This window comes from Phascolarctos cinereus, unplaced genomic scaffold, assembly GCF_003287225.1.
Source record: "Phascolarctos cinereus isolate Bilbo 61053 unplaced genomic scaffold, phaCin_HiC Scaffold_2;HRSCAF=192, whole genome shotgun sequence".
NCBI classification, from domain to species: Eukaryota; Metazoa; Chordata; class Mammalia; order Diprotodontia; family Phascolarctidae; genus Phascolarctos; species Phascolarctos cinereus.
Window position 1 is genome coordinate 378803227 of NW_027555625.1, and position 288358 is coordinate 379091584.

Below are 288358 nucleotides of genomic sequence, written 5' to 3' on the forward strand. Positions count from 1 at the left end.
GTAATGTAATTTACCCTTGTCTGCCTCCTCCTTTCTCAGTACATTTTCTAAGATCAGATTGATCCACTTATTTGGATCCATTTAACCCACTTGATTAGATTTTTTTTATCATTACATCAAAGTCAACTAATATCCACCCTCTTTATGTATACTCCTTTAACAGGTGTAATAACAATACAGTTCTCAAGGGTTGCAAGTCATATTCCCTTGTAGGGGTTAAAACACCCCCCCCTTATTAACAACATATTGTATCTTTCTGTCCCATTTACCTTTTTAAGTCCTTCTTGAGTCCTGTACTTGAAGATCAAATTTTTTGTTGAGCTCTGGTCTTTTTATCAGGAAAGTTTGGAAGTCTCCTATTTCATTGAATATCCACCTCTCTCCCTTGAAAAATGATGCTCATTTTTGCTGGGTAATTGATCCTTGGCTGCATTCCAAGCTCCTTTGCCTTACAGGAATATCATGTTCCATGCCCTGCGGTCTTTTAATGTAGAAGCTGCAAGGTCCTGTGTAATCCTGACTGTGGTTCCATGATATTTAAATTGTTTCTTTCTGGCTGCTTGCAGCACCTTCTCTTTCATCTGGTAATTTTGGAATTTTGCTATTATATTCCTTGGCGTTGTCAATTTGGGATCTCTTTCAGGTGGTGATCGGTGGATTCTTTCTATGGTTATTTTCCCTTCTGGTTCTAGGACTTCTGGGCAGTTTTCCTTTATGATTTCCTGAAAGATACTGTCCAGGCTCTTTTTTTCATCATGATTTTCAGGTAGTCCAATAATTTTTAAATTGTCTCTCCTGAGTCAGTTTTCCAGGTTGGTTGTTTTACTGATGAGGTATTTGCATTTTTATGTATTTTTTCATTTTTTTGTTTCTGTTTGACTGATTCTTGCTCTCTCATAGAGACATTAGTTTCCATTTGTCCAATTCTAGTTTTTAACAGATTGTTTTCTTCTGTTAGTTTTTGTCTTTCCTTCTTCAATTGGCCAATTGTGTTTTTTGGGGACTTGTTTTCTTCAATGTATTTTTTTTCCAATTGGCCAATTGTATTTTTGAAGGACTCTTCTACCTCTCTCATTTGACTATTAAAATCCTTCTTGAGCTCTTCTAAGAAGGCTTTTTGGGCTTCAGACCAGTTCATATTCCCTTTTGTTGTTGCAGATGTGGGTTTGTTGACAATGTTGTCCTCTTCAGAATTTCTGTCTTGATCTTCACTCTTCTCATAATATGAATCTATGGTACGTTTCTTTTTACTCATGGTGTTTCTTTATTCCCTGGCCTTTAAAGAGATTGAGCTCTCCTGCTGGGGAGAGGCTGACCCAAGCTTCTTGTGTTGGGAGCCTAGGTCTTGGTCACTGGCTTTGTGTGCTGGGGCCTCTTATGCTGGGAATTGGAGGCTGTAGGTTTCTGGCAGCTTACCTGTGTTGGGCTGGAATCAGCAAGGCTGGAACTTTCAGGCAATTCTAGGTTGCCTGCTTTTCCTTTCCTTTAGCTTTCTTCAGCTCCTTTTAGATGGGTGCTGCAGGGTGTTTATCTGCCTGGGGCCCCTGCAGTGTTGTCTCCCTCGTTTCTGCTAATGCACTGGGAGATTCCTTTGCAGTGAGTGCCGAGGCACCTGGTGGTTTTCTGAGCTGGTTTCCACTGGTTCCCCCCCCTCACTGAGGCACTCGAGGTCCAGGTGTTGGTGTTTGCCTGCTCTACCACCTGGGCTTCAGGATTTCTTCACAATTGGAGGCTTCAAGGCTCCTACAGCTCACCTGGTGTTAGGTTGGAATCAGCAAGGCCAGGGCTTTTGGGGGCCTTTAGGTTGTTTTCTTCACCTCCTTTCAGATGAATGCTGCAGGGTACTTGTCCACCTGGGGCCCATTGCAGTTCTGACTCCCTTATTTTTGGTGAGGCACTGGGAGACCCATTTGCTGGGCTGCTGCACTGCTGCTCCTCCTCTTTCTTCTAGTTCAGGTGTTCCAGGGTTTTTTTTCTGGGGTGATATTTTCTGGGTTTTCAGAGGTTGATAGGGGAGAGTGAGAACGACTACCTTTCCACTCTGCCATCTTGGCTCCGGGAAGAGGAAGTCCCCGACTTAGCTATTCTAATACAATGATTTAAAACAATTTGAAAGGATTTATGATAAAAAATGCTATCCAACTCCAGAGAAAGAACTGAAAGACTCTGAATGCAGATCAAAGCATACTTAAAAAAAAAAACCTTAATTTTTCTTGAATTTTTTGGTCTATGTTTTCTTTCACAACATGACTAATATTGAAAGATATTTTGCCTGACTGCATATGTCATCATATATATCAAATTGCTTGCTTTCTCAATAAAAGGAAAGGGATAGGAGAATGGAAATTGGAACTCAAAGTTAAAAAAAATCTTAAAATTGTTTTTACACGCCATTTGAAAAACCTTTTTTAAATCTTTAATGTGAATAAATATATTGCCCAATTAAAAAAAAGAATAGGCTAATAAATTTTTAAAAATAGGGTGTTTGTCATACAGAAAGACCACATACATGTAATGTGTGTGTATATATACATATATACATATTTGTGCGTGTGTGTATGTGTATACACATGCAAAGTGAAAAATAGCAGATAGAAGAAAACCTATTTTTTCTAAAGGTCACTAAAAATGAGCTACAATAATTATTTTTTTAAGGCAACAATAAAAATTGATGAGTTTTAGGGAAAACAAATAGGAAAACTACATTATGCTTAAAAGTTTCCATTGATAATGCAATTAGTTGTATTAAATTCGTATGCACAAAATATAATGGCATCTAACTTCTGAAAAGAAAATTTAGGTAAATTTCTCAAATCATTTATAGTAACAAAATACTAGCAGGAAATTTTACTAGTACAAAGGCATTTATAGTAACAAAATACTAGTAAAAAAAACTTCTTTCTAATGGGGTGAAGATGGAAGTCTGATGGTGTAGGCAACAGTAAATAGGTGGGACTGGGGCATTATGGACAGAACTTGGTGACACCATAACTACAGGTGGATCAATGTGTTGTTGTTGTTGTTGTTTTTACTACTTTAAAACATGTGATGGTTCATGAAATGGAAGAAGAAAGCAGGGAGATAGAAATGTGTAATGTGCCAGGTGAAATCAAGGGCTAGCAATGACAGGAAGATGAGTTCTATAGTCTTAAAAAAAAAAGATGGCCTAGGTGGGAGTGGGAGAGGGGGAAAGAATTGAAAAGGGGGGAGAATGAAAGGAGGTCATGCTTTTGTGGTAGGAAAGTAATCCCTGATTAATGCAGTAATGGGTGAAGAGAGATGCTTTATGAGAAGAGATGCAAACCTTGAGCAGGATATGGACTGGGGGATTTGGTGCTCAAAAATTATACTCATCTTAAGTTGGACAGGAGTGGAAGAGTTGTAAATCCTGGGTACAACTGGAAATTGGGAGAGTGGAAGAGTACATACATAGGTATAAAATTTTGAAGCAAATGAGGAAAAATATAAAGAGGAAAGGATGCAGAGGTGTGGTGTTATATATAATTAGGGACATGATGAGGAAGCAGTCCTACCTTAGGACAGTGTCCTCTCTGACATCTAGAATACATGATATTGTTCTAAGGTATAAAGGAAGTGGGTATTTCATAGGACAAACTATGTAAGGGAGTGGCAGAAATCACCAGAGGAGTGGGGCAATGCCTAGAGTGGAAATCTTGGAGGCTTTGATTGCATAAGGAATGCAAAGAAATAGAGCAAATAAACAAAAGGATCATGGATCACAGAATGAGGCTGTAGAATAGACAAAAAATAGAGGATGGATAATGAAGAAAATATGAAAAATCATTTTTGGAGAAAAAAGTACAAAAAGGAAATTTAAGAAACTAATGAACAACCTAGTGTAAGGGGAGGTGAGGATCGGTGAATCTTCTTGAAAAATTGAAAGGAGAGAAAAGGAGGGGAAGAACAATATAAGCAGATAAAAGCAAGGGAGAATAAAGGAATTAATAAAGAAAACCAAAAGGGAAAGAGTTAATAAATGAGAGGAGGCAATTGGGGACAAGAGAAGAGAGCTAGTAGGAACATGGTCATCTTAAAAAAAAAAAAAGATTAGGGTAAAGTAACTGGAGGAACACAGTACTGTGTTTACAGTAAAATAGGGAACAAAATAACAGCTTAAATAAAAGCAAGTTTTGACATGTGGAGGATACCTTAAAACTAACACTTATGATTTTAAATGTGAATGGATTAAATAATCCAATAAAACTAAAAAGTGACAGATTGGATAAGAAAACACATCCCAACAATCTGTTGTTATAAGAAACACACAAACATACACACACACACACACACACACACACACACACACACACACACACCCCAAACAATATATGTATATTCCCAATGTCTTACCATCCAAATTTATAAAATTCACTTAAAAAATACAAATTCAAAATTCATAAACATCTGAGCTACAAGAAGACAGTAACATGATAATAACAGGAGATTTCAATATCTGTTTCTCAGTTTTTGGATAAGACCAACAGAAAGATAAACATAAGGAAAAATGTGGAACTGAAAAATTCCTGGAGAAACTAGAATTAAGAGACTTATGGCATTTTCTAAGTAGTATAGCAAAAGAATATGTGTATTTTTCTCAGTGCCACATGAAACTCTTTCAGTTGAACATGTACTAGGATACAGAGATATTCCAAACAAAATTAGGAAGACAGAAATGGTTAACATATCCTTTACAAACCATAATGAAATTGAAATATGAATTAGTTCAGGTACCACAAACAAAAGATACAGACCCAAATGGAGACAACAATGAAATTTTAAATAATAGTGAATCAAACAACAAATCACATTATAACAAGCAACTACATAAAAGAAAATGATAATGATAAAAGAAGATACCAAAATTTTTGGAATTCAACTAAAGCTGTATTTTTCCCACAGGGTAAAATTGTACCCTTCGGATACATTATACATTAGACAATACACAATGTACATTAACAAAACAGAAAGAGAGAGGACTGATTTAAATATGCATTTAATTGGAAAGCCAGAAATAACAAATCTAAACTAAGCACAAGAGAAAATATTTTAAAAAATTAGAGAAGTAGATAAATTGGAAACAAAAAAATCATAGAAATCATAGAAATGATAAATAAAACTAAAAGCTGGTTCTTTGAAAAGACTAATAAAATTGATAAACTCTCATTTAATCTGATTTTAAAAGAGCAAAAAATCAAATCAATAAAATAGGATATAAGCAAGATGAAATTACAGTAAAACCAAAAGAAATAAAAGAATAATCAGAACTTATTATATCATAACAAAATTGAGAACACTATATAGGGGAATATCTTTAGAAACATAACATACTGAAACTATCAGAAGACTGGACAGAGATATTAAATAATTCAATTTAAAAAAAAGGAAATAGATCTGGCTGTAAAAGGAACTACCAAAGAAAAGAAAAGAAAAGAAAAGAAAAGAAAAGAAAAGAAAAGAAAAGAAAAGAAAAGAAAAAGAAAGAAACTTAGTTCCTGATAAATCCACAATTCTATCAAACTTTTAAAGAACTATCAATATCCGTATTCCACAAATGATACCAAATGCTGAGAAATAATACACACTTAGCAGAAACTGTTTCACTAAAGTCATTTAGTCCTAATACCTAAATTAGGGAAAGATAAAACACAGAAAGAAATCTGTAAGTCAAAGCATTAAAGAACATTGACTCAAAAGTTATAAAGAAAATCCTATCACAATGACTACAGTGACATATACAAGAAATTATTTATTATGACCAACACAGGGATGAAAAGATAGTTCAACACTAAGACAAGAATGAACATAATTAACTATATTAAAAACCAAAATAATCAAGTCCACTTGTTCATCTCAGGAGATACAGAAAAAGCCTTTGAAAAATATAACACTCTTTTAGGCTAAAATCCTAAAGATATAGGCATAGAAGAACTTTTTAAAAAATATTTATTATTAGTTTTCAGCATTCACTTCCATAAACTTCTGAGTTTTTTTATTTTCTCCCCATCCCTTCATGCCTCCCTCCCCAAGATGGTGTGCAATCTGATGTAGGCTCTACATATACATTCCTATTAAACATATTTTCACATTAGTCATGTTTTAAAGAATTAGAATTCAATAAGAGGAACCATAAGAAAGTAGAAACAAAACAAAACAAGACAAAAAAAGAGCAAATCATATGCTTCAATTTGCATTCAGGCTCCATAGTTCTTTCTCTGGATGTGGATAGTATTTTCCATCATGAGACTTTTGGAGATGTCTTGGATCCTTGCATTGCTGAGAAGATCCAAGTCTATCAAAGTTAGTCATCATGCAACATGGCTGTTACTGTGCACAACATTCTGGTTCTGCTCACTTTAGCACTAGTCCGTACAAATCTTTCCAGGCTTTTCTGAAGTCCTCTTGCTAATCATTTCTTATAGCACAGTAATATTCCATTACATTCATATACCACAACTTGTTCAGCCATTCCCCAATTGATGGGAATCACTTCAACTTCCAGAACCTTTTAATAATATAATAAAAATCTGATATGCAATGTAATACACTAGAACCCTTTCCAATAAATTCAGGAGTTAAGCAAAGATGTCCACTCTCCACCTTATCACTTCATGTAGTTCTTGAGATGTCAATAACATCAGTAACAAGACAGAAAGAAATTAAGGCTATAAAGATAGGTAAAAATAAGATAGGAATATCTCTATTTGTTGATGATATAATGCTTTACTTGGAAAATCCTGGGGTATCAGCAAAGATACTAATTAAGAGGATTAAAAAGCTTCATCAAAATTTCAGGCTAGAAAATAAATCTTCAAAATTTAAAAGTATTTCTCTATAAAATAAACACAAGAAGCAATAATAGAAAGGGAAATCCCATTCTTAATAACTACAAAATGCATAAAATGTCTGGGGATCAACCTACCAAAGCACACAAAATATTTGTACAGATTAAATTACAAAGTGCTCCTTAAAGAAAGCAAAACCATCTGTTATTGGTTTTTAAAAAAAATATACAGAGATTGATGGAAAAGACTACGTAAGGGAGAATCAGAAATAGTACTCAATGAACCCAATGTTTGATTAAGTATAAAACATAAATTACCCAGGAAAAAAAAAACACTGAGAAAACTGGAAAGCAGTATGGCAGAAATTAGGTATATACCAACACCTTAAAATTAAATCATAATTCACAATTCATTATAAATAGATAAATGATCTTAGTATTAAAAATTATAATATGAAAAAATTAACCATGAAAACTGAAACCAGGAAATTGATCAGGTCACCAAGAGAGAGGAGAAGAAAACTCCAAGACAAAAACTCTGAATGTACTCATAGTTTGCAAGTGGGTGGGGAAGGATAATGAAGGACATGGATATTAATCCGGTAATGGAATCAGGGTGATTAGATAAGTAGGAGTACCTAAAGATCTCAGAATCATAAAAATTCAAAGGAAGACAGTATCCAGGAGGAAATAGTGAGAAACAGTCAGACACTTTAAAGAGATCAAAAAGGATGCAAGAGATATGAGGGAGGGAGAGGCACCAAGATGGTGGATTAAAAGGAGTGATTTGCTTGAGCTCTCCCCCCAAATCTTCCAAATACCTGTAAAAATGACTCTAAACACATTCTAGAGCAGCAGAACTCACAAAAAGAGAGAGTGAAACAAATTTCCAGCCCAAGACAACCTATAAGGTGGACAGGAAAGGTCTGTTGTTCTGGGCTGGGAGAAGAGTGCAGTTCGGTGTGGGCCCTGCAGGCAAAGAAGGAGTCCCAGCCTAAAGGGACTGAATCAAGGCCAGCTATGGAGGTTTTGAGATTTCTCAACCCACAAATGTCAAAAACAGTTTAGAAGGTCAGTGGGAAAGGTTTGTCAGACTTGAGTGAGAGAGGAACACGGTCCAGTCCCAGCCCTGGTACAGCCCTAGGGTGGCGATGATGATGGCTGCTTCTAGAGATTTTGGCCCACAGATAGTGGGAGTATCAACCATCTGATCAGAGGTGGATTGCAGGGATCTCTTTGCTCATGATGAGGAAAGATTATCTTGCTTTGATTATGCTTGGATCTGGGTCAGAATCCTGCATGGTGGTCCTAAGGTGAGTAGGAATGCTGGCATGGTGAAGCTTATGGCAGCAGTGAAGAAGAAATCTTTTTCACAGTTCCAGGGAAGAAAAGAGTGCTTGGGGTCACTCAGAGACCAGAGCACAGGCCAGGAAAGGAGTAAACACCTTGCCTTTGATCATACCACCTTGAAAGAACTGAAAATTTACAGGTCCCTAGAAGTACCTTTAAAAACAGCTGCATAAAACCGCCAAAGCTTGGGACAGTACATTCTCCACACTGGAAGCAGACCTTTACCTTAACAAATAGTTTAAAAGTCAAGTAATTGGCCTGGAACATGAGTAAACAGATGCAAAAAACTCACACTATAGCATCTTACTTTGGTGACAAAGAAGATCAAAACATACAACCAGAAGAAGACAACAAAGTCAAAGTTCTTATCTCCAAAGCCTCGAAGAAAAAATCTGAATATGTCTCAGGCCATGGAAGAGCTCAAACAGATTTTTGAAAAGCAGTCAAAAGAAGAGGAAAAATTGGGAAGAGAAATGAGAATGATGCAAAAAAATCATGAAAAACAAGTCAACAACTTGCTAAAGGAGACCCAAAAATACATTGAAGAAAATAACACCTTAAAAAATAGCTTAACCCAAACGGCAAAAGAGGTCCAAAAAGCCAAAGTGAAGAAGAATGCCTTAAAAAGCAGAATTGGCCAAGTGGAAAAAGTGGTCCAAAGCTCACTGAAGAAAATAATTCTTTAAAAATTAGAATGGAACAAATGGAAGCTAATGACTCTTTGAGAAATCAAGAAATTTTAAAACAAAATGAAAAGAATCAAAAAATAGAAAACAATGTGAAATATCTACTGGAAAACAAACCAACCTGGAAAATAGATCCAGGAGAGATAATTTAAAAATTATTGAACTATCTGGAAGCCATGATCAAAAAAAAAAAAAGAAGAACATTGTCTTTTAAGAAATTATCAAGGAAAACTGCCCTGGTATTCTAGAACCAGAGGGTTAAATACAAATTGAAAGAATCCACTGATCACCTCCTGAAAGATATGCCCAAAGGAAAACTCCTGGGAATATTATAGACAAATTCCAGAGTCCCCACATAAAGGAGAAAATATTGCAAGCAGCTAGAAAGAAACAATTCAAGTATTGTGGAAACACAATCAGGATAACACAAGATTTAGCAGCTTCTGCATTGTTTCAGAAGGCTTGGAATATGATATTCTGGAGGTCAAAGGAACTAGAATTAAAACAAAGAATCACCTACCCAGCAAAGCTGAATACAGTCTTTCAGGGTAAAACAAAAATGGTCATTCAGTGAAATAGAGAATTTTCAAGCATTCTTGATGAAAAGATCAGAGCTGAATTGAAAATTTGACTTTCAATTACAAGCCTCAAAAGAAGCATGAAAAGCTAAACAGGAAATAGAAATCATAAGGAACTTCTTTAAGTTGAACTATTTATATTCCTACATGAAAAGGTCATATTTGTAACTCATGAGACATTTCTCAGTATTAGGGTAATTAGAGGGTGTGTACACACACACACACACACACACACACACACACACACACACACACACAGAGGGACAGAGGGCACAGGGTGAGTTGAATATGAAGGGATGATATGAAAAAAATAAAATTAAGAGGTAGAGAGAATTGTACTGGGAGGAGGAGAAAGGTAGAATGAGGTAAATTATCTCACATAAAGGAGGCAAGAAAAAGCTTTTACAGTGGAGGGAAGGAGGGGGGAGGGTAGAGGGAATGAATGCATCTTACTCTCATCAGATTTGACTTAAGTAGAGAATAACATGCACACTCAATTGGGTATGGAAATCAATCTTACTCTACAGAGAAATAGGGGGAAAGAGGATAAGAAGGTGGAATGATAGAAGGGAGGGCAGATTGGGGGAGACGGTAATCAGAAGCAAACACTTTTGAGGAGGGACAGGGTCAAAGAAGAGAACAGAATAAACAGGAAAGCAGGATAGGATGGAGGGAATTAGAGATAGTCTTTCAGAACATGACTATTATAGAAGTGTTTTGCATGACTACACATGTATAATCTATAACAATTTGACATAGGCAATTTGATTCCCTTCTCAATGGGGGGGCCTAGGGAGGGAGAAATGGAGAGGATTTGAACCCAAAGTTTTAAAAACAAATGTTAAAAATTGTTTTTACATGCAACTGGAAAATAAGATATACAGGCAATGGGTTATAGAAATCTATCCATCCTACAAGAAGATAGAAGGGGAAGAAGATAAGAGGAGAGGATGATCAAAGGGTGGGCAGATTCGGGGAATGGTATTCAGAATCCACACTATCTTGGAGTGGGGGGAGGGGAGAGATGGGGAAAAATTTTGGAACTAAAAGTCTTGTGGAAGTGAATGTTGAAAACTAAGAATAAATAAATAAATATTTTTAAGAGATTTGAGGGAAGGCAACCTTCCCCAAAGAAGTCAACAAGGTTGATTATTAAAGAAATCATGCAAGAAAATTTAATAAGCTGTTCATTTCTTTTGATTCAGTAGTCTCATTATTGAGCATATGTTCCAAGGAGGTCAGAGACTTAAATAAAACTCAAGATTACTTTCTATCAGTAGAAACATGCACATATGTTAATTCATACAGGCCAACATATTCCAAGCTGAATAGTACTTTTTAATTTGTCACACAACTGGGACAAATGGCTACTTGTTCATCAGAGAAGAGCTGAATAAACTATTATTAGGGGATATAATGAAATATAATTGGAAATAACAAATATGTGGAATTCAAGAAATGTGGGAAGATTTGTGTGGCTTGATGCCAAACCAAAAGAAAACCAAAAGAAAAATATACACAATCATGTAAATGAAATGATCACTGAAAGGAAATTCCAGACTCTGAGTATCTGGAAAACAAATAATACTCCTGGTGAACAGATGAAGAAAAATATCTCCTTCATTTTATATAGGCCAAGTCAGAAAGTTTCTAGTTTGGAGTGTCATTGTCAGGCAAGGTTGAAGCACTAGGAGTTTTTGCACAATTACTCTCTGTTCCAAGAAAACATTCAATTTTTCAAAAAATAAATATATAAATATATATATATATATATATATATATAATTATTTTTAAAAGATGTCAATAAAGAGATTAAGGAAAATGTCTATAATATGTCTATTTCATGAAGGAATTTATTCAGGAACCTAAAAGTTTCAAAGAATCTAAATATAAACCATCAACAATCATTTACTGAGTGACTGTAATGTGCAAGTAATTTTACTAGGCAGGGCAAGGTTGTTTTTGTTTTTTTATTAAGGATTATGCTTATTTCTCTTGATGGCAAAAAAATAACAATAGAAGAAATAGTCCTTTCCCTTAAAATATTATAATCTAGCTGATGAGAAGTCAAAAAGTCATAAAAATTATTATTAAACTTACTGTATGTTATATAATTAATTTATATGTTAAATTTAATACAAAATTAAATATGACTACAATTTCATTTAGATGAATTAATTTGATACATGGTACTATACTGATCTCAGGTATCTTAAATAATAAATGTGCTACCATGGCGAATGCTCATCAAACAATGAACATATAAGTAAACTTACTTCTTTAAAGTCGTAGATCTCTGAGTTTAAGTATATCACATTCCATGCATCTCCCTGAAATCAGACCCCCAGAAAAAAACTAAAAAATACTAAAAAAAACCATATAAAACTTATGACTTTTATAGAACTCAATATTCCAATGAATCCATAACCTCATTAGTCTGAATGCCTATTCCTCTGGTACAGAGTTTAAGTTATTCATACATTTCTATCCAATATAAGCATGTCATTCTATGTATTTTAGTGTATATACACACACACATACACACAAACTGAGGCCTTCTCTGATTTTTTTTTCTTACAGTTAATGTTATAACACTCAGGCCATCTGTTGACTATCTGTTACTTCTGACACGATTGGACCACTTCCTTTTCTGGTCAGGTTCTTGCTGATGTCACATCAAATCTTTGGTCCTCAGCATCTTCATCTATAAAAGAAAAAGGTTAGACTAAGTGACCTCAAAGGGCATTTCCAGCTCTAAATCCTATGATTTTGTTTATAATGTATAAATTATTCATTGGTAATATGGGTTAATTTAACATCTCTTTGAAGTTATCTCTCTGAAGCTATGCAGATGACTCTCCAAATTATATATGCCCCACTATTCTCCCCCCTAAGCTCCAGCTCTAAATTGGTGGATGTATACACACACAAATATATATGTAAATACATGTATTAACATGCTTGTACACTTAGCCAGCAAAACTGAGTATAATCCTTCAGGGGGAAAAAATGGGCATTCAGTGAAATAGAGGACTTTCAAGAATTCTTGATGAAAAGACCAGAGGTGAATAGAAAATATCACTTTAAAATATAAGATTCAAGAGAAGATGAAGAGGTAAATAGGAAAGAGAAATCATAAGGGATTTATTAAGGTTGAAATGTTTACATTCCTGCATAGAAAGATGATATTTGCAGTTCATGAGACTTTTGTCAGTATTACAGTAGTTAGAGGGAAAAAAATTATATGTATGTATGTATAGACAGATAGGTAGACAGATAGGTAGATAGATAGATAGATAGATAGATAGATAGATAGATAGATAGATAGATAGATAGATGGATGACAAAGGGAGAGTTGAAGATGAAGGGGTGATACCTGGAAAGTAAAACTAAGGGGTGAGAGAGGATTATATTGGGAGAAGAAGAATGGGAGAGGTAGAATCGAGTAAAGTATCTCACACAAAACAGACAAGAAAAGGCTTTTACAGGGAGGGGAAGTGGGAGAAAGTGAGAGAGAATGAGTGAATCTTATTCTCATTGGATTTGGCATAAGGAGGGAATAACATATGCACTTAATTGGGTATGGAAATCTATCTTGTCTTACAGGAAAATGGGGGGAGGGGACAAGAAAAGGAGGGGGTAATAAAGGGAAGGGTAGATTGGGGGAGGGGGTAATAAGAAGCAAACATTTCTAAGGAGGGACAGGGACAGGGTCAAAAGAGAGAATAGAGTAAAAGGGGGGCAGGATAGGATAAAGGGAAATACAGTTAGTTTTCCACAACATGACTACTATGGAAGTGTTTTGCATGACTACACATGCATAACCTGTATCAAGTTGCTTGCCTTCTCAATGAGGTTGGGTGAGGAGGGAGGAAGGGGGAAAATTTGGAACCCAACATTTTAAAAACAAATGTTAAAAATTGTTTTCACATGCAACTGGGAAATGAGATATACAGGCAATGTGGTATAGAAATCTATCCTGCCCTATAGTAAAATAGAAGGGGAAGGGGATAAGAAAAGGGAGAGATAGAAGGGAGAGCAGCTTAGGTAAAGGGGTATTCAGAATGCATACCATCTTGGGGTGGGGGGAGGGATGACATGGGGAGAAAATTTGGAACTCAAAATCTTGTGGAAGTGAATGTTGAAAACTAAAAACAGATTATAGAATAAAATTTGAAAAAATATGCATGTATACATATTGCTATCTAAATGTATATCTATCTATTATATGTATCCTTGTCATATAACTTGCACATAATCATATGGCTGGTACATGTCAGAAACAACAGTTGCACCCAGGTCTTCCTTACCCTAAGGCCAGTCCTCTGTGATGCCATTCTGCTTCTCTGGTCTTATATTACCAATGGCATAATTTTAATTGAAAAATAAAAATTCTTAAGAAATTATTAAATTAACACTAATGAGACTATATTTCCAAAGATATGTTAAATTCTGACATGGTTACTATTGCTCTCTCCATCTCTCTCTAATATATTATATAGTATATTATATACATGTGTTATATTATATATAACACTAGTGTATTATAAAATAAATGTGCACATCATCTTTTCAGCCTCATATTTGTTAAATATTTGAACTTCATTGTTGAAGTGAATGTATGAAATTTGTATTGGGCATTTAAAATCACTAGCTAAATAAATACCGTGCTGTTAGTCAAACAAATTCATCTTAAAAATGGAAAAAACATGACCCATGTTAATTTTTCATAACTATTACAGGTGCTCTCCAATAAATAATCATCTAATATATGTAATCAGCTAAAGCAAATGTAACAAATTTCGCCACCAAATAAATCTAAATCCTGTAAAGATAAATTCTTGTAATTATGTTTACCGAGTTACTTGTACATATATTTGCCTCTGACAGAAATCAATACATCATTAAAATCAGGAATATATACAGAACAAACTTCTATATATGACTGCTTTAAAAATGGTCTTTCAGCTGGAGTTTGCTTCCTTCTTAATTTAGAGCACGGCTATATTAATGAGGGATAGAGGAAAGCTATCTAGAGGGAGATTGATGTTTAAGGACCTTTTGTTAGACATGACTAGAGAATTCTAGAAACTAGGAATAAGGCCATTAGACTACAAGCCTACATTGCTTTCTACTAAACAAGTCCCACTCTGCTTTTTACAGTATAACATCATAGCATATCAGAGTTTGAAGAGAGCTCAGAGTCCATCTAGTTTAATCCTCCACTTGAAGATGTCCAGTAAAGGTGAACTCAATACCTCCCAATACAATGCATTCACTTTTGGACAGTTCTTTTTAAGTTTTCCCCCAATATCTAGCTAAAAATCTGTGTCTCATAACTTCCAAACATTGATTAGATCTTTTTATTGTTCTTTCTGTCATCCAAAATTTTTACTATCATTCCTATCTTTGTGTCATATGAAAATGATCTAAACAGTGTATATCAATATGCCTTCATCCAAGTTATTAATTAAAAAAAAAAACAGTTGACCAACAAAAGATCAAAGAGATATCCCTGAGGTATTCCACTAGAGACCTCCCTCCAAATTCCCATCAACACATTAATGAATACTTTTGGGGTTTGATCATTCAGCCAGTTTGAAATGCGCATACGTTGAAAGGCCAAATAAACTATAACTGCTACAAAATATTTCATAGTGTGCAATTTGCTTTTCTAGAATCTCTTCTTATTCTGTGGGTAAGGATGTATTTGCTTCTTATAGTTTGGTAACTATAAATGCTATCCTTCCTCTAAAGAATATGAATGAATTGATTTTACTTGCTGTTGAGCATGTTCATGAATAGTATATACAGTTATGTATTGCTATATTAATGATTGATGTATTTTTCCACATGTTAAAGTTTTTCTGTATTGGAAAGTTATTCTCCCTCCCTTATGGAATCTGAATTAGTATTCACATGGGATTAGTAATTCATTCGAATTCTTCCCAAGGTGAAAAGCCATAAGAACCTCCATAAAGTAATTGATCCCCTCTCTCAGAACTTTCTAAAGTCATCTTCATAGCACTTGCCACGTAATTTAAGAACTATAGCTCCCTTGGAAGATTCATGTACATATCAATTGGCTACTATCCAGTTAAATGCTCATTATTTCCCTTTCTTTTTGCTTTTACCCATTAAATTATCTGAGAAGGTCTTCCCCTCTTTCACTAATTGTAACTTCATAGATAAGTGTCTATCTGATTCCAAATGAGTCCATAGTACCTTGAATCATAGATAAGATCCTCCACATCTCCCTAATTAGCTGACCTTAAGTAAATCAGAAAATATTCTAATCTCATACTCTCATTCCCCTCAACCAATTACTATACTCAAAGATAATACCTTACTCTCTACCAATAACTATCAAGGAATCCCTGAAAAGTAGGAACATAGGTTAGACATGAGACTTTTTTCTGTATAAAAAGGGAAACCTGGACAGCCATCTTTGTAACTGCTGTACAGCCACTCCAATCTGAGAAACTGCTACCACATCACCCTAATCTGAACACAAATTTAGAAACCCACAGCATACAACTCCTGCCTCTAGATAACCACGAAAAATATATTTTACTAAATCTCTTTTGGAATGTAACTTATATGTGTTAAATATACTCCTTTCCCTTTCCCCTAGTACAGAATGGATCATCACATAATCACTCATTTGGAAAGACACATGCCACAAAATGAAGGAATTAAAATGGGTAGGAAAAAAAATGACGATGATGGCGATGATGGTGATGATGATAGCTAACATTTAAGGATTACAAAATGTTTGACACATATTAACTCACTTTATTTTCACAACTACCTTGGGGGTAAGTGTTCTTATTATTTTACAGATGGGGAAACTGAGAACAATAAGAGCTGAGTGACTTGATCAGAATGACACAGCTTTTAAATACCTGAAATTAGTTTTAAATTTAAGTCTTCCTGACCCCAGTCCCAGTGTTCCATCTACTGTACCACCTAGCTGTGATTAGTCACCCTCCTCCTCATCTTTAAACTCATTAAACTTAGGTAGCCCTCATTCCAGTGGCTCCAATTTAACATCACTGTACAAACATCTAGTACACATCACTTCAGCTTGTTCACAAGGAAAACAAAGATTTTTGGCTAATGCTTTGCTGAAATGTAAGTATATCTATAGCATGCACCGAGGCTGCCATTCATATGAGGAAGAGACGGGGAAGAAAAGGGAATAAGCACTGTGCTAAGCTCTTTCTTAGTAGTTTCTTATTTGATCCTCACAAGAACCCTGGGAGGCAGGTGTTATTATCCCCATTTTACAGTCGAGGAAACTGAGGCGAACAGAGGTTAAGTGACTTGCTCCAGGTCACACAGCTAGTAAGTGTCTGAAGATAGATTTGACCTTAGGCCTTCCTGACTCCAGGTCCACCATATCACTGTGCCCCCATACAGCCAGTATATGGAAGAGTTCATAGCCAGATCTATCATCCTCTCTCTCTCTCTCTCTCTCTCTCTCTCTCTCTCTCTCTCTCTCTCTATCTATCTATCTATCTCTTTCTCTCTCCCTCCCTCTCTCTCTCTCACTCTCTTTCAAAAGGAGAACATTTGCCTGTTTCCATTTGTGGTATCTCTTCTGTTCTCCATAGTTTTCACAGTTTTTCAAAGATCACTCACAGTAACAACAGAATCTTTCTGCAGATTGTGTCACAGTGGAAAAGATCACTGGTTTTTGGAGTAAGAGGTCTGGATTTAAGTTCAGCTTCCATCACTGACTTCCCATGTCACCTTGGGCAAGTCACAAAACCTCTAGGCCTCAGTTTCCTCATCGTTAATTTTCAGGGGTTAAAATAGATGACCTCTAAGGTTATCTTACCAATTAATTACCCAGTTCATACAAGTCTAGGGGATATTAAGTCATCTAAATACAATCTTATTTTTGTATTAAATTTTCTTCATACATACACACACACACACACACACACACACACACCCCTCTGCAAGTTCCTTGAAGGCAGGTGTTATGCTTTATTCATATTTATGTTCCCCTCCCCACTCTCCACCTCCAGCATTATTTCAGGAGTCATTTCATAGAAGCCTTATGGCATTTTTGAATGAAGTCAGCTGAATGACCCAGAGGCAAAAGAAGCATTGGAGAAGGGAATTAGAACAGAATCTAATTACCTAGGAAATTGCTGAATCCTGCAGACACATTCAATAATATGGGCTCAATCTTAGTGATGTTTCCATTTAGCCCATAAAGCAGTCATCAACCTACTCTATCAAGGCCATACACTAATTCATGCTTTTTGAGTAGCAAAATTTATCAAATCAACGCTCTGTTCTTTCAATGGGCTGGCCATTTTGCAGGATGTAGGTTGCTAACAAGTAAGGGGGCCATTATTAACCTGTAAGGCTCACCTAGTGTTTTTAAATAGCTTTGGGAATGCTGACCATGGGAAATATAATTCCTAGATGCTCTTATATCCCTGTGAGGAGCTGACAATTTCACCACATATTTGCTGAAACTGTCTTTTCTCACTTTATTCATTGTCCAGGTAGTATTCATAGAGTTAAAGGCTGAAAAAGAGGAAGATTCTTATGTAAAAGAAAAGTACTTCCCCGATGACTTGTTGCACCAGTTTCTACATGGGCAAATTAAATAGCAATCTATTAACAAGAAAAATGTTATTCGAACCATGTTACATCAGAATTTATGCTCAGGTCATAGTATTCAGGTTACAGTAAACTTTGTATCATCTATGAAAGAAAGGATTTGCTAAGCAAATTAATTATAATTAATGAGATGCAAGAGACAATGAGAGAACACGAAAAGATAACTATACATACACATGTCATGTACATATGTGTATGTATATATACACACATATTTTAAGAGTTGTGTGGAAGTGTCATGTAATGGGGAGGGGAAGGAATTGGCCTGGGAAGTAGAAGAACTACATTTTCACTCTTAGCTGTGACACTGATTAGCTAAATGACCTCATGAGAATCACTTCACCTCTCTGAGCCTTTTTTTATCAGAAAAATAAAAGAATAGGAGTAGATGGTCTATAAGGGAGGAATGAAATAAAAAAGGCAGCAATTGGAATAAAGGAACTGGGTCCAAATCTTGGATTTTCTCCTTACCACCTATATGATCTTATTGCTTATTATTGATATGACCTTTCATTTACATTACCTGGGCATCAGTTTCCTCATCCATAAAACAAGAAAATTAATAAATGACCTACAAAGACTCTTCTAGCTCTAAAGCATCCTATGATCTGATAATCATATGGGTTCTTGCCCATACTACAATTTTAAATCAAAGAATACAAAGTTTATACTACAAATTACAAGTATATTCTATCAAAATCTTTCAAAAGAGCTCTGAATGTTCTTTTCATGATTGTTTATTCCACTTTGTATTTATTTTCTAAAATTGCACATCTTAAAAATATTAAGAAGACATTTTAGATTTTTCACTAATTTAGTATATCTTCCTCCTCTTACATCTAAATTAGAGGCTTGGTGTTTTGTTTTGTTCTTTTTCTTTCTCTACCACTTACTGTATAGGCAATACCAGGAGGTTCCAATCATGAGTTAGTTTGAAAACAAAAACAAAATCACAAAAACGGTTACAGTCACTTTGTATTCATTAAGAATCCACTCTCTCTGGTGCCAAGATGGTGAAGTGAGTAACAAATTCTCTGTAGCCCTTAGAAATTCCCCTCCAAACAACCTTGAAACCTACTTCAGAACCAATTTAGTAGTACGGAAGCAGCTGACCAGGAAAAGAGGAAAGGTCTGTCTCACTGGTGTGGGAAGAGAGCCTGGTAAACAAGCAGCAGTGACAGGCCATATCCCAGGGGTCTATAGCAAGGCTCTGAGACCTGAGACAAGATACTAGTAAGGCTCTGCCCCCAGTACCAGCAGTCATGGAGACCCTCCAGCACACTTTAGCAGCTAGGCCCTGAGGCCCCTTAAAAGCCAGCAGCAATGACCTAGGCCCAGGTATAAGAAGCTTGGGAAAGTTCAGGAACAGAGTTCAACTTTCACATAAAAATACAAAGTGACAAAATAGGCAGAAAAAATGAGCCAAAAAATAAAAATTAAAAAAAAAAACTTGACTATAGAAAGTTACTATGGTGACAGGGAGGCTCAAGGGTCAAACTTAGAAGACAGCAGTGTCAAAATGGCTACATGACATACCTCAAAGAAAAATGTAAACTGGTCTCCGGCCCAAAAAGAACTCCCTGATGAGCTAAAATAATTTTTTTTATTAATTTATTTTGATTAATCAACAATCACTTCCATAAGCTTTTGAGTTGAAAATTTTTCTCCCCCTTCCTCACCCCAACCCTGCCCAAGATGGCACAAACTCTGATATAACCTTTGCATTTACATATCCATTAAACATATTTTCACATTAGTAAAGTTGTAAGTAAAAATTAAAACCAATAGGAGGAACCATCAGAAAGATGAAACAAAACTTAACAGAAGGTAAAAATAAGTGATAGTGATTCGACTTCTATAGTTCTTTCTTTGCATGTGGACAGTATTTTCCATCCCAAGGCCTCTGGAGATGTCTTAGATCCTTGTAATGCTGAGAAGGGTTCAGTTTAACAATATTAGTCATTGTATAACGTGGCTGCTATTGTATACAAAGTCCTCTTGGTTCTGCTCACTTCACTCAGCATCAGACCATATAAGTCTTTCCAGGTTTTTCTGAAGTCAGCCTCTTCATCATTTCTTACAGCACAATAGTATTCCATTACATTCATATACCACAACTAGCTCAGCCATTCCCCAATTGATGGGCATCCTCTCAATATCCAATTCTTTGCCACCACAAAAAGAGCTGCTATGAATATTTTTGTACATGTGGGTCTTTTTCCTATTTGTTCAATCTCTTTGGGGTATAACCCTAGAAGTGCTATTGCTGGATCAAAGGGTATGCACATTTTTGTAGCCCTTTGTTCTCCAAAATGGTTAGATCACTTCACAACTCCACCAACAATGTATTAGTGTTCCAACTTTCCCACATCTTCTCCAACATTTATTATTTTCCTGTTTTCTCATGTTGGCCAATCTGATAGGTGTGATGTGGTACCTCAGAGTTGTTTTCATTTGCATTTCTGTAATCAATAATGATTTAGAGCATTTTTTCACATGACTATAGATGGCTTTAATTTCTTTATCTGAGAACTGTCTGATTATATCCTTTGACCATTTATCAATTGGGGAATGGCTTGTGTTCTTATAAATTTGTCTTAATTCTCTATATATTTTAGAAAGGAGGCCTTTATCAGAGAGACTGGTTGTAAAAATTCTTTCCCAATTTTCTACCTTCCTCCTAATCTTAGTTGCATTGTCTTTGTTTGTGCAAAAACTTCTCAATTTCATGTAATCAAAATGATCCATTTTGCTTTTCATAATATTCTCTATCTCCTGTTTGGTCATGAATTCTTCTGTTCTCCATAGATCTGATAGGTAAACTATTCCTTGTTCTCCCAGTTTACTTATGGTATCAGCCTTTATATCTAAGTCCTGAACCCATTTTGACTTTATTTTGGTATATGGTGTGAGATTTGGGTCTATGCCTAGTTTCTGCCATACTCTTTTCCAGTTTTCCCAGCAGTTTTTTTCAAAGAGCGGGTTCTTATCCCAGAAGCTGGGGTCTTTGGGTTTATCAAATAATAGATTACTATAGCCATTGACTACTGTGTCTTGCATATTTAACCTATTCCACTGATCCACCTCCCTATTTCTTAGCCAGTAACAAGCAGTTTTGATGATTGCTGCTTTATAATACAATTTAAGATCTGGAATTGCTAGGCCACCTTCCCCTGCATTTCTTTTCATTAGTTCCTTTGATATTCTGGACCTTTTGTTTTTCCAAATGAATCTTGTTATTATTTTTTCTAACTCTATAAAATAATTTTTGGTAGTTTGATTGGTATGGCACTGAATAAGTAAATTAGCTTAGGTAGGATTGTCATTTTTATTATATTAGCTCGGCCTACCCATGAGCAACTGATGTTTTTCCAATTATTTAGATCTGATTTTATTTGTGTGAAAAGTGTTTTGTAATTGTGTTCATAGAGTTCCTGGGTTTGTTTCGGAGGTAGACTCCTAAATATTTTATAATGTCTACAGTAAGTTTAAATGGGATTTCTCTTTCTATCTCTTGCTGTTGGGCTTTGTTGGTAATATATAGAAATGCTGATGATTTATGTGGGTTTATTTTATAGCCTGCAACTTTGCTAAAGTTGTTTATTATTTCAAGTAGTTTTTTACTTGATTCTCTAGGATTCTCTAAGTATATCATCATGTCATCTGCAAAGAGTGATAGCTTTGTTTCTTCTTTGCCTATTCTAATGCCTTCAATTTCTTTTTCTTCTCTTATTGCTAAAGCTAAGTTTCCAGTACAATATTGAATAACAGTGGTGATAATGGACATCCTTGTTTCACCCCCATCTTATTGGAAATGCTTCTAGCCTGTCCCCATTACATATAATGCTTGCTGAAGGTTTTAGATAATGCTATTTATTATTTTAAGGAAGACTCCATTTATACCTATGCTTTCTAGTGTTTTTAATAGGAATGGGTGTTGTATTTTATCAAAAGCTTTTTCTGCATCTATTGAGATGATCATGTGGTTTCTGTTGGTTTTGTTGTTGATATGCTCAATGATGCTGATAGTTTTCCTAATATTGAACCAACCCTGCATTCCTGGTATAAATCCTACCTGGTCATAGTGTATTATTCTTGTGATAAGTTGCTGCAATCTACTTGCTAGTATTTTGTTTAAAATTTTTGCATCTATATTCATTAGAGAAATTGGTCTATAATTTTCTTTCTCTATTTTGACTCTTCCTGGTTTAGGTATCAACACCATATTTGTATCATAAAAAGAATTTGGTAAGACTCCTTCTTCACCTATTTTCCCAAATAGTCTATATAGTATTGGAATTAATTGTTCTTTAAATGTTTGATAGAATTCGCATGTAAATCCATCTGGCCCTGGAGATTTTTTCCTAGGGAGTTCATCAATGGCTTGTTCAATTTCTTTTTCTGAGATGGGGTTATTTAAGTATTTTACTTCCTCTTCGTTAATCTGGGCAATTTATATTTTTGTAAATATGTATCCATTTCACTAAGATTGTCAAATTTGTTGGCATATAGTTGGGCAAAATAATTCCTAATTATTGTTTTAATTTCCTCTTCCTTGGTGGTAGCTTCCCTTTTCATTCTTGATACTAGTAATTTGGTTTTCTTCTTCTTTTTTTTAATTAAATTAACCAAAGGCTTATCTATTTTATTGGTTTTTTCATAAAACCAGCTCTTAGTTTTATTTATTAGTTCAATAGTTTTCTTAATTTCAATTTTATTAATTTTTCCTTTGGTTTTCAATATTTCTAATTTGGTGTTTAGTTGAGGATTTTTAATTTGTTCTTTTTCTAGTTTTTTTAGTTGTATGCCCAATTCATTAATCTCCTCTTTTTCTATTTTATTTATGTAAGCATTTAGAGATATAAAACTTCCCCTAAGAACTGCTTTCTGCATCCCATAGGTTTTGGTATGTTGTCTCATTATTGTCATTCTCTTGAATGAAATTATTGATTGTTTCTATGATTTGTTGTTTGACCCAATCATTTTTTAGGATTAGATTATTTAGTTTCCAATTATTTTTTAGTCTATCTTTCCATGGCCCTTTATTACATATAATTTTTATTGCATCATGATCTGAAAAGGATGCATTTAATATTTCTGCCTTTCTGCATTGGATTGTGAGGTTTTTATGCCCTAGTACATGGTCAATTTTTGTGTATGTGCCATGTACTGCAGAAAAAAGTATATTCCTTTCTATCCCCATTCAGTTTTCTCCAGAGGTCTATCATACCTAACTTTTCTAATGTTCTATTCACCTCCTTAACTTCTTTCTTGTTTATTTTGTGGTTAGACTTATCTAGTGCAGAGGGGGAGGTTCAGGTCCCCCTAGTATAGTTTTGCTGTCTATTTCTTCCTGTAACTCCCTGAACTTCTCCTGTAAGAATTTGGATGCTATACCATTTGGTGCATATATACTTCATTGTCTATGGTGCCTTTTAGCAGGATGTAGTTTCCTTCCTTATCTCTTTTGATTAGATCTATTTTTGCTTTTGCTTTGTCTGAGATCAGGATTGCTACCCCTGCTTTTTTTACTTCAGCTGAGCATAATATATTCTGCTCCAGCCTTTTACCTTTACCCTGTATGTGTCACTCTTTTTCAAATGTGTTTCCTGTAAACAACATATTGTAGGATTATGGTTTTTAATCCATTCTGCAATCCATTTCCGTTTTATGGGAGAGTTCATCCCATTCACATTCACAGTTATGATTACTATCTGTGTCTTTTTCTCCATCCTTTTCCCCCATTTATGCTTTTCTTTCTCCTTTTTCCTTTCCCCCTTCACTAGTGTTTTGCTTTTGACCACCTCCTTCAGTCCCTTCCCTTTTATTATCCCTTTCTTCCCCTTTAGTCTTACTGCTTCTCCCTCCCTTCTTTCCCCCTCCCTTTTCTTTCCCCTTTTCCCTCCTACTGCCTATAGGGCAAGTTAGATTTCTATACCTAACTGATTATATTATGCCCTACTTGAGCCAAATCTGATGAGAGTAAGGTTCAAACAATGCTCCCCCCTCCCTTCTTTCCCTCTGCTGTAATAGGATTTTGTGTCTTTTCCTGTAATGTAATTTACCCTTGTCTGCCTCCTCCTTTCACAGTACATTTTCTAAGATCAGATTGATCCACCTATTTGGATCCATTTAACCCACTTGATTAGATTTTTTTTTATCATTACATCAAAGTCAACTAATATCCACCCTCTTTATGTATACTCTTTTAACAAGGTATAGTAACAATACAGTTCTCAAGGGTTGCAAGTCTCATATTCCCTTGTAGGGGTTTAAACAGCCCCCCCTTATTAACAACATATTGTATCTTCTGTCCCATTTACCTTTTTAAGTCCTTCTTGAGTCCTGTACTTGAAGATCAAATTTTTTGTTGAGCTCTGGTCTTTTTATCAGGAAAGTTTGGAAGTCTCCTATTTCATTGAATATCCACTCCTCCCTTGAAAAATGATGCTCATTTTTGCTGGGTAATTGATCCTTGGCTGCATTCCAAGCTCCTTTGCCTTAGGAATATCATGTTCCATGCCCTGTGGTCTTTTAATGTAGAAGCTGCAAGGTCCTGTGTAATCCTGACTGTGGTTCCATGATATTTAAATTGTTTCTTTCTGGCTGCTTGCAGCACCTTCTCTTTCATTTGGTAATTTTGGAATTTTGCTATTATATTCTTGGCATTGTCAATTTGGGATCTCTTTCAGGTGGTGATCTGATGGTTCTTCTGGTTCTAGGACTTCTGGGCAGTTTTCCTTTACGATTTCCTGAAATATACTGTCCAGGCTCTTTTTTTCTTCATGATTTTCAGGTAGTCCAATAATTTTTAAATTGTCTCTCCTGAGTCGATTTTCCAGGTCGGTTGTTTTACTGAAGAGGTATTTTACATTTTCATCTATTTTTTCAGTTTTTTGTTTCTGTTTGACTGATTCTTGCTCTCTCATAGAGACATTAGTTTCCATTTGTCCAATTCTAGCTTTTAACAGATTGTTTTCTTCTGTTAGTTTTTGTCCTTCCTTTTTCAATTGGCCAATTATGCTTTTTAGGGACTTGTTTTCTTCAGTGTATTTTTTTTCCAATTGGCCAATTGTATTTTTGGATTCTTTTTTTTTTTTTTTTTGGCTAGGCAATGGTGTTAAGTCGCTTGCCCAGGGTCACACAGCTAGTAAATGTTATGTGTCTGAGGCTGGATTTGAACTTAGGTCCTCCTAACTCCAGGACCAGTGCTCTATCCACTGCACCACCTAGCTGCCCCACAATTGTATTTTTGAAGGACTGTTCTACCTCTCTCATTTGACTATTAACATCCTTCTTGAGCTCTTCTAAGAAGGCTTTTTGGGCTTCAGAACAGTTCAAATTCCCTTTTGTTGTTGCAGATGTGGGTTTGTTGACAATGTTGTCGTCTTCAGAATTTCTGTCCTGATCTTCACTCTTCTCATAATATGAATCTATGGTACGTTTCTTTTTACTCATGGTGTTTCTTTATTCTCTGGCCTTTAAAGAGATTGAGCTCTCCTGCTGGGGAACAGAGGGTACTGACCCAAGCTTCTTGTGTTGGGAGCCTAGGTCTTGGTCACTGGCTTTGTGTGCTGGGGTCTCTTATGCTGGGAATTGGAGGCTGTAGGTTTCTGGCAGCTTACCTCATGTTGGGCTGGAATCAGCAAGGCCAGGGCTTTAGGAAGCCTTTAGGTTGTTTTCTTCACCTCCTTTCAGATGAATGCTGCAGGGTACTTATCTGCCTGGGGCCCCTTGTTGTTCTGCCTCCCGTATTTTTGCTGAGGCACTGGGAGACCTGTTTGCTGGGCTGCTGCACTGCTGCTCCTTGTCTTCTAGTTCAGGTGTTCCAGGATTTTTTTTCTGGGGTGATATTTTCTGAGTTTTCAGAGGTTGATAGGGAAGAGTGAGAGGAACTGCCTTTCCACTCTGCCATCTTGGCTTCCGGAAGGAGAAGTCTAAAATAAATGTTAAAAGCAAATTAGAAAAGCAGAAGAAAAATTGGGAAAAGAGAGTAATACAGGAGAATCACAAAGAAAAGTTAACAGTTGGTAAAAGAAATATAAAAAAGATCAGAAAAGTTTGACAACAATTCACCAAAGAAAATAATTCCTGAAAAAATAGAATTGGCCAAATGGAAAAGGAGGTACAAAAGCTCACTGGAGAAAATAATTCCTTAAAAATTAGAATTGGGCAAATCAAAACTAATAACTCCTTGAGACAGCAAGATACAATAAAACAAAGCAAAAGAATTTTTAAAAATGGGGGGAAATGTGAAATTATTCATTGGAAAAATAACTGACCTGGAAAACAGATGCAGAAGAGATGATTTAAAAATTATTGGACTACCTGAAAGCTGTGCTAAAAACAAAAAAGATCCTAGAAATTACCAAGGTATCAAGCTGTACAAACATAATATAGAACCTATTGTTCTATAAGAAATGCTGAGAAGGCAGATTTCAGAAAAACCTGGAAAGAATTACATGAACTGATGATGAGTGAAGTGAGCAGAACCAGGAGAACATTTAGCACAGTAGCAGCAATATTGTGCGATGACCAACTTTGATAAACGTAGCTCTTCTCAGAAATAGAATGACCTAAGATAATTCCAAAAGACTCAAAATGGAAAATGTTATCCGTACTCAGAGGAAAAAACTGTGGATTCTGAATACAGATCAAAGCATACTTTCTCTTTTTTGTTTGTTTGTTTTTTTCTCATGGTATTTCCCTTTTGTTCTGATTCTTCTTGCACAACATGACTAATGCTGAAATATGTTTAATGTGATTGTAGATGGATAACCTATATCATATTACATGCCATCTTGGGCAGGGGAGGGGGAAGAGAGGAAAGGAAAAACATTTGGAACTCAATCTTTCATGAAAGTGAATGTTGAAAACTAAAAATAAATAAATAAACTTTTAAAAAGCCAGGAACCATGGTTTAGCTAAACTCTGTCACACTGTGCTCTGAGAATAGTAGCTACGCAATAAATGTTTGTAGAATCAAATGGGTGAAAAATATTGCATACATTGGTGGTTTTGTCATTTAAAAAGCCACTATGTTTGTTTAAGAAGAAACAAGGCAATGCTTTTATGTTAGGCATACAAGATTTTAATCCAGCTTCTCACTCCTTTAATGTGCTCAAATGTCAAATGTCTCATCATCTCACAGCTAAGATTAATCAATATATTGGCATCTCAGTAGAAATGAAGCAAGCTCCAAGCTAAGCTATTCACAGAAGGAAAGTCTACAGCACACATGTCCTTTTCATTTTTTAAAATTTATTAATTTAAACATTTGTTTTTATTTTGAGTTTCAGATTTGCTTTCTCCATCCCCTCCCACACTCACTGAGAATGCAAGAAATATGATACATGTGGTCATGCAAAACATATTTCCATATTTGCCATGTTGCAAAAAAAGAAGGCAAAGAAAAAAAAGCAAAAATATTATGCTTCAATTTGTACCCAGAATTCATCTGTTCTTTCTGTGGAACTGAATAGCATTTTTCATCATGACTCTTTCAGAATTGTCTTGGATCATTGTATTGATACATATAGCTATCTTTCACAGTTAGTTGATCATCACAACAATTTTGCCGTTAAAATGTATAATGTTCTCTTGGTTCTGCTCAGTTCACTTTGCATCAATTCATATAAGCCTTCCCAGGTTTTTCTGAAACCATTCTGTTTGCTATTTCTTATAACATAATAATATTCTATCACAATTGTATACTACAAGTTGTTTAGTCATTCCCTAATTGGCTTCCCCTCATTTTCCAAATCTAACTGCTATAAATAGTTTTGCATAAGTAGGTCCTTCCTTTTCCTTTGATCTCTTTGGGCTACAGATCTAGTATTGATATTACTGAGTTAAAGATCATGCATAGCTTTTTCACCCTTTGGGAATATTTCCAAATTGTTCTCCAGAATGATTGGACCAGTTCGCAACTCCACCAACAGTGCATTAGTGTCCCTATTCTTCCACATCCTAACTTTTGTCTTTTTCCTTTTCTGTCATTTTAGTCAAACTGGTGGATTGAGGTGGTACCTCAAAGTTATTTTAATCTGGATTTCTCTAATCAATAATGATTTAGAGCATTTTTATATAATTATTGATAGTTTTGATTTCTTCTTCTGGAAACTGCCTGTTCATAGCCTTTAATCTTTTATCAAATGAGGAATGGTCTTTATTTTTATAAATCTGGCCCATTCCCTTATGTATTTGAAAAATAAGGTTTTTATTAAAGAAACTTGCTGTAACTTTTTCCTCAGTTTCCTATTTCCTTCTAATTTTGGCTGCATGGGTTTTATTTGTGTAAGCTTTTTTAAAAAATTTTATCAGAGTTTTCATTTTGGGATCTCTTTCAGGAGGTAATTGGTTGATTCTTTCAGTTTTTATTTAATCCTCTGATTCTAAGGTATCAAGGCAGTTTTCCTTGAAATTACATGTGTAGGTCCTTTTTTTTTATCACATCTTTCAGGTAGTGTAGGAATTATTCAATATCTTCAATCTCTTTTCCATATCAGTTGTTCTTCTAATGAGATATTTCACATTTTCTTCTATTCTTTCATTCTTTTTACTTTGTTTTACTGTGGTTTTTTTTTTAATATATCATGAAGTCATTAGTTTTCATTGTCCAGTTTTAATTTTTAAGAAATTATTTTCTTTGGTGAGCTTTCATACCTCTTTTTTTTTTTCTTTCTGGTCAATTCTGATTCTTAAGGAGTTATTTTCATCACTGACATTTTGTGCCTCTTTTATCATTTAGCCAACTCTGTTTTCTTTTCAGTAGTTATTGTCCCTCTTTTATTAAGCTTTTAAATTTTGCTTCTTAATTTTGTTACATCTCCCCCTTTTCTTTGCTCAATTTTTCTTCTACCACTCTTATTTAATTTTTTAAATCATAGTTTTTCTTCTTTATTTAGTTCTTCCAGAAATTCTTTTTGGGCTTGTTTCCATTTAGCATTTTTCTTGGAGGCTTTGCTTGTAGCTGTTTTCATGTCATTGTCCTCTTCTGAATTTGTGTCTTAATTTTCCTGGTAATTATAGTACATTTTGTATGGTCAAGTTATTTTTGTTGTTGTTGTTGTTGTTTTCTCATTTTCCAGCCTATTTCTTGACTTTAAGCTTTATGTTAAAGTTGGCTGTACTCACTTTTGGGGTGAGGGGATAGAGGGTGGTCAAGAACTGTCCCAAACTTCAGCATTTTATTGCCCTGTTATTTTCACAGCTAGTTCTAGGGGATTTGAAGGTTTTGGTGCTTACAAGTTGGTGTGACCCAGGGAAAGGGATAGTCATTGCTCTTTTTGTTTTTGCTCTGGTCTTTACCTAGAAGAGGCCCCTGTTCCCTTTTAGTCACAAATGCTAGCTCTCCTCCCTAACCTAAAACTTCAAGTATCCTGCTCCCTTGTGAATGCAAGCACTCCTCTGTGCCTTAGAACCACCCCCCCAGAACTACAGCTTGTCAAACAATGGCTGGTCCCATGCACAGTGCCAGCACAAGGGTCCCTTGTAATTTCTTTCTGACTAGTTGCCCAATCTTCTTACCATTTCTGAGCTTAGCACCTCTAACCTAATGCTGCTGCTGTCCTTTTCCATTAAAGGAGTCAGCCCCCTAAAGCTCAAGTCCTCTATAGAACCACCATAGTAGAGTAATAGGGCAAGAGTTACCATATAGATTGAACTCTGGGTGCTACACTGAATTTTGGGTAGGAGGATATCTCAGGCAAAGAGATGCAAAGCTTCACTTTCTTAATAGACAGAATAAATTAGGTTCTTTCAATGATCTCCTGGATGGCCTTTTGCCAGGAAACTGGTTTCTGAGGGCAGGGCGCACATTTTCTCTCTATGGTAGCTGCCATTTCTGCACCTAGAAGTCCCTTGGTGTATGACACAATTACCTCCAAGGGCAAAACTCTTAGGGTTTTGTTACAATAGAATATGTCTTTTCAAAAAAAAAAGACAAACCAACCAATTAACAATAAAAAAAAAAGGGCAATTTTCCTCTGGTCTATTCTATAGTGAAAAGGAAAATGTTTCCTGATAATGCATAGATAATTGACAGATGAATTATTCCTCTATACCTAATTAGGATTTTGCTCAGCATGATCTTTAATATCATTTTTCAAAGGAAACATTAAAATGGAAAATGAGGATGGAGTATTTGTCATTGGGTTAAATGCAACAGTGTGGTCGGGAAGATTTGGAGGCAGTGAGATGTTGGTGGAAAGAGAGCTAGCTAGATTTGGCATTAGAGGACCTGAACTTAATTGTGGAAATAAGAACCATGTACTAAGTGCTTACAGTGTACTAATATTGTGCTGAGTAATGGAGGCATAAAGACAAAAATAAAATAGGCCCTATCCTTGAGGAGCCAACATGATAATAAAAAGGTATGTGAAAATAACATATGGATGAGATAGAAAGGCATCTTAAATGGGAAAGTTTCTATCAAGTTGGTGGATCAGAAAAGGTCTCCTGTTAAAGGCAGCATTTGAGCTGAGCCATGAAAAAAAGCCACAGATGATATCAGGAAGAGATGAGGAAAGAGAGTATTCCAGAATGGGAACAGCCATTGAAAAGGCATAGAGATGTTGCCTAGGTTGCTTTGTTCAAGGCATATCAAGCAAGCCAATACACTGGCTTGTAAAGAGTGTGAAGAGGATTAAAATGTAAGAAGACTAGAAAGGAACCAAGTGATAAAGTCTTAAATACCAAAGAACTTTATATTTAGTACGCATTTATATAATGCTTTATATCTGATCCTTGATGTAATAGGTAGCCACTGGTAATTATTGAGTGGGGGTGGGGAATGACATAGTGAGATCTACAATTTTGTAAAATCACTTTAGCAACAATATGGAAAATACATTTGAATGGGGAGAGATGAGTCAGGGAGGACAGTTAGACAGTTCTTTAATAGTCCAGGTTGGGGATAATGAGGGCCTGCACTATGAAAAAGAGAGGGTGGGGGGGTGAGTCTGTGGAAAAAGAAATGTCAAGATTTAACAACTGACTGCATATGTGTGGTGAGTAAGAGTAGATAATCTAATATGACACCAAAATTACAAACCTGGGTGACTGAGAAATTAGTGGCTTTGCTACTTAATGGTTATGTGACATTGAGCAAATCAACTACTCTGGGTCTCAGATTTCTTATTTTATCTGTAAAATGAGGGGATTGACAAAATGGCCTCCAAGTTCCCTTGTACCTCTGATTTTGTACACCTTTTGTCAACTTTCTGCATGACTGCACTGCCACGAATTTGAAACCTGGGAACAGATATCCAAAAGCTCTTTTCATGAGGAAGAAAGCAAATAGCCAGTGCTATGAACTTCTGGTCCTCAAGTTCAGCCTCCTAAACATTGATGACCTCATTCCTGGGTAGAGGAAGCCACAGGTTCATCAGAGTTGACTAGGACACATTAGCACTGATGGCTAAATAGAAAAACCATGCAGATTCTAATTCCTTGGTCCCATGTGCAATGCACAGCAAACTTTTCTGTATGAATGGAGGGTATTTAACATATCCTGCCACCGTTCAATCACTAAGAAAGCAAGGGAATTCTATAAAACCAAGGCCAAAATGTCAGTTTTTTACAAGCTAAGCATTATGTATAATTAATCATCTATTTTTTTTTATCAGATTGATGCAGCCAAGGCATTTAAAATTCATGTCTATATCTATATATAATGTGCATTTATAGTGCTATGTATACTACTAAATATATATTATATAGTTCTACAAATGTGTGTGTGTGTGTGTGTGTGTGTGTGTGTGTGTGTGTGTGTGTATGGTGGGTGCATGCACATGCACTTCAGTCAGGCTGAAGATTATATAAAACTTAATTAACCATGCTGCTATTAAGGTTTCAGGGAATTTTTTTTTCACTTTTAAAGAAAAACACCTGTAAGGATAATGGCGTGTTTACACCCCTATAATACTTATTAGTGTTTGAAATGATAGCCCTCCTGTATATAAGTCAATGGCTTCCAAAATAACTTCTTGCTCTACATTTATGTTCCAAAGGTCATATAGTAGAGTTTTGGGCCCGGAGTCAGGGAGTTTAAATCTGGACTTAAATACTTCCTAGACCCTGGGCAGTCACTTAACCTCTCTCTACCTCAGTTTCCTTATTTGTAAAATGAGTTGTTGCTTTTTATTGGGATTTGTAAAATGGGGATAAGGGTAACTCAGTTATATGGTGGATAGAATGTTAGGCCTAGAGTTAGGAAGACCTGACTTCAAATCTGGCCTCAGACACTTACTAGCTGTGTGACCCTGGGCAAGATACTTAACCCTGTTTGCCTCATTTTCCTCATCTGTAAAATGAGCTGGAGAATGAAATGTTAAATCACTTTGGTATCTTTGCTAAGAAAACCCCAAATGGAGTCATGAAGAGACACACATGACTGAAAAATGAAAAAAAAAATACAGGGGTGACAGAAGTACTTACCTTCTAGAGTTGTTATTAAGGATCAACTGAGATAATAAGATTGCTTTGAAATCTTTAAAATGCTGCTGTAAATGCAATCTAATATTATAAAAATGTTATGTGGTAACACATAGGGGAAAGGTAGATATGGCTAATGAGTTGGCTCATTTTAAGAGAATTTTTAGGGGATTTTTAGGGGAAAAGATTCCTTAAAGAGAAAGGAACATTCCAACACCTGAGATACCTAGATCTAAGATTGCATGGCCTGAATTTCAAGGAAAAATCTGAATAAGATTCCCCATTTATGTTGCTTCCTTTTGACTACCATCAAAGGAGGAAAGAAGGGTATTTTCCATCTCTCTGCTCTAATTAAAACCTATCTTTTCAGTCATAACTCCTCTTCCATCACAGCCTGCTTGAATGTCCCCTGTAAAAACAGTTAGAAGAGATAGAAATTTCCAGAGCCTTAAGAAAAAAATTCTAACTAGAACTCCAAGTCAGCTTCATTCTACTACATACAATTTCAAAATACAAACCTTTCTCCCACCTTTGGTTTTTTAGGTATAATCATCCCAAACCAAATCACTCTTTCTTATCCTGGGGCCCATTCTACTCATCCCTCTCCCTTTCTTTTATTCTTGTCTGCCTTTTCATTCTTTTGATGAACAAACTCCTTGTGGAAATTTTCCAAAATCTTTCTTTTCCTCTCTCTCCTGAATCTAATTTAAAATTTTCTTTCCTCTGATCATCCCCTCTAAGTCCTTCACTAAGATAAATCCAAAATCTCCCCTCAATCCCCTTTAACTAACAATGAATCAATCCACATTTATTAAGCATTAGTACTAACGAGAACTGTGCTAAGTGGTGCGGATACAAAAAAGAGGCAAAAGACAGGAGATTACAACCTGCCCTCAAGGAGATTACAACCTAATGAGGGATATAATATGCAAAGAAATATATACAAAGCAAGCTATGTGCAGGATAAATAGGAAATAATTAGCAGAGGGAAGGCACTAAAGTTAAAAAGAGTTTGGGAAGGCTTCTTTTAGAAGATGGGATTTTAGATGGAACTGAAAAGAAACTAAGGAGTCCAATAGACAAAGTCAAGGAGGGAGAGCATTCCAGGCATGAGAGACAGCCAGGGAAAATATTGGGACTAAGAGATAAGAGTATCTTGTTTTTGGCAGAGCTAGGAAGCCAGAGTCACTGGGTTGAAGAATGCGTGTGCATGTGTGTGTTGGGCGGTGGGAGGGGGCAAAGTATAAGAAGCCTGAAAAGGTGGGAGTTGTCTAGACTATGAAGAACTTTGAATGTCAAAAGGAACATTTTGTACTTGATCCTGGAGGTAATAGGAAGCCAACTGGAGTTTATGGAGTGGGGGTGGAGGGTGGGGGGTGTGACATGATTAGACTTGGGCTATAGGAAAGTCACATTAGTGGCTGAAGGAAGAATGGATTGGAGTAGAGACTTCAGGTAGGTAGACTTACTAGCAAACTACTGAAATAATTGAAGTGTGAGGTAACTAGGGTCTGCACTAGAGTGGTGGCAGCAACAAAGGAAATAAGATGGCATAATCAAGAGATCCTACAAAGGTGAAATTGATAAGCCTTGGCAACAGATTGGATGGGGATGATGAGAGCTGCTGAGGAGTCCAGGATGACTGCTAGGTTGCCAATCAGAAGGACTGGGAAAATGGTATTGGCTTCTACAGTTCTTGGGGGGGGGGAAGGGGGAGGGAGAGGTTTAGAGAAAAAGACAATGAGCTCATTTTGGACATATTGAATTTAAGATGTCTACTAGACAGCCGGTTTGAGATGTCTGAAAGGTAATTGGAGATGCTAAGGTGGAAGTCAACAGAGAGTTGGGATAGGATCCATAGATTTGAGAATCATCAGCATAGAGATGGTAATTAAATCCGTGGGAGTTGATAAGATCATTAAATGAAATAGTATGGAGGGAGAAGAGAAATGGCCACAGGACAAAACCTTGAAGGACATTTACCTAGGGTTAGAGGGTATGGTCTGGAAAAGTATCCAGAAAAGGAAAAAGAGAGGTAGAATACTCCTTGCCCTTGCCCATCCCTCACAAACAAACACACTGAGGCTTTTAGGCCATTGCTTTGCCCCTCTCTTTCTTTTCCTTTTTGAAATGCATACCATACTCTTATCCGTTCCTGCTACTCTTCCCAAGAAGTAGCATTTTGAATTCAACCATCAAATAAAATAGCACATTAAGAAAGACAGGCAACTTTGTAAAACTGAGCCATGGGTATCGTCAACAAAATCCAAGCCAGACAGGATTTCTGTCTTTCGAAGTTATAATCCAAGAAGGCACAACCATTTGAACTAAGTCAAAATAAGGACCTGACATATAGCTGTATGACAAAGGGTACAGTCATGTAGTAAAGGTGCCTCAGTACTGAGCTCAAGCCATATTAGTCTAGCATATCACCTTCACACATAATCACTATTAAATTATAAGAATGCCATCTAAAGGTCACTATAAGAAGCAAAATATACTGAATCTCTCAATTTAACATAAATGTACTTATAAGAACAGGAGATTGTGGAAAAATGAAAGCCACAAGAAACCTAAGAACCTAATTTTTAGATTGTTTTAAGCTCTCAGATCAAATTTTGTTCCCAAGGAAGTTTGGGTTGGGTTGGGTTTGGTTTGGTTTTGTTTTGTTTTGGCAACAACATCTGATCTTGCCTTCAGCCAAACCACTCTTCTTAAGAATGTTATTTCCCACTCCCTCCGCCATCTCCAGTGTAATGGAAATAATATGGAAGGTGGATCAGGGAGGATGGGCTTTGAGTTTAGTTTGACACTCAATATCTGTGGGATCTTGACCCAGCTGCTTATACTGTCTGATCATGAACTTCCTAATCTACAAAATGGAAGGGTTTTTCTAACAGACTCACTGTATTACTTTGAAGAAAGTATTTCGTAAGATAGTATGTTTCTGTATAAGTCAGCTGCAAAAGCCTTACTTTCACCCTTTCACATCTCTGTCCCTCCCTAATAGTTCTTTACTCAGACCTTCTCTTTTCCCAGAATTTTCCTGGAAAACTTTAGTTAATTCCACTCTCATACTCTGCATCCCCAATATATCAATGAATTCCAGGTGTATTACAGGTATATCTCACTTTATGCAACAGATATGGAAAATCAACTGATTTTCTTGTAATTGAATAATATTTAAAAGAAATCAAAAGTAGCTCAGTGCATTGAAAAGAGCAATAGTTCTAGAGTTAGCAGTCCTGGATTCATTTTCTTATTCTCCCATTTGGTACCTCTTTGATCTTGGACAAGTCACTTACCTTCTCTGAGCCTCAGTTTCCTCATCTGTGAAATGAGAAGATAAAACTAGAAGACCTCTAAGCTCCCTTCTACCTCTAAATATATAAACCTCAAATGCTCAGTATTTAAAAATCTTCTTCTAGTGAACCCTTCTGGAACACAAAGAACTATTTAGCATTGTGAATGATTACCTCTTCATTTATCTGCTTTATGTTTTAGATTTTTCATTTATTGAGTTTTAGTGACTGAAATAACGACTGTTTTACCATTTCAAATACTGTTCAAAAATGTCCTTGCATATTTTCTATATGTATATGTGGATTTTCCTCCTCATTTCAATGAGAAAAGACACTCCTTGAGGACAAGAATGCTTTTTATAATTTCTTTGGTATCTTATAGTATCTAATATAGTGTTTTTCATATAAGGCTTATTTTGACCCACTTCATTCCTTTAAAAATCCAGTATTTGGGGAACATTTATTAGGTTTTTTTTTCCCAATTACATGTAAAGATAATTTTTAATATTCTTTTTTATAAAATCTTGAGTTCCAAATTTTTCCCTCCCTCTTTTCCCTCCCCTCTCCCTAAGATGGTAAGCAATTTGATATAGGTTATGTATGTGCAATCATGTACAACATATTTCCATATTAGTTATGCTGTGGAAGAAGAAACAGTCTGCAAAAAAAAATACCATTTGCAAAAGGGAAAAATATCACAAAAAATAAGGAAAATAGAATTCATACATGATCAGTTCTTTCTCTGGATGTAGATAGCATTTCTCAACATTAGTCTGTTACAATTGTCTTGGATCATTGTATTGTTAAGAAGAGCTAAGCCAGTCACAGTTGATCATCACACCATGTGATGTAACTCTGTACAATATTCTACTGGTTCTGCTTACTTCACTTTGCATCAGTTCATGTAAGTCTTTCCTTTTCTGAAATTCATCTGCTCATCATTTCTTAAAGCACAATATCACACCATTACATTAACATACCACAACGTGTTCAGACATTCCCCAATTGATGGGCATTGGGAGGAGCATTTATTAAGCACCTCCTGAATGCAGAGCATTGTTAGAGAATAGGCAAGATACAATATTTATATGACAGATAACTCCCGTTCTTTTTAGTTTACAATCTAATAGGGAGATAACATTAGAAATACAAGTGACTTTAATATACAACTTTCATGAGAAGTACAATAGAGAATTGCAAAGCTTATATACTATTGGTAGATCTGTGAATTGTTTCAACCTTCCTATAAAACTACTTAGAACTGTATAAGAACTGTTTGTTTGTTTTAGATATTCATCACTTATATGAATGGCTAAACAAGATATGGCACATCCATGCAATGGAATATTATTCTGCCAAAAGAAATATGTACTATGAATAATTCAAAGGAATTTGTATGAAATGAAGCAATGAAATAAGTGGAACCAAGAGAACAATAAAAACAATGACTACCACAGTGTCAAAGAAAACAATAAAACAAAAATTCAATGCTGCTTAATCATAATGACTGAGCTTAGCCTGGGAGGAAAAAAAATGAGGAAATGTACCTTGTCCTTAAGAAACTATTGACATGGAATGCCCAGATAACATCAGGTACAACTAATGTGTCATTTTATTTTACTTAACTTTTTGTTTTCTTGTCACAACAAAGTATCATTGAGTAGAGCATCAGAAGAATTACATTTGGAAATAACCATGATGTAAAAAAATGCATTTGATAAAAACTTATTTTAATACAAAACATAAAAGAGAAAACTTTTTTTAATACAAAATACATTAAAGTCAAATTCCAGAAATACTAACTTCTCTAAGAGGCAACAAGGAATTTCATCAGAGAGTTATAGAATCTTGCAATTTCGTGATTGCAAAATTACAATGTTTCCTTCTAGTGCTAAAACCATGATCCTGGTTCTAGTATTTTTTTTCCCCAGTGAAAATCTCTAATTTAAGAAAAAAGTTTCTTTTGAAACTTTTGGGAAAGATCCAACAAAAACCTACCCATACTGTATGAAAATTAATACCCCTAGGAGCAAAGAGACTTTAATCCCCCCACCACAGTTATACTAAGGAGTTACTGGGATTCAAGGGGAATTAGATTATTAATCCCTAGAGTTATAAAATACTTTCACAGTTTTGTGTTTGGATTCAGAAAATGTTTTATACTTCTAGATTCACTTCCTTGTTGTTTTCATAACTGAATTAAATCAAGCAATCAATAACAGTGCTAAGCACCTACTATGAGTCAAACACTGGGGGTAGAAAAGGGAGAAGGAGAGGGGAAGAGAGAGAGAGAGAGAGAGAGAGAGAGAGAGAGAGAGAGAGAGAGAGAGAGAGAGAGAGGAGGAGGAGAGGAGGAGGAGAGAGAGAAGAAGAGAAGAAGAAGAAGAAGAAGAAGAAGAAGAAGAAGAAGAAGAAGAAGAAGAAGGAAGAGGAGGAGGAGGAGAAGAAGAAGAAGAAGAAGAGGGAGGAGGAGAAGGAGGAGAAAGAGGAAGGAAAGAAGGAAGGAAGGAACAAAGGAAGAGAAAGAAGGAAGGAAGGAAGGGAGGAAGAAAGAAAGAAAGAAAGAAAGAAAGAAAGAAAGAAAGAAAGAAAGAAAGAAAGAAAGAAAGAAAGAAAGAAAGAAAGAAGGAAGGAAGGAAGGAAGGAAGGAAGGAAGAAGGAAGGAAAGAAAGAAAGAAAGAAAGAAAGAAAGAAAGAAAGAAAGAAAGAAAGAAGAAAGAAAGAAAGAAAGAAAGAAAGAAGAGCTTAAATTCTATCAGGAGAAACAATATTTACTCATGTAAGTACATATAAAACATATACAAAAAAAAACAAGCAAAAGGACCAGTGATCCAAACAAAAGGTGGCAAATTTGTCCTTATAACCTGTGATTCTGGAAATGTGAAGTAATTCCAGAAGGAGATGGTAGAACCCTAACTTTGATTAACTCTAAAATGTCTAAGCAATAGGTGCATAAGGTGGGCTTCACTGTGGCTTGATAATCACTCTCCTCCCTTCTGACACCATGCCCCTAGCATCCATTTTGAACCTCTTATTATATAAGGTGAGGACATTTTAAGATACTAATTATAAAACAATAAATCCCTTATCCAGTAAAAGTAGCAGGAGAGTGGTGATATGGCTAATCATAAACCCATCTAAATTTGACTTTGTAATACAATATGCAATTTGGAAGGGAGTAAATTTAACTTTTTAGCTATATTTGACTTAGGTGAATATTAAAATATGTTTGCATTTTTTGGTCACATGTGGCCACTGCTTTGGAGGAAAAGGGAAGTGTGCTCAAAGAATGCTAAGACTCAGGAAGATACAGGCCTGAATTTTAAATTGCTGCAGATAACCCACAAACTATATCATCCACATAAGGATAAAGGAAATTTACCTAAGCTAAGAAGAAGTACTAGATGTACCTTGTTACTTTCTCAAAGTCTTGCTGGGTTTAGAAGTTAGAGTTAATAAAACCCAATGCATTTATTCAACTTTAAAACACAGGTTCCTTGTGATCCATTTTTGCTCTTACCACTGAGTATTGTTTTCCTACATTTACTAAAACACTTAGGTCATAAATACCAAAGCACTAGCTGAGAATATCCAGAGGGCAACGTTCTTCAAGATGAAGAGAAATATTCAAAAGAAAGGCTACATCAAAAACAGAGAGAGCTCCTGTATTGGTTCTGAAATGCATAAAGCAAAGTCATACCTAACAGGAATATATTTCCAACTTTTCCTCTTGAGGACCATACATATGAAAGAAAAATGCTTAATTTTGGGTATTGTTCATTCAGCAAAAGTATTACTTGTTTCCAAAGAAAGGGCAAGAGAAAAGGACAAAGAGAATAGATAGCCAATTGAGCCATGTTTTGTGAGAATTGAGGCTGGATTGAAAGCTTTATGCAAACCTAGACCACGAGGAATTGAAAAAATCCTTTTAGCCACTCATTTGGCAGAAACTTATTGTAAGAAAGAAAATTCAGTGTTGGTGGGGTTGTGGAGAACCAGGTACTGTATATTTACTAAGTGTTAGTAGGATTTTCTACCAGTTGAAAATTTTTGTAAAGCAATCTGTCCGTAAAAAATAGAATTTACAGAAATAGACATAACTATTGACCTAGTAACTCTGTTTAGAATATACATTGTTATTGAAAATAAACAAAAAAAACCCCTCATCTGTTCAAAGACATTCACTGCAACACTACTTGTAATTGAAAAAAAAATTGGAAACAACCTAAAGATTCAGCAATAGGGGAATTGTTAAATAAATTGTAATACTGTAATGTAATGTGAGGTATGTTTTTAAGATTAGACCTATGATTTCATTAGTATAAGGACCTGCCAGTTTAGTAACTACCTCTATCAATGCAACTCATAAATGTTTTTGCAGGCCTTCCAGAGTTACTCAATCTAGTGCCATAATGCAATTAAAATCTATAAGCAGAAGGACCATAAAATATTGAATGGGTTCCTTCTGACTAGGTCCTTTCTGACTCTGCCACCACTCTAGTACAGGTCCTCATCACTTCATGCTTAGATTATTACAGTAGTCTGCTGGCAGGTCTGCCTGCCTGAAGTCTCTCTTCCCTTCAATTTATCCTCCATTCGCCACTAAAGTGATTTTCCTATAGTCCAAGTCTGGTCATGTCACACATACACACCCCTACTCCATAACCTCCGGTGGCTCCCTATTGCTTCCGGGATCAAATACTCTTTTTGTCATTTAAAGCCCTTCATAACCTAGACCTCTCTTACCTTTCCAATCTTCTTGTACCTTACTTCCTGACAGGTACTCTTTGATCCAGTGACATTAGCTTCATGGATTTTCCACAGACAAGACGCTCCATTTATCAGTTCCAGACATTTTCTCTGCTATTCCCCATGCCTGGTCTTCTTCATTTATTTTACCTATTGACCATGGTTTACTTTAAGTTCTAACTAAAATCCCATCTTTAACTGGTGCTGTCCCCAGCTCCTTAACTCTAATACCTCCCCCATGTTGATTATTTCATATTTATCCAATTTATAGTTTGCTTTACATTTATTTGTTTGAATGTTGTCTCCCTTATTAGATTGTAATCTCCTTGTGAGCAGGGACTGTCTTTTGCCTCTTCTCATACCCCCAGTACTTATTACAGTACCTGGAACATATTGGATGCTTAATGAATGTTTATCAATTGATAAATTAATTGAAATTGGGTTCCAGAAAATCCAAGTTTGAGACCCACCTCTTCTACAACTCATGTGACCATGAGCAAGTTTGATCCTCAGTTTCCTCATCCGTAAAATGGGAATAAAACTTGAAGTTGTACCTTAAAGGACTGTTAAGAGAATGAAGTGGGATAATGGAGATGAAGGTCTTTGCAAACCTTAACATTCTAAGGAAAAGGGACCAACCATTCCTTCTTCCTGCCACACACAAAGCAGGCAAGTCAGCCTAGCTGAAGCAACAAGATACTCTTAGGGAGAGATCGAAACTGCCATGTACTAGGAAAATCATACCCATCTACCTCCACCATATCCCCTTAAACCCAGGTAAAGACCGCTTGAGACACGGAACCCAAGAATTTAAGGGAGAGGTGGACTCACAGATTCTCATAGTTTTGGAAGCCATCATCTAGGGAATGAACACATGTGCAGACATGGCCTGGCAACTGTTTCTGCAGGTACTGTAGCTCTCACCATGTCAGCAACCAAAGCTGCTGATTACCAGAAAAGAAATTTCTAACTCAAGTCATTGGCACGGTGAAATGTGTCAACACTCTAAATGGCTATGGTTTTATTAGATGAAATAGCATCTAAAAGATATTACTATATGCTTTGCCACTGCATCCTGAGGACCATGGAGTCTTTCTATCTGTCTTGCTGCTGAAACCTTCTTGCTATATTGCCTCTTCCTATTAGAGTGTGATTTGAAGTTTTTGAGAGCAGTGAATTTCTTCCTTTTCCATTCACATCTCCAGCATTTGGCAAAGTACTTTGCAAATCATAAGTGCTTAATCATTTCTTTTTCATTCATTCATATTCTCTTGTTCTTATTATGAAAAATTGCAAAATGAAAAAGTAGATACAGAAGAACAGAATTCACCTTAATTATAATTATGGAAGAGAAAAGTAAATGTGACTGAATGGTCCAGCTAAGATTCCAGATGAAAATTTAAAGGCAATAACTAAAAAGTTGGTAGGTATGGAAATTAATTTATTTATATGCAAATAGTTCCAAACAAAGTTGTATTTGGTTTATTGCTATTCAGTATTGTTTAGAATAAATCAATTTTTAAAAATTAATAATGGGCAAAGTTCTTACCATGTGGCTTCTTCTCATAAGCCAAGGATTTTCTATTAAAGGAGTAACGAAAATAATTCCAGAAATTTTAACTTTTAAGAGACCGTAAGAAACTCAATAAGATTTATTCTTTGAAAAATGGTTCCAATAAATTTTGTTACAATGAAAGCTTCTTTTAAAAACATTTCCCAAGTTCCTCTTAATAACACATTTTTAAAAAACATACATATTTGTTAAAAAATATTAACATATAACAAAAATATGTGGACAGTTCTGTGAAGCTTATGATATAATGTTTTGATATATACTTTGAAAAATCAATAGATAAAACAAATTTATTTTATTGACACTGTTTTGTGATTGTCTCTCTTAAACAAGAAACTTAATTATCTAGAAAATTAATCAACCAGAAAATGTTTTTCCCAAATTACAAGTTATTTCCCTGATAAGGTAATTCCAAATTGCTCATGTGACTTTTTTGTTTGGCACAATAATATACAGGTATAAGAGAAGAATCATATTTACAGTTGAACTGAACAAAACACGCAAGCCTGAGATGTCTCTCAATTTCTATGAGCCTTTTGGCCCCAGTATTCTACAGAGGAAAACATCTGCTGGCTTGATCACACTTGGTTTCTTAGCCCTTCTAACTTCTAACAATAACCAGATTATCTAGGATGAAATGCAGAAGGACTATTTAAAAACTAGCAGAGGTGGGGATTCCAAATGTCCACGTAGGGTAGATACATTGATAAGAATCCACATGAAACATAGAACAGCATAATTCATACAATAGTAAGCAACATCACCTAGAGAGGTGTAAAGGGAGGGAAGCATTTACTGAAGCATGCCACCAAGAAGATCTCAGTGTTACCTGAAGGGTGTCTTTATTCAAAATTGTTCTCTATAGAGAATTCTAGTGTTAACAAGTTGCTATATAGTGGAATAGAGCGTGAGTGGGATTTAGATTTATAAATCGAATATGTTACTCAAATACGTGATATCTGGATTTCTATTGTTGCTTTTCATTGTTACTATTACCGACCTAGAATATACTCATGTTAGTTTTCATTACGATATAAATCAGATCCACTTTTCCTGTATAATATATATTCTTTGCAAGTGTGTATTCGAGGTAGTTCATTACAGAAAAGAGAAGGGAAAACTCTATAAGGCAACTGTTTTCCTCCTTTCAATGTTAGGCTCACATGAATTAGAGGGAGAATGGACCATTAGTAATCATTTAACCCACAAATGAGAAAACTGAGGCACAGAGAGGAATTACTCCTTGAAGGTCATATAAGTACTAATGAACCCAACTGGGATTTGAACTTATGACCTCCAACTCAAGTGTCAGTGCTCTTTCCATTAAAACTCTCCCTGGAGTCCCTCCCCCCACAAAGACCAGAAATATCATGTCTTATTCCCAGCTATTTCTATTTTCTGTCACAATTTTATTTGAAAGTGATAGTAACCATACTCTACTGATGCCTGACATAGAGGAAAGGTTAAGTGGAAATGATCCTCTAAATCAAATATCCCTTTACCTCACTGGGATCTTCTAAAACTACACACTAATACATCCTGTAATTACAGAATAGTGACTTTCTGAAATGATTTCATTACTTAGATTTGGTGACAGTGTTAGAAACCTAAGGTTTAAATTGGCACAGTGTTCCAGTGGTTTAAAAAAAAAAAGCTAATAAATTGCGATTGAGTTTAATAAATTGTATTGTAGGGATAAAAAAAATTGAATGAACATATTCTTGTACAGGATTCCTTGAAAAGGTAAAAAAACAGAATTAAGCACATGGTAACAATGTGAGAAAATTACACTTACATTATTATTGTCAGGACTGGGAATCTGATATGCAAAATATTACTTTCAGAATGATATCTATCTGCCTGCTGGAGAGCACACATGGAGCTTATCTTATTCAAAGGTTGACTTGGATTAGATGTTTCTAAGTGCTTAATAAACTTCCAACAATGACAACTAATTTAAGTAAGACTAGCCATCCTGGAGTAATAAGGAAGTCGACATATCATTACAGAGAAACTAGAGCCCCTGAGAAATGGACCCTGTGGATTTTAGAAAGTTTAGAGAGACATTTTAAAGAGATACATTGGCCTTGGCCACACCATAGAAAGTGCCTGGGTTAGAGCAAGGCTGTCATCCTGTTATCCTCCCTGCTGAAAACCCTAGACAGGATTCCATTACCTACCAGATAAAATCTAAATTCCTTAGCTTGGCAGTGAAGCACCTCCACAGTCTAATCCAAACCTTTCCCATTCTGTTTCCTGATACTTCTACATACAGATCACATATTTCAAATGAAATTCTCCATGATCACTTGAACCTATTTGTAACTACCTCTCCCTCTTTGGTCACATCATTCCCTATGCCTAGAATGCCCTCTAAGGCTGGCTACAGGCAATAAATAAATTAATATGTGGGGCCTTTGAGGGGAGACACAAAAAATATTGATATAGATCAGCCTTCCCAGAAATTACCCTCTCACATCTATATCTATCTATATCTATCTATCGATCTATCTATCTATTTCTACATATACATATACATATACATACATATTTTCTAAGGCTGGCTACAGCAATAAATAAATTAATATGTGGGGCCTTTGAAGGGAGATACAAAAAAATATTGATATAGATCACCCTTCTCAGAAATTACCTTCAGTTCAATTTAATTTGACCAGGTATTAGAATTTCTACTTATGCCTGTGAATACTCAAAAACTAAATCTAGCTGAAGTGCTGGAAGCCTTACTTTCTCTTGACACTGAAAGTAGCAGAGCAACATTTTGGATGTCCCTGTGTCGTTACTCATTCTTGTCATGTGACCATATTATCTTATTTTCCAATCATACAATTCCTTGGTGATAGCTTTTACTGCTATTCTCTCTAGTTCTTCCTTGATTATATGCTACATCTAACTTACACCCATTATATATCTCCCCTTTCTTCTCTCTTTGATCTCAAGCTGCTTTCAATTAAATTAGATAAGGAATGAGTAAACATGGAAAGCTAGATAAACATACTGCAAAGATCTATGATTTCATCAGTGTGAATTGACACATTTTACAGTTACTTGAAACATTAGTAGATAACTTTTTCAACAGTGGTCAGTCAAAAATAGAGACCTAGTGGCCAGTCTCCATATGATGAGGTTCTTTGAGTTTAGGATTTTTCTACAACAGAAGTTAAATATAGCCCCATGCTCACAGCCTTTTTGCTTTGTAGGAGTTAGCAGGGCCTTTTTACACTTGCACAACTTTGAGTATCAAGGATTATCCACAAAGAATATCTGCAGTGGAGGAAATAGCCTAGTAGTAGCAGTTGTAGGAATGAAAGAATATGGCCAGGGTCATACATTTCCAATATGCATTAGTGAATCCACACACCTGGTTTTAGGAAGGAGAAAGCACTTCATTTAACTTTGCATTGCCTTCAGTGAGAATGGGCCTTGATTAGACTGGCCTATGTTTTGTGATATCCACAATGTGGGAAATGAGGAAGTGTTTTTGCTTGTAACCTGAATTCCTACATTTCCAAACAAAGAATTTAGTTAGAGGACAGAACCACAAAGTAAAAGAGAAAAGTATAGTAACAGAATCACTGTCATATTCACAAATGAATATAATCCTTCATAGACACATGCTTGTAAAGACAGGCTTAAGGCCTTTTCTGCTCCTCCCCTGCCACCCAGAAAAGCCATGCCAAAGGCAAAGAACGATTTAGGCTTTAGAAGTGTCAATAACTAGCAATTATGACACATGGGACAAATACCACATAGCATTCTCTAGAGTAATGAGCACAAGATACTTTCAAATAAAATTTTTAAAAGTAAATTCTGTTGGTATGCAAAAGGCAATAAGGTCCAAGGGGATGGACCTTGGACCTTAGGGTACAAAGTCCTATGGAGGAAGAAATGATACAACATAGACCATTGAGGTAGGGGTATAGATGAGATGCCATAAGGCTTCCAACATGAAAGCCAGGAGAAGAGGAGGGGCAGGAGCGGTTCACATAGGATAGGATTGATGGTGATAGAAGTATGCTGTCTGGTAGGTCCCTATTTTAACTAATTATTCTTTGTAACACTCCATCATTAGATCTGTACTTAAAGCCTTTCCATTTTGGTGAACATGTTAGAGCTCAGATTCTACTGCAATATTCTTTACACTGTAAGCTCCTTGAGAACTGGGATTTCTTTTACTTTTCTTTGTATATATTGTACTTAGCACAGTGTCTGACACATAGTAGAGACATAATAAATGTTTATTGACTGACTGACACAAACTTAAGGTCAACCCTACCTCAGGATGAGGTATTAAAGAAGGGATTTCATGGTGGGGATAATATTGAAAGCAGAGCAGAAACTAGTGTGACCTGACTTCCGAGGCTGACTTCTTGGTGGCTTTGATTCCTCTCTCCAGGGGAAAGTTTTCATTCATATCCCCCATCCCCTCCCAGGGTCATCTATTCAATCAGTCTACTCCTTTGCTGGCCCAGGCTGCCACCATTCATCCTTCAGGGACTCATAGTCATTATGCCCTTCTTTCAGAATGTCCTTCCACCATATCTTTCACTCAGGGTCAGGGTAAAAAATATAGAACTCCCATCAAGTCCTCTATAAAACTACCTGGCCTTGGGACTGAATAAGATGTGGCACCATGGATCATTACAGGATCACCTTGGGAAGCAGAATGCAAAATAGCCATGCCTCCACAGTAAACTGAGTACTTGCCCTCCCCAAGTCCCTTTCTATCCCCTTATCCATCCACTCTTTCTATTATGCCCTCTCATAACTTTCCTTTACTATGATGTATTGGAAAGAAGGAATGAAACAAGGAAACAAGCGTTTATTAAGCATCTAAGACATGTCAGGCACTATAATAAGTGCTGGACAAATAATACTGTATTCAACACTTACAACATTGAGAGGCAGGTATTACGATTATCCTCATTTTAGAGTTAGGAGAACTGAGACAGAGGTTAAGTGATTTGCATTGAGTGACACAGTTAGTAAGTGCCTGAGTCTGAATTTGAACTCAGTTTTTCCTGAATCCAGGCCCATTACTCTATCCACTGCACTGTCATCCACTCCTTTAAAAGAGAAGAGATGGTTTTTAATAACTTAGGTCACTCCTCATCCCTTAGCCCAACTGAATTTGCTCCAGGTGGTGGAATTACTAATTATAATTCTGACTACTCAAATACTCAAATGGCAAGAATTAAGGAATTTCCCCTAGCTATCCTTCTAGCTGCTGGATAGAGCAAATAGAGATAGATTGCTGGATTTAGAAATAGAGGATCTAAATTCAAATGTATCTTTGTTCTGACATTTACTACTTAGATTCCTCATGTAAGGCACTTCACCTTCTGCATCTCATCTGCCTCATCTATAAAATGAATGTGTTCAGCTAAATGACCTGCAAAACCTTCTTCAGATTTGAATCTATCTATACCTCTATCACATTTCTCCCATCTTCTGGTACTCACTGAAATCTAGCTTTGCTCTTGGCAACCTCTCAAAGGCTAGATGTTCTGTCTTTCATATCCCTGACATAGAGGGTGAGGAAGAGGAGTTGGCGTACTCCTTGTGCCCCCACTGCCACTCTGAAACCCTCCCTCTGCCGTCGTTATTCAGCAAGCACCTCTACTTTCTTTCTTTTTTCTTAAAATTCAATCTTGTTTTATTTTCAGGTTTGAATTCTCTCTCTCTCACCTCTCTCTACAACCACCCCCTGTGAGAAAAAAAAGAAAAAAAGAAAAAACATAAGATCAAGCAAAACAAATCCCTGCATTGGCCACGTCCAAAAAAAGAAAAGCAAACACATGTAAAAATCAAATTGTACTCTTGAGTCCATCCCTTTTCTATCTGGAGGTGGATAATATGTTTCATCATGAGTCTTCTGGAATCGTGGTTAGTTATTGTGTTGATCAGAGTTCCCAAGTCTGATTATGTTTACAATATTGTTATTGCATAAATTGTTCTCCTGGTTCCACTCCCTTCACTTCATCAGCTCGTATCAGTCTTCTCAGGTTTCTCTGACAACTCTTTCATCAATTATTATAGCACAACAGTATCCTATTACATTTATTGACTATAACTTGTTCAAACATTCCCTAATTGATTGGTTCCCCCTTTAGTTCTTAGCCACCACAAAAAAGAGCTACTATAAATGGGTCCTTTTCCTCTTTCTTTAATCTCTTTGGGTATATATCCACTGGGTCAAAGAGTATGCACAGTTTAAAAGGACTTTAGGCATAATTCCAAACTGTTTCCCAGAATGGTTGGACCAGTTCATAGTTCTATCTATTCATATCCTTGGAACATTTATCAATTGGGGAATGGTGCTTATTCTTAGATATTCAAGATCCGATTAATTTTACTCTTTATCTTAGAAATTAGATCCTTAATCAGAGAATTGCAGAGATTTACCTGCTCCATTCTCTGTTTCTCTAATTTTAGTTGAATTAATTTTACTTGTGGACAAACTTTAATTTTATGTAATCAAAATTGTCCATTTTCCTTCCCACAAACCTCTTTATCATTTGTTTGCTCAAGAACTCTACCCACTATCTACCAGAGCAGATTCAAGTTCTTTTAAGTGCTTCTGTACAAGCCACTTTTTTTCCTTCCAGATTCTCTCAAGATCCTTATTTTTCTCTTGAAATCACATTGGAACATCCCTCTGTATTTCCAAGTTCTCTTGGAAATACACAGGATCCTGAGTGAGCATTGGTTCAATTTCCTTTGTCTTCCAATTTAAGGTTGTTTGTACTTGTTTAGATATCACTGTGACCATCTTGCCTTCTATTTTAAATATCTTTCTTTTTAATTTCTTTGCTTGTGTTTTGAGTTCTTAGCTTAATTTTCTTCCCTTTAAGATTTTGGCAATTTTAGATTTTTCTTTTGTTTGTATTTGTTTATTGCTCATTTTCCAACTCCCATTTTATAGCAGATGCAATAGGGTTTAAACCTCAAAGGTGTTTTGTACCCCTCCTACATTGTGGAATTCACTTAACGGCAGCTTTAGTCCTTGCCCCAGGTAACTTTACAGGACTGTTCTAGCCTAGCTGGATGCCAATTCCTTTTAATTCTGGGTTGATGTAATCCCTTCCATATGCCATCACCCTATCCCTTTATTCTTTAGCTCTCTGGCTAAGTATTGCTACGTTGTAGTACTCTGCTTTGTTATACCTTTCCCCCCTCTGGAAATGGGCGGGCACAGTTGAGTTCTGCCCCTTGTTGCCACAGAATGCTGGGATGAGGATAGGGGAAGGATGCTGTGAAAGGGACAGTGGCAGGAACAAGGATATTGTTTGAGTAGATCTCAAAGCACAAACTAATATGATCAGGTTGTGTGCCATGCCATAATGTGGGAGCAAAGTGTGCCACTCGGACTCTTCTCTTCTCCCTGATGTTGTGGTGCAGGACCCACATTTAAGATAGACATTAGCACCAGCATTAGGAACATCTAGGCAGCCACTGTTCTGTGCTCAGCCACCATGAGGACAGCATTATACAGGCAGGATTCTACCTGTAAAATAGGCAGTGTAAGTAAACGAACTGGAATTTCCAGGTGCCCCGATGCAAGGCTGCGGCTATGGCTGCGTCTGCCTGGCAGCCTCTTGTCTGTTATTGCGCCACCTCTTCTTCTTAACGTTTACTCCATCCTACAGTTCCTTTGCCCCTTCTCCACCAATCTCAGTAAGAGGCTCATAGCCTTCTCTATGAAAACCTCTTCTCCCACCTATCCCCTGCTTTGAATACCCCAGCATCCCAGGTCCTCAATCCTTATGTTCAGTTTACCTCAACCACACACAGTCATGATCATAACTTAGATCACTCCCCTCACACACATCTCATCCCTTAGATTAGCAAATTTAGTTGAAATGACTCATTATACATCTGACTATTCAAATATTCAAATGGATTTATGGTGGCACTAATTCAGGAGCTCTGCAATAATACAAATGATAAGCCCTCCTTGCTTGACATTCCCATGCAACTCTTATGTATGATATACCAGCAGTTTGCCATAGGGAATCCACCTAATGTGCTACAATTCTCCCTCACTTTCTCCTGACGTGAGAATTTTGGTTAATCGTTCTAGTTGTTTATCTGTCAAGTGGCCAGTCCATCTTCTATTAGTATTATATTACTCCTGTTCTTACTCCTGTATTTCTTGCTCCTGTTCTTCAGAGTTTTTCTTTGATTGTATTTCACATCCTAGTCACACCAATCATGGTACTTCATTGCCTCCAGTAGTGTACTTCTTATTCTTCGTAAATAGCTATTTTCCATGTCTCTGAACCATATAACAACAACTGGTAGACTATTAACATTTTAAAAATGGGCCTTTGTTTTCTTGGAAATCTTAAAGTGAGTAAAGAAGCTCTGTAATTTCTCAAATCAATTCAACCCATTCTCCCTTCTCCTAAAAAAACTCTAGGCCTTAGCCATTATCCACTGCACTGTGTATCTCAGCTATACATACTGATGAACAAGCTCTTTAGGTATCCATCCAAATGTATGTTGAATTCTGGGCAATGGATATGCTTTGTCCACTTTGTCTTTTGTATATGGAAGACAGGCCAGACTCCTTTCGGCAATTCCAGTACTATGGGGCTTGAAGAAATCAACTAAATATTATCTACTAAGTAAAGCATCTATACGACCTTACTCATGGCTCTGAATGGAAAAATTAATGACAATAGTTCACAAGACAATTCAAGAAATCATAAATTTAGAGCAGGAGGGGATGGTAAAGGTCATCTAATTGAGGTCTTTTATTTTCCACATAAGGATACTTGGACCCAGGATGCTTAATTAAATTACCTGAGATTAACCAGGTATTAAGTAACAGGGAAATGATTTGAAACTATGACTTTTGACTCCAGACCCATTGATCTTTCTGTTGCACCACATCTGATATCCAAAAATAAAGATCATTTGAAGAATAAATGGTTTAGCTAGTAAGTACAATGTTTTTAAAGAAGGAAAACATCACGGTGGGCTGAAATTATCAGGTAAGGCTTCATAAAGTAGGAAGGACATTAGCTGAAGGTGGATCGAAGTAAAGAATCACAGGATTTGAGAGCTGGAAGGGACCGTGATGGCTATCTGGCCCAACCCATATCCCAAAAGAAGTCCTAATCCAACATTAATGGTTATCCAGTCTCTGCTGCAAAACTTCCAATTAGTGAAAGAAGGAGAATATTTTCTGTGCAAGAGACAAGTTTCCCAACTTACGTATCTCAGTCCTCTGAGTTACTGAGGACCTCTCTAATCACCAGTGATGTATAATGCCATGCCCCCTTCTAGATAATAATCTTTCTAAGACCCAAATATCTCTCTAATCTTTCTGCAGAATTCTAAGTTGAAGAAGGAAATTTGCCTCACAAAATGATACGAAACTTTCTTAGTGACAACATATTATTATAAGCTATCATGCTTTGTTACATTAGCCCAATAAACATTATTCTGATGCCTATTCTGTTCAGGATCCTTTTATTTGAGGCTGTCAGCGCATTTCATGCATATTAATTAAGCATCACAACAGTTCACATTGAATGTAGAATTAGCTTCATTTTTAAATGGATAAAATGAGCTCTGCAAAGGTTAATAACTGACTTTTCTAGTCATAGTGTGAATTGGTAATTTGACTAGAAATAGAGGAGTTGAACATTCTCTTGCCATTGCTCAAAGCCCTAAAATAGATACAACTGATGGTTAAGATTACTGTGCCTCCCTGAGCCACAAGCCCACATTTGTCAGAAAACAACATTTTAGCATTTCTCCACCTCTTCATGGATTTCTCAGACTTTCAACACATTAATAAGTATTAGCTAATGGTGGTCTCCATGAGCAGCAGTATCTGTGCTGTCTCAACCTAATGCTCCACTTTAAATATGATGAATATGTGAATTCTATTCTATATTTACCTCCCAAAACTCTCAGGGATATGGACAATGGACTCTTACATTTCCAAAATCTATTTTTTTTCTAGCTGAGAAGGTCAAAATCCTCTTTCCTTTTTCTCACATAGTTTTGTGCATTTCAGATAGAGGGATTATATTTATTTCTTCTCTACACACAATTCAAGGAACATTTCCACTGTTGCCAGGAGAAATAAATTACAATGTTAAGCTGTAAGTCTGTAAGTTTAAGGTTCACCTTCTTCAACATTATTTAAAAAGAAAAATATATGTATTCCAGCTAAGCAAAGATGCCAGGTCCTGGATCTGCTCCCTGCTATTAAATTCAGCAACCTGTTTGGGGAATGCATAGAGGAGAGTTGATGCTTTTCCTCAGGGAGAGAACAAGATTTTGAATCTGAGGGCATGCTAGTGAGTAGTCTGAAGCTAGGGATTTCCATTTTCTTTTCTCAAAAGTGTTTCTAATTATTTCATGAGATGACCATTTTATTTTGTGTGGGGGCAATTGGGGTACATAGAATTTGGTCTTAGAATTTTATTTGGAAGCTTAAGGTTTTAATTTTGTTCATTAAATTATAAAGTTCAGTTGCTTCTCAGGAATAAAGAGCAGTCTTTTTTTTTCTTCACCAAATTATAAAGAAATGACTTACTAATATGTATTGTTCACAATGTGTACAAATTGTAGGTCAAATAACCTTTATTTGACACATTTGATTTTAAAAATGCTATTTGGCATATAAGAAATTAAACAGATTTGGAAACTATTTTTCCATAGTTATGACCCAAGGTTTACAACAGGATTCAAAATGTAAAAGAGATAAAGAGATAGAGAATACACAAGTGTTGAGAGAGAGAGAGAGAGAGAGAGAGAGAGAGAGAGAGAGGGAGGGAGGGAGGGAGGGAGAGAGAGCCCTCCCATCAGTGAATCAAGCCATCAGCTTGAGAATAAATCAGAGTTAAGTCAAGGATGTAACTATAAATAGTCAATTAACCTGTCAACAAGCATTAATTAAGCACCATACTCCATCAAAGAGAATGTGCTGAATTGTAAGGAAACAAAATCAAGCATAATACATATGCCCTCAAGGAGCTTATGTTCTCTCAAGGAAGATAACAAAGGTAACAGCCCTTGTAAAGACCATGGAAGTTCTACTTCTTCCCAACTTGAGAAGATAGGAAGCTAATAAAAGAACAAAATTGGAGGATGAGATTTCTTCTAGAACAGAGGGAGTTTTGAGGATCTCTTGAAAGAAAGAGGAGGGAAAGAGCAAAAAGTAGAGAAGAGAGAGGTGGTAGCCCAAAACGTGGGGCAGTTGTTCCTACAGAGATGAGTGGTAGCATTATCTGTGGTTTAATTTTTCAAACTCTAAGCATCTACCAGAGACCATGAGAGGTGATTTCTAAACAGACATGTGAAATGCAAAGGAACATGAAAGATTTCTTTTTTTTTTTTAATTGTGGGCACATGCTTTAGTACCTAGAGCCTTGAGGGAAAAAAATTAAATATGATGAACTGGCAGTCCTTATCCCCTCCCCTTGCAACTGGTAACTGCTTCTAATTGGGTCCTTTTTAAAATAAATTCTGTTAAAAGACTGAATTTGATGGATCTAATCATAATTCTCATAAACACCTGTGGTTGACCCTGTCTCTTCATTCCCATTATGAGTATATGGGAAAGCTCTGGGAGTCACATAGGAGAGAGTGTTTCTAGTATAGGATTGGGGTCTCAACATTCTCCTTCACTCACACACACACACACACACACACACCAATTTATTATTAGAAAGTTTTTGCTCTCTTACAGGGGAATAATAGCAAAACTTTTCATACTTGCACTACGAAGGACAAAACTCAGAATTACTATGAACTTGCACTGTTTCTTTTTTAAAAATCTGCCTCATTGTATATGAACCTAATGGTGACTTAGGCTTATATAAATACATAAAATATAAACAAAAGAAATACAAGGTAAATTGAGGAAGAGTGTCTATGGGGGCAAATCAGAAAAGGCTTCATTTGAAGGTGTCACTGGAGTTAACATAGAAAGAAACGGTTACTTCATAGATGTAAAAGTGAGGTTGAAACACTTTCTAGGCACGAGGGATAATCAGTGAAGGCAAAGGCACAGGGGGACAGAAAATGGTCTTTAAGGATCAGTGAGAAAGTCATTTTTTACAGAAAGGAAGGAAGGAAATAAGCATTTATTAAGCCCTGCTATGTGCCAGGCATTGTGTCAAATACTTCAGAAATGTTATCTCATAAATCCATTTTCCATCAGCAGCTCTGCTTGCCCTGGACTCCATGGAACATCATACCACATAGTGGCCCAAACTCCTCCCTTTGTCAGTTTCCTAAGGTGTGTTGCCTTCCCCCATTCAATTAGAAGCTCCTTTGTCTCTCTTCTTCATATTTGTATCTCTAGAGCTTGGTACAGTACCTGGCACATAACAGATATTTAATAAAGTTTATGGAATTGAATTGATTTTCACAGCAAATCTAGGAAGTAGGTGATATTATTTCCTTCATTTGACAGTTGAGGAAAATGAGGCAAAGAAAAGTTAAATGACTTGCTACACAGCTCATAAGTATCTGAGGCCAGATTTGAACTCAGGTCTTCCTGATTCCTTGACAAACACTTTATCCCCCTTACCAAAGGTGTCATTCACTCCCCAGGTTGCACACATTCCTGAGTACAACCAAATAAGATTAAATTGTGATTGGGAAATATTTCACAAAATAAATGCAAATGAAATATAAATAACATTACTCAGTCAATATGTAGCCTGTGGGGATTCTAATGTATGGATTAATGGTTCCCAATTCTATCTGAGTTTTAAATCACTGCACTATAACAACCACCTGCCTCCCTTAGACATAGACTTGTAGCAGGGAAACTTATTAGGAAGTGCTTGTAAGAGTCCATATTAGAGGAAAGGGCCTGAACCATAGAACTATTAAAATCTATTTCATGGTAGATAGGCCTACCCTTCTCCTTTTCTTGGAGATTCAATGTCCTTGGTTTCCATGGCACTTCTTACTCCTCATTCTCCTATTTGCCTGCTTCTTTTCAGGATCTTCTTCTATGTTATCAGTCCTTTTTTTTTTCAGTCATCTCCATCTCTTCATAAGCCCATTTGAGGTTTTCATGGCAAAGATACTGAAGTGATTTGCCATTTCCTTCTCTCATCAGTCTATTAACTATTCTCTAGAGATAGGTGCTACCCAATAGTGAGCTCTAGACCTTCTTCTTTATATACTCCATTAATAATTTCATCTGGTTCAATGAGTTTCACTATCATCTCTAAATGGATGGTTCCAAAATTCTGCCTTTCCATGAACTTTTAATATCTCCTCCACCTGCAGGTCCCTTAGGGAATCTCAAATTCAGCATGTGTGAAACAGAATTGAGAAATTTCCTCCTAAATCCCATTCTACTGATAAACTCCCCTATTTCTGTTGGGAGTCAAAATCCTCCAAGTCACCCATGTTCTCCTCTGAGTTATCTTTGATTCTTCCTCGTCCTTCACACCACCTAGTTATTTATCAAATACGGTAAATTCTAGCTAACCAACATCATTCACTTCTATCCCCTTCTCATTTAGGAACATCACTACAACTTATCCCAAAGCCTCAATACATCTGAATAATATAATTCAAGCTTCTCAGTCCAGTATAGTTTCTTAATAATCTATTTTCCAAATTTAATTTAATTCCCTTCCAGGCAAACTTGGCTACTAGCTACTCCCAGAACAATATGCTCTCCTGTGTTGCCATTTGTTTTCATAGAACAAACAACACACCTGGAATTCACTAGCTCTTAATTTTTGCTTTTTAGCATACTTAACTTCAATCATCTATTAAGGCTTAGGTCAAAGGTTCTGCCTTTGGCCTGACTTTCCATACACCCCCTGTGGTTTTTGTCTCTTTAAATATCACTTGTACCTTGTTTATCTCTCTCTTTTGCCCCTATACCCTCTAACTCATACTTATCACTGTAGTCCTCCAGTCATTCAACAAGAATTCATTAAGTACTAACTCGGAGTTTACCTTTGTGCCAAGCGCTAGGGATAGAAACAAAAAGGCAAAAAACAGTCTCTGCCCTCAAAGAGTTTACATTCTAATCGATGTATAACATATAAATAACAAGGTACATGCAAGATATATACATAGTAAATGGGAGGTATTCTGAAGTGGAAAGATATTAGTATCTGGGAGGGGGGTAGGAAAACCATCTTGAAGAAGGTAAGATTTGACATGAGTTTTGAAGGAGGTCAGAAGAAATGGAGGTAAGGTGGCAAGGCTTTCAAGGCCTGAAGGGCAACCAATGCAAAGGCATGGAGATGGGAAATGGGGTGTTGGTTTTTAGAGGAACTACAAGTAGATCAGCATTGTTGAATTGCAGAAGACATGAAAGGTAGTAAAAGTGTAAGATTCATGATCAGAAAGGTATGCAGGGGGCAGAGTATACAGAGCTGTAAAGGCTAAACAGAGGAACTTATATTTGATATTGGAGATAGGAGCACATTAAGCAGTGGAGTGACACAGCTCGACCTACACTTTAGAAAAATCACCTTGGTAGCTGATTGAAGAAAGGAGAAACTTGAATCAGGGAATCCAAGTAAAAGGGTATTGCAGAGTCCAGGTAAGACCGTGATATAAACTCTTTTTAGTCAAAGCAGGCAGGATAAAGAGCAAGTGGATGGCAACAATTGACAGGCATATTTGAGCTTTAACAGGTATAGCCATTCAAAAGTGGACGCTAAACATTTGCTGTGTACAAAGCACTGGGGATGCAAAGATAAAGACAGAGACATCAAGTCAACTTGACAATGTAGAACTGAGCTCACAACAGTGGTTGGCTCACAGTCTATCACTCCTATCCAGTTTTTGCCCCCCCTGGGGTTCTAGGTTCCCCACACACACCTTAGAGTTCTTCAGGAAAAGCCTGTATGCCCACTTGTCAGATAACATGGTAGGGAAGTGACATATTGTTACTTGTTGGAAAGTACCATGCCACCATCATTAGTACATATACTGTCACCATGACAAATCCTGATGAGGTCAAAGAAAAATTTTATGAAGACCTGGAGATCCTTATCATCAATGTGCCAAAAGAGAACAAGTCTGTAATTCTGGATGTCTTTAACACCAGAGTAGGCACAAACTATCAGACATGACAGAGTCTTTGGGAGGAATGGAGGGGGAAACAGCAATAGCAAAGCTCACTCACTGTTGAAGACTTCTAGGTCTTATCACCTTCTATTCACCAACACTGCCTTCCATTTACCTAAAAAGCAACAAAACTTCATACATGTACCTTCACAGCAAACTTTGGCATTTAATAGACTATGTCATTGTAAGGAGAAGAAACAGACAGGGATGTGAGAATGACTAAGGCAGTATATAGTGCAGAGTGCCAGAGAAAAGCCAGGAGCAGAACGGAGGTCTGTATTCAACATTTGTCAATCTAGCCAAGGCCTTTATTACTATCAGTTGTAAGGTCCTGTGGAAGATCATGATAAAATTAGGTTACCCAGAGAAGTTCATCAGTAGTTTATACCAGTTTTATGATGGCATGTTTGCATGGGTTCTGGAAAATGAATAATGCTCTCATGCTTTCCCAAGTCACCAATGAAGTGGAGCAGGAATGTGTGCTTGCTCCTATGTTTTTTAGCATGGTGCTTTCAGTGATATTTTTGAATGCCTTCAATCAGGATAAATATGTCTTCAAGATGAACTACAGCACTGACAATAAATTATGTAACTTGAAAAGGCTAAAAGCCAGATTAAAGTGGAGGGAGAGTTGATGTGCAGCTTTTTGTTCTCAGATCACGTAGCTTAGATGCAACAAAATATGGATCAATTCTCTGCCACTTGTGTTAATTTTGGCCCAACAACACCACCAAAACAGAGGTTCTCTGCCAGCCAGCATGGCACCATCCATATGTGGAGCCATTGCTACAGAAAATGGAGGAATTTTGAAGGCTGTGGATAACTTCGCTTACTTTGGCACCATACTTTCCAGGGATGTACACAGAGATGGTGAGGTTTATGCACATATCGTCGGAACAATCTCAGCATAAAGGAGGCTCCAAAACAACATGTGGGAGAGAAGAGGTATCAGGCTGCCTGCCAAACTGAAGGTCAGCTGCTGTGCTGACCTCATTGCTGTATGCCTGTGAAACCTGGACAGTCTATCAGAGTCACGCCAGGAAACTGAACTGCTTCCATTTGAATTGTCTTAGGAAGATTCTGAAGATCACCTGGCAAGATAAGGTACCAGACACTGAGGTCCTTTCTCAAGCTGAATTGCCAAGCATTCAAACTCTCTATTGCAGAGTGTAACTCTGAGGGGCTGGCCACGTTGTTTAAATACTAAACATACATTTGCCTAAAAGACTATTTGATGGAGAACTTACACAAGGCAGGCACTCACATGGAGATCAGAAGAAGCCACACAATGAAACTCTCAAGGTCTCTCTGAAGACCTTTGGTATGGATTGTGAGACATGGTAGACACCAGTACATAAAGGTTCTGTGCTCTTTGAGCAAAGCAGAACTGTGGTAGCTCAAAGGAAATATGACACATGTAAATTTAGAGACATCTCCCTTCCAAATGGTCATGTGGACTATTTGTACCTAACCTGTGTAGAGCCTTCCCAGCTTGTATTGGTATGATCAGCCACAGCCAGACATTGTACATTGACCTTGATGTCATGATGTCATTTTGGTCCTCTTCAAGCACAAAAGACAAACAACAGTGTAATAGCCTGCTCATGGGTCTACCTTCCTCAACTCTCTCCCCTCTCCAATTCATTCTCCATTCAGCCACTAAAATGATTTTACCAAAGCACAAGTCTGAATGCATCATCCTTCCTCCTCCCCACCCTCTGACTCCACAAACTCCATTGGCTTCCTCTTGCCTCCAGGAACAAATACAAAATGCTGTTTGACATTCAAAGCCCTTCATAACCTAGATTCTTCCTACCTTTTCTATTTTCTTAACCTTCCATGCACTTTTTGATCCAGTAACACTTGCCTCTGACTGTTCTTCCAAAATATATTCCATCTCTCAATTCCAGGCATTTTTTTTTCTGATTGTCTCCTATGCCTAGAATGTTCTCCCTCCTCCATTCTGCCTAATTACTTCCCTGGCTTACATTAAATCCCAATTAAATACTCATCTTGTACAAGAAGACTTCCCTGATGCTTTTTTATCCTAGTATCTTCCTTCTGATAGTTATTTCCTATTTATCCTGTATATAGCTTGCTGTGCGTGTGTGCGTGTGTGTGTGTATTAATTCTTTCCCATATTAGACTGTAAGATCCTTGAGGGCAAGGATCATCCTTTGGCTCTTTTTGTATCCCCAGAGCTTAGCACAGTGCCTGGCACCTAGCATGCACCTAGTAAATGTTTATTGCTTTGGTTGATTTGAAAGATTATTATTAGGAAGAATAAGTAGACTTGTTCTGCTTGGCTCTATCAGCTACTAGAACTAGAAGTAGCAGATGGAAATTGCAACAAGACAGACTTTGGTTTTATGTAAGAAAAAAAATGGTTGCTAAGAATTAAACTGTCTGAAGAGGAATGTCTCTCTTGAGAAATAATGTATTCCTCCTCATGAGAGGTCTTCAGGTAGAGCCTTGGATGACCACTTGTCAAGGTTATTGTAATAAGGATTCCTATTCAGGTGTGGGATGAACTATATATATAGCCTCTGATGTCCCTTCCAGCTTTGGAATTCTGTTATTTTGTGATCCTCTTCCAGTGGCAAAAATCTATCAAATTATCCATGGAGCCAACGTTATTCGGCCATCATGATACCCTCAAAACTATAGAACATTAGCGCTAGAAGGAACCTCAGAGACCAATGAATTCAGCACTTTCATCTTATAGAGTGTCTTATAAAATAAGAAAGTGGAGACCCAAAGAAATGACTTACCCAAAGTCACAGAGGTGGAAGAGGTTGGATTAAAACATAGGATTCCAGTCTCCCAGGCTACATCACTTTCCACTATGAAACCACTGTGGAAAATTACATAATTTTTTGTGCCTCTTAGGCAATTAATTTATTTGGCTAATTTTTTTTTGCTTTGTTTTGGGTTTCCTTTTTGTGCCCAGGCTAGAGGTGTAGTGGACACTCACAAGGTCAAATCTCACAGCCGATTAGTGCACAAGTTTTGACCCGCTCTTCTTCCTACCTGGGCTGGTTTATTCACTGCCTAGTCCTTCTAGGGCACCTAGCTCTCAATGGCTTACCATATAGGAGCAAGACTTAGTGCAGACACCCATTCAGTTTTAGCCCTACTGTACTTCAGAATTTCTAAACACATGTGATTCACCTGTCTCAACTTCATCCACTGCAAAGATTACAGGTGTGGACCACTAGCCTGAAGTATTTTTTTTAGGCAGGTTTAAAATTGATTGTATATTTCTAGAGTACACATTTCCATTGTAACTAGCCTTAGATATTTTTTCAAACATGTTCTTTTTGTCCCCCTCACCAGCCTCTCTTCCACCTTACCAATATCCTCCTACACCATTATTTTTTTTTCTGCTTTTATCCACTCACTTAAAGAGGGATATAGTAGGGCTAGGCAGCAAAAGTCCACATTTTCATTTTTTTTTGATGAATCTAATTATTTCAATCTGATAAAACTGATTCAAATTAACACCAAGACCCAGGCAGCCTTTCTGCCCAGCAGCAGATATTTCTGAAGAGCTATGTCTCTAGTCCACATCGATTTGTGTGCAAAGAATATATGCAAGAATAACTCAGCGTACAGACAAAAAAAAAAACAAACTTTTTTTTGTATTCCACTCTCTCCATTCCCCCTTTCTTACCCACTCCCCCAAGCTGCTTTTTGTCTAGGAGTTCTCTGTTTCTTTGTCTACATTGACCTGTGCTCCTATCAAACTCTTACTGCCACTCTGTGCAATGCAGAATGACAGAATGATTGTCACTCTGACCCCAGTACTCCCCTGCTGCCTCTCACAGTGTGTTCTCTCTGACCTCCCTAGGGTGGCACTGTATGATGTTTTGAGCTCTCACCTCTGGCTCCTTAGGTCAGGGTCTCCCATCTCTCTGGTCTGGTGGTTCAGAGAAGTTGCTTCTCAGAATTCTGACCCTGGCATCTTGTCCCATCAGTGTGCCTGAATCTGCCAGTATATTAGCTATCCAGGAAAAAAGACACATGTGTAACTGTCAGATGTCAGGCACTACTGGATAGCATCATCTAGGAATAACCTATAGGCTCTTTATAAACAAGGCTTTTCCCCTCCATAAGGAAATCATACATAGTTTACTGTTATTTCCTAGACTCTCTATTAACCTCCCTTCTGAATACGTAATTGCTTATGATCTTCTATATTGCTTTGGAAATACAGTCAACTCTCAATTTTCTGTGACTGCATCATCTATCATAACTTAAGACTGTTGCTTCTTTTTTGTGCAGTAAGCTCCCAAATCTCCCAAAATATAACTATTCTGGGAAAAGACTAAAGTAGAGTGTAGGGGTCACTCTTTATATGTATGCATGAGATGAAATATTCCACAGTATCTCTGCCTGTGAAGGAGAAGCAGAAACTTCATGGAGTTTTCTGTACTTACCCACTGCCTAGAAGAAACAGCATGGCATCGTAGATAAAGCACTGGACTTGGCGTTTGGAACACCTGGATTTGAATGCCGCTTTGGACATTTACTAGCTGTCTGACTCTGGACAATTCTTTTAAACTCATCAACTTCTGGTTACTCATCCGCAAAATGTGACTAATAAAAGCACCTACCCTCACAAGGTTGTTATGAGGATCAAATGAGAAAATGTAAGTAAAGCATTTTGCAAAATATTGAAGCACTTTATAAATATCAGCTATGATTCATTCACACTCTTAACTATGTCTAGTATGGTTTCCCACTCACTCATGGTTTTCCACTGTGTCCCTTACCTATCCTTTAAAACTAATTCAAATGCTCTCTCCTCCATGAAGTCCTCCTTAGTCCCTATCCCACCAAACCCAAACAGTAGTGAGCTTGATGGATAATGAACTGGTCCCAGATTTTAGTAGAACAGACTTAATCCTATTTGGGAAATGAAGTAGCAAAACAATGTCAAATACAGAGCCTTTGGGTCCACAGTGTGACCCACTATGTTCACAAATCAGACTAAAATGTGATTGGGAAATATTTACCAAAATTAATACAAATACAATAAAACATAGATAATATATTTTAAAACTAAATCAATACACAGCCTGCAAGGATCTTGTGTTAAATTAGTGGCCCTCATTTATACATGGGTCTGACATCATTGGTGTAGTACTAGCAATGACTGTAAGGTATTTCCTGCTACAGGCCCATTTTTTTTCCCACAGTATTAGCTCATCCTAGAGACACTTAAAGTAAGTATGCCACTTACAGGCTTCAGAAGAAGATCAATTTGCAGCATGCCCTTTCTGTGATTTCCTTGCCTGACAGCAATAAGCTCCATTTTAAACTATTTCTTGAATTTGAAGCATGAGTTTTGGAATTACTCCCAAGTCCCCCATTCAAACTGGAAGATTCAGTTACCAGAGAGTGACTGACTACTCTTTCTCTTTAGGTTCTGGAGACACCACCTAAAGATTCAGTGTGTCATTCTAATTCTGTATCTCATACATCCCAATTGGGAAGAGGATCCCAGTGATTGTCAATACACACACACACACACACACACACACACACACACACATGTATACATGTATATATATGTATGTATGTATATGTGTGTGTGTATAAATTAATCTGCTACTGCTAATTAGCTTTTACAAAAGGATATTTCCTAAAGGGCTAAAATAACTGTTGGTAGAAATAGTCCTCACCCACCAAAGAGTCTGGGATATGCTTTACCACAGACACATATAGAGTACGAGGGGAAGCGAGCTCAGGTTTAGAATGTGTATATGTGGTAAAAGTGTAACTTACAGATCATAATTGCTAGAAGTACTGTTCTCTATTTCTGGAATCCCTTGAAGCATGGAGTAGATTTCTGTTCTGTGTCTTAAAGAGGTTAGAAGCTGCCTGTCCTGTGTCTAGTTTATGTTTTCACATTGATACAGGTATAACTGCTAGCCATTGTTATTCCAGGGATACTATAAAAGTCTAAAATTTCCAGAACTTTTCAAAGTTTGCAGAGTCTTCTGCTGATTAAGGGTTGGAAAGGAGATAGGACCTTTTCTCCTTTCCTGCAACCCTCAACCAATAGGTTTGGTTGCACCTGCTCCCTCTTCTATGCTGCCCAGACACCATAATGCTCAGGTTCCAAACTGGCTTACTACTTTATATAAGACCCACACGTTGTGGCCAAGTCTTTTAAGCCAATCCCGATACACTTCCTGTGTTGCATCACACCATTTCATCTAATGGCTTCACTCCTTCCAAACTGATCAAAGACTTCTAGCACCACTGATTAATTGACTCACTAAATAGAGGTGTTCTAACTTGATTAAGATAGTTGCTTGAAGTGGAGTGGGATAATTGAATGATTGACACAAATGACTTCTCCTACTTTTGCATATATCTTCTCTTTCCTGTTTATTATATACATCCCAGAGTTCTTCAGAGGGGTGAGGGCTAGAGCTCATGTTTTCTGGCTTCTAATTCCAATCTTTTCACGATACTACAACTACTACGTTTAAAATAATGAAGTGATATATGCCCAGATCTCAATTGTCTGCCTCGTTCCAAATCTACTGATGGTAGACCAGGGAGCATTTTCCAATGTAAAGGGGCCTGGGTGATTATAGGAATGGAAAAGGAAGACTAGTTACAACCTCAACTCTGACTTTCTCTGCCATCTTTCTTATCTCTGTTCTCAATGCTATAAAAGGAGGAATCCAGATATTGTGAGAAGAGATCTTTTCCCCTGAGTTATAACTGATATGATTGACTTCCATTTCCCCATTCCCTTGAGGTATGTTCCCATAGATACTGGCAACTAGGTGGCACAGTGAATGGAGAGCTGGGCCTGGAGTCAGGAAGACTTGAGTTCAAATTTGGCCTCAGATGCTTACTAGCTATGTGACCCTGGACAAGTCACTTAACCCTGTTTGCCTTGGTTTCCTCATCTGTCAACTGAGCTACAGAAGGAAATGGCAAACCACTCTAGTATCTTTGCCAAGAAAACCCCAAATGGGATCACAAAGAATTAAACACAACTGAACAATAACTGAACAACAACAAAAAACATAATAAAACCTAGGTTCAGATCCTACTTCAAAAACTTACCAGCTGTACAATCCTTTGCAAGTCACTTCTGTCAGGGCCTCAGTATCTCATCTGTAAAATAAAGGGGTTAGCCTCAATGTCCCCTTCAGCTCCACATATATGTGATTTAATGGCTTCAGGACTTCTGGAGTCCCTTCCAATTACAAATCTAGGCTCTAGATGATTCATGTTGCCCTTTTTATTGATTGTAGGGTTATTTCCCAAACCACATGCTTGAGTTTCCTGGCATTCATAAAATTACTTAGTCTACTCAGTTTAAGCATAGCTTGTGTTTTGTTTGCACAAATAGAAAAGACTATACATTGCTAAGTAGATGAATGGGGGTAAAATCTCATTTTGTGCTCGATTTAGAAATTGAGATTTTTTTATCTGCATTGCTAAAGACTTGTTCTTTTTACTTGGAGAGTACAGGCAGCACAGCAGAAATACAAGAGTCATTGCTACTGATTAAATGATAATTTTCTGGAGGGATATTTTGCATCAGAAAAGAAAATAATGAGTTCACTTGAATTTGTGGACCCAGCAGCATCCGGGAAAAGTTCTCTCATGCTCTTTAACAGCTCCTATGCTGGGCACATCTTATACAACACTCAATGATCCTCACAACAGGCGCCGAAAAAGAGGTTAAAAAGTGGGCAACCTTAGATTGCAAGCAAACACAGTTTGTAACAAGACTACTGGAAATGATAAATATGGCAGTTCATGCCAGTAAAAACTAATTTGCATATGCTACCTATATCATCAGTTTCTTTGGCAAATAGTGAATGAAGATATACAACAATGGAGAGTATACAGTATTTATTAGTAAAGAAAAATGTCAGTATTTAATACAAAGGGTCTCAAATAATAAGCCCTTACTCAGGGCTAAGATAATACCAAGTTTCTAGGGATAGCTACCATTGGTTTCATGCACAATTATATTTTTTTCTATTCTACCATGTTATGAAAATACTCATTTTACTTAAGTTCAGAATAAAATAAATAAATAAATAAGATAATTCCAGGTGTCTAAACAAGTAACACAGGCATCATAAATGGCAAAACAAATATTTTCTTTCATATAAGATGAAAACACTTTTCAGCAAACAAAAGCATTGCGATTAAGAATAAAAAGAGAAACTTCTGAGTTGGAAAAATAGTTTAGTATCATAAATCACTAAAATAAAAGGTACGATGTTCAAGGTATTTATGGAGTGGGCACAAAAATATAAGACCGTTGTGGGCCATAAGAACCATCTCCTAATAGATAAATGATCAATGAATATGAAAAAAAACTTTCATAGAGAACTACAAATTATAAATGACCAAAGGAAAACATGCTCCCAAATGCTCTATAATACTTGTATAATAATAGGAAAAATAGAAATTACCAAACTCTGGAGTTCACCTCATACTCTGAAAATTAGCAAATAGAGAAAAATATAGAAATAAATAACAGAGTATGAACAGAGTTATAGGAAGACAAGCACACTGATCCATTGTTAGTAGATTTGTATACTTGCCCAACACATCCAGATTTCAGTATAATAGAATTATGTGAGAAAAAAATGACTACTTTATACATGTCCTTTTCCCAAGCAATACCACTGTTGGATATATACCCCAAAGTAGTTTAAAAAATTAAACTAGAAAGAAAGGTCCAATATATACCAAAATATTTCTAGAAGCATTTTTTTTATACTAGGAAAAAAATGGAAACACAGTGGCTGCCCATAAAGGAATAACTCAACAACAGTGATGACAATAGGGGCAGGTAGGTGGTGCAGTGGACAGAGCACTGGTGCTGAAGTCAGGAAGACCTGAGTTCAAATCTGGCCTCAGACCAAACACTTGACACTTACTAACTGTGTGACCCTGGGCAAGTCACTAAAACCCAATTGCCTTTAAAACAAAAAATGATGACAATGACAACAACAGAAATGGCATCCAAATGTAATAGAATATCATTGTTATACAACAATGACAAATATGAGGAATTGAGGAAAAAACATAGAATGATTTTCATTAACTGACGTATAGTGAAATTAACAGAACTAGGACAAATATGAAGACAATTACTCCAGCAAAATATCAATGAAAACATCACTAAAAGGAAGCCAAGAAAGCCTAGAAAGATGCATGCCACCCAGCTCCCATACACCTAATTCAGCAAAACTCAGGATCTTCTCCAGTTTCTTGCCATTTCTATTATCCCCAATATTGCACTAATCTTGAATGCCTCCTTATTGATTGGTTACTTCCCTGCTGCCTTCACTCCTTCCTACATCCCCCCATCCTTAAAAAATCCATTCCTACTAGGTCCCATCCTATATCTCCACTTCCCTCATGCCTAAAGTCCTTGAAAACAATCTCCCTAAATTGATGCCTCTACTACCTCTTTTCTTGTTCTTCTAAACCTTTTACCTTCTGACTTCAAATTTTATCAATTAACTAAAACTATTCTCTCCAAAATTATCAATGATCCCTTAATTACTTATTATATAACTGCCACTTTAGTAGAATCTATAAGAACTGGTCAAAAGTAGAACACATATTTTAATTCCCTGCCTTTGAGGAACCTGCAATGTAGTTGGCAATATGAAATGTGAATTGTTAATTAATTTATGGAATCACAAAATGGGGCAGGCAGTCCCAATTCCTTGGATATTTGCTGGGAAAGACCATAATGGCAGCAGAGAGTAAGGTTTCAATCACACTTTAATAAGGCACAGAGGGAGTAGGGGCAAACAGCAAAGAAAATATAGAGACAAGCAGTGAAAGAAGGAGTATAGAGGCAAATGGCTTGAGGTGAGGGATGAAGAAGACAGGCACTGGGGGGGAAGAGAATGAAGAGGGGAAAGTCACAGAGTCACTCACATAACAATGGATCAACTGGTAACATGGATGCAGAAGGAGATTTATCCTTATTTTAATGCATTTTGTGGTCCACTAGTATCTCATTTCATTTTACCCCTAAGCCTGAATCTCTAATCTGATCTGAGTTAAGCCTTGCCCAGAAAATAAGGACAGAGGGTGAGGAAGTAAAATTAACATAATGTATGAATGCGTCTTTATTATTTCTCACTATGGCAACTGAAGTCAGTTCAAGCTTTGAACAGTTTGATGAGAGGAGGGTTTCAACTGGTATCTACTGTTTAAGTCAGAAAGTAAGTATCCCATCACTACATTATAAGATTATATGAGCCTCTGACTATATCACTGAGGTATATAAAAAAAAATTGGAGAAAGAAAAACAAATGGCGGTTTACCATAATGATAAGTATTGCTGGGTCCTTGATAAATATCTCCTCCTTTCCATCCCTGCCTGTGGATATGGTCCAATGAGTTCCATCTATTTTCAGCTGTTTGAAAAATCTCCTTTCTCTTTAGTCTCTTTTGTGCATGTCCCACATTTCCAAAGAGACTATATTTAATGTAAGAAACCTTTAAAATGGAAAATGTAAAACTTACTGAAGGGAAGGATGAAGCTCAGAGGAGAATCATTTACATTTCTGTCACTTATTTAAAGATATCAAGATCTACAAAATGGCATATGTAAGATTCTGCTTACCAAAGATAAGCATGTATTTCTACCACTGCTTCTGTCTTAGGTAATTAGAAAGAAGTCTTAAAAATCATATCTTTCAAATAAAAATAGCTTGACTCTTCATTCTCACTCATTTCCAAAGGATTATTTACCTCCTGCCCTTCCACCACTGCCTTCCTCCCCAATCCCCTTCTGGGTTAGTCAACCAGACCAGTTCCATCTTGCCAGCTTGACAAGAAATAAGAATTGTAGTTCTACCATGAAATTAGACCTTTTGAAATAGTGGATTTAATGTACCTGACAGGTGCCACTGTGATAGCAGTGAATATATCTACAGAACTGCTGATGTCAGTGACTCTTTCGAGGATTCCGACGTTTGGGAATGTGACATTCTGGGCCTGGAAAGACTCGATGTAATACTGGGTAAACTAGGGCTTTTCAATACTTAATGTTTAAAATTGTGCTCATAGAAGGGATTTTGTTGCTAAAGGAGACTTCTGGAAATGAAAATCCATCTATCAATGTAGATCAACAGCTCTGCTGCAATTGATATCCTTAGAAAGTTTCCTTGAGCACTGAAGGGCTAAGTGACTTGTCCAGAGTCCCATAGCAAATCTATATGCAAAGAGATAATACTTGAACTCAGGTCTTACTAAGTCTAAGAGCAACTTGCTTTGCACTATCCCACTGTCTATATTCTCAATATGAGTGTGTGTGTGTGTGTGTGCGTGTGTGTACGTTGGTCCACCTGAATATAGGGAGGAAAGGGCTGTTGTTTGGTCATTTCAGTTACATCTGACTCTTTGTCACCCAGTTGGGGTTTTCTTGGCAAAGATATGGAGTGGTTTGCTATTTCCTTCCTTTGGACAGTAAAAATGACTTTCGACTGATTTTTTCAATGTTTAACTGTTCCTTTGGGTATTCTTCACATTTTGAATGCCTTCTTCCACCTCCACATGTTAAATTACCACAGACTATCAATTCTTGTTTTGGAAAATGCACTCCCTTCTTATTTTTCATCTTCAGAATCCTGCTCTTCCTTCAAGGATCAAGTTGGCTGTCACCACTTCATTGAATCCTTTCCTAAACCCCACCATTTACTTGCAATTGTCCTCTCCTAAATTTTTCCTAAAACATTTTTTCCGAATCTCTCTTTTAAGTTTTGTCATACTCTACCTTGTACTATCTGTATATACTGTGTACTGCCCTTCTCAGCAGCATACAAGCTTCTTGAGGACAAAAACTGTTACTTTTATTTTTGCATCTCCAGTGCCATTCACAATGTAGGTGCCATACACATAGTAGCTGCCTCTTGCACATAGTGGGTGCTAAATATGTTTGTTGGATTGAATTCAATTGAATCATTAAATAAAATTATAGCTTCCAAGCACTAGCTCAACATGATCAGGACAAGTGGAAATGCATTTTCTACCTCAAAAATAAATGCTGTTCATATGCCAGAGGCCCTCTAAACATTACCCACAAAGTTATTTCATGTTTCCCACCATCTACGAAACTTTCCACTCTCTGATTAGATGAGTGTGTCTATCCTGATCTCAGACCTCAACCAAGCCAAACCTAAAACTCCAGACAATGCTTCATCCCAGACAGCCACCCATCAGGACAATATAGTTTTAATAACACAGACATATAAGTGTACTTACTCCTCTTCCTCATTACTTTTCACCTCTTGCTTATAAGCCCTTTAACTACTAGTTCAGTTCATAGGCCTCATCCTTGCACATATACTAATAAATAGATTTCAGGGGAAAAATACATCTTTATTTTCACCAACCTGTCACCAAAATTTAGCATTTCTTTCAATTATTTAAAAATGTTATTTTGTTAAGGGGCCCATAGGTTTGATCAGACTGTCAAAGTTTAAATATAAAAGTTAATCCCCAGCTTAGAACAAATCCCCCCTTGCTAGTCACCAGCCTCTTATATGCATTGCATCTCCCTACAACAAGGATTCTTAGCTGGAATCTGCGAAGTTATTTTTTCAATGTATTTTGGTAAGTGAATTTCAATATAATTGGTTCTCTTTGTAATCCCATTCATTTTATTATACACATCTAAAAACATTATTCAGAGAAGGGTTCCATAGGCTTCATCAAATTACCAAAGGGGTCCATGACACAAAACAAAAAAAGGTGCTAGAAAAATGTTTCTCAACTGACTGAATTAATTATTTAAAAAGCATTTATTAAGTGCTTACAATGTGTCACATACCATGCTAGGTGCTAGGGAAACATTTAAAAGTAAGACCATCCCTGCCTTTAAGGAGTTTACATTCATTCTAAAATATCTATTGACATTGCTTATTTTCATATCTCCTACATTTTCCCCTGTATCTTCAGATGACCATTATAAGGAAGAATTATCCCTTATAACAAAGATTCCTTTTAAAACAGGAAGAAAACAAACAGTTACATTGATTAATATATCAAACACATTTGACATGATATGCAATGTTCCATAACAGTGCAGCTCAACTTCTGCAAAAGAGCATAGGGAGTTGTGCTCTCATACTTTCTTTAGAGACACATTTGTTATTTATAATTTTGCAACATTCACCTTTGATTTTTTTTGTGGATTTTGTATATTCCATTTACATTGTAATAATTGTGCCTATTTCCTGGCTCTGCTTCACTGATACTGGTTCATGTCTTTCTATGTTTCTCTGTATTCAACATGCTCATCTTTAATTACAGCACAATGATATTCCACTACATTCATGTGCCAAAATAACCATTTCTCAACTGATGGGCATCTACTTTATTTCCAGGTCTTTACTACCCCAATCTGGGCAGCTGTAAATATTTTAATGTATATGGAACTTTTCTTATTATCAATTACCTATGTCTAGTAATGAAATCTCTGAGTCAAAGGATATAGACATTTTTTACTCACTTTATGTGCATAATCTGAAATTGCTTTCCAGAATTGTTGGACCAACTCACAGCTCTAACAAAAAATACATTATTAGAGTGCCTAACTCTCAAAAACCCCTCCGATGTTAAATATTTCTGCCTTTTCTCATCTCTACCAATTTGTTGAGTGTGAGGTAAAAACTAGGTTCTATTTGAGTTCTAACTTTATTATTAATAAATTTGAGCTTCTTTTCATATGGTTTTTAATCATTTCCAATTCTTTGATGAACTGTTTATGCATATCCTTTTACCACTTTTCTATTGGGGAATGGCTTTTATTCTTAAATATTTGTTAGTTGTCTATATATCTTAACTATCAAACCCATGTCAAAGATATTTGATACAAAATTTCTTGAGTTGACTTTCTTATTCTAGATATGTTAATTTTGTTTATGCAAAATCCTTTCAATTTTATCCAATCAAAAATATTTATTTAATTTTTTTGTAATTTTGTCTGTCCTTGATTTGGTTAGGAATGTATCCATTACTGTTATAAGACTGGGCCTGGTCATATTGAAACCAATATGACAATTACCTTAATGGAGGTTGTAGCTTATGGAAACTATGCATGGAAATTGTGTAATAAGATTAGGCCTGATGATTTTGAGAACATAATGACAGTCTCTATTTAAGGGAGACTATAAGATTACAGAATACACTCAGAGAAAAATATTGACAATAGCTTTCAAAGGTGATATATCTGAGTCCCCCAAATAATATTTTGTACACCACCAAACTTGTGATTCTCCCTGACATGCAACTCCCCCCAAAAATAATATTTTGTCTACCAGCAGGTTTTTTTTCCTCTCCCTGATAACAAACCCAAAACTAACATGTTTGCTCTTTCCCCTGATATGCAATTTGGCTAGCTGCAGGAAGGCCATCCAAAACCATAGTATATGAACACCACTCTCAGAAGAATATTTTGGAGCATGTTCTCCCCTCCAGCAGGAAAACCTTTTCCTGCTGGAGAATACCCTCACCTGCAACAGAAACATGCTTTCCTGCTGAAACACCTCCTTCCTGATGAGTAGACTTATTTCTCTGTGCTCCCCAATGCATTGCTACCCCTACATAAGTTGCCTAAGTTGTATGTGAGGTCCCTTTTTCCTCACTTTTCTTCCCTTTTTCCCCCATTGCTTGATATAAAGCTTTGCAGTGAGCTAACTTCCGTTGTTTTACATGTTACTCTCAGCACTTAAATTCGTTAAGAAGTTTTTTTTCCCTGACATTTCTGGCTGATCCTAGAACCTTTCCTTAGACACAAACTGGGTACCTAGAGAAGGATTTAATCTATTGACAGCCACATCTACCCTAGAGGAGTAGGGTATTGTGAGCCTGGTTTTAGAAAATAAGGATAAATAGGGGGACCCTACCTCCTCCCAGGAGGGATTCCTGAAGAATCCAACAAAACACCCATAACTGTGAAAAGTATATGACTAACTTTTACTTATTTTATGACACGATATTTAAAAAATAGATCACAATTCCGTATTGAATTTATGTTGCAATATGGTGTAAGATGTTGCTCTGAATGTAACTTCTGCAGACTGCTTTCCAGTCTTCCAGAAGTTCTTATCAAATAAGAAATTCTTCACTAAATTATGTTTTCATGTTTATTCAACACTGGGTTATTGAGTTCAATTTATTTGATTCTCCCATGTATAGTTGGTTCCATTGATTTTTTTCCTATTTTTTAACCAATACTGAATGATTTTGTTGATTGCCGCCTCATAACATAATGTCTGAAGTGCCATCTGCCCCCTTTTTCCTCCTTTTTTTCATTCCATTATTTCTCTTATTTTAACCCTTTTTTAAGGAGCCCAAATTTGAATGGAGGAGTTGGAGCAAACACATTTGGGACAGAAGAGGAAGAAATTTTGGGGGGTTTTAGAGGGTGTTTTTGGTTAGGCAATGGGGTTAAGTGACTTGCCCAGGGTCTCACAGTTAGTAAGTGTTATGTGTCTGAGGCTGGATTTGAACTCAGGTCCTCCTGAATCCAGGGCCAGTGCTCTATCCACTGCCCCACCTCGCTGCCCCCAGGAAGAAATTTTTTGTTTAAGGAATCACCAATATGATGAGTGATACCATATAGCAGTCTACTGTAATGTTTTGATTTGATTGCTTTGCAAGGAATGGATGAAATACGCATCATTAGGCAGGCAAATGGCATGTTGCAAAAAGTAGGTGAGCTGTATAATTTGTTTCAATTCCATGCCTTTCCTTTACACTTTCACTGTCCCTTAAAAGTGGCACTCTAGGTAAATACCTGGACTACCTTACAGATGCTATTGATCCCCAGTCTATTAATGTTTCTCAGCAATGTGTTGATATTACATTCCACTGCATTTTGAACAGAGTACTTAGGTTGATAAGCAGCTCTTTCTCCATGGAATTCAATCTGGTTTCTTTTCCTAATTCTCTAAACATAATTTTTAATATTGCCAAGAAATATATTCAGAGAATCTTGTATTTCCCTGGGCATCCCCAGCATTATCTCCCTCACATAGGGCTTCAGGTAGATTAAATAAACCTAGTTAAGGCCCAAGGAGTTTATGAAAGCAAAGAGCCTATAATCTGCCTCTTCCCTTTCAGTTCCTTACTAAAATCATAAGCAAATTAGAGATCTGGGTGTCTGTAAGTAATAATGGGTTTACATACTCAAGGAAAAATATTGCCAATAACGTTTTTTGAATGTTGGTATGGCTAAGGGTATTTTGGAGCACACCCTTCCTCCAAGAGGAGTACCCCATCCTGCCGGAGCATAACCTCACCTCTAGCAGGTTCACACCTTCTTATAAAGGAGATTGTTTGGGTTTCAGAAAGGTACTTTTGCTACACACCTGAAATTTGGGTTTTTAAACCTGGAAATTGCTGGGTATAAATTAAGGAAATAAAATTTCTTTACTAGCTTCTCCCCTGCAGTTTCTTCCATAGCTCCCTTGTTTCTATTTCCCTTAAATCATGCTTCTCCTGCTAAGTTCTCATCCTTACGTTTACCCCTCAGTATTATTTAGTTTCATGCCCTAGGGACATCCTTTAACTTATACTCACATGTTGGGTCCCTATGTTCAAGGTACTCTGTGGTTTCACAGCCATAAAGCAACAGCTTATGTGTTCCCACAAATTTGTTTACCTTTACTAGTCAGTCAGGAGACACAATAAGCTCAAAACAAAGACATTTATTGAAACGGCATTGCTAGAAAACAAAACATGAGCCATACTCTTCTATAAATACATTCAGCATCAATAAGAAGAGTGTATCCACATAGAGTTCACACACAGAGAGTCACATGTGGACAACATACATACCTATGAGGATGGACAATTTACACTTATGATGTTGTAAAGCCTCTCAATTCCTACTGTAATGTCCTAAATTCTCCTCACTGGGCACTGCTGGGTTCACTGGGTCTGCTTTCTGCTGAAAGAATTTCTCCACTAGATTAACAGGCCTTGCTCTCTGCAAGACACACTCAAATAGTTGATTATAGTCTTCTCTACCTCCAGCTTTTGGCTCAGCTGAAATCATTGATGAGATCACTGCTAGGGTCTTTCAAGAAGAATGATAAGCACTACTCCTTGCCTGTAGGAAGCCTCAATAGTTCTTTTCCCTCAAACTTCAGGTGCTAAGGTTTACCATTTCCTGAACAATAGGATCCTGACCCTAGGCATCAAGCTCTTTTTCCTTTCACTGACTTCCATCAATCAAGAAGGTGGGAGATCTGGAGGCAATGTCATTAAAATCTCCTTTCAAGTTATGTGCAAGGACGTGTTTCCCATGGAGCCATATCCTTTTACTGAAAGATACCTTTGCTGATGAGGGGAAGGAAGAGATTGAAGTGTTCTCCCCACACCTTGCTGCTCTGTAAATGGTGGAAGTCTTCAAGAGCTAAGAGTGTACACAGTAGCTGAGTTTTGCCTGTCTAGTTAAATCACAACTCGAAACTTATTTTCTTCTCAACCAGTTCTCCAATCAGTTTTCTCATTTTAAAAGTCTTAACCTCTCTCATTGGGTCATTTGCCGGAATGGGCAGAAAGGAACCAAAATAAGCCATGCCCTATGCCAAATCCATTGTTTCTGTCAATTCTTAACAGAATTTCTTTACTCTTTCCATTGAAAATTGCCCTCTCTAAAGCTAATACTCTTACAAATTGTGAATAGAATACTCAAAATCAGGTATAATTAATGTTATCAAGTCAATTGGGGGAATTCATTTGATCAGGGGTCCTCTGATAAATTCTCTTCCCTACCACATTAATATTCCCAGATATGCTGTTCCTGTGGTGACATGTGTCCTTACCTGCCTGGGACAGTCAAAGTGAAGTAGAAGATATTGGATGGGAAAATAGAGAAAAACCAGTTCAGTAACTTCTGAGATTGATTAGTCCAAGATTTCCTCTAGAGCAGCAGAATCACAGAATATTAGGACTAGAGAGGATCTTGGTAGTGATCTCTAGGGAATTACTTCTTTTCTGGTTTCCTTCATGGGAGGTACTACAAGATTAGATGTTATTTCTGACCCATGCAAAGAGCCTGGGCTAGAGGGTCAGTCATTGGAAACACTGAACAAGAAATCCCTCTATGATATACCTCACACATTATCTTTCAGTGTTTACCTAAAGATCTTTAGCAAGGAGATCCCTTCTCTATTCTTTTATTTGAAAAGTTAATCATGTCAGGAAATTAAAAAGAAAAAAATACTAGGGCTTAAGATACCTAGGTCCTAGTTCCAGTTCTGCTACTAATTGTGTGACTATGATCTGATTAAAGAACTTGTCTAGACCTCAGTTTCCTCTCGTACAGTGAAGGTAGGTGGTGAATGAGCTAGCACCTAATGTCCCATTCATATTTAAAATTTTGATAACTTTTCCTATTTTTAAAAGTCTCCAAAAAAGAGGAAATATTATATGTTCCCTTGGTATTACCTGCCAATTGACTAACAACATTCATGACAAAGCCTGTCTTTCATCCATTTGACACAAATAGGTACCAAGAACACAGACTCCAATGTATTATATACTGGTGACCCAAAAGGTCAGAGCCACCACATCCCATTAGGCAAAGGACAGGGTATTACAGCGAGCCTAATTAACCTCTTACAGTTCAGTCACTGAGAAACTGATTGCCTCACCCCACAGACAATACGATTTGTTCATTAAGACACCTAAAAGTAAGACTGTTGTCTGGCAGGTTATTTTGGCTGACTTAGTAACAACCAAGTCCAATCGAAACAGGGTGTCAAACTGATTGATGTTCAATAATTGACTGTTGTAAATAGTGTGGGATGGAGGTGGGGAGCAGGAAACATATCTGGAAGGTTCATAAAACTGATGCTCTACGAAAATCCAAAGTAGGATCTGTGATGAGTGAATCAATGGATGCCACCTTCTGTTGAGGAAGGGTCATGAATGAGGTTACCATGTGAAGATCCTTTCGTCACTATTTTGTGAATGTCCTGGAAATCGGTAACTACCACACTGGCCCTGAAATAAGCCTGCAGTGTTTTTGAAAGAGCAAGACAAGAAACTTAATGAATATTAATGATTTGGGTGACTAGTATTAACTCATGGTCAATGCTATAGGGTGATTTAGGTATTCATGCCATTCTGAGAGATGCTTTCAGGAGTCACTGTTTCTTTGATAGTGTGTATTACTCTCTCCCTTGATTTAGGAGTATAGTACAATGGGAAAAGATACCGGATATGGAGTTTGGAGGATCAGGATTCAAATTCTGGCTTTGTATTACCCATGTTAAGAAAACTCAGCGTGAAGAGGACTCATTTTACGTATGAATATTCAAAACAAAGTCTCCCCAGCTTTCAGTTCAGATGATGATTACAATAACTGAATAATAATCAGAAAATGATTTTTGAAGGACCACTTCTATCCCTAACCTCATTTAAAAAGATGAGAACAAGATTGATGAATATTTGGAGGAAAAGGAAGAAGACAACCCTAAGGAGAAGGAGGGGGAAGAAGAGGAGAACAGTTCAATAGCCCTTCACTGAGATCAGCACTTCCTCCACCCCTTCGCATATTGACCAAATTGTGTCTATCCCTTTCTACAAATCCTTTATAGATGACCTACCCAACACTCTGGAAAATAAGTACATGCTTTAAATACAGGAATACTTTTCCAGTCTTTCTGGTAAATTACACTTGATTGGGACAGAAGATAAGTATCACAATTGAGAATTTTTTTTTTTTTACAAAAGCAGCTGGAGATAATTCCTTTGCACACAGTTGTTAGAAAGAAATGCACTCCCACACTGTAAACTTAAACGTTAGGATAACAGAGGGCACATATGAATTGAGCTGTCTCCTAGGTATATGTGCTAGTTTATTTACCACTTCCACCAGGAGTATCCTCAGTAATAATAAAAAAAAAAATCCAAATGATTTTTAAATCCAAGAAATAATGCTTTTTTTCATCGACAATCAGCATTCAGGAAATTTATTGAAGAAGATACTCAGGTGCTCCTGCTTTAAGGACTATGCCCCCCATCCATCCAATTACCAATAGCAAGATAATTTTTGAATAGAGAGACATAGATACATTTAAGCCCACATTTCTGCTAATATTATTCAATTTCTGTCTGTGTTAAAAGTCCTTTTGTACTCTATTCACCTAAAACACATGCTCAAAAGCAGTATTTAGTCAATTAGTGCATCTTAATGATTTTGGTGATTAGTATTAACTCATGATCAGTACTATAGGATGACTTAGGTATGTATGCCTTTTTGGAAGTCCAATAATTTTCCAGTAACTAACCTTCAAATCCATAAACAAGAGAGGCTCTCTGCATGTGTCAGAACTGGCAGCTTATCTTGTAGTAACTCCTTTGAAGGAAAAGACAAAAGAAGCCATTCTCCAGGTGCACTTTGTTGGGTAGTGTCTGTACTGTTATTGGATAATTCCCAAACACTCTGAAAAAAAATCTGTTTAGAGATGCCCTGGGCCTGCCTTTTTCCACTTTCCATTATTAGGAACCTCCTCTTGGTGTCCTCTTCCTGGACCAAACTGGTATGTCATAGCCACTACTTGGTCATCTAGAACAGATCAGAAAACAAAGCAACCTTACAATCTGGAAATCAAAAGTAACCAGTGAAGGTAGTCTCACTCTAAGAAAGCCTGCTCTCAGTATCATTTCCTTTTTTAATACCATACATGACAAAATATGTTTTAGATAACTTTTTAAGATAGAAAAAAAATTATGATTATATTAAAAAGTCTTCTACTGCCATGTCCACAGGTTGAGTATGCCATATGATACAATAGAAAGGGTGCTAGATTTTCGAGTCAGAGGACAAGTGTTCAAATCCTTGTTCTACCATATATTACCCATATGACCATAGTCAAATCACTTAACATTCTTAGAACTTAGTTTCCTCTTCTATAAATGAAGGGGTTGGATTAAATGATGTCTTAGATTCTTTTCAGATTTAATCCACAATTCTGTTTGGGAAGATTTAGATATGTTTTCTTAATAACATACTCATTATCCTCTCCTCCAAAATATCTCCTCCTCCTGATTTCTTTTTTCTGTTAACAATATCACCATTCTCCTAGCCTTCTATCCTTCAAACCTGGGTTCGATTATAACCTCAATTGAGTTAACTCCTAAATATACACAGTCAATCCTTGTATCCAATCGCAAACTGCCTACTACTTGTTTAATTCATTTTACCTGGATGCCTCATCAGCATCGTAAACTCAACATGTCATAAATGAAACTCATCTTTTTCTTTAAAACTGTACCTTCTAGGAGCAGCTACCTGGTGCAGCGGATAGAGCTCTGGCTTTGGAGTCATGAGGACCTGAGTTCAAATGTAGACTCAGATATTGACACTGTGTGACCCTGGGCAAGTCATTTAACCCCAATTGCCTCACCAAAAAGCAAAAACACATAAAAAAAAAGCCTGTGCCTTCTCCTAATTTGATTATTAAAGCACTACCATGTTTCCAGTCACTCAGTTTCATAACTACAAAATTTCCAAACTGCACATATTCAATTAATTGCCAATTCTATTTTCATAACATTATTTATATGAATCGTTTTCTCTTTACTTATACCATACTGTAGCCTACCTGTCTCCTTAAATGGTCTCCCGTATTCCATTCTTTCTCCTCTCCAATTTATTCTCCACAATCTGCCTAAATAATCATTGTAAAATATAGCTCTGACCTGCTGAAAACCCGTGGTAGCTATCTATTACTTCTAGAATATGGCACAAACTCTCCTATTTGATACTTAAAACTTTCATACACTACCTCTGCTGTACTTTCTAAAACTGATGGTACATGACTCTTATTCTACTTTCCAGTTCAGTTAGTCTACTCATTGTCATCTGAACTCAACAATCCTTCTTCCATCTCCAGGCCTTTCACCAAAGTTGTCACCCTTCTTCCCACACTTAAGAGTTTCCCTCCTCACATCTACATCTTGAAATCTCTAGTTTTGTTTTATTTTCAAGGCTCAGTGCTGGTACTACATGAGAACTATTGTGATCTCTCCAGTTGTTAATACTCTCCCCATCCTGAAAATTGTTAATTAACAATCATTCATTAATTATTCCCTATATGGCAGGTACTGTGCTAGACACTGGAGAAACAAAGACAAAAGTGAAACACAACCTCTGAGATCTCAAATTTACATGCTATATAAAAAGAAAAAAGTTGAATGGTGGTATCCTAATAAGGAAATTAGAAGCTATGGGTTTATGGGAAAAGATAATGAGTTCCAGTTGGGAGATGTTGCATTGAAGATGCTAATGGGGCCATGCGGGTAAAACTGTTCTTATTACTTTGTATATACTTCATGTTTGCTTATTGTGTTTGTGTTTTATCCCTCAGTTGAAGAGATGAACAATTTTCTTTTATTCCTTCTAGCCCTAGAAATTATCATTATGACTTGCATATAAATGTTCACTGAATTTATATGAAATGAAATTATCCTTGATTTAGATTCAACTCTGCATGTCTCTGTCTCCATCTCTCTGTCTTTGTCTCTTTGTCCCTGTCTGTCCCTATCTGTCTCTGTCTGTCTCTGTCTTTCTACATCTCTGTTTCTGTGTGTGTGTGTGTCTCTCTTTCTCTCTCTCTGTCTCTCTCTCTCTCTCTTCCTTGGTGTTGTCACATAGAATGGGTTTACCCTTCAATGGAAACAAATGCTATATGAAAATTTGCTGAGAATGTTGAAGAGATTCCTGGTTAGGCATATTTTGGACAGGATGTTCTCTGAGGTCCTTTCTATTTCTGATATTCTCTGTGTGTACAAGAGAAAACTATTCATGTAAACCTGTGCATCATGAGGAAGTGCCCATCTTTGTATAGTTGTAATTTTTGGCAAAGTTCTTTTATCAAGCTGAAATCTGTTTCTCTACTTATACTCATTGATCTCTTTGCCCTCTGAGGTCAAGGACAACAAACTGAATCCCCCTTCTATGTGACAACAGCAAAGAAACTAAGCTCAAAGATATCTCTTCATCTAAATTTTGCCTTTTCCAAGCCATGAAACTTATGCTTCTTAATTAGATCCTTATATAATGTGTTCTATAGTCTTATCATCCTTTTCACTCTCCTATGGATATGCGCCAGCTTGCCAATGTTATTACTAAAATGCGATGTCTAGAGCTCGATACATCACCCTAGATATAATCTGACCAAAGCAGAATGTAGCAGAAATCTCTCCCTTGTTCTAGACGCTATGTTTCTTTGAATGCTACCTAGGATTACATCAATTTTTATGATTACCATGTTAACTCATTTATGATTACCATGTTAACTCATGTTGACTTATTTTTAACTTGTTGACTACTAATCCTTTAGATTTTTCACAAGAACCATTGGCTCCCCAAACTGCCCCCATCCTTTGATTATTTTTTTTGTCTCAAGTGTAAAACTCTATATTTATGAAGCTTTATCATAAATAATTAATTCATTTCATTCTTCTGACTTTAAAAATATTTTGGGTCTCTGTCACCCACTGTATTAATTATTTTCTCCAGCCTATATCCACATAATTTATTTTAAAAACTATGAATGGCATAAGAACAAGAAGAAATGCCTGGAGATTCTATGTCTATCACATGTCTTAAATCGGTCTCCTTGTTTACATTCCCACTGCCATCCCCTAACTCAGGACCTTATTATTTCAATCATTATTGTTGTGGTGGTTACCATCATTTTACTTGATTCATGGTTAATATTTTAAATGTTGGAAATAAAAACACATGTGGGGGTGGGGAAGTAGGTGCTATAAGTAAATAAAGACGCGATCAAGGACATGTATTAAAAGAAAAGGATTGGCCATTCAATAGAATTAGGAACAACAAATGACCATGTTGCACTGGAACCCAGAGAATATAAAAAAAAAATAGAATGACGGCCTCTAGTCAGTCAATAAGCGTTTATTAAGTTCCTACTATGAGCCAGGCACTGTTCTAAGCATTAGGGATATAAAAAGAGGCAAAAGACAGTCTTTGCCCTCAAGGAAGTAACAAACTAATGGGACGAGATAACAAACAAAATGTGCAATTTATATAAATAGGAAAGAATTAACAGGGAGTAGGCACTAAAATTAAGAGGTGTTGAGAAAGACTTCCTATAGAATATCCAATTTTAGTTGGCACTCAAAGGAAACCAGGGAAAACAGTCAGTAAAGATAAGGAAAGAGGACATTAAAGGCATGGGTATCAGCCAGAGAAAATACTCAGAATGGAGAGGTGGAGAGTTTTGTTTGTGTAACAGCAAGAGGCTACGTTTTCTGGATCAAAATTACATCACAGGGGCAGCTAGGTGGCACAGTGAATAGAGCTCTGGCCTTGGAGTCAGGAGGACCTGAGTTCAAATTCAGCCTCAGACAATTAACACTTACTAGCTGTGTGACCCTGAGCAAGTCACTTAACCTTGATTGCATCACCAAAAAAAGAAAAAGTATATCACAGGCCATAAGGGATAAGACTGGAAAGGTAGGAAGGGGAATAGGTTTTATGAAGGACTTTGAATGTCAAAAAGAGCATTTTGTAGTTGATCCTAAAGACAATAAGGGGTTACTGGAGTTTATTGAATAGGGAAGTGGGGGCTGACATGATGGAACCTGAGCTTTAGAAAAATCACTTTGGTGGTTGAATTGAGGATGGATTGGAATAAGAAGAGACTTAAGGCAGGCAGATCCACCAGCAAGCTATTTCAATAGTCCAAGAATGACATGAGAGAAGAGAGTATATTTGAGAGATGTTGCAAGGGTAAAAGCTACAAGCATTGCAAAAGATTGAATGGGGCAGGGGAGGAGTGAGAGATAATGACAAGTTGAGGATGCCACCTAGATTGTAAGCCTGAGGGACAGAAAAGATGGTTTTGTCCTTTACAGTATAGTTCCTTTTTTTCTTTTTTTTTTTTAGGCAATTGGGGTTAAGTGACTTGCCCAGGGTCACACAGCTAGTAAGTGTCAAGTGTTTGATCTGAGGCTGGATTTGAACTCTGCTCCTCCTGACTTCAGGGCTGGTACTCTATCCACTGCGCCACCTAGCTGCCCCATTGCCCTTGACAGTATAACAACAGCATATTGGGTAGATATCTTCTGAGGAATTTATGGAAAGATAGAAAAAAATTACACAAGAAGAGAAGCCACGAATAAGATAGAATCTGAATAAGTAGTAGAGTCATTGAAGTGCATGATATTATTCTTTTATTACTTTTGTTGTTATCTCAACGGAAAGTTGATTGATTTTGAGGGGGGTTCTTATTATGACAAATTAGCCCTCTTCATCATTTTCACCAACCCATTTACCATGGAGAAGGGAACAAGTATTTATTAAGCACCTAATACGTGTGCTAAGTCATCTATATATATTATCTCATTAGATTATCACAACAACCCTGGAAGGGAGATGCTATTATGATCCAAATTTTATAACTGAGGAAACTGAGACAGACAGAGGTTAACTGACTTGCCCAGGATCACATGGCTAGTAAGTTTCTGAAGGTCATGTTTGAACTCAGGTCTTCCTGACTCCAGGCCCAGTGTTCTACCCACTCTTCCACCTAGCTGCCACTATTACCGTAAGTGTAATAGTATCTACTGGAAGCATCTCTGCAAATGTAATGAATGCCTAAATCATCCATGTCATTAACAAATTTAACTGCATTTTTCTGCCTTTTAAACACTGTTGTTTTACTTCTTTTTCTTTTTATTTATTTAGTTATTTTTAGTTTTCAACATTCACTTTTACAAGATTTTGAGTTCCAAATTTTCTCCCCATCTCGTTGCTCCCGCACCCCAAGACAGCATGCATTCTGAATACCCCTTACCCTAATCTGCCCTCCATTCTATATCCCCTCCCCACATCTCATCCCCTTCACCTTCTACTTTCCTGTAGGGCAGGATAGATTTCTATACCCCATCTTATTTCCCAGTTGCCTGTGAAAACAATTAACATTTGTTTTTAAAATTGTGGGTTCCAAATTTTCTCCCTTCCTCCCTCCCCACCCACCCTTATTGAGAAGGCAAGCAACTTGATACAAGTTATACCTGTGTAGTCACGCAAAACACTTCCCTAGTTGTCATGTTGTGGAAAACTAACTATATGTCCCTTTATCCTACCCCACCCCTATTAATTCTATTCTCTCTTTTGACTCTGTCCCTGTCCCTCCTTAGAAGTGTTTGCTTCTGATTACCCCCTCTCCCAATCTGTCCTCCCCTTTATAATCCCCTCATTTTCTTGTCCACTCCCCCCCATTTTCCTGTATAGTAAGATAGATTTCCATACTCACTTGAGTGTGTATGGCATTCCCTCCTTAAGCCAAATCCAATAAGAATAAGATTCACTCATTCCCTCTTACCTTCCCCCACTTCCTCTCCACTGTAAAAGCCTTTTCTTATCTGTTTTATGGGAGATACTTTACTAGATTCTACCTCTCCCTTTCTCTTTCTCCCAATATAATCCTCTCTCATACCTTAATTTTATTTTCCAGGTATCACCCCCTTCATCTTCAACTCACCCTGTGTCATCTATCTATCTATCTATCTATCTATCTATCTATCTATCTATCTATCAATATGCACATTTTTTTCCTTCCAACTACCCTAATACTGACAAAGGTCTCATGAGTCACTAAAATCATTTTTCCATGTAAGAATGTAAACAGTTCAACCTTAATAAATCCTTTATGATTTCTCTTTCCTGTTTACCTCTTCATGCTTCTCTTGAGTCTTATATTTGAAAGTCAAATTTTCTATTCACTTCTGGTCTTTTCATCAAGAATGCTTGAAAGTCCTCTATTTCACTGAATGTCCATTTTTTACCCTGAAGGATTATACTCAGTTTTGCAGGGTAGGTGATTCTTGGCTATAATACTGTCTCCTTTGACCTCCAGAATACTATATTCCAAGCCCTCTGGTCCCTTAATGTAGAAGCTGCTAAATCTTGTGTTATCATGACTTTGTTTCCACAATACTTGAATTGTTTTTTTTTTTTCTGGCTGCTTGCAATATTTTCTCCTTGATCTGGGAACTCTGGAATTTGGCTACAATATTCCTATGAGTTTTCCATTGGGGATCTCTTTCAGGAGGTGATTGGTGGATTCTTTCCATTTCTATTTTACCCTCTGGTTCTAGAATATCAGGGCAGTTTTCCTTGATAATTTCTTGAAATATGATGTCTAGGCTCTTTTTTTGAAGAGCTTTCAGATAGTCCAATAATTTTTAATTTCTCTCTCCTGGATGTATTTTCCAGGTCAATTGTTTTTCCAATGAGATATTTCACATTGTCTTCTATTTTTTCATTCTTTTGGTTTTGTTTTGCAATGTCTTGATTTCTCATAAAGTCACTAGCTTTCATTTGCTCCATTCTAATTTTTAAGAAAGTATTATCTTCAGTGAGCTTTTGGACTTCCTTTTCCATTTGCTAATTCTGCTTTTTAAGGCATTCTTCTCCTCATTGGCTTTTTGGGCCTCTTTTGCCATTTGGCTTAGGTTATTTTTTAAGGTGTTATTTTCTTCAGCATTTTGTTGGATCTCCTTTATCAAGCTGTTGACTTGTTTTTCATGATTTTATTGCATAACTCTCATTTCTCTTCCCAATTTTTCCTCTACTTCTCTTACTTCCTTCTCAAAATCCTTTTTAAGCTCTTCCATGACCTGGGACCAATTTATATCTTTCTTGGAGGTTTTGGATGTAAGTTTGACTTTATTATCTTTCTCTGGTTGTATGCTTTGATCTTCTTTGTCCCCAAAGAAAGATTCTGTGGTCTGACTTTTTTTTTGTGCAGTTTGCTCATGTTCCCAGCCAATCTCTTGAGTTTTAAACTATTTGTTAAGGTAGGGGTCTGCTTCCAGTGTGGAGAATGTACTTTCTCAGGGGCAGCTAGGTGGCACAGCGGATAGAGTACCAGCCCTGGATTCAGGAGAACCTGAGTTCAAATATGGCCTGAGACACATAGCACTTACTAGCTGTGTGAGCCTGGGAAAGTCACTTAACCTCATTGCCTAACCAAAAAAAAAAAAATTACTGTCCCAAGCTTTGGGGATTTTGTGCAGCTGTTTTCAGAGAAACTTCTAGGGACCCGTAAATTTTCAGTTCTCCCAAGGTGGTATGATCAAGGGTGAGGTGTTTACTCTTTTCCTGGCCTGTACTCTGGTCTGTCAGTTACCACAAGCACTCTTTTCTGCCTTGGAAATGTGAGGAGGATTCCATCTTCACTACCACTACAAGCTCAACCATGCCAGCACTCCTCTTCTCCCCAGGGCCACCACCCAGTACTGTGGCCCAGATCCAAGCATGTTCAAAGCAAAAGAATACTGCTTCAGCACCAGCAAGGAAATTCCTGCAATCCCCCTCTGATCAGCCACTTGGTTCCCCCTCAGTCTGTGGACCAAGGGGTTCGGAATCAGCCACTGTCCCAGGGCTGCACTGGGATTGGGGCTGGTACCAAGCTTCTTTCTCACAGTCATCACAGACCTTTTCTACTGACCTTCTAAGTTGTCTTTGGCATTTATGGGTTGAGAAGTCTGGAAACTGCCACAACTGCCCATGATTCAGTCCCCTGAGGCCTGCTCCAGGTTCACTGAGGCTTGGTCTTTGCCTGCACTGCCCACGCTAACTGCATTCCTCTCCCAACCCAGCACAATAGACCTTTCCCATCAACCATCCAGGTTGCCTTGGGCTGAAAATTTGTTTCACTCTTTTTGTGGATTCTGTTGCTCTAGAATTTGTTTAGAGACATTTTTTTACAGATATTTGGAGGAGTTTGGGGAAAAGTCACTGCTTTCCCTCCACCATCTTGGCTCTGACCCCTGTTTTACTTCTCATGACTGGTTGCTGATTTCTAGTAAATTTAGTGATGCTTGGGCCCAAGAGGAACTTCAAGAGGTTACTTAGTTCATTCCTCTGTGTTTACACAGGATTGGACCCATGGTTTTTCCTGACCAATTTTCCCGAGATTCAACTTTGGATTTTTATGGACTGTCAGACCTGTGAACCTCTTAACACCATAAGTGAAATTGCAAGGCCAAAACTCTGTTCAGTCCTTTAAAGATCAAGAAAATGCAATGTAATGCACCAGGGTATCTCTACACTTGTGCTGCCTTATTAATGGTCTCATTCTAAAACATAAATGCCTCACAACTATTACCTGGAAATGCATGCAATTTGAGTGACAAATACAAAATTACACAACTGTGGGAAAAGATTGTCAAGCTAGAACATAGGAAGCAATGATTCATTTTAGAAAATAAAATCTGCAAAGGAACATCAGGGAACTTGTTTTCAGCTACAGTTAGCTTAATGAAATGGTTCTCTAAGTGGATGTTTATTGGAAATCTGTGTTTGGAAGGCTGAAAATAAATTTCATTTTTAAGTTATGCTTTTTCTCTCTCCCTCTGCACTTAGAGGACCATTTTATTCAAAGTGGCACACCAAATATAAATAAGGATTTCTGAACTGCTTTTAAACTGCTGGCATCTGTTAAGTCAGGGAGAAGTCTCACTTAGAAAAAGCCGAGACTAGGATAGAACAAATGCCAACAAAAGGGAATATTTTATTTATGTTGTACAACAAAGTTATGTAACCAGGCAGGTTCTTCATCTTCATTCTTTATGATGAGTCTACCAGGTAATACTGCTCGACACTTGGCCAGTCTACAGCCCATTAGATGGCACTGCATTATTTATATGTTAAACTGATTTGAGAAGAAGACAATTATGTATGTTCAATTAAAAACTATCACAGCATCCAGTAAGCTGTCATTAAGTAAGCCCTCCCCCCCTTTTTTTTCCTTTGGCCCTTTCTCACTAGGTGCCAGGATTCAATTCAATAATACAATCTGCAATGGACAAAAGATATATTTTTATTCCACCCTCACAGCTTCCATCAGGAAAGTATTAGATGAATAATTTTAGATACTTAGGCTTGTGATTTATCTGAAAAAGAGCTACTTGAGAGCACTGTGATACAATGAGAAGAGAGCCTGAATGAAAACCAGAAGAACTATGTTTAGATGTGGAGCTCTGCCACCTACTACCTTGGTGTCTTTGGGCAAGTCACTCTATTTCTCCATAAAGTGAGAGGATTGTGCTATATGACCTCTAAGGTCCTTTCTATCTATAAAGCTATGAGCAATGAACTTTTCAAATACTAGTATCAATGGATCCATGATCTTGTTGGTACAGGCACTTCCTCCACTACTACCTATGGTCACTTATCTATGCCCCTTTATCCTCATCTTGTCTTTCCAACCAACCCATAAGAGACTTTCCTTTAGTTCTCATATTCTATGGGTACTAAGAGGCAGCTTGGAATAAAGGATAGAGGTCTGGCTTTGGAGTCTGGAAGACTAGAGATTAAGTCGAACCTCAAACATACATAAACTTATGTGACCATAGACAAGTCATATGACCTCTCAGTTCCCCCAACCCCAACCCCCAGCAGCTATCTAAGACTTTAAGTTACAAATGAGTTACCGAGTCACTTCATTAAAAGGAGTTTCCACAAAAGAGTTGTCTACAATGATTAAATAATGTCTGGATAAAGAAAATAAAATAAATGAGCAAACCAGAAAATATGTAGCACTCAGGTTGGTCATCTACTATTTCTCACTCATGTGACCAGACCGCCATCTTTTCCAGTCACACATATCCTTGACAGTTTCTTTAAAAAAAAAATCATTTCTCACACCACAGGCTATCACTAGTAATGTGTGATAACTTACTTATATATTCATTTCTTTCTTTCTTTGATTGCCATTTGGGCCACCAAATTGTGACTATTGTGATTATTTTTTGAGAGCAAAAGAAGTGGTCTATGATTCATGGCCATCTATTATCATCAATGGAACATGTGCTTGAAAAAATGAAATTTTATGACAGAAACATTGAGAAGACATCTAATATAATCTGAAAACTGATTTTGTCTACAATTATGCATTAAAACTTAAAGAACAAATATTAGATAATGTTCACCTTGAGGAAAAAAATCAGCGGCAAATAAATTAATTGTATTTCTATATAACCGTCTCCTTTCAAAGTTTAATATTTTCTAGGTTAAGTATAAGTGTCTGCTTTGATTATAACAATCAGTAAGAGAAGTATATTTTGGATTGCATAAATCTTTCGCAACAAGAAGCAACATACAGTTTTCAATGCTAAGGGTATGTGATTCCAAAATGTTCAGGAATTACAGTTGCAAATTTGTATAAAATTAACTACTGGTAACCTCTTCCCAAAGAAGCTCCAAGTGCATGAAACATACTTGCCCCATTTCTTGTCTTGCTTTCTGCCTCAAGGAGTCATTTTAAACAAGGTAGGTTGTATTTCAAATCCCAATAGAGTTCCATAAAGCAGGACTAGAAACAGATCAAAATCTAGTGCTCATCTTGGAGGGCGGATTAGCCAGGTGAAGGCTATAAGACGAGGTACTGAAATTTGGGACAGGGGGCAAGGCAATTAGTGAGTCAATAAACATTTATTAAGCACTTACTATGTGCTAAGCACTGGAGATACAGAGAAAGGCCAAAGATAGTCCCGTTCTCAAGGAGCCTCTAGTCTAATGGGGGAGACAGTCTGGAAGAAAAAAAAAAACTATGCACAAACAACGTAAGTATAACATAATATTCACCCTGGACAATACACTTAACCTCTGTCTGCCTCAACTTCTTGAATTGTAAAATGGGGATAATAGCATTTAGTTCCCAGGGTTGTTATGAGGATCAAATGAGATAATTAATAAAGGCCAGGACAATTAATATAGCCAGCAAACTAATGGATCTGAGAATGGACAGTCGAAGAAGCAGTATCAATTTTTTTTTCTTGAAAACATTCTAGTTGCCCAAACCAAATGCTAATTTTTGAGCCATCTTGGCCAAAACTGGGCCTATGTCAACTTCGGTGTGGTTTGTAACTTGGATTCTTTCTACTTGTCCATATAGTTTGTTTGTTTGTTTTAACAAGTTTAACCTTTAAAACCTCACCCTTTTAAAAATGTTTTTTCTAAGAAAGGTGTAATATATTTTAGATCTGGAAAAAGAATTCTGAAATCCACTTTCTTCAAAAAGTGATAGCAGTTTGTCTTTAAAGAAATGGCATTAAAGAATTCTCCTCCCAGACAAAATGATCATAGCTAGGAGAGGGCACCACTTCTAGCACTCAAGTCCATATATCAGTTTCCAAGGTTACTTGGAATTCCCCATTAGAGGAGAATCTTCTATGTTATCACTCAAACGATAGAGGTCATGTTCCACTGGTGGGGCCACGATCAAGATGGCATATTATGATAATAAATGCGTCCCTGAGAAAAATCTGGAAATTAATCCATTCTCCAGGTCTCCAGATGAGTGACAAGTCATCACTGAACCCAAATTGAATTTCATGTTACTACTTTGAATTCCATCCAGAAAAATCTAGTTATTTGTTAACTTTACAGTCCTCTAGGTACGTAGTATTAGTGTGACTTATCTCAGTTCAGTATTCCTGTACTTTGAATGACTGGACATTTCTTTCCACTTAAATGTATGAGGTGAATGGGGTTACATTTCTAGAGTTGTGCATTTCCATTAAGGATGCACATTGTTCATTCCTGTAAGCTCAATCTTTGAACACTCAGTTACTATCCATATATTATATAATCCATTAAATCCTTTCATAATTTTTTTATGGTTGCAACAGCAGATTTTATTACTTTTCCCTCCCCCTAGATCATTCATCAAAAACTTCGATTTCTGTATGCATTCCAAGAAAAAAAATGGTGATATAAATTTCTAACATCAACTGAAAATGATTCATAATCATTTTCTTATTTGTACCTCCAGGCATGGAAGAAGATAAAATATCCTTCAGATTCACAGATTTTAAAATACACACGCACATATATATATATATATATATATATATATATATATACATATATATATATATATATATGTGTGTGTGTGTGTGTGTGTGTGTGTGTGTGTGTGTGTGTGTGTATGTATGTATATGTATATACTTTCTAGCTAAAATGGTGTTATCTTTTTTCTTCACAAGAAAATCCCAGACTTAAGAATATATAACTCCAGGCAACACAGTGAAGAATGAATTATGAAGTTACGGATCATGTGTTAATTATCTTTGTATCTCCTGAGTGCCTAGCATAGTGTTTCCTATATTGTAGATGCTTAATAAACAATTATTGAGTGAAAACAAATGAATGGTTCACAGTGTACAACTATGTAGAATGGGCCAGGACAGCGTTCTACTACCTTTCCCCCTCCCTCTATTCCTACCCCCCAAAAAAGTGTTTTGCGAGTAGAGATTTTTTTTTCATTTTTATCTTTATAGTTCTAACACCTGAATTTCATATAATAGGTACTGGATAAATTTTTGACAAATTAAATGAAATAATCAAGGGACAATGGAAGAAAAATAAATATATATATAGCATTTATGTGCCAGGCACTATACTGATTGCTTTGCAACTATTATTCATTTGATCCTCACAACAACCCCAGGAACTGAGTGCAATTATTACCCCTATTTTACAGTTCAAGAAATTGAGGTAGATAGAGGTTAAGTGAACTGTCCAGGATAAATGGCTAATAAATGTCCAAGGCCTGATGTGAACTCAAGTTTTCCTGACTCCAGGCCTAGCACTATTCAGTGTGCCACCAATTTCCTATAGTAATGACTCAAGTCATTACTATCACTACCTCAAATGCCTACATTGTGGGGGGAGGGGGAAGGAAGAAGAAATTATCAGGGAAAAAAAACCATTCCATTCTATATGATTTCTTAGGCTCTAATCACATTATTAACACAAGCAATTGAAAAATAATTCATCCAGTAAATTATTTAGCCTATACCATGTCCAACTAATGATAATTTTTCATTGAATTAGTTATTCTATACCATGTAAAAACTACTTGTGTAATTTATCCCTTTAACACCCAGTTTAAACAGACTACAACAGAAGACACAAATCAATGTTCTGTTACATTTATCAAGGCTGATAGCGCTTCTAGCTATTGTTTATGACTCACTTAATTTTCATAAGGGTCAAATTTATTGTATATTAGATGCTTTGTTTTTATGAATACATATTCAACATTTATTAAGCATCCAAAGATGCAATGGAATAGCGTATGGTGGTAATAAGAACAGATTACAAATGAAGACTTGTGTATGGTACAAAGCACTGATGTCAAAATCGTAGAGAAAGCATCCCTGCTGTTGCATTTTGACTTAGATAACCACAAATTGACATTATCTACCTCGTATTGTACTTTTAATTATTTTGTTGAACAATTCACATTACCATCTGATCTGGTTCAGGCTACATGCTTATGGCCACTTAGTGAATTCCTCTGGACTGTAAAGAATTTCGTCAGAGGAATGTAGAGCTGTTTTCCAAAAGAAGCAATTCTGGTGAAGTAATAAGAGGGTCAGAGGATATGCAGCCCACTCTCTGGACAGCTTTCCACATGGCAAGCCTTGCTTATAGGCAATGTGAGGAGGCTCTTCATGGGATAGATGCACCAACTTGGGGTATAAGAGCCCAGAGGGACATACTCAGAGCCTGAGAGCCCAGATTTGAAACCAATCCACATGACTTCCTATGTGACATTTGGAAAATCATGATTTGAGGAGTTGGAGTAAAAGACTCTAAGACCCTTTTTAGCTGTAGTCCAATTATATACTGTGCTGGGGGCCTGAGAGAGATACAAAGATGAATTAGACATTGTTCCTACTCACAAGGGGCTTACAATTGTGGTGCATGTATGTGTGGGTATCAATTTGGACTAGATATAGGATTTTGTGAGCACAGGAAGCTGCTACTAAGGAAAACTACCTCTGCCCACATGGATCAACACCTTCTCTGCAACTTACAGTCCTAGGGAGCTTCTTGAGGCACAGAGAGGTTGAATGACTTGCCCTGGATCACGCACCCAAAGGATGTTAGTGGTAGGACTTGAACCCAGTCCTTCCTGAATCCAAAGCTAACTCATTATCCACTAGGCTACACCATTTTTTTGAGGGTGTATAAACACATGGTGTAGTATGTATATGAAATATGTATATATTTATGTATAAAATGTATGGTTTATCTATGAAAACAATTGCCATATTCTTCACTTTGCTTCTAAAATGCATTTCTCTTTGATTGATGCATAATATAAATACTTAATTGTGTATCTCTAGAGATATACCATATCTATATCTACCTGAATATCATACTGGTTTAATGTTTGAATTCTGTCATTCATGGTGACTTCATGTTTATTCTTGTTGGGATCACTTGTCTTAAATAGGAAATCACTCAAGGGTAGACATATCTCTATCTACACACACCAATTATTTCCACAAGTAGCCATTCTTTTTAAAGAAAGCTATCTGAGGCAGCTAGGTGGTAAAGTGTACCAGCCCTGGATTCAGGAAGACCTGAGTTCAAATCTAGCCTCAGATACTTGACACTTACTAGCTGTGTGACCCTGGGCAAGTCACTTTACCCCATTGACTTTGCCTCCCCCAAAAAAAATCTATCCTTGGTCCATTTAACACAATTTTACTAAGGCTTGTTATGTGTAAGACATTCTAGGGATAGAAGAAGATAACAAGGGGTCTACAGCACAATCTTTGACTTTAAAGAGCTTAGCAAATGCTAAGGGATATAAAATAGTTATCCAAGTGAGTATTCTACAGAGTACAAAATCATAAGTGCTACAAGAAAGATACAAAGTTTCATGAGCATTCAGAGGAAGGACAGATTACTTCTAGCTAGGAGGACTCAGGAAGGCTTTATAAATGGGTTCTGAAGATGATGAAGACAATGATAACAACATCCACTGACTCCATTTGCCAGGCTACTGAAGATGAACTCAAAAGAGCACTAGACGTTAGGGTGCAGTTTCTCCTTATAGTGAGAGAATTTTCTGTGTGCCCAAAGTATCACTCCACCCATTGAACAGTAGCATTTGTTTAAAAGCAAAAAGTTAATAATTCACATTGTGCACCTGCCTTCAGAGCTTCTATGCATTAGCTTTCTGTCTCTGGGAGAAGACAGTCAAAATATAACCTGTATCTGGGTGGTGACTGATCATTTGAATTGGTCTGCACAGATATCCTCAACCAGAAGCCATGGAGCCACTATAGTAATAAAGATGCTATGGAAAAAAATTCCCACTATATGAATTCCTGCTCAGAATCCATTCTGACCAAGGTAGGGATATTGAAAGCTACCTATATAAAGAAATGTTGTGTAGGAAATATTAGCAGGAATCAAGTTGACTCAAGCCATTCCTTACCACCCTTAGGGAGACCCACAGCCTGAATGTTTCAATTGTCTTCCTAGAGAATATATTAGCGGTTTTGAGACCTTCTCAGCAGTTACTATGTGAGGTTTTGAATAAATACATATGACAGCAGGAATGATATTGTAAGCTTTAGTTTATACTTATTGATGTTTCAGTGAAAATTGTATTTGCTCATTGGCTGAACTTTGGAATTTCAGAAGATGTACACTCATAACTAGTGTGGATCTCAGTTGATAAATAGGCTGAAGGAGGTTTAGTGACTAGTTGTCTCCACCCAGAAAAAGGTGTGATAGGCACAAGTAGCAATGTGACACATGAATCTATTGTCAAGATCATTATCCAAGGTATAAAGTTCTGCCAACATATCTTGGACTTCAGGAAATGCACTAGATAGCATACTCAATGAAGAATACCCTCTACCAACTTGAAAAGTTACCATACAAGGGGCAGCTAAGTGACACAGTGGATAGAGCACTAGCCCTGGAGTCAGGAGAACCTGAGTTCAAATCCAGTCTCAGACACTGGACACTTACTAGTTGTGCGACCGTGGGCAAGTCACTTAATCCCATTGCCAAGCCAAAAAAAAGAAAAGTTACTAGACAACTTGCATACGTATAAAATATCTAAAAAGTAATGTGAGGGACGTACAAAAGCAATGAATGAATGAATGAATGAATGAATGAGCAAATGAGTTGAAGCTCTAAAACCACCTATTGCTATTGGGAAATTGGTCAGACTTCCTGAAGAGTAAGCAGACTTTGAGAAAAGTTCACCTACCTGTTACAGAGAGACTACTAGAATTAGATAACAGCTCAAAATATGATGATATTGGAATTGGGTATTGGTACCTTCCAGGGCTTGAGTAAGCTCAACATTCCAACCCTACAAAGACCTCTGGACAGACAAAGGGGAAAGGCTGAATGAACTCAAAGGCAGTTCATGCTCAACCTAACACTCTTTTTTTGTAGAAGCTCCTGGAAAAGAGGGTGTACATAGGAATGTGTACCAGCCAGCTTGAGCGGTCTCCAAGCTCAAGATTGTGATGGTAACTCAGCTAACGTGGAAATTAGGGAATAAAGGGAATAAGTCATTTCACTCTGTCTATACAACTATGATCAGAGGTGGGATTTGAATCCAGGCCTCTCTAATTCGAAGTTGAGCATTCTTTCTCTTAAACTCTGCTTCCTCTGAAATGATATTGAAAACCCTAAAAACTTTATTCTACAACCTATGCAGATTTTGCATATAGTGGCAAGGATGCAATTCTATATCTAGCTCTATATAAATGAGATTCCATCTCTTATGCAATATCAGGACTTTAGGGGCCCCATGTATTGTGTCCAAATTCTTAACATCCTCCTTCTCTTTTATCAGGCAGCTTCTGTGGTTTTGGTATTGTTTGCAAATACTGCTCAATGTTTGAACATCATTCTCTAATTAGCAATGTATTTGTCACTTGGGTAAATAACTTGTTTACTTAGGATAAATTCAAACAAGATTAATTGGAGTTTAAATGGTACAACTTTGAATCCCCTCAGCAAGGATTTCCTTTTTCTAAATTCACCACCAAAACTATATGAACTTTCCTCACTTAGAAGTGAATGTCCTGCCAACAATGAAGCATCCCACTCATGTGATGAAAAAGGGGCAATGGGTAGAGGTGTAAAATGAGACATTCGTTTTGGATGTAGTTAAATTGAGGATTTGTTTTTGCTTAATTGTGTATATTTGGGGGGGGACAGATAGGTGATTCTAGGTCTAGAGTCAAGAAGACTCTCCTCTGTGAGTTCACATCTAGCCTCAGATGTTTACTAGCTATGTGACCCTGGGCAAGTCACTTAACCCTGTTTGCCTCAGTTCCTCATCTGTAAGAGGAGCTGGAGAAGGAAATGGAATTTTCTTTGCCAAGAAAACCTCAAATGGTATTATGAAGAGTCAGACATGACTGAAGAAAAAAAATACAACGTATATTTGTTGCTAGGACTTGACTTTTATTTTATTTTTGCAATGGGGAGAGGGTCTAAGAAAGTAAACAGAAACGCTTTTAATTAAAAAGAGAAAAAGAAAAAAGCAATTGAATGGCCTACTCAGAAAATAAAAGGAGGGTGGATAACATCAAGTAAAATATCCACAGAGATGATCAATCACAGGTGAAGCTTTTGCCAACAGGTCTTCTAGGGAAGCTCTTTCCATCCACATTTCTTCCATGGATTCTGATTGGAAGTCTAAGGACTTGGATGTGAATTCTTTCCTTGCTACTTAATGTCTATGGGATCTTGAGCAAGGTGTGTAAGCTCTCAGGACCTTGTTTCCTCATCTGTGAAATGAAGTGGTTACATTAAATAGCAGGAAAATATGGGAAGAACTGTGTAATGCTTTAAGATATTTAACACACTTTTCTTTCAACAACATTGTATCACAATCTTAATTTCTGCATGTGGGAAAACTGAGGTACAAGGAGGTAAAGTGATTTACCTATAGTGAGCACAGGCATCTAGAGTCAAACGTAGGTCCCCTGATTCCAAATCTAGTGTTATTTCTACTGTATCAGAGTCCTTATTACACAATGGAAAAAACACTGGTTCAGAAGTCAAAGGGCTTGTATTAAAATCCTATTTCTGACATTTACTACCTGTTTAACCTCAGGCAAGTCAATTAACCTCCATAGGCCTCAGTTTCCTCATATGAAAAAATGAAGGGTTGGATTACTTGACCTTTAGTTCCCTTCTGGCTATCAATTTATGATCCTGCTACTTTTCTCAGAATAGCTTAAATAGACACCAACATATATGTGTAACATTCAACACACATATGTGTATAACATATATTCCTTCACAAAACATTTTACACGTATCATCTCTTCTCCCTTGCAACAATTTCATGAGGCAGGTAGTAGAGACATTCTTAACCCCATTTTACAGATGAGTTATAAGTCTCTTCTTAGAGCCTTTAGGATCAAGTACTGTGACCCTATGACATTTCAACATGAAATCACAGAAGTTTGTTTAGCTTCAATCTCCAACAAACCACAAAAGTTGACTTTTGGGGGAAATCAGACCAGTTCCTAAATGGTCCTTTCCCAGCCCTTCTCTTCTTTTGCCTCTCTTCCCTTCCCTTTCCTTCTCTTGCAGGGTATACCTATTTCTCCAACAACATCCATAACAAAATTGCTACCATTAGGCTACAGTCGACAGACCATGATGGAGAGTACTCTGTGAACGTACACATTTTTATAATGGAAACCTTAATTAAGAGAATACTCTCTGGGTTTACCAACATTAAATTAATCAAATTGATTAAATTCCTTCTGCTTTGCAGATGATAGCACCTAACTGAAGTAAGACCTATACTGTTCCAAAATTATGCCCCATTTCTAGTCACATTTCCACTAATATCTTAGTTTTATTCCAGGTCATGTGAATCAATTCAAATTAGCCAACTCACATGCAATCCATTTTTCTTCTTTCTTTGTGTCTCATGGTCCAGACTTTGGAATAGAGTTAGAACACTGGAAGCAGCGTGGTATATGGGAAAAACCATCTGATCTGAAACCAAATGGTTTACATCCAAATCTTTTCTTTACTGATTGTTCCATATTGGTAAGATCACTTAACTTCTCTAAGCCCCAATTTCTTTGGAAAATAATAACTTTTGCACCATCTATCTTACAGACTTATTTGGAGGAAAATACTTTGCCAAATTATAAAATGCTAAAGAAATGGGGGCTATTTGTATAGATCTTTGGGATTTAGTGCCATGACCCTTCAGAATCAATATACTACCCTAGCTTTACTTTAAGATGAAAACAAGAAAATAATAAAAACTATTCCTGCCAATGTTAAATAAGAAGGGGCAAGGATAGAGAAATATGATATTCTTAATGGAATGTAAGCTCCTTGAAGGTAAAGGCTCTTTTGCTTTTTTTGCACAGTGTCTCCAGCACTTAGTTTATGTTTGACATACAGTTGGTACTTAATAGATTATCATTGATCGTTTGGCTGAAATTAGAATGATTTTATAGCAAAATACTATAATCCCCCAGCATAATGATGCCCTGCAGGGGATTGGGAGGGAGAAGAGTGGTACAGGAGAGAGCAAATAATTAAGTGTAACCACCAGGGAGAGAAGATCATAGATTTAGAGATCTGCTATGCCATCTGTATTTATAGACAAATCCATTGAGTGTCTGAGAAAGGCAGTGAGTTGCTTTATATCACAAAACATCCAAATCCAGTTTTCCTACCACCAGCCCCTGCTGATTTGGCTGCCAACATAAATGTATTGGAAGTTAGTGGAGTGGAGTAGATAGTAAGTCAGCCCCAGAATCAGGAAGACTTTGATCCACATTTGCTTCTGACATATGTAAGCTATATGATCCAGGGCAAATCTTCAGTGACCCTGCAATTTTCTCAGTCTATAAACTGCAGAACAGTTGATAATCTGCATTGGTAAGGAAAGTTTCCTCAGCAAGAGCTGTCTACAGGTCACCTAACCTCTCTCTTCCTCAGTTTTCTTATCTATTAAATGGGAATAATAACAGCACCTACCTCCCAAGGTTCTTGTAAGGATAAAATGATATAATATTTGTAAAGTGCTTTGAAAACTTTAAAGTGCTATACGAATGCTAGCTATCATATGTCATCATCATCATCATCATCATCATCATCATCATCATCATCATCATTATTCCTATTGGAAGAAGTAGCAATCTATAGTACAGTAATTTCTAAAGCTACATATGCATGTCACTTGGAATGTGCAAGGTTATCTTTGGGGAAAGGCAAGCAAATATTAGAATTTCTATTTACTTTTACCTAAAAAATAAGAAAGAAATTAAGTATTACTAATATTTAATAAACAGATTTACAATAGGACCCTCACTCAGTTCATATGTCATACAGTCATCTCTCATGTAGTCTACTCAAGGTATCTTTCGAGAAGATTGGGATTTCTAGAATAAAAATTATTTCTGAGCTCTCTCACACATACAATTGACATATATACAGTTAAGTGCCTTTATGGGTTATATTAGAAAGTGGCAAGATTGGGGCAGCTAGGTGGCACAGTGGATAGAGCACCGGATCTGAATTCAGGAGGACCTGAGTTCAAATCTAGCCTCAGACACTGGACACTTACCATGACCCTAGACAAGTCACTTAACCCCATTGCCTAATTTAAAAAAAAAGAAAGTGGAAAGATTTCCACTTCTATTGCTAGTATGAACTTTCCATCAGCAACACTACAAGTTGAAAACAGATATGAGAAGTTGGACCTTCCCAAAAATAAAAGCTGCCAAAAATACTTTTTGAAATATGAACTCCTTCATTGTGTTTAGTCATTCAGTCATGTCCAGCTTTTCATAACTCCATGATCCATACTGTCCACAGGGTTTTCTTGGCAAAGATGCCCTTTCCTTCTCCAGTACCTTAAAGCAAACAGAGGTTAAGTGACACTCAGGATCACATAGCTGTTAAGTGTCTGAGGTTAGATTTGAACTCACGTCTTCCTGACTCTAGTCCCTGTACTCTATCCACTGAGCACCTAGCTGCCTCTTATGAATGTCCTTACATTTTTTATAATGATGCACCATAGTATGCTATGTCTTGAGATGTTATCAAAATGCTTAGAAACAAAGTATTTGTTGTGGGAAAACAAAATGTGGCATCAATAAACTCTCTTATCTTATAGTTTTAAAAGTTGGAAATGGAATTTTCTAACCCCCGTTTAAAAATCTCCCCAAAAGTGTTTTTAACCCTCTTAATGCACATAGCACAACACCTTTTGGGGATCTTGCCAGAATAACTGATTGACATAGAGAAGATATAAATTTGCTGGCTTAATGTCAACATAATTGGTGGATGGGATTGAAAAAAGAACGTCATTACTTAGCAAGCTGAACTATTTAGATCTACTTATCTATGCATCTTTTCCATCTATAACAGCCATTAAAATAAAGTATTAAAATAAATCCAACTTAGAACTAGACAAAGTATTCTTCAAAAACAGGCCAAGATGTTTGAAAAGCACGTAGCATATTCAATCACATCCCTTTTTATTACTTATAATAATAATCTGTTTAGAGTAAGAAAGCTCTTTGTGCCATTAATTGCATTTAATTTAAAATCACTTACAACATTGGGATGGTTGCTTTTATTTCCTTCATATGTGTGTGTTTTATTACATAAACAATATATTAATACCATATCTCATGTATATCATTGATAAATAAATATACAGGGGCAGCTAAGTGGCAAGTCCCTGTGCAAGTCACTTAATCCTGATTGCCAAGACAGAAAAGAAAGAAGGAAAGAAAGAGAAAGAAAGGAAAGAAAGGAAAGAAAAAAGAAAATGAAAAATATATGCATACGGTGGGTTGCATGACCAAAAGTTTTTATTTTCAGGGCTTTTATTTTGTTTGTTTGTTTGTTTTTACTGCTAAGGATGCTTGATGAAAAATAAATTTAGAAAACGCTGCTATAGGTAGAATCAGTAAAAGTCTCAGCTTAAATCCTGACTCAAGCACTTAATAACTGTGACTGAGCAATGCATTTAACCTCTCTCAGCCTCAGTTTCCATGTTTATAAAATAAAGATAATAACCAAACCTATCTCACAGGACTATTGTAGGGATTAAGAGAGATAATATATGTAAAGCATTTTGCAAACCTTAAAGTGTTCTATAAATGAAAGCTATTATCATTAAATACATGAAACTGTTCCAAATCTATATTAATAATAACTGAGTGAGTCATTGCTATAGTGAAGCATTTTATAATAGGATTTGTAATGCATACAGAAACTGAAAATATTGTTCTTTTCTATCCTCAAAATTTTAAATGTTATACTTCTTAGAATGAGTCTTTAACCAAATCATATTCCCCTTTTCACAGATCCACATCCTATCACCTCTACTTAAGAAAGCATGCAGTCTTCCCATCCCTTTCTTCTATCCTGAATTCCCTTCCCCATTTCTGCTGATTATATAAATGTGAGACCGCAAACAGAAAGTTGCTCCAGCTGACTTACTTGTGATGCTGTTAGAGACATTCTAATCCATTTCCTGAGGATGAATTGGGTTGTCACCATCAAGGGAGGGTGGCAGAACTGGGAGCACAGAGGAGGAAGAGGAGGAAGCTGATTAGAAAAGAAACACTTGGGAGATCCATGAGTCAAGCAGAGAATGATCTTGATGAGATCAGACAGTTGGGAAGTATTTCAAATCATCTTTGGAGAAAAAAGCACAAATACAGGTGCTAGCTCAAGTTGAAGAGGAAGGAGCACAGGAAAAGGGGAAGCAGCATTAAAGGTTTGGGCAGGGCCCAAGAAATAGGGATATTTTGGGTAAAAGGGTTACAATTCTGAGTCAATAACTATTGACCCATTAGTCACCAAGGACCTTTTTATAGTACAAGAAATATATCTCAAAAAGGTATGCAGACAATTATTCCTATAAGGGATATTTTAAATCAATAAATCAGTAAACATTGATTAAGCATCTTTTACATGAGAGGTACCGTGCTAAGCACCAGGGACACAGACAATGGTGAAAGAGTCTCTGCCCTTAGAGAGATAATATTCTAATGCAGGAAACAACAGACACAAATATAGGTATATTAAATATGGCATTCCTGAAGTCTTAAGCTATTAAAGCAGATAGAAACATACCAAAGGTCATTTCATGGAAAATGCACAGCTGACCTTTCATACTTCTGCCTTATCATGTTTTCCTCAGAATTTGGACTACCTGAAGATGATGCACTCCATGACTGCCGATTCATGTAAGTAGGGAAAGGGAAGACTCCTGGAGAACCAGCAGGTAGCTGATATCCAAAGTCCCCGTGAATGTGAAAGGGGCTTGTGGTAATTTTATGCTGCTTTCATTCTGACAAAGTGGCTCAATTCCTTTGTCAGGGGGTTCTGAGCTTCTCCTGGGCTTCCTCCTTTAATATGACTAGGACGCCATTTTGATCCTTGCACAAGGAAATATTCAAAACTAGTAGCTTGTAAAGAGCATGCTTCAATGGCTTTTAGAGATATTGCAGCAACTGTTGATATGGGTAAATCAAATGTGTCAGGGATCATTCAAGTACACAATGATACAAGATCAATTACACCAAAGTCAAAGCAAGTGGGATCAAAAAAAAAAAAAGTCCAAGAAATGACAAACTATTGCTACTACAAAGCATAATTAACTCTCAGAAAACAAGCAAAAATATTCAGAGGGACACTGAGGCTGTAGAGGTTGTTACTGATTCCTCTACAGTGTGGTGAAGGCTTCAAAATAGGAAGGACAGCAAGAAGTTAAAGAATAAATACTAACCACTATGGGAGGGTAAAAAGTTTGCTATGGTCAAAACAATACAAAAACTGGCATATAGAAGGTTGGAAAAAGATTGTTTTTACTAGCAAAACTCACTTTTTTCAATTCAAGGCTATGCCCACACTGTTGTTTAGAAGTTCAGGCAAGCCTTTAAGATGTGGGTTTCTTTACCAGGCTATGAAACACCCAACTCCAGAAAAAATAATTTGGGGATTTTTTTTAAAATTTCAAGTAGATGTCTTAAACCCATTAAGGGAATGATGATGTCTTCTACATATAATTATATACAAAGAAAGATAATTTTTCTGGAATCTCAGAGATTTCCAAATGGAAACAATATTGAAAAATGTCTTTACACTATGCCACAAGTCACAAAAGGTTAACAAGTTTATTGAAGAGATGCAGACAAACATGTTTCAATGGCCTGGGAACTCACTTGATTTAAATCCCATGTAAAACGTATAAATTATAGTCAAAGCTAAACATTGAAAGAGGCCTTCGTAACAAGGGAACACTTAATAAGTAATGTGACAAAAGTATAGCTCATAATTAATGTGTCAAACTCTTATGAAACTAATGCCAAATCATGAAAAACCAATTTTTCAGCAAAATAGGCCATGTTGTTTACTAAAAGTATTTTTAAAAGATATAAAAAGTTGTTTGTAGTAGTAGTATAATAGCAGCAGCAGCCATAACAGTAGTAGTAATATTAGTAGTGTAGAGGTAGTAGTAGTAGCAGTAGTAGCAGTGGTGGTGGTGGTAGTGTGGTAGTGGTAGTAGTGGTAGTAGTAGTAGTAGTAGAAGTAATCTAAATGGCCACTGGCAATGTGGCTTTCTTCAGCTATTTCAAAAGACCATAGGTTTCCTGGAGATGATGTCACTTGCTACAAGGAAGATCAATTTCAAAATCTCTCTCATACTTCTTTGCTGTATGACCATGGACAAATCACTCAACCTTCCTGAGCCTCAGTTAACTCATCTGTAAAACTGAGATAATAATAACACCTTCCTCACACGGTTATTTTAAGGATGAAAGGAGATTAAAGTATAAAAGACATTTTGTGAACCATATAGAACTATATTTAATATATATGACATTGTTGTTATTTTATTATTATTAACACTCAAAGCTAAACAATAAATAAGGGACATGATCAATTCAGAATCAGAATCAATGTTACAAAGAACCTCACCAAGCCATAACTGAAAATTATAGCATACCCAACTAGTGACCATTCAGCCTCTTCTTAAAGACCTTCAAAAAGTGAAAAAAAAAAATTTCTAGAGACAGTCCATTCTACTTTTAGATCATCATTAAGACTAATTTTTTTTTCTTAACAATAACACTAGGGGGCAGAGCCAAGATGGCAGAGTGAAAGCAGTGACTTGCTTGAGCTCTCCTCCAAACCCCTCCAAATACTCATAAAAAATGGCTCTAAACAAATTCTGAAGCAGCAGAACCCACAAAAAGACAGAGTGAAACAAATTTCCAGCCCAAGACAACCTAGATGATCAATCAGTAAGGTGTATCGCGCTGGGCTGGGAGCACAGCACAGCACGGCGTGGGCGCGCAGGCCACAGTGAATGTAGAACAGGCCTCAGAGGACTGAATCTCGGGCAGCTGTGGAGGTTTCCAGACTCCTCAATCCACGAATGCCAAAGACAACTTAGAAGGTCAGTGGGAAAAGTCTGTTTCTGTCAGTGCTGAGACAGGAAGATGGGGTTTCAGCTCCATTCCCCAAGAGCATGGCCCTGGGGGCAGCAGCTGCTTCCCCAGCTTCTGGCCCACAGACTGAGGGGGAATCCAGTGGCTGATCAGAGAGGGACTGCAGGGATCTCTTTGCCAGTGCCGAGGCAGGAATCTTTTGCTTTGCCCCTATTTGGATCTGGGTCACAGTTCTGGGCAGTGGTGCTGGGGTGAGGACGAATGCTGGCGTGGTAGAGCTTGGAGTGGCTGTGGAGAGGAACCCCTCCTCACAGTTACAGGACAGAAAGGAATACTTGTGGTCACAGGCCAGGAAAGGAGTAAACACCTCATCCCTTATCATACCACCTTGCAAGAACTGAAAATTTACAAGTCCCTACAAGTATCTCTGAAAACAGCTACACAAACCCCTGAAGCTTGGGACAGTACATTCTCCACACTGGAAGCAGACTCTTACCTTAACAAAGAGTTTAAAACTCAAGTAATTGGCTGGGATCATGAGCAAGCAGCGCAAAAAGAGTCAGACCATAGAATCTTACTTTACTGAAAAAGATCAAAATACACAACCAGAAGAAGACAACAAAGTCAAAGCTCCTACATCCAAAGCCTCCAAGAAAAATATGAATCAGTCCCAGGCCTTGGAAGAGCTCAAAAGGGATTTGGAGAAGCAAGTAAGAGAAGTAGAGGAAAAACTGGGAAGAGAAATGAAAGTGATGCAAGAAAATCATGAAAAACAAGTCAACAGCTTGCTAAAGGAGACCCAAAAAAATACTGAAGAAAATAACACCTTAAAAAATAGCCTAACCCAAATGGCAAAAGAGGTTCAAAAAGCAAATGAGAAGAAGAATGCCCTAAAAAGAAAAATTGGCCAAATGGAAAAGGAAGTCCAAAAGCTTACTGAAGAAAATACTTCCTTAAAAACTAGAATAGAGCAATTGGACTAGTGACTTTATGAGAAATCAAGACATGTAACAAATCCAAAAGAATGAAAAATTAGAAAACAATGTGAAATATCTCATTGGAAAAACAACTGACCTGGAAAATAGATCCAGGAGAGTTTAAAAATTATTGGACTATCTGAAAGCCATGATCAAAAAAAAGCCTAGACATCATCTTTCAAGAAATTATCAAGGAAAACTGCCCTGATATATAGAACCAGAGGGCAAAATAGAAATTGAAAGAATCCACAGATCTCCTCCTGAAAGAGATCCCCAAAGGAAAACTCCTAGGAATATTAGCCAAATTCCAGAGTTCCCAGGTCAAGGAGAAAATATTACAAGCTGCCAGAAGGAAACAGTTCAAGTACTGTGGAAACACAATCAGGATAACACAAGATTTAGCAGCTTCTACATTAAAGGACCACAGGGCATGGAATATAATATTCCAGAGGGCAAAGGAGATAGGATTACAACCAAGAATCACCTACCCAGCAAAACTGAGTATAATCCTTCAGGGGAAAAAATGGTCATTCAGTGAAATAGAGGACTTTCAAGTATTCTTGATGAGAAGACCAGAGCTGAATAGAAAATCTGACTTTCAAATACAGGACTCAAGTGGAACATGAAGAGGTAAACAGGAAAGAGAAATCATAAGAGACTTATTAAGATTGAACTGTTTACATTCCTGCATGGAAAGATGATATTTATAACTCATGAGATCTTTGTCAGTATTAGGGTAGTTGGAGGAAAAAAATTATATGTATGTATAGATAGATAGATAGATAGAGGGCACAGGGTGAGTTGAAGATTAAGGGGTCATATCTGGAGAATAAAATTAAGGGATGAGAGAGGATTATACTCGAAGAAGAAGAAAGGGAGAGGTAGAATGGGGTAAATTATCTCACAAAGAAAAAACAGAAAAGAAAAGTCTCTTACAGTGGAGGGAAATGGGGGAAGCTGAGAGAGAATGAGTGAATCTTATTCTCATAGGATTTGGCTTAAGGAGGGAATAACATACACATTCAATTGGGTATGGAAATCTGTCTTACCCTACAGGAAAATAGGGGGAGAAGGGGAAGAGAGCAGGGGGATGATAGAGAGGAGGGCAGACTGGGAAAGGGGTAATCAGAAGTAAATACTTCTGAGGAGGGACAGGGTCAAAAGAAAGAATAGAATAAATGGGAGGGCAGGATAGGATTAAGGGAAATAGAGTTAGTTTTTCACAACATGTCTACTATGGACGTGTTTTGCATAACTGCACATGTACAACCTATATTGAGTTGCTTGCCTTTTCGATGAGGGTGGGGGGGAGGGAGGAAGAGAGAAAATTTGAAACCTAAAGTTTTAAAAACATATGTTTAAAAAAAAATGTTTTCACATGCTACTGGGAAATAAGAAATACAGGAAATGGGGTACAGAAGTCTATCCTGCCCTACAGGAAAATAGAAGGGGAAGGGGATAAGAGAAGGGGAGAGAGATAGAAGAGAGGACAGACTAGGGGAAGGGATATTCAGAATGCATGCCATCTTGGGGTGGGAGGAGGGGGGAGTTGGGGTATAAATTTGGAATTCAAAAACTTGTGGGAGTGAATGTTGAAAGCTAAAAATAAACAAATTTATATTAAAAAATAAAAAAAAATTAAAAATAAAAAAAACAATAACACTAAATTTGGACCTTTACATCTTCCACTCATTTTTACTGGTTCTGCACCGTAAGGTTAAACATAGTGAGTTGAATCTCCCTATTTTCAATTCCTAAACTCCCCTCCACTGGCCCAGTCTTCTCTTCTGCAGATGAACCATCCTCAGCCCTTCACTCTTTTGGCTGTCTTTCTCTGGATGCTCTACATCTTATCCATGGCCTTTTTAAACTCTGGAGCTCAGAAATAAAGACAATATTCCTAATTTAATGACCACAGCAGAACACAGAGGGACTACCAACCACCTCCTTATTCCTAGATGCTGTCTGTGCCTTTCTTGGTGCAGTCCGTGGATTGCATTACCTCCTTGGCTAACTCAGTCCCTAGTTAGCTAGTTACCATTTATCTCAGTTCCATTAAGTGCCTCCTGTGTGTCAAGTAGCGTGCTAGGCTTTATGAGAAATATGGGAGAAGTTCATTATGTAGTTCTTAATCTCAAATAGCTCCCACTTTAAACGAGGAGAGAGAATTGAAACATGTGACATAGCTAGTGAGCAATAAGAGCAGAACTTCTGCTAAATGTTATTACATTAAAGAGAAGAATCACTCTTGGCTTAAATAAATTCCTTCTCTGAACATTTACTCTACATTAAATATACATAAATACATTTCAAGGAAAGGATCTGTTCCTATGAATATTTGCATTATTCAACCCGGAAAGAGGGAAGAGGACGGGAGGGCAGGATACCACTCAGCCCCTGGTTTACTCCTGATTTCCTTTAATCATGGACAGTGCCAATGAATTGTGATGAATATTCTACTTCCAAATGAGTAACTTGGCCAAATCCTCACTAGCTTCTGTGCTATCAGGAATAAACCCTTTGTCTTCTGCATAGTCAGATGCCACTGCTGATTGCAGGGCAGCATGAGTGATCATTGGCAGAAACTGGGTAAAAAGGTGGGAAAGTTTGGAATGTTATTTTTTATAGCTATTTGCATAGGCTACAGAGAAGGCAGGATGCCTAAAGGATGGGAATGTACATCTTGGCCTTCTCCTTGACTTCCTGAATAACAGCAGGAGACAAATCACTCAGGCTTGTTTTCTCAACTAAGGACAAATACATCCATTGACCTTTGTTCAATCATTTCAACACCAGCATAGAGACACAATTTGAATAAACTTTCATAGACTTTATGTGAGCTTATATAGAATAATATATGATGATGATGATGATGATGATGATGATGATGATGATGATGATGATGATGGTGATGATGATGATGATGACGGTGATGATTAGGAAAGTGTACTGTTTGCATTAGATTAGACTTTGATACTGAGCAAGGGAGAGATTACAGAATTCAACTATTTGCTTCTATTTTCTCTACCAAAATGAATCATATCTACATTGGAAAGAAAATAAAACTGGTTTATTAGAAACAGAGACTCAAGTTAAATAATGAGACAATAATAATGTGCCCAGCTGCCCTTGATGAGTTCTTGCCATCAGGCCCAGATAAAAGGGTAGAGAAAGGCTGGTAGATATCCATGATAAGACTATGACAACGAACTTTGAAAGATACTGGGAAACAGGAGAGGCACCGTGGGACTGTATGGGGTAAATGTTCTTCCAAATTTTAGAATAGGGAAAAGAATTGATTCTGCAAAATATAGCCAAATGAACTTGACTGCCATCCCTCAAAAAACTCTAGCATGCATCTATAAAGGTATAGTAAACAAACATCTAGAAAAGGAAGTAAAGAAACAACAATGAATGTCTTCATCAACAAAAGATTATGCTGACCTTGCCTCATTTCCATTTGCAACAGTCACCAAAGTAGTAAATCAGGGAAATACTGTTACAAGTGCCGTACCTAGGTTTTAGCAAAGCATTTGACAATCATCTCTCACACTAATGCAGTGGGGCCATTGCACCCCATGAAACATGTTCAAAGTTCCAGTTTCTGATTCTCATAAACACTTGGGTTCTTTAGAGCCTTTTTCTAGTCACACAGCAGCCTTAGTGATGAAAGAACTTTGTATTTTAGTGTGCTATGGCAAACATTAGTATGATTTGGTCCTTTGTTCCCCTCCCAACTCCATGATAATGGCAGCGTGCTGTGTGCTTGGCCTTTTGGGTTGTTTTTGGGCTGCCATACCTTTGTGTTTTTTGGTCATGTCTGCCTTTTCATGACCCCATTTGGAGCTTGGCAAACCACTCTAGTACCCTTGCCAAGAAAACCCCAAATGGGGTCACAAAGAGTTAGACATAACTGAAATGATGCAACAACAACAACTCTTGTGTGGCACATAGTTTTCACTTTGCTTTGATTCTTCCTAAAGAGGGTGCAGAATGAGCAGAGCTCTTCTGACCTCAACTCACCTCAACCCCCGTGGATTCAGTTAGGTGATCTTGAGCCTGGACTACAGGTAGCCAGAAGCAGTTCACGAGACACCTTCACGGTCACCAGGACCAGGAACGGCAGCTCAGAACATGCTGGGAGGGGAGGGGAGAATGATTCTCTCTATGCTCATAATGTAGAAGAGATGGATAAACATGATCTAAATGACTGCACAGGTAGCAAGATTCAGAACTGGCTAAATGACTGGACCATTGTTATATAGTTATTAATGGGTCAATGTCAACATAGAAGAAGGCCTCTAGTGGAGTGTCCCAGAAATCCATACTTTGCACTGTGCTTTTTATTATTTTTATGCATGATTGGATCAAGGTATAGATGGTGTATTTCTCTAATTAACAAACAACAAGTCACTAAGAGGGATTCTGGATGGAGATCACTTTCCAAAAACAGGTCAACAGACTAGAATGGTGGGACAAAAATAAAATGAGGAAATTTAATAGAGAGAAATACAAAGTCTTAGACATAGGTTCAAAAGATCAATTTCACAAAAATAAGATCAGAAAAATGTGTTATATAGTAATTGTCTGTTAGGTTTGATGTACTACAAGCTCAATGTGAGTCAACTATGTGATGTGACAGTAAAAAAAATAATAACACACGAATATGATCTTTAGCTACATTAAAGGACTAAGAAGGTGTTAGTTCTGTTGTACTCAACTGTTATGTTTAGTCTAGGGCACCATGGTTTTAGAATACCAGTAATCTGGAAAGTATTTAGACAAGAACAACCAGGATATTAAAGGGTCTTGAGGCCACTATTACTTTTGAGAAACTGGGGATGTTTATCCTGAATAAGTTGTGGTGGCAAGAACATTATCACTCCCTTATTCTCTGCCTCTCAAGCAGAAAGCGCAAGGAAGTGTATTCTTTACAACTATGGTTGAGACAAACTCAAATAGAAATGGGCACCACCATTCCTTACCTATGGACCTTTGTGGGCCATCTATTGACTTAGTTTTTAAGATGTAATATGTAAATATGTTTTATTGTATTTTTTTTATTGCCTTAAGTATTTTCCAATTACATTTTTAATTTGGTCCAGGTCACACTCAGAAAGCTTTGAGTAGCATGCTGCTACCGGCTAAGTATTTGGCCCCTCTGTTCTACAGTTCTTTGTCAGAACATTTGAAAGGGGATGTAGAAGGAGATCCGTCTTGTCCTTCTTGGCCCCATAGGGCAGAACTAAGAGTAATGGCTCAAGATGATAAAGAGACAAATTCAGGCTATTATAAGGGAAATTTTTCCTAACAAATAAAATGACTTAAAAAAACAGAATGGGATAATATGGAAGGTAATGATCTCCCTCTCACTGGAGGTCACACAAAGCCTGGACCAATTGGTGGGCACATTAAAGAGAGGGTCCTTGTTCAAGTGGGTGCTGGACTTAATTGCCTCTGAGGTTCCTTCAAACTCTGTAATTCTACAATTCTGTGAACAGATCTAGAAAGGACCTAGAGAAACCATGTATCTTTAGGCTGCTGGATGCATTGTAAGAACAATAGTGACCTTATTAAACACTTTTGGAAAACCCACACGAATACTTTGCTGGGTTCCCTCCCCAAACTTGCACCTACTTTAGCAGGTTGAGTCCCCTGAGGTCTGACTACTACCAAAGTTCTAGGGGGTAAGTCTGTGTCTAGCTACTCCACCATTAACAAAATGAGCAGTCAACTCTTAACTGAGACATTTACCAAAACAAAGCAAACAAACAAACAAAAATCAGTGAAAACAATAATTACAAAGCATTTTACACATAAACCTGGGGGCCACTGTCCCCAAATACACATAGCTTATATAAGGAGAGTGCACACAGATTTCAAAGACCATAGCAATAAGGGACACATGAAGGGAATACCATACGGTCAAGGAAGGAAAAAGGAGGGAATAAGCATTTATCATGTACCTATTATATGCCAAGTACTGTGCTAAATACTTTACAAATATTATCTAATTTGATCTTCCTCCTTACATATGTCCCTAGATCCTTTATGGAAGACTTCAATCTTGGTATGCTCTAACTCACCCACATGTAACCTGTCAATATGGCACCTGAGGTTACCCCAATTTTCCTTTTATCTCCTCGGGCTTGTTCACTTACCCAAACTTTTTTCACATCATCAAGTCTAGAGATTTTTCTCAGAGAACACTTGGCCACGACCACAGTCTATTGTCAACTAATGCTCTCTTTCAGTTTCTCAAGAGCAACCCTGATACGGGGTGGGCGATTCACTATTACTACTTCTCACTTTAGTTGCCGAGCCCCTATAAGTATGCTTCCGATTTGTACAAAATCAGATAGATAGATACCAAATCAGTCATACAGACAAATAACAAGTGGAGCAAGAATTATTTAAGCACTAACAACATGCCAAACGGTGCTAAAAACACTGGGTGATATAAACACAAGAAAACAAGATACTCTACTTTCAAGAAGCTAACAAACTAATAGAAGAAGACAAAATGGAAAGGGGAGCTGGAGAGTGGTTGACGTGGGAAGCAAGAAGGGAAAGAGCCAAGTGTGAAGGTGGAACAGGCCAGAGGGTGAGGTGGAGGTAAAAAATGACAGCAGTGAGACTGGGCCTTCTCACAATGTGGAGGTTCCAAGCAGGGACTTACCAATCATTGAATCATAGCCAGGGATAACACAAAATATTAACTAATGATAAGGTAAAAGCAACAATAATCATAAAATTTATTCATCAGAAGGGTAAAAAACAGAATTAATGTAACATTTACTTAGTAGAAGGCAAGAGCAGAAATAATCAATCCATAAACCTAGTTCACACTTTCCTAGTAATACACAGAGTGGCTGTAGGAGAGAGTAGGCACAGACTTTCAGAAACCTAACATGGAGGTATGTTAGTAAGAAACCCATGTGCCTGGGGCAACTTACAACTCTAAACATGATGTCCTGGATCTCTTTGGAAAACAGTTGGCACCACTTGGCACAAGCATCTGGGCAAAGCGGCTTTTCTGCTATGTGCATCCCTTCTGCTTCTCACGGCTCATTGCCTGGGCAAAGCCAGGTACTTCTGCTACTCTCAGGCTAGTGAAGCAGTGATGAACTTTTACCATATAACCATCCTTGGCAGTGTGCTGAGAAAGTAGTGTGGTCTTCCAGCAACCAGCAGCTACCTTAACTTTAAGAAATGCCAAGCTCCTCAGATCTATTATGGGGTTCAAAAGAGTTCCTCCTTCTCAAGCTATAGATAGCAATTAGGTCATGCAAACTTTCCCCAGCTGGCTCTTTAAAGTCAGGAGTTTTTTTTTTTCCTAAGCAGCTTGCATCATAGCCAAGCTTCTTTTCACAGAAAAGTATCTATAAAGCTTTCGTTAGCCTTCTCACTCCCTCTCAGAGCAGAGGGCAGTAGAAGGCAACATGGGCACCCATGAGAGGTGTCCCCTATCTCAAGCTGAAGATGGAGCAATAGGCCTGCCAGCTGTCTACACAGCAGAGACAATTAGACTTTGGTGAGTTCTAGCAGATGACTCATTCCCTGTCAGTTTGCTCAGTTCTGCCTTCTATAAGCAGCTCCTTTTCTTGTTTCCTGTGCCTTCTGTCCCCAACTCCTCCTACACTCTGCTTTCTCTCCTGCTTCTATCTTCATCTAGTCATCTCGTTCCTCTCCTCCTCCTTCTCTTCTAATATCTCAAATTAATGACTTCACAGTGACACTTGTCTAACATGTGAAACTAAACAATTCTAACTGTTGGATATATCTGTTAGATACAATAAATCTTATATAATTTTCCACAGTCCTCAAAGCATTATTTGATTTGTAATTTCAGTCATATCCTTCAAAACCCTAAAAAGAGTCACAGGAAAATGAGCTTAAGGGCCCCAATGTCATGCAACCGTCATTACCTAAGTCATTGTTTTGCCTTCACAAAGGTCCTGTCAGTACACTCTCAGGATAGTGTGGGTCTCTCATCATTTTTATCAGAGACGCTTTTTTCTTTCTCAAGATAATTTTATCAGTTTTTCTTACACAAATGTTCTTTTTCTTTTTCCTCCTTTAGGCAACCAAAATGTTCACATTGGAATGAGATAACGCCTGACATAACCAAGATGCCCTTAGAGCTAGCTCTTCTCTTTGGTTCTTTTTAATGTGCTCGTCCTTTATCTGTTGTAACATATTCTTGCTACATGGCCTGCCCAATGCCTTTTCTTGTCATAGTTATATGTGAGAAATTGATAGTCTTTTATTTCAGTTCTTATGTGTAAGTCATTGTTAGTTATATACACCACAATCACTTTCTGAGTCGCTTACAATCTTGATTCTTTTGAGATAATGATGTTTCATGGTCCACAGCCATATAGCAACACTGGGAGATTATTGATAACACTAAGCTATTTTTTAAAATATCTTAATTGCTTTAGTCAGCCACAATCTTCCTTATTACCCTCCTACCACCCACCCACAATTGAGAACACAAGAAAAACAAAACCCGTTAGAAATACTTATATTCAATCAAAGCAACTTTCTGCATTGGCCATTTAAAAAAGTGTCTCATTCCACTTTCTAAGTCCTTTACCTCTCTATGAGGAGGTGAATACCATGTTCCATCATTAATACTCTGGAATCCATCTGGTCATTATACTGATAATAGTCATATTTATATGCTATAACTTGTTCATCCATTCCCCAATTTATGGGCACCCACCCAGATTCTCATTCTTTGTCACCTCTAAAAGACCTATAAATAGTTTTGTACATCCTTAGAATTTATTTTTCTTAGGATTAATACCTCCCTTAATCTACCCTGCTGCTAATTTCCCCTCCCCCTTTATCCTCTTTCCCTCTTATTTCCCTGTAAAGTGAAATGTATTTCTGTACTCAAATGCCTTTGTGTGTCTTCCTTCTTTCGACCAGTTCAGATGAGAGTGAAGTTCATCAGCTGCTCCTTTCCACTCCTCCTCCTCGTTTATACTTGTGCACCCCTGATTATGTGATATAATTTTCTCCAACCTTCCCTTCCTTCTCCCAGCCCCAGTTTATTCCTATTCCCCTACTTTTCCATTCTTTTGTTAAGATCATCAAGACATACCAAAATAACTCCCAGTATTTTTCCAATGGGACTTCTTCTATAGACTCCTGTGATGGTAGAATTCAGAAGGAACAAAAATATTATGTCCCCATATTTAAATGTGAGCAATTTATCCTTAGGGGAGCTAGGTAGCACAGTGCATACAGCACTAGGCTTGGAGTCAGGAAGACTTGAGTTGAAATCCAGCCTTAGACACTTACTAGCTGTTTAACCTGAGGCAAGTCACTTAACCTCTATGTCTCAGTTTCATCATCTGTAAAATGAGCTGCAGAAAGAAATGGCAAATGACTCCAGTATCTTTGCCAAGAAAAGCCCACATTGGGTCATGAAGAGTCAAACATGAGGGAACAACAATACTTTACCTTCACTTAGTCTATTATTATTGTTTTCCATTTTATGATTTTCTTCATTTCTGTGTTTGAACTTCAAAGTTTCTCTGAAGCCATGGTCTTGTCATCAGGAATGCTGGGAAGTCCTCTGTTTCATTAAAGGACCATTTTCTACCTTGTAGCATAGCATAGATTTGCTGGGTAAATTATTCTTGTCTGTGAGCCAATATCCTTTGCCTTATGGAATATTGTATTCCAAGTTTTCCACTCATATATACCGGTGGCTGCTAAACTGTGTGTGATCTTGACTACGGCTCCTCAATACGTGAATTCCTTCTTTCTTACTTATTGCAATATTTTTACTTTAAACTGGGAGTCCTGTATTTTAACTATGACCTACCTCAGCATTTTGATTTGGGATTTTCTTTTAGGATGTAACCAATGGATTATTTTTATTTATTCTTTTCCCTCTAGTTCTAAGAGATCTGGGCAGTTTTCTTTTAAGATTATTTGAAGTAGCATGGCTAAACTGATTTTTCACCATGGAGTTCAGATAGTCCAAAGATTCTTAATTGTTTTTCTCTCCTCAATTATTTTTCCAGGTCAGTTGTTGTTGCTATAGGATACTTTACTTTTCCTTCCATTGTTCAGTCACTTGATCTTGTTTAATATTTCTTATTGCCCAATAGAGTCACTGGCTTCCAATTGGTCTACTCTAATGTTCAGGAAATTTGCAGCTCTGGGAAGGCTTTTCATATCTTGTGCCAAGCTGTTAATTCTCTTTCCAATTCTTTCTTCCATAGCTATTATTTCTTTTCTATTTTTTCCTCAATGCTCTCATTCTGTTTTTAAAAATATTTTAACTCTTCTTAAAAATTCTTATGTCATCATTTCCAAGAATTCTAGTTGATTTAGTGCCCGAGCTAAGTTTTTCTCTGAAACATTGCTTGTAGACTTTTGGAGTCATTGTCTCTTCCTGGTTTTGTGGCTTGATCATCCTTGTCACTGTAATAGTCCATTACGTTGGGGTTATTTTTTGTTTGCCCATTCTTCCAACCTACTTACTGTCTTTGGAGTTGACATTAGAGTTAAGAACTGCAACATTTCTGGAGAGAAGGTCTGGATTCACCCTGTTGCTTCTTTCTTGGTGTATTGAATGTTCTATTATTCTGGGATCTCAGGGACACTCTGGTGACCTATAACCTTTCTCCACTCCCAAAGTGGTCTAACTCAGAACAAATTTTGTTTGTTCCTCCTCTGGTCTGAGCTCTGCAAGTTTCTGACCTGGATTTATATCCCTGAAAGAGCAGACTCCTTCCTGACTTGCCCCCTAGCAGCCAACTGGAGAGCTCTGTTGGTTCAGAGCAGCAGAACTGTAACCTCCCCTTTGTTCTGAGATTTCTGACTTAGTCATTCCTCTACAGTCTGGGCTACATGATGGAAGTGAGACCCTGCTCTGAACTTAGGGTTTGAGGTACGCCACTATTGCTACTGTCTTCTGAACTTTCTCCTTTCTCAGTACACAGCCCAGGAGCTCTCTACCATGGAACACCACCCCTTTCTCCATTCTCTGGGTCTGAGACCAGTAAGTGGGTAATGGCTGTCAAAGTTACCAGTTTTCACCTGCCCCCATTACAGTGCTCTATTATGGGTCTAGAGGGGCCTTAGTAGGATTCTGAGACCTTCCCTTGCCCTGCTGCATAGTCTTTCCTGGGCACTGGAGTTGTCTGCTCACAGTATGCTCCTGACTTGACCCTATCCCTTCTTTCTACAGACCTCCCTATTGTCTTCCTATGCCAAGGTGGGCTGGACATAAGACTCGCTGTGACTTTTTCTGCATTTCCCCCATCAAGATTCAGTTTGGTGCATTTTCCGAGTCTGTTTGGAGTAGTTTGTAGATAGGAGGTCACCATACTGCTTCCTAACCCTCTGCCATCTTGGCTCTGCCCCTTCTGAGTTACTATCAAATACTATCCAAGATGATTTTTATGTTCCTCAAACTTAGCTTTCTTTATGGTCCAGAACAATCCATTATTTTTATATCTACATTGAAGAAGCAAGCTTTTTATAAGCAATATTAAACAATGGATGATTTTTTTTTAAGAGCTTACTTTGTTAAGTGATTTATAGAGATTATCTCATTGATTCTTACAACAACACTTAGAGGTAGGCACTATTATCTCCATTTTATAGATGAATAAAATGAGACAAACAGAAGTTAAATGACTTGCCCAGGGTCACACAGCAAAAGTATCTGAAGTCATATTTGAACTCAAGTGTTCCTGACTCCAGACCTGGGACTCTACCCACTGAGCCACTGAGCTATCCCATATGGCACATGTTTTCCTTCTCATAATTCAGTGAAGGATATAGAGAATGTAAGATTTAATTTTTCTAATTGTTCATTGATTATGAAAAGGCATTCGATTTGGTAGAACAAAATACCATCTTACAAACTCTCTTCTAGCATAGTGCCCTTTAGTCATATATCAAGCCCAATCAGAATTACTTGGAAGATGTCATAAAAGAAAAAATACTCCACAACCCTCTGAAAATAAATACCAGCAGAGGCCTCAAACAGAAAGACATATCTTCACCAAAGGTATCTGTCACCATGGTGAAGGAAGTCCATCTCATATTCTAGGCCAAGAAGGCATCTCCTATGGATAGTGAGGTCCTCTAAATACTCCTTGTTGAGGATAACATGATGCCTGTTTTTCAGGCCAATGCAGAGCTTTCTGGAAGAGATCTATCATGAATCAATGGCATTTGGCCTGCTCAGCTATACAGGAAAGACCAAGTAGATGAAGAATGTCAATAACTCATAATTATTTTGCATGTAGATAGATACTATATAAAGTTTTATTGTGAGTCTGTCAGCAACAGACAGTACAGATGGACAATGAGCTGGGTCCAAAGTTGAAAAAGAAAAGAACAGACTATACAGCTTTGGAAAATCTTGAAGTTCTATTACTGATCCCCAGGCTTCCCATAAAAGTAAAGGCCCATCTTTTAAATATTGCCGATGATGTCATATAACGTTACATGACACTGAGATAAGGAACACACTCCCCTGTCTCCACAGATCTACAGATAAGTACCACACATAAGAAAATATAGAGATATGTGGAGGTAAGCTGGCTATAACACAAAACCAAGGACGAACACCAAGTGAGAATAGGAGTTAAGAACATCAGGGAATTTTATGACAGAGCATAGGCTGATCAAGCAGAAAGAGTGAAAGGTGATGCGTAAGCTCCATTGGTACCCTCAACATGTCAGGGAAAATATAGAAAGTCCTCCAGGATGCTGAGAAGACTCCCTCAGGCAAGCTTTTGGGAAAATGTAGACCAGAGTAGCACAGAATAGTATGTCATGGATGAGTTGCAAAAAGCATGTCTAGGGGAACCTCCCAAATTGAATGGATCACTGATCCATTTTATTCAACTCTTCCCCAATCACTGGATGTGTAAACTGATTCTATTTTTTGCAATTACAATGTTACTTAACAATCAGAAAACAATAAAAAAAATGTTTCAAAATTGTAAACTTAGGTCTAAAAAACTAATAGAAGACACATTCCTCCCACTTCCTTGTAAAGGTGGAGGGGTCCACAGGTGTAGAAAATTACAAATAATGTCAGATTTTTCAAAGTATTAATTAGTCTTGCTGAATTTTTCTTTTTTTCCTTTTTTAAAAATTTCTTGTTATAGGGGATAGCTTTTGGAGTGGGGAGAGACAAGATGAAATCTAGGTGTTATAAAAATAAAATATTTCATTTAGAATATATTGTAAAAGAAAAACAATACAAGCTTAAAATAGTACAAACTCTGTATTACAATAGAGACATTTTAATCTCTTCCTTGCCAATGTTTATTCCTTCAGTTACTTTTTGTCCTTTATTGTTATGACTAGTATGTCTAAAATTACATTAAGTAGTAATGATTAAAGTGGACTTGTTCTTGTTTTAATGATGCTCGCTATTTCTTTATTACATATTAAACTAGATCTTCTTTCAGACAGATACTTTTTTATAATGCCAAGGAAAACTCCATCTATTCTTATAATTGGTAATGTTTTCAGCATGCATTAGTGTTGTGCTTATTAAAAATTTTTGAACACATCTATTACGTACTTGACTGCTGACATAATTTTGTGATTTTATTATTTGATTGTGATGATTTTTCAGATGTTAAATCACCTTATCATTCCTAGTAAAAATTATCTTGATAATAATACGTAATTTTGTTAAGTTAATGTTGTCTATTTGCCAGAATTGCTTTAAATTTTTTGCAATGGTAATTATGAATCATATTAACCCTTTTTTTTGTCTCATCCTCAAGTTTTAATCTTATCGGTCCTCAGTAAAATGAAGGGGAGGGGGCATCTACATAAACTCTATAGTTCCTCCACTTCTAAATCTATGATACTATGATCTTAAATTTGGGAGGATCAAGACTACATTTAATTCATAAACAGAATTTGGTAGAGGGCCATCTTTATTCTTAAAAACAACTTGAACAATTTAGGGATTATTTGTTCTTTAAATGTTTGATAGAATTCATTTTTAAATCCATATGGTCCTGATATCAAAGACATGGACCTTGAAGGAATTTTTCAAATACTACAGAGCCAAAACAAACATAAAATGCCTATTCAAAAGTCTCAGTAAATGCACCATGACTTTTGGCAAGCCAGGCTAAGGCATGGGCTCATCTACCTCTCAGTGGTTATCTCCTCTAAGAAGCATTACAGTAGATGCAAAGAGCACCAACCACAGCGCATACTAATCTAGTGTGGGAATCCCTGATTGGTCATGTAGCTTAGGGAAAGAGACACAAAGTAGAAGAGATGACCAAGGGCCTGCCCAGGCTTAGGCTGGACTAGGCAACACAGTCTCTAATTTCCATGTGTAAGAAGCTACTCAAAATGCTGATTTTCTGGTGAAGGGGAATATGAGCTCATCTATCCCTTGTACCCCACTTCCACCAGGAATTCAGAGGAAGAGAGACAGAGTAAGAAAAGAAAGAGACACAGAGACAGAGAGAGGAAGAGAAAGACAGAGAGAAATCTACATTACACATTCTGGACACAAAGGATGAAGAGAGGAAGAGTAGAATCTTTTTGCTTTTAAAGGATATTGAGCGAATGATTCTTCCTTGCTCAGATGCCAATTCTTTTTTAAGAAATCCTCTTCTCCTGGCTACTGTCACAGGGACTAGAGAATTGCTGTGGCATTACTAAGTGTCAATTCCTTCAGCACATTTGGTATTGAAGGTGGTCAGGAACTCAACACACACTGCATTTTATAGCCCCACCTGCCCACCATGCTGAACATGCTCCATAAGATGTACTCTAATCCAACTCCTACTACATGTGAAAATGTAAATGTTTTATAAACCTTAAAGTACTAATTCAACATCAGCTATCACAATTGTTGACCATTTGTAAATCTTCTTTTGAATGGTATCTGTTCATAGCCATCTTATACATGTCAAAATTGGTGGAACTGAGCAGCTCATCACCATAGCAAGGGAAGTCCAGGCTTATAAGCTATTGAGTAGCTTACTACCAGAGGAAGGTAAGTCCAAGTTTCTAGTTTCTTGATGAAATGGAGGAGAGTAATAAATTTGGAGAAAAAGAAGACACAGAATCCATTCTTGAATAACTACATTAGATTTTCTTTAACAGATGAGAACAGTGTGTATTCAAGCTCTAAACCAGTCTCAAAGGTTCGTCAGAGATACAAACATAAAGCTATACAGCATAAATGGAATGTGCAGTATAGAAAATACTGTTTGAGAATAAAGGAAGGAGAATACCAATCTTAATTAGACCTTATTCATATTTAGTCCTATCCTATTTCATTTCATCCATAGCATAAGAAAATTAGATAATAACATTCACTTTATAACCATCTGTATGTGTTGATAAGAGATTTGCTAAAAGAAGTGAAGCAGAAATTAATGTCTTGCAGACATTCTGTCTAAGACAGAAAAAAAAGAAATCTTTTCCCTACTCAGTATGGCAGTGCTGACTGCAGTTAAAAAAAAAAAACAGACGATGTAATGGGGAAATAGAATATTCTAGGCCAGCTAGATAGTTTGAATATAGGTCTAGTTGCTTTGGTCACCATGAAATGAAGATGAAACATTTCTCTAGTCTTCATTTCACCTATTTTACCTAATAATCCTTGATGGTTTCTGTTTTGGTTCCTCTGATTAATTAAATTGTGTATATGTATGTATAGTTTTCATGAATATATTAAAAGGGAAAAGAACAAAACTCATAGCAAAAGAGAGGTTGTACTTTCTAGCAGTTTGTCCTGGACATTATCACCTATCCCTTTTGCTGGGATTTATTTTGTTTAGAGATAGGTCAAAGCAAATGTTCTTATAGAGGTCTACTTAATCAACAAGGGAAAAAATGTGGCTGCATCCAACCCAAGGACAGGAAAAAGAGACTGGAAGTCAAACTCTAATCTTTTTTTCCTAATACTAAATAATTAATTCTACTTTCCTGTTAATGAGCATAGTTCTTCATACACTTAAGTGGATAACAATGACAATGATAGTCAATAGACAATTCTAAATAGCCCTAGTGATGAATAGGAATTCCCTCAAATCTTCCTGGAGTACCTTGTCTGTAACTGCCCTGTGACCTTGATTACAATATATCTTGTACTCCAATTGTAAACATACCATATTGAATAAAGGAATGAGTAAGGCTTTTCAGAAGCGCTAACTCTGCAAATCATTGTACTGATAAGTTGAGACACAAAAAGAAAAAGCAAAACAGGCCTTGATTTTATGGAGCTCATATTCTAACACAGGGAGTCAATATAAATAGGGAGGTCTCAGTGTCAAGGAAGAAGGAAAGAGCCATTGCTCCTTAGGGCACAAGTGGTAATACAGGTAGTAATGCATCTTTTGTCATTTCCTTTGACATAATATTATCTATTTCTGATAATAAACCACTTGACAGCACCATGGACTTTGGTGGCAAGACTTTTTAGGGGAGAATCTGTAGCAGCTGTTGATACTGAGGAGGCAGAGAATACAGCACTTATAGTTTACATTTCCTCAGTGGTTAATTCCCCAAATGGGGGCTTTGGACCAGGCTAGAAACAGAACCAATGATCTATTTCTTGGACTCTCAGGCTTATCTGCTCCCCAGATTAGGATTTTCTGAAAAGCAATAATAAGAATGTGTGTATGCATACATACATACATATATACATATATATGCACATGTATTTATACACAGACACACACATAACATGCATATGGCTATATATAAGTGAAAGCAAAGTGCCTTCAAAAGAGTAAGCATTATTAACTATTTGTTGAAATTAATTAAATAGGAAAGATATTGAATTGAATAAGAAAGATATGATGTTATTAGCATGAGAAATAGGATTTGGCACAGACAATTTCATCAAGAAAACTAGTGGTAAAATTAACATGCTAATAAGTATGCAAGCAGAGTGACCAATCCATAGAATATACAAATAAGACCACCGACAAAATTTTTCACTGGCTTGAGTAATTCCTGTTATTTTACTTCATGAAGAACTACCTGTTATTAAATACAAATATCTGATTGAGACCACAATTAATGGTTCATTTTATATTCAGTAGTGTCATGTATGAGCCCTATGTGAGGAAAGTGTTTGACATGCCCTGCATTGTTGCCTGGAATATTATTATCAGAAACTATGACATCAGAAAATAACTGCTAACCTATCTAGAACTATTAATTAATTAATAAGAAAAACAGAAGAGAAAAACCCAATGGCCACTAGGTAAAATATGTGAAATTAGGCATAGAGAAATATTTCATCTTCATTTCATGGTCCCTAGAGCAACTAGAGCTAAATTCAGACTACTGAGCTGGCTTAGACAATTCTATTTCCCTTACATCTTCCACATTTTGTTTTTCACTCTCTGCAGCCATCCCTGACATACTAGGTATGAAAATTATCTCTTTCCTTTATATCTGCAAGACATTCATTTCTGCTTTTTCTCTTTTTAGGTTTAGCAAACCTGTATCCATATATTACCAAAGGTCTCAAAAAGAACCCACGGGTCTGATTCTCTGCACACCATTGATAGACTGAGGTCCTAACAGGGATAAGACCTGATTAAGATTGGTGTTCTCCTTGGCTTTACTCTTAAATGGGATTTTTAAACCTCACATTCTATTTATTTTGTATAGCTAAGCTCCTTTATCTTTGATGAATTTGTCAGATTAACTTGAAACTTGGATATATACTATGTTCATTCATTAAAGAAAATTTAATTTAGTTATTCTAAAATGGATTCCACTTACTTTCTCCAAATTTATTATCTTTTTCCATTTCATCAAGAAAATGGAAACCTGCACTTCTTTTGCATCACTGGGCCCCAGTGAGACCTTTTCAACTTGATGAGACCTGCCAGAACATGAACTCCCCTGGCCTAGACTGTTATAACTCCAAAATGCCTCCACGCATAATGAAGCATTAAAGACTGATTTATTAAGAGCCTAAAAACTAAATGGGAAAAGGGGTGAGGTGGGATGGAGAGGAAGATGATAGTTTCTACAAAAAGACACTAAAATCCAGAGACTTGAAATAATTTGATGTATTTTGTTTTTATGTCTCCTTCATTTTCGAATATGCCTTCCTCCCTCACCTACCAAAAGAGATATAACCTTTAACAAAAAATGAAAAACAGAGGGGGGAAAAGAATTTCAGCCAACCAAACAATGCAATGAATGAGTCAGATAGGGTTTGCAATGTTCTGTACCTACATCATCCCCCACTTCTGCAAATGAGGAGAAAAATGCATTTTCTCATCTCTTCTTTAGGACCAAGCTTGGTGACTATAATTACACGGCATTTAGTTTTTATTTTTATTGTTGTGGTTGTTGATCTTTCCAAAAAGATCCAAATTTAAGAGTTAGGCTTTGATCTATCTGCAAATAAGGGTACTTACATATTTTTTTTACTAAGGATTACTGGCTGGGGAAATAGCATCTTCACCAGACTGATTGGGTTGATTCCATTTGTACTAAGGTTTCTACAGTCATTTCTTATTAAAGGGGGCCTCATGTCAAGCTGACAAACTCATTTAGTTTACATCCTCACTGTGAATTCTCATGAATGTAAATGGTGTTTCATTTAGTCCTTTTCCCCTCATTTACCACAAATCCCTTCTAACTTTTTAGAATTTAGTGACAGAATGTGTACTGATCTCACTTTTAAGGATCATTTTACCCAACAGAGACCAAATTAGACCTGTCTTAATTCTCCCACTTTTCCCTAGCCTTTGGGGATCCATAAAATAGCAGAGAGCAATGGAACTGAATATCTTCTTTGACACAAATGAATCAATGGGAAAGCATTCATTAAGTGCCTTATGTGTACTGGAAACTTTAATACATGCTGGAGTTAAACATGCAAGAGTGATGTAGACCATACCTTCAAGGTACTTACATTCTAATGTGGTGATCCAACATTTATAGGGGAATAGTTGCCACGGAAGTTTTAGTTTATTAAACCGAATTCAAACTTCACAGAACAAATCCTTTTATTAAGAGGATTTGTTCTGTGAAGTTTGGATTCAGTAAAAGGACCACACTTGAGGACCTAGAGGGCAATATGTGGCCTTCAGGCTGCAGGTTCCTTCCTCCTGGTTTAGATCCTGGAGAGAAACTGAACTGTCCACAAGGCAATCAGTTGTCAAGTGTTTTCTAATAACAATGGTAGTAATGACCTGATTATTATTTGTTCAAAATGAACATCCTATGGAAATGGAAGAAGGATATACTTGTCAGTAGAGCAGATGGCAAAATACCTACACTGGGTAGGCCCTGGTTTCCTGATAGGTGACTGGATGGGATCATCAAAAAATCAGACTAATGAGAGCCTTCTTCAGCTGCAGAGCTGTGGGTGTGACTCTCCAGTACTATAAAGTCAATCCTGGGTCATCTATAGTAAATGAACTTTGAAATCACAGGAATTAAAGTTCATAAGGAACAATTTATTACCAAAAAAAACCTGACACATTCAATCATCAATACAGTTCAATTAAAAGATACACACCACTCTCCAATTTTTACCTGTTGAAATACTATTCATCCATCAAAGTGTAGCTCAAGCCTTCCCCTGCCCCAAGCTGGCAGTGATTATTTCCTTCTTCTGAATTTCTTTCCCTTTTTATTGATGTCTATTATGGTGATTACTGTATTCTATCTTATAGTATAATTATGTATGCACGTGCCTTACCTACCCTGCTAACTTGTACAATTTCTTTTTTTTTTTATGTCAGGGACTATTGTTTACTCATTTTTAAAATTCTAGCCAGGTCTTTTGCAAATTATTTTGTAGATTTGGAGATTTCCATGTAAGAAGCAAAATAACCAATGATATTAAAAACAATAGGTCTTTATTGGGGACACATTTTAACTTAGCCAAGGGATGGTGCTTAATTTGGAAAAGGTCATGGGAATTGAAAGGATAAGTCAGACAATTAACAAACATTTATTAAGCTCTTGTATGTATGTATGTAAGCACTTGTATGTATCAGAACTGAAGAACTCAAAAAAAGGCAAAAATATGTCCCCTGCCCTGAAGGAGTTCACCTTCTAACAAAGGAGACAATATAAAAATAACTCTGTAGTTTTAGATACATATAGTGTAAATAGGAGTTAATCTCAAAGGGAAGGTACTAGAAGTGGGAGTGAAAGAGACTAGGATTGGACTCTTGAAAAAATGGGTATTTGAAATGAATCTTCTTTTCAATTTTTTTTTTTATTATTTTTAGGCAGTTGGGATTAAGTGACTTGCTAAGTCACTTAAGTCACACAGCTAGTAAGTGTCAAGTGTTTGGTCTGAGGTCAGATTTGAACTCAGGTCCTCCTGACTCCAGGGCCAGTGCCCTATCCACTATGCCACCTAGCTACCCCCTGAAACGAGTCTTAAAAGAAGCCAGGGAATCCAGCGAGCAGACGGGAGAAGAGAGAGCATTCTAGTCATGAGAAACCAATGGAAACTGGAGTTAAGAGATACAGTATCAATTCTGAAGAACAATAGCAAGGGTAATTTTACTGGATAATAGAGTGTAAAGATAGGAGTAAAATACAAGAATACTGGGAAAGTAAGAAGGGTATAGTTTTAGAGGGTTTTAAAAACTAAAGAATTTTAGATTTGATCCTGAAGATAACAGAAAGTCACTGGAGTTTATTGAGTACAGGATGTGACATCATCAAGACCATCAAGTGAAGAGTCAAGTCACTGAGGTTGTGAGCTTAAGTAATAGGGAGAATTGTGGTGCCTTTGAAAGTAAAAAGAGTATTCAGGAGAGAGAAAGGTTTGAAAGGAAAGACAATGATTTCTGCTTTGGACATACTGAATTCAAAATGTATACAGAACAATCAGTTCATGAAGCCCAAGAGACAATTGGTGATATAAGACTGACGCTCTAGAGAGAGACGAGGGATGGTTAAATAAATCTGAGAATCATCTGCTTAAAGATAATAATTGAAGTCATGGGAATTGATACGATCACAAAAAAAAAAGTATAGATGGAGATAAGAAGAGGGACCAGGATAGATGGTTCGGAGACACACAGTTAGTGAGCATGACCTGGATGAAGATCCAGGAAAGGAGACTGAAAAGGACTGACCAGATCGATGAGAGGAGAACCAAGGCAGAGTATCCAGAAGAAGAGAAAAAGTTACCAACAGCATCAACGGTTGCAGATAGGTGATGAAGTATAAAAATTTAGAAAAGGCCATTAGATTTGTCAATCCATGGTAGCTCTGGAGAAAGCAGTTTTATTTGAATGATGAGGTCAAAAGACAGACTGCAGAAGACTTAAAAAATAGAGAGAGAAGTAGAAGCACCTAGTGTATTTTCCTTTCTCGAGGAGAATGGAAGAGAGATATAGGATTGTAGCCAGCAAGGATGGATGGATCATATGAAGGTTTCTTTTTAGAAGATGATGACATGGGCATATTTGTAAATAGCAGTGAAGCAGCCTACTTGATGTTAGGACATAGTGAAGATTAGCGAGAGTGGTGATAATAAAGGGGACAATTTGCTAGAGAATTTGGATTGAAATGAGATTAAGGGATTAAGGGATAGAGGGATTTGCCTTAGCAGGAAGAAGGACCACCTCTTTATGTGAAAAAAGGAGATAATATATGAAGATACATGAATATTGTAATATGAGGAAGGCAGGACAACAGGGAGCCCATGATGAGTGGCTCATTATTTTTCAGTGAAGTGTGAGCTAAGATATTACGATGAGAGACTGGGGGAGAAAGTGCTGTAGGAGAATCAAGAAAAGATGAAAAGATTTGAAATAGCCAATATGATAAATGATATTATGTAATAAATATGAATGCATGAAAGGATTCCTTTCCTCCAGTAAGGACCAATTGAGATTAGATAAAAAAAAAATAGTGAATTTAGCCAACAATGTTTTGTGGCTTTCCCCATTTCTGTTCTGTGCGAAGGCAGAATAATCCAAGGTTGGGGATTAAAAAAGCATGATCAATAACAGGACAAGAAAGCAAGCAACTCAAATGTAGAAGACAGTGTGGAGTTTAACTGATTCACCAGAAAGTTGTTATAGCATAGGGAGGAGAGTGCAGGAGTGATGACCTGGGAATGAACTGAGGGACGGAAGGAGTGGAAATCATGATGAAGACAAGGAGCAGAGTCGGGGCTTATTATGCAGATGAAAAGAAAGAATGATCAAAGATTACAATCAGGCAAAGGAATTTCATTCTTAATGAATATGAAAGTAGAACACTCGGGGCTGCTGACAAGATCACGATAATTTCCATATGTAGCTGAGGTAGAATGGAGGAGTAGAACATGGGAATTGAATTGAGTACATTGAGGAAATGGGAACTTTGGATATATTGGGCAGTATCAATATGTATGTATGAGGGCAGAAATTGGGGTGAAGAGAAAGATACCCTTTTTTCCTTCTTTATCTTATGATCTTTGCTCAGGTCGCAGCCTAATTGCACACATCTGCTCAACAGATACCCCTCCATTGGTATTAAGCTTTTTCCTACGAATTAAAGCATAATCAATTTCATTTTTTCATATCATTTGGAATTCATTATATCCAATGCCTTCTAATTCTTTTCTTGAAGAAAGCATTCATGGCATTCAGATTTGAGGGTAGTCTGCAGCCTTTTGTCATTCCTGATTATTGACCTACATTTTTCATCATTATCACCTTTTCCCCACTTTTGCATCAAAGTCACTAAGTATCAGAATATATGTTGATTTAATCTGAAGAAATTCGTAGACTCTCCTTATCTTTTCATCTTCTGTAACATGTTGACTCATGCATCACAATGGCTTTTATGACAATCTTTTTGAAAATAACATGAATTCTAAAATATGAAACTAAATATGTCAATAAATGGTACCCACTCTTACTGATGCCATTCAAAGAGTAGGACGTGATATCCATGTACATCTGTCCATTTACTTATGGGCCAACTCAGTTATGTCAGGGTCATATAACTAGGGATCAAAGAAACGTAGTGTATTTAATAAAGAAACAGGTTTTTAGTAGATGGGGTCTCAAAAGCTAATCTTGACTGGCAAATTCACACTAACCATACCTTTAAACAAGATAATCAATACCACCTAAAAGGAAGTAAAAATCAAGGACAAAACACTCTCTTAGTGAACTCTCTTAGAGAACTTAACATGTTCCCAGGATTCCCCTAGAGAGGAGCAGAATGTATAACTACCATGTTGAGTGTGAGACTTCTCCAAGCCAAGTTGTTTTGGTGAATATGATCAAGCTAGAAGTGGAGACACCAATCTCCCTTGATCTTCTGCATAACACTTATAAGGTAAGTGCTATTATTATTCCTATCTTACAGATGAGAAAATGGAAGCAGACAGAAATTAAGTGAATTGCTCAGGGTCATACAACTAACAAGTGTCTAAGATTGGATTTAAACTTCCTGATTCCAGGTCCAGATCTCTATCTACTATGTCACCTAGTTGTTCCATAGGTTCCCAAAGTGGGCTATACTGCCCCCTGGGGTATGTTGGAATGATGGGGTTGGTGGTGGTGGTAGCAGCCTCAGGTGCAATTGGGAGGCTTTGAATAAAAATAAGTGGGTGGTAGAAGCATAAGGGAAGAAGAGAAGATAAAATTTTGGAAAACCATTCATACATATTTCATCTGTTGTGTAACAAGAGTTAAATTTATTATGATTAAATTGTTTCCCAAATAAACACACAAAATACAAGTTATAACCAATCAGTGGTCAAGTCCACCAACAGGTCTTAACAAGCAAGTGTTGGCAGGTGAGCATGTCACATATTGTCAGGAAGTCCAGCATGCATCAGCATGAATATGTGCATGTAATGACTTGTTTATAATGCAATACTATATGCCATATAGTATACAGTTACATGATGCAATATCGTGTCATCAAAATTTCAATGCAGGAAATAAACCACAAATTTATGATAAATTATAAAATTTAAGATGTGTCTTCATATACATATATATGTATATATATATATATATATATATATATGTATATGTATATATATATATATATGTATATATGCATGTATGCATGTAATGTAAATTTCCCAAAAAAATGTTAAAGGGTTAAAGAAAGTAGATTTCCAGGAGGGTGGAATACGTTTGGGAACCTCTGTGTTAGTCACTAACAATAACGTGATTAAATTTGAAATCAGGTAACATTTCAGAAAAAAAATTGCATTCATCTTACAGGCATGGATGGGATGAAATCTGTATCATCTGATGGAATGCCTATGTCAGTAAGAATACAATTCCATCTGAGTACCCATGAGAAAGGGAGGTTTCAGAGAGTCTTAGTTTCCATTGGAAATAAGCTAAGCCTTTTAGTGGCTCTGGCCCACAGTTCCTAAGCCTGGCCCAGGCCTCTGGAGTCCTCAGTGCTACCCTAAGAAGGTTACAGGTATTTTGACAAGGCATTCACAACAAATAGAATATCAACTACTCCCCCCATTCCTAAACCCTGCATCAGATTATTTAGAGTTGTATTAAGCTTTAAAATAACTCCAATGATTCAATTTGTGAAAGTTTCACCAGCTCTCATTCTCACAAATAAAAAAAAAAAACATCGTTCAGGATACAACTTTGGACTTGAACTGAGCTCCACTTTGAATGGTAAGCATCTGACCAGAGACCTGGCATCAGCATAAAAAGCATCCCACTTTTTTCATTTATGTTCATTACTATAGCAAAGGTATGTGAAATATGCTCCCACCTTTTCATCAATACCATTTTCATCACCACCAAAAGTCAATTTAATGAGCTCAGTTCATCAGCCTGGTACCTATGACTACTTCCTCTCCCTAAAGTAGATATCATCCATTTTAACCATTCAGATATTTAAAAGGTTCTTTCATGTGCAGTCCCAGTTCATCATGAATAAAATATATTTTATTCTACTATTCCATCGACTCTGGTTACATGCTGGAGATACGTCTCATTATATTATCAATCAGAAAATAGTCTGAGAGCTTATTAAGCTACCTGTACTCTGCATTTCCCTGCTGCAGATGACATGCATCAAAAACAAACTAGAAACATGGCTTTACTTTGAGGTCCAAATAGTTGAGTAAAAGAGGGTTAAATTAAGCAAAGGCCCAGAGCACTGGAACATTGTTTTAAGCTAGAGCAACACAAACCAGAGAAAATACCTTTTGTACCGAAAATAGGATGAAATCCTTACTCCTTTGTTTTATCATGGTGTGGAGATGACCTCTATCTCTCAAAGGCTATGTGGGTGAAGTTCAAGATCTGGCAGGCCCCACCAAAATGTAAAAGGACTTCAGTATATGTATGATTATAGACTATGGAACAATCATCTCAAAAAAGACCAATTTAGCTCAAAGATGTTTTCAATCATATAGCAACTCCCAAAAGACAGCCTAAGATATGGCAGATGTGTTTCAAATGTGTGTCAATAGAAGGAGTTTCCAGACTGAAGAAAGCAGGGATTCTAAAAGGGTTGAAACAAGATGTAATTCAAATTATTTACAGATTTTGTGGTTGCATTCAAATTGGCTTATGTCTATTTGCCTTTGAATCCAAAACAAACCAAACCAATGTAAACAAATCAGAAATAATATTTAATTTTATATAAATACAATTAATGATGCTGAAGAAACAGTCTTCAAAAACGTTTGCCATCTCTTGGTTCTAAGTTTTACCCAACATACATGGAGAACAATGAGATATCACATCCTGAGAAAACCATGACTTGCTGCACTCAAAATCCCTTAGAAAGTATATGGAATAAAAAGTAAGAATGGAGTGGTTTCTTGCATTCTGTCTCCGGTCTCCAATCTATGCCTACATAAACAGTTGAATATGACAATTCCAAGTGGCTTTTTATCTCAATTTAATAAAACAAGAAGTTATAATTGTTAGATATTAATTATGACTTGTCAGCGATCAACAAATCCATTCTAAAATAGAATTTGATTCATGTATGGAGACAGAGCTAAGAAATTGTTTCAGAACATGGTTCCAAAACACCTTCCTAAGATATGGAATACTCAAGAAATATAAATTTTTGTCTCTTATAAACAACAGCAGATAAGAAGGGGAAATCAATCCTGCTATTTCACTGAGAGAAAGAATCATACAACCTCACTTGGAAACTCTGAGGTCATATCCTCAAAAGCAGATATAATATAATATCTCTTTATGGTTTTGTTCTTGAGTTAAGTCTGCTAAGATCTAAGTTGTAGTTATTCTGAGAAATAGTTATTTTCAGACTGAGAGCTAGGAGACGATACTTGGGCTGCTAAGTTTTGACTATAACAAGCTCTGGAAAAATAGAAAGATTTGGACATCAGAACTGTGGTGTAATCATGAGAAGAATATAATTTATTTGATTATTGAAAGAAAATGAGATTTTGATTACTAATCATAAGCTGAGATCATTTGCAGAGAGAATCTATGGTGTGAACCAAGAAAGAGAAGAGAGAGAGCTAAAAGGACAGATTTCAGAATTGCGTCAGTTAGTCTACCTAAGAAGAGGAAGAGTTCAGAAGCAAAAAATCAGAAAATCACTCAGTAGACCAACTAATGTGAATGAAATGTGCTAATATGGGAAACAATTATTCTGTACAAAAGCTACATTCATCAGGGAACATTTTTATGGATAATTCCTAAGTTGTTGTTCTTACTCCATTTTCTAAGAGAACCAAAGATATCACAGATGATGTCTTGATTTGTGTGTGAATTGGATTTGAGTGAGGCACACTACTGCAAAGTCATCAGCCTCACTCCCTATTCAAGAGTCATCGAAGTCTGGTGGCAGAACAAAAGTCAAGTTAACTAGTGATGGCCCAGGATGCAGTGGATGGATGGCCTTGGCATATTCAATGTCTGACCAGGCTCTAAGTGGCTCTAAGCGCTCCACAGTGCCTGCTTCAGCTGCCTTCATAGCCATTAGAACAAAGTGTTCTCATCCACCCATTCCACCAGGAGAACTCTTTGCATGCTTAGGGTAGACATCCTCCTAACTCATTGATGGGTTTGAAGCCTGTCAGTTACCCTCAAACATATTTAGCCTGTCTGCCAGAACAGTTTAATTGGTTCCCCTTCTGGGAGCTAAGATGGCAGAGAGAAAAGGCAGTCACTCTCACTCTCCCCTATCAACTTCTGAAAACCCAGAAAATATCACCCCAGAAAAAAACCCTGGAACAGCTGAACTAGAAGAAAGACAGGAGCAACAGTGCAGCAGCCCAGCAAATGGGTCTCCCAGTGCCTCAGCAAAAATAAGGGAGGCAGAACTACAAGGGGCCCCAGGCAGATAAGTACCCTGTGACATTCATCTGAAAGGAGGTGAAGAAAGCAACCTAAAGGCTTCCTAAAGCCCCAGCCTTGATGGTTCCAGCCCAACACCAGGTGAGCTGTAGAAGCCCTGCAGCTTCCAATTTTGAAGAAATCCGGAAGCCCAGGTGGTAGAACAGGCAAACACCAAAACCTGGACCTCTCAGTGCCTCAGTGAGGGCAGGGGGAACCGTGGAAACCAGCTCAGAAAACCACCAGGTGCCTGCACTCTACCACAAAGGAAATCTCCCAGTGCATTAGCAGAAACGAGGGAGACAACACTGCAGGGGGCCCCAGGCAGATAAACACCCTGCAGCACCCATCTAAAAGGAGCTGAAGAAAGCTAAAGGAAAGGAAAAGCAGGCAACCTAGAATTGCCTGAAAGTTCCAGCCTTGCTGATTCCAGCCCAACACAAGGTAAGCTGCCAGAAACCTACAGCCTCCAATTGCCAGCATAAGAGGCCCCAGCACACAAAGCCAGTGACCAAGACCTAGGCTCCCAACACAAGAAGCTTGGGTCAGTACCCTGTGTTCCCCAGCAGGAGAGCTCAATCTCTTTAAAGGCCAGGGAATAAAGAAACACCATGAGTAAAAAGAAACGTACCATATTATGAGAAGAGTGAAGATCAAGACAGAAATTCTGAAGAGGACAACATTGTCAACAAACCCACATCTGCAACAACAAAAGGGAATATGAACTGGTCTGAAGCCCAAAAAGCCTTCTTAGAAGAGCTCAAGAAGGATTTTAATAGTCAAATGAGAGAGGTAGAAGAGTCCTTCAAAAATACAATTGGCCAATTGGAAAAAAAATACACTGAAGAAAACAAGTCCCTAAAAAACACAATTGGCCAATTGAAGAAGGAAGGACAAAAACTAACAGAAGAGTACACTGAAGAAAACAAGTCCCTAAAAAACACAATTGGCCAGTTGAAGAAGGAAGTACAAAAACTAACAGAAGAAAACAATCTGTTAAAAACTAGAATTGGACAAATGGAAACTAATGTCTCTGTGAGAGAGCAAGAATCAGTCAAACAGAAACAAAAAAGTGAAAAAATAGATGAAAATGTAAAATACCTCATCAGTAAAACAACCGACCTGGAAAATCGATCCAGGAGAGACAATTTAAAAATTATTGGACTACCTGAAAATCATGATGAAAAAAAGAGCCTGGACAGTATCTTTCAGGAAATCATAAAGGAAAACTGCCCAGAAGTCCTAGAACCAGAAGGGAAAATAACCATAGAAAGAATCCACCGATCACCACCTGAAAGAGATCCCAAATTGACAACGCCAAGGAATATAATAGCAAAATTCCAAAATTACCAGATGAAAGAGAAGGTGCTGCAAGCAGCCAGAAAGAAACAATTTAAATATCATGGAACCACAGTCAGGATTACACAGGACCTTGCAGCTTCTACATTAAAAGACCAGGGCATGGAACATGATATTCTAAGGCAAAGGAGCTTGGAATGCAGCCAAGGATCAATTACCCAGCAAAAATGAGCATCATTTTTCAAGGGAGGAGATGGATATTCAATGAAATAGGAGACTTCCAAACTTTCCTGATAAAAAGACCAGAGCTCAACAAAAAATTTGATCTTCAAGTACAGGACTCAAGAAGGACTTAAAAAGGTAAATGGGACAGAAGGATACAATATGTTGTTAATAAGGGGGGGCGGAGCTGTTTAAACCCCTACAAGGGAATATGAGACTTGCAACCCTTGAGAACTGTATTGTTATTACACCTTTAAAGGAGTATACATAAAGAGGGTGGATATTAGTTGACTTTGATGTAATGATAAAAAAAAATCTAATCAAGTGGGTTAAATGGATCCAAATAAGTGGATCAATCTGATCTTAGAAAATGTACTGAGAAAGGAGGAGGCAGACAAGGGTAAATTACATTACAGGAAAAGACACAAAATCCTATTACAGCAGAGGGAAAGGGGGGGAGCATTGTTTGAACCTTACTCTCATCAGATTTGGCTCAAGAAGGGCATATAATAATCAGTTAGGTATAGAAATCTAACTTGCCCTATAGGCAGTAGGAGGGAAAAGGGGAAAGAAAAGGAGGGGGAAAGAAAAGGGAGGGGGGAAAGAAGGGAGGAAGAAGCAGTAAGAGTAAAGGGGAAGAAAAGGGAAAGGGATAATAAAAGGGGGAGGGACTGAAGGAGGTGGTGGTCAAAAGCAAAACACTAGTGAAGGGGGAAAGGAAAAAGGAGAAAGAAAAGCATAAATGGGGGAAAAGGATGGAGAAAAAGACACAGATAGTAATCATAACTGTGAATGTGAATGGGATGAACTCTCCCATAAAACGAAATGGATTGCAGAATGGATTAAAAACCATAATCCTACAATATGTTGTTTACAGGAAACACATTTGAAAAAGAGTGACACATACAGGGTAAAGGTAAAAGGCTGGAGCAGAATATATTATGCTCAGCTGAAGTAAAAAAAGCAGGGGTAGCAATCCTGATCTCAGACAAAGCAAAAGCAAAAATAGATCTAATCAAAAGAGATAAGGAAGGAAACTACATCCTGCTAAAAGGCACCATAGACAATGAAGTAATATCATTACTAAACATATATGCACCAAATGGTATAGCATCCAAATTCTTAGAGAAGTTCAGGGAGTTACAGGAAGAAATAGACAGCAAAACTATACTAGTGGGGGACCTGAACCTCCCTCTCTGCACTAGATAAGTCTAACCACAAAATAAACAAGAAAGAAGTTAAGGAGGTGAATAGAACATTAGAAAAGTTAGGTATGATAGACCTCTGGAGAAAACTGAATGGGGATAGAAAGGAATATACTTTTTTCTCAGTACATGGCACATACACAAAAATTGACCATGTACTAGGGCATAAAAACCTCACAATCCAATGCAGAAAGGCAGAAATATTAAATGCATCCTTTTCAGATCATGATGCAATAAAAATTATATGTAATAAAGGGCCATGGAAAGATAGACTAAAAAATAATTGGAAACTAAATAATCTAATCCTAAAAAATGATTGGGTCAAACAACAAATCATAGAAACAATCAATAATTTCATTCAAGAGAATGACAATAATGAGACAACATACCAAAACTATGGGATGCAGTGAAAGCAGTTCTTAGGGGAAGTTTTATATCTCTAAATGCTTACATAAATAAAATAGAAAAAGAGGAGATTAATGAATTGGGCATACAACTAAAAAAACTAGAAAAAGAACAAATTAAAAATCCTCAACTAAACACCAAATTAGAAATATTGAAAACCAAAGGAAAAATTAATAAAATTGAAATTAAGAAAACTATTGAACTAATAAATAAAACTAAGAGCTGGTTTTATGAAAAAAATAGATAAACATTTGGTTAATTTAATTTAAGAAAAGAAAGAAGAAAACCAAATCACTGGTAGGAGGAATGAAAAGGGCGAAGCTACCACCAAGGAAGAGGAAATTAAAACAATAATTAGGAATTATTTTGCCCAACTATATGCCAACAAATTTGACAATCTTAGTGAAATGGATACATATTTACAAAAATATAAATTGCCCAGATTAACCGAAGAGGAAGTAAAATACTTAAATAACCCCATCTCAGAAAAAGAAATTGAACAAGCCATTGATGAACTCCCTAGGAAAAAATGTCCAGGGCCAGATGGATTTACATGCAAATTCTATCAAACATTTAAAGAACAATTAATTCCAATACTATATAGACTATTTGGGAAAATAGGTGAAGAAGGAGTCTTACCAAATTCTTTTTATGATACAAATATGGTGTTGATACCTAAACCAGGAAGAGTCAAAATAGAGAAAGAAAATTATAGACCAATTTCTCTAATGAATATAGATGCAAAAATTTTAAACAAAATACTAGCAAAGATTGCAGCAACTTATCACAAGAATAATACACTATGACCAGGTAGGATTTATACCAGGAATGCAGGGTTGGTTCAATATTAGGAAAACTATCAGCATCATTGAGCATATCAACAACAAAACCAACAGAAACCACATGATCATCTCAATAGATGCAGAAAAAGCTTTTGATAAAATACAACACCCATTCCTATTAAAAACACTAGAAAGCATAGGTATAAATGGAGTCTTCCTTAAAATAATAAATAGCATTTATCTAAAACCTTCAGCAAGCATTATATGTAATGGGGACAGGCTAGAAGCATTTCCAATAAGATCGGGGTGAAACAAGGATGTCCATTATCACCACTGTTATTCAATATTGTACTGGAAACCTTAGCTTTAGCAATAAGAGAAGAAAAAGAAATTGAAGGCATTAGAATAGGCAAAGAAGAAACAAAGCTATCACTCTTTGCAGATGACATGATGATATACTTAGAGAATCCTAGAGAATCAAGTAAAAAACTACTTGAAATAATAAACAACTTTAGCAAAGTTGCAGGCTATAAAATAAACCCACATAAATCATCAGCATTTCTATATATTACCAACAAAGCCCAACAGCAAGAGATAGAAAGAGAAATCCCATTTAAACTTACTGTAGACATTATAAAATATTTAGGAGTCTACCTCCTGAAACAAACCCAGGAACTCTATGAACACAATTACAAAACACTTTTCACACAAATAAAATCAGATCTAAATAATTGGAAAAACATCAGTTGCTCATGGGTAGGCCGAGCTAATATAATAAAAATGACAATCCTACCTAAGCTAATTTACTTATTCAGTGCCATACCAATCAAACTACCAAAAATTATTTTATAGAGTTAGAAAAAAATAATAACAAGATTCATTTGGAAAAACAAAAGGTCCAGAATATCAAAGGAACTAATGAAAAGAAATGCAGGGGAAGGTGGCCTAGCAATTCCAGATCTTAAATTGTATTATAAAGCAGCAATCATCAAAACTGCTTGGTACTGGCTAAGAAATAGGGAGGTGGATCAGTGGAATAGGTTAAATATGCAAGACACAGTAGTCAATGACTATAGTAATCTATTATTTGATAAACCCAAAGACCCCAGCTTCTGGGATAAGAACCCACTCTTTGAAAAAAACTGCTGGGAAAACTGGAAAAGAGTATGGCAGAAACTAGGCATAGACCCAAATCTCACACCATATCCCAAAATAAAGTCAAAATGGGTTCAGACTTAGATATAAAGGCTGATACCATAAGTAAACTGGGAGAACAAGGAATAGTTTACCTATTAGATCTATGGAGAACAGAAGAATTCATGACCAAACAGGAGATAGAGAACATTATGAAAAGCAAAATGGATAATTTTGATTACATTAAATTGAAAAGTTTTTGCACAAACAAAGCCAATGCAACTAAGATTAGAAGGAAGGTAGAAAATTGGGAAAGAATTTTTACAACCAGTCTCTCTGATAAAGGCCTCATTTCTAAAATATAGAGAATTAAGACAAATTTATAAGAACACAAGCCATTCCCCAATTGATAAATGGTCAAAGGATATGAACAGACAGTTCTCAGATGAAGAAATTAAAGCCATCTATAGTCATATGAAAAAATGCTCTAAATCGTTATTGATTAGAGAAATGCAAATCAAAACAACTCTGAGGTACCACATCACACCTATCAGATTGGCCAACATGACAAAACAGGAAAATGATAAATGTTGGAGAAGATGTGGGAAAATTGGAACACTAATACATTGTTGGTGGAGTTGTGAAATGATCCAACCATTTTGGAGAACAATTTGGAACTATGCCCAAAGGGCTACAAAAATGTGCATACCCTTTGATCCAGCAATAGCACTTCTAGGGCTATATCCCAAAGAGATCAAACAAATGGGAAAAAGAACCACATGTAAAAAAAATATTCATAGCAGCTCTTTTTGTGGTGGCAAAGAACTGGAAATTGGGAGGATGCCCATCAATTGGGGAATGGCTGAGCAAGTTGTGGTACATGAATGTAATGGAATACTGTTGTGCTATAAGAAATGATGAACAGGCTGACTTCAGAAAAACCTGGAAAAACTTATATGGTCTGATGCTGAGTGAAGTGAGCAGAACCAAGAGGACTTTGTACACAATAACAGCCACATTTGTGAATGACTAAGATTGTTAAACTGAACCCTTCTCAGCATTACAAGGATCTAAAACATCTCCAGAGGCCTTGGATGGAAAATGCTGTCCACATCCAAAGAAAGAACTATGGAAGTCGAATCACTATCACTTATTTTTACCTTTTGTTTCATTTTCTGATGGTTCCTCCTTTTGGTTTTAGTTTTTACTTTCAACTTCACTAATGTGAAAATATATTTAATAGGAATGTAAATGTAAAGCCTATATCAGATTGTGTACCCTCTTGGGGAGGGTGGGAGAGAGGAAGGGGGAGAAAAATTTTCAACTCAAAAGCATATGGAAGTGATGGTTGATAAAACAAAATAAATTAATAAAATTTTTTAAAAAGACAGTTTAACTGGGGTGTCACCACTGCCCGTGCTAAAACTCTTTGGAGCCCCAGGTGAGAACCGGGTAAAGGTGGACACAAAAGATGGATGAGCAGCCTTGAAAAGGGCTCAGCAAGCCCTCACACCAGAGATGCTTATCCTCTCTGAACACCCCATACACTTAGTTCCTAACAAGAAAGAGAAGAATTATGTTTCCAGAGTTATGAGTTACCCTAAGCAGTTATTTTCTTCACTAATGTGCCTTCTTGACAGGTTTCCATAACTCTATGGCCACTGTCCTCCACTAAGTACACTGGTGGAAGGATGCGACCGAAGTCATGCGTGGGTTTTGGCACATTTATTACTCATTCATTTCTTTTCATATGAGTGCCTGTGGTGTTATTATTTCTGTTTCTTTTTTCATTTTATTGTTAAGAAAATGGGTACATTTAAGACCTAAAATTGTCATTATTGTGAATAACTGGTTGCTATTGTGTAATAGAAATAAATTGGTAGGGGTTCAAAAACTAGATAGGATAGTAGAGGGGTATATATCCTCTTAACAGGGTTACCCCTAAGACCAGGCAATTGGTAATGTAGGACTGAAGCTCAGGGCATGGAATAAGGCCGGATATGTATTTTTAAGTCATCTGCATGGGATAATAGTCAAAGTCATAAGAACTAATAAGGTTATCAAGAGAGAAAGTATAGAAAGAGAAGAGAAGAGGGTCTAGAACAAAACCTTAGTGGAATGCTCATAGTTAAGGGGTGTTATATTGATAACGAGTCAGTGGGGGAGATGCAATAGTCAAATAGCTAATAAGAGAACCAAGTGAGAGTAGTGTCATAAAAATCTAGATTGAAGAGAGAAAAAGGTAACTAACATTGGGGAATGCATAGGTTGAGAGGGATGAAGACTGAGAAAAGACCAACAAATTTGGCAATTGAGAGATTATTAATAACTTTGGAGAGAGCAGTTTCAGTTGAATGATGAAGCTGGAAGGAAGATTTTCGAGGTTTAAAGAGTCAGTGAGAGGAAAAGTGGAGGCAGTGAGTATAGACAAATGTTCCTAGGAGTTTTCCTCAAAAGGGGGGGAGAAATATAGGATGACAGATTGAGGGAATGGTAGGGTCTAGTGAAGTTTTTCTTTTTAATTATGCATAAGCCTTTGACATGTTTGGAAGTCATAGAGAACGAAGTAATGGACTGGGGGGGATTCAAGAGGGAAGGTGCTGCTGGAGAAAATAGGTGAAGGGATCAAACGCAGGTAAAGGAACAAGCCGATGCAAGAAGAACTACCTTAGGGACTGGGCGAAAGAAATGGAGAGTGGCAGATGAGCTCAAGGAGTTTTGAGATGAAGGAAATGAGAGAAGAGGAAATTCACTTTAAATGGTCTCAGTTTTCCCAGTAAAGAAATAGGCAGGTTCTTTTTTATGTCTTCTTCATTATATTGGTTACAACCCATCTACCATATTTTTAAGAAACGTGCCGTCTTTCCTGATAACCTAGAATGTTGTGAGCACCTTTAGTTTGTCTTCTAAGAGAAGCACTCAGCTTACCATGCACATAGATAATGTCCATTTTTCTGTGACAAGAACACAAACCATGGTTTGCTCTATTCAGGTTCCTAAATTTTCTAACTGCTCTCCATAACTCTGTGAAAGTGAGATGCTCAGTACTTTTTTCTGTTCATGCTATCAATACTTCTAGCCAACTTTCTTGAAGAATCCTTTTCTCTTTTCCTTCCTCCAAACACTGGTAGATTGGAAAGGAGAGGGAGGGGTGAGAGCTGAGCCTTTAGAAGCTACTTTGAATTCATCAAGCTTCACAATTGTCCCCTTGGTAAAAACTAAGCCTTTCAAAGCCTATAATTTGCCAAGTTCCTTTTTTTACAGAAGGGAAATACAAAACTACTTCTCTGAGAATAACTCTCTAAGTACATGAGCTGATTTGTGCTGCTTTACCTTCCTCATGTAAATAAATTAAAAGAAAGAAAGGTAATTTTAAAAGAATTGCCTGCATAATAAAAGATATGACACACAAGCTAGCAATTTGGTCTGAGTAGCTAGTCATATCGCTGTTTCTGATTTAACCTTCCTAAATATGAAAAATAGATTCTGACTTATTTAGATGGATTTTTGTTTGTTTGTAAATAATTGTTTTTTGGTGTGGGGTACATCAGGAAAACATATTTATTCTAATTTATTTCAGCTTGTCCTAGCCAATTCTGATTGAAGTGGAAAAGGTCATGAATCACCCTACTTATATTGATGCAATGTTTTGGAATAGGTCAAAACTACATTGAAACAAAAAATATTACTCAGAATAATATTAACTATAATCATGTTTCTCAGTCTTCTTCAGTTGATTTTAAAGTTCTTTGCCATAGATATTTCATTAACCAAACAGTTTCATAATACAATTTTCCCTGTTTTTTTAGGAAGGAAATTTGGACATAAAATCGGTAAAGCCATTGTAACTAAAATTAAATTAAGGTTTCAGCTTTCTAGAATTGAAATCCAGTTATTAGGAGTATCTACCTCACAGTTTTGTGAAGAGGCGTAAATGAAATAACGTGTAAAATGTTTTACAAAACTTAAAGCACTCTACAAATGTTTATTGTTGTTTTTGTTGTTATATCTAGCTATTTAAACTGCTTAGATCTAAAACAGTAAGATTTCTACTAGTTTCTAAGTTCCTTCAGTGTAGAAGACAATCTCTTATTTGTATTTTTTCTCTCATCTCCTAGCAGATTATCTTACACACAGTAAGTACTGTTGTAAAAAGAACAGCAATTTTCCTTTCTTAATTAGAAAAATGGAGCTCAAGTCTTACCCTTCACTTGTGCTATCTTTGGCAGGTCATTTATATAATCAGTTTTCTCATCTACAAAATGAGGTTTTTATTGACAACTTCACAAAGTAATCGAGATTGTTAATGACTTGCCCAAAGTCACACAATCTGTCTTCCTTGGTAACTAGTGGAACTATATGATGAGCTCCTAAAGGTGGTGGGGAGAGCATGTCAGGGGATTTCAGGGATATGGTTAGTCCTGAATCAGGATCTCCTGAGAATGATGGTGCCCCAGAAGGAGCTGTAGAAGCTAACTGATGTCACTTTCACCACCAGGTATCTCATCATCCATAATTAAGTCTATAAACTTCATTATCATTTTGCCTGAATGATAATTTCATTTCCAAAATATGGATTAAACACTTCAACCTGATTCTCACTCACACTTAGTGGTACAGTGGAAATGATGGAAACCGTAGAGGAAAATGACCACACTCCCATAGAGTTTGTTAAAGAAAAAAAGAGGAAAGCAAAGCATAGTCTGACATGCACCCTAGTTGTTGGGAAAAAAGTTTCAAAGGGACAGTTTAAGGGTGGGTAGGATCCTGTGAACTAAAATTATTCAGGGAATTTAAGCCAAGGGATAAAAGAATCAAGTATAAAATTCTGAAGACACAAAAGGAAACAGTTACAATGAAGAGAAAAGTAGGAATTGTTTGAAGACATCAATGTACAAGTTAGGCACCAATCAACTTAGATTTTAAAAGATATTTACAGAAGATAGAAGTAAAAGTGGTAACAGAAGATAAATATATGGACATGTCATGGTCCTATAAAACTAGTGTCAAAAGTACTAAAGCTCAGAATAAGCTGAGGCTGGGGAGAGACAGGAAGGCAATAAGATTTTTGTTTAGTTTTGTTTTTAAGCTATATTTGGGAAAGGAGAAAAATCGAAAAAGGGATTGGACCACTCTTTTGGGTCAATGATAGAATAATAACTGACAAGAGAAAGTAGAACTGCTCAATTCTTAATTTACTCCTGCTTTCTCTGCCAAGAAAAATAACCTTTGCATTTTTCACTCAAATAACTCTAATGCACTCAAAATAAAAATCTTGAGCACTACTGATGTGTTCAGTTTTACAAAGCCATACGATACATTTGATAAAAATAATCAACTTTTAATCAAATAGCATAGCAAATTAAGTAACAAAAAAGAACCTGAATGAATACATGGAAAATATTTTACCGTAGAGAAGCACACCACTTGAAGGGGATGGTACATTCACAGAGACAAAACATGACATGCATGTAAGCAATCACATAGGAATACAAGTGTTCAGAAAAGACTTGTAGCTGAAATATGAATCTGAGGGTGATGAACCAACGATATTCTCTGGTGATGTCATCACAGTGGATATCACATCTTTGACCTCTGTTAGACATTCCATTATTGTTATTCTCTTCTTGTAGGCATTGAGCTTATCTCTGCTATCACCCATTGAGGTTTAGTAGCCAGCAAAAAATTTTCCTGGCAAAAGAGATTTAAAGTTCTTTTAGAATTTAGAGTGTGACAGTCGCTCTTAAAGGGTGTGCTGCAAGTTTCCCTAGAGGTACTGTGCAATTTTGAATGTAATGTTAATGCAGATTTAAGGAGAAGGAGATGTAATTTAGCCTTCAGCTTAGTTGATGCAGTTGATGATTTAGCCACAGATTATGAAGGTATTAAACTGATGATAAAATTGAAGGCACACTCCATGATCACATTGCAATTTGAGAACAACTTGTGATTGAATTAGAAGGCAACAATATAATGGACTAAGCAAGAAAAATAGCCATAGTCCTGAGGGCTTTAAATAAACTAAGTAGAAGGGTGTGCAGATCTGGGGATATTTTGTGAAGAACACACCAAAGAGGAGGTGGAAAGTAAAGGGGATTTATTTCTCTTCCTGAATCCCACTGTTCATGTATCTGGCAGCAGAAGTTGAAAAGTTTATCAGTTTTGATATAAAATGGATAATTTTTATTATAGTAAATTAAAAAGAGTTTTACACATAAAAACAATGTAGCCAAGATTAGAAGTACAACAGAAAATTGGGGGGAAATTTTATAGACCGTTGCTCAGATAAAGGTCTCGTATTTCAAATATATAGAGAACTCTGTCAAAGTATAAGGACTTAAGCCATTCCCCAAATGATAAATGGTGAAAAGATGTGAAGAAGGCTTAGATCCTTACAATCTAGCCAATAACTCATAGATGCTCGGATTCCTTAAGAGTCTGGTTAATATGGTGGATCTTTAATAAACCTTGTCTCTGGATGAAAGAAGGCTTGGGGGTCAAAGTTTTTGGGGTAAGACCCATGTGTCATGATTTTGGGGTCCCAGCAGCTCTAAAGCTCTAGACCTTATCACTGGGACTTCAAGATAATTTTCGCCTGGATGACTAAGGATATGCACCTACCAAATCATTCCCTTTTCTCTAGATGCCTGCCATGGACTGCTTGGAATGCTTTCCTGCTTCACCTCCACCTCCCTGCTTCTGTGGCTTCCCTCAAGATTCATCTGAATCGAATTTTCTGCAAAAAGCCTTTCCTAGTCTCCCTTCTCTCTACTCACACTCATACTGTCAGAATCTCCCCTCTGAGGTTACCTAATAGTTAGCACACTGCCTACCCATTAGATAAATGATTTTCGATTGACCACTGTGGTGCAGTAGATAGAATTCTGGGCCTAGACTTAGGAATACCTGAGTTCAAATCCAGCCTTAGATACTTACTAGTTGTGTGACCCTGGGCAAGTCACTTAACCCTGTTTTCCTCAGTTTCTTCATCTGTAAAATAAGCTGGAGAAGGAAATGAGAAACCATTCCAGTATCTTTGCCAAGAAAACATCAAAAGGAGTCATGAAGATTGAGATATAACTTGGAAATGACTGAACATCTGATGACTGAATTCTAGGCAGGTCACGTCTTGCTAGTATTGTGGGTGCCATTTATTTCAGAGCTTGCAGTGAGGTCTTATACAGTTTCTACCATTCGTATATATAATCTACATTGCTCATTAAGTTCAAATTCTTAATCCTTCTATAACTTCTGGTGGCAATGATCTGGTCCTCAGCTGCCTCACTTTCCCCAAAAATATGTATAGCTCAGTCATTTATGTGCTGCTATTTTGTTGGCATTTTTGTGGTTGAGTTTGTATATGTCGCTCATGAAGTGTTTTTTTCTTTTTTTTCATTCTCGATTTAAATAAATAGAAATAAATCACATATTACTCTTATAAAAAAAGATATGAAGAGGCAGTTTTTGGATGAAGATATGTATATGTGTGTATATGTGTATACACATACACAAATATACACACATACATTCATAAAAATGCTCTAAATAACCATTGATTAGAGAATATAAATTAAAACAAGTTTAAGATATCATCTTACATCTATCAGATTGGCTAAAATGACAGAAAGGGAAAATGACAAAAGAAGTTGCGGAAAAATTGGGACACTAATACACTTCTGGTGGAACTGTGAACTAATTCAATCATTTTGGAGAACAATCAAATTATACTAAAAGAGTTATAAAAATATGTATGCCCTTTGACCCAGAAATACCACTATTAGGTCTGTTTCCCAAAAGCGATCAGGGAAAAAGGATAAGGACCACCTGTATGTTATAAAGTATTTATCTCAGCACTCTTTGTGGTAGCAAAGATTTGGAAATTGAGGACATGACCATCAATTGTGCAATGACTAAATGAGAAGTGGTATATGGTTGTGATGGAATATTACTATGTTGCAAGAAATGATGAAAAGGTTGATTCAAAGCCCTTCTCCAATTCTTCACAATGGCATGGATGTATCCATTGATTCGTGAAGGCTATGCCAGCACAGCACAAACTTTGGAAGTTTCTGCCATGCTAGAAAGTATGACTCCATAGACAGTCTCTTTTCTGAGGGCTGTCTTTGCTAGCACATCATCAATAGATTTATCATGTGGTTGTGAAATATTTGGACAATGTTAAATCTGTGAAACAAAGTAAATTTAAAAAAATTCTCCATACCTCTGTGGCCCTCTTCTGTGTCTGAAGTGATAATAGTATGGTGGCGAGAAATGGGGCAGTGAGTGCTGAAAATCATAGCTTTTAGTTCATCAACAAATCTTTATTTAACCATTGTATCCTAAAGAAGAGATCCTTGTCTAAAAATCAAAAATCATTTCAATCTTAACATTTTTGCTATAAATGAAATGAGGAAGAAAGGAGGAAGTTTTAGCCAAATAGAAGGATGGCTCACAAGTACTCCTTGGAGAGGAAATGAAAGGAATTGACAGGGTGGGTTTTATTATATATCCAAAGCTTCAAGAACTGTTATTTCAAGGTACATATACTTATTATTTAATGTAGTGTTAATAAGAATTTGCAAAAGAAAAAAAAAACAATGAAAAAAATCACAGCTCATTTACCAACATTGTTTGCTGAGGAAAAACTGGTAAAGAAGTTCTATGAAGGACTTTTTAACACCTTCCAAATCTAATCATCACACACTCTGCTGTTGGGTCACTTCTAAGCAAGGTTGGAAAAAGGCAAGGATGATGAGAAATATATAGAAAAGTACGTTTTAGTAGGAAGAATAGAGAGAGACCAAAGACTTGGAGATTATAAAGAACTTTAATGCCTTTATATCATGAGTAGTTTCATTAGTAGATAAGAATTGGTAGGCAATAAACTTGATAAGCACCAAATAATATCACAAAAAAAATTTAAATAACTACATTTTTAAAGACAGGAAAAGAATTATTGTGGATATGAAAATTATCCCTGAGTCAGCTATCTGTGCACAGATTTTTGTCTCATCAGAGCTAAGATCAGAATTCATAATAAAAATGAAGGATGAGTAAGAATGAGAAAATACGACATAAAATTAAGAAGATTTAATTTTGAATTTATGTAAACAAGCCATTGAAAATAAAAAATGGGAAATGGACAACATAAATTACATTACCTACTATAATAATTTCATCTAGAAGTTAAACCAATGCAAATTAATTGCTGTAACAAGGAGATCGAAAGAGCCAAAAAGGACCTTATTCAGAAAACATTTGTCTTATTTGTCATATAGAAAGAGAAGATGCCAAAGGGAAAATAGTGTTAGAATGTAAATTTGGGAGAGACCAGCAAAGATGGTGGAGCAGGAGAAAGCAGTGGAGCCTAGCTTTCCCTTATAATTAAGCCAATAAAATTTATGAAGAGTAGCAGAAAGAGTGAACATGAAAAAATCCAAGGGAGAAAAAACTACATATACACACACATGCATATATACATATAGATACAAACACATGTGTGTGTGTATACACATATGTATATGTATGTGTATATATATATGTAGGTATGTGTGTATGTGTGTATATGCATACACACATATACTGAGTCACTTTTTTTCAGCCCAGGGAGTCAGAATAGAGTATCTACTAAAAATATATAGAAAAAAACACTCTCAGTTCTGGGAGTAAACTGGAAGAGCTTGATTCTCTCTGTAAAGTTACCAATGATATCCTAATTGCCAAATCCAGTGTTCTTTTTCTCAATCTTCATCTTTTTTTCTTCCTTCCTACAAACTCTGACATGGTTGATCACCCTCTTTCTTCTCAATAATCTGTTCTCTCTAGGCTTTCATGATACTACTCTTCTGGGTATCCAACTACCTGTCTGATCATTTCTCAGTCTCCTTTGCTGGAACTTCATCCAAATCATATAGCTTAACCATAGGTGTCCTCTAATTCTTTATTCTGTCTTTCTTCTCCATCTATACTCTTTTCCTTGATGATTTCATGAGCTCCCAGGAATTCAATTTTCTTCTTTTGAAGATAATTCTTAGATACATTTATGTATCTCTACCCATTCTTAACTCCAGGCTCATATTTCCAATCTCTTTTTGGCATATATCAAACTGGATGTTCTTTAGACATCTTAAAGTCAACATGTCCAAAACTGAACTCATTACTCTTTCACCAAAACTCTTCCCTCATCCTAACGTCCCACTACCATCTGCCTAGTCACCCAGGATCACAACATAGTTTTCATCTTGGCATTGTACTCCTGACTCTGTCTCACCTCTCTATCCAATCAATTTCTAAGTATAACATTTTCTGTTATAAAAGAGAACCTCCTTTGCTCCTCTGACACTTTTACCACCCTGGTGCAGGACCTCATCTCCACCAGCTTAAATTACTGAAATACTTTTTTGGTTGGTCTTCCTGTCTCAAATTTCTCCCCTCTCCAGTCTATCCATCACTCAGTTATTAAGGCAATCTTCTTAAAGCGCAGGTCTGATAATCCCCCTTCCCCAATTCAATAAAGTTCAATGGTTCTAGAATTAGATTACTTCTAGAATCAGATATAAAAACCTCTACTTGGCTTTTAAAGCTCTTAATAACCTAGAATGGAATATTATTGTGCTCTAATAAATGATGAAAGGGATAGTTTCAGAGAAATCCAGGAAGATTTATATGAAATGATACAGAGTACAGTAAGCAAAACCAGGAAAACATACATACAAGAGTAACAATATTAAAAAGGCAAATAACTCTGAAAAACTTAACTCTGATAAATGCAGTGGCCAACCATGATTTCAGAGGACTGAAGATGAAGGAGACTTGGACCCTAATATCAGAGTCTCAGGGATGCCTACATTAGAAAAAGAAATAACACTAAAGGATAAAGATAGAAAAACAACCAGTATGGATCAAATAGAAAGTTGAGACCTATACTGGAGATGATACAATTGGGAGAGGATTAAGGGAGTGGATTATAAAGTACCTAAAGAAGAGGAAGATTTCAAAGACATGAAAAAATTATCTGATGTTACAGATGCCAAAAGAAAAGGTGACCAAATACCCTTAACTCATCAGTAACTACCAACCTATATCCCTATTCCTACATACATATATATATATGAATATACATATATATATATATATATGCATATGTGTGTATGTGTGTGTGTGTGTATACGTATGTGTGTGTAAGTATTATGAAGTGAGGGCATTCTTGAAGACAGTAGTAGTAGAGAACAAGGAGGTTTTCACAAATGATGTTCAACAATGTACCACTTACTTTCCTCCTCATGATTGAAATATATAGAAAATATAAGATCCCATTTTGCTTATTGTTACTTGCAAGAGAATATGATAAAATGCTAACTTATAGAATCTTTTACAAGAAAGTGTCTCATCCATAATTCAAAATCATTCAAGACTTCTTGGAAGATGAAATAGAAATAATCCTATTCAATGATGATGATGATGACGATGATGATGATGATGATGATGATGATGATGATGACGATGATGATGATGATGATGGTGATGATGATAAACATTATGTGAGGAATAAAGCAAGGAGACAAATATTTGACAAAATTATTCATCAAAGAGGTCCAGCATGAGGAGGAACGTCAAGGAAAGATTGCCAGTAAATAGTTAAATCCTCCAAATATTCCTGTCTGTGTTTGATTTCATCAAGCTCCAAGACATTACAGATCCTCCTGGAAAAGATCTACAATGACCCAAAGAAATTTGTTTTGTCTATTCATACAAGAAAGACTAAATAAAGGAAGAATGTCTACTACCTAGGTTTCAAAATGCATCTGAATGGATATCCTATACAGTTTGTCCAATAACATGTATATCTGAGACACACAATACAGATGCACGATGAGCTGGTCCAGAGATGAAAAGTAAGAAGAGAATAGGTTAGATTGGTTTTAGCAAATTGCAAAGCACTTTTGCTGAACTCAAGCTTCTCATAAGAGCAAAGGTTCATCCTTTCAATACTATCATTTTACCATGTTACTTCATGGCAGCAAGACCTGGAACACCATGATTTTTGATGAGCTAAAGAAGTTGCTTCATGGCAGCAATGCCTGGAGTACCAGGACTTCAGAAGTACTAAAGAGCACACAGAATGAAAAAGGCACATGGTCGCAATGATAAAGCTGTTGCATATATCCAGTGAGAAATTCTGAAGAACAGGAATCAGGATGTCATTAAAACTTTATATGACAGAAATAAATGGGCTGATAATTTGTCAAATTAGAGTTAATATTGACAATGGATGCCAAGATTGAACCACTGGTATCTCCACAAAATCAGGAGAAATTGAGGAAGATGTCTAGTACATTTGGTGAACTGTTGGTGAATTTTGGTAAATATGGATGAGGGTAGCACAAAATCAGCAGACATGGATAAGTAATAATGTGCATCGCTGAAGGGATTTCCCAAATTTATGACATCACAAATACATTTGGGGATCTTTGTATATGCCTTTAAAAAATGGCATCTTCTGGATAAATATCAATAGAAAGTACAGAAGTTGGGGTTCCTGGGCTATAATTTTAGAAGTGCAGACCCAGAAAGAGGACCCTAAAAGATAAAGGTAGCATTCCCCTCTCTAGGGATCTAACCCAGAAGTGTGAGTGCAAGTTGGAAGAATACCTAATAAGGGGTTTGACTAACTGACTCTAGTTCAATCTTTTCTACATAAAAAGGAGGGAACTGAGACCCAGACAAAAATAAAGTGGCAAGAGTTGTACAACTATTTATTGGCATATCACTGGTTTAATCTTGTACAGTATAATTAGCTGTCCTCTAATCCCAAAAGCTCACAATACTTGGGTTTACAACTGTATTCAAGATCTCATTGAACAAAATGAGAGAGCAAAATAGCCTTAGAACAAAAATTACTTGGGTCATTTAATACAGAAGAGAAATAAGGATGAAGCCTCATCACAGGGATGTTTATTTTTATTAATCATACATCTAAAGCATGTCTAGAGATCTTAGAAAGCTATAGAGCCCAACAATTCTATTTTGCAGGTGAGGAAACTAAAGCCCAGAGAGCTCAAATAACTTGCCCACAGTCATATATGTAACCAAAAAAAGGGAACTGGTATTGAAACTCAGATTTTGTGACTCAAAATTCAGTTCTGTTTTCACTACACTAGTCTGCCTCTTGTAAACTGCTTGTCCCATGAAGTATCCTAATAATAACCAAACTGGACTAAGCATATTAGAGCTCCTAGTCAGCTTATGCTATAATGATCCCATGGAAAGGATCATACCATTTCCAGATTATTTCAACTTTCTTTTGATAAATTTAGCTTTGACTTTCTGGGATAGCGAAGTAAACAGTAAATAGCTATAGTTCTTCCACATTCACCTCCAAAAAACCATAAAATAGCCCCCCAGAACAAACCTTGGAATATGGAAAGATGGAGTAGAGCATTCTTTTAAACCAGGAAACTTAGAGAATCAGTAGGAAAGGTCTATCTCACTCAGATAAAAGGGGTGAGCATTCCAGGACAGATAATATCCCAGCAAGCCCCACCTCAGCAAACCAGCAGGAGATCCTGAGCCCTAGCGCTGTGAAGTAGAAAAATGCCAACACCAGGATTCCCCACATGTCTTAACATAGCCAGGGGAACCAGCAGATTCCAGTTCCAAGAATCACCATCTGCTTCAGTGTGCTCCCAAGCAAATAAGCATCTTCCAGTAGTCAGACCTCCACATGCTTCAGCATAGCCCAGGGCAAACAGGTACCCTCCAGTAGACAGACTTCCACGGATTTCAGTGTAGCCCCAGGGAAACACAGAAAAACCCCACCGAGGCTTAGCACACACCAGGCACCACTCCTAGGACACCAGCTCAATACCAGGTAAACTGCCATGTCCCTATAACCTCCATCAGCAGCAGCCACCCTCCACACCACCCCCTCAGATCAGCACCAGACATGAGGGTCCCTGGTGGGCCTCAGGGCAACATCAGCACAGCACTAAGTAAATAGCCAGGGCCTGCAGCCGGTGGCACAAGAAACCTGAGACAGAGCTCCTTCTACCCCAGGAGCAAAGATCAAATTTAAAAGAAAGGAAAAAGACCAAAAAAAAAGAGCAAAAAACAACAACAACAACAAAAATATGACTGTAGAAAGTTATTATGGTGACAGGGAAGAAGACACAAGCTCAGAAGAGAACAACAATGTCACCTGTGGGCAAAACCCCAAAGAAAAATGTGAAGTGGTCTCAAGCCCAGAGGTAGAAGAAAAATTGAGAAAACAAATGAGAGTGATGCAAGAGAACTATGAAAAAAAGAGTTCACAGCCTAGAAAACTGCTTAAAAGGTACAATTGGCCAAATGGAAAAGGAGATACAAAAATCCACTGAAGAACACAACTCCTTAAAGAGTACAACTGGCCAATTGTACAAGAAAGTACAAAAGCCAGTTGAAGAAAACAAGATCTTAAAAGTGAGAATCAACTAAGTGGAAGCTAATGATTCTATGACACATCAGGAATCAATCAAACAAAATCAAAAGAATGAAAAAAAAAAGAAAGAAAATGTAAAATGCCTCATGGCATGACTTGGAAAATAGATCCAGGAGAGATAATATCAGAATCATTGGACTACCTGAAAGCCATAATCAAAAGGAGAACCTTGAGAGCATTTTTCAAGAAATTATAAATGAAAACTGGCCTGATGTCCTGGAACCAAAGGACAAAATAGGCATGGAAAGAATCCACCAATCACCTCAGGAAAGAGATACCAAAATAAAAACTCTAAGGAACATTATAGCCAAATTTCAGGACTATCTGGAAAAGGAAAAAATACTACAAGTGGTGAGAAAGAAACAATTCAATTATCAAGGAATCATAGTCAGGATTACACAGAACTTGGCAGTTGCAACATTAAAGGATCAGAGGTAATGGAACATGATATTACAGAAGGCAAAGATGCTAGGACTATAACCAAGAATCACTTACCTGGCAAAATGATCATTCAGTGAAACAGAAAGATTTCAAGCTTTCAGAAGGAGAAGACCAGAACTAAACCAAAAGTTTGACCTCCAATATCAAGACCGAAGAGACCCATAAACAGGTAAAATGGGAGAAGAACACATGAGGGATTCAGTTCTCTACAAGGGAAGATGATAACTTGTAATTCTTGAGGGTAGAGCCAAGATGGCAGAGAAAAATCAGTGACTTGCTTGAGATCTCCCCCAAACCTCTCCAAATACTTGTTTAAAAAAATGGCTCTAAACAAATTCGAGAGCAGCACAACCCACAAAAAGACAGAGTGAAACAAATTTCCATCCCAAAACAACCTTTATGGCTGATAGGAAAGGTCTATTGCACAAGGCTGGGAGAGGAGCGCAGTTCAGCGTAGGTGTGCAGGCAAAGATTAGGCCTCAGTGAAGCAGGAGCAGGGGAGCTGTGGCAGTTTCCAGACTTCTCAACCCCCAAACACCAAAGACAACTTAGAAGGTCAGTAAGAAAAGTCTGTGACTGAAGTGAGAGAAGAGCGTAGTCCCAGACCTAGTCCCAGAGCAGCCCTGGGGTGATGGCTGCTTCTGGAGCTCTCAGCCCACAGATGATAGGGGGATTGAGCAGCTGATCAGAGGGGGCTTGCAGGGACCTCTTTGCTGGCACTGATGCAGGATTCTCTTGCTTTGCCCATGCTTAGATCTGGGTCACAGTTCTAGGTGGCAGTCCTGGGACAAGGAGGAGGGCTGGCTTGCTGGCGCTTGTAGTGGTGGGGAGGAGAGAATCCTCCTCACAGTTTCAAGGCAGAAAAAAGTACTGGTGCCCACTTATAGACCAGAGCACAGGCCAGGAAAGGAGTAAACAGCTCGCCCTTAATCACAGCACCTTGGAAGAATTGAAAATTTACAGATCCCTAGAAGTATCTCTGAAAACAGCTGTACAAAACCCCCAGAACTTGGGACAGTACATTCTACACATTGGAAGCAGACCCTTACCTTAACAAAGACTTTAAAATTTAAGTAATTGGTTGGGATCATGAGCAAACTGCCCAAAAAATCTCAGACCATAGAATCTTTCTTTGGTGACAAAAAAGCAAAACATACAACCAGAAGAGGACAACAAAGTCAAAGTTCCTACAGCCAAGGCCTCCAAGAAAAATATAAATCAGTCCCAGGCCATGGAAGTGCTCAAAAAAGATTTTGAGAAGCAGGTAAGAGAAGTAAAGGGAAAACTGGGAAGAGAAATGAAAGATGCAAGAAAATCATGAAAAACAAGTCAACAGCTTCCTAAAGGAGATCCAAAAAAATAAAAATACTGAAGAAAATAGTAGCTTTAAAGAAAAGATACTTGTAATTCTTAAAAATTGTATCACTAATGGTACCAGTAGAAGGAATATACATAGACAGAGGGTATGGGTATAAAGTGAATTGGAGGGAATAGCATGAGAAAATTTAAGGGATGAGAAAGAGGAGTACAATGGGTAGAGAAGTACAAAGGGAGAGATAGAATGGGGTAAATTATTTCACATGAAGTGGCACCAAAAAAAACTATTACAGTAGAGGGGAAGATGGGAGTATAAGTGATGAACGTCAATTGAACCTTACTCTTATCAGTATTGGCTCAGAGAGGAAACAATATACACAATCAGTTGAATATAGAAATCTGTCTTACCCAACATGGAAGTAGGAAGGGCAGAGATGGGGTTGGGATTATAACTGACAAAAGAAATGGCAGATCAGGGGAGGTGGTAGACAGAAACAAAACAATTGTGAGGAAGCAAAGGGTAAAAGGAGAGAGAGGACAAATAGGAGGAAGAATAGGAATGAGGGAAACACACAGTTAGTAATCATAACTGTAAATGTGAATGGGATGAACTTTCCCATAAAATGGAAGTAGATAGCAGAGTGGATCAAAAAGCACAATCCTACAATTTATTGTTTACAAGATCCACACTTGAAACAGAGAGACACACAGAATAAAGGTAAATGGCTGGAGCAAAATCTATTATGCCTCAGCAGAAGTAAAAAAAAAAAAAGCAGGGATAACGATCCTGATCTCAGACAAAATAAAAGCTAAAACAGACCTAATTAAAGGAGATAAGGAAGGAAACTACATCTTGTTAAAAGGTATCATAGACCAATGAAGCAATATCAATTCTAAACATATATGCAGCAAGTGGTATAGAATCCAAATTCTTAAAAAAGTTAAGTGAGTTGCAGGAAGAAATAGACAGTAAAAATATACTAGTGTCCCCTGTCAATAAATCCAACCAAAAAAGAAACAAGAAAGAAACTAAGGAGGCAAATAGAATATTAGATAAATTTAGCTTCTCTAGCAGTACCTCATGCTTGTTCTGATAGTATCATTACTGGAAATAAAGAAGTCGCTGGGGGGCTACTTCTTGAGATGGGGCATGGCGTGGGAACAGTTAAGACAGTCTAGTTCTGTTACCACCCACACCCTTCTGAATTCCAGTCCTCCAGTCCTACTCACAACCATTGACAATGCTCTCATCCACTCTGGTGCATTCATAGTTTGAGAATTTGTATGGAATTTCTATGCACGTGGGATTATAAGGTCATAAAATGTAGATATGGACATGACCTTTGAGGTCATCAAGCCCAATCCCTTCACTTTACAAATGGGAAACAGGGGCACAGAGAGTTTCAGGGATTTGTCCAAGGTCATATAGACATTAAGTGGCAATGCTGGAATTTAGAACCAGGTTGTCTGATCCCAAACCCAGTACTCTTTCACTACATCAGACTGTCCCACAGTATCATGCATTATAGTTCTCTGCATTTGATTCTAATCCCCCTTTTCCACTTTGTTGTTGTTGTTCACTCATTTCAGTCATGTTCAACTCTTTGCAAACCCATTTAGGGTTTTCCTGGCAAAGATACTGGTTTGCCATTTCCCTCTCCATCTCATTTTACAGATGAGGAAACTGAGGCAAACAGGTTAAGTGACTTGTCCAAGATCAAACAGCTAGTAAGGATCTGAGGCTGAATTTGAACCCAGGTTTTCTTGACTCCAGGTCCATTGCTCTATCCACTGCATCACTCCTTTTCCCCTATAGGGGAGTTTCTCCACTATAAATTCCTTAAGGGCAACTTATTTAAATTTTGCATCTGTCACAGATGCTGTGTATTCTTTATACAGTAAATCCTAAATAAATATGTGGAAGGTTGTATTACATTACATTGCATAAGTTTGGGAGACAAGCATCAATAACCATGGTTACCCAGAATCTTCACGTACAAGGCCTCAGGTATACACATTGAGAGAGTAGCAAGGGTGGCAGGGACTATAGGCTCTGAGGGGTTTCCATCCTGGGTCAAAGGATTTCATTCTTATAGAATTCTTTTTCTAGGCTATACAAAATAATATCTAAAGGTAAGTGACCAAAATATCAAATGCAAAAAGCAAAGAAGTTTAAAGTGTATGGTACCTTCCAAGGCTAGGAAGGCATTTTGATGTTCCATTTATTCCCAATCTTAAAGGAGTCCAAGTTATCTATTTTGCTCGGCAGCTATTCTGAAAGTAATAGGCCACAGGGTCCAATTCTCCTCAAGCTGCTGGGACACCAGCTAATTTGGGAGCCTTTTTTTTTTCTTTCCCATCGTGACTCTCTCTCCTTTAAGTAGTAATCTGAAAAAAAGAAAGTTAATTTTAGGGATCTGTCTAGCTCATGAAAAGAAAACTATTTTTTAGAAATGAAACCCTGCAAAGTCAAAATTGCTTCCCCCCCCCTTCCCCAGGCAACAACAAGCAGGTCTCTTACTGTCACTGCCTTGGTTGGATGAAAGCCAAAAGTGGTTTATTTCTGAGGCATAATTTCACAGAGGAGGAAAAGTTCTCATGAAGGGTAAATGCATCTGCTTATTAAGGATCAGTCTCCCTTTGCTGACTGCTAGAAAGGCCCTCTCAGGATGCAAAGTACCGTTCAGTGGAAAATGTGAGACAAATATTCAGATAATCTAGGGTTGTGAATGTAAACAATTAAAGAAATAACCTTTTATTCTATTCCAGACTTCAAAATCGCCTATCTGCCCTGACTAAATTACTTGGTTAACTATTCAGCTCTCAGGTTTACCCTCCCAGAAAATGGGTGCTCTAGAACCCAATTCTTCAATAGTACAATGGCGTACAGTATTATGGAAAATATTCAGAAAAATCAAGTATTAATGCTGATAATTAAAGGTACACACACATACACATGCCTACTTTTGCTACAAGGAGGAAGGGATAGGAATAGGCATTTATACAACCCCTATTACGTGCCAGGCACTGTGCTAAATGCTTATCAATATTTTTTCATTTGATCCTCACAACAACCATAGGAGATAGATGGTATTATTATCTCAATTTTACAAATGAGGAAACTGAGGCAAACAGAAGTTAAGTGACTTATTTAGTGGCACATACCTAATAAGTCCCTGAGGCCAGATTTAAATCCAGGTCTTCCAAACTCCAGGACCATTGCTGTATCCATTGGGCCACCAGTTGCCTCCAGATATACTCCATCCTCACCAGAGAACTGCAGTCTTGTATTCAGTTTTCCACATCAAATTGAAGTAAGGATATTGGAGAAGGGTCAGAGAACCCAGGAACATAACAGCTTCTTTCAAGTACTGAAAAGCTGTTTGGTAGGAAAAAAAAAAAAAAAAGAGAGAACAGACTTGGGCAGACCTTGCAAAGAAGCCACTTTAAGCTCAATCTTAGGAAAAGCTTTCTAGCAATTAGAGCTGTCCAAAGGGGAGTATTTTCCTTGGCAGGTGTGAGGAGGGGTCCCTTTCCCTAGAGGCCTTTAAAAAAAGAAGTTAAATGACACATGCATATGTTGTAAATGTAGATCTGTTTGGGAGGGGGGCAGGACTGAGGTTGGACTACATGGATACTAAGATCCATTTCAATTTTCAAATTCTGTGAAATTAGGACAGCTACCTCAATTTTCATTATATTTTGTAAGTATAGGACAAGCCACCAATATTTCATTTTCCCCTTACTAAGTATCTAATGAAGAGAAAAGCTATTTTAAACTAAGTTCAGAGTGACAGCGAGTCTGCAGTAAGTTACCCAGCTTAAAAGACTTCATGGCTATCTCAGACTATTTATCATTTTCCCACACTGATGATTTTAGCAAATAAACAAATTACCAAGCCCCAAAAAGGGCTTTTGAAAAATACATTAAGGTAATTTGCAAATAATTGCAGTGTGCTAGGCTATTATGACTTTGACTTTCGAAGTATAAAATCTCCCTGAGATAATGATGATAATCATGTTGAAAACAGTTACTAGCCTTTAATTTTCTAAGACAAAACAGAGGTCTTTGGCAATTCTGCACAGGGTTGTTCTAATTGAACATCTGATGGAAGAGCAATTAGCAGGAAAAGCAAAGAGGTTGTAATGGCCAGCCTGGCTCTTTGCCCCTGCAGTCCACCAGTTCCCACAGCTGGAGCTATGTGACCCCTAGCCACAGGCTTAGAAGCATCCCAGACACTGGGACCACTTTAGCCACTTGGTAGGGATATTAGAAAGTGGCATCCATAGACCAAATGGCTAAGCAACAAGCCAATGTCAGTGTTGGTTTTGCTCTAACCTTGTATGCTGGTTTTACCGGCGGAATCCTTCCTTTGCCCATTCCAATCAAGCCCCATTCCTCGTGTCCCAGTCACTTGGGTACTCTATACCCCAGGCCTCTTACAGGCTATAATCCTGGCCCTGAGACACAGTTCCTATTTCTAGGCCCCTACCATCTGGTGCCAAACCACCCTGACAGTGACTTCCTGACTATCTAGACACCCACACCCTGACTACTCCTAGATTCCCTGGACGCTGATTGTTTTAAAATCCATCTAGAATCTGCCACCAGAATTTCCCCAATGTTTTGCCTTGGGGTTAAACTCAAAGTCATAAATTATTAGAACTGGAAGGGATATGGAAAACATCTATATCAGTTGTCTCACATTCAAATGATGTATTTATTTTAAGTTTAAATCACCATCCTATTGCTCTGAATATTTTAGTTGTTCTATGGTTTATCAATATCTTATATTTCTATGCAACTTATTTCTTTTTTAAATAAACAGTATTTTTCTCCAATAACATGTAAAGATAGTTTGCAACATTCATTTGTATAAGATTTTGAGTTCCATTTTTTTTTTCCTTCCCTCACATCCTCCTCCCCAAGATGGCAAGCAATCTAATATAGGTTATACATGTGCATGCATGTTTCCACTTCAGTCATGGTATGAAAGAAAAAACAGAAAAAAAAAGGAAAAAGCCACCAAAAAAAAGTAAAACTGGAATGCTTCAAACTGTATTCAGACTTCATAGTTATTTCTCTGGATGCGGATAGCATTTTCCATCACAAGTCCATTGGAATTATCTTGGATCATTGTATTGCTGAGAAGAGCTAAGTCAATAACAATCATTTATGCAAGTTATTTCTGATAAAACATGTCCTTTCATAGCGCAACCTTCCTTATCAAAGAAAAACATAAGCACAGATCTGCAAACTTATAAACTTCTTTGGCCACAGATAGGTTAGACTAGAGATAGACTGAAGATAGTTGGTTGCTGCAAGTCACGTAAGAGGTTAGACTAGAAACAGACTGATGATAGTTGGTAAAAGCAGTGACCTGCTTGAGCTCTCCCCCAAAGCCCTCCAAATGTCTGTAAAAAAATGACTCTAAACAAATTCTAGAGCAGCAGAACCCACAAAAAAGACAGAGTGAAACAAATTTCCAGCCCAACACAACATGGAGGGTTGATAGGAAAAGTCTGTTGCACCAGGCTGGGAGAGGAGCACAGTTCAGCTTAGGCTGCGTAGGCAAACATGGGGCCAGAGGAAACCCAGAACAGGCCTCAAGGGTCTGAATCATGGTAAGCTGTGGTGATTTCCAGACTGTTGAACCCACAAACACCAAAGACAACTTAGAAGGTCAGTGGGAGAGGTGTGTCAGAGCTGGGTGCTAGAGGAGCACAGTCCAGCCCTGGCCCTAGTGCATCTCTAGGGAGGCAGCCACAGAAGCAGCCGGTGCTTCCGGAGCTCTCAGCCCACAGACAATGGGGGGATTGATCAGCCGATCAGAGGGAGATTGTAGAGATCTCTTTGCTGGTGCTGGGGCGGGATTATTTTGCTTTGCCTGTGCTTGGATTTGGGTCACAGTCCTGGGTGGCAGTCCTGGGGTGAGGACAAGCGCTGGCATGGTGGAGCTTGTGGTGGCGGTGAAAAGGGACTCCTCCTCACATTTCCAAGGCAGAAAAGAGTGCTGGTGCTCCCTCATAGACTAGAGCACAGTCCAGGAAGGGAGTAAACACCTCACCCTTGATCATACCACCTTGGAAGAACTGAAAATTTACAGGTCCCTAGAAATACCTCTGAAAACCGCTGCACAAAACCTCCAAAGCTTAGGACAGTACACCCTCCACACTGCAGGCAGAGCCCTACCTTAACAAATAGTTAAAAAGTCAAGTAATTGGCTGGGAAGATGAGTAAACAGAGGCAAAAAACCCAGACTATAGAATCTTACTTTGGTGACAAAGATAAAAACATACAACCAGAAAACAACAAAGCCAAAGCTCCTACATCCAAAGCCTCCAAGAAAAATATGACTTGGTCTCAGGCCATGGAAGAGCTCACGAAGGATTTTGAAAATCAACTAAGAGAAGTAGAGGAAAAATTGGGAAGACAAATGAGAGTGATGTAAGAAAATCATGAAAAATGAGTCAACAGGTAGCTAAAGAAGACCTCAACAAATACTAAAGAACATAACACCTTAAAAAATAGACTAACCTAAATGGCAAAAGAGGTCCAAAAATCCAATGAAAAGAAAAATGCTAGAATTGTCCAAATGGAAAAGGAGGTCCAAAAGCTCACTGAAGAAAACAATTTCTTAAAAATTAGAATGGAGCAAATGGAAGCTAATGACTCTATGAGAAATCAAGAAATTGTAAAATAAAACCAAAAGAATGAAAAGATAGAAGACAATGTAAAATATCTCATTGGAAAAACAACTGACCTCGAAAACAGATTCAGGAGAGATAATTAAAGAATTATTGGACTACTTGAAAGCCTTGATAAAAAAAAAAGAGCATGGACAGCATCTTTGAAGAAGTTATCAAGGGGGGTAGCTAGGTGGCACAGTAGATAGAGCACCAGCCCTGGAGTCAGGAGGACCTGAGTTCAAATCATTGAAAGGATACATCTCCTGATAGAGATCCCAAAAGGAAAATTCCTAGGAATATTATAGTCAAATTCCAGAGTTCCCGGGTCAAGGAGAAAATATTGCAAGCAGTCAGAAAAAAAAACAATTCAAGTACTGTGGAAACACAACCAGGATAACACAAGATTTAGCAGCTTCTACATTAAGGGACCAGGGGGCCTGGAATATAATATTTCGGAGGTCAAAGGAGACAGGATTACAGCCAAGAATCACCTACCCAGCAAAACTGAGTATAATCCTCCAGGGGAAAAAATGGATATTCAGTGAAATAGATGACTTTCAAGCATTCTTCATGAAAAGACCAGAGCTGAATAGAAAATTTGACTTTCAAATATAAGACTCAAGAGAAACATGAAATGGTAAACAGGAAAGAGAAATCATAAAGGACTTATGAAAGGTAAACTGCTTACATTCCTACATGGAAAGATGATATTCGTAACTCATGAGACCTTTCTCAGTACTAGGGTAGTTGAATATATATATATTCAAACCGCAAACTGTTGACTACAAATCTAATGCCACTTTTATTACATCTTTCTGGCTTTCATATCATATCATATCATATCATATCATATCATATCATATCATATCAATAGTTTGACAAATGAATGGACTTCCTCACAAATTTATATATGTATAATATAGACAGAGGGCACAGAATGAGTTGAATATGAAGGAATGGTATCTAAAAAATAAAATTGGGGGCAGCTAGGTGGTGCAGTGGATAGAGCACCAGCCCTGGATTCAGGAAGACCTGAGTTCAAATTCAGCTTCAGATACATAATAACACTTACTAGCTGTGTGACCCTGGGCAAGTCACTTAACCCCATTGCTCAGCCAAAAAGTAAAAATAAAATAAAATAAAATTAAGGGGTGAGAGAGGATTATACTGGGAGAAGGAGAAAGGGAGAGGTAGAATGGGCAAATTATCTCACATAAAAGACAAAAAAAACTTTACAGTGAGGGAAGAGGGGGAGGTGAGAGGGAATGAATGAATCTTATTCTCATAGGATTTGGCTTAAGGAGGGAATAATATACACACTCAGTTGGATACGGAAAACCATCTTACCTTATAGGAAAATAGGGGAAAAGGAAATAAGAGAAGAGAGATGATAGAAGGGAGGGCAGATTGGGGGAGGGAATGATCAGAAGCAAACACTTTTGAGGAGGGACAGGGTCAAAGGAGAGAATAGAATAAGCAGGATAGAGGAAATATAGTTAGTTTTTCACAATATGACTACTATGGAAGTGTTTTGCATGACCACACATGTGTAACTTATATCAAATTGCTTGCCTTCTCAATGGGGGTGGGTGGGGAGGGAGGAGAAGAGAGAATTTGGAACTCAAAGTTTTAAAAACAAATGTTAAAAACTGTTTAAGTTCAATTGGAAAAAAAATATACAGGCAAAGGGGTAGAGAAATCTATCCTGCCCCATAGGAAAATAGAATGGGAAGAGGATAAGAGAAGGGGTGGGGTTAATAGAAGGGAGGGCAGTTTGGGAGAAGGGGTATTTAGTTTGCACATTGTCTTGGGGTGGGGGCAGGGGAAAGATGGGGAGAAAATTTGAAACTCCAAATCTTGTGGAAGTGAGTTTTGAAAACTAAAAACAAATAAATTAATTAATTTTAAAAAAAGAAAAAAATTATTCATGACTCCTAGTCTCCCAAGTCACTTCCAATAGCAGGGATACAATTGTATTTCACAATTTGTTCTCTGTAATTGAGATTGGGCATCACAGTTAATGAAAGGCTGGGGGTTTTTAGAGCTTTTATGTCTACATTATTATAGTCACTATATAGTTCTCCTTGCCTATAGTCTGCATTATTCTTACCACTTTTCCCTAAATTCTTTCTTCTTTCATACCATAGAGTAACATTATATTATATTTATATAGCACAATTTTTCTACCTATTTCCTATTCAGTAGATACCCATTTTTTTTCCAGGATTTGTTTTTTTGCTGGGTTTTGTTGTTGTTGTTTTATTTTTGCTATCACAAAATACTACAGATATTGTTAATGTGTTTATATATTTTTATGGGGAAAAAAAGAGTTTCTAATATGGCTTGGGGGCTTTGACATTGTTAACCTAAACTACTGGCTCTCTTCTTTACACAAATAAGGCAACTGAAGCCCAAGGGGGTGAAATGCCTAAGATTCCACAGGTCGGTCTGGGCCGGAGATCATGCTGGGACCCATTTCTCCTGATTCCTAATTTTTCCTCTGTTGTTCATGGCTGAGGCCTTCTATAATCAACTGACATTAAGTATGGGTGTGTGTAAGGTTAGGGGACATCTCTCTAGTTACCCAGTTCCATGTATCTTCTAAGCCCTAGTATTGAAAGAGATCATAGGTTTTTTCAAGGCAATATCCATTGCTATCAGGGGTGGCTAGCTCTTTACTAAAAAAAAAAAAAGCCAGAAATTTCTATTGTTCAATGTACTGAGATTAGTACAAGGAATTACTTTACAATTATTCAAGTCATTCAGGTTAGCTCTTTTATTTTACGGAGGAAGAAACTAAGACCCAGGGAATTTAAATGACTTGTCCAAGGTCACATAGGTACTAGCAGCAGATGCAGGATTCAAACTCCAAACTGTTGACTACAAATCTAATGCCATTTCTACTACATCTTGTTGGCTATCATATGATATATCATATGTCTATCATATCAGTAGTTTGACAAATGGATGGGCTTTCTCACAAAGTTATTAAGACCTCATCAGTGGAGGTATTCAATCAAATGCATGCCATTTGTCAGGGATTTTGTAGAGGTTCCAAATCTATGGACTATCCATATATCTACATATCGTAGCCTAAAAATTCTTCATCTATGTGATTTTTCTCATGTGAAGAACTAAGTCAAACTCCTTTGATTTTTTTGTTTGTTTTTTTTATTTTTTAGGCAATTGGGGTTAAGTGATTTGCCCAGGGTCACACAGCTAGCTAGTAAGTGTCAAGTGTTTGGTCTGAGGCCTGACTTGAACTCAGGTCCTCTTGACTTCAGGTTGAGTGCTCTATCCACTGTGCCACCTAGCTGCTCCTCCCTTGATTTTTATAGATATCATTTCAGAGACTCTGCCATGTTATAGAGTTTGATGCAATAAGATCAATGGCCTCCAGAACTAGGAACCTCATCTTCATAGAGCTTCTTAAAATGTGGGTCATGACCCCACATGGGGTTGCAAAAAATATGGCAACAGTAAAAGGTTTCTAAACATTCAATGATCAAAAATTAGTTCAAAATAAAACACATAATCAATCTGAAGTGTTTCTGGCAGTGCTTGCCCCAGTTACATCTGGCAGCCTTGGTTCTGACAAAGCATGAGTACTTTGCATCACCCATGCCCTCAGGCCACGCAACACCAAGGAATGTTGCCAAAACATAAAAAGGGTCTTGAGTGGAAAAAGTTTTAAGAAGCCCTGTTCCAAAGGAATACCTCTACCATTTGTAACTTGGTAGAATGTAAGTTACTTAAGGGCAAGGTCCACTCACTTTGGGTTCTGTAGCTCCAGCACATAGCATAGTTCCTGGAACGAAGTAAGAGTGTGATAAATGCTTACGGACCTATTTCAGGGAGATACTTTGAAAGCATGATGAGCTTGGCCCAGAATTGAATAAGAGAAAGAGAGTGAGCAAAATTGCATTTAAGAAATTGTGCGTCATTTTGAATGACCCCAACCAAGCTCTTCCTGAAACAAAGCCCCACATTTTTAGCACCAACATTCTGTGATGCTAGATAGCAATGAATCACGTAATACCACAATTTCCAAGGAATAAGATTTGTGGGCCACATAGAGGGAGATAGAAAGATACCCACTGAACATAAATTGGCTACAGCATATTACCAACAAGGAATTGCACTCAAAAAGTACTATAAAAGATATCATCAAAGAGATATATTACCAGAAAAAGAACTAGGCCAGTCAGGTAGTAAGACTGAAAGATAAGAAATGGATAGTTTATGTGCTACTCTGAAACCCACATAATACCAAGAGACCCAGGAAAGGACCTCCAGCAAGTTAGATGGACCATTCTGTGCAGGATTTATAAGAGGATTCAGATAAGAGTTGCACATGCTGAAATGTGAATGTGTTATATTCTGTACTATCTGAAGGTGTACAAACATCAATGAGAAAACAAATCAGAGTAAAGAATTGAGCCACTGAAATTTGAAAGATGACTTCTACATGGGTCGGTGGCTTATGGGAGGTCATATAAGTAAGTGACAAGATTTGAACATACATTCTCTTACTCTAGAGTCGTACTCTTTTTCCTGCTCTACCCCCACAAAAAGATCAAAAAGATACAGTAAAGGGGGTAGCTAGGTGGCACAGTGGATAGAGCACCCGCCCTGGAGTCAGGAGAACCTGAGTTCAAATCCGGCCTCAGACACATAACACTCACTAGCTGTGTAACTCTGGGCAAGTCATTTAACCCCAATTGCCTGACTAAAACAAACAAACAAAAAAAAAGATACAGTAAGTCACTAATATGTTCTCCTTCCCTTTATGCAGAATTTACACACAAATACAAATACTCCAGACAGAGAGATTTGGAGTAGGTCTATCATTAATGCTCTACCACTGCGTGAATGAGTGGGAAAAAAAAATATTTATCAAGCACTTACTATGTGCCAAGTACTATGCTTAGTGCTGGGGATACAAATAGAAAAGTGAGACAGCCCATGCTGCCAGGGATCTCACACTCTAAGAAAGATGATACATACATGAGGGTTCAGTTTCTAGGAACATGTAAAAATCTGAAGATCCTGAGAGTACAGAAGCTGGGCAATTTACAAGGCCTGGGAGTTCTTAAGATGTTTCAGGGTACTTGCTCCCACATAGAAGAGAACATAGAAAGGAAAAGTCCATTTTCTATTGGGAAGGGAACAGTGAGTTCAAGAGACTCAGTGAAGCTGGTATTCTAAGTTCCTTTTAATAATGGTAAGGTTGGGGGTGGAGGATGTCAGTGTTTGGCCAAGAACAGAAAGTGTAAAGATGCCACTGACAGAAAGATTGTGATTAAGCTCTGGGAAAGCCTATGACACCCACTTGGTGTCAACTCCATTTGAGAGTCCTCTAGGTACCCTCAGATAAAGTCTAGGGCTCTATGGGGCAGTGGAAAGGCAAAGGGATTTCCATATGGCACTTACTTTTATGCACCTAGAAGGATGCATAAATTCAAGGGAAGGATATCCATTAATTAGATCGTGGTATAGTGGGATAGGTACAGAAACTGGAGTCAGGAAACTCAGTTTGCTAGCCTATAAAATGGAGAATATATTCTTGTACTGCCTACTTCAAATGATGATTGTGGGTAAAACAATTTTTAAACCTGAGTGTTAAAAATTATTATTATTATTATTATTATTATTATTATTATTATTATTATTATTTATGTGACAATAATATGGCAAGGACCATTTCCAATATGTCTTCTCTACCCTCTAACATTGTCCAGAAGAATGTTTACATGCAAGTACTCAATACCTATTGATCGACTGGTTGAACAGTTTTAAAAAGAGATCTTAGAGATCTCCCATATGCCTACTCACCTTAGGGCTATAAAGTTTATTGAGATTTGTTGCTGTTGTTTTTTCTTGAAGAATTAGTATTTTGTTTTGCTATATATACTAAGGTGAATGAATATTCTTTTGTTGATGCTGTCTAATTCAGAATTAATCATGAACAAGACATCTCTCTCATCCCAACATCATCTATAAATAAATTACCAATTCTGAAAATGAAGTGCTTTGAAAAAAGATGCATTAATGTAATCTGAAAATAATTACTGAAAACAGGGCTATTATAGCTTTGACTTCTAAAATATGAATGACTTTAGGACTGATGAAGCAACAAACTGCTATTTCGAAGGGATATTAAAATGGCATTTTAAAAAAGAGCACTACAATAAAAGATAAGAGACCTGAGTTCCATACTCTGGGGCCCAATGTACCAATTATAAGCCATGTGATCTTGGCCAAGACATTTCATTTATTGGGTTTCATTTTGCTTCAGGGGACAGCATGGTACAATAGGGAAAAAATTCAGCATTTAAATTCAGAGGATTTGAGTTCAAATCCCAGCTCTGTCCTCTACTATCTTTGTGATCTTTGGGAAATTTCTTAAAGTCTCTTGGATTTAGTTTCCCCAGATTTAAAATGAGATTTGGCTAGAGGGCTTCTAAATTCCCTTCCTGCTCTAAATCCATGATCCTATGATCTTGTGCAAAGGAGAATTCAGTACAAAAAACATCTGTTAGCTGAATACGCCATGCTGAACACTACATTAAGTGATGGGGGTGATGCCCTCATGGAGCTTATAGTAAAGAAGATGGGTTAGATACATATATAGAATATTAGAGATAGACATCATTCGAGCCAATTCCCTCCCTGTACAGATGAAAATCAGGGAGATGATAGTTCTAACATATAGCCATGCTGCCTTTACTTAGACCATTGCCCCAAACTTTTCTCCACTGGCACCTTGGACTCTTTCTCTTTTCTCTTTCCTTTTGTAGGCACACTTGTATTTTGTCTTGTCAGGGCCCAGGTCTCTACAACATTTCCTCATTGTTTGAGACATGCCACTACACTAGTAACTCTCCCCACCTCTGCCTCTCTGTCTCTGCTTCTTTGTCTGTGCCTGTGTCTATCTCTGTCTCTGTCTGTCTCTCTCTGTCTCTGTCTCTCTGTTTCTCTCTCTCACTCTCTCTCTCTCTCTCTCTCTCTCTCTCTCTCTCTCATACACACACACACACCACACACACACACACACACACACACACACACACACACTTTCCAGTTCAGCTTTATGTGCTGTCTTTCTACATTAGAATGTAAGCTCCTTGAGTGCAGTGGTTGTCTTGGTCACTTGTGTTTGTATATCAAGCACTTAGCACAATGCCTGGCACATAGTAAGTGTTTAATAAATGCTCAATTTATCTATCTAGATGAGAAAACTAAGACTCAGGGAGGTGAAAACTATGATGAACACAGCATTACAGAGTAAAATACAAAACAAAATATCACATTAGATCTAAAAAGGAAAGTTTTTGCAAAAGGAAGGAGCACAGAAGCCTGAATGGAAGGGGTGGAATACGAATTGAGCCTTAAGGGATATCCAGACAGAAATGCAACAGGTAAAAAGAGAGACAGGGGACATAGAGACCTTCATAAGTAAAAAATGCAAAAGTAGCAAAGCATAGCATATAGTTGAGAGTAATTGGCTGGAGTGTATATGGAAATGATAAAGCTAAAAAGAGATAATACTTTACCTGTATGAAGCTAGGAGTCTGGACTAGATAATCTCCTCATGCCCTTTTAGTTCAATGATTTACATTTCTCCTAGAGGTAAAGATAAAAAAAAACTCAGGACAGAAATTCACCCACAGAAACAGTTTACTCTAGAATTCCACAACAAGTTAATGATCTCAGTCTAATATTTGTATTTTTTGAGACTGAGTCTATCTTGCTGGAAATGCAGCAAACAACTCATAGGCCTAATTCCAGCTCTGACTGGTATGGAAGTTTTCACTTGTTCTATTTTTCTGACTTGGGCATGTTTGCCCTTGCTCAGGCAGTTTGGTGGCTTTCCACCCTCAAGGACTCACAATATTGGTGTCAGACTTGGAGCCCTGTAGCCCCACTGCAGCTCAGAACTCAGCAATTCAAGAGATCCACCGATGTCAGTCTTCCCCTGTAGTAGGGATTGCAGGCCTGTGCCACAACACTCAACTCAATCTAACATTTACTCAGTTGCTCAAAAAGGGTGTATCTAGAACCATAATTTTTAAAGCTGGAAAGAATCATAAGGCTCATGTGACTGGATTTTACATGTAGTCTCCATTAAAATGAAGGATCTAAGAGAGGTAGTATGATGTAGTGGACAGAGAGCCAGCCTTGCAATCAAGAAGACATGGGTTCAAGTCCCTTCTGGGTGGTCCTAGGCAAATCACTAAGCCTCTCAATGATCTAAGCCAGAGGTATCAAATACTAGCTAGTGGCCATAGTCCAGAGTAAAGCCTAAACCAAATTAAAATGTAATTTGGAAATATTAAACAAAATAGATAAAAATACAATATAACAGATAATAAAATATGAAGTTTTCTAAGTAAATATGCAGCCTGCAGGGGTCATTATGTATTATTTAGTGGGCCCCATTTCTATTTGATTTTGATACCACTGATCTACACAACTCTCTAAGAGAGTAGCAGAGACCATCAACTAGCATTTGTATTTGGAGTTCCCTTCTCAGAGAGTTCCATATGCCAATGAAATCATAGGTCTGGTCCATATCCTTCATGTTTGAGAACTGGAAGAACTGTAAAATCATTTGATTAAACCTTAGAGGTAGTAGAGTCATATGGGAGAAAGGGGATCCAGATTTATCACTAATGCCATCTACATTTGTTAACTTCATTTGACAGAAACCTTACCACATCCTTTTCACAGCTCTTAGCCTATACAGTGCTTCTGTTCTAAATGCAGCGGCGAACATAACAGAAAGGTGCCAGACAAACGTCTTGTATAGAAGGGGACTTTTCAGTTAATAACAAGTAAGAATAAGACTGAGAATAATTAAAACATTGTGACTTGAATGAAGGGACCTGAGTCTCTGGCTCTTTCTACTCTGTCAATAAAGTGAATTGTATGGCTCTATAGGACAAGGATCTAAAGTTTCCAGTTTGAAGCAAATAATTGGCAGTGGAGATAGAGGCAAATATTTGATATTTCTCAGGCTTTTCTTTCTCTATATGTGAAATGAAATGAATCCTAACATACTTTGTAAGCAAACAGAAGGAGAGAAGCACTTAAGCTTTGGAACCAAGAATGTCTGAAGGACTGGCAGGATGAAGAGAACTGAACTTGATCCACAGGCTTAGAAGAAACCCTCAAAAATCTGGATTAAAAAATCCATTCAAAATCTAACTAACTAAACACTGATCTGCCTGCCATCCTTAAGTGAACAGATACCAAAATAACTATATTTCCTCATTTTTATACTTTTCTAAATACAGGTTCAACTGGTGGCTCACTGGCTAATTAAAGGGAAGTATAGTGTTTTAATATAAATCCTATCCATTTTCTAGACTAAAGGTTAATTTAGAACTAATACCAAGAAAGCCATCAGAAAGTGTCCAGAAAGAGTTACAACTGAAGAAGTCAAGGAGAAGCCCAGAAAGAGTAATTCATCATATGATGCTCAGTATCCAGGAGACATAAGTCTTTGTTGCTGCTGTATCATTTCAGTTTTATACGGCTCTCCATGATCCTGTCTGAGGTTTTCTTGGCAGAGATACTGGAGTGATTTGCCATTTCCTTCTCCAGCTCATCTTATAAATGAGGAACTGAAGCAAACAGGGTTAAGGGACTTGACCAGGGCCACACAGTTAGTGTCTGCGGCCAGATATGAATTCATGAAGATGAGTCTTTCTGATTCTAAGCCCAGTGATTTATCTACTGTGTCACCTAGCTGACATAAAACCTGAGATTGGCCAAAAAAAGAAATAATGTTGAGTCAGAGTTAGCATTGAAAGCAAAACAATCAATATCAATATCTGTTAAATGTGATTATGGCTGTGGTAAGAGTTTTGTTCATAACCATTACACATTAAGTGCATTGTTAATAATTGTGAAGTATTATTTAATGATTCTACATACCTGTTTCTTCTGAAAGCTTACTAACTTAATATCTATTAGCCTCATTTTCTTCAACCGTGAAATGGGATAATAATAACACCTAGCTCAGAGATGTTCTGAGGTTCAAATGAGCACAGAGTAGCACTTGGCACAGAGTAGGCATTTAATAAAGACTTGCTTGTCTTTCAATTTAGTGCACACAACAGGTTCTTAGTAAAACTTACTTGAATTTTTTCAAACCATCAAGGTCTATTTATACACATTATTGTTTAGGGGTAGTTTAAACAAAATATCTAATTTGGTCAAAAGGAAATTCTTCAGTCATGTTGTTAATCCATCTAAGAGACCTGAAATGGAAAAAGTACCTACAGGTATTTGATAATGTTTTTTATTCCTTCACCATGATGAATCTAGGCTGTAACCAAATTCCTTTCTAAGAACGGGTAATAATTCAACCCACCAACTGTCAACACATACATTTTGAAATCAGTCTTAAATGATGGCCCCTTGCAACTATTTCAGATATTGGTGACCTTTTGTCATATCAGTTAACATAAAATATAGAGGGGGTAATCACATAGGCAGGCTTTGGAATTCATGAAACTTCTCACTGACATTGATTTAAAACAATCTAGGTATTTCAAGAATTTTTTTTTCTTTCTTGTCTTCCTATTTTTTTTTTCTCACCGATTTGACTCACAATGGTCAGTCTGATCATGCATATATTATAGAGAGCAGGATATTTTCCATGGTGTTTGATACTGACATATAGCCACTCCACTGTAAATCTATCAGAATGCTTGTTCCTTTTTAGATTCTAACCTTTTCAGTAAAATATGTTGGCACCCACAGACATGTCTGTGGATCAATGTTTCCTAAAATGAAGCAGAATTGAAAATGTGCCTTCCCTCCAACACACCACTTGTTACTTGTACTAAATCAATTCAGTCCAGTTTAATTCAACTGATATTGACTAAGAATCACAATGACATTGCAACAGATATTATAATCTATGATCTGCTTTTGACCCAGATCAGACTCTTGCTCCTAGACTTCAGGGAATCAGATCAAACTGAAGAAACAAATTCTATTCATTTCCCCTAGCTGAGGTACACTAGGACATGGTAAGGGGAGGAGAGATGCTGTGATAATCACATTTCTCCATTTCAGTGTTAATACAAAATACTGTTCCTAGAGGGATAATTACATTACTTAAGGAGAGAGAGAGTCACTTCTTTAGTAAATCCCAAAGGATCAAAAATATTTCTTTTCCTTTCTTTTTTTTCAAAATTAGGGAATAGAGAAAACAAAGAAGTCACTGCTGATAAAATTGTGCATTATAATATAAAGGGCAAGTCATTAAAAAAAAAACCTACAATCCAAAGGTACCAGAAATCATGTCAATGTCATGAAGTAGGACTACTCTCCTAGGAATAGGTGGAATGAGTGCCAGACTCAGTCAGGAAGACCTGAGTTTGACTCCTGCCTGCCTCAGACATTTTACTTCTCTTACTCTCAGTATCCCCATCTGTAATGTGGTGATAAAAATGATTCAGATTACAGTTTGCAAAGCACTTAGCAAAACTTGAAGTGATATATTAGGCTACTAGTTGGTATGGTGGATAAAGTATTGTACCCATAGTTAGGAAAACTGAGTTCAAAATTGGCCTCAGACACTTGCTAGCTATGTGACCCTAGGCATTTCACCTACACTCTGCTTCATTTTCCTCATGTGTAAAATGGGGATGATAATAGCACCTAACTCCCTGGATTTTTGTGAGGATCCAATGAGAAAATAACTGTAAAGTGTTTCGCAAATCTTAAAGATTTATATAAATTCCAGCTATCATTATACATGTAGACTAAATAAATTTTAAAACTATAACTGTCAAATGATAAAATTATGGGTTTCTTAACATACCTTTATGATGGAAATAGACTGCATGTGAGATTTGGAGCATTCATCTCTGAATGTACTACTAACATTCTGTGGATGCTTTATTGCCTTCTCCTCAGCTCTCCTACCTAAGCAGATCCCCTCTTGCTGATGCCGAGGTGACCTGCCGGGGGGGGGGGGGGAAGCAGAGCTGGGATGAGTCTAGCATTCAGCAGCTGAGCTACTGTGCATGAGAAATCTGCATTCATTCAAGCTGAATATAGATTTCTAGCAAGAATCAGCCTATGCTATACTTGCCTACTTGCCTACCGTTCTCCTTCCTGTCCACCATAACCTGGCCAAGTGCCTTGTAGTAGCCTTGTCTCCCCAAAACGTGTCTAGTTGGAAAGCATCCTGAGCACCCAGAGGACAGAGCCTCACAGGTGAAAAGAAAGCCCATTTGACAATCATAAAGAACTTTGCAAAATCCCCAGTCTTTCTTCATTCCTATTGCTTTTCCTTAAGCAGTCTTGCTCTTTCTGCACAACCTCAGAGAATAACTCCATATTTGTAGTGTGATATGCAGTTATCCCTTCCACGTCGTAACTTTCCCCACAGCAGTTTTGATATATCATGAGTTGGCATAAGAAATTAAATGGGATTTGGGGAGGAGTTGTGCAGAAGCTGCAGATGACACATGAAGATGACATAAACCTAAGACCAAATGCTTAACCCAAATTTTATAAGGTATTGTAAATACACCATAAAAGAAAAAGAAAAAATTCAGACTTCTCCTCTGGCACAAAGAAAGGGCCAAAAACTTCTACGCAGATTTTCCAAATTGTGGGGCTCTATGCCCCTAACCCTCAAAATATGGAATGGATAGCTGTAGTGAAAAAAATAAACACTGGAGGTACCTGATAATGAATGTAGGTAAGACACAATCTTTATGAGCCTCATTATTTTCTATATGGTGGGACTGACAAGAATGTTAGCTCTGCTTACCTTACAGGATTATATAGAGGAATTTCTCTGTCTCTTTGAGTAGCAGATGTTGGAGCAAAAGCTTCAATTGATCTTCATGCTTACATGCTTACAAACACCATAAGGATTTTTAAATGTAATGGCTAAATGTTTCATGAAATAGTGTATCTTATTGCTTTAAGTGTGGTATGAAACCAAACTCTTTGCTTACCTCTCCAAAAAGAATCTATGAGTCATCTTGTCGCTTGTTTGCCACTTCTTTTGGTCTTCTGGTCTCTTTTATCATGAGACTATTGATACTATTCAGTTCCTCTTATAGTTTGTTGACGAATTGATCATTGGACAAAGATCTTAGATTTGGGGTAATAAAAGTTATATTTATATTTATAGAAAATGCCATTCTTAACACCCTCTGGCTACCTTTCTCCACCACACTGCAGTCATTTCAGAAGAGACCATAGTTCATTTTTAAAATTTTTTTCTTTCTCTCTTTGATGGAAATAGCCAAAGAATTCATCACTTACTAATCAACTTACTGGCAATGAGTCTTTCTGTACTGAATTAGATTTGTCTTCAGTTAGCAAAGTCTCTTGCTGGGGCTGATCTCAAAGCCTTTCTACCACAGTATAAAAAGCCAAGGCATATATTCCACTGTTATGATCTTTAAAGCCCCAGAGCTATCTCTAATCAACAATGAAGTCTTAGAGTCAGACTTTGTGAATGCACTTTGCACCTAATATGCACTTAACAAATGATTGTTGATGCAAAATGCAATGGAAAAAGTACCAGTCTGAAGGCAGAGGGTCTGGGTTCAAATCCCACCCTAGATACTTACTGAACTGTGCAACCTTATGCAACTCACTTAACTCAAAGGGCCTCAGTTTTCTCATCTGTAAAATGAAGGACTTGGATGAGATGGTGCTTCAACTCCCTTTCAGCTCAAGATGCCTGGTCCTGTGGTCTTGTTTCTGAGTTGAAGCAACATCATATATGTGAAAGTGCTTCAAAAGCTTCAAAGGGTGACTGAAGTCAGCTGGCAAGAACTACTTTTATTCTTAGCACTTCTCCTCAGAAAGAGAAGAGGAAGCAACAACAACCTGGGCCTTGGGAAAGAGCTTGGTGGAGCTGTTTTCAAGAGAACTCATTCACTGTCCTTTGGGGTTGCTTTCCCATTCTATTTCTAGATTTGATTCTAGTTGCACACTTCAGAAATATACTATCATCTTTCTATCCATCTATCTACCTTCTATCTATCTCACTGTAAGGGAAACTGAGGAGATCCTTCCCAGTGCCTCACATGACATGTAATTTAAAGTTAGTTTGTGTGACCGGGAGCATCAAAGGAATGGAACATCAAAGAATAAACAAACTATGTTACTCGGGCAGAACAACCCTTATCTAAATATGTGTGTGTCCAAGAATCTGGCCTATCCTTGGACTCATACGTAAAATGTAGGCTAAGGTTGTTTTCCCACAATTTAAATAGATATAAAAAAGGCCACTTGGGAAAGGGATCTTTGGAGGTCTTCCTTTCAGAGATGGGGACGCCCACCTCTTTTGGTTTTCCCAATCAGGACCCTGGTAGCTATTTCTCTTGAAGTCTCCTCGGTGTCTATTTCTATCCTTTCTTTGTTCTGTGTTGATTCACTAGATCATATGCATATGTACATTATTTTAATTCCTACTTCTCTATCCCTTAAGCATTGTCAAATAAACTCAATTACTTATTAAGTTAGCATGGAGCTTGTCTTTGTATCTTAAGATCCTAACCTAAAGTAAAAGTACTGCTCAGTCCGTAATCCCCTTTCAACTGCACTCGCATATATTTATCTCTCATTTTTTCTCACATATTTATTTCCCATCTTTCTATTTATCATCTATCTATCTATGTTCCCCCTCAAAACAAACAAAAAAAACCCTGCCCTCTTCTGAACTTCCTATCACTGTTGAAGATAGCACCAACCTCTCAGGAACAGGCTCTCAAATTAAATATCATCCTCATTTCCTCACTCTCACTCACCGCCCCCTCATATCTAATCTCTTGCCAAGGCCTGTCTATTCTACCTTTGAGATAACTCTCATATCCCCTCCTCTTCTCTGACATAGTCAAAGTCATGGTGAAAGCTCTCATGACCTCATGCCTAGACTATTACAATAGTTTTCTAGTTGGTCTCCCAGCTTCAAGTTTCTCCCCACTTCTGTCCATCCTTCACTCAACCACCAAAGTGAACTTCCTAATATGCAGGTGTGACCATGTCTCCTAAATACCCTACCCAACAAGCTCCAGTGGCCCCCTATTAGTTCCAGGATCAAATACAAAACCCCTGTTTGTCCTTTGAAGCCTTTTACAACCTAGCTTCTTCCAGACTTCCTTGGACTTTACTGCCTTCCACATACTCTGTGATCCTAGCTGGCCTCAGTTGCTATTTCTCCAACAACACATTCCATTTCTCAGCTCCCTACATTTTCGCTGGCTAGTCCTCCATGTCAAGAATTCTCTCCATCATTATCTTTACCTCCTGGATTCCTTGACTTCCTCCAAGTCTCACCTCAAATACCACTTGATACATGACGTCTTTTTTGGGTTTTTTGTTGTTGTTGTTGTTTTTTGGCAATTGGGATTAAATGACTCGCCCAGGGTCACATAGCTAGTAGTTGTCAAGTGTTTGGTCTGAGGCTAGATTTGAATTCAGGTCCTCCTGACTTCAGGGTCGGTGCTCTATCCACTGTGCCACCTAGCTGCCCCTACATGAAGTCTTTAACAGCTCCCCTCAGAGCTAGTGCCTTCCGTCTTAGCTTATTTCCCACATATCCTGTATATCTTGTATGTGAATAGTTCTCTCATATTATCTTCCCCACTAGAACACAAGCTTCTTGACAGAAAGGACTATTTTTGCTTTTCCTCTTATCTCCAGTGCTTAGCACAGTGACTGGCACATAGTAAATGCTTAATAAATGGTTTTTGCTGCTTATTAATACATGCAGATATGTTCTTCCCCTATAGAATGAAAGCTTCTTGAGAGCAAGGACTGCTTTTTTTCTTTTTTTCTTTTTTTTTTTTTACTTCATGTCTGCAGCACGTAGCCCAGTGCCTGGTACAAAATGGAATGAGACTTAAAGGAAGTGACGATGAGGAGGGAGAGAATCCCTGAAATGTGGGATAGACAGTGAAAATGCCTGGAGTCAGGAGAAAGGATAGCATGTTCATGGAATAGCAAGGAGTCCAGTTTTGCTGGACTACAGAGTTTGTGGAGGGGAGTGAAGTGTAGGAAAAGAAGGCACTTAATAACTGCTTGTTGACTGATTTTGCTTTTGTTTCTTGTTGAATGACTATTATTGTTCAGTAACTGATCCCTTGCCCCAAGTCAGCAGTGAAACTAAATAAAGAGCTATTCTTGCTGATATTACTCTTGCTATGAATAGCAATATTCTGACTAAAGTCCCATGCCAAGATTTATTTTCTACAAAATAGAAGATTGCCCCCTGGACAGTTACTTTATTTAATAGTTTTAAAAATTCTGATATCTCATCCTCCTTCCTACCATAAACCCTTTGTCCAAAAAGAAAAAATTTACTCTATAGGCTGAAACTACACATGGACGAAATTGGAGGAGATGCTGTCTTTGCCCTGAGTTAAAGGTACAAGGGAGAATGGATGGATAGGATGACCTATACAATGCTTAATAGAACATTGGATCATTCTGGAGCTTTTCATCATATCACTCTTCTACTTTAGGATTAGCAAGACCAAATCAACTACAGCAATTAAATGATCACACATTGCTCGCACTGTTCACTTGGGCTGTTCAGATGATTGAATAAGTCCTTACTTGAGTTGGCCTTAACAATGAAGTGTAGCTTCATGATGCTATTAAGGCCTCCAACAAAATTGATGATGGGCTGAAAATTGGTTCAGTGACTAACCTCACTAGTTGGTTTGCAATGAGCTTTTTTATTAAAGTTAGTGTTTAATATACATGATTTATAATCGTTGGGTGATTTATTTTCAGATAGGCTACTTAGTAGGAAGGTTTTGCAGCTTGTTACAGCAATAAAATCTAATTATATTTTTTTTCTTTTTCTTCCAAAATAAGAAAAACCTTCTACAAATGATTAAAAAAACATACCCCAGTGTAAGCTGGTGGAATTTTAAGAATGTTTTGGGAATAATGAAAAGCAGTTGGGATAAAGGATAAATCACAAAAAAAATACTGGCTTCTGAGAGAATGCTCCCCAAGTCATTGTGGTCATAAACTGTTTTAAGGACATATACATATACATATGTGTCCTCATGCATTATTATTTTTCATTATATATATATATATAATATATATAATATAATATACAATATAATATAATATATATTATATAGATATAATATGTAATATATAATATAATATGTATATATTAGTTTGTATATATAGACTCATACCACGAGGGGCAGCGAGGTGGCTCAATGGATAGAGCACCGACCCTGGAGTCAGAAGGACCTGAGTTCAAATCCAGCCTCAGACACATAACACTTACTAGCTGTGTGACCCTGAGCAAGTCACTTAACCCCATTGCCTAGCCAAAAAAAAAAAGACTCATACCACAAGACTAGACATTGCTGACAGTGTGCCAAATTGTTTTGATAAAGGTAGTTTTCTCACCAAGAGTTCATTATACTAATGAAATCACAGGCCTGGCCTTCTTCCCCTCTTCTTACTGCTAAAAAAAATTGCCTATAAACACATATGCGTATGTACATGCATACATACTAGAGACAGAGAGACCAAATATTTAATTTGTAAAACGAAAAGTGAGCATCATGGATTAAATAAACTTATCATCGTTAAGCTCTGAAATATTATTGTAAAATTTATTACAATAGTGAGATGATGGTAATAATAGTATCACTGAACATGTTTCTTGTTTTACCAGCACATGTCATAGAAATCTAAATGGAGCATTATTAATCATACTCTCTTCCTGTCCCTGCTTATGTAACATGCTCCCAGAAAACAAGGAACAGAAAAAAAATAAATCTTTGCCTTGAATTAAAGTTTAGATGATGATGAGAAGAGATAAGAAGAGGTGAGAGGGAAAAAGAAGATGAGGAAGATAAGAAAAGAAAGAAAGTGAAAGAGAAGACAATAGTGATGACTCAGCAGTGCTTTTTTGGTTTATAGCGAATTTTCTTTACAAGCTATAAGATACTTAAGTATTCCTTTTATTTATCACATACATGAATATATTAATAACTTGTTTTGTAATTAAACTGTATTAATATTTAAAAGCTTGTTTGGGGACCCAAGATGGCAAAGAGAAGCCAAGAAGTTGCCTACACTCTCCCCAGTTTCCTTCACAATGTTAAATCAAGCGTTTTAGCCATAGCACAGATCAGCAACCTCTGCCCCTTAGTCTTTGCTCAGCAGGCCTGTGGCAGAGCATGCCAGATGTGGGGCCTCCAGCCACAGGACAGAAGGCAAATTGTGAACCTCAGAACCCAGGTAATAACAGGCTTCACTTGGCTGGGCCACTCCAGCTCAGTAAGCAATCCACCAGCAACTGAGACCCCAGTGCATGGAGCCAGTGACAAGGTCCCCAAACATGAGCACAAAAGGCTTGGGACAGCGGCCCCCCATACCCCAGGAGCAAAGCTCAACTTTAAAAGCCAGGAAATAGGCAAACAAGATGAGCAAGAAGCAAAAACAAATACTGACCATAGAAAGGTACTATGGGGACAGGGAAGATGAAAGCACAAACTCAGAGGAGGATAACATTGTCAAAATGCCTACATGTAAAACTTCAAAAGGGAATATAAATTGGTCCAAAAGCCTTTGTGGAAGAGCTCAAAAAGAATTTTAAAAGTCAAATAAGAGAGGTAGAAGAAAATTTGAGAAAAGAAATGAGAAGTATGCAAGAGAGAGTCAATAGCTTGGAAAAGTGAGGACAAAAATTGACTGAAGAAAACAATTTCTTAGAAAAAAAAATTTTGGCCAAATTGGGGGGGGGGGGATCCACTTAATAAAACAACTCCTTACAAATACAATTGATCAAATTTAAAAAGAGGCACAAAACTAACTAAAGAAAATAATTCCTGGAGCAGTTATGTGGTGCAGTGGATACAGCTCCAGCCTTGGAGTCAGGAGAACCTGAGTTCAAATCCGGCCTCAGACACTTCACACTTACCAGCTGTGTGACCTTGGGCAAGTCACTTAACCCCAATTGCCTCACCAAAAAGCAAAGAAATAAAAAAGAAAATAATTCCTTAAAAATTAGAATTGAGCAAGTAGAAGCTAATGACTCCATGAGACATTAAGAATCAGTCAAACAAAATCAAAAGAATGAAAAAAAATAAAAGAAAATGCAAAATACCCCCCTGGAAAAACAACTTACCTAGAAAATTGATCCAGGAGAGGTAATTTAAGAATTGTTGGACAACCTGAAAGTCTTGATCAAAAAAAGAGCCAGGACAGCATCTTTATCAAGGAAAACTGCCCTGATATTCTAGAACCAGAGGGTAAAATAGTTATTGAAAGAGTCTACCTCCTGAAAGAGATTCCAAATGAAAACTCCAAGGAATGTTATAGCCAAATTCCAGAATTACCAGGTCAAGGAGAAAATACTATAAGGAGCCAGAAGGAAACAATTCAAATATCAAGAAGCCACAGTTAGGATTACACAGGACTTAGCAGCTTCTACTTTAAAGTATCAGAGAGCTTGGAATATGAAATTCCAAAAGGCAAAGGAATTTGGATTACAACTAAAAATCAACTAGGCAGCAAAACTGAGCATAATCTTTCAGGGGAAAAATTGGAAATTCAATGAAATAGAGGACTTTCAAATTTTCCTGACAAAAAGACCAGAGCTAAACAGAAAATTCAATCTTCAAATACAAGACTCAAGAGAAACATAAAAAGGTAAACAGGAAAGAAAAAAATCTAATTCAACAAGATTTAAACTGTTTTATCTACATGAGAAGATAATACTTTTAAATTTTGAAAACTGTGTATTTATTAGGCCATTTAGAAGGAGTATACATAGACAGAGGGTAGGGTATAAGTTCACTTTGCTGAGATGATATTAAAAAAAAATTAAGGGGTGAAAAAGAAGAGATTGTACTAGTAAAAGAGGGAAAAGAGAGGAAGAATGGGATAAATTACATCACATAAAGAGGCATAAAAGACCTATTATAGTAGAGGAAAAGAAGGGATGAGGTAAGCAATGTTTGAATCTTATTCTTATTGGATTTGGCTCAAAGAGGGAATAACATACACACTCAATTGAGTACAGAGATTTATCTTGGCCTATATGGAACTAGGAGGGAAAAGAGGAAAGAAAAGTGAGAGGAGGTTCTGACAGAAAGGAAGGCAGAATGGAGGGCAGAAGTAGGAGGGGAAATGGGAAAGGAATGGGGCTGATAGAGAGGAGGACTGATCAGGGGAGGTGCTGGTCAGAAGCACAACTCTGGTGAGGAGGGCCAGGTAAAAGGAGAGAAAAAATATAAGTGAGGGGTGGGGAGAAAAAGATGGGGGGAAATGCAGAGTTAGTAATCACAACTGTGAATGTGAATGAGATAAGCTCTCCCATAAAATGGAAGCAGAGTGAATTAAACACTAGAGTCCTACAATGCGTTGTTTATAAGAAACACATTTTAAGCAGAGAAACGCACACAGAGTAAAGGTAAAAGGTTGGAGCAGAATCTATTATGCTTCAGCTGAAGCAAAAAAAAAAAAGCAGGGATAGCAATTCTGATCTCAGGCAAAGCAAAAGCAAAAATAGATCTAATCAAAAGAGATAAGGAAGGAAACAACATCTTCCTAAAAGTTACCATAGACAATGAAGTAATATTAATACTAAACATCCATGCACCGTGTAGTATAGCAACCAAGTTCTTAGAGGCATAGTTAAGTGAATTTTAGGAAGAAATAGAAAGCAAAACCATACTAGCAGGGGACCTCCACTTCACCCTTTCAGAATGAGATAAATCTAACCACAAAATAAACAAAAAAGAAGTTAAGGAGGTGAATAGAATTTTAGAACAGTTAAATAAGATAGACTCCTGGAGAAAACTGAGTGGAGAAAGAAAGGAATATACCTTTTTCTCAGCAGTCCATGACATCTACACAAAAATTGACCATGTATAATGACATAAAAACCTCACAATCAAATGCACAAAGGCAGAAACATTAAATGCATACTTTTCAGATAAGGATGCATTAAAAATTACATGTAATAAAGGGCCAAGGAAAGATAAGATAAAAATGAATTGGAAACTAAATAATCTAATCCTAAAGAATGAGTGGGTCAAACAACAAATAAGAGAAACAATAAATAACTTGATCAAAGAGAATGACAATAATGAAAAAACATACCAAAACTTATGGGATGCAGCCAAGGCAGTTCTTAGGGAAAATTTTATATCTCTAAATGTTACCTGAATATAATAGAGAAAGAACAGATCAATAAATTGGGCATGCAACTAAAAAGGTTAGAAAAAATTAAAATTAAAAATCCCCAATTAAATATCAAATTAGAAATTGTGAAAATCAAAGGAGATATTAACAAAACTAAAAGGAAACTATTTAACCAATAAAACTAAGAGCTAGTTTTATTTTAAAAAGCAATAAAAACATAAACTTTGTTTAATTTGATTTAAAAATAGAGAAAACCAAATTACCAGTATCAAAATCAAAAACGGTGAATTCACCACTAATGAAGAGGAAATTAAGCAATAATTAGGAGCTATTTGGTCCAACTATATGCCAAGAAATCTGACAATTTAAGTGAAATGGATTGATATTTATGAAAACCCAGATTAAGAGAAAAAAAATACTTGAATAACCCCATTTTAGAAAAATAAATTGAACAAGCCTTCAATGAACACACTAAGAAAAAGCCTCCAAGTCCAGATGGATTTACAAGTGAATCCTACCAAACATTTAAAGAGAAATTAATTCCAATACTATACAAACTACTTGGGGAAAGAGGCTAAGAAGGAGTACTACCAAAATCTTTTTTATGACACAAAAATATAGTGTTGATACCTAAACCAGGAAGAGCCAAAACAGAAAGAAAATTTATAGACCAAATTCCCTAGTGAATATTGATGCAAAAAATTTTAAATAAAATATTAGCAAAGAGATTACAGCAATTTATCATGAGGATAATACACTATGACCAGTGGGATTTATACCAGGAATGCAGGGCTGGTTCAATATTAGGAAAACTATCAGCTTAATTGGCCATATCAATAACAAAACTAACAGAAATCATATGATTATCTCAATAGATGGAGAAAAAGATAGCACTCGTTCCTATTAAAAACACTAGAGAGCATAGGAATAAATTGAGTCTTCCATAAAATGATAAGTAGTATCTATCTAAAGCCATCAGCAAGTATTATACATAATGAGAGTAATTTTCCCTATAAAAATACCAGGGGTGAAATGAGGATGCCCATTATCACCACAATTATTCAATATTGTACTAGAAATGTTAGCATTAGCAATAACAAAACAAAAAGAAATGGAAGGAATTAGAATAGGAAATGAGGAAATGAAACTATCACTCTTTGAAGATGATATGATGGTATACTTAGAGAATCCTAGAGAATCAACCAAAAATTTCCTTGAAATGATTAACAACTTTAGCAAAGTTGCAGGATATAAAATAAACCCACATAAATTATCAGCATTTCTATATAATACTAACAAAGACAGCAACAAGAGACAGAAAGAAAAATTCGTTTACAATAAGACAGTATAGACAATATAAGACAATGTAGACAATATAAAATATTTGGGAGTCTACCTGCCAAGACAAACACAGGAACTATATCAACACAATTACAAAACACTTTACACACAAGTAAAATCAAATCTAAACAGTTAGAAAAATATCAAATGTTTATGAGTAGACAGAACTAATATATAAAAATGACAGTTTCTCCCTGAATTAATTTACTTAATCAGTGCAAAACCAAACAACCAAAAATTATTTTATAGAGATAGAAAAAAAGAATAGCAAAATTCATCTGGAAGAATGAAAGGTCCAAAATATTAAGGGACTTAATGAAAATAAATGCAAGGGAAGATGGCCTAGCCATATGAGATCTAAAACTGTATTATAAAGAGGCAATCATCAAAACTATTTAGGACTGTCTAAGAAATAGAGTGGTGGATTAGTGGAATAGTTTAGGGACACAGTAGTCAATAACAATAGTAATCTACTGTTTGACGAACCCAGATAACAGCTTCTGAGATAAGAACTCACTATTTGACAAAAACTTCTAGGAAATCTAGAAAATAGTATGGCAAAAACTAGGCACATACTAACATCTCACACCTTATACCAAGATAAGTTCAAAATGAGTATGTGATTTAGATATACAGGGTGATATAAGCAAATTAGGACAGCACAGAACAGTTTACCTGTCAGATTTATAGAGAAGGGAAGAATTTATGACCAAACAAGAGATAGAAAACATTACAAAATGCAAAATGAATAATTTTGACTATATAAAATTAAAAATGTTTTTTTTCTTTTTAATTTCCTTTTTAAACAAAGTCAATGCAACCAAGATTAGAAAGAAAGAAGAAACCTAGGAAAAAATCTTTAAACCCAGTGTTTCTGATAAAGGCTTCATGTCTCAAATATATAGAGAACTGAGTCAAATTTATAAGAATACAAGTCATTCCCCAATTGATAATTGATCAAAGGATATCAACAGGCAGTTTTCCTGTGAAGAAATTAAAATTATCTTTAGTCATATGAAAAAATGTTCTAAATCACTATTGATTAGAGAAATGCACATTAAAACAGCTCTGAGGTACCACCTTACACAAATTAGATTGGCTAATATGACAGAAAAGGAAAATGATTAATGTTGGAAAAGATGTGGGAAAATGGGAACACATTGTTGTTGAAGTTGTGAACTGACCCAAGCAGTTTAGAGAACAATTTGGAACTATGCCCAAAGGGCAACCAGACTGTGCATACCCTTTGATCCAGCAATAACACTGCTAGGTGTATATCCTAAAGAGGTAATTTAAAAAATAATTGGAAAAGGACCCACATGCACAAAAATATTTATAGCAGCTCTTTTTGTGGTGGCAAAGGCTTGGAAATTGAAGAGATGCCCATTAATTGGGGAATGGCTGAATGAGTTGTGATATATGAATGCAATGGAGCACTCCTGTGCTATAAGAAATGCTGAGCAGGCAGATTTCAGCAAAACCAGGAAAGACTTAGATGAACTGATACTGAGTGAAGTAAGCAGAAGCAGGAGAACATTGTACATTGTGTGATGATCAACTTTGATAGATTTAGCTCTTCTCCACAATACAGTGTTCTAAGACTATTCCAAAATACTCATGATGGCAAATGCCATCCATGTCTGGAAAAAGAACTATGAAGTCCGAATGCAGATCAAAGCATACTATTTTCACTTTTCTGGTTTTTTTTCTTTGTCATATTTTTTTTCCCCCTTTTGTTCTGGCTCTTCTTTCACAACAAGACTAATGCAGAAATACGTTTAATATGATACACGTATAATCTGTATCAGATTGCTTTCTGTGTTGAGGAAAGGAAATGAAAGGGAGGAAGGGAGAAAAAAATTGAAACTCACCATCTTATAAAAGTGAATGTCAAAAAATGTCTTTACACATAATGGGAGTAAAATAATATACTATTAAGTGGGTGAAAAGCTGGTTTGATTATTATGGGATATTTTTTGGTGGTGGGGATAGTTGCAACTAATTTGGCTGTCAAAAATATTTATTGGTACATGTGTGAGTATATGTCTAGACTTAATATGAATAATAATAATGACCACAATAGTAATACTAGCTAATATACACTGTATACTAATTTTTCAAATAAATTCATTTATAACTCAAATTTTTTCCTACTTCCCTTTTCCTTCCTCCTCACAGTCATCCAATATTACTATATGTGCATATTCACACTTTAAAAAAAAAGAGGAAGAAGAGAATAATCAGGAAAACATCAATAAACCCCCCAAATCTAAAAATGTATGTGATGTTCCAAAACAGTAGATATGCCACCTCTGCAGGGAGATATTTTCTCATGTCTCTCTCTTTTAACATCATATTTGTTAGTATAATTTTACACATTCTTTCTCTTTGTGTTTCTCACCAGAATTTCTCTCAGTACATTTCCTCCATCCTTCCCCTCCCCCCCAAAAATCTTCCAATATAAAAATTATATGGCTATGTTGCAGATTATATTTTAAATAAAATTATTATATCATACTCTTAAAGAAAAAATGAGGAAGAATAGGCAAAAACTTGCCAAACCAATCAGTACTTCAAAAAAGTCTGAAAACATTCAATGTACCATCCTGACCTCTGAAAAATGGTGTGGTTAGGATGCCTTCTAGTATCTGTTCCTTGGAACTATGCTTGTTTTGTCATTTTACAACATTCAAGACAGAGATAAAGACAGAGAGAGAGAGAGAAACAGAAACACAGAGACAAAGAGACAGAGAGTCCAAAGTAGAGTACCCCACTTGAGTCAGGAAGATTCCTCTTCCTGAATTCAAATCTGACCTCATACTTATTAGCTGTGTTACCTGGGCCAAGTCACTTAACCCTGTTTTCCTTAGTTTCTTCATCTGTAAAATGACCTAGAGAAGGAAACAGCAAAGTGCTCCAGTATCTCTGCCAAGAAACCCACAAATGGAGTCAGGAAGTGTCAGACACAACTGAAAAATGATTTAACATATGTATGTGTGTTCATTCCATTTACATGGTAAATATTCCTTTGCTTTTCTTATTTCACTGTGCAACAGATCCTGTACAGCTTCCCATGCTTCCCTGAATTGAGCATATTCATCATTTCTTAGAGTACAGTAATATTTCATTATTTGCAGATACTTCAGTTTGCTTGGCTATTAATCAATGAGCAACTACTTTGCCTCCAATTCTTTACTAACATGAAAAAAAATATTGCTAAAAATATTTTGGCATGTATGGGGACTTTCTTCTTGTCGATAGCTTCCTTGGGATATAAGCCTAGAACTGGATCCTCTGAATCAAAAAGTATAAACATTTTAGTCACTTAATTTGCACAATTCCAAACTGCTTCCCAAAATGGTTATGATAATGTATAGTTTTACCAAACCTGAATTAATGTGCCTATTTGCCTGCAAACCCTCTAACATTGATTATTCCTTTGCCAATTTGCTTAATGTGACGTGAAATCTCAGGCTTGTTTTGATATATTTCTCTTATTATTAGTGATCTAGCACCCTCTTTCATGCTATTATTAGTTTGAAATGCTTTTGAGAACTGTTTGTTGATAGGGGCAGCTAGGTGGTGCAGTGGATAGAACACTGGCCCTGAAGTCAGGAGGACCTGAGTTCAAATCCGGCCTCAGACCAAACACTTGACACTTACTAGCTGTGCGACCCTGGGCAAGTCACTTAACTCTAATTGCCTTTAAAAAAAAAACTGTTTGTTGGATATAACAATTTAAAGTTCGCCAAGTAATTTAAAGTTCACCAAGGACTTTCCTCATGACAACCCTGCAAAGTAAGTGATACAATATGTCTGGCCCCATTTTATAGATGACCAACTGAGGTTCAAATAAGTTAAGTGACTTGTGAAGGGTCATAAAGGTCAAAAAGGGTTATAAAGTCAGTGTTCTCCCTGCTACGTTATGTTGCTGCTCCATCAAATATGTTTTGTTTATGTGTTTAAGTTACATTCTTAATATTTATTTTCTTGTTACTGTAATTTATCTGGGATTTTAAACTCCAAGAGATCAATTTCTCTTTGCCTTTTACAGAATATAGCATTATTCTTTACCTACAACGTTTAGATACTAGCGACGATGCTATTGGCCAATGGAACTCAGACATCAGACTTTTTTTCTTTGGCATGTCATGAGTCACAAGAGTTATAATGCTGGGCTATAAGCAGTTAATGGGAAGGGAGAATAAATAGAAAAGAATGTATACTTTCACTAGAGAGTGGGTTGTTGATCTTCACATTTCACATAAATATCTCTTTAATAGAAAGCTCATTTCAAAGATAAGAGGAAGATTCTATACAGTGGGGGTTGGGGGGAGGGAGAACAATAACCTTTCTCAAATCCTAAGCTAAAAATAAGGACAATGGAGTAGGGATGAAAACATCATGGGATGTTTTATAAATTCTTATGTTGGGGCAAATATCAGTGATGAACCTTCAAATCCTATCTATGTTCCAGAACATTTCAATAACTCATTCGTACAAAGAGTCTAAAAATAATTACAAAAAAAAATTACATTTCAGTGACATTAGTGATTTCCTGGCACTATGTTCCAATCTGCCTCCTAGCTCTAAGTCTTCAAAGTAATCTGTTAAATGAATTTCCCACAGGTGAAGATTCAGAATTGATAGTGTGGAGCCCAGTTAACAAGGTCAGTCATTCAATCTAATCACAATCTAAAAAGAGAAATGTCAACACCTGCCCATCAAGAATGGAAAGCTACCAACAACATACCTGGCTAATTCATTGCACAGCTGTCAGTTTCTGTTCCAGATGGCAATGACTAATAGCTGCACTGACCTGGACCAATGTTGAACCTCTGGTCACATCCCATCCCTTTATGGAGGACTCATTAACTCCAATTATGATCTTTGATTAAACCTGTGCTTGACAAATGGAAGTCTCTAGCCTAGGCATAACTTCACAGTTAGTATATAATCAGGGATAAAGTTTGGCAGAAACAGGATTTCCTCCCTCCCCGTAAAAAAATCATAATGCAACTTAGTCCATGCTTATAATCTCTCATGGAAGTTTGTTAGAAATGAACCACAATCGAACCTCATTCATTTTTCTTTACTCTCGAATGTAGCAGACACCTTTAAGAACAAGCCTGAGAAAAACGAAATTGGTTGTCTAGTACACAATGTTTAGAGTTCCCCAAGAAACTGAACACTAGGAATTTGAGAAATAAACTATGAAGTGGGTTTTTGAATTTTTCTTGCTGTTAGAATAGGTAGGTTTATTTGGTGAGAAATGAGGTGATGTTTATCTTTTATCATTTCAAGTACATTTAAAGCATTACAAACAAACTGAAATCTATCTGGTCACATATGAAAAATAAAATAACAGAGGGAGACAAAAATGCATACATATTCATATTTATAATCTATCAATAAGTCAGCAACTGATATGTATAAACAGTAGTTATTATAAATAAACATATTCTGATTGAGTCCAATTATTTTCCAATTAAGCACCATGCATCTCTGACTTCATCAATGTGATCATTTCTTCTAGTGATGAAGATCGCGATCTTTCTCTAACTTATAGTCTCAGACAGGGGCCTAAGTTTTCTAGAGGTCAAGACATTTGTTTATGGTCAAACAACCACTAGGTTTCAGAAGAAGGATGTGAATTAAGGTTTTCTTCACTCTAAATCCAGCACTTTATCCGTTAAATCACCCCATTATTGAAAATTTAAAATTAAATTAAAGTCACAAGGAAACAAGAATTTATTGAGCATCTATAATGTGTCAGGCACAATGCTAAGTGATTATACAAATATTATCTCATTTGATCCTTACAACAACCCTGGGAAGTAGATGTTATTATTATTTTCATTTTACAGATGAGGAAACTGAGGCAGGCAGAGATAAAGTAACTTTCCCTGGTCACACAGCTGGTAAGTGTTTGAAGTTGGATTTGAACTCAGGTCTACCTAACTCCAGGCCCAGTGCTCTATCCACTCTACCACCAAGCTATCTCTCTGCCTCACAGAACATGGCACACATGTTCCCTACATCATACCTGTACTCACTTAGTTTTTCCTTCCCTTTGCCCCTCCGTGTTGCCTATTCCCATTCTACCATTATTTCTAGGTCCAACCTCCAAATGTCTCTAACGTCTGAACACCTTTTGACACATAATAACATACAACTTTGTACTCTTAATGATATTGTTCTTTTGCCTCTACTACAAGATTGAAAGTTCCTTGAAGCCAGAGGATATTATCACATTTTTTTTATATAACCTCCCAGTGCCTCATAGGGTTTTTGGCATACAGTGACTACTCAGTTAATTTCTGTCCCATGTATGTTTTAATGTACTATAGTAAAGGTGAAGACCAATTTAGGTAAGACTATTGGACAGGACAAGAAAATTATTACATTCAATTGCACAATGCACAATTACATATCTATTGGCCAGAGAATTTCTGCGAGTGTTTCAAATTGGCTGTGCCAGTTGTAGAATATATTTGCAATTATGAAATGGGGAAAGTGGTGATGTTTTGGTTTGCTTTGCTGTAAAACTATGTTAAGTGCTTTCTGGATGAAAGTAGATAACACCATGACAAGAGAAAGAAGAGCAGAGTAAAACTACAAGCAAATGATGTGATTTGCATAATACTTTCCAATAATGTTTCTTTAGTGTCATCCACTGCCTACTAAAATCAATCAGCAGAGCTGATGAGAGCCAAGAAGCCAAAGTTGCAGATAAGGTTTACAAGATTGCAGGTTTATCCCCATATGCATTAAGAATACTCACACAAGGTAAAATTCTGTTCTATAGCCATAACCTACCCTAAACCTCACCAGAAATCTCATCACCAACAAAAATGGAAGGAAGGAAGGAAGGAAGGAAGGAAGGAAGGAAGGAAGGAAGAAGGAAGGAAGGAAGGAAGGAAGGAAGGAAGGAAGGAAGGAAGGAAGGAAGGGAATGTGTATAGTTCAGTACAAATCAATCACCATTCCAAGAAAAAAAAACTCAAATTGTATGTCTTCTGTAGCCAGCATAGTTGTGTTAATGTCATTAGCCAGAGATTGAAACTTAACTAAAACTTACCAATACTCACACTACTAAAGGTTGACAACCACAGATCCCCAAATAAATATGTTAGTATATAGGTGAGGAAAAAAGTTTCCACAAATTGTTGATTTATCCTAACATTACAGTGACAGTCTTCACAGCCTTTACATGTATGTTTGTTTATTTGAAGAAAATACCACCAAATAGCAGTTGTTACAATAAAGCAAAAATACAAAGTAAGTAAACTCTAAAGTCCGATTTGGGCTAATTGCCAATGTGGTGGCAGAATATGGTACCCTCATAGATCATTTTTAAAATGTTCCTGAACTTTAAGATTTGTTTTGATCTGTCTTGAATAAAAAATGATTTTACAGGGTAAAAACAGAACTCTTCATATTTATGAATAAATAAGCAAAACACATGCATCCTTGACACCCCAAAAGACACAATGCTATAAATTTAATGTTCCTTTAAAATAGCTTTCTTTTTGCATATAACATTCAAAAATACTAGTATTCTGAAAGGGGGGCATATGTTTCCAATAATGTTTTGCTAGCTACTACACCAGCAGGGAACAGTTTCAAGTATCTGTATATGTCTCTTTTGTTTCTAATGCAACAGAGAATAGAAACATTTAAACCTTCAGTAGTCTATTATTTCGAGAAACTCAATCTTGTTTGACTGATTGTATGGTGCTGCTACATTTACAAATAAATTATTCTTGGCTACATAAAACTTTGTACAACAATTTCTGCCTGGAAGATTAAATAACTTTGAAACAGATACTCAGTAATGGAAAAGTCACTACTGCTTCATAAGATCTATGTTTAATTTAATGAGATATCAAAAGAAAATAAGAGCTTGATACAAATACTAAATGTAAACAAAACTAGAAGCAAAAGCACTTGGTTTAAAATATACATGCATGGAATTATTCTGTCAATAGTTAAATGGGAATTCTGTCTCTTTCCGGAGGCCTTTTAAGTTCCAAGATTCCAGTGATCATTTGTAGCACGTATGCTTATCTGTGGAACGTACAGATGTCATTTTCTGGCTTTAAGACAAATATTCAGCTCAGCTCATTTCAAACCAGTTCACCTTTCTGTGGCCTTCATTTTGATAATTTAGGCCCCAGTGGACAATTGGATCCATGTATAACCATCAATCTGATGTATTTCTGTCATTGTAATAGCTAAGCACTGAACAATGAATTGGATGACCAGATGACTAGAGATTCGGCAGTTGATGAGGAAGAGGCAGCAGTCACAAAAGTACCTCATCTGACCGAAGCATTTTACTGCACTTAGTATAGTTTTGTATTTGCAGCCAATCCTTAAGTGCCAGCACTTACATTTCCTGGTATTTGATAAAGTGTGATAAATCAGATAAAGAATTTAATACTCTTAAAATCACCACATCACAAAAGCTTAGAGTTGAGAAGAACCTTGGTTAGCATCTTACCCACACAAGAATTTCTGTAGCATCCTATCTGGCCTCTATCTAGCTATGATCTCAGTTCCAGTTTCAGCATCCTCTCCATTAGTATGGCTCATAATCCATTCACAATGCCTCCTCCCATGTAATTCTTGTCTGTTTGCTCTTACCAATCTTAACCAGCACGATGGAAGCTGTTCTTTACGTCATTTTGATCTTTGCAGTGCTGGGACTGTCCAACTGCTATTTCTCTATCACTACACAATTGATCTGCCTCTTTTTCCAAAAATATATCTCATCAATCAGGAAAAATAAACTATCAAAAGCAGAGCTAGAGAATTTGAAGGGATCTTAAAGTCAAAGTCCAGCTCCTTCATTTTACTGATGGAGAAATTGAAACACAAAGGTTAAAACTTGCCTAGGATCACATGGCCAATAGTTGAGGCAACATTTGAACTCAGGTCTTCCTGATTCCAAGTCCACCACTTGATCCACTACCACCCAGCTGCACTCAATGTAGCTTAACATTTAGACAGCAAAAGATATGTTCCATGTTGATTTTCCAGACAGAAAATCCTAGAAACAACATTTCTAATAAAAATTCCTAATATAAATTATCCGTGCATCTGACACTTATGTAGAAGATAAAATAGAACCATAGAAGAACTTGACAAATGTGGGGAAATGCAGGTTTTCTATTTAGTGATCCTTTATATGAAAAGCTTTTTATCTCGGAGAACCTTTATTCCACACAATGGTCATCTGCATTATAAACTTTTGCCTTCTCACTGATTTTTGCTTTTGAAGGAAGAAGGCAGAAGTCATAAGATAGAGATCAGTTAGAACAATAGGTACTAATTTTTAGTTAAAATCAAGTTTAACTAACCTAAAAAAAACTGCCAGAAAAAAAAATCTTCCTCTGGGCTATTAAATTCTGACCATGACATCGCCATCCACCTACTCAATAAACTCCAGGATCTAGCTATTACCTGGAGGAGAAAATCTAAAATATTATTTTGTTTTTTAATGCCCTTCAGAACCTGCCACCTCCTATTTTTCCAATTTTATTGCACTTTATTTCTTATATCTTCCATGTACACTATAATTCTAGTAACAGTAGCCTCCTTGCTTGTCTTCAAACAAGACAGGTATTTTCACTGACTCTCTCTTATACTTGGAATTCTCTCCTTCCTCACCTCTGCTTCTTGGCTTCCCAGGCTTCCTTCAAGTCTTAGCTTAATCTCATCTTTAGCAAGAATTTCTTCTCTCTCCTCTGTAATGCTAGTACCTTTAATATGAGACTATCTCCAGTTTTATGTGTATATATTATATATGTATGTATATGTGGGCAGATATGAGAAAATTTTTTTCTATGTTTTGATTGTCTTCTATTAATTTTTATTGAGGGTGCCAGGGCCATTTCTATTTGTTAGGAGGTTTTTGAGATGACTGCAATTTGTTCCATGGGAAGTGAAAATTTACTTAAGGCCTCAAATATTCCTCCGATAAGAAGCCAGATTAAAAGGGGGTATGGGAGAGGGATTTGAGAACTCTCAAGTAATTTGACCTGCCTTGAGACAGGGGACTTTGTAGCATGTAAATCTCTCCACTCTATCAGCTCATTTATGAAATCTCTCAATGCAGTTTAATCCATAATCTGACAGTTTACTTATAGAGTGTGTTTAATTAGGTTTGTTTCTTTAGGAGATGTATGAGATTATGATTCTGTTGAAGTTTATTCATCTTTTATGACACTGAAGGAAGCATGGGATTATGAATGGTTTGGGTTTGTTTATTTGGTTATTTTTACTTTTAAAACCTAAAAGAAGACTTTACCTATAAAGATGTGAATACAAAGTACAAGATTTTACATATACAAGAATTATTTCTCTGTCACTCTGATGTAATTCTGTATATACGAAGTCTTGTTAGACTAGTAACTGAGGTTTAAAGGTTATTTTTCTACCTCTCTAAATCTATGCTTACACATAATAAAACCCTTCTAGAATTTCTGTGTTATACTAGAACTATTTCAGCAACAGTTACATTATACCACATGAACTCAAAAAGAAGGTATTTCTCATATATATGTATATTTATTATATATATGTATATATGCACCCATATATATATATATATATATATATATACACACATACATACACACACACACACACATACACACATATATATATATATATACACATATATATGTGTATATATATATATATACACATATATATGTGTGTGTGTGTGTGTGTGTGTGTGTGTGTGTGTGTGTGTGTGTCTTCTTTGTACATGATGGCTTACAGGTTGTCTCTCCCCATTAAACTGTGATCTCCTTGATACCAAGGTACATGTTTTCTATTCTCTATATTCTTCACCCCTAACACAAAGCCCAGTATATAACAGGTCCTTAATAAATGCTTATTGACTTGATATGACTTGGTTTTACGCACATTTGTGGGAAGTCATTAAATTTATACGTGTTAATTTAGTAAAAATCAGAGGTAACAAAAATCAGATATTGGCCCAGTCATTTCAATTTGTTGTGACAGGTCAATATGAACACTTATAATAAAGCAAACATTCTTATATCCCTACCAATCACCAGAGTTGGGGCCACAAAATAGCCCTACTATCATATTCACAATTTAGCTGTGGAAATTTAGAAGAACAACTATGGTATAGGAGAGGCATGTACAACATATGGCCTGCGGGCTGCTTATGGCCTGTGGGTTGTATGTTGTACAGGCCTGGTATAGGAGAAAGTGCACTGAATTTAGAGTAAGAACACCTGGATTCAAATTCCATTTCTGCCACTTACTGTGTGACATTGGGCAAGTGACTTAATTTTTATGTGCCTTGGTTTTCTCATAACGTAAAATAGATGATGACATCTATGTCACCTATCTGGGAGAATAAAATAAGATAATAACTACAGAGCATTTTATAAACTACAAAGCACTCTATAAATGTCAATGATTATTATAGGCACATGCTAAGTAGTGCCCATAGACAAAAAAAAATACAGGAATGAGTAATTACTTGATTAATTTAATTAGCATAGACAGCACTTCTCTATTATCATGTCCCCAATAAGTTTTTAATGAATTGAATATTTTATTCCTAAATTACCTAGATAATATATCTCAATTCTCTTTATTTAACATATGCAGACAGCCTAAATTAGCTGGGTGGTGGGGGTTCAGAGTAAAGGATTTTTGCTATTATGGTAATGGAATGCATAGATCAGTATTATTTGACTCCAGTTTTGCATTGTCTTTCCACACACAAATTCCTCCCTGAATTCATTTCTATTCCTAAAAAGTAACTTGGGCATAAATAATTAGAATGGTGCCCATCAGACACTAATAACTCAGTTTGCTCTTCTGCAGTGGTGATTTGCACACATATTAACATGCTCAGAACACGGCCAATTGTTTGCTGCGTAGTATTCTGACACCTGGAAGGATGCAAGGATTGGGGCGGGATAGGAGAAGTGGAAGAATCACTTATTCTACAAACATGCAATTTATCAAATCCCCCAAAGGAACTAAATGACAGCAGGGAATAATGGAGAACTGCAGGCTGTCACCTTAGATTATTGAGGGGGGTTGACAGATCCTGGTTGGAGGTTCACTGCTTTAAGTCACACAAAGCGATATTAGAGAATAAGAGATTATTCCATCACTTTAATATCAGCTATTTTCTCATCTCTTCTGTTTTTCATAGGTGCTATACTGTTGACACACTCTGTACTATTCCAACTGAAATTGTCTATCTTCTTCTGAAATAAAACTCATCTCATTCTTTTTTTTCCCCCAAGAGATATACATGTTCAATGATGTCAGCCTCTTGGTAAGTTCTCCGTCAAAGCAAATAAGAAAATGTGCTTCAGCACAGTTGAATAGGATACACCTACAGCTGCCACCCTCATGATTTACACTATAAATATTGAAAAAGCTAAGTCCTAGGCGCTTACTATCCAAGCCCTGCACTGTACCCCCTCAGGAAAAGGGTTCAGAGATATCAGGTTTACTATAGCAGGCAGGCCTAGACATAGGGGATGGGGAGATTTTTGAGGGTCATTGCAGTTAAACTTGTCCAATCAAGACATTGTATCCATAAGGGACAGAGCAGGACAACCTATCATCCTTAGCAATATCTCAGTTCTTCGCTCTCTCTTACCGTATATATCTAATCAGCCAACAAATGTTCTCATTTTTGCCTCAACAGTATCTCTCATATCTGATCCCCTACTTTTCCAACCATACTATATATTACTCCAATTCCTGCTCTCTATAGTTCAGTCCAACTGCCCTCTGTGTTCTTCATTATGCACTTTATCCTAGGATTCCACATTTTTGTCCTATCTGTGTCCCACGCCAACAAAATATCTGTACCTTTCAGCTCTGCTCAAATGACATTTCTACATGAAGCCTTTTCTGATCCCCCCCTACTACTAGTACCCTCTTCCCTTAAAAAGTTATCTTGCATACAATTTGTATGCATGTGCATATATAATATATGTATCTTATGAAGCATAAAATAATTTCAAGAGACAAAGTCTGGGGGTAAATTATAATCCATCTTGTCAATCATAGCCAGCAAGCGATTGACCAAAAAGGGTCCTTGAGGTTTATGTGCCCTTGAATGAGAAACATTCTAGCAGATGGCAATCAACTCTGATTGGTTAATAATTTATAAGGGGTGAGCTTTACCTCTTATAATACATAATAATAATAATATATAATGAGAGGTGAACCCACTCCAATGAGGGGCTAAGAGTGACATCATGTCACTTTTGGACAGAGAGACTATTCCTGTATCCAGATCACCCCTTACCTTGGGCAATCCAGACAAAGAATCTATATCCTCCACCCAAGCTTGAGTGAGTTGGGGAGAGTAGCAATACTCATAATGAGGAGAATTTTAATCCTGTCTTTCATCAACCCAGTCCTTAAGAGATTGTATAGGGACATAGACAGGGGGAAAAAAGCTGGGTTCTCCCCAATTTTAATAATTAGCTATTAATGAGAGAGACATAATAATTTCTCTAAATTTATGCACATATGATATAATATTATATGCAATGTTATTACATGCAATATTATACAGATATATGGGGGGCTATCTCCAGCCATCCCGATGTGTTTCTGGCCACTGGACTCAGATGGCTCCAGAGGAGAAAGTGAGGCTGGTGACTTTGCACAGCCCTCCCTCACTTAAAATCAATTCACGTTCACTTGCATGTCATGACATCACCTCCATGTTGTCATAGTCCTCTTCAAGAACAAATGACAAACAATAATATATACAATACATATATATATATATATATATATATATATATACATACATACATACATACATATACATACATGCATATATGTTAATGTATATGATCATATAGATAAGTTTATGTATAGGTGTGTATATGTATACATTTATTTGTGTGTGTTTGTGTGTATGAAACATTGTCTCTGACAGTAGAATATAATGCAAGCTTCTTGAGGGCAAAGCTTTTTTTTTTTAACTTTGTATCCTAAACACTTACCACCATAGTAGCTGGCGTATAATAGACGCTTAATAAATGATTATGGACAACTTGATTGACTGCATCAGGAAACTTGAGGTCAGGAATGTGAAAAGTCATTACAATTGTAGCTAACATATATGGAAGGTTTAGGGTTAAGATGTGTTTTACAGAATTAAAAGATCATAGCGTTTTAAAGTTAGAAAGTATCCTAAAGGTTCAATCCCATCCTTTTCCACATAACAAAACTGAAGTTTATGATTCACCCAAGGGCAAAGAAGTAGAACATGGCAGCACTGGAATTAAAATGTATGTGCTCTGACTACCTTCAGTGCTCATTCCAGCTCTATCTATGGTAGTGTCTTCTTTGCTTATTAGACTGCACACTCTATGAGGAGAGACTGCATTCTATCCAAACTTTCTCTCGCCTAGAACCTAGTCCAAAGCTCTGAACAGAGCAGATGCTAAATAAATATTGACTGAATGGATGAATAAATTACTCAATTCATTCCTTCAAAAAGCATTTTAAGTTATTATATGCCAGGCATAGTGTTAAGCAAGAGATATAGTCAAAAACGAAGTTGTTCTTGCCCTCAAAGGTATGAACTATTGTGGTAAACAACAGGCACACAGAAAATTATGTACAAAACATATACAATGTAGATATGAAGTTATTTTTTGTGTAGGGGAAACTAGCAACTGTGGGGATCAAGATAGGCTTCTTGTAGGAGGTGCCACTGGAGCTGATTTTTGAAAGCTACTAGGGACCCTAAGAAGCTGGGAATGGGTGTACTCCAAATGTGAGGTCAGCCAGTGAAAAGGAATGAAGATAGCAAATAAAATGTTACATACAAAGGGCTAAGTAAGAAACTACAGTACATGAAGAGTAATGGGTAGTAAAATCTTAAAGGTTAAGCTGGATCCAGTTTGTGAAGGGCTTTAAAAGCCAAATAGGAGGGTGTATATTTTATCCCAGAGGCAAGGAGGAATCACTGAAACATCTTGAGCAGAACAGTAGCACGGTCAGAGGAATATTTGAGAAATATCACTTTGGAAAGTCACTAAACTGTACATACCCTTTGAGTCAGGTAAAACTCTACTGGGAATGTATTACATAGTGGATCAAGAGCCGGTCTTGGAAGATCTGGGTTCAATTCCTACCTATGACACACACTAGCTGTGACACCCTAGAGAGATCACTTAACTTCTCAGGTCTCCAGGCAACAAAGATGGTAATTGTCAGATCAGATGTGGATCTATATTGGTGGAGGAATTTTCCTCATCAGGGGTTCCCTCTACTAATGGCATCAAACTCATATAGAAAAGGGAGTCACTAATTAAACCATACATAAGTATCCCTGTAGGATACGCATTGACTTAGAAAACCAAGTATTAACATTATCTATATTCTATTTTCATCTTTTATTAGTTACATTTTAATCTTGTTCCCATCCTATCCTGATCAAATCACAGGTCCAAGATCAAAAAGAAAAACAGCACTACTAAGGACAAAGGAGGATATAGAAAGGGAAAAGCTCAATATATACAAAATTCTTTCCATAGAATTTTTTGTTATAGTAAAGACATGAAAAGAGTGGGTACCCCATCAATCACGGACTGTCTGAATGAATTCTTGTATATTAATGTAATGTAACATCATAAGAAATGGTGAACATGAAAAATTCATAGATCTTGGGAAGACATACAAGCTGACAAAAAGCAAAGTAAACAGGCCCAGAATAATTATGTGATGACAATAATAATGTAAAAGAAAAATAACTCTACCTGTGTGACAATAGGCAAGATACTTATCTTCCCTGGACCCTAGTTTCTTCATCTGTAAAAGAAATACATTAGACTAAATGGGCTCTGTGGTTCTTTCCAACTCTAGTTTTCTTAAAAAAAAACTAAAACTAAAACTAAAATACATCAGTACTCAGATCAATTCAGTTATCAGTCATGGGTTCCAAAGACTGATGATGAAGCATCAGTGAAAAAAAATTATAGTAATATTTTTAAAGCCCCAGTGAAACTTTTTCAAAGGAAAATCAATTTGTCATTTATGTAAAAGTTAGATTAGAGAGGGAAATTAGTTGAGGCAGGGAGATCAATTAGGAGGCTACTGCAATAATCCATGTAAATGATGAAAAGATCTGAAAAAGAGTAGTCACTGTGTGAGTGGAAAGAAGGGTACAGATGTGAGGTATATAAGATATTAAAGCTTAAAAGTGCACTGAGACTTTGAGACACCTTGTATTTGGACATAGAATTGGCAAGACTGGACAATTAGATATAAGTGGGAAAGAAGAAGGAAGAAGTTAAGGTTATAAACCTAGGTGACTAGAAGTATGGTGGAAGTGTCAACAGTAAAAGGGATGTGAAGATAAGAGGAAAACTTGGGAGGAAGGAACATAAGTTGTATTTGTAATATGTTGAGTGTGAAATATCTATGGGTCACCTAGTTTATGATGTCTAATACATAGTTGTTGATAACAGGATTATAATTCAAGAGAGGGAGACTGGAGAATGAATGAATCTGTTAGGAATCCACAGCTTTGAGTCTAGTTGCTCAGGGCTATTCACTTGACCATACTCCTGAGAATAAAGAACAATCTGTCCTTAAAAAGTCATTTTAGGCTCTGTCAGCTCTCATTCCTCTATGGAAATCAGTTCTTCATACCAGCCAGGAATCTCCACTCTCAGTATGTAAAGAGAGAAAGTCACATCCTATAGTCGGGTTAAGGATTCATCCAAGATAGTGAGTCTGGTTTGAAGAGGAACGGCCACTTTCTTCTCAGCTTTGGAACTCTCATTCTTTCCATAGATTAGTGATGGATTTCCAAGGCCTCAGTTTTAAGACTTTCCTCTGTTCAATGCACCCTTCTATTAGAATCTACTTGCATTGCTTGCTTAAACTAGGCCAAAGCCTTCCTAATGACTGAAAGAAACAGCTGTCTTGTGTGTGATTAAAGCAAGCTGGCTTGAAATACTCTAAATTCTTCTCTTATGTCACATTCTTATATCATAATCTGTTTGACCATTTCCAACAGTCAGTCAATTACAATGAAAATGAGCTAAATTTATTAGTCAGAATCATGCAGCCACCAAAGTAAGAAACAGTGGTCATGCAAGCAGTCTACCCTGTTAAGGAATTGATTCCCTTGCCCACTAGCAGTTCTGAGGAACGTTCAGCAAGTGCCTGATAGAACATCGAAATAGGCTGAATTTTACTACACAAAATAGAAATACTACCACCAGTCTGTTAACAATGAGAAATGATACAATAGATAGTGAGCTAGCTAGAGGTAAAGTCAGGAAAAGCAGTGTTCAAACTCTGCCATAGACACTTACTAACAGTGTATACCAAGTCAGGCCATTTAATCTCTGTCAGCCCCACTTTCTTCATCTGTAAAATGGGGATAATAATAATAATAGCACCTAGACCTCAGGACTGGTGTGAGTATGATGTAGGACATGATGCATGTAAAGTGGTTTATGAATGTTAAAGTGCTACACGTTAGCTATTAATCTGATGAATGAGCAATGGCAAACACGTGGACTTTTGGGGAAATTGCTAGCTCAGTGTTGTTCAGTCATTTCAGTTGTGTATGACTCTTCATAACCCCATTTGGGGTTTTCTTAGCAATATTATTGTTGTTCTTGTTCAGATGTTTCAGTAGTATCTGACTATTTGTGACCTCATTCCAGGTTTTCTTAGAAAAGATACTGGAGTACTTTGCCATTTTCTTCTCCAATTCATTTTATAGATGAGAAACTGATACAAACAGGGTTAAGTGACTTGCTCAGGGTCACACTGCTATGTGTGCATGCATGTATGCGAATATATTTTAAAAAATCATCTTATGAAATGGAAATAAACTTTTTAATAAAGTTGTTATATAATATATAATATATTATAAAATGACTATATAATAAAAATATAGACATATAAGCATTCCTGAAAAGAAGAGAATGTAATGAAAAGATCAATAAACTGGCAATCAAAAGCCTTAAGTATGGATCCCTAAATGTGTGAGCCTGTACAAGTCAGCCAGGTAGAAGCAGTGGATAGAGTGCTGGACCTGAAGAAGGAAAGACCTAAGTTCAAATCCAGTCTCAAATATTTATTGGTTTTGTGACCTTGGGCAAATCTCTTAACTGCTCTCTGCCTCAATTTCCATATCTGTAAAATGGAGATAATAATAGCAACTACCTCCCAGGCTTGTTCTGAGAATAAAATGAGATAATATTTGTAAAGCACTTTGTAAACCCTTAAGTGCTGTACAAATGTCAGCTATAGTCAGTAGCCAGTGGTTTCAGCTCCATGGGCTTCAGGCTTTTTTTCATCCCTAAGCTTTCAGGTAGGGGAGGGATCATGAAAGTTGAGCTAGATGAACTCTAACATTAGTAAGACAATCTTCTTTCCCACTGTTGTAACCTTGCTAGGAAAAGATTATCATTTAGCCAGAGACACAAAACTAGAGTGATATGGACATGTCAGGTCCATCCACACTGACTTCCTTTTTCTTAATTTGTTCCCTTTGCCTAAGCACTTTTTTTTTTCCTTATGGAATCTCCCTCCCGCCCTATTCCTTCAGGGTCAATCTCCAGTCCTTCCCTGATTCTTCAAATCCAGGTTGTTCATCACCACATCATTTATAAATTATATTCCATTATTCATTGAGATCAAATAAGATTATGTAAATCATTTTGAAAAATTCAAGGCATTATATGTGTGTTGTTATTGTTAATATTAATACTTCTTTTTTAATTATTGAGAGGTAGCATGATTTAGAGAGAGAAGTCAGAAAAACCTGGCTTCAACCCTGCCTCTGACACACACTACTTGTGTGACCATGGGCAAGTACCTTAACCCCTCAATGACTATAGGCAACTCTCAAAGATTATAAGTTACACAGGAGCTGCTGATGTGCTTTTAGAAAGAGATTCCACACTGGCAGTTACCCCTAGGACTAAAATAACAGATCTGCACACACTTCCCCCCCAAAAAAATTATATTCTTATTGTTTACTGTTACTTGACATATATTAATTTTAAAAAGATAGCACTTATATAACACTTTCAAGCACTTTGCTAATGTTTTACACGCAGTATCTCAATTGACCTTCACAACAATCCTATGGGGTAGGTGCCTATTATTAAACCCATTTTACAAATGAAAAGTTTGAGCTTGAGAGAGATTAGATGATCTGCTCCTGGTCCTTGAGCTAGTAATTCTCTGAGGAAGGATTTGAACCAAGATCTGCTTGCCTCTAAGTTCTGCGCACTGTTTACAATGCATCAAGTTTAGATTATTGGCATGTCTCCTTAGCTCTTAAGTTCCTTATAAGCAGGAGCCAGGTTTCATGCTTTTTATACAATATCCTCCATAGCTCTTAATATAGTTCTAGCTAGGTAACAGGTACTTAACTAATATTAGGTGATTTATTGATTAGAGCACAGAGCTGTTAGAAAAAGTGGCATATAATCAGGAAAAATATAAACAGTATCTCTTAGCAGGACTCTTGAGTGATCTAACTTAACTGCCTCCACATACCTAGCATGATAATGAGGCAGCCCATAAAATTACAGCTAGGCTATAAACACCTTTGCTCAGTTCTGTGCCCACCTGAAACCCAAATGTCAATACCAGTTAATGTCTGAGGTTGTTGTGCTCTCCGGAGTACTTGTACTAGAGGGATAAAGTAATGCATTAAAATCCAAATTCCACTCCCAGTGACTGCTTTGTATTTAGGCAGTGTCTTTCTTCCAAGGAGCTCAAACGAGTGGTAACAACTCTATTTAACATGAAATACAGTGTATGTCTCAAACAGTATAAATGAACTGAAATGAAGACTCATGGGAGTCATTCCAAAAACCTCTCTTGGAGGCATGACATACAAACTGGAAAAAAAGGATAAATTCTTTGGAGATGAAGCTCAGGAAGTTTACTTAGGCTCTGAAATTAAAATTCCCATTGGATTAGAAGCCAACTTGATATGACATGAGAGTTACATGCATTTCCACCTCAGTAACCTCTATCTATTTAGCTGAGAAAGCCAGAAACTTCTCTTGTGCTGAAATGGCAAATCTTTTATTAGTACACTGGAGGAAGCCAATAAATATTAATTGGACAGAAGAGTGACTTGTGTTGTTGATACTTCCATCTAATATCTTTGGCAAAACTCGTTGTGCACTTATCATGTCATTCCTAGAACAAAAACTAATGCCTCCAAGCTAACTTATGGTTCCCCAATTCCAAGGATGTAGGCCATGAATTTGAGAGGTACCTGAGAGGGTAACTTTCAAGTTCCGTTCTGGCTTTCTAAGCACAGTCTGACCAAGAAATCAACTGTATTCTAAAGACTTGTTATACAAAATTCTGGTTAGCTGGGTGCCACGTCAGACATTTTCATAATCTAGTTGGGGAGGTTGTCTAATTGTGGTAGAGAATCATTCATAGCGTCAGCATGAGCTTTCAGAATAACTATAAATATCACAAGCCAAGGTATCCCACTGCATCCAGGGCCATCTCCTGTCATCCTGATCTAGATTTTGCCACTGGACCCAGATGGCTCCAGAAGAGAAAGTGAGGCTGGTGACTTTGCACAGCCCTCCCTCTCTTAAATGCTATTCACTTGCCAGTCACAGCAACAGTTTATTGATGTCATGGTCCTTTTCAAGAACAAAGGACAAACAATAACAACATGTCACATGGATTCTCCTGAGATTGTATTACGAAGCAGGACTCTGACAAAATTCCAATCATCTGAACCATCAGGAAGACATGAGTGAGAGAAAAGGTGTGGAATCAAAGGCCCTTGGCTTGTGAAGAAAGAACAAGTGGAAAATGGAACCATGAGCTCTAAAGGAAGTTGGAGCAAGATAATCTGATGCAAAAAGCCAACAGACCCTGAGACCTGAAAGCCAGTCAGTCAACAAGTATTTCGTAAGCACTGTCTATGCATCAGGAACTGGGCTAACCACTAGATATATTGTCACTACCATCAAAGAACTCATACTCATTAGGGAAGATATTGTATAAATAACTAGGCACATAAAAGATTTAAATATTTGATCTTGAAGGTAAGAAGACACTCGAATTTATTTGGGGGAGTAGAGAGGTTGGTTGGTGGGGTCAGAGCTATGCATCAGGAAAATCACTTTGTCAGCTGAATGGTGGATGGGAAAAGGAAGGAAATAAGCATTTATAGGGCACCTATTGTGCCAGGCACTGTGCTAAGCACTTTATAAATGTTCTCCTCTTTGATCCTCACAATGACCCTGGGATATAGATACTATATTATCCCCATTTTTCAGTTGAGGAAACTGAGGCAAAGAGAAGTCAAGTGACTTGGCCAAGGTAACATAGCTAGTAAGTGTCAGGAGTCAAATACAAACTCATGTCTTCCTGTCTCCAGGTCTTGCATTTTATCCACTGTGCCACCCAGTTGCCTCGTACATGTATTAGAGTGTAGAGAGAAAGAGAGAGACAGAGAGATATGAAATGGAGAGACCAATTAGATGGCTACTGCAATAACCTAGATGAGAGGAGATGAGGGACTGCAATAAGGTCACATATGAGAAATGTAGCAGCAAAGAACAGAACACCCCAAAAACTCTATAGCAAAAAAAAAAAATCACAAAATAAAAGAATTTCGATTTGGAAGGAACCTCAATGCACATCTGGTCCAAATTGTACCTGCACAGGAATCCCCACTGCAACATACCTGAGAGGTGCATGAAGACCTCCAATGAGGGGGGACTTCACCGCCTCATAATTGAGCCCATTCTACCTATGAGGAGTTCCAATTATTACAGAATTTTTTACTGATACCAGCCCTACATTTGCCTCTTTGTCACTTCTATCTTTCGCTCCTGGTTCTTTGCTTTGCAACCACACAGAACATTGCAACCCTGTTAATACCTACAGAACTATCATGTCATCCCTGAGTGCTTGGTCCTTTGTGTGTGAATGTCAAGCACCTCAGGACCTTGCCTCACTCTGAAGTTAAGAGACAGCTGCTCACAGAGGGCAAAAAAAAAAAATGTCATTCTAGGGTTAACAATCATACCCACATTAGACTGTTTAGTGGATCCATCCATTTAGTGGTGATCCTAGAATGCTATATCTGATTCTATATTTAGTTCTAAACTCAAGGTGCCAATCCTGTTTGTATGCTCAAACTTCACTTTTGCCTATGTCCCTCTAACCAGTGTGGATTCCAGCACAACAACTTAGATTTGCTTATTTAAATTCTACATTTTTATGTCTACATTTTGACCTCAATCTTCACCTGCCAAGCTGAGGCCACCCAACTGAGCACTACCCTCTCTTTGGGGATGAAGCCCTCAAAGCCACCTCTGGAATCTTTTATTTCAGTCTTTATTTTTAAGAATTCCTTTCTTTTTAAATTTGGCATTCCAAATTCTCTCTCTTCTTTTCACCCCTCCCCTACCCACTTTTGAAAAGGCAAAGAGTATGCTATCAATTATACATGTGAAATCATGCAAACATATTTCCCACATCAGCCATGTCACCAAAAACAGCAACAGAAAAGAAAGAAAAAAAGTGAGAAAATTGTACTTCAGTTTGTACTTAGAGTTAATCAGTTCTCTCTCTGGAGGTGAAAAGCATTTTTTTATCATGAGCACTTTGGAATCTTAGATCACTATATTGTTCAGAGTAGCCAAGTGTTTCACAGATGATCATCATTATAACATTGCTGTTACTGTGTACAATGATTGCCTGGTTCTTCTTGCTCCATTTGCAACAGTTCATACACATCTTGTCATGTTTTTTGTTTTGTTTTGTTTTATGAAAGCACCCCTTAGTCATTTCTTATAGTACAATAGCACTCGAACATACTTATATGCCACGACTTGTTCAGCCACTCCCCAATTGATGAGTATCCCTTCAATTTCCAATTTTTTTGCAACCACAAAAGAGTTGCCATAAATATTTTTGGACATATTAGTGCTTTTCCTTTTTCTTTGATCTCTTTGGTCTATAGATCTAGTAGTGGTATTGCTGGATCAAACAGTATGCTTTGTTTTATAGCCCTTGGACATACTCCTGATTGTTCTCCCCAGTGGTTGGCCCAGTTCACTAATCCACAATTAATTAATGTACCTATTTTCCCTCATCTTCTCCAACAGCTATCATTTCTCATAGGTATCTCATAGTACCTCAGAGTTGTTCTAATTTGCCTTTCTCTAATCAATAGTGATTTAGAGCTTTTTTTTTAATATGACTACAGATATCTTGGATTGCTCCTTCTGAAAATTGCCTTTTTGTATCCTTTGACAATTTATCAGTTGAGAATGACTCTTATTTAATAAATTTGTCTCAGTTCTCCATATATTTGTGAAACAAGGCCTTTATCAGAAAAACTTGCTATACATTTTTTTGGCATTACTTCATTGTCTTTGGTAACTTTTAGCAAAATGTAGTTTTCCTGACTATCTTTTTCAGTTGGGTCTCTTTTTTACTTTTCTTTTGTCTGAGATCATGATTGCTACCCCTGCCCTCTTGACTTCAGCTGAAGCATTACAGACTCTGCTCCAACCCTTAATTTTAACTTTGTGTATGTCTTTCTGTTTGAAGTGTGCCTCTTGTACGCAACATATTGTTGGATTCTGGTTGCCAATCCATTCTGCTATCTGCTTCCATTCTATACGGTAGCTCATCCCAATCACATTCATAGTCATGATCACTGACTGTGCATTTTCCTCCATCTCATTTCCCTCTGTTTATTGTTTTCTCTCTTTTTAACTTGTCCCTCCTCCAAAGTCTGTGTTGCTTCCAACTACTGTGTCCCCCAATCTGCACTACTTCTTAACATCCCTCCCCATATTTGTTATTCATTTCCCCTCCTATGTCCCTATTGAATCAGAAAGTTTTCTGTATACAGCTAAGTATGAACATATTCTGATGAGAGTGAGGTTCAAGCATTGTCTAAAACCGCTACTGCCTCCATATTTCCCGTTCATTATAAAAGCTCTCCTTTGGCCAATTCTACTTCTCCCTTCCCTTTTCTCCCACTGTTTTTCTCTTTCTCAACCCTACATTCTTTTTTAAAGATCATTTCAACATAATCAACTCATTCCTGCCCTTTGTCTATGTAGACTCCTCTTAACAGCTATAATAATGATAAAACTCTTAATATTACATTTCTCATCTTTCCGTATGAGAATGTAAACAGCTTAAATCTTTTGAGTCCCTTATGATTTCACTTTCATGTTTACCTTTTTATGCTTCTCTTGAGTCTTCAGTTTAAATGTCAAATTTTCTATTCAGCTCTGGTCTTTTCATCAAGAATGCTTGAAAGTCCACTATTTCATTTATTATCTATTTTTTCCTCAAAAAGATTATACTCAGTTTTGTTGGGTAGATGATTCTTGGTTGTAATCCTAGATCCTTTGTCCTCTGGGAAATCATATTCCAAGCCCTCCACTGCCTTGATGTGAAACTGTTAAATCTTGTGTGATCCTGACTGTGACTCCATTATATGTGAATGCTTTCTTTTTGGCTGTTGCAATATTTTCTCTTTCAGTAGGAGTCCTGGAATTTCGCTATAACATTCCTGGAAGTGTTCCTTTTGGGATCTCTTACAGGATGTGATTGGTGAATTTTTTAAATTTCTATTTTACTCTCTGGAGCCAAGATACCAGGACAGTTTTCCTTTATAATTTCTTAAAATATATCTAGGCTCTTCTTTTCCAATCATGGCTTTCAGGTAGTTCAATAATTCTTAAATTATCTCTCCTCTATCTATTTTCCAGGTCAGTTGTTTTTCAAATGAAATAGTTCAGATATTTTTTTTTCATTTTTTGGATTTTGTTTCATTGTTCTTGAAGTCTCATGGGGACATTAATGTCCCTTAGATCAGTTCTAATTTTTAATGAATTATTTTCTTCAGTGAATTTTTGTGCACTTTTCCATTTGGCCAATTCTGCTTTTTAAGTAGTTCTTTCTTCAGTTAATCTTTGTACCTTCTTTTCCATTTGGCTTATTCTGCTTTTTTTTCCCAGTGAATTCTTGTGCTTCTTTTACCATTAGGCCAACTTAGTTTTTCAAGGTATTATTTTCTTTGCTATTTTTGTGCCTCTTTTACAAATCTGTTAATTCTTTTCTCATAATTTTCTTGCATCATTCTCCTTCCAAATGTTCCCTCTACCATTTTTATCTCTTTAACTCATACAGGAATTCTTTCTGAACTTCGGTATAATTGATGTTTTTCTTTGAGGTTTTACTTGTAGCTGTTTTCATATTGTTGTCTTCTTCTTAGTTCATGTCTTAGTCTTCCCTGCCACCATAGTAGGTTTTTATGATCAAGTTATTTTTTGTTGTTGTTTTCTATGCACTTTTCCAGCCTATTTCTTGACTTTGACTTTTATGTTAAAGTTGGGATCTCCTCACCTGAGGGTGGGGAAGCACTGCTAAGCCTTGGGCTTTTTTGTGCTGCTGTTTTCAGAGTAAGTTCTGGGGATCTTCAAGTTTTCAGTTCTTCCAAGGTGGTATAATCCTAGGAGAGGTGAGGTCACTACACTAGTGGTATGTACTCTGGTATTTACCTAGGAACAGTCCATGCTCTCCTGCAGCCACAAGTACCAGTGATCCACTTGTCCCTGGAACCCTTGTGATCCATTTCAAATACTCTTCTCCACCCTGAAATTATGATCCAAAATTATATATGGGCATTAGAGTTGCCAATGAGCACTAGCTATACCCGGTACCAGAAAGGGGTCTGCTATAAGCTCTTTCTGACTACTCGTCCAACCCCTTTACCATCTCTGTGCTGAGAACTTCTGAAGCTGTTGCTACTACTGCTATTCAAGCTCCCTCCAAGACCCACTGCTAGGGCTTCTTCCATATTCCAGGCCTGTACCCACTCCAGTATTGCAGACCTCTCCTGTGGACCTCCCAAGTTGTCTTAGTCTGGAAAAAAAAAATGTTTACCTGTTACCTTTTATTGGCTCTGCCACTCCAAAATTTGATTTGAAGCAATATTTCAAAGTTGTATGAATGGGAATGTTGGGAGAGTACAGTTGGATTCCAGCCTGCACTCTACCATCTTCATTCTGCCTTCCAAACTCTGGATTCACAACATTTATGCATACCTCCTTTCTTCTCACTCATCCCTTGGTTGAGATATTACTGATAGTGTGATGTCCAAATCATACACATCTAATTTACCCTTTCTCTCAGTCCAGGACAGCCCTGACCTGCCCTGTTCTAAAGCTGGCCATGATCTGGTGTCTACACCTTAAAATAGTGGTGCTTCTAGAAGGCAATAAAATCCTAGAAAGAATCACTATGTTAGTGTACACTTTCTCGTATGTGTTGCATCTATTTTATCCATTTAATTTATTTTTGAATCACTAAATAGGAGATTTAATACATGGTCTATAGGTCTTAAATTCAATGCACCCTAAATATAGAATTACATTTATTAGTGATTTTTCCCATTATAAAGAGAAAGCCTGCCCCTTGGCTTTATTTTGTTTTTGTCTCTTTTTTTGGTGCTAAGTGACTTGCCCAGGGTCACATAGCTAGTAAGTGTTAAGTGTCTAAGGCCAGATTTGAACTCAGGTCCTCCTGACTCCAACGCCGGAACTTTATCCACTGTGCCATCTAGCTGCCCCGCCCCTTATCTTTAAAAACATAACAAAGCAAATGTTCCAGAATATGAGTTATTTGTAGCCATTTAGCAATAATCATAACAACAAGGAAGAAAACAAGGATTTATTAAATGCATATGATGGGCCAGGGACTGTGCTAAAAGCTTTACAAATATTATGTCATTTGATTCTCACAACAACCTTGGGAAACAGGTGCCATCATTATCCCCCTTTTACTGTGAAGGACATTGAAATAGACAAAGTTTAAGTGACTTTCCCCAGATCACATAGCTAGTAAGTGTCCCAGGCAGGATTGAACTCAGATCTTCCTGGCTCCAGACTCAACACTCTATCCTCCATGCCACCTAGCTACCTCTAAGCAATAAACATTTGTTTTCAATAAACCTATCAAACATGAGCCTGTATCCCAACATTTTCATTCAAATACCTATACATATGTACATATACATATTTATATGTATACATTCAAATAAATATACACATACATTACATAAACATATTATATATAATATATATGTATTATACATCTGTGTGAGTGTGTGTGTGTACATATATATATACATATATATATATATACATACACATAAAATTACTTTATCCATCTGCATGTTATCCAAGGAAATATTAAAATTCAACAGACAATAATGCTTCTCTATAAACTTCATTATGCACAAAGAAGAGAAAGAAAATGAAATAACAATAAAAACTGCTCACATTTCCAGAGGGCTTTAAAGTTTACAAAGTTCTTCACTTTGAGCAATGCTATAGGTGATTAAGACAAATACTGTTATCCCCCATTTTAAACTGAGGAAAGTAATTTTGAAAGCCAAATAGCATTCTGGAAAGATGGAGGAGTAGTTCAGACATTTCCAGACTCTCCAGATTTCTCCACAAATAGACAGAAAATCTCTACAAAATGAACACTGAGTAGCAAAAATAAAGCAGTTGCCCTCCTAGGACATCTTGAGAGGGCCTCAGAGAAGACTCTAGGGGCTGAGGTTTGGTCTGAGTAAAGTGTAAACACTTCCAGGATGACTCCACTAAATCAACACACAGTCCCTGAGGGAAGCAGAAATTTCACCTCAGCTTTCATATCATTCAAGGCATCAAGAACTTTCATCTCAGGAACTTTCACCTCACAAACTTTCATCTAAAGAACAGCAGATGCTAAGTGAGAAAAGATTGAAGAACCCATTGCTGTTTCCAGAAGTCAGGGCTAGCAGTGCTGACCAGACAAGATCCTGGGCAATGGCTGTGGGCTAGGAGGAATGAGCACAAGCCTGGTGAGTGCAGTACTGCAAGTAGGAAGTACATGTTGGGGACAGCATGGCTAGGCTTAGGGGAGGAACAGTCCCTGAGGTTGAGCCCCCAAATAGAATTCAGAAACAACAATAAGAAAAACTTGAGTCCCAGGGCAAAATTACCCACAACTAAGGACTAAAACTTGATAATGATAATATTAAGCTTATAAAAATAAAACAAAACAAATTAAAAATAAAAGCAATTAAGCAAAGGAAAAAAAATTGACCACTGAAAGCTACTTTGATGTAAAAGAAGATCTAAGTTCAAGTTCAGAGGAAGACAATGAGATTTTAGACAGCCATTCTGATCCTAAAAAGTAATGTCAAATGGTCATAAGCCCAAATAAGAAACCTTCGAGGAACTTAAAAAGGAATTCAAAAATCCAATAAGAAAGAACAAGCGACAATTAGGGGGGAAAAAGCAATGTAAGAAAAGTTTGAAAATATGGTTAACCAATTGGAAAAAGAGATACAAAATCTTAAGGAAGAAAATAAAAAAATTCAAAAATCAAATAAGAAAGAATGAGTAAAAAATGGGGGAGGGAGGAAAGCAATCCAAGAAAATTGTGAAAAGAAAGTTGAAAGCAAAATCTTAAAGAAGAAAATAACTCCTTGAAAACTAGAATTGGGTAAGTGGAATCAAATGATGTTCTAAGACACCAAGATATAGTAAAACTAGAGAAAATATAAGAGCATCTGAAACATCTCATTAAAAAAACAACTGATCTTAAGAACAGATTGAGGAAACAGTATAAGAATTGTTGGACTACCTGGAAGTTATGATAAAGAAAAAAAAAGAATCTGGATATATTACAAGAAATTATTAAAGAAAACTGCTCTAGAGTTCTATAACAAGAAGGTAAAGTAGAAATAGAAAGAATCCCCAAATCACTACCTTACAGAGATCCTAGAAAGAAAATTTACAATAATGTCAGAGCCAAGTTTCAAAATTCCCTCGTTAGAGAGATAATTTACCCCCATCCTACTTCTCCCTTTCCCTTTTTCCCAGCACATTCATCTCTCATTCCTTAATTTTATTTTTTTAGATATAATCCCTTCACATTCAACTCACACCTATGCCCTGTCTCTATATACTCCTCCTAACTGTCCTAATAATGAGAAAGTTCTTATGTTACATTTATCATCTTTCCCTCTAGGAATGTAAACAGTTTAACCTTATTGAGTCCCTTATGAGTTCCCTTTCCTATTTATCTTTTTATGCTTCTCTTGAGTCTTGTATTTGAAAGTCCAATTTTCTATTCAGATTTGGTCTTTTCATCAAGAATGCTTCATTCCACTATTTCATCAAATATCTATTTTTTCCCTTGAAGGATTATACTCAGTTTTGCTGGGTAGGTGATTCTTGGTTGTAATCCTATCTACTTTGCCCTCCAGAATATCATATTCCAAGCCTTCTGATCCTTTAATATAGAAGCTGCTAAACTTGTGTTATAGTGACTGTGGCTCTACAATACTTGAATTATTTCTTTCTGGCTGCTTGCAATATTCTCTCCTTAACCTGGGAGCTCTGGAATTTGGCTATAATATTCCTGGAAGTTTTCATTTGGGGATATCTTTTAGATGGGGATCAGTGGATTCTTTGAATTTCAATTTTACCCTCTGGTTCTAGAATATCAGGAAAGTTTTCCTTAATAATTTCTTGAAAGATGATGTCTAGTCTTTTTTTATTTTATCATGTTCAGGAAGAACAATAATTTTTAAATTACCTCTTCTGGATCTTTCCAGGTCAGTTGTTTTTCCAGTGAGATATTTCACATTGTTTTCTATTTTTTTTTCATTCTTTTGGTTTTATTTTATTGTTTCTTGATTTTTCATAAATTCATTAGCTTCCATTTGCTCAAATCTAATTTTTATGGAATTATTTTCTTCAGTAAGCTTTTGTACCTCCTTTTCCATTTGGCCACTTTTTAAGGAGTTCTTTTCTTTAGTGAATTTTTGTGCCTCTTTTTGTATTTAGCAAATTTTGATTTTTAAGGCATTCTTCTCCTCATTGGCTTTTTGTATCTCTTTCACTATTTGACCTAGTCTGGTTTTTTAAGGTGTTATTTTCTTCAGTATTTTTTATCCCCTTTACTAAACTGTTGACTCCTTTTTCATGATTTTCTTGCATCACTCTCATTTCTCTTCCCAATTTTTCCTCTACCTCTCTTATTTGATTTTCAAAATCATTTTTGAGCTCTTCCATAGCCTGAGACCAATCCATATTTTTCATGGAGGCTTTGGATGTAGAAGCTTTGGTTTTGTTATATTCTTCTGAATATATGCTTTAATCTCCCTTGACACCATATTAACTTTCTATGGTCAGAATTTTTTTTTCTGTTATTTGCTCATTTCCTCAGCCTATTTCTTGACTTTTAACTCTTTGTTAAAGTAGGTAGGGCTCTGCTTCCAGGGTGGAAGGCTCATTGTCCCAAGCTTCAGGGTTTTTAAAGCTGTTTTCAGAGACACTTTTAGGGACCTGTAATTGTTCAGTTCTTCCAAGGTGATATGATTTAAGGAGAAGTATTTGCTACTCTCCTGGTCTGTGCTCTGGTTTGTGAACAACCCCAAGCACTCTTTTCTGTCCTGGAACTGTGAGACGCATTCCTGCTTCACTGCAGTTGCAACTTCTGGTGTGCTAGTGCTCCTTCTTGCCCTGGGACTGCCACCCAGGACTGTAACCTGCATCCAAGTATGGGCAAAGGAATAGAATCCTGCCTCAGTGCCAGCAAAGACACCCCTGTAATCTCCTTCTGATCAGTTGTTAGACCTCCTTACCATCTGTGGGCTGAGGGCTCTGGAAGTAGATGCTGCCACTGCTGATTCTGTGGCTCCCAAGACCTGCTCCTGATTTTCTGGGACCAGAGCTGTGTGGGTGTGGACTGTGCTGGACTGTACTCTACTCTCCCTGTTGCAATAGACTTTTCCTGCTGACCTTCTAAGTTGTCTTTGGCTGGAAAATTATTTTACCCCATCCTTTTGTGGATTCTGTGGCTTCATTAAATGTTTTATGACATTTAGAGGTGTTCAAAGAAGTTTTAGGTTACCTCAGGTGAGTCACTGCTTTTTCTCTATCTTGGATCCTTTTCTTAAAAGAATTTTTAAAAGGTTAAAGAAAAGGCCAAATAGGAGGACCTTGAGTATAGGAGAAGTTCCACACCAATGTTCATCAGACCAGCACTTTCCAGACACAAACATGTCAGTGCTCATTAAAGATGAATTGATGACATTAAACAGTTGTCGTGAGTTGCATGGATTCTAATCACAGCTGGATTTTATTGGGGTCCCAAATAATTTTTGTGGCCTGTGTATCAAAATTGACTTGTATAGATTATCACTTTAATCCCCTCTACAGATAAGTCCAAACACACACACACACACACACACACACACACACACACACACACATTCACATTCATAGGTCCTAAAAGTCTTCATGTTCTGGAAAAATTTGAGCTTCACCTGCTTTGTGTTGGCTAAGCACTGAACTTCTCACCAATAATAATTTCAGAGTTATGTGAGTAACACTCTCATGTAAGATGAATGCTGTAGAGCAACATGAATATGGTATGGCACATTATACCAGCAGATTTTGGCCTTAGTTTAATGAATGCATTATGGAAAATGTGATTATTAATTAAAGTGCAATATGGTGCTGCAAGAGAATTATGAGAATTAGCCAGTATAAGTAGCCATCTGGAGAACTTTGGTTTCAGAGCCACAACCCAATTGTCACCTCTCGATGAAGTCTGTCCTTGGAAAGGCTATAATAGTGAAAATGCCAGCAAAGTCTCCTAGGAGCATGGAAATAAAAGCAAATGCTGGTCAGCCAGTGGGCTAGGACTGCCTGCCAGGGAAAGGCTCACTCCAACAGAATGACATGATGTGCAATCCCATGTACTTCATATTTCTGTGGACCAGATGAAAAAATGTCCAAGCATGTGTCAAAGTACTCACCAGAGGAATCACAGTTCCTAAACTACTTAACACATCTAGTGATCGTGGCTCTCTTTCACTAATTAGGATTTCCATTCATCTGAGCTCAAAGAGCTCAAAGGAGAAGAGTCTTAGGCATTGATGGGGACATAGAGCTGCTGGATGATGAATGCAGTTGTGGAGGTACTGCAAAGGTGGACAGCATTAGCATTAGCACTGAATTTTTCAGCCCTTTTTGAGGCAACTAGGTGGCAGAACAGATAGAGAACTAGTCCTAGAGTCAAGAAGACTTGAGTTCAAATTCAGCCTCAGACACTTGCTAGCTGCATGTACCTGAACAAGTTACTTAACCTCTGTTTTCCCCAGTTTCTTAAACTGTAAAATAGAGATAATAATAACACCTCTCCTGCAGGGTTGTTTTGAGGACTAGTCAATAATATTTATAAAACATTAAGCACAGTGCATGACACATATTAGGAATTTAATAAATGCTTATTTCCGTACTTTCTTCTCTTTCCTCCAATTAGTAGGTCATCACAATAGTTAGCATGTATATAGTGCCTTAATATTTGCAAAGTGCTTTACCAGTATTATCTATCTATACTCATATGAAAAAATGCTGAGAGAAATAGAAGTTACAAATTGAGAGGAGTGCCCATCAATCAGAAAATGGCTGAACATGTTGTTGCATATGATTGTGTTGGAATATTTTATGCTATAAGAAATGATGAGCAGTATGTTTTTAAAAAACCTTGGGAAGACATATGAATTGATGCAAAGTGAAGTGAGCAGAACCAAATATTGTATAATGATCAACTGTAAATGACATATATTTTGAGCAATACAATGATCCAAGACAATTCTGAAGCACTTATAATGAAAACTTACACTTCTAGAGAAAGAACTGATGGAGTCTGAAGGCAGATTGTAGCATTATTTTTTCACTTTATTTGTCTTGCCCCTTTTGCCACATGACTAATACAGAAATAAGTTTTGCATGATTTCATATGTACAATTTATATCACATTTCTTCCTTCAGCATGGAAGGGAGAGGAGCAGAAAGTAGGGAGAGAATTTGGAAAATGTTTTAAACTAATATTAAAAATGAATACATGAGAGGGAGATCTAAGATGATGATGTAAAGGCTGGGAATTGCCTGAGCCCTCCAAAGTTCCCCTCCAAACAACATTAAATAATGCCTCAAAATAAATTCTGGTGTAGCAAGGACAGCAATTTTCTAGCCCAAGACAACTGAGTAGGTCAGCAAGAAAGGATTGTCTCACTGGGGAGGGAATGAAGTGCAATCTAGCACAGGCTACCCCCAGGACTCCAGCAGTGAGGATCCACAATGTGGCACAAGGCATCAGCAAGGCCCTTCACCACTGCATCAGGCATCCAATAGTGGACCATGACCAGTGCAAGTCCTCATTAATCTTTGAGGATAAATGAATCAGCAGAAGAAGCTCTTGGGCCAAAAATAGTAAGGTGAGAGAGGGGAGAGGGTGAGAGTCAGACAACTGATCAGAAGGAAATTACAGCAGCTCATTTGCTGGCACTTGGTGCAGTACTCTGTTGCATTGCCCATATACAGTTCTGGGTTGCAGTCCCAGGGCAAGGAGGACCACCAGAGGCAGGGGCTCTGGTCACAGTTCTGGGTTGAAAAAAGTATTTGTGGCTGCTCATAAACTAAAGCACAGCTCAGGAGATCATTGACCACACTTCACCTTAGATCATACCACTTTTGAGGAACTGAAAACATACAGACCCCCAGAACAGACTATTAATGCAGAGACACAAAAATCCTGAAGCTTGGGAAAGTTCCCTATCTACCCAGGGAGAATTTTAACATGAAGTGAAAAGTCAAAGGGGGGGGGGAGGAGGCAGAAAAATGAGGAAGAAGAAGAAAAAAAAGAAGACAGTTGATAATAGAAAGTTACGATGGTGACAGGGTAGATCAAAACACAAACTCAGAAGAAGACAATAAGATCAAAGAATCTACATGTAAAACCTCAAAAAATAACCAAATAAGAGAGGCAGAGGAAAAATGGGGAAAAGAATGAAAGTGATGTAAGAAAGAGTCAACAGCTTAGTAAAGCAGGCACAAAAAATACTGAAGGAAATAACACCCTAAGAAACACAATAAGTCAAATATTAAAAGAGGTACAAAAATCCACTGAAGAGAAGAATGCCTTAGTAAGCAGAATTGGCCAAATGGAAAAACAGATACAAAAATTCACTAAAGAAAAGAATTTCTTAAAAATTACAATTGGAGGGTCAGTTTGGTGGCACAGTAGTTAGAGTACCAGCCCTGGAGTCAGGAGGACGTGAGTTCAAATCCTGTCTCAGACCAGACACTTGACATTTACTAGCTGTGTGACCCTGGACAAGTCACTTAACCTTATTGCCCAGCTCCCCCCAAAAAAAATTACAATTGGACAAGTAGAAACTAATGACCTCATGAGATATCAAGAAGCAATAAAACAAAATCATATGAATGAAAAAAAATTAAAAATTAATAATAAACATATTAAATTAAATAAATAAAATTATAATTAATTATAAAATTAATTTTAAAAAGAAAAAATTTAAAAATAGAAGAAAATTTTCTCACTGGAAAAGCAAGTGACCTGGAAAATAGACATAGGAGAGATTATTTAAGAGTTATTAGGCTACCTAAAAATCCATGATAAAAAAAAAAGAAAAACAGCTTACACCTCATAAATTTTAAAAGAAAACTTCCCTGATAGCTGAGCTCTAGAGAGTAAAATAGAAATTGAAAGAATCCACAGAGTACTTCCTGAAAAAGATCTCAAAATGAAAACTCTCGGAAATATTATAGCTAAATTCCAGAGCTCCCAGATCAGGGGGGAATAAATATTGTAAGCAGCCAGAAAGAAACAATTCAAATATTATAAAGTCATAGTCAAGATAACACAAGATTTAGCAGTTTCTACATTAAATGATCAGAAAGCTTGAAATATGATATCCAGAAGGAATTACAACCAAGAATCAACTACCCAACAAAACTTAGTATAATCATACAGGGGGGGAAATGGACATTTAAGGAAATGGAGACTTTCAGGTATTCCTGATAAAAAGACCAGAGCTGAATAGAAAATTTGACTTTCAAGTATAAGATGCAAGGGAATTATAAAGAGTAATCACAAGGTAATCAATACATGGGGAGATAATATTTGTAACTCCTAAGAAATTGGTCTTTATAGAGGGATTTAGAAGGAGTATGTACAGATAGATGGCATGAGTATGAATTGACTATGATGGGATGATATTTAACAAATAAAATGAAATTAAGGGATTAAAAAAAAAGATATGCTGGGAAGAGGAGGGGAGAAGTACAATGAGATAAATTACCTTACAGAAAAGATGCACAAAAGAGCTTTTACAGTGGAAGGGAACATGGGGAGGGTGGCAGGCAGCTCTTGAACAACACTCTCATTGGAACTGGCTAAAAGAGGGAATAACATATACACTCAGTTGGATGTAGATATATATCTTGCCCAACAAGGAAGTAGGAAAGAAATGGGGGAGGTGGTAGTGATAGAAGGGAGGACAAGTTAGAGAAGGCACTAGTCAGAGGCAAAACAATTTTGAGGAGTGACTGGGTGAAAGGAGAGAGAAAGAAGAATAAATGATGGGGGGAGAAACAGGATGAAGATTAAAAAAAACCATAACTATGAATGGGAATAGGACACACATGAAGCAAAAGTAAAGGGCTGGAGGAGAATCTATTATACTTCAGATGAAGTAAAAGAAAAAAGACAGGGATAGTAATCATGATCTTAGACAAAGCAAAATCATAAATAGATCTAGTTAAAAGAGATAAGCAAGGAAGGTACCCATATATGCACCAAATGGTATAGTATCCAAATTCTTAAAGGAATATATATTTTTTTAAATGGCACATGGCAGCTACACAAAAATGTATTAGGGCATAAAAGCCACACAGCCAAATGCAGAAAAGCAGAAATATTAAATGTAGACTTTTCAGATCATAATATAATAAAAATTACATGCAATAAAGTGCCATGAAAACATAGATTAAAAAATTCATTGGAAACCGAATAATCTAATCTTAAAGAATGAGAGAGTCAAAGAATAAATCATAGACTAAATCAATAAGTTCATTAAAGAGAATGACAACAATGAGACAACATACCAAAATTTATGGGATGCAGCCAAAGCAGTACTTAGGGGAAATTTTGTATCTTTAAACTCTTACATCAATAAAATAGAGAAAAAGCAAATCAATGACTTGGGCATAAAACTAAAAAGAAAAATTAAAAATTAAAAATCCCCAGTTAAATATTAAATTAGAAATCCTGAAAATCAAAGAAAAGATTAATAAAATTGAAAGTAAGAAAACCATTGAATTAATAAATAAAACTAGGAGCTTATTTTTATGAAAATAAAATAAATAAACCACTGGATAATTTTATTTTTAAAAAAGAAAGAAGAAAATCAAGTGACCAGTATCAAAAAATGAAAAGTTGAATTCACCACCAATAAAGATGAAATTAAAGGAAATATTAGGAACTACTTTTCCCAAATATGTGCCAATAAAATTAAGAATTTAAGTGAAATGGATGAACATTTACAAAAATACATAAATTGCCCAGATTAACAGACGAAGAAATAAAATACTTAAATAACCCATCGTAGAAAAAAAATTTTAAAGCCATAATTTTTTTCCCCAAGAAAAAGTTGCGAGGACCAAATGTATTCATAAGGGAATTCTATCAAACATTTAAAGATATAGATATAGATATAGACATTTATGTGAGTATATATATGTATGTGTGTGTGTTTGTGGATGTCTGGGTGTGGGTGTGGGTGTGTATATACACATATATATATATGTATATGTACACCTATAAATATGCTATTTGGAAAAATAGGCAAAGAAGGAATCCTACCATATTCTTTTTATGACACAAATATGGTGCTGATACCTAAACCAGGAAGAGCAAAATCCAGAAAGAAAGAAAACTAAAGACCAATTTCCCTAATAAATACTGATGCAAAATTTTAAAATAAAATATGAGGAAGGTGTTACAGCAATCTGTCACAAGAATCATACACTATGACTAGGTAGGAATGCAAGGCTGGTTCAATATTAGGAAAACTATCAGCCTAATTGACTATATTTGTAACAAAACCAACATAAATCATATGATGATCTCAATGGATGCATAAAAAGAATGACAAACTATAGAACCCATTCTTATTAAAAACACTAGAGAGCATAGGAATAAATGGAGCTTACCCTAAAATGATAAGTAATATTTAGCTAAAACCATTATTAGGCATTAGCTTTAATGGGGGAAGCTAGAAGCCTTCCCAATAAGATCAGTGCTGAAGCAAGGGTGCCCATTATCACCACTATTATTCAATATTTCATTGGAAATGCTAGCTATAGCAATAAGACAAGAAAAAAACCTGAAGGAATAAGAATAGTCAATGAGAAAACAAAAACATTACTCTTTGCAGATGATATGACGGTATACTTAGAGAAAACTAGAGAACCAATGAAAAAAACTAGTTGAAATAATTAACATCAGAAAAGTTTCAGGATATAAAAATCATCAGTATTCCTCTTTTTTTTTTATTATTTTTTTGCTTTTTGGTGAGGCAATCAGGGTTAAGTGACTTGCCCAGAGTCACCCAGTTAGTTAGTAAATGCCAAGTGTCTAAGTCCAGATTTGAACTCAGGTCCTCCTGACTCCAAGCAGTATTTCTATATATCACCAACAAATTCCAGCAGAAGAGATAGAAAGATAAATTCCACTTAAAATAACTGCAGACGATATTAAATACTTGAAAATATACCTGCCAAAACAAAACCAGGAACTATAGGAACACTTTTTACACAAATAAAATTCACATCTAAAGAATTGGGAAAATACTAATTTCTCATAGGTAGGCTGAGCCAATATAATGTAAAGACAATTCTCCCTAAATTATTTGTTGCCATACCAATCAAACTACCAAAAAAAAAAAGAAAGAAAGCCTTATAGAGCAAGAAAAAATAATAGCACACTTCACATGGAAGAACAAAAAAGGTCAAGAATATCAATGAACATCAATAATGAAAAAAGTGGCCTACCAATACCAGATCTGAAAAACAAAACAAAACTAAAAACAAACAAAAAAACCCCTTATATTGGTTAAGAAATACGGATCAATGGAATAAATTAGCTATACAATACACAGCAGAAAAAGATTATAATAATATAGTGTTTGATAAACCCAAAGATCCAAGCTTTGAGGACTAGAACTCACTATTTGAGAAAAACTGCTGGGAAAACTAGAAAACAGTTTGCAAAAGGTATGTGCTAGGTGGCACAGTGGATACAACACTGGGCCTCAAGTCAGGAAGACCTGAATTCAAATCTAGCTCAGACACTTACTAGCTGTGTGACCATGGGCAAGTCACTTAAACTTGTTTGCTTTAATTTTGTCATCTATAAAATGAGCTAGAGAAGGAAATGGCAAACCACGATAGTATCTTTACCAAGAAAACTCTTAAAAGGAGTCACAAAGAGTCACAAATGACTAGAAAATGGCTAAAAAGCAACAATAAGTGTACAGATCAACCTCTCACACAGTATACCTAGATAAAGTCAAAACGGGTACATGACTTAGACATATTATATCATAAGCAAATTAGGAAAACATGGAAGAGTTTTCCTGTCAGATCTATGCATAAGGGAAGATTTTATGACCAAACAAGACATAGAGAGTACTACAAGATATAAAGTGGATGATTTTGATTATATTAAATTTTAAAGGTACTGCACAAGCAAAATCAATGCAGCCAAGGTTAAAAGGAAAGGAGGAAGCAAGTGACTCTGTAAAGACTCATTTCTCCAACATATAGAAATTGAGTCAAATTTATAAGAACACAACTAATTCCCCAATTAATAAGTGGTCAAAATATGTGAAGACACAGTTTTCAAAGAAATCAAAGCTATCTATAGTCTTATTAAAAAAAACCCCAAAACCTCTAAATCACTTTTGATTTAAAAAATGCACACAAAAATAACTCTGGGTTACCACTTCACACCTATCAGATTGTCTAATATGACAAAAAAGGAAAATGACAAATGTTGGAGAGGATATGGGAAGATTGAGACCCTAAAGCACTATTGGTGGAGCTGAGAACTAACCCAACCATTCTAAAAAACAATTTGGAACTATGCCCAAAAGACTATAAAATCATGTATACCCTTTGACTCAGCAGTACCACTAATAGGTCTGTATCTCAAAAAGAGCAGACTGGTACAAAAATATTTATAGCAGTTCTTTTTGTAGTGGCAAAGAATCAGAAATTAAGGAGATGCCCATCAACTGGGGAATGGCTGAACAAGTTGTGGTGTATGATTGCAATGGAATACAATTGTGCTATAAGAAATGATGAGGAGAATGCCTTCGGAAAAATCTGGAAAGACTTACATGAACTGACAGAAAGTGAAGTGAGCAGAATCAGGAAAACATTGTACACTGAAACAGCAATATCGTCTGATGATCAACTGTGAATGACATAGTTATTCTTCATAATACAATAATCCAAGATAATTCCAAAAGACTCATGATGAAAAATGCTATACACCTCCAGAGAAAGAACTGATGGAGTCTGAATGCAGATGGAGGCACACTATTTTTCTCTTTCATAATTCTTTTATGTGTGCATTTTTCTTTGGGGGGGGAGGTCTGTGCTTTTTTTCACAAGACTAATAAAGAAATGTTTTGCATGATTGCACATGTAAAACCTACATCAAAATGCTAGCTGTCTCAATGAGTATAGGGGGCATCAAAGGAGAGAATTTGGAATTCAAAATTTTTTAAAAATGAATGTTAAAAATTGGTTTTACTTGTAATTGAAAAATAATTATTCAAAAATTAAGAGAAAACATGTATTATCTCATTTGGTTCTCAAAATTACCCTGGGACAGTGGTGTTATTATTGTCCCCATTTTGCAGAAGAGGAAACAGGTTGAGAGGTTAAGTGATTTCCCAGGGTCACATAGCTAGGAAGTGTCTGAGGAAGGATTTGAATTCAGATTTGGCTGACACCAAAGCCAGTTCTTTATCCACTTACTGAACAACCTACTTCCCCACAGGTTGTCTACCCTCCCCATCTCCTAACAACTGGTCCACGCTCAGTACTCAAAAAAATCAGCCCAAGGGAAGGAGCATGGTTCCAACAGTACTATGTCACTCTCCTATTCAATCAACACCATTGTCTTCCTGTTACTATATCTCTAATATCAAATACAAATACATCTGTTTGGCATCTAAAGCCTTCTGCAGTCTGGCTCTAATCTACCTTTCCAATCTTATTATCTATTATTTTCTTTGACACACTCTATGGGACAGACAAACTAGCCTTTATGTTTTTCACACAGAACACCATCTCCCATCTTTGTGCCTTTTTACAGGCATATCTCCCATGCCTAGAATCCATTCCTTCCTCATGTCTACTCTTAAACCTCTAGTTTCTTTCAAAACTCAGCTTAAATATCACTTTCTACATGAGAACTTTGCTGATTTACCCATCTGCATGTTTCTGCCCACCCCCTCCAAATTACCCTATGTCTACTTCCATAAATTTTACATATACATGTATTTACATGTTGTCACTTTCAAAAGAAAATAAGATCCTTGAGGGCAGGGATTGTTTCACTTCTATATCTATATTTTCAGCACCTATCACAGTGCTTGGCACATAGTAGGTCTTTAATAAATAAATTTTTGCTGATTGATTATTATTATCCCTATTTTACATACCCCTATTTTACAACATCCCTATTATCTATATTTTACATATATGGAGACTAATACTGAAAGACATTAAGTCACTTTCCTTCAGTCATGCAATTAGTAAGTGGTACACCTGAGTCCTGAAGGTAGGTCTCCTGGTTTACACTGCCTCCTCAAATGAGTCACTACAATGCTCTATGTTCTCAGCTTCTTTGGCTCTCAGATGAGGAATCCAGAATCAAGAGTTTCAATCAAAATATTCCTAAAATAAAAATATTTCAGTGATGTAGTCTCTTTGGAAAACAAAAATTGCCAAAAATAGGTAATAAAAGAAATTTTGTGCTGTTTACGTTCAAAAAAATTGTCTTATATTGTTCAGAGAGGACACAGGGAGGAAAAGTGATAAGCGAGTTTTACCAACAATCTAGGTAAAGATAAAAGTATTGAGAAACCTGTGGGTGAATAGAAGTTAACATCAAAATAGTACATTTTGCACTGTGATTTTGGTGAATGTGCAGGTTTTCTAGCTTCGCACCTGTTTTGACAATGCCTCTGTAAGCAGCTGTAACAGGAACGCTTTCTGATTTAGGAGATGCCTAGCCATCTGTGGGCCATTCATTAGGGATGTGCTAAGCATATTAGGGACATTAGGATATGAAGGAAAACAGTGGAAAGGAAAAAGGAGAACAAGGTCCTGTGCACATCTACACACTTGCATGAGCTTTTAGGAAATCAGGAATCATTGTTTTGGTAGCTAAAATCTTTGCAAGGTGTGCTAAGAAATAGCAGTGGGGATCATAATGAGACATTGACACCCTTTCCTAATGTGTCTTTCGAAAAGGTTGCTACATTAATATCTCCTGAGGGAAATGTGATCCAGAATAAGGTGCAGTCAGGTCTGGCTTATTATTCTAAATGCAGACTGTGGTGGGTAGTCTTAATATTAAGAGAAAAGCTGGCTAGCAAATTCAGTTATTTTTACTCCAGTACAAACTAATTCAATTTATATCAAGTTATGTCAAAATGAGACCACAAGGATTCATGATTCACTGGCTGATAGAAGGAATGTGTGAAAGCTGTACTGATAATTCTATAGTATTTTTCCAAAGGTGGTAGGTGACTCAGCATGGAATCATATGATGTCAGATTGCAGAGAATAGAAGAAATCATTGAGTTCAGTGCTCTACTTGGTATAAAAATTATTTTTACAATATCCTTGACCAATGGGCATCTAGCCTTTGCTTGAGCATTTCCAGTGACAGAAATTACTTACAACGGAAGGCAGGTAGGCAAAAAAGGTGGTGGTGGTGGTGGTGGTTGCTGTCCTTCACTCTGGAGGATGACCATGACATCAGGCAGGTGATGCCATGACGTTCAAGTGAACTGGATTTAAGTGAGGGAAGGTTGTTCAAGGTCACCAGCCTCACTTTCTCCTCCAGAGCCATCTGGGCTCAGTGGCCAGCTATAGATCAGGACAAGTGGAGATGGCCCAGGACGCAGTGGGGGACCTTGGCCTTTTCAAGCTAAGGTCTTTGGGGCAGCTAGGTGGCGCAGTGGATAGAGCACAGGATCTGAGTTCAAATTTGGCCTCAGACCAAGCACTTGACCCTTCCTAGCTGTGTGACCCTGGGCAAGTCACTTAACCCTAACTGCCAAAAACAAACAAACAAGCTAAGATCTTTAACAAGTCTCAGTCTGACTGCTGCGATACCCCAGTTCAATGATTAAGACTTACTAGGAAATGAGGTAGAGAATGACCTCTTTACCTAATCAAAACTCAAAAAGAAAAGTAATCTGGGTGGAGAAGACCTTCTGGGCAAAATAGAAACAATTGCTATTTACATTCATTCTGAGCCAATCAGATCACAAACAATGACCAAGTGGGGCTTGGCCTGGGACCTGTTGTTGGCTAATCAATGAGATTAAGGCTGGCCTTCTGGTGGAAAGAAAAAAGTTTCAGAGATTAGAATTTACATTCCCTTTGCACTATGTGAACTCAGGGAAAGGAAGCAAGGAAAGAAGGAAGGAAAAAAGGAAGGAAAGAAGGAAGAAAGGAAGATCATGACCCCATTTGGAGTTTTCTTGGCAAAGACAGTGGAAATAAAGGGAAAAAAATATACTTCCATTTGCATTCAGAGTTCATCACTTTTCTCTCTGGGGGTGGATAGTGTGAGAGATGATCTCTCAGAAGTGAAGCCTCCTCAGGGAATCAATGGTTCTTTCAAAACCCTCCCCGGCTCAGACCCTGTCTTTAAATGCTTAGCAGAAAGAATAGCCCTGCCCCCCAACCTGAACTGTTTGCCCTTTGAAAAGCTTCCTGCCTTTTCTTGTCTCTGGGAAGGGGGTTAGGGAGGGGAAATTGCAGTAAATTTCGGTTTCCTAGGAATTACCTAACTCATGGGAATTCGGCCCTAAACCCCCTCCTGATCACCACATCACCGCTACATCAGCATTAGGTTTGCTATACCCTGTTTCCTTTGTTCTTTGTCTTTGAATTTTCCCGCCTAGAATGTAAGCCCACCTCCCAGCTAACGGGATAGGAAGATTTTGCCTTGGTGCTGTGGAGAAGTTTCCCCACTTAGACTGTGAGCTCTGAAGCCCAGCCAATGGGAAGAAGAGTCAGTGGGTGGGTGGGGGGTGGGGCGGAGATTGTGATTAGGATCTATATAATCTGCTGAGCTGAACACACTCTCTCTCTTTGGTGGGAACCATCTTGTGGGTACTGTGAGGGAGCCTTTCTCGAGAAAGCCAATAAACGAACTATTCTTTTTGCTAATATCTCTGAGTCTCCGATTTACTGGTAAGGGTCTTCGTACCCCACACAATACCATTTTTCTTTGTGAGTCCTTCAGAATTGTCTTTGATCATTACATTGGTTAAATCTTTCACAGTTAATCATTATTACAGTATTGCTGTTCCGATGTACAATGTTCTCTAGTTTCTGATCACTTCATACCAATTCATATAGGTCTTCCCAGGTTTTTCTGAAACTATCCCCCTTGTCTTTCCTTATTGCAAAATAGCACACTATAACAATCATATATTACAATTTGTTCAGACATTCCTTTTCCCTTTTCTTTGATTTCTTTGGGACACAGACCTGGTAATGTTTTTGCTGGATCAAAGGATATGCACAGTTTTATAGTTTTTTGGGCAAATCGTTCTCCAGAATGGTTGGATCAATTCACAACTCCACCAACAATGTATTAGGTGTCTATATTTTTCTATATCCCCTCCAATATTTGTCATTTTCCTATTTTTTCACATTAGCTAATCTGGTAAGTGTGAGGTGGTACTTCACAGTTGTTTCAATTTGCATTCTTCTAAGTAATAGGGGTTTTAGAATTTTTTCTAAGATTGTAGATAGCTTTGATTTCTTCTGCTGAAAACTGCCTATTTATATACTTAGACCGTTTATCAATTCAGGAATGGCTCTTATTTTTATAAATGTGGCTCAGTTCCTGATATATTTGAGAAATTAGACTTTTAGGGAGTTGAAGCCTATGTTTGTTGCTGTTCAGTCATTTCAGTTATGTCCAACTCTTCAGGACCCCATTTGGAGTTTTCTTGGCAGTGGAGTAGTTTGCTATTTCCTTCTCCAGCTCATCTTACAGATGAGGAAACTGAGGCAAACAGGGCTGTGTGATCACTCAGGGTCACACATCTAGTAAGTGTATGAGGCCAAATTTGAACTCAGGTCTTCCTGACTCTAAGATCAGGGCTCTATCCACTGTGTCACCTAGCACTGAGTTTGAAGTTAGGAAGACCTGAGTTCAAATCTCACCTTAGGCAATTGGCTAGCTGTATGACCCTGGGCAAGTCACTTAACCTCTGTTTCCCTTAATCTACTGGAGAAGAAAATTGCAAATTGCTACAGTATCTTTGCCAAGAAACCCTCATGGGCAGTATGGTCCATAGGGTCCTGAAGCGTTGGACAAAACTAAAGGACTGAACAATAATACCTGAAACTATATTGGTTTTTTCGGACAACTCCTCTTCTTCTTTCTTATTGTGATGATTTCTATTTGTATGTCAGAAGTTTCTCCTTGAGAACTTTCCACCACTCCTGGGCTGATTTTCCCCTCTAGAATTTTAGTATGTGGGATTCTACAATGTTTTCTCCAAACCTTTGAAATCTACTCTTCTACAATCTTGAGTGCATGTCAATTCTATGTCTTTCCATTATTTTTTTTTTTTAGGCAATTAGACTTAAGTGACTTGCCCAGTATCACATAGCTAGTAAGTGTCAAGTGTTGGAGGACAGATATGAACTCAGGTCCTCCTGACTTCAGGGCCAGTGCTCTATCCACTGCACCACCTAGCTGCCCCCATGTCAATCTATGTCTAACTTTCCTATCCTCCACTGCAAATTCTAAGAATAGGAATAAGGACTAGGCCATAGTACCAGGAAACTTTTTGGTGAAGAAATTCCTTTTATTAATGCAGGTCAACATTTTCCCTGAAATTTGTAATGTTAAACAGTTGCCAAAAGCAGAGGGTTTAAGTAAATTGCCTTGAGTCACACAGCCAGGAAGTACTTAAAGTAGCTCTTAATCCAATTCTTTATGGCTCTGAGGCCACTATACCGTCATAGCATAATAGATAGAGAAGTGACTGAAATGAGGGAAACATGGGTTCTCCACTGCTAATTTTCTTCCTTCTCTGAAATTACTCTATGTGAGATCTAGCTTAGTAGAAACATGTGTGTGTGTGTGTGTGTGTGTGTGTGTGTGAAGTAGAAATATATATCAGACTTTTCTTCTTCCTTTCTTCTTCTTTTCCATTCTTTTTCATTTAAAGCTCTTTAGATTATCTTCAAGTTTATAAGCAAGTACTTTTCTTTTTAACAGCCCTTTACCAATCCATTCCATTCCTGGCCGAGATTCAATCATTTCTTTATTTTAAATCATGGTGCAGAAATCCAAACTGCATTTTCAGATACCATCTTCTTAATCAGCTATTCACTTCCCAAATTAGCCTTTCTCTTGACTTCAGTCAGTAGCAGTGAAGAAAACAATACATGTCCCCAAAGTATTCAGTTTCTTGCTCAAAAAACCTTAGCATGATTTTCTAGCTGTCTTTCAGTAGTATCTTTTGTGTTCAATTGAACAAGGAGAAGTAGATAGTAGTCACGCAGTTAGATTCTGTCACATCTCAGAATATGTTTCAGGAATATAACAGATCTTTTTATCAGATCTCCGAATAAAAAAAAAACTAGAAAAAGCTTGAAAGGTCGTCTTATTGATCACCCTACCTCTAGGTAGAATGATGATAGCTAGACCACTTGAAAAATTACCTCCACTAGTTTTAATAACTGAGAGTTTCCAAACTAATATTAACAAATGGTCCAGGGTCTAAAGTCTAACAACGCCCATGCTCACAAATTTCTTCTGTCTATCTAACTTTGGATATCTAGGTGGCACAGTGGATACAGTGCTGGGCCTATAGTCAGGAACACTCTTCTTCCTGAATTCAAATATGGCCTCAGACTCTTTTTAGCTATGTGACCCTGAGCAAGTCATTTAACCTTGTTTGCCTCATTTTCCCCATCTGTAAAATGAGATAGAGAAGTAAATGGAAACTATTCCAGTATCTTTGCCAGGAAAACCCCAAGTGGGGTCATGAAGAGTTGGACATGACTGGAAACAACTGAACAATAATGATCTAACTTAAAATTTATCTACTATCATTTAATTTCTTAATTTTCTATGCCTGATGGAGGCATGGGTTCATTCCCAGGTTCCGATCTCTAAACATTGGCAAAACTGTAAGGGAAACAAATTATATTCTGTCATCTGGGGATATAGGAGGCTTCCCTTCTTTCTCCATCTGACCCATGGGTTTAAGGACCTCATGCTTTCTTCCCTATCTATCATTGATTTTGAATCACTGACTCTAAGAAAATCATAAGACTTAAATTTAAATCCCCATTCTGCAACTTACTATCTATGTGACCTTGGGCAAGAATTTAACCTGTATGGGTCTCAGTTTCTTAATACATAAGATGAGGGGATTATAGTTGATGACTTAGAAGATACGTTCCAACATTAAACTATGATTTTAGTATCTTGCACTTCTATGATGCTCTATAGATGTCTGATAATAGTTTGATATATTATCCCTTCCCAAAAAGATTTACTATTCTGAAGAAATCAAAGATTTAAGAAAAAAGGGTGTAGGAACTCTAAGTTTTACAATTTCACGCATGGATTTTGGAGAATGCATGGGCTTTGTCACTCCTTCTTTGTAAATAAGATCCTGGGCTCAGAGAGACTAAAAAAAGTCAGAGAAAGACAGAAAGAGAAACAGAAAGAAAGAGACAGACAGAGAGCGACATGAAGATAGATCCAGAGAGAAATCAAAAATTTCTTCTTCCTTTCCCCTTACCAACATACAGTGGAGTCAAGAGAAGTAAGAGTACTTCAAATTTAGAAGAGGGTATAATTTTCTTCTCATCCTTTCCTAGCCCATCTTTAGAGGGGGAATATTCCCCTCTCTCAATGAAATGTTAATTCTCCCTTGTTGCTGTTGGCAGGAACATTTATCTTACGTCACTTTGATAAAGTTGTGCATTTAATGTTCCTTCAGTTAAGCAAGAGAAAAAAAAACCCTAACATTTTGAAAATGAGGCATTTCAAACAGTAGAAGGAACATAATGTTGAATGACTAATTCAAAGGTAGTAGGGTTACTTCAAAGAATATACATCATCCTCCAAACTCCTGAAAATGACAGATATTTTTCATATTTCACATGGGCACATACCTTCATCTCTGTACTCTCCTACCTTTTTGCTTGTAACTTTGAGCATATTTAATATGTAGTTTCTAGGGCACAAAGAAAAGTCAAGCTAATCCCATTCCCTCTTGGGTCAAAAAAGGTAATTCCAGTGGAATAACATAAAAGTATGGACTCATTGGGGAGAGGGAGTACTATAGTGGAAAGTACACTGAACTGGGAAGCAAGAGACTAGTTTTCAGCTCTGGCTCTGTTACCAACATGTTGTCAATAAAGACAAGTCACTTCAGATTTCTGGGCCTTGGTTTTCTCCTCTTTAGAATGAGACAATCAGACCATATGAGCTCCGAGAACCCTTTTTCTTCTAAAAAAAAATACTATGATTTTAGCAGGACAGGTGAAAATGGTTAAGAACAAACTACCCAGAAGAATTTGGAAATGATTAGGCCCATGTTGGCCTGAAGCTTACTTGTTTTCATGCTGTTACCTTGGTTTAGTCACGTATATTTAGAACAACTGAGAATCCTTATGCTACATATTCCCTATTTCCTCCATATCAGGTCTGCTTATTAGAGTGTCATGTTCCTAGCAAAGTATTGACTAAGGTAAGGGGGGGGGGGGTATAGGGGGATAAAAAGGAGAGAAGGTATTTAAAAGGCATACAAAACAAAAACCACTTCCTGTACTTATGCTTTTTTCTCAACACACACACACACACACACACACACACATACACACACTGAGAGAGAGTCCTGGGACAATGCCCTCCTGCTTTTTATCCATCTATTTAAGTTCTATTCAACTCATACCTTTTCTTTGAAACTACTCTTCTCTATTATATAGAATGCCAAAGTTGAATGGGGCCTCAGAGGATATCTAGGACAACCAATACCTAAATAAGAATCTCTTCTACAATTGTCCCGACAATTGATCATCTACTTCACTAAAAACCTCTACTGAAGGGGAAATTCCAAGGTAGCCTATTCCATCTTCAGGTAATGCTGATTATTACTAAATTTAAGCTGACACTGCCCCTACATCTACCTCTCTGTAACTTCATTTCTTACTCTTGATTACGCCTTCTATGGCCAAGCAGGACAAGTCTGATCCCTCTTCCCTGTGGACGTCTTTCAATTATAAGGAAGGTACTATTTCTTTTTCTTCTCTTCAGCAATCTAATCATCCTCAAATCCAACCCATCTTCATCTAGCATAGCTTCCAGTCTCTTTACCATCTCCAGTCTCTTCACCACCTCTACTGCTCTCTTCTTTCTATATATGCCTCAGCTCGTCAATGTCCTTCCACTAATCTAGATCTTAGCACTGAACACAGAACTCTAGAAGTGGTCTGAGTGGAGTACAGCATAGAACTAGAACCTACTCCTCCTCTGGCAACTGCCTCTTTTAGGGCAGCATTAGATTCCAAAGTTAGCCCGTTCGGCTTGCAAAGTCAAACTGGTGATACATGCTGCTCTTACAATCTATTAAAATTTACACTTTTTTTCACACCCCTCTTCCATCCTGTACCTGTACAGTTAATTTTTTGAAGTTAAGTGGAAATGTTTACATTTATCCCCCTTATATTTTTCATACAGTTCTGTTGTCTGTTTTCTCTGAACTCCTATGGAACTAGGATTTCTAGCACACAGTTGTCAATGGTGCACAGAGAATTGGGGTCAGGTAAGATTGGACTAATTCTTCTGAGGTCCCTTCTAACTTAGTTATAGACAACCTTGTGTTATTTTGTAAGGGCTTCTTTTGTGTTTGTATTACCAGCCCTAGACTATAAGCATGTAAAGGTCAACGATTATTTATTCTATTTCTTCAGAATGCCCCACAGCAGTTGGCACAGTGCTACAGAAGTGTGAAATTCAGTAAATACATCATGGCTTTTTTTTTAATGATGGAAAAATGGCTGAAGGGAAGGAAAAAACCTCAGCGCTAAAAGGCAATATTGCTAGCAATAGAGAAAGGAAGAAGATATTATCAACCCCACTCACAACCCTTAGGTGTCAGTTGGCTCAAAAGTTAGGTAAAGAAATCAGCTAGGGTGGGATCTTGCTTCCCTTACATCATAGATATCAAACACTCCTCCCCAGACTGTCAAGGATAGCTGGAAACTGATTAAAATGTAATTGGGGAATTTTTAACAAAATAAATGAAAATACGATAGACCATAGACAATGTTAATACGTGGTTTTCTAAGTCAATGTGTGGTCTGCAGGGATCATTATGTATGGTTTAGTGGCCCCACTTTTTAATTGAGTTTGACCCCACTGTCCTATACCATGCCATTCCCACATGAGCAGAGACTTGGCTCAGAGGGAGAAGGACACACATAGCACAAGTTATCCTTGAGAAACATAACTAGAATCTCTTATATAGGTACAGATTATTTTGTGTGATGAAGGGTGATGATGAAGGTTAATGAAGAAAATGAAAAAGTAATCCTTCGATATTTTGCATCTTTGAAACAATACATGTTTTCTCTCTACATGGAAGAAGCAGAATAGAAAATAACACATCCAACTTAAGGAGTGAATCTTTTCCAAAAACCAAATTACTCCTTAAAGGGATAGAATACCAAAGCACCAAGAGAAATGTACTAATAAAACTACAGTCAATCCTCAACATTCACACTTCTAACTTTTAGTAATGCAAGCATTCTGTGATTTGATTAGTAACCTCATTTTCACTTTCATTACTATGCACAGAGTCCTGCCTTCCCTGGCTGCCCATGCTGCCAGGCCAAGCCATCCCAGATGAGAGTTCTAAACTCAGACTCAGCTGGGCACTCACCCTGAGGCATGTGTTTTTCATCTGGAGCAGTTCAACCATGGAGCCAAAAAAGAGATTTGGAGACAGCAAGTTCCCCCTTTTCCTTTTTACCTTGGGAGCTCTTCTGACATCACTGCCCCTCCGCCTCTCCTTCCTATCCGAGGTTGCCTCTCCTCTCCCAATATTTTAGGATAGTTTGTGATTATTGTGTTAGGAAAAGTATGTATCAGCAAGAATCAATCTTTTATTATAAAGAATTGTATGCAGAAAATTGTATTTACAGCAATCTCTAGTGGAAGATTATAATTTTTGGTAGTTGCAGGAACCCTCTATTTCCCATAGGTTCAATGAATCAATATTTGTGGGTTGTTTTTTTTTTTTACTTTCCCACCATTCTGTAAGAATGTTACACTTACAAAAGTTAAGCATTGACTGTATCTTGATTGTAGGCACCAGTCACCCTATATTTCAAAGGATTTAAACATGGATAATATCGCCTATGTCTGCTTTGGTACAGAAATGTCTGTATGTCTCTGTGATAATTAAAGTACAATGCATCTGATACATTCTTTATAGTAAATTGTTACTTGTGCCTTATTTTGCCTGCATATGAAACATTCCCCACTACTTGGAAGGGATTCTCTTCCCTATAAGTAACATATGGAAAGAAACGCCATGAAAAAGTACCATTCATCTGAGGTTCAGGTTTGTTCAGTAAATGACCATTTATTTTCTTCCTCTCATATCCAGTGGACTTTTCTTCTCTCACACATTGAAATATAGAGGTGATTTTGAGGTACTTAAGGGAGAAGCAAAATAAAGTGAGACAAGAGCTTAAGGAAGGACAGAAGGAGAGAAATACTGAGGGAAAAGAAGATACACTACATTGCCAGAACTTCCAGAACTTCAGAAAGTTTCAAGGATATGATCCTACAACCTGAGAGGGCAATTCTCCCCCAATTGGAATAAGTCTTTCACATGATAACAGTTCCAAAGCATGAAAGTATATAGAGAAACCAATTGCCTTGAGCAGCCTGCCACATGCACCACACACTGGTATTTTGTTTGGTATGTTAATGGCAGAATGCTACCTAAATGCAATAGTCATCTATACTCTGCAAAGCCAAGCTGAATTTCCTTTTTGAATACCCAAATGAAACACAGGTGACATGGAACTTGTGTTTAATAAACTATCAGAAAAATGATTATGATGAGATGGACAAAGAGAATCTTATAGGAAATGTGTGTTGTAAGGGAAAAGTATTCAGCTACTCCTTAATACATAAAGTGATGTATTTGGAGTCAGGGTACCTCAACTAAAATACAGCCTCTGCTATCTGAGACTTCATGAGATTTTATGTGATCTCAGGAACTGTGCCTTGGTTTCCCCATCTGTTTAATGAGAGAATTGGACTAGATGACCCCTAAGGGCCTAAATCTGTATTTCTACAATTATTGAAGCTCATGTTCAAAGGGAGTCATCTGAAGTAATAGTAGACCTCTCTGTGTGAAGTTGATTACAAAGTCCAAAATGAGTGGTGTAGCTTGTTGGTGGTGGTGGTGGTTTTGGTTTTGGTTTTTGTTTAATTTTACGGCTGAGAACAAACAGTGTACTTGTCTCCCTTTTTATATAAATGTCTGCCATGGTAGAAAGATCAAGTCAACCCAAGAAAATCTGATATAAACATATAGGAATATAAGGTCTTTGAAGACAGGGAACCTTTCATTTCTGTGTAATGGAGGACTGGCCCATGTTAAGAATACCTCTGATACTCTTCCTCACATGGAAGAGGCCGGGTAGCCTGCTTTCTACAGCACTGTAATGGCAGGTAAGGGAGGAGCCTTGGAGAGCCTTTGGAGCACGTAGACATAGTCTGTTAAACACAACGTGAACAGCAGCTTGGATGGGTGTGTTTGTGAAACCTGAACTGGACTCTACTTGAAAGGCTTTCATCAGCGTTGGCCTTTTTCTTACTCTTAGCCAGCTCTTTCTCTTGTTTTGACTTTTTGCTGCTTGCATCTAGTGAGAGACAATGTTTCAAAGAGAGAGGTGATGGGCCTTTTGTAGCTAACATGTGACCCTATGTATAGTACTCTTAAGTTTTTTGCCCTTCTCAGTGCTTAGTTTTTTAAGTGAAATAAATTAATCTAGAGGCTCTGACCTTGTGAATTTGAAAAGATAGGAGAGCAACTCTGTAGTCTGGGTCTCTAGGAGTCTAGAAGTTAGATCCCTTTTGGGTTTTACAGCGAACGCAGCATCAGTGTCACAAGGAGTGACCTTCAGGATCCAGCCCAGGAATAACCGGAGCCAGGCCTCATCCACGTCCCATATAGACATAAATTTGGTGTGACCAGTGCTATACAGAAACTGCTAATTCTGAGCCCATTCTCTCCAAAGACCAAGGTGGTATAGAAGAGACTATGCCTCTGAAATATTGTGAAGAAATGCCTTTACTCTTGTCCTTCCTTTATACTCAAAGTAAATATCTCTTCATGAAAGCTAATTGATATTAAGTAGTTAAATGGAGCTGTGGGTGCTAATTATTCACTAACAGTGAGCAGAACACAGTCATTAGGGGTTCAAACAGATGTAATGAGAGCAGAGAAATTGTAACCTCTCAGGGTATCTCCAGAAGCACAAGAGGGAGATATAGCCACCTGGCTCTGGGATAGCAAGCCCAGCCAGTTTTTTTGTTTCATTTGTATCCCCATCACTGCGGCATAGTAGAAAGACAGCTGGCTTCAGAATCTAGAAAACCTGGGTTGAGGTCTTGTTTTGATCTACTAGCTGTGTGACCATAGTCAAAATGCCTAACCTCCCGATGTTCTCAGCAACTCTCTAGAGAATGGCTGACTAAACAAAGGGGGAAAATTACTAAACACTGGATATGTACATTTTAATAAGAGTTGGAGATATAAAATGAATAAAGCAAGACACTGACCTCAAGTAGTTTATATTCTAATAAAAGAAGACGGTATACATAAGAGAATGGTGGCCAAGTAAGAATGTTTTGGACAGAAAAGTCCAAGGGAATTGTGATTGTCATCAAAGCAAATTGATTAATAGGTCTTTGAAAAAGGAGGTTGATTTAGCTATAGTTCTCAGATCATGATCTGGAAAGCAGGGTGGGTAAGTATTGGCAAAGAAATGGCCAGGCTATGCCTACAAAGATACTTATATAAGCTAAAAAGAAAGTGACAATCTACAATGGGAAAGGAGGATTCCTTGTTGGAAGTTATCTATATCATTAAAATGATATGTATAGTAAAAAAAAAAAGCCAGAATTTACCAAACAGCAGCTGCTAATAAAGTATTATTGAATTGAACCAATTGGTGATTCACAACCATTATTTGAATGATGGATAGATTGGTTGCTACCACAAAAAGAATGGCACTAGATCAAGCAATCAAATACTATCACATCTCCAGCGTTGGGATAGACACCATAGGGCATATAAAAGAAGCATGATATAGGATTCCTATATTCAAAAAGTTTATCATCTAGTAAAAGAAACAAACAAACAAACAAACAAAATACATGTGAAATAACAAGAGACCAACATAAGGCAGTTACTGGCTTAATGGATCAGTCAGTTACTCAATGTGGTTTGTCCTTCATTCTTGAAGAGGATGACGACATCAGGGAGATGACAACATGACTTGCAATTGACTTTGATTTGAGTGAGGGAGGGAGGGCTGTGCAAAGTCACCAGCCTCACTTTCTCCTCCAGAGCCATCTGGGTCCAGTGGCCAGACATTGATCTAGATGACTGGAGATGGCCCAGGATGCAGTGGGAGACCTTGGCCCTTTTAAGCTAAAGTCTTTTCAGGTTCTCACTTTGAGGGAGGCAACACTCACTTCTTTAAGAATTGAGTCAAGGGATGACCCCTTTAATAAAAAAAAAAATCAAGCGCGGAGGGGAAGACCCTCAGGGTTGCTGGCCAAAAGAGAAACAGTTACTATTTATATTCACTCTCAGCCTGGAAGGCCCAAAAAAATAACCATTAAGTGTTGCTTGAGCGGGGACCTACTGTTGTCCAAACCAAGAGATTTCAGAGGGAATTCGATTTAAGGCTTGGTCTTTGACAAAAAAATCTAGCAAGTAAACCTATTATACCTATTAAATGCCTACTATAAGTCAGGCACTATTGTAAGTACTGGGAGATACAAATAAAAACAAAGATAGTTCTGATCCTTAAGGAATTAACAATCTAATGGGTCAAAAGTCAGGAAGACCTCCCAAATCCTTCCTCTTATACATCCTATCTCATTAACAATGAGCAAGTTATTCTCAATCCCACCCACCCAACCAGGCATTTCTCTGAAAAGTGAGTCACCTGGTCAATATGGAGGGCATTTCCTTGCCAAGAATTTCCTTCGCCAGAGAACTTTCAGGTCCAGACACTCACCACAACAAACAGCTTGACTGTATAATTATGTGATAAAATGTATACTATAGAACGCAAGTTCCGTAAGAGTTCAGAGAAGGAGTGAATCAGTGTGAACTCAGCCTTGCAGAGTAAATAGGATCTGGATAGACAGAAAGAAGGAAGGAGGGTATTACATGCAGGGAAACTGCAGAAGGAAAGGTTTTATGCCTGGAATATAATATGAAGCAATTCAAATAAGTGGATGATATATAATTCAAAATGGAAATCAAATTCAACTCTCATAAAAGAAAGCTTTATGATAAATGAATAAATGGATAGGTGGATAATGGACAAATAAAAAAAAGAATTTATTAAGCTCTTCCTACATGCAAAGCACTAAGACTGCAAGCAGAAAAGTAAGATATTCCCTGCTCTCAAGGAACTCGCCTAATAGGGTTTTCTGCTTCGGGACTGATGTATAGTGGAAAAACAACTAGAGTCCAAACAATGAAATGCCTTTGAGGATTCTTAAACTTTTGAGTCAAGCTTTCCTTTTCTAAAAAAAAAAACAAAAAAAAAAACAGAAAAAAAAAACACTGCTGAGTTTTACTTACATCTGTTAATTGGTTCCTAGTTTACGAACAATTCTGGGGTGGATCTCAATTATATGTACTTACCAGTTCTCATCTTATTCCCAATATTAATTCAGCAATAACATTCTTCCTTCCAGCTCTGGTCCACATTTCTCCCAGCAGTCCAAAAACAGATATCAAATATACTTAAGAGCCAAATTATTGGTATTTTTTTTTGCCTCTGGCAACAAACATTCCCATCCTCTTTCCTCCTCTCTTCTAAATATACTGATTATTTTCTTTACTCTAGTATACAACAAAACAGCCCAGTGGGAGTAGAGGAGGCCTGGCCCAGATCAGCCACGGCTGACAGATGAGAAGGGAAAAAAATAAAATAAAATCCATCTTTAAAGTATTCCTGTTGTTTCCCTTCAGGGGATTTTTCCTCTCCTTGTGTCTCTCAGCAATGCACATCCCAAACATCTTTGCTTTCGAAAACAGAAATAAGTTTTCCCTCCAGATCAATACAGGAATAACTGATGTTTCCTTCTGACATTAAATTTTCATTTCAGTGAAGAAAGAGTAAGGAACAGGGGAGAAAAGAAGGTTTCCCTGAATGGAGCTGACTGCCGTATATTGAAAGGAAAGAAGCCCAAGTGGGGATCTACTTCTAAGTGCTCTGTGAAATCTCTCAGATAAAGCCTGGCTTAAAGAGGCCCTGGGAAATAGCCATGTTTTGTTCTCAAGCATGAAATAAGGGGACATATCCAAAGGGAAGATTACAGAGAAAGAGTAGGGAACTGGGATGGGAGTGGCAAGATTTTAAGCTCCCTGTGGACTTGATCTCCTTGAAGTCTTTCCCACCTCTATCTCTATCCACAAACCCATACCCCAAGTAGCCCTGAAAAGTCCACACATCCAAGAGGCTCAAAAAGGTAAAAAATACCATTGAGATTTCCTCTCAGCTTTCACCGTTCCAAGACTGAATTTGAATGTATGCACATCATAATGGTGCTAAGGAGAGAGCTGTTCTGACCTATTTTAACATCTATCTAGATATGCCCCATGGACACTTACAAGCCACTTTACAAACACAATTCTGTTTCCCATTAAATAAATTTAATTGTTCTTGATGTAATAACAAATGGTTGTATTTCTGGGAAAGAGCCTACCAGGCTTAAAGCATTTCCAGCAACATGGCCTTACTAGAAAGTTCTATCTACAGTTTTGAATACCTTCAAAACCAATGAGTATCATAAACCAATGAGTATCATAGATGATGTGGCTGATATGGATCTTTCCATAGAGAATTTATCCCTCTCCTTTTCTTAATAGCTATGACAAGCTTTCCTGTAACAGTATCTTTTGGTCATCTTGGTCATCTAAATGCAAAACTCTTTTTTTTTCTTCCTCAAAACAATTCTCTCTGGAGCTTAGGTATTAAAAACTTTTTAAAAAAATTGGATCAATTTTAAAATTTTCAGTCTCAACTTCAAGGAGCTGTTAATTTGGCAGAACCACTCAGTCACTTACTAAAGTGTTTGATAATAATCAACATTCATGCAGCACTTTAAGACCTGCAAAGAACTTTACATGTTATCTTATTTGATCCTTACAAGAATCTGTGATGGAGTTGCTACACCCATTTTACAGAGGAGGAAACTGAGAATGAGAGAGGTCAATTGACTTGCCTAGAGTCAAACAGCTAGCAAAAATCTAACATAGGGCTTGAATTCAGGTGTTTTTTGACACCATATCTAGCATTCTATTTCATGGCACCACCTGGCTGCCTCAAGACTTACTGTGGACAAAAACAAACAAACAAACAAACAAAACCCCTTTAAATAGCTGAAGGAATATTAAGTCTCATTGTTGGGCTCTGTTAATATAATAGAAATGACAATGCTACCAGGTTAATTTATAGTTTTAATGCTATCACATTCCAATCATTGAAGTGATACTTTAGAGAACTGAGCAAAATAACAGAATTTGTTTGGAAAAATAAAAGATCTAGAATATTAAGGGAAACAGTAAAAAGATATAGGGATGAAGGTGAAGTAGTACTTGCAAACTTCAAACTGTGTTGTAAAGTAGCAGTCATCAAAACCATATGCCTCCTCTGAACTCTACAATAATCGGGGCTCATTGAAGAAGACCAATTATACAAGGCCTGGGATAGTTCTATTATGTCTTGATGATCTTAAGAAAAGAAAGGAAAGGGAAGAAAAGAGGAATATACTGGAGATGGGAAGGTTGTCAGGGAGAAGGAAAAGGAAGGTTAGAAGAAATCTCACATAATCAGGGTGCACAAAGATATCTATATAAAGACGGGAGAGATGTGGAAAGAAGTGGATGACACTTGAACTATTTGAGCTCATCAAGAAAATGAAGAATTTCTATGTGTGTATGTGTCTGTCTGTTGTATGTTTCTCACTCTCTCTCTCTCTCTCTCTCTCTCTCTCTCTCTCACCCCACCCACCCACGTACACACACACGGACACACAAACACACACACAGAGGAAGAGAAATACATTTCACTCAATAGGAAACAGGATGGAAATAATGGGGAGGATAAGTTAAGGGAGGGATTAGTCTTAAGCAAAATAAACTCTAAGAATGTGAAAAATTATTTATAACTTTTTGAGGTGGCAAAGAACAGATAAACAAGTTATAATATATAAATGTGATTGTTTTAAACTCTTATCAGCCTAATGACAAATCATGATTCCTCTGGAATCCTCTGGAAACCTGTTACCTACCTCCTGATAGAAAAGTGAAAGGCTCAGACTGTAGAATGAGACCAAAAAAAGAAAAAATGGAAATAACCAATGTGGAAATATGTTTTGTCTGATATCTCTATGTTTGTAATGAGTTTTTCCTTTTCTGTTTCAGTGGGGAGGGGAGTTAGGTGGAGGATGAGAAAACTGATATTGGTTAATTAAAACTTTTTTTAAAAGGAAATCAATTTTGAACTATAAAACTAAAGAGATTAAAATGTTCATAGCCTTTGACCCAGAGAGTTCACCACTAGGTTTATCTCCAAAGAAGCCACTGGTAAAAAGAAAATTCCTACAAATATCAAAATATTTACAGCAGAACTTTTTGTAATAACAAAGAATTGGAATCAAAATAATTTCCTATCAATTGGGGAATAGCTAAATAAATTATGGGACAGGAATATAATGAAATATTACTATGCTATAAGAAATGATGAATATAGTAGGGAAAGATCTACACAAACTGATGTGGAGTAAAGTAAGCAGAGCCAAAAAAAATATACACAATGATTACAACACTACAAAAACACCAAAACTATCACACAAAAAAGATGTTAAAAAATTCCAAAGGACACTCATGATTTCACAGTAACATTTGAGAAAACTTCCCCAACTCACCCCTTAGTAGAAATAGGAGGTCCATTAGTTTAGGAGACAGCACATATTTGCAGACTTTTTAAACATGTGAATCAGTTTTGTTTATTTTTCTCTTCTCTATCTTTTTTTGCCTTTAAAAATATGAATTGTTACAAGGTATGGTTTTTAGGAAGGAAAGAAAGGGAAAAATTCTGGGGAAGTTTTTCTTGACATAAACAAAATAAAAATTATTTTTAAAGAGATTTACCATGACTGAAAATTTCTTACCTTGTGGCCTACCTGAAGGTTCGCCTCTCAGTTTTAGCCGAGCTGGTACCCAGATGGCAGGCCCATGGTCATTCAACAGGTTCATACTTAAACTTCCGCTTAATTATTGTCTTCCAGAGCTTATCTTTTCCTGAGAGCATAGAATCATCTGCATAATATAAAAAGGTATTAAAGAAAGATGTTAGTGAGGGAACATTAACATATCCCATGAAAGTATATGGGAAGATGATCAGTGTTCAAAGAACAATATGAACTGGACAAGAAAAAACATTCCTTAACAGCATTCAAAAGGAGTCCTCAGTAGATACTAATCAATCCTAAACATGATTATTTTTTATCATGGATGGAACTTGGATAAAAGGATCACAAGTTCATTTTTACCTCACGCTACAATTATGAAACATTAATACCACAAAGGACCTTAGATGTCATCTAGAGTCCAATAGTGTCAAATACAAATAGAAATAGATCTCTGGTGTCACATTGATTTAGAAAAAAAACACAAATTATCATTATCTATGTTGCATAGTATCTTTATTTTGTTAAGCATATCTCAATCACATTTTAATCTGTTTTGGGCCGCATTGGGATATTAGATGTAAGTTTGATATTTCTGACTAAACAAACTAGTTCTTCAATACAAGAATCTTTCCTACAACATCCCTAATTAATAATCATTTAGACTTTGCTTGAATATTTGTAGTGACAGATGAATAAACGGTTCTTAAAAGAATGGCAAGCTATTAACAATCACATGAAATAATGCTCTAAATCACTAATAATACAACAAAAATGCAAATAAAAACAACCTTGAAGTTTTACCCAATATCCATCAAACAGACAAATAATATAAAAAGAATATTAATGTTGGGGGTGAGTGGAAAGACAGGTACACTAATGCGTTATTGGTGGTATTGTGAATTGATTCAACCATTCTGGAAAATATCTTATAATTATGTAAATGAGATGACTAAATTATCCATACAATTTTTTTCCACTGCTAGATATATACAACAAGAAGATCAATGAGTTAAAAAAAAAAAAGCTCTATATAAAATAAAATACTTATAGCAGCACTCTAATTGTTAGGAAACTTTACTTTCATCAAGAATAATTCACGATCTGTACCTCCTCCCCATTACCCCTTGTTTTGCCCTCTGGAGTAAAAAAAAAAAATCTAATACCTCTAATCCACGTGATAGGGCATCATATGCTTGAAGTCAGCTATGAAGTCATCCCAACTTCTTCAGGTTAAATTTCCAGATTTCTCCATCTCCTTTAATCAATCTTCATACAGCATAATGGCAATACCTCATACTCTCTTGGTTACACTCTTTACATCTCTTCAGCTTACCAATGTATTTCCTAAAACTTGGTGTCCAAAACCTATTATATTGTGTTTCCATATCATGCCTATAATCTGTTTCCTGAATTATTAATCTAATTCTTACTTTAGTACAAGTGGTCTGTTTCACATGCACATTTCCACATCTCTTTCTTTCTACCTCCATAGATCTTTGCCAAAATACTCTCCATTCTTCTTCCTCACTTTACTTTCTAGGGCTTTTTTTTTAATATGTAGGTGTTCTTAATATATAGTACAACTCATTCTTCCTCCCCTTTTTACCTGTTCTCCTCCTTCCCAATAAGTTAAAAACACTTCTGTAACCATATTTCAGTAATAGGTGCCATACCATCAAGTTTCAATGAAACTTAAGAGATCAAATTCACTATTTTTATTAGAGTATCTAGTTTCCTTTGTCCATCATGCCTTTGTGCATAGATATTCATGGTTTGGTCTTCCTCCTCTGAGAACTCTCAAATTTTTTAATGTCTCTGTTAAAATATGTCACCCCAAACTTAACACAATGCTCCAGATGCTTTCTGATCAATGCAGAGGACAATGGGGTCATTAACTTCCTTTATCTAGAAACTATGCTTCTATTAATCAAGCATGATGTTTTGTCTTACCTTTCTCTCAAACTATCTTATTTCCTTTTTAAAAATAATCTTTTATCTGTTTAACAACAATTTCATAAAATCAAAAAATAAAAGCTTATATAAAGCCACAGACTCCCAAACTAGTTTCAGTTTTCTAAAGATAAATCATATATATGGGTATACATGTATACATATATAGGTATATGTGTGTGAGTTGTGGGAGGGATTGTATGCATATGTGTGTGTGTGTTATTAACATATAATATAAAAATGTTAACAAACTAGTAGCAATTATGCTCTTAGACTATTGCCAAGCAACCACTTCTAATCGTTTTAGATTGAATCCCCTCTGCCTCTTAGGGTTAGATTATTTTTTTTCTTTTTTTTTTCCTTCTCAGTTTCTACCTTGCTCTATCCTGACCATCTCTCAGAGTGAAGAAAGAAGTATGGGGAACAAAGACCAGGAAACTGATACACATTAAATTTCAGGATCTGCACAATCAATCAGCCTCACTTTGAGGTCCAAACGTTATACTGTTGGTGGTCCATGTTATCTGCAAAGAAACACTTAAAGTTGCTAAGATTCTTTAGGGAAACACATTATTGTTAGGCAAGCATATAACTAAATACAAATTCAATCAGTCAAAAAGTCTCCTAAGTAGTCTATGATGCAGACTGCTAGAGCAAACAATCCTTTTGAAAAGCAAATTCTTTTTTTTTCCTCAACTGCCTTGGTTTATTTTTATATCGATTGTTCAAAATATGTCTTTATGATTCTTGGCATTCTTTGAGGGTTAGGCTTTTTTTTTTCGATTATCCTTTACTTAATTTGAAGCCTCACAGCCATATACAGATTTTCCACTTTAAATCGTACAGTGATTTCAATTTATGTCCCTTCTCTTCTAGTTGTTGTGGTTTAACAAACCAATGATTATTTATAATATCCCTGCAGGAAGACACAGTAGCGGTTGAAGTTAGAAGGGCTTTCTATATAAGTCCTATGATTCATATAGTATGTAACATCTTAAAGAATCCTTTAGAAACAAACTCAAGTTGTTTGGGGGAACATGGAGGGAAGAGAATGAAGCATTTGCAAGTAACTAGGTTCTAGAAATTCAAAGCTATCTATGGACTAATTAGCATGAATTGGAAGTTTGGGAATGTACATCTATTACATGTGTGTATCTGTATATTTTTTCAGAAAGAAAAACAGGCAAAATTAAGGATGTCAGCATATTTTCCACCTTCTGCTTCACAAACAATACATATGATGTGATAAGAATGTGCAAAATGAAGACCAAGCTGCCCAGGGCTTGTGTTTTGAAGCTGGAAGCATGACAATCCATTTAAGGAGTTATCTTTCTGCTCGCTGAGATAAACACTTTCTAAGTGTGCCATATAAATCTCTAAACCCAGGAAGAAAATAACCCCAAACTTTGTGTTTATTTGGCACCAATTAAAGTTCAAAGTGGAGGATTTACAATTCCCATCCAAGCAGACCACCTGCAATTTGCAGTCACACATAAATAACCAGGTTGACTGCTATAAAAGGACAAGAAGGGTCAACTCAACATGTTTACATGGGAGAGAAAAAACAAATCTCTCCACTAAGGGTTCCACAAATACTTGCCTTTGCTGCAAGGTATTAAGCTTCAGATGGTTCCTATGTCTGGCCACAAGACAAAACTTTGACTCATTCCAACCAATTAAAAGCAGAGCTCTATCTCCTAGACAGATGAGCTTCATTCTTTGCCAAACAGGAGGAATCATTAGGTGGCTTCTTACTTGCCTTCCAATCCAAGGATCCCCTGAAAATTTCAGCTGTATATTGAAACACTGAGATAACCAGCCTGACGTCATTGTGTCAGAAAGAAACATTTCATTGATACTTCAAAGGAAGACACAAATACATATGACAGAATGAACCAAGGGAAAATACTTTCTGAGCATTGGTGAAATAGTCTTTAGTAAGGGAAAAACTCCTTTCAAATGACAAGATAAATTGGCTGTTCCCAGGAAAGGCACTCATCAATGTGTTTTAGCCAGGATTGTTTTTTCTTTTACTTTTATCACTCATATTTTAACATTTGAGTGCAAAGAGAATCCTTAACTTAGGCAGAAGGGTGATGTGAATTATGCACCTAAAAAAAACTGTGAATCTCCCACTCCCATTTGATCCCATCTACACTCTGAGCAATGCCTAGCATAGCTCATGTTAAGAAATACCCAATATTAGCTCATAACAGAAGGCTCATGTCTAGAGAGAATAGAATAATAGAACATACTTGAGAAGGTATTAAAAGAAAACTTCAATTATTTGTTGATATGTTCACTAAGCACTTCATATGAAAGTTGAATGCATATTCTTATGGTTTGATTTACATTTGCATGGAAAACTTTTCCCTTATCTGGAACATAATTCTACTTTTGAAAAAAAGTAGTTGCAGAGCCAAGTATGTCTTCATCAGTCACTTATCTGGTTAATATCTACTCAAAATTTTAAGGGAAACAGTTACTCTGACTCAGGGCTCTTAAACAAGTGCCCACTTGAATGTAAAAAGCTAAAAGATACTAGAGAAATTCGAAAATACAGCACACTTCGGATTTTTTGTGAATAAATGAAGAATTTTTATGTTAATAAAGTCAGTCAGACAACTAAGCATTTATTAAGCACCTACTACTTGCCAGGCAGTGATATAAGTACTGGAGATCCAAAAAAGGGCATCCTAATGGGAGGAGATAACATGCAAATACTCATATATAAACAAGATATATACAGAATAAATTAAACATAATCAGTAGAGGGAAGACAGTAGCATTAAGAAGGAAAAGGAAAGCCTTCTTATAGAAAGTGGGATTATAGCAGGAACTTAAAAGAAGCCATAGAATATAGGAGATAGAGATGAAGGAGAGAATTCCAGGCAGGCACGACAGCTAGAGAAAACACCCAGATTTGGGTGGTCTTGTGTAAGGAACAGCAAGGAGGTTAGTATCATCAGATCACAGAGTACATGGAAGCGAGTAAGATGTTAGAAGATTAGAGAGGAGGGGCAATTCATGAAGGATTAAAAACTCCAAATAGAATATTTTGTATTTGATTCTAGAAGGAGCCACTGGAGTTTATTGAATAGGGAAGAGACATGGTTAGACCTGTGCTTTAGGAAGATCAATTTGACAGTTAAGAGGATGATGGACTGGAAGGGGAGAGGCTTGAGGCAAGGAAATCTACCAGGAGGCTATTGCAATACTCCAGTCATTTGGTAACGACGGACTGTACCAGATGGTAGCAATGTCAGAGGAGTGAAGCGGGGCATATATGAGAGATGTTAGATATTAAGGAGAGTAAGGAGTTAAAGGTGATGGCTAGGTTGCAAACATAAGTGACTGGGGAAATGGTGGTATCTTTGACATTAATAGAGAAGTTAGGAAAGAAGGAGGGTTTGGGATGAAAAATGATGAGTTCAGTTTTGGACAGGTTGAATTTAAGATGTCCATAAGACACCCAATTTGAAACATACAATAGGCAGTTAAAATGTTTCTCTTAATTTCAGCACCTTTCCTTTCTCAATTATTTCCTATTTATCCTGTATCTCTAGATTGTTTATGCATATTTATTTTATTGTTGTTTCCCCCTTAGATTGTGAGTTTCTTGAGAATGGAAACTGTCTTTTGCCTGTTTTTGTAACTCCAGTACTTAACACAGAGCCTGGCACTTAATAAATGCATGTTGACTGACTGATTGATTGACTGATAGGAATATGGGGGTTAGGAGAGAGTTTAGAGTGGGTAAGTATATCTGAGAATTGTCAGCATAGAGATTATAATTGACCATACAGGAGCTGATGAGATCACTAAGAGAAATAGAATAGGAGGAGAAAAAGGCCCAGGACAGAGCTCTGAGATACCCACGAGTAGTAGGCATGACCTAGATGAAGATCCAACAAGTAGGAGTGGTCAGAAAGGAAGTAGAAGGATTCAGGTAAGAGGAGAACTGAAATAGAGGGGTGTCAAAGGATAGTGCCGGTTATTGACAGCATCAAAGATTACAGAGAAGGGGGCAGGGAGGTGGTGCAATGGATAGAGCACCTGCCCTGGAGTCAGGAGGACCTGAGTTCAAATCCAGCCTCAGACACATAATATGTCCTAGCTGTGTGACTCTGGGCAAGTCACTTAACCCCAACTGCCTCACCAAAAAAAGAAAAAAGAAAAAGAAAAAAAAGAATAATAAAGATTACAGAGAGGTCAAGAAAGAAGATTAAGGGAAGGCCAATACATTTGACAATTAAGAATCGTTGATAACTTTGAAGAGATCAGTTTCAGTTGATTAAGGAGGTAGGAAGCCAGATTGTAGAGAATTAAAATGGATATGAGAAGACAGGAAGTGGAGGTATCAATTATAAATGGCTTTCTCGAGGAATTTAACCTCACAAAGAAGATATATAGAATGATAGCTATTCAGTGCAAAAGCTACATTCATCAAGGACCTTTTATGGATAGTTCCTGAGGGAAAAAGAGGACACCAAAGTTTAAAATGTCATGGTTGTGAGTTACTGTGAGTGTATGCATTTTCTTTAATCATATGACTCCATGGTATATTTTTGTGCTTGTACACTTTCCTCCACAAATATTAGGTGTGTTGGTGGGAGAGTGTGATCCAGGTTTATGTATGGATCGTGATATAGTCATTAGCTCTGCAATGGTTTTAATATATGAATATTTTGTTTGATTATTTATTATGCTAAGCAAATAGTTATTTTTAAGATTGAAAAAAGTCATCAGTATGAGTGACTGGTTTACATAAACAGAAGTACACTGGTGGGTATTGGAGAGCCATAGTCATGAGCATCTGGAGCATATGATCACATAATAGAGTTACACCGAGGACACTAAATTTGAGCGTAACTATGTGGTGGTAATCCTACTCAAGGAACCTAGACCTTCCAGTGTGGGGGTATATTGGATTGGGAGAGCCAATGCAGAGAGATAGAGAGTAGTTCACCCTCCATCTGAGAGTGACATCATGGGAGCCCCCATCAGGCATGTCACATAGATGTTACACATTGAACAGGAGCCAATATCTCAGGTCGATGTTGACATTAGTCTATGGCTGGACAATAACTGTAGCTCATGTAATGTAGCCAAAGCAGTGTAAATGTATATATGTAAGTATAGGTAAATAATACTATTCACATCCTTCACCAGAAAATTATTCATGAGAGAGGAGAATAAGTATCTAGCAATGCAAAAGGAAGGAGTCTGAGTTCAGAAGAGACAAAGACAAATAAGGTAGTGTTGACACTATCATATAAGAACAGAAAAAAAAATTTGTTAAAGTTATACATAATAGAAATCATAGTTTCATAAGCAATCTTCTTTTATTGTATTTTATATATGGAAATATGCATTTTTGTGTTTGTCAAGTTCAAAATTTTAAAAAATATACAAAAAATTAAAGGGCCAGCTCTGATCTCGGGATAATATCTGACTCCCTGACCCATAAAGGCATATTGCCTGCTCAGTTATATCCTTGACCTGGCCTCTAGAGAAATCCTCCAACCCCTGAGGTGTGAGAAATAGTGTTCGGAGTAGGGAGAGGAGAATGAAATCTTACCCACAGTGAAAATTTTTAAAATGATAATAATAATAATAATTGTGATTCATATTGAATTCCAGTTTCTTGGGAAAGAAAGGATGGGACTGACCTGCACAAGTAGTTAGGGTCAATTAACAGGCTGAAAGGTAAGCCTTCCTGGAAAAAAGAGGACATAGCCCAAGTTATGAACTCAGAGAATAAATGGAATGGTACGATGAGTCATATCCAAGCTTATGGAGTAGCCAAATCCAAGATACTAGGCAGGAAGCAGGAAAAGAGAATGTAGCAGCTGTTTAAAGTCAAGAAAGGCAGCACAAAATCAGCAAAAACACATGAAGACCAGTAAGCACATACTAGACAATCCTTTACTCCACAGAACTTTCCTCACTCACTACGGCATTAGTTCCTGGCGACAGCGCCCTTGACACACCTCTTCCTTTTCTGCCATACTAATGTTGCTGTGGGCCTGGACAATTAAGCGCTACTGTTGTCCCAAGGATGCTGCCCTCTCTGAAGCATCTGAATACCTCAGGCCTGGGGTGGTAAAATTCTCTGCTTCTTTTGACATCAAATTTCTGCTGCTTGGGCTTCAGCACGCCAAGCAGAAGAGCCCAGGGGAACAGCAAACCATAGGCTGCTTAATAGAGCTAGAAGAGACCTTAGAGCTCGTTTGCTCCAAACACCTCATTTTACAGATGACAAAGCCAAGAAGCAGAGAAGTGATGTGATTGCTCAAGGTCAGAATCCTTGCAGAGCAGCCTGCTCATCCAAAGCATTGTGAGAATCTGAGGAGAGGAGAGAAGTGTTTTTGACAGTCTCATCTCCTCTAGCTTGGCTGCTACCTGAATTGAGGGCAGGGACGGAGGGGGAAATAGATATTGGCACACACTCTATGTTCCCAATTTATTTATTCAATCAATAAGTATTTCTTAACTGCCTACTCTGTACCAGGCAGAGTGTTAAGCACTGGGGATACAGAAATGAAATTGGAACATCCCTTGACCTCAAGTTTCAATTCAGGGGACAGGAGAATGATGATGGTTAGGGTAGAACACCATATGTTTACATATAAGTAAATAGAAAATAATTGAAAACAAAATAATTAAGTGGGTATAAACTGGAGGGAGATAGTGGCAGGAAAACGAATTGGACCCTTGTAACACAAAGAGAGCTTGTAAATTGATGAATTTTTCCAAGTCTGATGATATTAAGAAGCTAATCACATTAACTCATGTAACTTGAACCTTAGATGGTCTAACAATGAAAGGGAGGGATAACAAAACATTTAAAAAGAGATTGAAAACATACACACACACACACACACACACACACACACACACACACACACACACACAGATACACCTAAAAGAGTGCTTAAAAGATTATGTCGTCATTTTGTCAGGCCAGAATACTTGGTGACTAAATGTTTCCGGGGGGGCAATTACATAGCAAAGTAGATAGTAAGCTGGGCTTGAAGTCAGGAAAGCCTGAATTCAAATCTGAACTCTGATACTTACTAGCTGTGTGACCCTGGGCAAGTCACTTAACCCTGTTTGCTTCAGTTTGCTCATCTGTAAAATGAGCTAGAGAAGGAAATCAAAAACCACTTCAGTATCCTTGCCAAGAAAACCCCAAATGGAATCACAAAGATTCAGACATGACTGAAATGATGGAAAAATAACAAATGTATTCAAACCTTTTCTTCTCAACTGTCCTCACAACTATCCTCTGACTCTACCATTTCCTGGCAAGATTCCACTTCTCAGAGGAGAATCACATTTTATCTTCACTGGATCAAAAGAGACTATATTTGAAGATAAAAGAGACTTAAAAGATCATTGTATTCAACCCATTTTCTTGTACAGATGGGGTAATTGAGGTACAGAGAGGTTAAGCTAGTGGTATGGTGGTTAGAGTGCAAGGCCTGGAATCAGGAAGATCTGATTTCTAATAAGATCTCAGAAACTCACTAGCTTTGTGACCCTGGGTAATTCATTTAACCTCTGTCTGCCTCAAGTTTCTTTAAGTGCAAAAATAGAGAAAATAATAGCACCTACCTCCCACAGTTGTTTTGAGGACCAAATGAGATAATAACATAGCTCCTGGCACAGAGCAGTAAAGTAATAAAGGGACTTCCACTTTTTCCTCTTTTTTTTTTAAGGTAATTAGGGTTAAGTGATTTGCCCAGGGTCACACAGCTAGTGAGTGTCAAGTGTTTGGTCTGAGGCCAGATTTGAACACAGGTCCTCCTGACTTTAAGGCCAGTGCTCTACCCACTGCACTACCTAGCTGCCCCAGGCCTCCTCTTCTTTTAAGTGAGCTGTCCCCAGTCTCACATGCATTAAGTGAAGGAGGAAGAATCTGAATGCAGGTCCTCTGGGAGCTGGTGATATTCCCTTCACTCTACCATGCTATCTTTCTTGCTTTAGGAGAAACAGGTGATAGTCACTCCCTCCACATTCCTCTCTAAGTTTTCAAAAATATTTCAAAGATTAAAAGGCAGTAATCACAAAACAACGTCAAGGTATGAGAATTCTCATTCCCATGTGAGACTGTTAGAGAAATACAGTCTGGTATTTTTGCCCAAAAATATAGGAGAAAATTGGTTGAAAAGGCAGGAGATGCAAATCTCTGTTTGTGGAGAACAGCACATCTTATCTCTGAAATCGTTTCCTTTCCCAGAGAGTCATTTAGAATCTCCTTTCCATCCCCCTAACCCCCAATTGAATTGAAACTGTTTTAAAAGCTGAAAACTGAGACAAATGCTAGGCTTATTTCTGGGAGGCCATTATATTTCTAAGTCATTTTCAAAACAAAATATGCAAACAAAAGAAAATAAAACAAAACAGATTTGCATTTTCTTTTTCCAATGGTCCACAGCAGCATTTGATATCACTGGGCTAGGCTTTCTGGGTCACAGGTCATTAAAAGGGGTTCATGAATCTATATTGGACATCAGTAAAACGTTCCTTTCTGAGCAGTGACACTTTTTCAGCATATGAATATTATTTCTTTATTCCCCCCAAATGAATTTGTCCTCATTCTTAATGTCAGGAATTTGGCATAAAGAAAAAGAAAAAAGGAAGAAAACAAATGTGGAATACATTATCAAGGATAACTTTCCTTGATGTTCTGCCAGACACCAAGAAAGTCCAGTTGTAAAAAGACTAATGAACCTTCTTGTTATGCAGCTGTTATACACTCAAGGAATCTAACAAACTCACTTAACACTCCTAAATAGTCCAACATAGAGATTAAATGCTCCTCCTTTCCTAAGAAGTATGTCATTATGTCAAGACAGATTTGTCATCTCCAGAAAGGAACCCAAGCTTGAGCCCTGGGCCCCTGGATTCTTAATTAGTGAGTGTTCTCTGCTACCATTGCTTGTTCTGTACTTATTTTCATGAGTTCCCACTCTCCCTCATGCCTCTACACACACACACACACACACACACACACACCCCTTCTACTTCTAGTTCTGGAAACAGTAATAAAATCACAACTACTGTTCCTAAAAAAGACATGTAAGACTTGTCCTTTGGCTTCAACTCTCCATCCCTGTAACTTACCCCCACCTAGCCACTACACCCCTATATGTTTTGCCTTCCCCTGCTAGGACATAAAATCTTTGAAGGGAACAGTCTTTCTCCTTCTATTTATATCTATAGAACATAACAGTGCCTGACACTGTAGTGAGCACATAGTAAATGCATTTTCATTCATTCATGTGTTCATTCATTCATTCATTCTATATCATGACTGAACTGTCAGAAATTTAGAAAATGAAAAATAAAACCCATTACCAGCACCTAGTACAATGAGTAGTACATGGAAGGTACCTCATAAATGCTTGTTTATTGATTAGGAGATAAAGGAAAATGGGGAAATAATTCATTAAGCACCTATTATGTGCCAGGAACTACCTTTTTTTAGCTATTTTTTTTGATTTATCAGCAATCATTTCCATATACTTTTTAGTTTAAAATTTTTCTTCCCCTTCCTGCCCACCACCCTCCCCAAGACAATGCACAATCTGATATAGGCTATACCTTTACATTCCTATTAAACATATTTTCACATTAGTGATGTTGTAAGTAAAAATTAAAACCAATAGGAGGAACCATCAGAAAGAGAAAACAAAACTCAACAAAAGAGAAAAAAAAGATACCAATTCAACTTCCAGAGTTCTTTCTTTGGATGTGGATAGCATTTTCTATCACAAGGCCTCTGGAGGTGTCTTGGATCCTTGTATTGCTGAGAAGGATTATGTTTATCAATATTAATCATTGCACAACATGGCTATTATTGTGTACAATGTTCTCTTGGTTCTGCATCAGACCATACAGGTCTTTCCAGATTTTTCTGAAGTCAGCCTGTTCATCATTTCTTATAGCACAATAGTATTCCATTACATTCATATACCACAACTTGCTCAGTCATTCCCCAATTGATGGGCATCCTCTCAATTTCCACTTCTTTGCCACCACAAAAAGAGCTGTTATGAATATTTTTGTACGTGTGGGTCCTTTTCCCGTTTGTATGATCTCTTTGGGATATAGCCCCAGAAGTGCTATTGCTGGGTCAAAGGATATGCATATTTTTATAGCCCTTTAGGCATAGTTCCAAATTGTTCTCCAAAATGGTTGGATCATTTCACAACTCCACCAACAATGTATTAGTGTTCCAATTTTCCCACATCTTCACCAATATTTATCATTTTCCTGTTTCGTCGTGTCGGCTGATCTGATAGGTGTGATGTGGTACCTCAGAGTTGTTTTGATTTGCATTTCTCTAATAAATAATGATTTAGAGCATTTTTTCATATGGCTATAGATGGCTTTAATTTCTTCATCTGAGAACTGTCTGTATCCTTTGACCATTTATCAATTGAGGAATGGCTTGTATTCTTATAAATTTGTCTTAATTCTCTGTATGTTTTAGAAATGAGGCCCTTATCAGAGAGACTGGTGGTAAAAATTCTTTCTCAATTTTCTACCTTCCTTCTAATCTTAGTTGCATTGGCTTTGTTTGTGTAAAAACTTTTCAATTTAATGTAATCAAAATTATCCATTTTGCTTTTTGTAATGTTCTCTATCTCTTATTTGGTCACGAATTCTTCTGTTCTCCATAGATCTGACAGGTAAACTATTCCCTTGTTCTCCCAGATTGCTTATAGTAGCAGCCTTGCAATCCAAATCATGAACCTTTTTGACTTTATTTTGGTATATGGTGTGAGATTTGGGTCTATGTTTAGTTTTGCTCTTTTCCAGTTTTACCAGCAGTTGTTTCAAAGAGTGGGTTCTTATCCCAGAAGCTGGGGTCTTTGGGTTTATCAAATAATAGATTACTGTAGTCATTGGCTACTGTGTCTTGCATATTTAACCTATTCCACTGATCCACCTCCCTATTTCTCAGCCAGTACCAAGCAGTTTTGATGATTGCTGCTTCATAATTCAATTCAAGATCTGGAATTGCTAGGCCACCTTCCCCTGCATTTCTTTTCATTAGTTCCCTTGATATTCTGCACCTTTTATTCTTCCAAATGAATCTTGTTATTATTTTTTTCTAACTCTATAAAATAATTTTTTTGTAGTTTGATTGGTATGGCATTGAATAAGTTAATTAGCTTAGGTAGGATTGTTATTTTTATTATATTAGCTCAGCCTACCCGTGAGCAACTGGTGGTTTTCCAATTATTTAGATCTGATTTTATTTGTGTGAAAAGTGTTTTGTAATTGTGTTCATATAGTTCCTGGGTTTGTTTTTGTAGGTAGCCTCCTAAATATTTTATAATGTCTACAGTAAGTTTAAATGGGATTTCTCTTTCTGTCTCTTGCTGTTGGGCTTTGTTGGTAATATATAGAAATGCCAATGATTTATGTGGGTTTATTTTATAGCCTGCAACGGGGTGCTAAAGTTGTTTATTATTTCAAGTAGTTTTCAGCCATGTTGCTAAATGCCTTCAATGAGGACGAACACAGCATCATGGTCAGCTACCACCTTGACAGTAAATTCTTTAACTTGAAAAGGCTACAAGCCAAGACAAAAATGGAAGAAGTGTTGGTGTGATTTTCCGTTTGCAGATGATTGTGCACTCTCTTCAGCCTCTGAAGCTGAGATACAACAAAGTATGGATCAGTTATCTGCTGCTTGGGCTAATTTTGGCCTAACAATTAACATCAAGAAAACACAGGTGCTGCCACCACACTATCCATATGTGGAACCATCAGTTAAAGCAAATAGAGAAATTTTGAATGCTGTGGATAAGTTCACTTACCCTGGTAGTGTACTTTCCAGGAATGAAGTTGACACACCCATTACCAGAGCTAACTCAGTGCTTGGGAAACTCTAAAAGAAAGTATGTGAGAGAAGAGGTATTAGACTGACTACCAAACTGAAAGTCTTCACAGCTGCTGTGCAGACCTCATTGTTGTATGTCTGTGAAACCTGGACAGTATACCAATGCTATGCCAGGAAACTGAATCACTTCTATTTGAATTGTCTTAGGAAGGTTCTGAAGATCACCTGACAGGATAAGATGCTAGACACTGAGATCCTTTCTCAAACTAAATTTCCAAACATTCCAACTCTGTTTCCATATCGTTCAAATGTAAAATGTATGCTTGCCAAAAACACTACTTCAAGGAGAACTCACACAGGGCAAGTGTTCACATGGTGGTCAGAAGAAGAGATATAAGGACACTCTCAAGGTCTCTCTTAAGAACTTTGGAGTTGATTTTGTGACATGGCACTGTCATAAGACCACTCAGCATGGTGTGCCCACTTCAGAGAAAGTGCCGTGCTTTATAAGCAAAGCGGAATTGAAGAAACTCAAAAGAAACATGAGATGTGCAAATTTAGAGAATGCACTCCAAATGTTCACAGGGACTATTTATGCCCCAACCTGTGGTAAAATATTCCGAGCTCATATTGGTCTGATCAAATACAGTGGGATACACTGTAACTTGACTCTAGCATAATGATGTCACTTTGGTTGTCTTTGAGAATGAAGGGAAACAACCAACCAGGTAGAATGTTTGTATTGAAAACTAGACCTTAGCTGTTATAGGAGGTTTGGGGTCAGTAAAAAGCTTCGCAATTTTTGTACAGTAATCCATTGCACTCTCTCCTTTTCAACTCCATTCTTAGTTTGTTGATCATCTGCATTATCTATCTTAGACATGCACACTATCAATAATGTTCTATGAGATGTTTATCCAGAGGTATATTGAAATCTGGGCAAAGACATTCTTCATCCATGTGGACTTTCTTTTGGGAGAGAACACATCAAACTCATTGACATCCTTACAAATGTCTTCCAGGAGATCCTGTTGTCATTGTCGTTCAGTTATTCAATCATGTCCAACTCTTCATAATCCCATGGACTATAGCATGGCAGATCCTTCTATCCTGCACTGTCTCCCAAAATTTGTCTAAGCTCATGTTCATTGCTTCTGTGACTCTATGCATCTCATCCTCTGCTGGCCTCTTCTCCTTTTCCTCCAATCTTTCTCAACAACAGGATCTTTTCCAATGAGTTCTGTCTTCTCATTATGTGGCCAACATAGTTAAGCTTAAGCCTCAGTTTTTAACCTTTCAATGAGTGTTCTAAATTAATTTATTTAAGCATCAATTGATTTGATCTCCTTGATGCCCAAGGGACTCTCAAAAATCTTCTCCAGAACCAAACTTCAAAACTGTCAATTCTGTGACATTCAGCTGTCTTTATAGTCCAACTCCCACAGCCATACTTTGCTACAGGAAGAACCATAGCTTTGATTATATGGACATATATCAGGAAAGTGATGTCTTTGCTATTTAGTATGCTGTCCAGATTTTCCATAGCTTTCCTTCTAAGGAGTAAGCACCTTTTAATTTTATGGCTGCAGTTTCAATCATCAGTGATCTCTGAGCCCAAGAAAATAAAATCTGACACTACTTCCATTTCCTCTCCCTCTATTTGCCAGGAAGTTATGGGACCAGTTGCAAGATCTTAATTTTATTTTTTTAATGTAAGTTTTTTATTAATGTTAAGCTTCACCCTCAGCAAGAAGCTTCTTAATTCTTCTTCACTTTCTACTGTCAGAATGATATCATCTGTATGTCTGAGATGGTCGAGATTGATATTTCTCCCAGCAACTTTAATTCTGGCTTTTAATTCATCCAGCCTGGTATTTTGCTTTATGTACACTCCATATAAGTTAAATAAATAAGGTAACAACATATAATGCCATCATTGTACTCTTTTTCCGTCTTAAACCAATCAGTTATTTCATGTCTGGTTCTAACTACTGCTTCCTATCCTGCATACAGGCTCCTCAGGAGATAAGTAAGATGATCTGGTACTCCCACCTCTTTGAAGACTTGCCACATTTTGTTGTGATCTAAGGCCTTGGTGTAGTTTATGAAGCAGAAGTAGATGTTTTTTTCTGGAACTCTCTTGCTTTCTAATAATCTAGCAAATTTTGGCAATTTGGTCTCTCATTCTTCTGCCTCTTTGAAAACAGCCTGCTCTTCTGGTAATTCTCAGTTCACATATTGCTAAAGCCTAGCTTGCAGAATCTTAAACATAGTCTTGCTGACATGTGAAATGAGCACAATTGTTCAGTAACTAGAACACTCTTTGGCATTGCCTTTCTTTAGGATTGGGATGTAAACTGATCTTTTCCAATACAGTGGCCACTGTTGAGTTTTCCATATTCCTTGGCATGTGAGTGCAGTACTTTAACAGCACTATCTTTCAGGATTTTGAAAAGCTCAGCTGGAATTCTATCACCTCTACTAACATTGTTAACAATGCCTCCTATGGCCCACTTAACTTCATTCCCTAGGATGTCTGACTCCAGATCAGTAACCTTTGCCTATCTGTGATGTGAAGATAACTCTGTGTATTCTTGTCACCTCTTCTTAATCTCTTCTACTTCTGTTAAGTCCCCACCATTTTTGTCTTTTATCCTGCCCATTTTTTGCATGAAACATTCTCTTGAGCTCTAATTTTCTTCAAGTAATGACTTATCTTTCCCATGTTATTGGTTTCTTCTATTTCTTTACATTGCTCACATAAGAAAACCTTCTGACATCTCCTTGCTGTTCTCTGGAATTCTGTATTCAGTTGGTTATCTTTCCCTTTCTCCTTTGCTTTTCACTTTCCATCTTTCCTAAAATATTTTCAAAGTCTCATCAGACAGCCATTTTGCTTTCTTGCTCTTCTTTTTCTTTGGATTTTGTTGTTGCTGTTGCTGCTGCTGCCTCCTGCACAATACTGCAAACCTTTGTCCATAGTTTTGCAGGCATTCTACCAGATCTAATTCCTTAAATCAACTTATCACTTTCACTTCACATTCATAAAGGATGTTATTCAGGTCATGCCTATAGAGTCTGATGGTTTTCCTTACTTCCTTCAATTTAAGTCTGAAATTTTCAATAAGAAGCTCATGATGTGAGCTACATCAGTTCCAGGTCTTGTTTAACTGATTGTATGGAGCTTCTTCACCTTTAGCTTTGCAGCTTGATGCAACTGACACAAAGGCATATACAAATAGGATAGCCCAAAGTACATTACCTGTCCCAGGGAACTTCTCTTCTGCTTGGACCTTATACTGGATTGCCTCTAGTATGATGCAAATCCTTTTGTTGAACACACATATCCCTGTTTTATATCTCATCTGATATTGATTATCAGAGGGCCATTTAACAAGGTTATTTTTATTGTCCTATATCCCAAGGAGTCATGAATGATATTACTATATGGATGGGAAATACTTTGTTGTTAAAGAGCTTTATGAGGCAGCGTTTTTCTCTGTGAAATCTAATGATTTTTCATAATCAGCAAATAATAAGCATAATGGAATTTTATGTTCTTTTCAACTTTGAAAAATCTTTTGTGAGATCATAGGTTTTTTTTTCCCCTTCTGATGCTGTTATCAAGGATACAGTCAATTCATGTATTAATGACTCTTATAAAGATGTTATACAGGTGGGAGAGTAAGCATGTTGGTTGGTAGTTACTAGTACTTTCTCACTTGCATTTTTTTTAACAGTAACAGGGCCTGAGTTTTTTTTTTCCTTTCTATTAGTATCATCCCTTCTTCAGCAAGTCAGACTTATCTTGTGTGTCCTTCAATGCCCTCAGAATTATATTACCTCCAGCAGAGAACTCCTCCATATATATTGATCCAATTTAGATGCTCTCCTCATCTTTGTCTTCTCTAGTTCCATTTCTACTTTTTCTGTAAGCCTCCTAGGTAACATGATGTTAGGGTCCAAATGCAGTGGTTCCACTACACAATAGAGAAAATAGTTTGTTGTTATGTTTTAGCAAATCTTTTTGCATTTTTCTTCTTTTTGTAATCTTTCTGTTTTCATCCTTGAATGCTTTGTGGAAGAGTTCTGTTAACTGGATATCTTGGAAAGCTTTTTCTATGCTTTCTATGCTTTATGAGATGATACTTCTCATAATTGTTAAATATCCTTCTTTATAAGATGTAAAAAGTTTATATTCTAACCTGGTTGTACCTTTAGAAGTCATCTCACCATTTAGCAAAGAAGTCAAATATCTGCTGACTAAAGTACTTTCTGGGCTCTTTTGGACACTTATCTCAAAGAAAAGATAAAACTGCACGTAATGCGTGCAAGTCTAAGTGTGACTTTTATAACTAGAATGTAGTTTTAAGTAAGAAACATCAAGAAAATGTGAAAGTCTCTCAGTTTTAAAATCTTAGACTTAGCCTTCAGAATCCTAAACTAATACTACTGAATTATAAAAATTTATAAATTACAATCAGAAAACATTTTAGAATTTTAAAAATAGATTTTATTTTTATTTTTTATATCTCTGTTATTTTATTATCTCCCCCTATATCCTCCCTGAAACAATTAAACCAAACTTGCATAGTAAGCATGTCTGGCAATGTATGCACAATTTTGTTCCCATAGTCCACCAATTCTTTGCATCAAAAAGTCCAGTCAACAAGTATACATTTAGTGGTTACTATGTGCCAGCTAATATTTTACATATTGGAAATACAAATTTAAGTGGGAAAAAATACAGTCCATGTCCTCAGTAAGCTTATATTCTAATGGAGCAAGATAACACATAAAAGAAAGCTGAAAAGCCAAGGGGTAGGTAAGGGACATGGTACAAAACATCCTGAGTGAAAGGAGTACAGACTAGAGCAATGAGAATATGGCTGGCATAGATATCCTCCTTAAAATAAGGGTTCTGGAAAGAACTAACCACTCAGGGAAGATGCCACAAGGCCAAAGGGTATTTCCAATATGAGAAGTGCAGAGATAAAGTAAACTTCAAGGCTGAAGAAGTTTCTGAAGCGTGGTAAAGAAAGTACAGGAGTTAGGACTGTATCCTGGAGAAGATGTGAATAAGTCCTCTGAAACCAATATTCATTATTACATTACATTAATCGATGATGTTTTCCTTTACTCTAAGTGCTCATTATGTGTGTGTGTGTGTGTTTTCTTTTATGTTCCCATTTAGTCTCCATCTAGTCATTTGAATTTTCACATTGTTCTCTGAATTTCTGATATTATTAATTGATTCTGTCATGAAAAAAATACTTCATTACATTTATATGTCAGAATTTGTTGAATGTTTCCCCAAATAGTGAGCATCTATTTTTTTCTATTTGTTTTACTACTAATACAAAAATTGTAGCTATGAATATCTTAGTTTACATTTTTCTTTTTTTAATATATTTCATTTTTTAAATATTTCCCAATTATATATAAAAAAGTTAATAGTCTTTTTCAGCATTTTGTATTCCAAATTCTCTCCTTCCTGCTACTCCCCTCTCCTTGGGAAGCCAAGCAATTTGGTATTGATTATGCATGTGACATCATGCAAAACACATTTCCATGTTACCCATGTTGTTAAAGAAAACATCGACAAAAATTAGAACAAGTTTAGATTAAATATGTTTCAATCCACATTCACACCTCATCAGTTCTCTCACTGGAGGTGGATTACATTTTTCATCATGGGTCCTTTGGAACTGTCTAGGATCATAGTCTTGATTACCTGGCTAAGTCTTTCACAGTTGGTCATCCTTACAAATTGCTATTAATGCGTAAATTGTTCTTCTAATTCTTCTCACTTCACTATGCATGGGTTCATATAATTCTGCCTAGGTTTTTCTAAAACCATCTTGTTAATCATTTCTTATGATGCAATAGCATTTCATCATAATTATATACCATAATTTTTTTCAATCATTCCCCAAATGATGGGCATCTCCTTAATTTGTAATTCATTGCCACCACAAAAAAAAAATACTGCTATAAATATTTTTGTACAAATGGGCCCCTTTCCCTTTTCTTCCATATCTTTGGGATACAGACACAGTAGTGGCATTGCTGGATCAAAGAGTATGCACAGTTTAATAACCCTTTGGGCATAGTTGCAAATTGTTTTCCAGAATGGTTGTAGTAGTTTACAACTCCACCAATTGTGCATTAGTTTCTGAATTTTTCCACGTACCCTTCAGCATTTACCATTTTCTTTTTATCTCATGTTAACCAATCTCATAAGGGTGAGGTGGCACCTCAAATTGTTTTAATCTTCACTTCTCTAATCAGTAGTGATTTTGAGCATTTTTTCATGTGATTATTGATAGCTATGATTTTTTTCTTCTGAAAGCTGCCTGTTCATATCCTTTGACCATTTGTCAACTGGGCAATGGTCTTATTTTTACACATTTAGCTCAGTTCTATATATATTTGATAAATGAGGACTTTATCAGAGAAATTTGCTGCAAAATCATTTTTTCCCAGCTTGCTGTTTTCCTTCTAGTTTTGGTTGTATTAGTTTTACTTGTGTAAAGTTTTTGTTTTTGTTTTTGTCTTTCCATTTCATGTAATTAAAATTATCCATTTTACTTTCTGTTATCCTCTCTCTCTCTCATTTGGTTATAAACTCTTCTGACAGGCATATTTTCCCATGCTTCCCTATTTACTAATGGTATCACCCATTATGTCTAAATCTTTTATTCACTTTGACCTTATCTTAGTATACAGTGCGAGATGTGGAACTATGCCTAGTTTTAGCCAAACAGTATTACAGTTTTCTTAGAATATTTTTTGTCAAATATTGAGTTCTTACCCCAAAAGCTTGAATCTGTGGGTTTATCAAGCAATAGATTACTGTTATCATTTACATCTGAATATTGTGTATTTAATCTATTCCACTCATCTACCCCTCTATTTCTTAGTCAGTACCAGATTGTTTCAATGATTACCACTTTCTATCATAGTTTCAAATCTGGTACTTCTAGGCTGCCTTTATTTTTTCATTTTTTTTTCATTAATTCCTTTGATGATTATGACTTTTGTTTTCACAGATGAATTTTGTTATTTTTCCTAGTTCTATAAAATAATTCTTTGGCACTTTGATTGGTACAGCACTGAACAAGTAAATAGACAGGTAAAATTGTCATTTTTATCATATTGGCTCAGCTTACCGTAAGTAATTAATATTTCAACAATTGTTTAGATCTATATTTATTTGTGGGGAAAGTGTTTTGTAATTGTGTTCATATAATCCCTGAGCTTTTCTTAGCAAGTAGATTCCCCAGTATTTCATATTGTTTGTAGTTATATTAAATGGAATTTCTCTTTCTATATTTTCCTGTTGAGTTTTGTTGGTAGTATATATAAATGTTGATGATTTATGTAAGTTTATTTTATGTCCTGCAATTTTGTTGAAGTTGTGAATTATTTCAACTATTTTAAACAATTTTAAAGTTCTCTAGGTATACTACCATAACACCAGCAAAAAATGATGGTTTTGCTGCCTCATTTACTTGTTTTTATTCTTTCAATTTCTTCTTCTTCTCTTTTGCCTATAGCTAGCATTCCTAGTACAGTGTTGAATAATAGTAGTAGTAATGGACATCCTTGTTTCACCCTTGAATTTAGTGGGAAGGCTTCAATTTTAACTTCAAGTTGGTTTTAGATAGATATTACTTTTCATTTTTAAGAAAGGCTCCATTCCTTCCTATGCTTCCTAGTGTTTTTAATAGGAATGGGTGTTGTATTTTGTCAAAGCTTTTTTCTGCATTTTGTTATTGAAATGGTCGATTGTGCTAACAGTTTTTTCTAATATTGAACCAAGCTTGCATTTGTGGCATAAATACCTCCGGATCATAGCACATGATCTTTGTGATATAATGCTATAAATGCCTTGCTGGTGTTTTATTTTAAAATTTTTGCCTCTCTGTGGAATAAGGACATTGGTCCATAGTTTTCTTTTTCTGATTTTGCTCTCCTTGGTTTAGTATCAAAACCATATTTGTGTCATAAAAGGAATTTGATAGGACTCTTTATTAAAATATTTTATATAGTATTGTAATAAATTGTTTCTTTAATGTTTCTTAGAAATCATTTGTAAATCCATCTAGCTCTGGGAATTTTTCCTTATAAAGTTAATTGGTGGCTTATTCATTTTTTTTCTTTTTTTTAAATTTATTTTTAAATATAAATTTATTTTTAGTTTTCAACATTCACTTCCACAATTTTTTGAGTTCCAAATTTTCTCCCCATCTCCCCCCTCCCCCCACCCCAAGATGGCATGCACTCTGAATATCCCTTCCCCTAGTCTGTCCTCTCTTCTAACTCTCTCCCCTTCTCTTATCCCCTTCCCCTATTTTCCTGTAGGGCAGGATAGACTTCTGTATCCCATTTCCTATATTTCTTATTTCCCAGTAGCATGTGAAAACATTTTTTTAAACACAAGTTTTTAAAACTTCAGGTTTCAAATTTTCTCTCTTCTTCCCTCCCCACCCACAGTCATTGAAAAGGCAAGCAACTCAATATGGGTTGTACATGTGCAGTTATGCAAAACACTCCATAGTAGACATGTTGTGAAAAACTAACTCTATTTCCCTTAATCCTATCCTGCCCTCCCATTTATTCTATTCTTTCTTTTGACCCTGTCCCTCCTCAGAAGTATTTACTTCTGATTACCCCTTTCCCAATCTGCCCTCCTCTCTATCATCCCCCTGCTCTCTTGTCCCCTTCTCCCCCTATTTTCCTGTAGGGTAAGACAGATTTCCATACCCAATTGAATGTGTTTGTTATTCTCTCCTTAAGCCAAATCCTATGAGAATAAGATTCACTCATTCCCTCTCACCTTCCCCCGTTTCCCCTCCACTGTAAAAGACTTTTCTTGTTTTTTTTGTGAGATAATTTACCCCATTCTACCTCTCCCTTTCTTCTTCTCAGTATAATCCTCCCTCATCCCTTAATTTTATTCTCCAGATATGACCCCTTAATCTTCAACTCACCCTGTGCCCTCTATCTATCTATCTACATATACATACATATAATTTTTTTCCTCCAACTACCCTAATACTGACAAAGGTCTCATGAGTTATAAATATCTTTCCATGCAGGAATGTAAACAGTTCAATCTTAATAAGTCTCTTATGATTTCTCTTTCCTGTTTACCTCTTCATGTTCCACTTGAGTCCTGTATTTGAAAGTCAAATTTTCTATTCAGCTCTGGTCTTTTCATCAAGAATGCTTGAAAGTCCTCTATTTCACTGAATGACCATTTTCTCCCCTGAAGGATTATACTCAGTTTTGCTGGGTAGGTGATTCTTGGTTTTAATCCTATCTCCTTTGCCCTCCTGAATATTATATTCCATGCCCTGTGGTCCTTTAATGTAGAAGCTGCTAAATCGTGTGTTATCCTGATTGTGTTTCCACAGTACTTGAACTGTTTCCTTCTGGTAGCTTGTAATATTTTCTCCTTGACCTGGGATCATTTTTTTTTCTAAGAGAGTTATTTAACTATTCCATTTCCTCTTCTGCTAATCTATGCAATATGTTTATGTAAATATTCATCCATTTTACTCGGATTGTCAGTTTTATTGGCATATAATCGAATAAAATAACTCCTAATAATTGCTTAGTCTTCATTGGTAGTGCATTCACCCTTTTCATTTTTAGTACTAGTCATTTGATTTTCTTTCTTTTTTTTTTAATCAAAGTGACCATTGGTTTATCTATTTAATTGGTTTTCATACAAAACCAGTTCCTCGTTTTATTTATTAGTTCAAATTTTTTCTTACTTTCAATTTTATTAATCTCTCCTTTGATTTTTAGTATTTCCATTTTAGTATTAAATTGGGGATTTTAAATTTATTCTTTCTCTAGTTTTTTTTTAGTTGCATGCCCAAATCATTGATATGCTCTTTCTCTTTTGTTTTTTACTTATGTACACATTTATAAACATAAATTTCTCCCTAGTTACTGTTTTAGCTGCATCCCACAAAATTTAGTATGTTGCCTCATTGTTGTCATTCTCATTAAGGAAATTATTGATTGTTTCTATGATTTGTTCTTTGACTCACTCATTCTTCAGAATTAGATTGTTCAGTTTCCATTTAATATTTGATGCTTCCAGAGTCCTTTTTAGAACACAATTTTTATTGCAATATTGTCAAAAAGAGTGTATTTAATATTTCTGCTTTTCTCCATTTGACTGTGAAGTTTTTGTGCCCTAATACATGCTTAATTTTGGTGAAGGCTGAGAAAAGGATATATTCCTTTCTATTACCATTTGGTTTTCTCTAAAGATCTATCATATCTAACTTTTCTAGGATTCTATTCATCTACTTAACTTTTTTTTGTTTATTTTATGGTTAGATTTATCTAGCTCAGAGAGGGTTAAATGGAAATCCCCTATTAATATAGTTTTCCTGTCTATTACCTCCTGTAATTTCTTTAACTGTTCCATTAATAATTTGGCTGCTTCTCAAATGGTAAATGGTCAAAGGATATGAACAGGCAGTTTTCAGATAAAGAAATTAAAGCTATCTACAGTCATATGAAAAAAATGCTCTAACTCACTATTGATTAGAAAAATGCAAATCAAAATGATTCTGAAGTACCACGTCCTACCTATCAGATTGGCTAATGTGACAAAACAGGAAAATAATAAATGTTGGAGAAGATGTGGGAAAATTGGATCACTAATGCATTTTTGATGGAGTTGTGAAATGATCCAACCATTTTGGAGAGCAATTTGGAACTATGCCCAAAGGCCTATAAAAATGTGCATACCCTTTGACCCAGCAATAGCACTTCTAGGGCTATATCCCAAAGAGATCATACAAGTGGGAAAAGGACCCACATGTATAAAAATATTTATAGCAGCTTTTTCTGTGGGGGCCAAGAATTGGAAATTGAGGGGATACCCATCAATTGGGGAATGGCTGAACAAGTTGTGGTATATGAATGTAACGGAATACTATTGTGCTATAAGAAATGATGAGCAAGCGGACTTCAGAAAAACTGGAAAGACTTGTATGGACTGATGCTGAGTGAAGTGAGCAGAACCAGGAGAACATTGTAAGCAATAATAGTCATGTTGCATGATGACTAACTTTGATAGACTTAGCCCTTCTCAGCAATGTAAGGATCTAAGACATCTCCAAAATTCTCATGATGGAAAATGCTATCCACATCCAGAAAAAGAATTATGGAGTATGAATGCAGATTGAAGCAACTATTTGCTCTTTTTTTTCTTCTGTTTAGTGTCTTCTTTCTTGTGGCTCCTCCTAGTAGTTCTAATTCTTCTTTACAATGTGACTAATGTGAAAATATATTTAATAGGAATGTATATGTAGAGCCTATATCAGATTTCATGCTTTCTTGGGGAGGGAAGAAGTTGGGGAGGTAGAGAAAATTAAAAATTCAAAAGCTCATGGAAGTGAATTTTGAAAACTAAAAATAAATTAATCAAAAAAAAGAAATCGGCTATGTCATTTTAGTGCATATATGATTAATATTGATATCATTTCATTGTCTATGGTGCTTTTTAGCAAGATGCAGTTTCCCTGCTTATCCCTTTTACTTAGGTCTATTTTTGCTTTTGCTTTGTCTGAGATCATGATTGCTACTCCTGCCTTTTTTTCATCAGCTGAAGCATAATGGATTCTGCTCTAGTCCCTTAATTTAACTCTGTGTACTCTGTGTGTCTCTCTGTATCAAGTGTGTTTCTTGTAAGCAACATATTGTTGCATTCTGGTTTCTAATCCATTCTGGTATCCACTTCTGCTTTATGAGTGAGTTCATCCCATTCATGTTTGCAATTATCATTACTAATGGTACATTCCCTCCATTTTATGATCTTCTTTTTATCCTTCTTTCTCTCTTTTTATCCTGTCCCTCCTCTAAATTCTGTTTTGCTTCAGACCACTGCCTTCTTTTATCCACCCTCCATATTACCACCAGCACCGCTTCTCCTATCCTCTTCCCCTTACACTTCCCTGGTGGGTAAGATAACTTTCAACTTAACTTCAGTGAGAGAAAGAAAGAGAGAGAGAGAGAGAGAGAGAGAGAGAGAGAGAGAGAGAGAGAGAGAGAGAGAGAGAGAAATTGTCCTTTGATTTTTTTTTTGTTTTTTGGGGGTTTTTTTTGTGTGTAGAAATTGTCCTTTGAACCAATTTGCCTGCCCCTCCACTATTTCGCCTTCACTGTAAAAGCTCTTCTTTGCATGTCTCTTTTATGCACAATTCTGCACCCTCTTTCTAATAGAATCCTTCTAACAGCTCTAATAATGCTAAAATTCTTAAAAGTTACTTGCAACATCTTCCCATATAAGTAGTTTGACCTTATTGAATCCCTTATTGTTTCTCCTTTATGTTTACTTTTTTATGCTTCTTTTGAGTCTTATATTTGAAAGTCAAATTTTTTTTTAATTCACCTCTGGTCTTTCCATAGGAATTCTTAAAAGTTCTCTATTTCATTGAATATCCATTTCTCCCTTAAGGATTATACTAAATTTTGCTGTTAGGTTATTCTTGGTTGTAATCCCAGCTCTTTTGCTTTCCAGAATATTGCATTCCAAGCCTTCTGCTTCTTTAATGTGGTAGCTGCTGAATCTTGTATTATCCTGACTGTGGCTCCATGGTATTTGAATCATTTCTTTTTGACTGCTTAAATTATTTTCTCTTTAACCTGGAAGCTCTGGGATTTGGCTATAATGTTCCTGAGAGTTTTTATTTTGACATCGCTTTCAGGTCATGATCAGTGAATTTTTTCAATTTCTATTTTACTGTCTGGATCTAAGCTTTCAAGGCCATTTTCCTTGATAATTTCTTGAAATATGATATCCAGGCTTTTTTTTTTTATCATGGCTTTCAGGTAGCCCAATAATCCTTAAATTATTTCTCCTCAATCTGTTTTCCAAGTCAGTTGTTTTTCAATGAAATACATCACATTTTATTTGATATTTCATTCTTTTGACTTTGTTCTATTGTTTCTTGATGTCCCATGAAGTTATTAGCTTCCACTTGCCCAATTCTAATTTTTAAGGAATTATTTTCTTCAGTGAACTTTTGTATCTCTTTTCCCATTTGGCCAGTTCTGCTTTTCAAGGTTTCATTTTCATCAGTGAAGTTTTGCACTTTTTTCCATTTGGCTAATTTTGTTTTTTAAAGCATTATTTTCTTGGGTATTTTTGTGCCTCTTTTTACCAGGTTGTTAATTGTATTTTCATAATTTTTTTTCCCTTGCTCTCATTTCTTTGCCTAATTTTCCTACTCCCACACTGAATTTGAAAATTATTTTTAGCTCTTCCAGGAATTTATGTTGGGCTTATGTCCAGTTTGCATTTTTGGGGGTTTTGCTTGTAGCTGTTTTGACTTTATTGTCTTCTTCTGAATTTGTCTTGAATTTCCCTGTCACCATTGTAGTTTTTATGTACAATCCTTTTTGTGGTTGTTTGCTCATTTTCCCACCTTATTTCTTGTTTTTATTTTTTTTGTAAAGCTGGGCTCTGTTTCTGAATTGGGAGTGGGAGGAAATAGGAAGGGGCACTGTTTCAAGCTGCAGGCTTTTTTTTCCCCGCACCATTCCTTTCAGAGCTAGTTTCTAGGGGTTTGGAAGTTTTTGGTGCATCCAAGGTAATATGGACTGAGGAGAGGTGTGGTCACTACTCTCCTGCTATATACTCTGGTCCTTAGCCAGAAAGGGCCACTGATTCCTGGGGATTTCAACTGATTTCTCTTCCTCAGGGTCCTTGTTCCCTTGGGGTCACTGTTCCTCAGGGTCTCTGAACCACTGTGACAGAAAGAAATACTGCTTCTCAGTGCTCTTGCTCCCTCTTGACTGAAAGTGTCCCTCTCCACCCTTAAAACTATGACCCAGAAGTGGGTAAAGACAATAGATTTGCCAAACAGCATCTCATTCTGCACCCGCTGCTAGCACCCCCGTAATCTCTTTCTGACCAGTTACCAGGTCCATTTACTATCTCTGGCTTGAGAGCTACTGAAGCTGCTGTCATTTCTATCACCACCACCTAGTCTCATGACTGATGTTTCATCCATGTAAGCTCTGGGACATCCTTCACCTCCATGTCACTCATTTCTGTTTCTGACATCGTCTTGGGCTAGGAAAATGTCTCACTCTGATGTTTGGTTGGCTCTGCCACTGCAGAATTCAATTTGAGGCATTATTTTAAAATTGTTTGGAGAAAAATGGTGGGAGAGCTAGACTGAATGCTTTCTATGTTCTGTCATCTTGGCTCCACCTCAAGAAGTCCTCTCAGTTTATATTCTTTCCTTATTTTTTAAAGTTGTACAACTTCAAATCCTATACCAAAGTCCTCCTTGGCAACTTCTGTTGAGGTGATCCTGAATTCTCCAGGGCTGTCCCAATAGAAAACAAATTCTTCCTAATAAACTAGAGAGGTTTCAAGGCTAGACCTAGAGATGAATTGTGTGTCAGTCAAATGAGAATCAGTCTTTAGTTGTCAGAGCCTCATCACCAGAAGTTTTACCACTGGGTAATTAATTTTTTTCAGCATTATTAAGGACTCCAAGTATATTTACAATGTAAGTACAATGAACAAAATATTTTTAAGAGTTTTCTCTCACTTGGTGATCTTATCAATCCTCATAGAGTTTCAGCTAATATCTCTTATGATGATAATTCTCAGATTAATAAAGCTAGCCCTAACTTCTTTCCTAAACTCCTGTGTTGCATCACTAACTTATCTTCGAAGATCTTGAATTGAATTTCTCTTAGGTATCTCAAACTCAATGTGACCAAAATAAAACTCAATATCTTTCCCCTCAAAACCTTGCCTTTTTCCAACTTCCTTATTTCTTGCTTTCAATAACACTTAACTTTCATAGTTTTCCTCTTACCTCTCTAACCCCTCCTCAGTCTCTTTTTTGTCTCTTCTTTTCTTGCTTAAATGCTGCTTACTCAAACAGTACTAGAAGTCAAACAATCTCGCTGATCTAGTGTACTATCAAATTTCATTAACTAATTTCAGCTTTGTCCTTGATGCAATAAGACCATCCTCCTACTTCTCATTTCCTCATTCTCTATCTCACTTCTGATAATAGCTATTCAAGAACTCAAGCAACACATAGCACTTTCTCCTTTCACTTTCAAAGGTAAGAATGTAGTTCATACTTTACTAAAGAAAGAGAGACCATTCCTTCAATGTGTGCTCTCTCTTTTCCCCTTTTCACAGTCCCTTGATATCATCCCACATTCTCTCTCCTCCTTTACTCCAATCTCTGATGTACAGTTGCCTCTTCATGTCATGAAGGCACACCTCTCTACATGGCATAGTGGGGAAAGTTCTGGCTTCGGAGTCTAAAGGTATAGCTTCGCATCCCAACACTGTCATGACTTACTGTCTGTACAATATTGGACAAGTTTCCTACCCTCCCTGGGCTGTAGTTTCCTCCTCTGTGAAATTAGGTGGTTGGAGTAAATGGTCTCTAAGGTTACTCCCCACTCTAAATTACTGATCCTATTTTCTATCATGGAGCTCTTAGATCATGCTTCCAATCCTCACTCCCAACTAACAAATTGAGTCCTTAGGTCTCAGCTACATCTCTCAAGATTCCAAGTATAACCCCAATGGGTTTGGGGTGTCCTTCTCTAGCATTATCACTTACCAGCCCATATTTAGTGTGTTCCTCTCACTATTAATCACCAAGGACAGTTAATATCTCTCTGGTATCATCTAATTGATATTTCTTCAATATCATTGATAATAAATTATTATCAATTAGCTTTCACATAGCTATTTACTGAGATGATATAGTGAGACCCAAAGTACAAAACCTCCTGAACCTGGAACCCACTCTCCTCTACAACTTCAGCCCCTGGAGAGGGTGGACTCAAGACAGAGTAGTGACTAAAAATATTCTCACTGCCACCAAATTCACTTCTAGATCTGGTTACTCACCAGACTTAAAAGGACAGAAGGAAAAATAATACCATGGGTTGACAGCCATGTGACAACCTATGGGGTTTGGTGCATCCAAGGTAATATGGACTGAGGAGAGGTGTGGTCACTACTCTCCTGGTATATACTCTGGTCCTTAGCCAGGAAGGGCCACTGATTCCTGGGGATTTCAACTGACTTCTCTTCCTCAGGGTCCTTGTTCCCTTGGGGTCACAAGTGATACTGTTCCTCAGGGTCTCTGAACCATTGTGATAGAATTACTGCTCCTCAGTGCTCTTGCTCCCTCTTGACTGAAAGTGTCCCTCTCCACCTTTAAAACTATGACCCAGAAGTGGGTAAAGACAATAGATTTGCCAAACAGCATCTCATTCTGCATTCATTGTTGCACATAAGCCCCCTGTAATCTCTTTCTGATGAGTTACCAGCTCCATTTACCATTTCTGGTAAATGGGAGGGGTAACCCCAAAGCTTACAACGTTCTTTCCTGCTTTCTTAACAGCTACTGAAAGGGGGTTTTCATCTTCTCGCATTTTATATGTATACTCAATTCTGACTCAGTGGCAAATTCAATGGCTTTTCATCACCATGCAATAAGCTGACAAGAAACACAAAATATCTGTGCATACTCTGAATAGAGGAGCATATGCCCTTTATAATGTATGCTTTGAAGTAGGCTTACCAAGCCTCCAGGTGGATATGCAGTAGGCAGAGAAAACTGTGTGTGTTCCAAGAATGAGGTCTGTCGTGGGCCAGCCTCCCACTACACTATTATCCTATAATTCTGTAATCCATCCCCTCTTCCCTTCCCCCATAATCTCCTACTCTCTTTCTCTAATCTTTATTCTCTCCCTATCTACTGACTCCTTTCTTTTCCCCTAGAAATGTACTCCTTCCCCATCCTGAAAAAAAATAAAACATAAACAACTTTGTTAGACCTTAATATCATTTCAAACTATCAGCATATGCCTCTCCTCCCTTTCTGAGCTAGATGGCTAGGAAAATCTATCTGTACCTTTGCTTTTTCTTGTGCTCTCATCTCAATTCTTAACCTTCTGGCTTCTAGTTATCCATGATTTCTTAATTGCCAATACGATGATGTTTTCACAATCTTTATATTTCTTGACCATTCATAGCATTTGTGTCTGTTGATACTCATTTTATTCTGCATGCTTTCCTCTCTGCAATGTCTTGAATTTCTTCTCTCTTGGTTTGGAGGATATAAAAAAATGCCACTGTGTGGAAGAGCAAGATGTCAGAAGGGTCAACAACATGGATCTGAAAATCTCTAAGAATGATAGCAAGCAAGAGAGTGGGAAAGGGCAACTACATGCTAGATATCAAAGCTATGATTAAAGGTATATGTCCAGGGAATTGACATATTATAGGGGCAAGCATTAGGGGAGGATTGTAAAATAAAATAGCCTGAGCATCAAAGGAGCTATTGTGTTGAGTGACAGTGATACAGTAAGGATCTGTTAGGATAAGTGGGGGGAAAAGAGGATTCTGATAACCTTTACATTCTGTGAGACAGGGGAGTAATACAACCAGAACTGATAAAAACCTAATTTGCTCCACACCATACTGCCTTCAGGTAAGTAGGTGGTACAGCAGATAGAGTACCCAGCCAGAAGTCAGGAAGACTCATCTTCCTGAGTTCAAACCTAGATTCAGACAATTCTCAGCTGTGTGACCCTGGGCAAGTCACTTAACCCTGCTTGCCTCAGTTTTTCATCTGTAAAAATGAGCTAGAGAAAGAAATGACAAAGACCACTTCCGTATCTCTGCCAAGAAAACCCCAAATGGGGTCACAAAGAGTCAAACATGACTGCAACAACCAAGCAATGACATAAATACTGTCTCACTCCCTTTCCACAAGCCACTGTGCTCATGGCATGCAGTTCCTCAAGTCAAGATGAAAGATGTGCTGTGAAGCCACTAAGTAATTCTTCACTATTTAGTATACTTGTTGATAGTTTAATATATTACTCCTCCCAGGAGTAAGTAGGCATCCCAAGGAACATGTCTCAAATGGTGAAAAGCCGGGGTGGAGGTGGGGGAAGGAGAGGAAGAACTGCTTCAAGTGATTCAAGGTCTTCTCATGACCCCTCAAATTGTACCCATGCGGGTGAGCACACCTGTATACATTTGAGTCTTTGCCATGTTTCTGATTCTATAAAATTAAACTTAATCTTTTAAGTAGTGTGAGTGAGACCTCATAAACCTTTTAGAGTAATACTAGTTATACCCTGATTTATATTTTAATAAGATATGATTTTCAACAATCCAATTATTTGGCTTGTAAACCTTTTCACCTTAGTGTTTTCAAACTGGCTGAGAAAAATGCCATTTTCAGTCTTCCCTTTCATGCTCTGCTTTCTTCTGTTAATGGCTTAAACTAATTAGAGTAAATTAATTCCTCAGAATAATACCAATTGCCAGGGACCAGCACACATGCTTTATTCTTAGAGAAGTATACTTCCTAGAGGTTGGGAAACAATTACATCTTCTTCATGATCTATATAAGGAAAGCTGACAGGCTCCATATCAATTACATTTTATTTATTTGTTTCTGAAACTTTTAATGAATTTAAGGGAAAGCAGTATGACTCTATAAAGAGTGATTACCTTCTTTGAATTGTATATCCAGAATGGTCACAAGTGGCTCATTAAGCTTTGCCTTATGGCATTTGTTACATTGAAAACACATTGGGTGAACTGTGGAGAGCAACATTTATTATTTATTCATAAATAGTTTTCTGTATCATTTCTTCAATAATGTTTGGTTAGCATTAGCCTCTAGTAGTCTTCCCGAAAAGCATGCCCTGCACTCAGGAAATATTTTATGTAGGAAAAGTACTGAGGGAAACACAATGGGCTTGGAGAAGTCACAGGATCCAGTTTTGAACCTTGTCAGTAGTACTCCCTGCCCGATATGAATTCTGCTGTGCCCTCACAAGTAGTATCTTTTGATGCTTATACAAACAGATTAGGCATCTAAGTCTACTTGTCTCATGTCCTAAGTTTGATTTAAAAAACAAACAAACAGAGCCAGCTCTTTTTTTTTTCAATTCGGTGGTCATTTTCTTTTCAAATCAATCAGTTTCTTCTTTGATTTTCAAAATGAGGAGTTTTTGTGCTTTTACTATAATTGTTGATTTCTACATTTTGACTGCATGCATAATTCCTTACTTTTCTCTTTTTATATATTTTCAGAGATTTAAAAAATTAATCTGTTCAATGTTCATTGGTATCACAAATTTTTTTTTCTCATCATTGTTTTTTAAATACTCGTTTGTTGCTTCTATACTTTTTTCCCCTTTAACCTACTAATGATTTAGGATGATATTGCTTGGTCTCCAGGCAGGAATGAATTTTTTCACATTGCCTTTTTTTGATTACTATTTTTATTGCACTACTGACTATAAAGGATGTGTTTAATATTTCTGCCTTTCTACATTTAATAATGTTTTCTTTATGCTCAACTTTTTAAGATTAACTTTTTTAAAGTACCATATAATGTTGAATAACATGTACATTGTTTAACATTCCCATTCTGAAATCAACACTTGTCTTTTGAATCTTTTTTTTATGATCTACTAGAAAATATTTCATATTTATATTTATTAGACTTCCAGCTCCAAAATAGGCAGGAATGTGAAAGTCACCTACAATTGGCTTCTTACAATTAATATCTTTTTAACATTTCAATTAACTCTCCCTTTAAATGCCATGTTCCAATGTAGATATATATATATATATATATATATATATATATATATACACATATATATGTATATATATGTATATATATATATACACACACACACACACACATATACATATACATATATACTATATTATGTATAATATTGTTTCCTTTTCTATCATAACATAGCTTCACTATTTTTCTTGACATTATTAATTTTTATTATTGCCTAAATCTCGGTTTTTATTTCTATTTCATAGCCATTTCCATATCAGGTGACTGCTCAGGACCTCCCCCCCAACCTACTTTCTAGCTTGCTTTTTTGTGTTGTCTTCTCCCATTAGAATGTAAGAATTCTGAGAGCAGAAATTCTCTTGCTTGCTTTATTTGTATAGCAGCCCTTAGTACAGTGCTCGTCATGTACTAATGCTTAAAATATTTTATCATGCATTATCATTCATAGAAGCATGTAAGTATTGATTTAACTTCTTAGTCCTTTCTTGCTTTGCATACCTATTTACCTTTATGTTTCTTTAGTTTATTGAATTTCTGTATGCAATACCTGAATTTGGATTCTTCTAAACAACTCAGATTCTTCTCTTCTGTTAAACACTGTGACTATGATGTTGGACTTTGATGTACCATATGAACATAAGTTGATTCTTTAGGTGCACTGAAAGACTTTAATTAGGAAGTTGGATAAGCAGAGAGAGCTTATGTGTTCACTCCAGTGGCATCGTATTAAGTGCTCACTATGGGTCAGGCTCTGTGCTAAGATCTGGGGATACAAAGAAAGGCAAAAACACATTCCCAACCCTGTATGACCTCACATTCTAATGGAAGAGACAGCATGCAAGTAACTATGTACAAATGAAATATATATACAGAGTAGATGTAAAGTAATCTCAAAAAGCAACCTCTAGGAATAGAAGGACCAATAAAGGCCTTCTGCATAAGGTGGTATTTGAGCTTATCTTGAAGGAGACCAGTAGTTAGAGGTAAGGAGGGAAAACATTCCAAATGTGGATTGTTGTTCATCTTTCGTTCTCTCTCTCACTTTTTTTTTTTGGCAAGGCAAGTGATTTGCCCAGGGTTATACAGCTAGTAAGTGTCTGAGGCCGGATTTGAACTCAGGTCCTCCTGACTCCAGGGCCAGTGCTCTATGTACTGTGCCATTTAGCTGCCCCTCATCCTTCATTCTCAAAGAGGACCAATGACATCAGAAGGGTAATGGCTTGCAAGTGAATTGGATTTAAGTGAGGCAAAGCTGTGCAAGGTGATCAGCCTCACTTTCTCCTCCAGAATTATTGGAGTCAAGTGGCAAGACAAAAGTCAAGATAACCTGTGATGGCTCAGGATACAGTGGATGACCTTGGTCTCTTTAATGTAAAGCCTTTCCCAGGCTTCAGTTTGTCTGAGGCAAAGCCCATTCAGTGATTAAGGGCTAGGTAAGAATTGAAAGAAAAGATGGCCTAGTTCGCCATCATAAAAGAATCAATCTAGGAGGGGAATATGGAGGAGGTCCTTTGAAAGAAGCAGACTGGAAGGTCATGTGCAAGGAACAGTCTGAAGGCAAGTGTTGCTATGTCATAAAGTACATGGAATAGAGTAAAATATGAGACTGGATAGAAGTAGCATGTTTTCAAAGGGCATTAAATGTCAAACAGAACATTTTACATATTATCTTGGAGGTAATAGGGGGCCAGTGGAGTTTATTGAGTTAGGGTGGTGACGTAGTCAGACCTGCACTTTAGTAAGATCACATTGTCAGCTAAGTGGAGGATGAATTGAAGTGGAAAAACTTGATGCAGGATATTGACAACAAGAAGGATATCGAAATATTCCAGGTGTGAGGTGATGAGAGTCCAAACCACAGTTGTAGTTGTGTGATAAGAGAGAAGGAGACATATACAAGATATGTGAGTGTAGAAACAAGATTGGCAACAGATGAAATACATGGAAGGGATACAAGAGAGGAATCGAGGATAACAGTGAGTTTGTGATCCTGGACAAGTGAGGAATATTTGGTAACTTCATCATAGGGAAGTTGGTAAGAGGGAAGCATTTGAGGGGAATGATAATGAGTTGTATTGGGGCATGTCAAGTTTGAGATGCCTAAGAGAAATTCAATTCAAGATATTCAAAGGTAGTTGATGATACAAAGCAAAAGTTTGGGAACAAGGTGAGGACTAGATTTATTAATCTGGGAATTATCTACATATGAGATGATAGTTGAATCCATGGGAATCGATAAGATTACCAAGTGAGAGAGAACTCATTTTTAATATATATATATGTATGTATGTATGTATGTATGTATGTATGTATATTGTTCATTGCATTTAATATATTTTAATTTAATATTTGGACATATTTTAATATATTTATAAATTTTATGTATTTACATATTTAATGCTACATATTTTAATTTGTGCATAAAAATTCTTGAGGGTGTGGATCCATTGATCATACCAGACTGCCAAAGGGTTCTCTGACTGACAAAAAAGTTAAGAACAGCTGGTACAAAATGAGAGAGGAAAAAGGCCAGGGCAGAGAAGGGTCACCTCTTCATGAGAATCAAAGGTGAAACAGAAAATATTTGGGGAAGACATCAGATTGATGTAAGATAAGGAGGAAGAAGAAGAGGAATCTTCTGGTAAATGGCCTCAGTTTTTGTTTTATTGTTTTTTGTTGTTGGTTTTTTTTTTCAGAAAAGGCACTCTTTAGCTGTGAGTGTGGAGAAAAGGGGATATAATGAGAGGCCTGAAGAGGGATGAAGAGAATAGACACTATTATAAGTGACAGACCAGATAGATTAGGGAGGTGTAAAAGCATTACCTTATGGCAATTAAGGACCAATTAATGTAACATGATGTAAATGTGTAATAGACCCAGATACCAGTTTCATGAATGTTTCCACTTCTGTTCAGATGCACATGAATAGGAACAAAGATGTGTGGTGGGAATAATCCACAGTTGAGATTTATAAGGCATGATCAGTGACAAGACAAAGGGAAAGTGATTCCAATATAAAGAAGTGTAGAATTGAGCTGACTCACCAAAGGACCATATAACCTTGGTGTGGGTAGAGAACTGGGGAAGAACTGAGTGGAAGAGGGATTGGAAGTCGCAATGAAGATGAAGAATAGGGTTAGGGATCATAAGACAGAGGGAGAGATGGGATGATAGAAGGTTACAATGAAATCATGGAATTTCAGACTTCACAAACATCACGTGTGGGTTATGACAATATCAGCTCTTTGAGTGTAGCTGAGATATTGGAAGAGTAGGTTATTGGAAATTATTAGATTGAGAAACTGGGAAATTTGGGTACTTTTGAGAGAGACATATAGATATGTTAAAGTCTCCTAAGATGAGGGCAAGAGCTAAAGGAGAAAGACTGTGAACCAAGCACTGAACTCATGGAGGAAGGAAAAAAACATCTTGGGGTTGATATATAATAGTAAACAGGATGCAGATTGGATAATAAATTTGAATAGTGTGGGGCTCAAAGGAGAAAATAAATGATCAATGTGTAAATATATAAGCAGAATGACTTCAGGGCTATCTAAAATGCACTTCTTTTCTCCACACTTGCATCCATGAACATGTGTATATGTGCGTGTGCGCACACACACACACACACACACACACACACACATTTACATTCCCACCAAAATTTTAAGTCTCTAAAGCATATAATTATAGAATGTTAAGCTGACAAAGATCTCCAGGAATAATCTTTTCATTTGACTTATGGGTACTGTTTGACAACTCCATTGCCTGTCCCCACTTCCAGGTCACAATTCCAGGGCAAAGAGGAACACTTTTAATTTCAAAGGAACCAGGGCTTGAAGTAGGAGTAAATACTTGTGGTTGAAAGGGAGCAGGACCCTTCCTGGGAAAGGACTAAAGCACACACCAAGAAAATATTGGCCATACCTCTACTCAGACATCAACACCTTGGAAAAACTTCAAAAACTCCAGAACTAGCTCTGAAAGCAGCAGTACAGAAATACTTGAAGCTTGAAACAGCGCCTCTTTCCTGACTCCACTCTGGGAACATATTACATCTTTAACAGAAATTGAAAGTCAAGAATTTTCCGGAAAAATGATCAAACAACAAAAAAATTCACAGAAAAAGCTACTGTGGTGACAGCATCAAGATGAAGATCAAGACACGAACTTAGAAGACTACAATGTCAAAATAGATAAAAGCAAAGCCTCAAAGAAAAAAGTGAATCTTTTTGTAGTAACAAAGAATTGGACATTGAGGAGATGCCCATCAGTTGAGGAATAGTTGAACAAGTTGTGATATATGATTGTGAAAGCATAATATTGTGCCACAAGAAATAACAAACAAGATGGTTTCAAAAACACCTGGGAAGACTTATGTGATCTAATGGAAAATGAAATGAGAAGAATCAGGAGAACATTGTTCACAATAAAATTATAATGATGATTGACTGAAAATTTTAGCTACTCTGGTCAATACAATGATCCAAGACAATTCCAAAGGACCCATAATGAAAAATACTCTCCACCTCCAGAGAGAGGATTGATGAACTCTGAATGCATATTGAAGCATGCTTTTTTCTTTTCTTTTTTTTTCTTTTCACAACATGACTTTATGGTAACATTTTTGCATGACTTCACACATGTAATTGCTATCATATTGTTGCTTGCCATTTCAATGGGTTAGGGAGGAGTAGTAGAGGAAAGAATTTAGAGCTCAGATTTTTAATGAATGTTAAAATAAGTAAATGAAAAATTAAAGCAAAAAAATGGGTCTCTGCTAATCATATTGACCTTTTTCCAAGTAAATCAAGTATGAGGGGGAAAAATCAAATCAAATCAAGACTAAGTCACATGTTTTTGAACTGCAGACCATATGTGTGTGGGTTCTCAAAAATGTAATAATGCCTTATTTTTCTTATAATAACGCATGCAATTAATAAGATCACCTTATTAACTAAAGTAACATCCTATTATCTTAATCACTGGCAACCACAGTCCTGATTAGTACCTTTCATAGCCTATTTAGAAGTGTATATTGTATATATTACCATGTCCCGTGTGCAACAAATTTGACATTTTAGATGCCAACAAATGGCTTCAAAATTGGCCCCTTGAGAGTAATAGCCCAGCAGCATTTACATGTAATTATTCTGCCCAAGAATTTAATTTTGTTAGGCATAAAAGTTATGCTGAGTGAAAGGACCCTGAACAGTGATCTCTAATGCTTAGGAAATAGATATTAGCATGGACTCTCAATTCCATGCCATTCTTTCCAATACATAAAGAGAATTCCCCATGGCTAAGTGTATTTCTGCAACAAATTTAGATAATGTTTCACTCTGTGTGGCACTAATTACTCTGCAAATGTTACAAGTGTGTAAGTCATTGGTCCCCATGCTGTCATTTTTACTATTGTTTGAAAATTCAAATTACCTTTTTCCCTGAGTCTTATAACCTGAACTGATAGCATCCTGGTGGAGGGAATACAAATCCTTCTTTTGAACATGACTGTCTGTTTTTTGAAGTTTTTTTCAATATTGGAAGACTGACCTTTTAGCTCTATTCCATAGGATTCCTCTAGTTGGGACAAACAACTCAATTTACTCCTTTAACAGATCGAGAAACTGAGACCCAGAGAAGTGATCTGTTTAAAACAAAATTCTCATAGATAGAAGCAGAACTGGCCACAGAAACTAGTTTTAAGTCCAGTGGTCCTCCACTCATACAAAGTCCTCCACTTCATACAAAGTGAATACTCCTTGGAATAATACATGAACTTGGATTATCCCTGACCAGAAAGCCAGATAAATATCCAATACAATTCCAATTTCTGGGGAAAGACTCCAAGAGATAGATGCTATCTCATGTGGTAACATCCCTGGAAGATGGGAGGGGGCAAAGTAGAGTCACTAGGATTGGCTGGCATTGCTACTTCTAGGAAAAAGCAAAAGAAAAATATCCTTTAACCTCCCCCAAAGCCTAATTAATTCTGTAGCAATCTTTCCTCATAATTTGTCTCTCTGGCTGGTTAGCTCAACTGGTTGACACATTATGCTAATAAGACTAAGGATCTAGGTTCAATTTCTGTTCAATCTCTTACCCCATCTGAAAGCCACATTTATATGATTTTTCAAATATAGAAATTGAGACTCCCATTAAGCTATGGTGACAGGTAACTTCCTCTTTGGGTCAGACCAGGTCAGGTTCATTTGACCAAATTTTATTCTTCACCTTGTTTCAATGGCAGGTTGCATATTTTTTGCCTTGTTCAATTAGTTTCATTCAGGTTATGGACATAGACTATATGACCCTAACACTGAAAGGTCATATATGCCATCATATGCCTGACTTTGATCACAGAAAATGAGAAAATACTATAAAACTCAAACTGTGGGCCTGACGTATGCTGTGTCAGTTATCATTTCATATAAACACATAGACATGCACATATATGTATATACGTATATATATATATATATATATATATATATGTATATATATATATATATATATATATATATATATGTATGTGACAACATGTTACACATTTCCAAGTGAATGAAAGAGAATTGCCCTAACTCCTTCCCTATGTATTTAAGCTTCTGAACCTCTATATCTATAAAGCTTTTTGAGTATAGAAATTGATACTGTTATTATGTTACAGTGACAGGTAACTTCCTTTTTGACCAGATCAGGTCATGTCCATTTGACCAAACTTGATTTCCCTCTTATTTCAATTTTGGGTAGTATATTTTTTGCCTTGTTCTGCCCTCCTCTGGATGGGCCAGGTGCATATTTCTCTAAGGATTCATTTACATGTATCTAAAAATAAAAATGAAACACAAACAAAATGTTCCTTGTCAGACAGAGGCAGCATTGAAAGAACAGTTTAAAGAGCTGATTCTAAGCAAAAGAACATGGAAACCTAATACTCCCCAAATAGCTATTTAAATACAGTCATCAATCAAAAGCCATGTCTTCTTATGTCTTCATTACATGAAGAAACCTACTGAAAAATTCCCAAGCCTATATTAGAAAACACACATAATATTACCTTGTGAAATATTTGCTGATATTTCAGGATTAAACAGACATGGTAGAGCCCTAAAAATCAGTAATATTGTCAAAGTAAAGATAATAACTGAAGTCATCCTCCTAATGTAGGATAATTTCCACAATCCCAAAATAGCTCTCAGGAAAAAAAGAAGGTGATAGTTAATCCTTACTCTGTCCTGGTCAGACTAGAGCTGAAGTATTATACTCAGTTCTGAGTACCAGTTTAACAAGGGTGTTAATAAATTAGAGAGCATCCAGGTCAAGATAGTCAAGAAAGACCATCAAGACTATGAATTCTTGATGCTGAGTGAAGTGAGCAGAAACCAGGAGAACACTGTACACAATAACAGCCACATTGTGCGATGACTAATATTGATAAACTTAACCCTACCCAGCAATGCGAGGTTCTAAGACATCTCCAAAGGCCTCGTGATGAAAAATGCAATCCACATCCAAAGAAAGAACTATGGAGTTTGAATGCAGATTGAAGCATACTATTTGCTATTTTTTTTTCTGCGGTTGAGTTTTGTTTCCTCTTTCTGGTGGTCCCTCCTGTTGGTTCTAATTCTTACTTACAACATTAGTAATGTGAAAATATGTTTAATAGGAATGTATATGTATATCCTATATCAGATTGTGCACCATCTTGGGGAGTGAGGGGGAGAGGGAGGAGGTGCAAATTTAAAACTCAAAAGCTTATGGAAGTGATTGTTGATAAATCAAAATAAATTAACCAAAAAAATGAAAAAAGACCATGAGTTCTTGCTGTATACAAATATATTGAAATGTAGCACCTGCCTTCCTCAACTCCCATCCCCACCATCACCCTTGGGGATTTCTTTCTCTCTGTTTGTGGCTCATTTCCCCTTGTCTCCATATTCAAAGATTGGGATTTCTCCAGAGGGAGAGAGACTGCTACAAGTGATTGTTTCCAGAATCCTAGCAATAACAATTGTGGGTTATTATCGCTACTAACACTGCAGTTTGAGAGGCCCCATCAGCATATTTCCCATTACCAAATCAGCCACCAACATTTAATTTTACATTTACCGAAAATGTAGAGTAAATATAAAAGATAAATATATTATTCTACTCATAGATTTTAATCACACTTTCCCCATCAATGCACATAGTTTCTATTGGGACAGTTGACACACACTTAAAGTCCTTAAATAGTAAGGCACCCACACTTGTAGGAAAAAGATGCGGCCAAGGCAAATTACAATTCTGGAATAGTAAATTTTGATGTCCTTTTTTTTTGCTTGAACATGTACATAAAAGTTCTTTAATGTGTATGAACAAGTGTTTTCACTGCTAAACTGAATAATTTTAAGTTGTTCTGGATTCATACTACCCTGAGCATAGCATTTTAGTTGATTGAGTTGAAGAATTGATACTACTCTTATTCTCTGCTTTTAAGATTTTCTGTATTCAACTGGGCTTATTCCTTCACAGACACTATAGTATTCATCACAATCACCTTCATGTTTAGTGATGCCTTCAACTGGGGTAGCATGAAGTTGTAAAAGGTATATGCCCTTATAAAGTGTCTTGCCAAAGCCTCTCTTACTGTGATACTTTGGGAAGATTCTTTTTTCCCCCTCTCAGCAAGTAAGAAAGAACAATGCAGAGGAGTATCTATGATCCAATGATTGTCTTCCCTTCTTTTCTCTTCTTTTCAGCAAAAGATGACAGAAGAGAGAAAAGAATATCCTCATTCCTCACTCCTCAGCAACAGGTGGCTACAGAATGAAAACTTCAGTTTCTCTTTGGCCAACCAAATCTGATAATAAGCAAAAGTGTAGAGATAGTGTTACAGCCTCTCTTTCACTTAGCTCTTAAGTCTGTTCATTTACCTGACCCTATTGGGTCCTCTCTGTGAGAAACCTCATCTTATTTTAGGGTTAATAACTAAATTTCATGTTTGACCACTAAGCCATAATCAATTCATAAAACTGTTCTGGTATCCACATTTCCTCAGTTATCAATTTCAGTTTTCCAATTTTTCATGTATAAATGAACCTTTGAAGCACAAAACATCAAAATAGACTTTGTCATATATTCATTAGAAAATTCTAATTTGTTTTTTGTAAATGAGAAGCTTTTGTCCCAGAACACTGAGGCACTTAGTTCAGCCACCAATTTCAAAGAACAGTAAGGCAAACAATTCATAAACTGCTCTCCTGGAGCACTGAAACAGATATATGTTCCAGATAAATGGATTGTCAAGGGTCAACCATCTTACGGAATAACAACTATAAAAGCAAGATTTACATAATGTTTTAAGTTTTGTAAAGCTCTTTACTGCTATTTCATTTTGTCCTCACAACAACCCTGGAAGATATATGTTATTATTAGTTGCCACTTTACAGCTAAGGAAACTGAGGCTGACAAGGGTCAATTGGCTTATCTAGGGTCACACAAGTAAGTTTCTCAGATTTCGCTGATTCAGGTCAAATACTCTATCTACTACACCACCAAGCTGCTTCAAGAAATTAGGGATGCCGGGGGCAGCTAGGTGGCGCAATGGATAGAGCACCAGCCCTGAAGTCAGGAGGACCTAAGTTCAAATCTGGCCTCAGACCAAACACTTGACACTTACTAGCTGTGTGACCCTGGGCAAGTCACTGAACCTCAGCTGCCTAAAAAAAAAAAGTTAGGGATGCTTGGAAGGAAAAAGAAAGGATCAAGAGATATGACAATTGTCTTCAAGAATTGGAAGGACTGTCATGTGGAAGAGGAGTTAGGCATTTTTTTCTGTATAACATCAGGATACAGAAGTTAGAGCATTGCTCAAAGTTGAAAATAGGTAAATCTAATCTTGAAGTTAGGAAATTTAAAAAAAACTTTCTAACAGTTAGAGTTACTTAAAAGTGAAATGGAATGCTTTGAGAGGTATGATCCCCCTCATTAAAAGCCTTCAAGCAAAGGATGGAACCCACTTTTCAGAGAAGATTCCTTTCAGATATGAGTTGAACTATGTGGATGACGAGGTGTCTTGTGCTACTCAAGTTCTCTGGTTCTATTGAGACATTTCTAAAAATTATTATGGTAAAGTCACTGAACAGGCTCTTTAGAATGTAGGGATGTTCTCTACCACCCTAGGTAATCATGAACATGTATCAAAAACTACTGATTACAAAATGTTGTGTGATATACTGGGGAGAGTTTAAAGAATAATAAGATAGGCTCTGACAACAAAGCTCCCGAATAAATAAGTGATAAGTTGATTGTATTGTGGATACAAAGTTAGAGATAAGAGAACCATTGGCAGGGAACAAAATTAATTCCTTGCTATGTGTAAAATATCATAGTAGGGTCTGGACATATAGATATGGATATACCACAGACTGCTCTTAAGTAGGAGCTAAGAAGGGGGTGCATATAGACATAGAAATAACTATGGTACATAGAAATATGATGAACATAAGGAACATTCTGTATATAATAGAAAGAAAACTTGATTTGGGGTCAGGAACCTGGGTGCAAATTCCATTTCTTCTGATTCTTACCTGTGCTATCTTGAGCAAGTCATAAACTCTCTGAGCCTCAGCTTCTTCATCTATAAAATGAAAGGGTTGTGGAAAAAAAAGCACCTCAACTTCCCTTACGACTTTGAATCTATGATGCTATCATCCTAAGTACATCCTTCACTTGAGGGGCAGCTAGGTGGTGCACTGGATAGAACACTGGCTTTGGAGTCAGGAGGACTTGAGTTCAAATCCAGCCTCAGACACCTAATACTTCCTAGCTGTGTGACTCTGGGCAAGTCACTTTACCCAATCGCCTCACTAAAAACAACAACAACAACAACAACAACAACAACAACAAAAAAGAAAAACCTAAGTAAAATCTTCCTTGATTCTTTTAGTCTTCATTGATATCTCATCTCTCTGAATTCCTAGAGAATTTATGGTCTATATCACATAATTTGGCACTGAATCACACACAAACACACATACACACAGACACATACACAGACAATTTTACACACATACACACACAATTTTTTTCATATGTATCATCTATGTTTCCTGAACTTAGTTATACCTTCTTTGACAGCATAGACCTCCTTCTATTTTGCCCACAAACTCCATAATACCAAGTTTAATACCTAGAACCTGGTAGAAGAGCATTAAATACTTGTTGATTAGTGGGATCCTAGTCTTTTCACTATATATGGGGAAAATATGGCTCAATTAAATTTTTAGGCCCAAGAGTTTGATAAAATACAATCTCACTCTTAAGATTCTGAGCATTCACTTGACAGCTGCCTGCATAATATTGCCTTCATTATCTTTTAGTCAGTACCAGAACATTGGACAGCTCCCAACAGAGACACAATCAACAAAAAGAAACTTCCTACTTTAAAACTAAGAAAAACCCTAACACATGGGGTTGGGGAGATGCTGCAGTAGAAAAAGTAGCTGCTCTCAAGACAACTCAAACTGGAAAAGAAGTAGCTCTTGGGAAACCACAGTTCTAATTCTACTTTCTAAAATTGCCATGTGACTTCTGACAATCTTATCAATATCACTTAATGTGTTTTATTTCTTAAGTTTGGAATAAAATAAATAAAAGTTTTTAGAAAGAAAGAAATAAGCAGCTCAGGATGCAGTGAAAAGACTTCAGTTTGGAATTAGAGGACTTGGATTTGAATTTTTAATTAATTAATTTGTTTATTTTTAGTTTTCAATATCCACTTCCACAAAATTTTGAGTTTCACATTTTCTCCCCATCCCTCCCCTTCCCCCACCCCAAGATGATGTGCATCCTGAATACCCTTGAATACCCCTGATCTACCCTCCCTTTTATCACCCACCCCTCTTTTCTTATCCCCTTCCCTTTCTATTTTTCTGCAGGGCAGGATAGATTTCTATACCCCAATGCCTATATATCTTATTTCCCAGTTGCATGTAAAAACAATTTTTAACATTCATTTTTAAAACTTGAGTTCCAGGCGGACTTCAGAAAAACCTGGAAAGACTTGTGTGGTCTGATGCTGAGTGAAGTGAGCAGAACCAGGAGACTGGTGTACACAGTAACAGCCATGTTGTGTGATGACTAATATTAATAGACTTAACCCTTCTCAGCAGTACAAGGATCTAAGACATCTCCAAAGGCCTCATGATGGAAAATGCTATCCACATCCAACAAAAGAACTATGGAGTTTGAATGCAGATTGAAGCATACTATTTGCTATTTTCTTTTGTTGTGTTTTGTTTTATTTCCTCTTACTTACAACATCACTAATGTGAAAATATGTTTAATAGGGATGTATATGTATAGCCTATATCAGATTGTGAGCCATCTTGGGGAGGAAGGTGGGGAGGAAATGGGAGAAGAATTTAAAACTCAAAAGCTTATGGTAGCGATTGTTGATAATTCCAAATAAAATAATTTTTAAAAACTTAGTGTTCCAAATTCTCCTCTCTTTCTCCCTCTCCACACACCTTCATTGAGAAGGCAAGCAATTCAATATAGGTTATACATGTGTAGTCATGCAAAACACTTTCATAATAGTCATATTGTGAAAGACTAACTGTATTTCCCTCCATCTTATCCTGCCCCCTGTTTATTCTATTCTCTTCTTTGACCTTGTCCCTCCTCAAAAGTGTTTGTTTCTGATTACCCCATCCTCCAATCTGCCCTCCCTTCTATCATCCTCCCCTCTCTTATTCCCTTCTCTCCTATTTCCCTATAGGGTAAAATAACTTCCAACCCCAATTGAGTGTGTATGTTGTTTTCTCCTTAAGCCAAATCCTATGAGAGGAGGATTCACTCACTCCCTCTCACCTCTTCCCCTCCACTGTAAAAGTTTTTTCTTGCTTCTTTTATGTGAGACAATTTATCCCATTCTACCTCTCCATTTCTCCTTCTCCCAGTACAATTTTCTCTCACCCCTTAATTCTATTATTTAGATGTCATCCTTTCCTATTCAACTCACCCTGTGACCTCTGTCTACACACACACACACACACACACACTTTTGTATGTATGTATTATGCATGTGTATATATAAAATATATTCCCTCCAACTACCCTAATACCGAGAAAGATCTCATGAATTACAAATATAGTCTTTCCATGTAGGAATGTAAACAGTTCAACATTAATAAGTCCCTTTTGATTTCTCTTTCCTGTCTACTTTTTCATGCTACTCATGAGTCTTATATTTGAAAGTCAAATTTTCTATTCAGCTCTGATCTTTTCATCAAGAATGCTTGAAATTCCTCAATTTCATTGAATATCCTTTGTTTTCCCCTAAAGGATTATATTCAGTTTTGCTGGATAGGTGATTCTTGGCTTTAATCCTAGCTCCTTTGACCTCCAGAATATCATATTCCAAGCCCTCCAATTTGGATTTGAATTTTGGCTTAGCTACTAACTAGTTGTGTGACCTTGGCAATCCATTTAACTTGCCTGGGTCTAAGTCATTTTTCAATTAAAAAAAAGAAACAAAGGGGTTAAATTGGATGATCTCTCAGGTCTTTTTCAGCTCTAAATCTATGATTCTGCAATCCCATTTCAATATTGAATGTTTATACTTTTTATTATAGTGGAATAGCCTATTTTCTTTTCTCATAACCTGTTTCTGATCAATTCAAAAAAGAAATCACTATGCAGAGAAATGTTCACTTCCTGAACAGCAATAGCACGACATAACCAAAAGAGATCTCTGTATTTCCTTCACCACAACTTCAATGCAGCTATTTCCTCAGTGATTCTTAGGG